This window comes from Saccoglossus kowalevskii, chromosome 19, assembly GCF_978046115.1.
Source record: "Saccoglossus kowalevskii chromosome 19, keSacKowa6.1, whole genome shotgun sequence".
Lineage (NCBI taxonomy): Eukaryota > Metazoa > Hemichordata > Enteropneusta > Harrimaniidae > Saccoglossus > Saccoglossus kowalevskii.
In genome coordinates, this window is record NC_140659.1 from 30,536,586 (window position 1) to 30,824,943 (window position 288,358).

Consider the following 288,358-nt stretch of genomic DNA (forward strand, 5'->3'; position numbering starts at 1 on the left):
GAATCGGTGACAACAACTAGAATTCCGGATGCTCCGACAGTCATTAATAATAGCATGTCGTAGAAAGTCAGCGATGGTTTCGTAGACCCGTGCTCGACCGTCAATCATCACCTGGGAAATGTCGTACAGGTCACATGACCGTGTGTAGTAATGATGAAATGTCTTCTCGTCAATTTCGATAGTTATTGTGAACATATCGTCTGCTTCGGAAAGAACGATTAAAAACGAAAGTATTATAAAAGTTCCATAAACTGTCACAGAATATGAGAACGGTAGACCAACTTCGGCGCTGAAGAAATAAAAGAAACTATCACCGTAGCTGTCCGTTATTTCAGTCGGTGATGGTAGTAAATCTGACCGACCGGATGTGACGTTGTAGGTGATATATCCGATATGGCAGAACATTGGTAGAAAACCACAATATAATAATAATCTGCCGAAAGAATACCAAAATATGCGACAACATGATTTGTGTTCTCCCTCTCTTCTTCGCACCATTTGGTCACGTGCCTTTGAAGAGCGAAAACATAATGATGTTAAAGAGACAGGCGATTTGGGATTATCGGTCATCAAATTATCATCCTCGACAACAATAACAGTACCTGATTCGTTCAAAGTGAACATTTTTCCGGTCTTCTTTTTCGATGGGATAAAATATAGCAAAATAAACGGAAACACTGAAAATGCCACTAAATGCTCTACAATTATTAAAATAATGTACATGGATGATAACCATGGCGGTGATGATAATAAAAATGAGCCGCCGTTGCCAAGGTTACTGCACTCGTACCCGTAACTCCCATCCAATGACGAATTGATATTTACTACTGGGTTACATGTTAAACTGGTATCCACTGCGTCGGATGCATCCATTATGGCATCTATGATTTCGGTTAAAATCATTATCTTGCATTCCCGTGTCAGATCTTTGAGATCTAATGAGCATTGGTGGAATTCCTGTTCTAAAAATTTCTGCACTTCTTCCGGGTCGGGGTCGGATTGTGCGTTCGCTACCACGGTGTCGTTCAGGTTCAAATTCAGATGTACTGCTATGTTCTTAGTCCCCACAGTAAGACTACCTAATGACCATACTTTAGTTGATGTGTGAAGTGCAGCAACCATCTCACCTTGTTTGTCTTTAATCCAGTATCCATTATACAATGCAAATGTATTTATTAGTTCCTCCGGCGACCAGATGCCGGTAATTTCGTATTCGCTGTCCGCAAATACTGAGTATTCAAACCTGACGACATTGGCTCCGTTTGCGACAAGTTGATTAAACTTATCTGCCAATTCTGGTATAGAGTCAGTCAATGAAAGCACACACGATTGCTCGATGTTTAAATCACATACCTCGTCTGCCCCGTAACGGAATTCCCCTGTTGTTATTGCATGACCATACTTCAAATTAGCGATAAGCAGTACGTGCAGTGCAGTTACCACAAGACGAAGGGAGCATCGACAATTACCGTGTCTTACCATTATGTCACTATTTACGTTGAACTTAATATAGAGATTCCATCGCACGCATTTTAGTCCGTTAATCCAACTTTTTACGCGACTGTCTTCACTTGAAACTGAATCTTTCACCAAGACACGGCAACTTTCGTACTGTATTCATAGCGAATAATGACAGCCCGTACGGATATATATGGCACTGTCGGTCGGCAACGATGGATCCTGAGCGACTCGACAACACACACTGTTCCCTGGCTCGGTTTCAGTACAGTGGACGTTCTTTTAGTGTGTGCGCATAGAGGCAAACGATCGGAGAACAATGCCGGCGAACTCTGTCATTCTTTACCATTCAATAATAACGTCAACAATAGTTGAAAAGTTTCACATTGTAAATCAATGCAAGATCCAATAAAAGACGGACCCTCGTGAAAAAAACTTAATAACAGGTCTCCAAGCTAACGGAGGCATGTGTTATTGCTTTGCTAAATCTCGGATTAAACCAATACTGACCCAGCTACACATAAAATAAATTTTCTGCTGGCGAAAATAAATCTGCGCTACTTCTAACGAAAATGTTCAGTAATAATACGTCGTTGTTGCTGCTTAGGGGTCCACGGACCGTATACAGGTGACGTGTTTCATTGTTACGGTTGGCTCGTTTACGGCGTTTTCTATCGTCTTGAAGGTGTGTATTGTCTCGTTTGGGTTTATTGTGTTTTTTTTACGGGACGTATTGAACGGTAAAACTGGTTATGACACGACGTCAACTTGATTTTTTCAACAACATGGGAAATCTGACAGGCGTGGATGACTGCCGCCGCCGTTACTTGAAAGACATTTTTTTGCAAATTGTTAGAGATCGCTTTGCTCTCAAAACTGTTTGTCAATAAAACCCGATACTGTAACAGTACGGTGGACATGAAAAGAACACACTCATTAGGATTACACGGACGTAAAGTAACCAGTCGCTTATAACGTAAAAACACAAACTTTCATTCATCAATTTTCAATCGATATCTAGTTAACATATAATTAATGAGTACCGACTGGAACTTGAATCTTGTCGAAAAAAGTAGGAATTTGAGATAAATTCCCATTAAGTAAAATATGCTTAGTATAAATAACCCCGTAACACATTTTATACCAGTACATGTATACTGCTAAAGATTTCGCAAGTAACTTCATTATAACCACACAGGGTCGTGGCTATTCACCCACAGAAATTTGTTGAAATCATCAGACCCCGGCTTTCTTTGCGACTCTGTAAACATCGTTTATTTCTTGAAACAAGGTAATGAGAAAATCGACGCGCTGGTCTATTTGACTGATGTGTGAACGCCCCACAGTCACGTTTTGGTTGTGCTAATTATATATACCAAGCATTTCTGCGTACCATTTTTTCAAATATCCAGATTAAATAAAAAATCAACCTATTCAATCATTTTCAAGTTATGCACTAAACATTAAATTTAAATATTTTTACAGGTCTACTGTTGTCAACTATATACAGACATACACGATACGTATACACTTAATCATGGCAAAGACACACTACGCTTATTTTTATATTACTTATTATTACGAGTGTTGTCAACTATATGCCCATACGTCCCCAAAATTATCCGTGACAAAGATGTGATTGACTTTTTCTGACCGGCGCGTAACAAGAACAATTTTTTCTTCTTCTTCACGTACCAACAGGTTAAACCAAGACAGGATTGTCCTTTCACTATTTACTAGTGAAGAGGTATGAAAACACTTCTTTGATTTGAGGAGTTACAATACCTTCAACTTGTCTCAGTGTAAACTGAAATTGTTAATGTATAACACATAGGTGATACAAAGTCAATAAAAGGAAACGTTATTCAAGTTTGTAGAATGGAAGCTAATTTCATTGTTTTCTTTTGTTTCCACGCATTTAAAGAAAATATTTATGAACTGTATTCAACGGTTTGAAACAGTTGAGTCAATGCGAAGGTTTCTAATTGGCTACCCAAACCCAACATCTTACAGTCAGACCAATCAGAGAGCAGCTTATTTGTTGACACGTTTTTATGACGTATCAAAAGCTGCCTTTACTCAACTTGAAACATTTTGGCGAAAACGTAACTTATGTTGTCGGCATGTCGTTCAATGCACACATGAAATAAAAACAGATGTGTCACGCAGTCTTACAGTTTCTCGTTTTGATTTTAATACAAAAACCTTAGAGTCTGATGTGACAGTCTTTAAATTTACATTTACATTATTTAAATAAATGTTGACTTGAAAATTAAAGTGGGGATGAACCTAATTTCAGAATTATTTTGAACTCCTAATAGAAAGTAGCGATATTTTTTTAGAATAGAAATCTCAGTTTAATTAACCATGCAACTTGGAGGGAGTGTCCGTGTTTCTACTGAATTAGAGCTCCCATGACTGAATTATTGGCGCATATGCTAATGTAAATGAAAGCCGTGACCCACTTGAGATTTCGTGACTGAGGACTATTACAATAGTTTTTAGATTAAAACTGCACAGTGAAGTATTCTGCTTCATAATGCTGTCACATATATACAAAGACTTGATCTCATATTGAACTGACAAGACAGTGACAAGTTGAATTGGAAGACGAAGTAGTGTCCTCGGTGTCGGCAAATTCGCGATGACGTATTACCATAACATTACGCCATCCAATATCTCCGAAGTGCGGTGGATCTCTTCGCATCGTAGACAGCTCGGCGAGGCCCAGTGCGGTCCAGTAAAGCTCGGCGAGGCCCAGTGCGGTCCAGTAAAGCTCGGCGAGGTCCAGTGCGGTCCAGTAAAGCTCGGCGAGGCCCAGTGCGGTCCAGTAAAGCTCGGCGAGGCCCAGTGCGGTCCAGTAAAGCTCGGCGCTGCCAAGTGTGGTCCAGTAAATCTCGGCGAGTCCAAGTGCGGTCCAGTAAAGCTCGGCGAGGCCCAGTGCGGTCCAGTAAAGCTCGGCGAGGCCCAGTGCGGTCCAGTAAAGCTCGGCGCTGCCAAGTGTGGTCCAGTAAATCTCGGCGAGTCCAAGTGTGGTCCAGTAAAGCTCGGCGAGGCACAGTGCGGTCCAGTAAAGCTCGGCGAGGTCCAGTGCGGTCCAGTAAAGCTCGGCGAGGTCCAGTGCGGTCCAGTAAAGCTCGGCGAGGCCCAGTGCGGTCCAGTAAAGCTCGGCGCTGCCAAGTGTGGTCCAGTAAATCTCGGCGAGGCCAAGTGTGGTCCAGTAAAGCTCGGCGCTGCCAAGTGTGGTCCAGTAAATCTCGGCGAGGCCCAGTGCGGTCCAGTAAAGCTTGGCGCTGCCAAGTGTGGTCCAGTAAATCTCGGCGAGGCCCAGTGCGGTCCAGTAAAGCTCGGCGAGGTCCAGTGCGGTCCAGTAAAGCTCGGCGCTGCCAAGTGTGGTCCAGTAAATCTCGGCGAGGCCCAGTGCGGTCCAGTAAAGCTCGGCGAGGCCCAGTGCGGTCCAGTAAAGCTCGGCGAGGTCCAGTGCGGTCCAGTAAAGTTCGGCGAGGTCCAGTGCGGTCCAGTAAAGCTCGGCGCTGCCAAGTGTGGTCCAGTAAATCTCGGCGAGGCCAAGTGTGGTCCAGTAAAGCTCGGCGCTGCCAAGTGTGGTCCAGTAAATCTCGGCGAGGCCCAGTGCGGTCAAGTAAAGCTCGGCGAGGTCCAGTGCGGTCCAGTAAAGCTCGGCGCTGCCAAGTGTGGTCCAGTAAATCTCGGCGAGTCCAAGTGTGGTCCAGTAAAGCTCGGCGAGGCCCAGTGCGGTCCAGTAAAGCTCGGCGCTGCCAAGTGTGGTTCAGTAAATCTCGGCGAGGCCAAGTGTGGTCCAGTAAAGCTCGGCGCTGCCAAGTGTGGTCCAGTAAATCTCGGCGAGGCCCAGTGCGGTCCAGTAAAGCTCGGCGCTGCCAAGTGTGGTCCAGTAAATCTCGGCGAGGCCCAGTGCGGTCCAGTAAAGCTTGGCGAGGTCCAGTGCGGTCCAGTAAAGCTCGGCGCTGCCAAGTGTGGTCCAGTAAATCTCGGCGAGGCCCAGTGCGGTCCAGAAAAGCTCAGCGAGGACCAGTGCGGTCCAGTAAAGCCCGGGGAGGTCCAGTGCGGTCCAGTAAAGCTCGGCGAGGTCCAGTGCGGTCCAGTAAAGCTCGGCGCTGCCAAGTGTGGTCCAGTAAATCTCGGCGAGGTTAAGTGTGGTCCAGTAAAGCTCGGCGCTGCCAAGTGTGGTCCAGTAAATCTCGGCGAGGCCCAGTGCGGTCAAGTAAAGCTCGGCGAGGTCCAGTGCGGTCCAGTAAAGCTCGGCGCTGCCAAGTGTGGTCCAGTAAATCTCGGCGAGTCCAAGTGTGGTCCAGTAAAGCTCGGCGAGGCCCAGTGCGGTCCAGTAAAGCTCGGCGCTGCCAAGTGTGGTCCAGTAAATCTCGGCGAGGCCAAGTGTGGTCCGGTAAAGCTCGGCGCTGCCAAGTGTGGTCCAGTAAATCTCGGCGAGGCCCAGTGCGGTCCAGTAAAGCTTGGCGCTGCCAAGTGTGGTCCAGTAAATCTCGGCGAGGCCCAGTGCGGTCCAGTAAAGCTCGGCGAGGTCCAGTGCGGTCCAGTAAAGCTCGGCGCTGCCAAGTGTGGTCCAGTAAATCTCGGCGAGGCCCAGTGCGGTCCAGTAAAGCTCGGCGAGGCCCAGTGCGGTCCAGTAAAGCTCGGCGAGGTCCAGTGCGGTCCAGTAAAGCTCGGCGCTGCCAAGTGTGGTCCAGTAAATCTCGGCGAGGCCCAGTGTGGTCCAGTAAAACTCGGCGAGGCCCAGTGTGGTCCAGTAAATCTCGGCGAGGCCCAGTGCGGTCCAGTAAAGCTCGGCGAGGCCCAGTGCGGTCCAGTAAAGCTCGACGAGGTCCAGTGCGGTCCAGTAAAGCTCGGCGAGGCCCAGTGCGGTCCAGGGCGGCTCAGACGAAAACACTATTGGCCATGATGCAGCGATCCATGCTATATGCTTGGTTGTTATAATTAAAAAACAGGCAATCACAGCTCAAATCAATGCTCAATGTTTACGTATTACCATCAACACTTAGTACGTGATCGAACAATGTCAACTTATAATTGAGATGAAACCCGTGATATGTGTATTTTATTCGCTGTCGATTTAACAGGTGGTCGTTTCCTTTCTTACACTGTCTCTGTAAACATATGTTAAGCACGATATCTACAACGGTACTTTTTCCTAAGTTTTCTACAAAAAGTAGCATTAAGTTGTAAAAAAACAGTATTTAGGATGTTTGCCTGCCATATGTAAAACCGTATTCTCGTTACTCAATTACGTGCCAATTTCTGAAATAAAGCTGGGGAACTTTAGTTTTGACCGTGAATGTTTATTGTAAAAATCAGAAACAGAAGGACGTAGCACAGATATAAGAACAGTCTCCACGTTGCAGTCACCAGGCACAAATGGTCTGTCACCACGCCATATCACGTGGTGTCTGAGCCATGGAAACGATAACGAACGCTGACACGTATACACTATTGCACACATTCACACAGCTTTCATACATATATGGGGGGGGGGGGTATTTTCGTTCAACGAAATTGCAATATTTTTTTTTTTCATACAACGTAAATAGAAAAAAATACATTCCGTAATTTTGTAATCACAGGCTAGACGTACAACGTCAATCAAATATTGTTTTCGTACACTGTAAAAATGTGTAATTTTTCTCGGTACGTACAAGAATTTACATCCAAATAAAAAAATCGTAAAGAATAATCCAGGGAAATTACATTTTAGAAACCGTAAAACGACTAGATGACACAATTCACTACAAAATTGAGACGTAAAAGGCCCTCTAACCGAATGAAGAGCATTACGAGGGTAATATGCGCATGCGTTTCTACACACGGCGCAGTAATGTCGGAGAATTTGAGTCGGAGAGCTGTTCGGGCCATTCAATGTTCCATTTTTCAACACTGTAAACTGTAAAAACGTCTTTTTTTTCTTTGTAAATTGTAAAAAAAACTTTTTATTTCCCGTAAAACCGTACCAGCTACCCCCTTGCCTCCCCTCATATATGTTTTAATGTGAATTATGATGAGATAAACTATACTCACAATAACATATATAAATTTGGAATTATAAAACTCTAAATCCTACAAAAGTACTGTGTAAACGTGAAAACAAACATTTCGGTGGATAAATAAAATGTTGCACTCATGGTAAAAAACATGGGTGTTTAACCACGAGAGAGTCAGTGTTTCCGTTAGGTTCACATAGTAGTTGAATTGATCATTGGGGGCTATTTTGTTTGTTCTTATGCAAGCGGAATTTCCCATAATTTCGATAAATCTCGTCGTCCTTGTAAAGTCTAAAGCTCGTGACTTCATGAAGTTATCTACAAACAATTAAGATTGGTAATGGAGATGCCATTGACATTACAATAGTTTAATTAGTGTACTTGGATGAGTTTCTCCGCATGGATAAACATAGAATGTTTATTGTCTCGAGTTCAAACCAAAATAATCAGTTGATGTTTTATTATTTCTATCGAATGCTAGCATCATTAGAATGAAATCAACCGTACGGATAATCGTCTACCAGCGCGGTTTTGTGGAAAGCTCATTTACAAGCTCCTCAAATCAGATGACAATAAAGTTACGTGTAGTTCAACAACACGTGTTCATATTTAAACAGTACATGGAGTTGACATTTGGGAACTCTAGGGGCAACAATAGGCATTGATCGCATGTACCATTTTTTTAAGTCTTATTAATTGCTTTTATTTATTTTCGGCATTTCTAAATTGTGAATCAATGGGATTGTGTATGATGTACAAAAATATAAAAAACCTAGATTTGCTAAAATATCATGACGTATATTTAATTCTGCGTTCAGTCAATATAAGGAATTATTTATGCCGAGGTAAGTCCAGGTTAGAACTAGTTTTCTCGTCGCTTTCCCCAGTTCCTTTCTACATCTACATCAGTATAATGTTTTGATCAATTATTTTGATATTATTCCCTCCAAATATTTCATTACTTCGAGGCATCACTCACAAGGTGTAAGAGTTCGCTGCCGTCATAGTATAGTGACAAAAATCACACTTTCTGGTGCAATTGATTTCTCACTACTCGTAGTGTACACAAGTATGCGTTGTTATATTATTTGGGGTTCGCTTGTTTTTTATTCTCGAGTTGAAACATTTACGGTAGTCTCGTATGTGATGTCTCCTAAATCCATACATATATATGTGGTAGTAGTTCTTGTATCAGTTAAGGTTGATTAATACAGTTTAATCCATACATATATATGTGGTAGTAGTTGTTGTATCAGTTAAGGTTGATTAATACAGTTTAATCCATACATATATATGTGGTAGTAGTTGTTGTATCAGTTAAGGTTGATTAATACAGTTTCATTTAAAGATCTTGGGAATTGCTGATACGATGTAAAATTTGCTGTACAGCGCTATATGCATAAAACAAAATTGGGGTCACGGACCAGGTATTTGTGATAAACGCGTTATTATGTAAGTACGGAGTTAATACATGGGAGTCTATTGTTAATAATAATCATGATCAAGTTAATAATTAATCATTGTATTAGCAATCAGCGATGAATACAAACTACCCGTGTTCTCGTTTCTAATATTTATGTAACTATCAAGGGGAAAATCTTCTCTCTCGGGGTTCTCCACACTTGTCAGGGGGGAAACTCGTCTCGTCTCTCTATCTCGTCCCCTTGAGGTACGGGATCGGGAAAGTCACTTATACTTTACAGTCAAATAAGACGCACACAACGAAATACGTTTCAGCTCTCGTCTTAGTCGATCTTTTGGAGCACTCTATAAGACACAGCGCCCTGGGGAAAAGTCCCCAAGACTCTCACAAGGCTGACCCAAGGCTAGCCCAAGACTGGACTGCCTCAAGGCTCGCCCCATGACTCGACTCTCCAGGACTGCACTCTCTCTACTGCGTCTATCGTGCTGTCTCCCCAAGACCAACTCAAACTCTCTTTATTCATTTTCAAAACTCTAATGGGTAAAACTCTAACCAATTACAAAGCAGTAAAAAGACTCTAAGGCGTAACCTTCAATCATAAAGCCAATCACACTAAGTACTGAATACGTCATATCTTTTGATTAATCGTTCACTACATTAATAACTATGAATATAAACTGTCAGAATGGCGACGATTATCTGGTAATTAGTTCCAAATCACTGAGCCAAGTTCCGTCCAAAACTTCAAATAGACCTAAACGATGACAGACATAACACAGCAATTCAGCTAATAATCAGTTAATTAAGTCGGTCAACAGATACGCGAAAACAAATTCATGACATAACGGTAAAAATTGATGCTATGAGGTTATTACGAGAATCCTTAGAAGTTTTAATCACTTCCTGTATCACTTAGTGGACGCGTTTTAAAAGGAAAGTGCACACTACAAAGAATAATTCGAAACGTGAGAATGACTTGACATTTACTTGACATTTACTTGACATTTACTTGACATTTACTTGACATTCCCGTGAAGAATTTCCAGTATTTAAAAGTATTTAGTTTGACTTTCCCGGAGTCAGGATAAGTATAAGCTCCCGTTAACAGTCGGGTATTAACTGGCCATTGTCTGCATGACTTACGAATTATATCGTTGCCCAGTGGAACGGACGAAGAAGAGAGTGCTCTATTTCAACCCCCCGGGATAATTTACTAGAATTAAACCAGATGAGTAAGAATTTATCTTAATGTGGTTTGCTACCATTAAAAAACATACTCAGAAATCCTTGAAATCCAACAAGAGGAGTTACTGTAATACAATTATAGGGTCACTGAACTAAGTTTTCCACAAAACGACAATTGATCAAAAATACGTATTTTGAGTAGTTAATTATTGGTTCCTATGACAGAAATATTCCTTCATATCTCAAAATTGTGTTTGTTGACCTATGCTAAAATGATATGTAGTGTTATGAGGGCTCATATGACTCACACGAAAAATGGAGACTTTTGGAATACATGTATTACTATAAGTTATCCATGGAATAATGTTTTTACATAGATTCCTATGCCAAATGTTTCATAATGACTGCTTTTTGGAATGTTTTGCATATGTTTTCTCTGGAAGCACATCTTTCTTGATCCGTAAAAACGTTAAAAACGAATGACTTGCAAGTATGTTAATCACCAGAAGTGTATGATTTACTGTGATTTTTTTAATGGCAGCATTATCTTAAGTAAACCAACAATGTGATGCGGTCAGGGGTCAGGGGTCAGCCGTGAAGACGTTGCTGTTAACATATCAAATATGTTCTTTTCACACAAATAATATCCCCCAGAATGCCTTTGGTGGAAACTGACAGAAAGATTATACACCATTTGTTAAATGAGAGTAGAACTTCTGGAAGGTTCTGAATGCACCCAAACGTAATCAGTTTGACGTGATTTGCCAGTACAATCTCCGAGTCCAGACGTGATGAACGTATTACAAGTATTACACTCTCTGTTGCGTATCGTTGCTGTATCGTTCAGATATAAAAAAATACTCGGACAAGTCTGTCTGTCTGTCTGTCTGTCTGTCTGTCTGTCTGTCTGTCTGTCTGTCTGTCTGTCTGTCTGTCTGTCTGTCTGTCTGTCTGTCTGTCTGTCTGAACGATTACACTCCCGTGCGTTGTCCTATGCATATTGGACCCCTCTTTAACAGGTCATGTGACGTAACACTGTCGATACAATGCATTTGGAGGTGTATCTTGTGACCTTAAAATAAATTGAATCCTTAATCACAATGGCCAGAAAAGGAAATGGGACAAAGTACAAACATCTCACAGACGAGAAATGCCCTCACCGCCGACTCGGACACAACATTATATCGATCGATGTTTCCCCTCAGGGTCGAAGAGAACCATTATATTTTAATAACAATAGACACATATAACAATACCTACGGGTCGTTGCAAATATCTGTATTGTTTGGTTGTACGTACGTAAATATTTACAAATATATGGATACTTGAATAGACGGTATCTAGGGGTCTGCACGCTATAACAACCGGAGATGTGACTGAAATGCAACTTGACTCAACCCAGGTTACATTATCAGGACATATATGAGCAAAAATCGAATCTCGCATGATTTTAAATTTGATGTTACAAAGAACATAGGACTGGATTTGCAGTGAACGGATTTATTCCATATTTACTGTTATTCATTGTGTAAGTCATATGTTTGTTCTCATGTGTGAACACAGGTAGTTTCAATCAAGGTGTCATTAACCGTGTCGTGACGGTTGATTATTGAATCCCGAACCACCGCGATAAGTACACACTAGACGTAATTTGAACAACGATGATATCTTCTGAATATCATTAGGAACGCGTTTCGAACTTATTCTCGTCTTTATATCCTGAATGCCTCACACCAGTATACGGCTATGAATCGCTTATTAAACATTATATTGAAATATTTCATGTCGTGAAACTGAACTTGACAATCGAACGTGCGTTGCTATGGTAATGGTATTTAGAAATATGAGGCATTCTGAACAATGTTTCCGAGCGATTAACAGACAAACGTTGAAGTATGTAAGTTGGCGTTAAATGGATACATATTTACTAAGCTGTCTGTGCTACTCGGACAACACATCCCGGTGTTAAGGGTATTTTTTGTCAGCGTGTGGGAATCGACTTGGTGGCGCTCTAGGACTGACTAAATCGCCATTTACACAAATGTTTATTAACACATCGATATTAAATTGCACTTTTGTTAGTTTTCTATTCTTACTATTCAGAGTTTTCATTGATCCATGGACTTTTCAAAACTGTTTCTAGGCGCACAAGACAGCTCATTATAACCCAGCCTAGTTATCCTAAAACAAACTGTATACTTTGCTTCATTTTATGTTGTTAATTATCTTTTTGTATATCTTTTTGACATGTAAGATTATTTTGAAGTAATGTACTTTTTTGGGAAAATATATGAATGAAAAAAAAAATTATAAAAGACAAAAAAAAAAAAACTGTATACTTTGTCAGGTTCCCCGTGAACGCAAATGGAATTACAAAAGTAAACCATAAAAAGTTTACAACAATGATATTTTCACATGGAAATACTGTAACAGAATTTATTTTCACTGACATTTAATTTCACTGGGTTTTAAGTTCACGAAATTGCCAGCGAAATAATGAGTTCTACTGTTATTTACATGTTCATGTGGATTCAATTTAGTGGATTTTGCTTACCATCAGTGAAAATAGCAAAATTAAAGACGAAAAATTATTACGAAACGAAAAATACCATCGTAAGCACATTGTGTTTAGTGCCTCATACGGCCACGTGACTGATCACGTGATTGAAAGACTGTGCCACCTTCATTCTCATCTCGAGAATATAAGTAAAAATAATGAGCGATTTCGTACACTCGACATTCTCCGAATATGAGGTGAATGTTTGGAATGTACAACTTTGTTTCTGACTTCATGACCATGATTTTAATTGAGAAAATCGTGTGTCCTGCTTGAGAATTATTTGCAACTGAATTGTAAATGAAAATCCATTTCATTATAATTTCAATAATAAAACTGACTCAGTATCGTTGTACAGAAAATGTAAAGCAATGTGGGTGGCATAACCTGAAAAGAGATGTGCCATGTTTTAATTTTATTGTTGTTGATATTAAAGTAGAAGTATTAACATACTAGTAATTCCATTCAGTAGGAGACACACAGGCAAACTCACTGAGCAGCTGTGCCTCAACTATGTGCACCTCTGTTGGGGTTAAACATTTATCTCTGTCGGTCGTGTAGCACAGCCAGCATTCGAGGTAAGTCCAGTCAAGTTTAAAAAAAAAAGAGAAAAAATAAATAACACGCCAGACAAAATATGTCGCCCGTACATGATTTTCGAATACGTTACGTATAAATGATGCAGACAACTTTACAATCTTTACTGGCAGTAGCATTCAGAGAATTTGTATTACATATAGCGTACCTGTATTCCTGTCATACCAGAAACAACGTACATAACGCTATCAATTTTACTATCACAGAATTCTTCCAGACTTCAAACATTGACCAAAAAAGTAATTCTTTGCCAGCCATCAAAACAAGTACCAGTAATTCTTTCGTTCATGTAGTCTTTGTTGCCACCAATATTCTGGGGGAACTGAACAACAATACCGTTTATCATAAATGGTATCTCCATGACTGTATGTTGCCATTGTTCTCAGTGCATGGCAAATAAATATAAAAAAAACTTGAAAGTATAGAATAGCACATTAGAACTAGTAGTCTGAGTCTAAACCAACACCCACACAATCAAACCAATCATGGCAACTCTGCATAACTGTAAAGTGGCAAAACAATGTTTTTTGAAAATGTTATGTACTAGTACTCAATAGGATGACCAAAGTGTCTGCAACCAAAATGTGAACACCATTGAACACATAACAACATCCAACAAAAATACTGACTTAATGCATTTTAAGTGCCACAGATGGCGTGTAACTATTGCAAAGAATTCGTTATACAAAAAAAATACATATATATTGTATGCATTTTGGTTATTTTCAGATCCGACATTTAATGCGGCGGGAGTGTTGTAATGTCGTTATTTCCATGACAACAATTTCGGATTTATATTTCTTTCTTGTTATTTATTTGATAAAGATTGATAGAATTTCCTTTCAAAATTTCTATATATTTGTATTTGTTAGCCGCAAGAAAACAAATATGACAGGAATTTGGAAGTAAACGTTTTTATGATAAATATCAAATATTTTGATTATTAAGAATTTGACACAAATATTCGGCTATTGGTAATAATCTGCTGACCCAGCGTACATACGTCATCACTGGCTTTCAATTGTAATGTATCAATCACACAACCACTTCTCGAATTCACCACCATTGTTATATAACATTATCTCTATTTTGTATAAAGCCACGGAGGCTGAAAACTATTCACTGCGCATGCGTTCAGGATACTCACCAGGCCACTCAGCCTTGTTGTGAAACGCACGCAGAACCGGAGTAAACCATCCAATATTCCTGACAAACAGTCTTCTGAAAAGGTCGGTGTTGAATTTGGTCTTCCTTCCATATAATGATCAATAATTTTGTTTCCTCGGCAGCCCAAGTGACTTTTCTCATAGCCATCATTGGTGCGAAAGTGAAACTTTTTGAGACTGCGCAACAAAGGCCATGAACCTAATTTGCATATTTAGTCAAAATGAGTGGCGATTACGTAATCCGGCACTTGGCGAGAATTGATTATGACCCCTTCCCAGGCATGACTTATTTAGGCCTCAGAATCAGCCTAAATATTTAGCTTCGTGTTCACACACGAAATTTAGCCTGAAGTATGCCTTATTTTCCAACGTGAAACCACATATTTACTTTTTTTCTGTTTACACTATCACAGGTTTGTCATCGCCATTATATTAATTACTAGTATATGGGGAATCATTCGTTTGTGTAAAGAATATATCGCCATGGCAACAGTTTTGCACCTGCATATGGCATGATGGATGAAATATCTCTCGAGCTGTACACCTGGCAATCTTTCTGTGGACCTGAGAGTAAACACATATCGTATTCAACTGTTTAAAAAGATACAAAACGAAGTATTGTTTTAATTGATATCCTTATATAAAATATACTTTTGTAAATTACACGTAAAAAGTAACAACAACGATAATGAAACAACTGAGAACTTTCATACTAGTATTACAAAATGCGTAACATACTAATTGTCATGGCTACGAATGTGACGCGTACACATTAACAGTCAATCATTCAACCTTATCTTAGCGAAGGAAGACATTTCATTATCATGATTTACACACAAGAAGGGATAGTTATGAACTCACTGACTTGATTGCGTTGCATGTTCAAAGATTTAACCACAACAAACAAGGGTTGAAATAATTACTGCGGATATAAAAAAAATGCTTATCGTCTTAAAGTGAATGCTTTCTGTTGTCATTAGTGAACAACTTTCATGCACGTGAACAAAGTTGTTTGCGTAAAAACAATGTCCTTTACATTCGTGTGCCACGTTTTGTTCTGATTTAGAAATATATATCATTTAATATCTGTTCAAAATATCTAATACTTAATATTGTATAAAAAAAAATGGAAAAATAAAAAAAATGGTCATAACTCGAGCTGTCCCATTCGAGCTCACAGTGCCCGGTAGAGGGCGCGTTACCTCGATCAGAGGCAGGATCGGCAGGATCCGAGTTAGTCCGAGACTTACTATCCACATACTAATACTTGTATACATTTGGGGCACACTTCTATGACCGAAATCCACAGAGTAACTGGGTGAATAAATCGCAATAACATTATTTGATATGAAAGAAATTTAGTTCAAGGAGCGTACAGTTGGAAAATGGTCTCAATATAACAGAACGTTATCTAATTTACATAAAGTAGTTGTTGCGTAGAAAGTTCTGGTCTACGCGTTATTGTAATGACAGTCGGTTCAAGGTCAAAGGTCAGTCTTTCTTCACAGCACAGCATAACCAGGTCCCGCAGATAAGTCCAAGCAACTAAAAATAAGAAAAATTAACATTTATTAATCACGTAAATTTTCAATCCATTATGACTTAGTGTTATTTTGTATAGCGAATTTATTTTTCGCGTGTCGTCAGTTTGTTCGGAAAATTGTGTATGTATGAATGTACTAAAGTGATTACCTGGAGAACGGCTATGCCGATGACAGCGCCACCAACGTTGTATATGTTATCTTTGATGAATGCCTTTAGGTACGTCACACAGCCCTAGAAAATAGTGAAAATATGTAAATTGTTTAATTATTCATGCGCAATGTAGATTTTGAGAACGTTTCCTCTAGTGCATGAGCGAAGTAGTACAAACAGTTCGATAACATGCATAACACTGACAGTACAAATTGAAAAATGTTTTCATGGTTTCTCCGTCACGATGTAACATTTTTTGGGGAAAACAAGAATAACTAATGCTTTGCATTGATTTCTGTGACGAAAGTATTTCTTCAAATCGTGACAATATTGCTTAGTGACACGACTGAAAATCATTATATTGTTATTTAGATGAATCTTAATGTTGGATTTGGATTTAATTTAGTGAGTTACGATATAAAATAATATTTCTTTTTATATTCAACGAGAAGCTGTCTACCATAATACATGCAGGTATGGTCAACTACATTTGAATTTGTGTGATTGTTCGTGACATTTACTGGTTGCAACATGAAGTAACAGATGTGTCCATCTATTAGTAATATAATTGTCAATGACATGGACTTGATTGCCATAAGGTGACCAGACAAATAAACGACTTTTTAGGAATATGTTTCGGTTAACGAACTAGAATATTGCCACGCCCTCAAGCAATTCTGTGACGTCAACAAGACGTGTGCGTATGGAGACAATGTCATTCAAAAAGAGACAACCATGTGAAGTTATTTGAATAAAAGAAACATATTTTTAAAAAGTGATCAGTGAAAAATATGATTAAAACAATACCGATACTGTGGACCAATTCAAGTCACAGAAGACATCGTCATCAGAGTCGCGACTTAAAAGAATGGTTTATTTATGTTATCATTATAATTATTTAACTCACCTCCGCATAAAAGTATTCAGAGTTTTTCTCGTGGCATATCGTAGTGTTCACGTACGTGCCAGTTTCAATACTTTCAACCGTGCAGCAACTATCAGGGAATTCTTCAGTATGTGTGTCCGCCCATGCCGTGTATTCATAATCATTGTAACCATAAAGACCACAGCACCCAGACTAAATAAAACGAAAATATCAACATTATAATGTTGAATGATTTGTCTTACACAATAACGACACAACTGTGTGTGTCTTTATAATATTTTACATACACATTGCGGCGGTCGTCGTACAGCGCGTGTTCGAATTTCATATTAACACTGTATTTTACACGCGTTGTGTACGTCGCTATGAGTCCCATATCAAAGACAACCCGTGCGACCACCGTCGTGCGTCAGTATATTAAAGAAACCATAAATATACATGATGGCCACAGAGGGCGCTCGTTACAATTTTTGACTAGTACTTGAGAAATTAAAGGGCGGCGGTCGTCGCACAGCGCTTGTTCGAATTTCATGTAAACAATGTATTTTACACGCGTTGAGCCCCATATCGAACAGGACGCGACACGACGACCACCACCCTTTAATTATTACATTACAAGCAAATTCACAACCACAACATCCGGATCTCAGAACGAGTAATCGAAGTGGGCATAAAGAAATAGTCCAATAAAAACAAGAGTTCAAATATTCTAATTGACTGAGGGCGCCTCTCACTTACCAGGACTTGAACAGTATCCCATGAGTCCGTAATGTAAAGCTTATTTCCATATTCGACAAACGTTGCATTGGCTGCGTCCACGATAACTGCTTCCACTTTGTCGGAACCGAAGTAATATACAAGTCCAACTATTGCGAACTCACCTAACAACATCAACAACAGCATCATGGTATACTGTATGATTAAAAAAACATGGTTAAGACACAGATCGTGCTAAGAAGACACTTAGTTCAAAACCATGGTGATGGATGATGACATAGTCCCCGTTCGGACGAAATGCTATTCAATACTCCCGAATCAAGGTCACCAAATTCCGATGGTGGGTTAATATAAACGTACAAAACATATTTATTGTAAAGGCAGCGTCCATCCATCCATTATATCCAACAATAGATTTTTGGGAATTTCATAAGGTACATGTTTATCACAAAAGCGAATGTCAGTCAGTCTGGGTGGTATGGAAATTATATTGAACACATGAGTGTAAGTATATGTGTATGTAAAACATTTTCAACTGACATCCCTCTATATCACATTGCCAACACATAGTTAATTTCTAGAAGACATTTAGCTCATCGTTTTGGTATTCCTTACTTGATTTGGGGATCATTTACAAATTCTGTTTCCGAAATGTGCATTCAGCGATTCGATTCAATAGTGACTTAAAGCGTCGATTTTAGTAAATATTACACAACTGTCTGTGAACGAGCCAGTAGAGAGTATGACGTACTTCGACAACAATATCACGTGATATTAAAACCCTCAAGTCGTGTATTACTTTGAATGAGAATTTCCGATTGGACTGTACTCTCATTCGTTCACATGTGTATATATACTGCCAAGTATGTCACCACAAGATCCTGTTATCCCTTTAAGTTGTAGAGCAGATACTTAATGCTTGCCTTCAAACAAAAGTTTGATCTTACCCCAGTCAAGCATCCTTTATGTTCCTGTACAGCTCCACAACATCCAAGGAATGCGATGATAGTGACGATGGCACCTACACAAATCAGTAAGTACACGGCACTGTTCAAAAATGGATTGTCCATTACTATTGTAAACGAGTCGTAGTCGATCAAGATCCATACACCTAAACCAACCATGGCAGCGCCGCATATCTGGATATGAAACAAATACATACATTACAATAATTGGAGAAATCTTGTTTGCATTATTCGAAGACAGTTACCGATTTTTGACATTAAAAAATCGCCATCTCATTCCATGATTTCTAAAACATTTTTTAAAAACATTTTTACACTTTGTTTAGATGCCATCAATTCTCGCTTGATTTAATTGTTAAGTGTGCAACAAATAGTTAATTTCCATTCGAAGTGTAGAAATCGGACATTTATACAATTTGAAATCAGACATTTTCTATACTATTGATTTTGACGCCTGTTCCTGTCAGCAATAAATGCATTTATTTGACCAAATGCATGCCGACAAAACGTGACATGAATATATTATTTTTTCAAAGCAAAACAAATGAAACAAAATGAACAAAACGTCAACTTCCATATTGAAAAATATAGTTGAGATATGAACATACCCAAGTCAACTACGAACTAAATCGAGTCGGGTACGAATTAACCCGAGTCCGATACAAACTAACCCGACTGAGTAAGGTACGAATTAAAATTACGAATTACGTTGATCAAAAAATAAATTTTTAATAAGGGCGTACAAACACCATGATTATTTGTGTGATCGATTCAGTGATTATCCACATATTATCTATTTTGCAGTTCTTCAGGCCAAATAGAGTCATGACTCATTACTTACCCAAAACAAAAAGTTGAGAATAAACAACATATATTTGATACATTTCGTACGGCCTTCTACACCCATTATGACGTCACACTAGTATCTGTTGAAAAAATAGAATGACGGTTTATGAAATATAAACTTTAAATGTTAAAATATATAAATATAGATATATTGGATTACATAAAATTAAACATATACCTAGGAAGGCTATTCAGTAAAATCTTTGGCTTATGTGTATTTATATACTGGAACATGAGCTTTACGAATTTATTCTTTCAAATTCAATTAGATTAATTCTATTTGATGTAAATTATGTAAATACAACTTGTACATCAATAGACTGATTTAATTAGTTTTACAATATCTGTATAAATTATAGACAACTTTTTATATGTAATAAAAAACTAAAAGAAAACACGTGACAAGCTGAAGCTAATATTGAATCATGCGTACCAAAATAAATCTAAAAGCCATTTTAATTAATTCGGTTCAAAATAACAAATGGTATTCAGGTATTCAAACACTGTGACTGGTTAAACTAACACATTCCACACCGCGGGGGGGCCCCTTAAACTAACATATTCCACACCGCGCGGGGGGGGGGGTTAAACGCGTAGTTTCGACTAAAATTATAAAAGAAGGTGACGGAATGGTCGACTATTGGCTGTGTCACGTGTATGTGCAAGTAGTGCCATAATTTCTCTGTATACATCGCATTGTGTTCATTTGTAATATAGACTGCACTCAAATTGCCCCGATTATACGATTATGATAATTGGAAGTATGTGCGTCATAATCAGTACTTGAAATATGACCAAGACATGATTGTATGGTGCCGGTTAAGTTTTAGGGTGTGTCCCGACAACGTATCCCATTCAACTCACTAGTTGCGTCGAGTCCAATCCATGTATTACGTCCAGTCCATACCACTTGTTTAAGTTGTTACGTACAAGCCAGTTGATGTATAAACTAGTACTAGTAGTTGATGTGTAAACTAGTAGTTGATGTGTAAACTAGTAGTTGTATAGTCACTTGTATACGTCAAACCCCCGTGTTGCTATTATCCAAACCCCCGTGTTTCTACTATCCAATTCCACCCACTAAATTACAACAACGCTAAATTGAAAACAACTTTATATTTTTGTAATTTTTTTTCGTTAGTCGTATTTTTGTTGTAATAATTTACTCGAACCACGAGCCTACAAACGCCGTCCCGTCCAAACTTGTATACTGTAAATTACTAATAAATATATTTCGGTGCCATCTTCCTGGTAACTGAAATGCGTTTCTTACAAACCAGAAATCGGATTTATGAATAACGTGGTGCATAAGCATTATGTGTAAGCACAGGATACAATTTGTAGGTGTGTCGTAAATAATTATATGCGATGTGTTGATATCCTTAGTTAAATCAAAAGGGACTAGTGTCTTTAGTTAAATTGCGACCTATATCTACAATACTAACGTGGAGTGTGACGTGCAAGTTGGCAACGTGAAAGAATGCACCTGCATAGTAGCATGGAGATACTGTGAACTGGACTGTAAAAATGGACGTCATTCAAAATTACAAATCTTATTCCAACCAGCGCAAAACGATGTGTTCTGCATTTGGTGTACAGTGATGGGTAAATAGAAGATTACTAAATGAAAAGAAATATCGATAATAGGAACGTAGTATTGAATGCTGCCGCTTTGCAAGTAAACACAACTTTCGCTTCATCGTTCTATATCTTCAGTATAATCGGTTAAAACGATATTGCTTGTAAATACTCACCTTACGAAAATTCCGACGTAAAACTGGCCCAAACAGCTACAGACAAAGCGGTAGTGACAGTAAAACGAAAAATACAGCAAACACTTTCCCTACGTGTCTTATCTCGTCGTATCCGAACAGGTCGTGTTGTTGACGAGTCACCTACTTCAGACGCAATTTGCGTGACAATACTTTAATTATGGCGAACTCCTTTTTGGTTCCCATTTCACATCGCCTATTGTCACCAATTCACATAGGCATAGTTCTCAAACAGAAAAGAACTCTTTGTGGTCGTTTTACTGCCGCCATTCATTTCAAATTTACATTACAAACTCAATGAACGTGTTGTCGCGAATGTGTTGTGACAACCATCGGTTAACCATAGTTATGCAAATGACCAGTTGTAACGATTTAGACTGGTCGCTATGTAAGTCCAAATAAGAGTTGTAAAGTAGATTGTTAATGAATTTAAACTATTCATGTGCGTCACTGATTACTCAAATAAATGAATCATACTGACAATAGAAGTATGAATACCGCCCATGTAGTATGTAGTAAAGTAAACATTGAATGATAGATCAAGTACTGAATTACCTAATTCAGTAAGAAAAACAAACATAAAAAGATGATTATGCTATGCCGACAAGAGATGTTGCTGTCTCATGTTCAAGTTGTTTTTGTTTTCGTTGTTTTATAAATTTGACCAATTGCAATGTTTTTATTATTAATTTGTTCTCTTCTGAAAAATTTATGAAATTATTTATTTGTTTTCCGGTCTCTTCATATACTAGTACATTTTGTAATTTTTTCTTTGTTCACTGTAAAAATGGCACGATGTGATTAAATAGTATTCTTCTTCCACTTCATTCTTTGAACAAAGATTGCAGATTCTTTTTTTTTCTTTTGGTAATTTCGGTTTGTGCCTCCTGTTTCAGAAATTGATTCTCAGTCGCCCACTGTATATCAATATTTGTTAGGCAATGTTAATTTTCCATTTCAAATATTCTCTTGAATTCACTGTATGTTCTTAGATTGTTATTCCCTAGCTGGTTATTTTTTGTGATATCTTTGTTCCAACGAAGAATGAATGTTTTTTCAACCTTTTTTGCTTGTTTAGTGCTTGTAATTATATATCTGTATCAATTAATTGCGTTTCATTTATTAAGCAATACCATTTATTATTTAATTTATTCATTAACCCTGCCCCCTCCACAACTTCGTTTAATGTGTTCATTACTCGGTTATAGTATTTAATCATTTGTCTTTAGATAAACACATCTATCGGAAATTGAGCCAGTTCTCAATATATTCCCATTATGGTAGTATTTTTCTCACGCCTATGAAGAATCGTAAAAAGTGTAGATAAACATCTTCTATGTTAGATTTGTAAGAACTCTCATCTCCCCAAATATCACTACCGTATACAATGTACTAATATTGGTCTAAGAGGGACGTCATTGTTTTTAAATGTAGATTAGATTTATTTATCGCCATCTTTGTCTTCCTTGAATTTGGTAGTTAATTCCCAAATAAATAAAGTGCCTTGCTATATTTATGTCTCAGAAAATTATAGACGATTAGTTTCGCCGAAAATCATTATATTAATTGGTTATTGTGTGTTAACTGCTTCCATCGTCGTGTGTACACTCATGAGCTAGACAATTTTGAAATCCGAATTTAGTTTCAAACAGACTTACAATGTCGTCTGCAGATAAGATGCAACTGTAAATTTTGGCAGTACCACCGTAGTTATGGTTATATTAAATTCTTAATGGTATAAGCCTATCAATAATTAACACCCATATCTGTCCAAATTTTATCTAATTTGGCATTGAAAATTTACTGTGATGCTAGCTTCAATAACCGGAATTGAGAGTTTGTTCCGCGTTTTCACCACTCCTTGACTAAAATAAGATTGCATAACTTGTGAAACTGATTGTTATTTGAATAACTTCAAATCGTTGTGCTCTCCTGAAGTGGTTCCCAAAAATACATGTCTTCCCTGACAAGAGTTTGTAACTTTCATTTTCCGTTCACTGCGAGATCCCGCGTAATCGAACGTAAAAGCAGGACATACAAATGTCATAGCACCGCAGTGGCGTCAAAACATCGCATGGGATTCTACAAAGTTTAACGTGAAAGCATTTTTTAGGCATTTCCATGCTTATTAATCCCGGTTAATAATTTGCTATACACATTTGATGATTGTTCATTTTACTGACATAAGTGTATCTCAACGTTGAACATCTCGATATTGAACTAAGTACATGTACCTTTATGCACTATAAAATACTTATTTTAGCTGGAATTAATTTTCGCTGAAAGGACATTTTGGATGTTTTGTATGGAATTTATTTTCACTGATTTTTGATAAGTTAAATGTAAAATATAGGAAAAAAGGTATATTCGCTGGATTTTATTTTCACTGAATCATTGCTTCAGCGAAAATTAATTCAAAGCTAAAAATAAAGTATTTTTCAGTACTATAATATCAAAGCAAACAGACTTGCGCTTTTCAACAAGAAGTCAAAAATATAACTTTTTACCAAAAATTACACAAATATTAGTGAATTGAAGGAACATCATGAAATGAACAAATCTGAGAGAGGTTTGCCCAACGTGCATATACACAAAGTATCAAAGCAATCAGGGTTGTAGTTTTCAAGAAGAAGTCAAAAAAGTAAAAAGTTGATGCAGACGCCAACGGTCAGTCACACATATGATAAATTAATAGCAATAAAGATTAGTTGTTATAACTACTATAATAGGAAAGAAAGTAGGTAGTGGTATAAAGCATTTTCATTTCATGATGGAAATAAGTTATTAATATAGTTATATTTATCATTATGACACAATATGTTATGATTTCCTCTATCTGTATCAACAAGATTCTTATGTATTTCTTCCAATTGTTAAAACCTACAAGCAATTCAACAGCCCCTCCGATTCTATCTACACTTTCTATAATATCACGAAGAGTGCTCTCTACGAGTCAAATTTTATCATCTACACATTCCACGTTTGTTTCTTGGTTTGTCTTAATGGAAATAACTACAATGCCCAGCCTATTTACTACATGATGAACAAGTATAACGTTGTTAACCTTGAGTCCCTGAAGCATGTCAAAGTTAATGTCATCATTTGCCGAGGGTTTCTAAAGTTCAGACCTACTTGACATATCACTATAGCGTCTCGCAAATACAAGGTCTCTCGCAATGCCATGCAAAAAAACCAAAATCATGTCCATCAATGACTACGTTGGCTAATACCTCCATAAAATTTAAACAGCTTTAGGTTAATTGGAACTCGAGATTTCACAGTTTCCACCCAAAGATTTGGTGCAACTATTTTTTTTTATATATATTTTATTGTTAATTTTGAACAAAATGAAACATTGAAACCCTGGGAAAAGGGGCACTCTCACTGTTAAAGCGGGGGAGTAGTCACCTGCGCATGCGTCAGGTGGCCATAGCATGTCATTGTTTACAAACAAACGTCTACCTACGAGCCTTTGAGGTTTTAGCGTGTGTTGTCAATTCCCGCGCACGCGCAGGTGACGACCCTCCCGCTTTAAAGTACACCCTCCATTTTCGATAATAAGTGATTACAAACAGCTGAGGCCACAAAGCAGAACTTTTCTGTGTATATGACGAGTTGTCGAAATTATGATCAGATTTTACTGTGGGATCAAAGAGACCACATGCCTCGGATACGATTAATTTACAGAATGAGGTTGTCAAGATTAATGTTCCATCACATTGGTCAAATTTGGATATGTGCAAAACTGATCATTAGATCAGAACCTTTCCAAGTTAGATCTCACAAATGATCAAATATACATATTAACAACTGAGGTGCCAAGGTCAATGTTCCACAAAATTGAGGTCAAATTGGCTCAATTTAGATATGTGCACAACTATGGAACTTCCAGTTAATGTTCCACATCACCAAGGTCAAAATTTCAAATATACTACATTCACGTTATGGGATCTTGGCATATGCCGAAATTTTTAATCCTTTGTTTTTGAAGAGGGATACACTAGTTGCGCTCATGTAAGTCGGGTCCATTTGGAACCCACACAGCTCGTGCTGAAATCACGCCCTCATTTATTGATCTGTTATTTGACCCAAACAATGAAAACGATATGCTTAAGATGATAATTGCTATATCGAAATTATATCTATTTGCTGTTATGGTATTTATTACAAAATTAAGTCATCATGAACATGAACAGCAAAGAAGATTCGGGGGAAAAACAATTACCGGTATTTTTTCATGTTGATGTACATTGCAAGAAAAAAACAATTGCAGCAGCACATATACGTCACAGGTTTGCATTCATAACTACAGCATCTGACTGCACGTCCTTCCATGTCATACTAGTATGAACCAGTATATGTTCTCTTAAATTCACCACAGAGGACGTGATTTTGGTTTGTACCGAGCGTTCAGGCAGCAAATCTCGGCACATGTCACAGGACCAGACCGTTCACAAGCCAACTTACTCACTAATTTCAATGTTCTTATACGACTAAAGCAAGAAGTCTCTAGCAAGTTCATTTTGGTTAGGCAATTCCCACCTCAAGACTAAATAAGATGCTGAATTGTTAGAGTTCCGGACATAAAAATTTAGTTAAAAAACAGTTAAACGAACTTTGATTTGTATTGTTTAATTTGTTGCCAAAAGTTGTCACAAACAAGCTTGCCGCATGGGCACGGTTAAAAATTGAATTACATTATGAAGATGTTTGAGCAACACTATACAAATCTAGGTCGCTTATAACTCGATCAACTGTTAATTAAAGTTTGGGTTATTAAATGTGGACATAAAACAATAACAACACACACAAAGGCTCATGGGTAGACACTTGTTTGTAAACAATGACACGAAATGGCCATCTGAAGCATGTGCAGATGACGACTCCCCCACTTTAATATACCTCAGTCCGGTTGTCCAAACTTTCAGAAAGTATATATTTTGCAGACATCACCCATACCATTAATTGCATTGAAGAAGATAGTTTAATTGTGATATATGGAGCACAAAGCTTTTAATGAACCTTTTCCAAGCTGTAACTTTATCATGAAATTACATCAAAAAACATAAAAACCTACAGATACATAAGGAATATCACTAGAGAACTAACATTGACCTAGAACAGCATCACAGCTACATCAACAGATGTCAAAGCCAAACAAACAACCGCCGAGATGTCAGGACTGTTGATAGATAATAAAACTTGGCTTAGCACAACACATTAAAGTGTGGTGGGATGGATTACGATATTGTCCTGTCATCTTGGCAATTATCATGTTGTTCATCTACAGTTTGGAATAATATACACCGCCCTAATACTAATAACAGGTAGCTGATATACATACTTATGGAATTTCTTCCCACATGTTAGGCCAATGAACAAATTTTCAATATTCTCAATATTCCAAAATAAAGAACAAAACAAAAGTATTTATTATTACACAAACAGACCCAGTTATCAGTGTTTCAAAAAGATTATCGATATATCTATAATTACATCAAGTGCTATGATTCTGAGTAAAATCTTGGTACACAAGTGCAATTGTTTAAAACTAGTTTTGCTATCAACACTACAATTACTTGTCAATCAAAATTACATCAGACATACATTTTCTACAACTGCTGTTCAGAAATTTCGTGCTACTTTATAATAAAGAATATTTAGAATCAAATTGACTTTTTTAATTCAATCACCCAACTTATGAATATTAGTTATCGTGACAAAATGGTACAAGAAAGGTATTATTAGACAGCTTAAACAATGATTTCATTTTGCAGGAAGAGATATGAAAATTTTACACCCAGTTGCCAGACTTAATCACAAGAATATTTAGGCTGTTAATACATGGTTTAATTTACTTTATCAAGCTTAACATTTAAAAGAGGGATCAATTGACCTTTAAAGAAATAGTCACCTCAGTTTGATATCTGATAGACATTTCATTTAAAGGAGGTTGATAGTTTCATCTCGCTGACTTTGGAAGTTGGAAACATTATTAATCAAAAATTGTTGAGAGAAATAAAATCTTTCTTATCAAATTAAAGACGTTTCAAATACTCGTACAAAAACGAAAATTTCTGGCAGATCTAAAAAATTTTGATCTTCCATATTTGCATTATCTCAGGGTTAAAAACACTGGCAAGCCCATTAAAATTTGCTGTAACAGTCAGCCTCCATAATAGATAAAAATAAAAACATGACAGCAGTATAAGACCCAACCTAACAATTGGAAAAAAATAAAGGATCTGACATTGAACAATTTACAGATCTTGATAGGATGGGAGTTAATCAAGCTGAGGAATGAAAGGGATTCATTTTCTCTAATTATGCAGGTGACTAAAAACATAAAAAGGCAGTGTTAACCTAATTTGCCAGTTTTAGAGTATACTAATTGGGCAGTAATTAAAATTCTTGATTGTTGCAACATCCTCTTGAATATATAAAGCCCTCATTAGCATATACTGCATAAAGACCTCATTAGCATATACTGCATAAAGACCTCATTAGCATATACTACATAAAGACCTCATTAGCATATACTAGCATGAAATGAAACTACGCAACATGTTTAAAACCCCATTGTTGTCAAGCAGATGCACATTTGCTGATTACCAGCAGATAATGCAATGTCAAGTAAAACTATCAGGACTTGTCTACATTGAAGAAAACAACGGTAAAACTACCAGGACTAACAAATCTACTTGTATTTTTTGTCACTACTTAAAACATTTCATATTGAGTTTGAAAAGGGGGTAAAATCTTCCAGTGGTAAACTTCTGAAAAAACACCAGAAATTGACAGTCATAGGAATACATTATTCAAAAAACAAGGTACTGCATTTTAAAACTTTACTATCAAGAATTATACGATCCAAATTTACTAAACAGAAATTTTTGATTTTTTTTCAGAATTGTCATGTCAAATGGTCTTGTTCGTTTAAGACATGACAGTGATACACACTAGATTTCTTTCTCAATTAGGTGACCCAGAAATAAACTTTTTTTTTTTTAATATCCAGAAACATGAATATGTTTATTATCTGGATCTGAATTTTATTTTATTCTTTTTCTTGTTCCTGCATTTGTTCTTCTGTTAAAAAGCTATCTATCATTTGTTGTAAGTCTTCTCTGAGTTCACTTGGGTCTTGAACCTCTTGTCCATCTTCCTCAATCTTGGTATCTGTGGATTCTTCAACTTCTACTTCTTCACCATCTCTAATGACTATTTTCTTCGTTACTTTCTTATGTACTACAACTCTGTAGAAAGATTCAAATGGATTGCTTTTAATGCAAGAGACTTCTCAAACAGCTGTCAAGAGGGTCGCGACAAGTATAGATCACAATTCTAAAGATGTAGTAAAGAATCACAGCAAAGCAAGGAAGATGTAAACATTGGAAAGACACTGTAAAACAGTAAATCCATTGTTGTTATACCCTGAGAAATACACCTCAAGTATTTATACCCTAAGACAATATACTATGAGACAATACACCATGAGAAAACACACCGTGAGAAAACACAACAACAAGTATGGAAATAATAGTCCAATCAATATAACCTTGGTATATCAAAGTATGTTCAAAATATTTGTCAGGAGAGCTACGAAATCGTATTCCAATGTTTGTACATCTCAATAGTAACCTCTAGCCATACCATCATGGGTATATACAATGAATTGCTTCAATTTAATTCGAGAAACAAGAAAATTGTAAAATGTTGTACTGCAATGTTCACATGATCTTTTCATTAGACAGGGGACTCAGAAACTTTCTTGAAGTTTAATTTTAAAAATGTTCTGGTGAAATTTTACACCAATAATGGCATCCATAAGGTTAATTCATTTTAGTGAAGAGTAGAATTAGTTAATGTTTTGCAACCATATGGATTCCTATTTTGGGGCTAAAGGACATACTGGACAAGAGAGAGAGTCAGATGTGGTGTTGACGTAATATACATGTGTGTGTCATCTTTCAAACTTACAATAACTTCGGGTAGCTGGTTGTGATGAACTAGACATCAGTTTCTTGATGACTGAGACAGTATTAATAAAGAAAATAAAATTGCTGAGTTTGCACAAGAATATGAATTGCTAAGCTGAAAAATAAAAATAACTTAAAACACATGCGAGAAGACAGATGCAGATAACAAACATGATAATTTGAAAGAAGAATAACTTCAGATGAGATGAAGGCATAAGCTATGACATGAAGAAAGCTGTTACTCTAGTAGTGTGATGCAAAGCTTATAGTATTTAGTGTTTTAGTATAGTTTAAGAATCTAAGTGTTTAAACAACATGCATGACAAATAAAGAACAGAAAAAAAACATTCAGAAGGGTGAGGAGGGGGATGCACTAGTTATGCTTCCCCATGAGAAATGCAAGGATCTTGATAAAGGAAATGTTCAGTGAAAGTTATATGCAAATAGGATTATCCCATTTCCCTATAGGGGTGAACACCACCAATGTGTGATGAGTTTGTAGATCCAATTCACCAAAAGAAACCATGTGAAATCCATAACGTGAAGAGAAAATCCACAACATGAAACAAGTGCATCATAACAAAAACATCATTAGTAAAACCAACTCTCATTCATTCATTCATTCATTCAAAGTTGGAGCAAATGAAAAAATACTTCACATGTACTTTAAACAATTATTAAGAGGAGGTTCCTTTTTTCTTGGCATTATGGTAAATTACACAAAGAGTGGTTGAAAGCACACAATGTGGGTTTGTAAAATATAAGCTAACCAGAAAAATTTTAGCATGACAATTGATCCGGTGCTATGCGACATACACTGCCCTTTTAAAAGACGAGATGCTCCAAATTTGATGAATGATGCAGTGAACTCAATTCCAATAATAAAAGCAGCACCATGCTTTGAGACACAAGTCATCAAAATGACAGAAGGGATGCTTGCTCCCACAACATTATCAAATAAATACAAATTGCCAATTGTATCAAAACTATGGGTTGTCAATTTATGTTCGGTGATCAGAATCAACGAATCAAAAAAATTAAAAGTTGTTATATTTTTATATAAAATTCAATAAGGAAGCGATAACTGTTTAATGTTTACTCCAAGCAATACTGGCATGATTTGATGATACAGTAGTCATGTTATTTGCATCCCTTGCCATTCTTAGTAATATATCCAATATCTGCTGCAAAACTTACCTTTTACTATCAGTTTCACCTATCAAACCATCAGCACCATCGTTAGTTGACATCAATTGACTAAATTCTGGATCACCAGAACTACCACTTATTTGCCTGACCCTCCGGATGACCCGCGTCACAGACCCATCCTCATTTACACGTTCTTCAACTTCATCTCCGTCACCAATTTCAAAGTCATCGGGAACTTCTCCCATCGATGTCTTCACCACTGTCTTCTTAATAACCTTGGTCGTGGTTCGTCTGTCTGGCTCATCGCAGATATCAACATGTTCCTCTGAAACACACAAAAAAATGTCAAAATACTATTTTTATAAGCTCATTTTATCTGTGTCATCGTCAAATAACCAACTGTTTATTTTAACACCACCGAAATTGACCCAAAGCAATTACATTACAAGGCAATTTAGGCCCCAATATACCAGGGATATCTACTAAATAGAACATTGTTAAACAAGTTAAGTTTTGCTTTTATGGGAAAGATTTGAAATTTTTTTTATACAACTTTTAACCATTCCTAGATAATCAATTCCAGAAAAAAACATAACATGCATGTAAAAAGAGCCACACGTTTACAAACAAATGAAATTACAATGTGCATATTGTTTTGTTGTAAACTATTATGATGTAATTATCTTATTTTACAACAGTATTGTTTTTGTAACCCAAATGTGTCAAAGTGTCAACTTTCATCTTTCACAAAATCGAACCCACAATTTTTTTCATATTATTTAAATTTTTTTGATAAATATTATTTTCAAAGCATGAAAGAACATGTTAAGAACAGAATATTTTTAGATCACTGTCATTAGAATAGCAAATTCATCAAATGTTTGATTATCACAGATTTTCTTTGAAATGTAACAACATTATTGATTTTGACAATGGGGAGATGGTTAAACATGTAGCATTGAATAAAAGCACAAAGAGAAAATAAAGTGATGTTAATAATGAGGTGATTGTTTACAGGATGTTGTCAAATGATAAGAAAAGTCGTGCAAGTGATACAAAGGAGGAAACAAGAAATAACAATGTGCAGTTACACCAGTGAACCATCACCTGTGAAATGTTCCTCAAATGGATCAAAGGGATCAAGTCCTTTTGGGGGGTTCCCCCATGAACTGCTTTTCACTGTGGTAGATTTTGTCGTAATAGAATCTTCTGCAAAGATCCAATATTAATGCGTTAGTACATGGTGCATTTTAAAGTGCAAGCAATTTTCAAAAGTAACTGTTTATTCATAATAATTCACCAACTATAATCCTAATAGGGACAAACAAAAAAATTTGCTTCTAGTGCCAAGAATATTCTATAGAATATTCCCTATTCTACTGTTACTTGATGCATTAGTGTGTGAGAAGCAGTTTTCACAATGACAAAAGGTGAAACTAGTCAGACTCAGAATTATGTGTATATACAGTTCTGCAATGGAACATTCTAATTGGCCAGGTTTTAAAATCAATTACATTTTTGAATCTTTGAACATCAATCTGAAATTATTATTATCACTGATTAGAATTGTTTTTCAATAATTCAGCCTCCGCCAAAAAAGGTGCATTTAATGAAAAGCTTCTGTATAACATAGATTTTAATTTTGTGAAAATGATATTATGAGATTGCAAGTCATTTTAGCTACAAATTATTATGTCAAATCTTCTAAAATGTGTTTTTGAATAATTTAATTGTCTCATTTCAATCAGGGGTACCTGTGTATTCAGATGTTTCCGTTTCCGGAAGACCTGCTTCAGCTGTGAAATCTCTCTGTAGTAGATCATCAAGTTCAGCAGCAGATACATCTTCATGATCTGATACTTCATCAGCTTTGTCAGCATCTCCATCTACAAAGATAGGTTGTTCTTGTTGGTACTCAATTAAATCTTGGTCAAATTTCTCCTCCACTATCTCCCCTGGTTCTTCATGTTCAACTGGAGTGTTTTCTGGTTCTAGTAAAATGAATAGGTAAGAAAATATATATCATTAGAAAGACTGAATTAGATATGAGATGTGACCTCAGTTTAACACTTTACAGACTCATTACGTTTGAATGAACTGAATTTTACACTATTGTGATGTATTTTGGGATTACTTTATTTCATACATTAGGATAAACACTATTGTATGGTGTTATATGTCACCTGATCACCCTAGTGTATTGATATGTAAAAAGTAGAGCAGTTAGCTCAAAATGGTGGAATAAACAAAATATGTCAACTTTAAAAGTTGTTGTTTTTATGTTTCTTGTGAGACAACACATCCCAAATGCACAGAGCACATGGCATACATCAATCCAACCTGTGTACAGTAGAATGTGCCATTCTGGTGACATTGTTATTATATGATTTCTTCACACAGAATTAATACGTGTATGCCATTTTTTATGTATTTTTCATAAATTTGTTTCCTAATTTTTGATAAATAGTCATATATCCCCATTAACTACTTATCTCGATCACAGTTTTTTAAAAAAAAAAAATGCTAAATTTCTTTAAAAAAAAAAATCTACTCATTTCCCAAAACAATGTTGATAAGAAAATCACAACTTTGAATAAAGTCTAACGATGTTTAAATTGTTGTGGTTTGCCAGTAATGTTAAAAAAACAATACAGACATCACTGACAGAAGTGTACTTAAGCCAGAAATTGCACTTATTGTACTGGACTATTCAAATATTACTAATTATGACCATAGACATACCTGTCATTTACATTAGCATATGTGATACTACCGTAAAAATCATATTTGAGGCCGCAGCTTTAATAAGGCCGCAGTTTTAATAGAAGCCGCACCCCTAACTTGAGACATTATTTCATGTTGAAATTGACAAGTTTGGATCCCAGGAAAAAGCCTGCAATATAAGCCGCACCCCAAACTTTCACAAACCAAACAGCCACCACATATTTCAGAAAAAGATATACATTTAATTTTAAATTAAGGCATAATTTTTCGAACATTTCAATGATTCCTGACGCTTAGATTAGAGTCTAATTTAGGTTCTCCGTAGTCATTGATGCTTATTTCAGAGTACAGGTTTTTTGTGTGTAGCGTGAATGGGTAAACTGCGCGTTTCGACAATGAGCTGTTATTATCATCAAAAGTGTTAAATTCTTCTTCAATGCTCAGCTTATCTTTCTAAAACAACTAATTTCTTGATTTAAAAAACAAAACATGCCGTTTTCCCACCAAAATCAAAGCCAAACGATTGCACGACAACAACAGTAAATCTCTTCCGGGTTTCGCTTACCACAATGTCGCTGCAAGTAGTTAGTAATTTGAATTTTCACAACAATTCAACAAATTTATTTTCTGTACGTTATTGCAATCACTAATTGTAACACTTCGAAAAAAAGTAAGTTATTCACTTGTGTGAAACGCAGGATGACCGTTACCGTGATCATTTGCTAAGAATGCATTGGTTTTTGTTTTTACTTCTTTTAGAATATACTTTTCGTTATAAAAAAAATAAGAAAATAAATATATATTACATTAAATAATATACTGAGTATTTTTTTGTTATCATGCGAACATTTTTTTTTGATTGATTTTTTTTATTTTATTTTCCCCGATGTCTAAATTTAATATGGAATGTATAGTCACTCTGCCGGAAGTTGAACATGCCAGTAGTCAAACGCAATCGACTGTGTCAACGGCTGTCTCTCAGTTGTAACCTATACCGGTGCTAACGAATTAGTCTATTCAAGAGATTGTAGTATACAGTACCGTAATCTGCAAATGCATACAAATCTACTTGTAGATAATATTTATAGTGCAGTATGTTATACAGTATGAAATTTCGTTTGTGTACAAGTTTGTCTGTTTGTAAAAATCTGAAAGTGTGCTTAGAATCGCAACAAAGTTGCAATCAAGTGTTGTGCATCTCATTAGCATCTCATTATCCCTTCTGGCCTTTGTTTTTTGAAAAAATTTCCCACTGTTACCGAAGTGAATGCTCTAATTAAAGCCGCACCAAGACTTCACACATCTGAATTTGTCCATTGAAAAAATGAATTTTAATTAAATCCGCGGCTTCAATTAGAAATTTTACGGTAACAAATATGATAAATACGATTACATGTGTAGGTAGGAAACAAATTCTCAACATACCATCGAAAATCATCTCATTCATCACTTCTGCCAAAGTATCCACATTTTCAGGCGTTGCATCTTTTGGGGTAGCATCATTATCATCTTCAAATGACTCTGAAGTCTTGACAAAATCTTTTTCCTCAGTCTGTTCAGTTGAAAGTAACAATGATGATGAAACAAAAAAATTCTCAGTACACATTATGAAATTGAGCGTTATTTAATTCGCTAAGAATCTGGTATTGTCACATCAAAGGTAATAATAGATTTTGTCATGGAAACCAAGACATTCCATTTTTATACAGTGGTTTTTAAATTTTCTGCTCTCCCATATGTAACATTCATATAATGTAGGCTGATTTTCAGTTTAAAAATGATACAAATCAACTATGTCATAACGCATCAATGTACAAAACAGCTTGTTTTATACTCTTAATGTATTTACACTCTGCTCTTTGCAGTGAAAATTGAAACAAAAACCACTGTACAAGAATTGATTTTTATTATTTAACCAAACTTAGGGGGTATAAATGCATCTTCATAAATAAATTCATGTGGTATTCTTATCGGTTTAAGTGACAGATACGAAATATTCACAATATACAACCAATCAGAAAAGTATAGTGACAGACTTTCACACAAAGTTCAAGTCAAAAACACCAGCTTGCTGCTGAATAGTTTTTAAGCCAATATATGTGAGAAATTGGTCATAATAATATAATAGCAATCGTCCAGCTTTTTTGCACAGAAACATGACATGTATAGAAATAAGTGCCAGCAATATTTGATAAGGCACATTTCTGTGCAATGTCACACAAACAAAAACATTCAATGATCACATGTAATGTACAGCACTGGTTTCCAAGGAAACAACCACAGTGCAGGATAGAGTAAACAACAAAGATAATAATCAGGAAAACATTTCATCTCATTCATACTCAAGGAAAAAAGGAAGATAAACAGAAATATAAAGAGGAAGATACAAAAAGACTACATAAAACATATACACAACAGATAACACAGTTCAGTCAATACAGAGTATTGAAGGAAGTGAATTTTGCAAAAGCAGTACAAGCACTTTTGCAACACGGTCAACAAGCATGCAGGTGGGCTCTTCTCAGAGGGAAATATCAAGAGGTAGTTTGCCACTTTTAAAAAATAAATCTTTTTTTTGCTAAAATAACCTGAAAATAAAACAATTTAAAAAAGAACGATGATAAGCAATTGCAGTGCGAGACTAGTCATTTGAGACAAAAAAAAGAAATTATATATCAACAAATAAAACTGACTAATGATGGTTATCTATTAAAAAACAAACATATATGCAGTCGCTGAATATCACAAAAGCAGCAATTTTTTTAACAGCCAGAGCACTAATATCTTGTATCTGAAACATAGAACAAAAATAACCAAGTTTTTTTCCACATAAGATCCAAATCCTGACCTCTCGCCCTTCCTCAGAATAAATATGAATTTGCTGTTGATATTGGATTTCTTCTTTAAAAATTGTTTCTTTAGATTCCTACAAGAAAATACAGCTTAGGTTAGACTAAGAGTGTGGTTATAGTAATTACTTAACCACTGGTGAATTTAAAATTGAACAAAATTCAGAAAGAGTTTGCATTTGATTTTGAAAGATTGTGAAACTACCTCTTCATAATGTTCTGTTATTTCGGAATCATGGACCTGCAAGGAAGTGAGGCAAAGGAAGCGTTAATCATAGTCAATATTGGAGAGCAGCAAGCATATATAAGCTTTTTTAACATGCATGGTTTATATTAATATACTCATATCAATATGAGCAGGCTGGAAAACATACAAGGTACAGAATAATTTGTTAGCATTCATTTAACCTAATGATTTTAAAGGCATGAGGAAATATCAAAGGAGAAATACTGCATAAACTCAGTTAAACAATCTACAAAGCAACAGAGGACAGACAACAGGGAATATAAAATAGCCATCCACAACATGCAGTTTGCTAGGATTTGCATTATTTGTAGCAAATTGGTGCATTATTGCCTAGTGTACCTCAGCAGGAGGAACTTCATTGTCATCATCATCTTGAGTTTCATCCACAGAATCCTGAAATTATGCAGTGAAATTAGAACAGTCAGTAAACTGTTTTGAAGAGACCTAGACAAAAAATGACGATTTAAATAAATCCGATACTACAGTCAAGTGCAAGTACCTCTGGAACATCTTCATTAGGGACATCAGTCTGGCACTGCTCTTCAGCCTCCTCCTCTGTTGTATGTATACCTCCACTTGATTGCATATCTTGTTCTTCATCCACTTCAAATGGTTTTGAAGGCCCGGCACCCTCAACTTCATCCACACCTTCACCAACAGGCTCTTCAATTCCAGCTTCTTCTTCTGAGAGTTCATTTGGTTCAGCTGAAGCTGTTGGTGTCCTCCCATCAATAACATCCATACTAACTTGTTTTGATTCTTCATCAAAATCAGCAACAGGTTCTGCCTTCATCTCAAATCCAAATTCTGATTCTATCGGCTGTTCGATTATAGCCTCTTCTTCCGTAGGTTCTTCTGGTTCATCTGATGGACCTGGAGCTGATGCTTCTAAAATATTAACCGTCCGAGTTGGCTCATCTAAATTCTCTTCTACAGTCTGTGGCTCTGCTATATGTTCTTCTTCTACAGTTGGAGATTCTGGTTCATCTGAGGGTTCTGGCACTGATGCTTCAAAAACTGCAATAGTTTCTGCAGATATTAGGGGTTCAGCATAAACCCCATGTTCTTTTTTAGGCTCAGCAATAGCAACTTCTTCTTCTGTGGGTTCTTCTGGTTCTTCCGTTGGTTGAGGAACAGAAGCTTTTACAAAATCCACAGTTTCACAGGCAATAATAGGTTCAATGGCAACCTCTGCTTTCATCTGAGGCTCTGATATGGGCGGTTCAACATCAGCCTCTTCTACAGTTGGAGATTCTGGTTCATCTGAGGGTTCTGGCACTGAAGCTTCAACAATTCCCATGGTCTCTACAGAAATAAGGGGTTCAGCATAAACTCCATGTTCTTGTTTAGGCTCAGTAATAGCAACTTCTTCTTCTGTGGGTTCTTCGGGTTCTTCCGTTGGTTGAGGAACAGAAGCTTCAACAAAATCCACAGTTTCACAGGCAATAATAGGTTCAGCTGCAACCTCTTCTTCCAACTGAGGCTCTGATATGGGTGGTTCAACATCAGCCTCTACTACAGTTGGAGATTCCGGTTCATCTGAAGGTTCTGGCACTGATGCTTCAACAATTCCTATAGTCTCTACAGAAATTAGGGGTTCAGCATAAACTCCATGTTCTTTTTTAGGCTCAGGAATAGCAACTTCTTCTTCTGTGGGTTCTTCTGGTTCTTCCGTTGGTTGAGGAACAGAAGCTTCAACAAAATCCACAGTTTCACAGGCAATAATAGGTTCAGCTGCAACCTCTTCTTCCAACTGAGGCTCTGATATGGGTGGTTCAACATCAGCCTCTACTACAGTTGGAGATTCCGGTTCATCTGAGGGTTCTGGCACCGATGCTTCAACAATTCCTATAGTCTCTACAGAAATTAGGGGTTCAGCATAAACTCCATGTTCTTTTTTAGGCTCAGGAATAGCAACTTTTTCTTCTGTGGGTTCTTCTGGTTCTTCCGTTGGTTGAGGAACAGAAGCTTCAACAAAATCCACAGTTTCACAGGCAATAATAGGTTCAACGGCAACCTCTTCTTCCGTCTGAAGCTCTGATCTGGGTGGTTCAACATCAACTTCTTCTACAGTTGGAGATTCAGGTTCATCTGAGGGTTCTGGCACCGATGCTTCAACTGCAATAGTTTCTGCAGAAATTAGGGGTTCAGCATAAACTGCAGGCTCTTTTTTGGGCTCAGGAATAGCAACTTCTTCTTCTGTAGGTTCTTCTGGCTCTTCTGTTGGCTGTGGGACAGAAGCCTCAACAAGATCTGATGTTTTAATGACAATGGTTGGTTCAACTGGAAACTCTCCATCATTCTGAAAATCTGTGAATGATGATTCAGTAGTAACCTTCTTCTCACTTGGAGATTCTGATTCAGGTGCAACAGGTGTAGTATCCTCAACAGACTCAACTGTCACAACAGAATCGTCAGACACTTCTTGTACAAGTTCAAATGCATTTTCATCAGATAATGTTTCTGCTGCCTCATCTTTATCTGTGATGATCATAGGCTCCCCAGGTTCATGTAATACCTCAACAGGATTTATTTCATATTCCTCGTAACTTGCTTCAGTAACAATTTCTACTGGTTCAACTGTAGTCTCTTCCTCAAGAGGAATATTCAGCTGCCTGGGTGCTTGGTCTGTTCTTGGCTCAGAAACTGGTTCCTCAATAGCAGCTTCTTCTATTGTTGGTGTTTCTGGTTCTTCGGCACGCCCTGGCGCAGTTGCTTCAGTAACAATGATGTGTTCTGGCTGCATTACATATTCTTCACATGGCTGCTCAATTGCAGTCTCTTCTTCTGTAAGTCCTTCAGGTTCCATAGGTTCAGGAACAGCTGCTTCTACTGCTTCTATGGTGATCGTTGATTCAGCAACTGGCTCAGTTACCGGTGATTCAATTGCAGCTTCCTCTTCTGTAGGAGCCTCTGGCTCACTATACCCAGGAACAGCAGCTTCAGTTGGTGCCACATATTCCATTGCAATTTCCGGTTCTAATTCTTCCTCTTCTTTTTCAAAATAATGATCATCAACTTCTACAGGCCCATCCATTTGAAGGATTTCAGTTGCCTTGGTTTCTTCTGAAATATCCTCAACCATTTGATCATCAGATGCTAAATGCACAGCTGGCAGATCAGGAGAATCTTCAACAGAAACATCCTCTTCAGAGGATATAGAGTCTCGCCCAGTATCAACAAGTTCAACACGAGATACATCATCAAGTTCTTTTGTCACAGAAACCTTGTCTTTTTCTTCTTCAGATAATACATTATCAGATGCCTTGTCAATTTCAATCACAGGTGCACTAAGAACAGTTTCTGATCTTGAATCAGTTATAGTAGTTATCACAGTCCTTTCAACAAAAGTTTCACTTTGTTCATGTTTAGGCACTTCATCCAATTGAACTTCTGTAATTTCAGGTTCAGTCTTTTCCTCCACTTTAGTGTGTTTTAATTCTTGAGGCTCAATTATTTCAGGTTCCTCAGCAGGCTCGGGTGAAGGAGGTCTTTCTACAGGCGGCTCTGTGTCATCATCTTCAACCTGTGTCTGTGCATTTAATACATAATACATAAGGGTTGAAGAATGAAGTTAAGTATGTGAGAATCAATACAATTATTATGAATAAGAACAAGACATCACAAACAAGGTCATGCAGAAACTATGCATCAAGTTCAACTGACTAGCATGTTTCATATATGAAATGAAACATGTTTAACAAAGCATACCTCAAGTGCTACTAGTTCTGGCTCAGTAGACTCAGCATTGCATTCCTGTGAAGTGGATAAGGACACAAAATACATGGAAACAAGGCATATGAAAACAATTAAGGGTAACAAAGGTTAACAACGATATGATCAATGTTTATGAACACCATACCTCAGATGTAACTTCAGTGACATGCGATTGTACCTGTTCTTCTTCCTGTTGTTCCTATGGAAGTAATGTATGGACATTTAACAAGCGATGTCAATGAAACTGGTTGTTCACTGAGATGAATAATTTATAAAGCATGATTTCATTTTGGAATCGATAAAATGAAAACACATTCACAATAAACAGGTATACTTGTGATTGAAGAAATGTTAAATATTGAAGTGTAAGTAGGTAGATGATATGAAAGAGGAAAGATACCTCAACCACCTCCTCTTCTGATTCTTCTCTTGGTTCCTGTCATAGGAATAGAACAATAAATACAGTCTGAGTAAGAAGTACAAAACATAATGCCATAAACAAATTCAGTTGTTTTATTGGCATATATATATACATTTGTGCTGATAACACCACAAATAAGAAGTTGTGCTACTATTAGAGAATTATTTGAGAATAAATCTGCTATATATAGCTGCATGTCCTGCAAGATTTAAGTTGTTTTGTTAGTGAATTTTTTGCTATGTTATGAATTTTTCAGTTCAGGTGAGATGTGCAGCAGTATATCTGAAACTCTGACAGAAAAGCAGTAAATCTGGTTAACAGTGCAATACACTATCTATTGGACCACAAAAAGTTGAGTTATAAACAGTGAGTCTGATGTGCTACACACAATATAGGAGATAAGTGATTTCCTGAATGAATTGGATGGGTAATTGCAAAGGAATATGTATTATAGATACATCAGATTCAGATAAGATTCAACTAAAGCTAATCTAGCATACTAAATCAGCAACACAACACTATTAGTACAGCAATCCTACAATTAAAGCATTGTATTAGAATCTTTTAGTATGTTAGCTGATAACATCACAATGTAGATGTACCTCTACAGGTTCTGGTGATACTTCTCTAGGCTCTGACTCTATAACTGGAGCCTCTGACTCTATAACTGGAGCCTCTGACTCTATAACTGGAGCCTCTGACTCTATAACTGGAGCCTCTGACTCTATCACCGGTTCTTCTGCAACTAATGGCTGTTCCTGCTCAATTTGCAGCTCTTCATCAACTGGTACATCATCTATCTTGTCCTGATAGGTAATACGAGTGAATGTACACGTATATAAAACGATTGTCATTTTAAACATGTGAGACTGTCATGCTTAATGAAGGAGGTAAATTCATTGTGAACACACCGCAAGTTTCTTAGAAAAAGCAAAAATTCAATAGATTTTCACAATTTTAGATTCACTAAGTGATGAACTGACACTCACTAGCTGCATGATATGTATACAAAATGTGGCCTGAGATAATAACATGTTAATTATGAGATGTGAACAGTGTGCAGTGCATCACAAGAACCACTCACTAATCTCTAATAAAAAACAGACATAACTGTCTAAAATTAGTATTTTATACCTAATTTTAGATTCAATCTAGCATACTAAATCAGCAACACAACACTATTAGTACAGCAATCCTACAATTAAAGCATTGTATTAGAATCTTTTAGTATGTTAGCTGATAACATCACAATGTAGATGTACCTCTACAGGTTCTGGTGATACTTCTTTGGCCTCTGACTCTGTCACCGGAGCCTCTGACTCTGTCACCGGAGCCTCTGACTCTGTCACCGGAGCCTCTGACTCTGTCACCGGAGCCTCTGACTCTGTCACCGGAGCCTCTGACTCTGTCACCGGAGCCTCTGACTCTGTCACCGGAGCCTCTGCAGCTAATGGTTGCTCCTGTTCAATTAGCAGCTCTTCATCAACTGGTACATCTATCTTGTCCTGATAGGTAATATGAGTGAATGTACCCCATTAACATGAAAGCTTAAATAAATGTATTAGCTTTGTTTATATCTGAAAAGGTTATTATTATTATAATAGTATTTCTAGAGGAAAGATGAGGCTTATGGAAAGCAACTTCAGCATCTATAATATAAGACAAGAATGTTGAGTGTAATCTAGAAGATCCATGTGCCATGAATTGAGGAGAATACAAGAAGCAGTCAAAATTAAATTACCAATTTATACATGACAGGCTTTCATAGTTAAGGAGGAGTTCAATTCATTGTGAATATAATTCAATTTGCTTAAAAATGCGTGATCTAAGATGTGCTAGTATTTTCACACTAAAATTGGATTCATTGGTTGATGAACTGACACTCCTTAGCTGCAACATACATATATAAATAGCCAAAGATAATTAATTACTTGTTCATAATGAGGTATGAACATGACAAGACAAGATTGTACAAAACTAGTTAGAGCATCAGAGGATCTGCTCACCAGCCCCAATGGAAAACGGATAACTGGCTGGAATTCTTACTTTATATTTAATTTTAGATTAAATCTAGCATTCTAAATCAGCAATGCACCAATATTAGTACAGCAATCCTACAACTGAAGCATTGTATTAGAATCTTTTAGTATGTTAGCTAATAACATCACAATTTAGATGTACCTCTACAGGTTCTGGTGATGCTTCTTGAGGCACTGACTCTATCACCAGTGCATCTGACTCTATCACCGGTTCCTCTGATTCAAATGGTTGATCCTGCTTAACTGACATATCAATGTCCAACTCCTTTACCAATTCATCCAACAGACCCTGGTGATACGAGTGAATAAACATGTACAAAACAAAATTAACAATTATTCCTGGAATAAATTAGTTCTTGAATGATCTAGGAATTCAAGAATATGCTACATGCATCTTCCAAACCTGCATTGAATATTCCATTGAAAACTACAATTCTTAACCACACAATGCAATTTCAAACTCTTATCACAATCTTGCATATAATTTATATACTTAATATACAATACAAACATCACAACAATTTTCCTTGCATTTCCACTTACAACCATACCACTAGTCGACAGATAGTTTTCAATCAAGCAGAGAAATGCTTCACAAGCATAGAGTAAAGAGCCCAAGCACTTGTTAGTTTGTAAACAATGATAATCTTGCATAACCATACATTATACAAAATCTAGTAGAAGTTCAGCATGAGAAAAAAAACACAGCTGCAGTGTAACAAAGAAAGTGTGATTGGACAATTTCATTTATGGGAGATGACGCTCAGAATAGGTATGTTATATTAATATTGTTCTTATCATGTACATTGTTTTTTTTCTCTCCAAGCTCCCAATTCTCCGAAATTAAATAGTCCACGCACAATCCTGATTACATTGCACTAATACTGAACAAGTTAAATATAATTTAATGTACCTGACTAATACTTAAAAGTTTACGTCTGCATAATGGTGATATATGAGAATTATTATCTAAAGAGTAAATGGTTACTTTTTGAGTGATGCATGAAAGGATGTGGATGCATTACATATCAATGTCATTTTTATCTTGATAATATTATGCATATATCATATGCATACACTTAATGCAACAATCAATGCAGGGATATATATCTTAATGCTATAAATAAAAGTGTAATCCTTATTTTGAGGATGAAGATTAAATGTTAAATTGGGGGGGGGGTTGAATTGGAAAATGTCCTGTGACAATGAGTTATTTAAAATCTAATGTAAAATAAGTTTCACACAATTACAGGGTTTGTAAGGGTTCACTCTGGCTAGCCATATTCTAGAACATTACCTTAATTTGCCTCTCAAGCTTCTCGCATATCTCACAAGTTATAAATGGGAGATGCCGCGAAGCCTGTGAACCATAATTATCTTACTCTTACAAGAAGTGTGAATAAATGGTCAAGTAAGCAGAAAGTGTAAGAAATAGAATGTGGGAAAATGTCTGAACTGAAATTTAAGCCAAGGGAAAAAAAAGAGGATGATGACTTGGGGACCATGTGGAAACAAGAATACTATATCAATATGTGGATATGTGACTGTGTCTGACAGCATGCATGTAAAATGATCTTACACATGCATACTCATGTAAATTATTTCATTCAGAATTGAAAAAAATATAATGGATATATATCAGATTGTAGAAGATCTCAAATGAAGATTCATGCTGAGTTGAGATACACATTGATACCTGAGATGATGCTTGACTGGTGGTTCCATCAATATGAACATGCTCAGGACAAACAACCTGAATAACAGTTGTATCAAGGAAAAGAAATATTTCAGGTGATATAGAGAAGATACAAATTCAGAAAAAAATCATGCAACATTTCTCTCCCAAGATGTACCATTTCAATTCAAAAGCATTTTGTACATGTTGGAAACAATAATAACTGACAAATATAAAGAAGTGAGTTGTAAAACTAAACTAATTTGTTAAGCATCTCAAAGTAAAATTGAGCAATTGTGACATTTCTAAATGTATACAAGACCAGACCACCCCTCAAATCACACAAAAGGGAATTCATTTCATAGCTATTCTGTGAGCAAAAACATCCATGCACATTCAGGAAGAAGAGCTAATGGGATTTTCATCAATCTAAGTTGATTTATCAGGAATATCTGTTTAGTAAAATCTTGAAAGTAAATTAAAAACAAACATTTTTTTGGGACATAGCGGAAACATAGGTGCAACAAAATCTTTGCAGTTGTGCATTTTTCCTGTAAGTAAGAAACAACAAAATTAGCAATGCAACAAAATCAAAAGCGGGATTTGCATCCAGGGAATATTTGTGGGTGTTGCTGTTACCTCTGGGTCGGCATCATAAACGGGAATATCAGTATCATCAGAGGGCTGCCACAGGAGAAAAAGTTAATTAGACATATGGAACAATTTATGTATGTAACAAATGATGCAAAGATATGTTAAATCAAATGTGATTAGTATCAAAAGCACATTTTATGAGAAAAATCCATGCTTTGTCATTGAGAATGGGATGAGAAAAAAACAACTGCAATTTTAAACCTTCAAGTGCTTTTGAGCGATTTTGTGCAGTCTGTATCTCCCAACAATGGAAGGTTGAAAAACCTTAAAACAATAACTCAATTTTGAGCATGAAAAATATCTTGCATTCAAAGGGTTATTAACAAACAAGCATGGGAGTTAGACATGGTAGGAATTTACAGCTTGTTCCTGAAAGGGAAACAATTACAATAGTATTTGAAAGCATGTACGCAAAAAATCATGTTTCATTCCCAGCCATGCATACTCATCTGCAAGAAAATAGCAAAATTATTCAAATCATCATGAACACACATGTGAAATGTGTACTTTACCTCACATACACCACCTTCAGTACTTTCTGCAAATTCTGCAGCCTGATCAACTATTGATATCTCTCCCTCAATTTTAGACAAGTCAACCTCATCGTTTTGACCTAATTCTATTTCAAATTTACCCCCACCCTCATGATCATTTATTACGCTCTCTGGTTCTATACATTCAGAAAGGCTGCTTCCTGTCAACTCTGTGGCTTCTTCAGCTTCCACAACACCCAATTCTATATCTGACCTATCTGCTTCAACTTCTGTTACTGGTCTTGATTCTTCCATGACGATTGGTGTCTGTGCTGCTTCAACAGAGACAACTGCCATTTGAACATTCAGAACTTCTTCCTTTTCATGAGATTCTTCCAATGTTTTAGAATCATTAAATTCAAATTCAGGTTGAGTATCTATCCCAGTTGGTTCCAACTGGATTCCTGGTTCTACAGAAGGTTCAGGCTGATGTTCAGCTACCATCTCAGTTGGAATATCTTCAGGTTCTTTTGGAGATTCACCTTCCACTTGTTTGGCAGAAGGCTCAACTTCTGTTTCAGGCTGCAGTTCAGCTTCAATCTTAGTAGGCTCAATGAATGGAACATCTTCTGGTTCTTTTGGAGATTCACCTTCCACTGGTACAGGAGGTTCAACCTCTGTTTCAAGCTGCTGTTCAGGTTTGATCTCAGTGGGTTCAATGAATGGAACATTTTCTAGTTCTTTCACAGATCTGCCCTCATCTGGTGCATCAGGTTGTTCAGCTTCAATATCAGGAAGTTCAATGGGTGGAACATCTTCTGGTTCTTTCTCAGATTCAGAATCACCTTCATCTGGTTGTGCAGGTGGTTCCTTTGGAGATTCACTTTCCACTGCTTCTACAGAAGGTTTAGCCTCTGTTTGAGACTTCTGTTCAGCTTCAATCTTAGTGGGTTCAATGGATGGGACATCTTCTGGCTCTTTTACAGGTTCACCCTCATCTGGTTGTTCAGGTTGTTCAGGAGGTTCAACCTCGGCTTCAGGGTGATGTTCAGCTTCAACCTCAGTTGGTTCAATGGATGGAACATCTTCTGGCTCTTTCACAGATTCGCCCTCATCTGAAGCATCAGGCTGCTGTTCAGCTTCAATCTCAGTAGGTTCAATGGTTGTAACATCTTCTGGCTCTTTCACAGATTCGCCCTCATCTGAAGCCTTGGGCTGTTGTTCAGCTTCAATCTCAGTAGGTTCAATGGTTGTAACATCTTCTGGTTCTTTCACAGATTCACCCTCATCTGGTTGTACAGGATGTTCACTCTCTGTTTCAACCTGCTGTTCAGCTTCAATCTCAGTTGGTTCAATGGATGGAACATCTTCTGGCTCTTTCACAGATTCGCCCTCATCTGAAGCCTCAGGCTGTTGTTCAGCTGCAATCTCAGTAGGTTCAATGGAAGGAACATCTTCTGGTTCTTTCACAGAGTCACCCTCATCTGGTTGTACAGGATGTTCACTCTCTGTTTCAACCTGCTGTTTAGCTTCAATCTCAGTTGGTTCAATGGATGGAACATCTTCTGGCTCTTTCACAGATTCGCCCTCATTTGAACCCTCAGGCTGTTGTTCAGCTTCAATCTCAGTAGGTTCAATGGTTGTAACATCTTCTGGTTCTTTCACAGATTCACCCTCATCTGAAGCCCCAGGCTGTTGCTCAGCTTCAATCTCAGTTGGTTCAATGGATGGAACATCTTCTGGCTCTTTCACAGATTCACCATCATCTGAAGCCCCAGGCTGTTGTTCAGCTTCAATCTCAGTAGGTTCAATGGTTGCAACATCTGGTTCTTTCACAGATTCACCCTCATCTGGGTGTACAGGATGTTCACTCTCTGTTTCAACCTGCTGTTCAGCTTCAATCTCAGTAGGTTCAATGGTTATAACATCTTCTGGCTCTTTTACAGGTTCACCCTCATCTGGTTGTTCAGGTTGTTCAGGAGGTTCAACCTCGGCTTCAGGGTGATGTTCAGCTTCAACCTCAGTTGGTTCAATGGATGGAACATCTTCTGGCTCTTTCACAGATTCGCCCTCATCTGAAGCATCAGGCTGCTGTTCAGCTTCAATCTCAGTAGGTTCAATGGTTGTAACATCTTCTGGCTCTTTCACAGATTCGCCCTCATCTGAAGCCTTGGGCTGTTGTTCAGCTTCAATCTCAGTAGGTTCAATGGTTGTAACATCTTCTGGTTCTTTCACAGATTCACCCTCATCTGGTTGTACAGGATGTTCACTCTCTGTTTCAACCTGCTGTTCAGCTTCAATCTCAGTTGGTTCAATGGATGGAACATCTTCTGGCTCTTTCACAGATTCGCCCTCATCTGAAGCCTCAGGCTGTTGTTCAGCTGCAATCTCAGTAGGTTCAATGGAAGGAACATCTTCTGGTTCTTTCACAGAGTCACCCTCATCTGGTTGTACAGGATGTTCACTCTCTGTTTCAACCTGCTGTTTAGCTTCAATCTCAGTTGGTTCAATGGATGGAACATCTTCTGGCTCTTTCACAGATTCGCCCTCATTTGAACCCTCAGGCTGTTGTTCAGCTTCAATCTCAGTAGGTTCAATGGAAGGAACATCTTCTGGTTCTTTCACAGAGTCACCCTCATCTGGTTGTACAGGATGTTCACTCTCTGTTTCAACCTGCTGTTTAGCTTCAATCTCAGTTGGTTCAATGGTTGTAACATCTTCTGGTTCTTTCACAGATTCACCCTCATCTGAAGCCCCAGGCTGTTGCTCAGCTTCAATCTCAGTTGGTTCAATGGATGGAACATCTTCTGGCTCTTTCACAGATTCACCATCATCTGAAGCCCCAGGCTGTTGTTCAGCTTCAATCTCAGTAGGTTCAATGGTTGCAACATCTGGTTCTTTCACAGATTCACCCTCATCTGGGTGTACAGGATGTTCACTCTCTGTTTCAACCTGCTGTTCAGCTTCAATCTCAGTAGGTTCAATGGTTATAACATCTTCTGGCTCTTCCACAGATTCGCCTTCATCTGAAGCCTTGGGCTGTTGTTCAGCTTCAAACTTAGTAGGTTCAATGGTTATAACATCTTCTGGCTCTTTCACAGATTCGCCCTCATCGGAAGCCTCGGGCTGTTGTTCAGCTTCAACCTCAGTTGGTTCAATGGAAGGAACATCTTCTGGTTCTTTCGGAGATTCACCTGCCACCGGTACAGGAGGTTCAATCTCGGTTTCAAGCTGCTGTTCAGCTTCAACCTCAGTTGGTTCAATTAAAGGAACATTTTCTAGTTCTTTCACAGATCTGCCCTCATCTGGCGCATCAGGTTGTTCAGCTTCAATATCAGGAAGTTCAATGGGTGGAACATCTTCTGGTTCTTTCTCAGATTCAGAATCACCTTCATCTGGTTGTGCAGGTGGTTCAACTTCTGTTTCAGGCTGCTGTTCAGCTTCAATCTCAGTAGGTTCAAAGGTTGTAACCTCTACTGGCTCTTTCACAGATTCATCCTTATCTGGTTGTTCAGGAGGTTCAACCTCTGCTTCAGGATGCTCTTCCGCTTCAATCTCAGTAGGTTCAATAGATGGAACATCCTCTGGGTCGTTTTGAGGTTCACCTTCCTCTGGCTTAGGAGGTTCAACCTCAGTTTCAGGCTGTAGTTCAGCTTCAATCTCAGTAGGTTCAATTATTGGAACATCTTCTGGTTCTTTCACAGATTCACCCTCATCTGGTTGTACAGGATGTTCACTCTCTGTTTCAACCGGCTGTTCAGCTTCAATCTCAGTAGGTTCAATAGATGGAACATCCTCTGGTTCTTTTGGAGGTTCACCATCCTCTGGTTCTTTTGGAGGTTCACCTTCCTCTGGCTTAGGAGGTTCAACCTCAGTTTCAGGCTGTAGTTCAGCTTCAATCTCAGTAGGTTCAATAGATTGAACATCTTCTGGTTCTTCAGGAGGTTCACCTTCTTCTGGCTTAGCAGGTTCAACCTCAGTTTCAGGTTGTAGTTCAGCTTCAATCTCAGTAGGTTCAATTACTGGAACATCTAGTTCCTTCACAGATTCATCCTCATTTTGTTCTAAAGGTGGTTCAACCTCTGTTTCAGGCTGCTGTTCAGCTTCAATCTCAGTAGGTTCAGTAGATGGAACATCCTCTGGTTCTTTTGGAGGTTCACCTTCCTCTAGCTTAGGAGGTTCAACCTCAGTTTCAGGCTGTAGTTCAGCTTCAATCTCAGTAGGTTCAGTAGATGGAACATCCTCTGGTTCTTTTGGAGGATCACCTTCCTCTGGCTTAGGAGGTTCAACCTCAGTTTCAGGCTGTAGTTCAGCTTCAATCTCAGTAGGTTCAATGGATGGAACATCTTCTGGTTCTTTCTCAAATTCACCTTCATCTGGTTGTACATGAGGTTCAACCTCTGTTTCAGGCTGTTGTTCAGCAATCTCAGTAGGTTCAATAGATGGCACATCCTCTGGTTCTTTTGGAGGTTCACCTTCCTCTGGCTTAGGAGGTTCAACCTCTGTTTCAGGCTGCTGTTCAGCTTCAATCTCAGTATGTTCAATAGATGGAACATCTTCTGGTTCTTTCACAGATTCACCCTCATCTGGTTGTACAGGATGTTCAACCTCTGTTTCAGGCTGTAGTTCAGCTTCAATCTCAGTAGGTGCAGTAGATGAAACATCCTCTGGTCCTTTTGGAGGTTCACCTTCCTCTGGCTTAGGAGGTTCAACCTTAGTTTCAGGCTGTAGTTCAGCTTCAATCTCAGTAGGTTGAAGAGATGGAACATCTTCTGGTTCTTTTGGTGATTCACCTTCCACTGTTACAGGAGGTCCAACATCTGTTTCAGGCTGCTGTTCAGCTTCAACCTCTGTATGTTCAATGGATGGAACATGTTCTGGTTCTTTCTCAGATTCACCTTCATCTGGTTGTTCAAGTGGTTCAACCTCAGTTTCAGGCTGCTGTGGAGGTTCAATCTCAGTTTCAGGCTGCTGTTCAGCTTCAACCTCAGTATGTTCAATGGATTGAACATCTTCTGGTTCTTTTGGTGATTCACCTTCCACTGTTACAGGAGGTCCAACATCTGTTTCATGCTGCTGTTCAGCTTCAACCTCTGTATGTTCAATGGATGGAACATGTTCTGGTTCTTTCTCAGATTCACCTTCATCTGGTTGTTCAAGTGGTTCAACCTCAGTTTCAGGCTGCTGTGGAGGTTCAATCTCAGTTTCAGGCTGCTGTTCAGCTTCAACTTCAGTTTGTTCAATGGATGGAACATCTTCTGGTTCTTTTGGAGGTTCACCTTCCTCTGGCTTAGGAGGTTCAACCTCAGTTTCAGGCTGTAGTTCAGCTTCAATCTCAGTAGGTTCAATGGATGGAACATCCTCTGGTTCTTTCTCAGATTTACCTTCATCTGGTTGTTCAAGTGGTTCAACCTCAGTTTCAGGCTGCTGTGGAGGTTCAATCTCAGTTTCAGGCTGCTGTTCAGCTTCAACCTCAGTTGATTCAATTAAAGGAATATCTTCTGGTTCTTTCACCGATTCGCCCTCATCTGGTGCATCAGGCTGTTCAGCTTCAATAACAGGATGTTCAATGGGTGGAACATCTTCTGGTTCTTTCTCAGATTCACCTTCATCCGGTTGTTCAAGTGGTTCAACCTCAGTTTCAGGCTGCTGTGGAGGTTCAATCTCAGTTTCAGGCTGCTGTGGAGGTTCAATCTCAGTTTCAGGCTGCTGTTCAGCTTCAACTTCAGTTTGTTCAATGGATGGAACATCTTCTGGTTCTTTTGGAGGTTCACCTTCCTCTGGCTTAGGAGGTTCAACCTCAGTTTCAGGCTGTAGTTCAGCTTCAATCTCAGTAGGTTCAATGGATGGAACATCCTCTGGTTCTTTCTCAGATTTACCTTCATCTGGTTGTTCAAGTGGTTCAACCTCAGTTTCAGGCTGCTGTGGAGGTTCAATCTCAGTTTCAGGCTGCTGTTCAGCTTCAACTTCAGTTTGTTCAATGGATGGAACATCCTCTGGTTCTTTCTCAAATTCACCTTCATCTGGTTGTACATGTGGTTCAACCTCTGTTTCAGGCTGTTGTTCAGCAATCTCAGTAGGTTCAGTTGATGGAACATCCTCTGGTTCTTTTGGAGGTTCACCCTCCTCTGGATTAGGAGGTTCAACCTCAGTTTCAGGCTGTAGTTCAGCTTCAATCACAGTAGGTTCAATAGATTGAACATCTTCTGGTTCTTCAGGAGGTTCACCTTCCTCTGGCTTAGCAGGTTCAACCTCAGTTTCAGGCTGTAGTTCAGCTTCAATCTCAGTAGGTTCAATTACTGGAACATCTAGTTCCTTCACAGATTCATCCTCATTTTGTTCTACAGGTGGTTCAACCTCTGTTTCAGGCTGCTGTTCAGCTTCAATCTCAGTAGGTTCAGTAGATGGAACATCCTCTGGTTCTTTTGGAGGTTCACCTTCCTCTAGCTTAGGAGGTTCAACCTCAGTTTCAGGCTGTAGTTCAGCTTCAATCTCAGTAGGTTCAGTAGATGGAACATCCTCTGGTTCTTTTGGAGGTTCACCTTCCTCTGGCTTAGGAGGTTCAACCTCTGTTTCAGGCTGCTGTTCAGCTTCAATCTCAGTATGTTCAATGGATGGAACATCTTCTGGTTCTTTCACAGATTCACCCTCATCTGGTTGTACAGGATGTTCAACCTCTGTTTCAGGCTGCTGTTCAGCTTCAACCTCAGTTGGTTCAATTAAAGGAACATCTTCTGGTTCTTTCACTGATTCGCCATCATCTGGTGCATCAGGCTGTTCAGCTTCAATAACAGGATGTTCAATGGGTGGAACATCTTCTGGTTCTTTCTCAGATTCACCTTCATCCGGTTGTTCAAGTGGTTCAACCTCAGTTTCAGGCTGCTGTGGAGGTTCAATCTCAGTTTCAGGCTGCTGTTCAGCTTCAACTTCAGTTTGTTCAATTAAAGGAACATCTTCTGGTTCTTTTGGAGGTTCACCTTCCTCTGGCTTAGGAGGTTCAACCTCAGTTTCAGGCTGTAGTTCAGCTTCAATCTCAGTAGGTTCAATGGATGGAACATCCTCTGGTTCTTTCTCAGATTTACCTTCATCTGGTTGTTCAAGTGGTTCAACCTCAGTTTCAGGCTGCTGTGGAGGTTCAATCTCAGTTTCAGGCTGCTGTTCAGCTTCAACTTCAGTTTGTTCAATGGATGGAACATCTTCTGGTTCTTTTGGAGGTTCACCTTCCTCTGGCTTAGGAAGTTCAACCTCAGTTTCAGGCTGTAGTTCAGCTTCAATCTCAGTAGGTTCAATGGATGGAACATCCCCTGGTTCTTTCTCAGATTCACGTTCATCTGGTTGTTCAAGTGGTTCAACCTCAGTTTCAGGCTGCTGTGGAGGTTCAATCTCAGTTTCAGGCTGCTGTTCAGCTTCAACCTCAGTATGTTCAATGGATTGAACATCTTCTGGTTCTTTTGGTGATTCACCTTCCACTGTTACAGGAGGTCCAACATCTGTTTCAGGCTGCTGTTCAGCTTCAACCTCTGTATGTTCAATGGATGGAACATGTTCTGGTTCTTTCTCAGATTCACCCTCATCTGGTTGTTCAAGTGGTTCAACCTCTGTTTCAGGCTGCTGTTCAGCTTCAACCTCAGTTGGTTCAATTAAAGGAACATCTTCTGGTTCTTTCACTGATTCGCCATCATCTGGTGCATCAGGCTGTTCAGCTTCAATAACAGGATGTTCAAAGGATGGAACATCTTCTGGTTCTTTCTGAGATTCACCTTCATCTGGTTGTAGAGTTGGTTCAACCTCAGTTTCAGGCTGCTGTTCAGCTTCAACCTCAGTACGTTCAATGGATGGAACATCTTCTGGTTCTTTTGGAGGTTCACCTTCCTCTGGCTTAGGAAGTTCAATATCAGTTTCAGGCTGTAGTTCAGCTTCAATCTTGGTAGGTTCAATGGATGGAACATCTGGTTCTTTTGGTGGTTCACTTTCCACTGTTACAGGAGGTCCAACCTCTGTTTCAGGCAGTAGTTCAGCTTCAATCTCAGTAGGTTCAGTAGATGGAACATCCTCTGGTTCTTTTGGAGGTTCACCTTCCTTTGGCTCAGGAGGTTCAACCTCTGTTTCAAGCTGCTGTTCAGCTTCAACCTCAATTGGTTTAATTAAAGGAACATCTTCTAGTTCTTTCACTGATTCGCCCTCATCCGGTGCATCAGGCTGTTCAGCTTCAATATCAGGATGTTCAATGGGTGGAACATCTTCTGGTTCTTTCTCAGATTCCCCTTCATCTGGTTGTTCAAGTGGTTCAACCTCAGTTTCAGACTGCTGTTCAGCTTCAATCTCAGTAGGTTCAATAGATGGAACATCTGGTTCTTTTGGTGGTTCACTTTCCACTGTTACAGGAGGTCCAACCTCAGTTTCAGGCTGTAGTTCAGCTTCAATCTCAGTAGGTTCAATGGATGGAACATCTTCTGGTTCTTTCTCAGATTCACCTGCCACTGGTACAGGAGGTTCAACCTCTATTTCAAGCTGCTGTTCAGCTTCAACCTCAGTTGGTTCAATTAAAGAACCATCTTCTGGTTCTTTCGCAGATTCGCCCTCATCTGCAGCCTCAGGCCTTTGTTCAGCTTCAATCTCAGTAGGTTTAATTATTGGAACATCTTCTGGTTCCTTCACAGATTCATCCTCATTTTGTTCTACAGGTGGTTCAACCTCTGTTTCAGGCTGCTGTTCAGCTTCAACCTCAGATGGTTCAATGGAAAGAACATCTTCTGGTTCTTTCTCAGATTCACTCTCATTTGGTTGTACAGGATGTTTACTCTCCGTTTCAACCTGCTGTTCAGCTTCAATTTTAGTTGGTTCAAAGGATGGTACATCCTCTGGTTCTTTCAAAGATTCACCCTCATCTGGTTCTTCAGGAGGTTCAATCTCGTCTTCAGGATGTTGTTCAGTTTCAATCTCAGCAGGCTCAATGAATGGAACATCTTGTTTCGTTGGAGATTCACCTTCCACTGGTTCAGCAAAAGGCCCAACCTTCACCTCAGACTGCTGTTCAGCTTGAATCTCAGTTAGTTCAATGAGTGGAACATCCTCTGGTTCTTTTGGAGCTTCAGTCTCATCTGGTTGTGCAGAAGCTTCAACCTCAGTTTCAGGCAGTAGTTCAGCTTCAATCTCAGTATGTTCAATGGGCGTAACAATTTCTAGTTCTTTAAGAGATTCACCTTCCACTGGTTCTGTAGAAGGTTCAGCCTCTGTTTCAAGCTGCTGTGCAGCTTCAACCTCAGTAGGTTCAATGGGTGAAATATCTTCTGGTTCTTTCAGAGATTCACCCTCATCTGGTTGTTCAGGAGGTTCAACCTCTGCTTCATGGTGCTGTTCAGCTTCAACCTCAGTTGGTTCAATGGTTGGAATATCTTCTGGTTCTTTCACACATTCATCCTCATCTTGTTCTACAGGTGGTTCAACCTCTGTTTCAGGCTGCTGTTCAACTTCAACCTCAGTATGTTCAATGGGTGGAATAATTTCTGTTTCTTCCACAGAATCACCTTCCATCGGTTCAGCAGGCAGCTCAATCTCTATTTCACATGGTTGATCAGCTTTAATTTCAGAAGATAGGATTAGTGGAACATCCTCTGGTTCGTTTGGAGCTTCAGTCTTATCTGGCTGTGCAGGAGGTTCAACCTCTACTTCAGGCGTTTGTTCGGCTTCAATATCAAGAAGTTCAATGGGTGGAACATCATCTGGTTCTTTCACAGATTCATCCCCATCTGGTTCTGAAAGAGCATCAACCTGTGCTTCAGGCTGCTGTTCAGCTTCAAATTTAGTTGGTTCAATGGATGGAATGTCTAGTTCTTTCATAGATTCACCCTTGTCTATTTCTCCAAGAGGTTCAATCTCTGCTTCAGGCTCAACTTCAATATTGGTAGGTTCCTTGGGTAGAATCTCCTCAGGTTCCTGGTGAAGTGGAGTATCAAATTGCCCTGCTTCCGTTAGTGCCTGGGCTTCTATTCCAGGGTGTTGTTCTACCTCAATCTCTGTAGGTTCAACAAGTGAAATATTATGTGGTTGTCTTAGAGATTCGCCTTCCTCTAGTTCTGTTGGATGTTCAACCTCTATTTCATACGTTTGATCAGCTTCAATCTCAGAAGGTAGAACTGTTGTCTCAACTACGTCTGGCTCTGTTGGTGGTTGAGCTTCTATTTCATGTTGATGCGGAGTGAGTGACACCAGTTTTATTTCATTTTGTACGTACTGCATTTCTTTATTCACAAGATCAATTTCATCTTCTTCAGATTGTTCTTCAAGTTCTCTTAAAATATGGTCATCTTCTATGCATTCAGGAAGGCTTTGTATGTCAGGCTGTTGCTCTGCATCAAACTCGGTAGCTTCTTCTGGTTCTTGTTGTGCTGGAAGCTCAGCCCCAGATTCACGATGTTGTTCGGCTTCAGTGTCTTCTGGCCAATCTATTGATGGCTCAGTATAAGATGAAATATCAACCCTATATTCCCTACTAATCTCACTTATTTTTGTTTCAGCTACACTTTCAACTATTCTAACAATATTGTCTGTACATAAAATATGACTTTGATCTGAAAGAGGGAGAGATTCAATGGCGACAGGTTCTGCAAATGCTTGGTCAGATGTTGATTTAACCTATATCCAGCAGGAAAAAAATTTGCATTATTCATACAGTGTTATTAAAATGTAAACACTATTGAGTATACACTTGAACAAAACAATACCATAAAGACAAAACACACCAACTATTTAGAATATCTGAACTTCCTACCTCGGGACAATATTCATCAGGCTCCCTGGAAGTGGGGACTGGACCAATTGCTATCTCTGCTATGCCCTAGGCAAACAAATCCATTTATATATTAATGAACTATGAATACTAACTAAATATTAACTCAACTGTATGTATACAAGTTTATAATACTCTAATCATCACTGTGTCCTCTAAAAAGAGTAAGTTTGTGTCAAATTGATTGCTGCTGGGGGAAGGGGGGGGTGTCTTCAAAAATAAAAAGTATTTGACTGTGGATATGACTTGAAGTGCGAAATGTTGTGGTCCCTGATTTGTTTTACATTTATTTGGTTTATAAAGTTTTCTAAATTTCAAATTCTGTAACTATAATGTTTTGCAAGATTAATCAATTTTTTTTTGCATTAATCATATGTGAGGGAATTAACCAAGCTAGTTGCTTCATAGCAAATTGCAGTGCGTCAGTGGCACATCCTAATGGCTTAGAAGAAACATGTGTACATGCGAAATTAAACAAACTCATGGATTCAATTTCCTTGCCACAGAGACATATAAAATCAAATGGCCATCACCTTAGCTAAAATATGACTATAGCTCTATCTTGTGCAAGTAACTAGGCTCACCTGAGAATACGCCTCTGGTGTAGTTGGACTTTCTTTGCTCACTGCTATCTCAACAGGAACCTAAACATTAACGATAACAATTTCCATGACTCTATAACTGGGTGAATTCAGTTATGTGTGAAAAAGTGTAAATAAAAATCAACAACAAAACATTTGTGAAAATCCTAAAAGACAAACAATGGCAGGAGTAAATGCATTCGGATTAATGAAATTATAAAATAAGAAACATCTATATCAACAAATCTTAATAAAATAACAAAAGCCAATAATAGGCCACACGTTCATGTCACAATTCCTGGTACTTTTGTTGGTATGTAAGCATCACACACAATTGGAGCATTTTAATGTACATTTTTGCTTACTCAAACAAATAATCATATCTAGGAAACTGTGCCCAAAATATTAATTTTTATACTAATGAAAGTACCAGGATGTGTGACCTTTAGGGGTCATAAATGTACCAGGATGTGTGACCTTTAGGGGTCATAAAAGTACCAGGATATGTGACCTTTAGGGGTCATAAAAGTACCAGGATGCGTGACCTTTAGGGGTCATAAAAGTACCAGGATGCGTGATCTTCAGGGGTCATGGAAGTGACATATTAGTTATTGACATAGGAAAATTCGAGCTGAAAAAGGGAACACAAAACGGCTACAAAATAAAATGATACAAAAAGTGACACATTTCTATAATAGTGCAGCTAGAGTGTAAATAATAGGGTTAGGTAGTAAATAGAACAATACAACATGACATGCACAAGTGAGGATGTCGATATACCTCAGAAGGTCCCAGGAAATCTTCTGACGCCTCTTCTTTTTCTGGGGTTGCCTCCTGTATAGACAGAATAAAATTATTTCTGGTTATGTGATGCACAAAACACTTCAGTCCCGACTCAATTAGGCACATAATATAAGGCTGTTATTAATGTCGAAAAATTGATGCTGCCTGGTAAAAAAATATAATAATCAAAAGTTGATTAAGGGTAAAAATGAACAAGATAAAGTACTTGACATATACAGTAGGAAGTTTATACACATCTGTTGTCAAACTGGTGGCACTTGTTTATCAACACCAGTCGGTATAAACAACGACAACAAAGTTTGATAATAATCATCAGCTACAATGTCTGCGACTTTGAGAGAATGTGTTTTATCTTTTGATGTATGCTTCATGTTTATTTTGGCTATTTAATTTAAAAAAAGCAAAGGCTGACACTTTCCAATTGTTGAACTGCACTGATTTCACTGTAATATTGAAAATAACTAAAAAATAAATGAATAATATAATAACTAACACTATAGACAATTTTGACACAACATGCATGCTGGAAACAAACAACATATATTGATGCAAGACCAGTACCTCAGACACTGTAATGTCAGGCTCTGATATGTCTTTCTCATCTTTGTAATCCTGAAGGAAGGAGGTGACAATGATTGTGAGAGAGAGAAAATATTTTTAAATATGAAAACAAATTTATTAAAACGCATGGAAATGAAGAGTCAAACATAATGGATGTACCTGATGGAAAGTTTCAGTTATAACAATTTCCTGATGCTGGCATGAAAGAAAAGAGAGTATAATGAAGTTACTTCTGTCCGCAAACAATTAGACAAGATATACTGAAATTTGAGAAGTCAACAATCAAGGAGTACCTGTGTTTTTTCATGAAGATACTGACTTTCAAAACTAACAACTTTTTCCTTTTCTGGTGTCTCCTACAATACAGATTAAGAGGAATAGTTATTAATTAAAACAAGGACAGGATCAATAATAAACGTTATAAAGTCAATGAATTAATTGTGCAATACCTCTTCCATCTTTTCCATAATTTCTTCATTAAACTCCTAGAAAGAACACAGAGGGAAAAACATAAAATTATAGTTAAACTATTAGCACCTTGCCTCCTTTTTTTTTAATTTGTAGAATTATCAATAAGGAAAAATATTACAATTACTTGTCTCTGGTTTCTAAAAATAAAATAGAAAGCTTTTCCATCTAACAAATAATATTTACTAATTGTCTGAGAAAATATTTTAAAAAAGATTGAGAGTTGATGAAATAAAGCACTTGAATAGGACTGACTTGTATTACCTCGGCAGCTTCAGCATCAACTATTTCCCATTCCTCCTCATCTTCTTCCTCTTGTTCTTCATCCTGCCCGAAAGGATGGTTAGACAAAATATAATACCCACAATCTACAAAATAATATGAGCGTACAAAATTCACACAAATTTTGATAACATAAATATGTTATCATACCTCGTCAGGAGCAGCCATTGCACCAAGGGCTTCATCACGTGGTTCCTAATTAAAGAGTGGAAGGGAAAAGTAACATTTGAAAGTCTAACAAAGAACAGGCAGTGTATAAAAGATAAATTTGAAAATATAATCAATATACATGAATATTTTGCTTTATATACATCTAAAATTCAAATTATAGACTTATTTACTCATCTGTTTATATATCACATTTATTTTAATATTATTATATGTGTATATGTTTATCGTGAAATAAACCTCATTCATTCATTCATTCATTCATATAGCAGTAATAAAGCTCAAGCAATATTGATAGTGAGCAAACTTTGTAAGTTTGAAATATCCAACAGCTGATTACCTCAGCATCTTCAACAACTTCCCAGGATTCAGTCAGTTGTTGCTCTTCCTCTTCCGGCTCAGGTTCAGGTTCCTGTAATAAAATCTTCCTCATCAGTACACAGGTGTCGGATGTCAAGCATCACCAATAAAAGTCAAATAAAATGAAATAAACAATTCACAGAAAAAATAGAGCACTGTACCTCAATAGGTGCTGCTTCACCAGCCTCCGGTGATTCAGGGGATTCCTACAAATTGGAAATGTGTCACTTTGTTAAAGCCGCACAATTCCAATATCTACACACTTGCTGGGAATATTAACATGTCTATTGATAATCTTAGTAATGCCTAGTATCTAAAAGCACTAATTCAAAGAATTTTCATGGAAATGGTGCTGTTAGCTGCCATTTTAAAAATATCATCCTCATATTTTACCACACATGGCAAATGCATATATACATAGTACCAAACATGGCAAATGCATATATACATAGTACCAAATATAGCAAATGCATATATACATAGTACCGGTACCAAATATGGCAAATGCATATATACATAGTACCAAATATGGCAAATGCATATATACATAGTACCAAATATGGCAAATGCATATATACATAGTACCAACTATGGCAAATGCATATATACATAGTACCAAATATGGCAAATGCATATATACATAGTACCAAATATGGCAAATGCATATATACATAGTACCAAATCTGGCAAATGCATATATACATAGTACCAAATATGGCAAATGCATATATACATAGTACCAAATATGGCAAATGCATATATACAAAGTACCAAATATGGCAAATGCATATATACATAGTACCGAATATGGCAAATGCATATATACATAGTACCGAATATGGCAAATGCATATATACATAGTGCCAAATATGGCAAATGCATATATACATAGTGCCAAATATGGCAAATGCATATATACATAGTACCAAATATGGCAAATGCATATATACATAGTACCAAATATGGCAAATGCATATATACATAGTACCAAGTATGGCAAATGCATATATACATAGTGCCAAATATGGCAAATGCATATATACATAGTACCAAATATGGCAAATGCATATATACATAGTACCAAATATGGCAAATGCATATATACATAGTACCAAATATGGCAAATGCATATATACATAGTACCAAATATGGCAAATGCATATATACATAGTACCAAATATGGCAAATGCATATATACATAGTACCAAATATGGCAAATGCATATACCGGTAGTATCAAATATGGTAAGAAAGATGGGAGGGACGACAATTTAGTATATATTAGCAAATGCAAAAAGGACAACATCCCATGCGGGCTGGTGTTTCAAAATGCAGCCAACCAAACTTTACACATGACGTGAATGGGAAAGCTACCTGGGTCACAGGAAATGGAGTAGCTAGGGCATCATGGAAATCATCGTCCTGCATTTACATGAAGATTTACACAAGAAAAGGAAGATTGAAAAAAGAAAAATCAAGAAAATATAAAAAGAACGTTTTACTGCCAACAATAGGGCAAGTATGCTATAGGGAGAAATAAAAACCAAGATTTCAACCAAAGACTAAAATAATTTACAATTAGCACTTCTTAGATAATGGAAGCCATGTGATTTATAGATATAATATACTGCTACAGTAAATATATAACATTATATTATACCAGTATATTGATGGTGTTAATCCATTGATTTGATTGGTCCAAACACAAAATTTGCATATGCAATCCATGGTATATTGGCTGATAATGCACGGCTAAACCAAGTGGCCCTGGAACATGAATTGACTACAGGTTTAATACGAAAATGCATAAAACCGGTATTATTTGATTTTTAGGTAAATATAGTGGTTGAATTTTAGAAGAATATTGAAAAAAAACTGAATTAAAAACATCTGAACAGTTATATAACTATAATATTGCTTTTTGTTAATGGTGGGATCCAAGTTGTGAGCGTCGGTCGTTGGGTGATTGTCGTTCGCCACACAAACCTAAACCACCGTTCCTTAACACCGTGAGGTGCCGACACGAACGCCAAAACGCTATGTTCTCAGTGCTGTTACTTTGAGATGGATTGCGAACTTCCAACAAAGAAAACATAATCTTTAAGTACAAGATATAATTGAGGGATTTAATGACATAAAAATGCAAAAAAACTATGAGTCACAGGCGAAAATGTATGCCAGTTTGCCACTAATAACAACCGGTGTCCGGTAGCGGCAGCTGACAAAATTGCAGTGCACCCGGGTAATTGTCATCTGTTTCAAAAAACACGGGACAACGCAGGATTCGACGACGATATATGATATTGCAATTCTTCACTATGGGTGAATAAATTACAGGAGATGATGAAGGTAATTTCGAAAGCTACAGATTTGTGCCGAGCGTACACCAACCACTGTATTAGAGCGACGGCGTGCAAAGTCTTTCGGCCTTAGTTGAGACAAGGCATATCATGTACGTGTCACAAAAACGATGTGAAAATCCGATCTTACACCATCAAACTTACCCCAGAACAACGACAAAACTTGTCAGTCATACTGTCACAAAACTTTGGTTATACCAAAGGTATCCAGGTCAGATGTTTGAACTGAGGTCGCTGTGCCGGTCGCCGTACATGATACACCGCGTCCCGCCGCGTACCGCTGAACGTCAAATATACACAGTTACAAGTAGTATGATGAGTCACAAAACCGGTTTATTTCACAACTGTACTTTCAATGGGCAAATTACAGTCCAAATTGTACAAAAACCGGAATGAAAACGTGGAAAATCCGTTGTTTAAATGATCCAAACTGTACACGACCCTGTATTTCAAATCGCGTTGTGGGTCAGTAAAATGTCAGAAAGGTCATCCTTTGTTATGCTAATTTGTGTGTTTACGCTGCTCTATTCAACGTGGATGTTTTTTTTTTCATGTGGAATAAAAATTAGTTTGTATTCAATTTGAACTGTGTTGCGCATGCAATTTTTGTATGCATTCAGCGTACAACTACATACTATTCTTATAAATATTCATGTTCAAGGGCCATATTCATGATCTTTTAGTAGATGAAAGTAAACTCTTTTTTTACAAGTTTTATCGAATTGTCAATATACTGGTATAATATAATAGCAATAACCCCCGCCAAAGTTGGGTATACCACTTGATATTGCACAATTCACTCCATATATGCACTCGCCTGCGGCTCGTGCATATATGTCGTGAATTGTGCAATATCTCGTGGTATACCCGCCTTCGGCGGGGGTTATTGCTTAAATATACCACACTGGCTTTATCTCAATCTAAATTTTTATTCAAGATGACAACTTGAATTCAGATTCAAAAATATTGTTTCGTACCTCTGGTTCATCTTCAATAGGAAAAGTTTCCTGATAATCAAACAGAAATATGACACAAGGTATTCATAATTAAAGACATTATAGTAAAATAAGATTAACTACTGGTTCTTGTTGAATGTCAATATCAGAATAAATGCTGGTCTTGTTAGAATGTTAAAAACAGCAATTCAGAAAAATAAAGCTAACTTGAAAAACCAACTTCATGGCAGAAAAAATCAACTTGCTCACAGATAATTATGCACTTTTCGGCTTTTATACATACAGCAGCAAAAACTGGTTTATACTGCATCAAGATTACAGCACTTTCAGGGCAAACTTCATTCACCACACAAGAACAATTGATAAGCTACAGAAAAGGTTGTGCATAAAATGGTATTCATAAACTAGAGGGCAGTGTTTTCAACACAGGGTAGCGTTTTTCAATACAGAGTGCAGCAATTGCATGGCAGAGGGCAGTGTTTTCATGGCAGAGGGCAGTGTTTGCATGGCAGAGGGCAGTGTTTGCATGGCAGAGGGCAGTGTTTAATCCAACATGCGTAAAATGCAGACTTAATACCTCCTTTTGTTGGCTTTCTATTATTTCTTCTTGTGTTATTATTTCTGTTTCAACAACCTGACGACGGGGCACAGAGAAAAGATATTCAAGAGAGATATAAAAGAATGATTAGGATTAATAAAGGAAACTTATCTTGGCCTGTTGGATGTAAAACTAATATTTATCACTGCAGTTGTACAAGCCATAGACCGACGATAATAAACAGAAGACAAACAAAGCTGTGACAACATCTTTAAAAGATCATTTAAATGGAGATATCTTGAAATGACGTTGTTTGGATAGCATATATATGCAATGAAACAAATTACACAGCATGTGTTTATGGGTTTAAAGTTGAAATTAGTTATTTCATCTAAAAGAACAAAAGGGTTTACTGAAGATTTACCTGAATTACTTCTTTTGTCATGACTTCTTTATGAATCTGCAGATTACAACAAATCAAACAGCAAAGTTTGAAAAAACTTCAAAACAATGTAATAGCATGGTAATTCCATCAGAATGTTGCTTGTGTTGAGGTTTTAGCCAACAAACAAATCAGATAAGTTTGAAAAGAACTTCAAACCAAAATTGCACTGTATTGCCATCAGAATGTTGCTTGAGTTAAAGTCTGAGCCAACAAATTCCACAATTGTTGTGATTCTAGCAGCTTTTTCACATTTATTGCTACTCATCTCTTTTTTCTATGCATTCTGCTGTGATAATCATCTTTGCTTTGGCACGCTATTCTACTTTAGAAAACAATTTTCTCATTGTAGACAATAAAATAGGTGAACAAAGTTGTGATAAGCAATTCATTAAGCTATTGAGCAGTGCAAAATACGGTCTACAACATATAACTGTGTACATAGTTACCACATATTAACGATGATACAGACTGACTTATACTTTACTTACTAACAGTGACTGGGAATCATACTTCTAGCAGAAATATTAGTTTATGTGCAATTATAATATTAGTGATAGCAAACAGTTATTTAAAATGCATTTAACACAATGACTATTATAAAACAACTACAAAACAATTTACTTTGTTTATTTGATTAGTAGGGAATCATAATGCATTTATGGCAAAATTAATCTATAATCTATATCTGCATTATAATTACCGGTACATGTTACAATAGTCATTGGGTTAATTTAGTCACTTCCGGCTGATCTTTGAAACAGCATTTTTTATATTTCATGCAAATTTGTTCTAATTTTTCAATATTGGTCATATTTAGAACAAAATATGACAAATTACTCAGTTATTATTTAGAAAAAAATCAAGACACTCCATAAAAATTTACAAAAGTTCAACAAAAAAAACCCACAAAGAACAGCTGGCCGTGTGAGCATTGGAAACCAAACTACATCAAAGTACCTCTACATGGCTTTCTTCAACACGTTCTTCTTTCAGATCAACATGTTCCTACGCAAGCAGGCAATGAGGAAGGTAAATTCGGGAGATATGTTAATGAGTCCTTTTAAAAGTCAAAGTGCTGCTCAAAGGAAAGGGAACTGCATTGATTATGCAAATAAGGTTAGTGAATGGTAAGTATACTGCATTGAAAATTGAAAAAATTTGCAACTTTTTTATTGTAAACTGCCATGCCTGTGGGAAATAAACTAAAAGAAATTAAGAAAAGAATTTTCTGAAAGATTCAAATATAAAACAGCTGTAAATTAAAACTCTAGTAAAAAAAAAAGAGGGTAAAAATTCCATCTGAAACAGAAGCAGCATGCAAAATGATAGTGAAAATGAAAAAAAAAAAAGCTTTCGTAATTATAATTTGGTTGGTGAGAATTCACACATTAATAGATATCCATGGAATAAATTGCCAGAAAACTGGAAATTATTACCTCTTTGGCAATTGAGACGCGTTCCATGATATCCGATTGGTCTTCAATTTCACTTGTATCCAGATGTTCCATCAAATTCATGGTTGGCTCCTATGTAGTATTTAGTTGGTGGTGTGGAAGAAATGGAGAGATGGAATGGATAGGATACAGAAGATGATGGTGGTGGTAGTGATAGTAGTGGGAGATGATGACATGACAGGATAAAGACAAACTGGTTAAATTTTGAGAATATGACGTTCTCATGTTAGTACAAAGTGCTTTTGGGCAGCAGAGAATCAAACAGATTCTATCATTACAGAGACACTACAAGAGAACACAAAAGAAACTACAGTACTGGCAAGACTACCGAAAGAAACTACAGACAGAGACAGCTACAGAGCAGTTGACGCACGACAACGTTTACAGAGCAGTTGACGCACGACAACGTTTACAGAGCAGTTGACGCACTACAACAACGTTTACACAGCATATAGACAATACACTACACATAGATACCCTGCACTGTATTTACAAGCCATTCGTCACACACTTCAACTACACCATACTTACTGATATCTGACATCAATATTTACTCACCCCTTCCAGTAAGTCTTCATGGTCTTGACTTGCCCTTGGTGGCTTAGCTGGTGATTTTAATTCCATTATATCATCAAAAGCTGTCAATATGATACACATATATTATTATACTAATCTACTTTGTAAATTTGTAATTAGTTTTTTTTATCTATAAACTGTAAATTTTAACTATCTTTTTATATCATTTTACAGTGGGCTTCCATTGTCAGAAGTTTTACAAAATTTATTACAAGTATTATCATAACTCTAATATGCTGACATACAGAACATTTTCTTATCAATGTATTTGATAAAGCACACAAGAACAAATTCTAGGACAAGCTTGAAAAAAAAATTCTAAAAGGTTAGAGTAGTAAAACAGTGGCAGTAATAAGGTATTATTATACTTCTAGCACCAAAAAATAAAGAAATTTGACGTGCATACTCATTTTATTCATCGCTAACACTTTATGGGGTAAACTACGTGACCAACATTGATGCATTCCAGATTGACATTACACTCAAACACAAGAATTACGCGATGGAAATACAAATGCATGTTTACACAATCCAAAACCTTTTTTATTGTCATTTTGAGCCTATAATCTCTCAAATTATTACTATAATCAGGAAGTGGGTGTATAAATAATAAGGTTACCACAAGAATACCGCAAAGTTTACACTTAGGCAGTATGGGATTGCATCAACCGCCTTCATGCATACTTTGCGGTATTCTCGTGATAACCTCTCATATTATGGGATAGCGGATTACCTGATTCATCCATTCGTGATTTTGCCATTGATTTTTCTAAGTCTCTATAATAGTCGATGGAATGTTCATCTTCCATATCAATGGTGTACGATGTATGAAGGATTTCTCTTGCAAGTTGGTGTTTACCAGATTTTTCAAGTGCATCTTCAAGTCTTTCACCTACAAAAGTTAGACATTTCGCAATAAAAAAGTACACATTCATTAGAAGTACACCTCTATTATGTGCACACACAGGCTTTTTTGTTGCTTGCAACCATCATCACCACTATCAGCATGTAACTATCAGATAAAATAAATGATGGGCTTCTTCTATGATCAGCTTTTAAAATGCTTTTGTTTTTCTCCACAAAATTTTTTTCAAATTGTGCCAATTTCTAGAAAAATCAGAAATTGTTTTGATCACATTGGGCTTCAATCTTTGTAGCTCAGTATTCAGTTCTTGATCAATAATTCAGTATCACACTGACACAGAGAAAAACTAGAAATAGATTTGGATGGTAAAGTGTTTGAAATAGGACTGACCTGATGCTTCTTTCCCTGCTCTTTCTGCCCAGACATGTAAAGCAACGAATGCTTGCTCTACCACATTTTCCTCATTTTCACTTTTTATGATTTCAATCTCCCTGTTATTTAGGCCAAGTTCGCGACCTAATTTTGGCCAGTCTTTGCCAAGTTTTGCTGCAAGATGCCATAAACGGATTTCAGCTCGTTCATGTGCACTAGTTGGACCTAAAGAGAGAAAATATATACATAGACAAGTAAGTTTTCAGTGTTGAAGAAAACAGCTGCATTTTTATAATTTGGTGATAGTGAGTTAAAAGGGTATGAAATGCTCTCAACATTCTACCTTGATAGGTAGCATCCACTGCACAATCTTAGCTTTCGCTGTTTCTGCTAGTAGGTGCAGTTTTGACAGCACTACTAATAAAATACTGACTTCAGATAGCCAATAGCCTCCTGTTTCATCTCCTAACCTAAACGTTACTGATGATTGCTGTTAACTACTTGTTGACTTTTATTTATCTTTATTACAGTTTTTTAGATGATTTATTACTAACTAACTGACTGACTGAGTGTCCTTTAGAGTGATGCTGTGGGACTTTAGATATTTCGGATAACTAAGCTTTGCTCACCAGAATTACCATGACTTTGACTTACGCTATTTGCTCTATTTGAAATCACATTGTATGCTGGACTGTTTACTATCAACACATATTCATATTCACAATTTCAGAATGTTATGTCACTGGTGAAAACATTTCACCAAAGCCACTGACACAGGAATACAGAGAAAATTTCACTGCTGCAAAATTTTGCAATTTTCACAACTTACATTAGGGTCATGCACTAAATAAAACAAATAAGGTATATACATACACAAATACACAGTCACTGTGTCAGGTAACAGATTTCATAAGGAAACTTACTTAGAGCAGGGTCTTGGAGGAAAGTGTATTTTTGTCGAAGTCTAATGGAAGCAAAGTTGAGTTTATGAGTTGAATCTCCCTGTGAAATGAAACATAAACAGAGATTTAATGAACATTCAAAGTGAAAGAACACCTTAGTGAAGAGACAACTTGAGTCTTCCAGGTGTCAGCATCAGTGTATCATCATTTCATGTGGTTATAAAACTGTCTTTGTCAGCCAGACATGCATATATTTGTAATGGTCTAAATATTCATGTTTTGTCAGAATTGTTGAAAAAATGCAAGAAAAATTAATTTTTAATGACATTAAAATTAAAAAAAATTATGCACAACATTTTAAGAAAATATTAAATAAACACAGATCTATAAATGAAGGTCTGGTATTGGTCACCGGCTTGCAAAATGTGTAGTCACGGGATATCAAGTGGCCTAAGTGTGGTTGGTGTGGTCATACTGACCATCTTATGGTCAAAGTATAGTGTAGTGTGGTCACTGACTGGATATCAAGTGACCAAACTATGCAGCTGAGCAGACTTTCTGGCTGTTTCATAGGGAGTTTATTTTCACCTATTTTTGATGAATAGAATGTAAAATATACAAAAATGGTATATTCGCTGGATTTTATTTTCACAGAATCATTTCAGCAGAAATAGTAAAAATAAATTCCAAGTAGAAATAAAGTATTCTGCAAAAAACGACAGCTATCCCATGATGCAATAGGGGAACATGGACGTAACATGCGATTAGTTAATGTGTGGAAGTGTTAATAATTGGAATATAAAAAAGAAAGATTATTCATTAATTGTTGATATCAGGTAATAGTGAAAGAAAAAATTGCACAATGACATGATATTTCTAAACCATATTGATAGACAGAAAAAACTGCTCCATTCATCATTCATGTTTATACGTCACTGCATTCTGCAAAATTTTCAAAAGCACAATAACACAAAGGTTAGAGACAGGTAAACAATATCACATCATTCCTGTGAATGGGTGAGGTGTGAACAGTGACGGAAAAAATAAAAATGGATATTGATTAGGGTGAAAGGTCACATGACACTCAATGAAGGTTATATAACATGTGAAAGGTCACATGACTCAGTAAAGGTCACATGACACTCAATAAAGGTTCCACAGGTAAAAGGTCACATGACACTGAATAAAGGTTACATAAAAGGTAAATGTCACATGACACGGAATATAGGTCACATGACACAGAATATAGGTCACATGACACTGAATATAGGTCACATGACACTGAATACAGGTTAAACAGGTAAAAAGTCACATGACAATGAATGAAGGTTATACAACAGGTGAAATGTCACATGACACTCAAAGGTTACACAACAGGTAAAAGGTCACATGACAATGAATGAAGGTTATATAAGACATGAAAGGTCACATGACACTCAAAGGTTACGCAACTGGTGAAGCGTTGCATCATACTGAATAAACTAAACACTTCAATTCACACATGTGCAACCATACCTTATCTACAACCCTCAGTCCCATTTTCCTTATTTCTTGATTCTTTTCCTACACGTTTATAGGTCAAGCATTGAATAAAATAGAAAGTGTAAAAATAGAAGACGACACACAGAAATTAAAGAAGTGGAGGAGACAGAAAAGAAAAGAAGTTTGGACGAACAACATATTGCATTAACAACTATACAAACCTGGTTTCATGCTTGGACACCAGCAGTGTGCTAAATTGACCTTTGACCTATACTATTTAGATAGTTTTACAGAAATTTAAGTTCTCAGATATTTGTATGCACTGTAGATTGTGTTGTAACATTTAGCTTTCCTAATTTCACAGAAATTTTTCGATTTTGTCTGAATATATATATTTGCTCTATTAGAAGCGTTTCTCCAATCGCAGCACAAGTAAACAAAAACTGTTTTCGAAACAATTATGTAAGCACTACCAACAGAACAAATACTGTACATTTTAATAAGAGTTAATAAGGTCAGAAACAAATTATTTACCACACTGTGAAAGCTATGAACTAATAAATAATAGTATTAGCACTATTAGAATTGCATCCCCATGATATATGGACAACAGAGATGCTTATTCCGATCACATTTAGGGGGTTCATATTAACACCTGCAATTCTAATAGAACAAATACAGTATGCTTACCTGGGTAAAACAAAATAAATCACGGGATTTGCAGGAAAGAACATCACATCAGCTGATTTGAATACATGCACAGTATCGAAGGATAAGCATAAATTTTGGTGCAATTTTAAACCGTGGGGAAAATTTCTTTAATTTTGATATCAATAAAAAATATTGTGTTATAGCTACAAAAAACTTGAACAAAACATCTAAAAATGACGTGAATAGTTACAAAAAGGTATGGCGTACCGTTAAAATCCTATACTAACCTGCTGTTTGGCAACAATATAGGGTCTTTGACATCTAGTTATTCAAGTTTCCTTTCAACCTTAGTTAAGCCGATGGCTGTCCTTTGACCCTAGTTAAGCCGATGGCTGTCCTTTGACCCTAGTTAAGCCGATGGCTGTCCTTTGACCCTAGTTAAGCCGATGGCTGTCCTTTGACCCTAGTTAAGCCGATGGCTGTCCTTTGACCCTAGTTAAGCCGATGGCTGTCCTTTGACCCTAGTTAAGCCGATGGCTGTCCTTTGACCCTAGTTAAGCCGATGGCTGTCCTTTGACCCTAGTTAAGCCGATGGCTGTCCTTTGACCCTAGTTAAGCCGATGGCTGTCCTTTGACCCTAGTTAAGCCGATGGCTGTCCTTTGACCCTAGTTAAGCCGATGGCTGTCCTTTGACCCTAGTTAAGCCGATGGCTGTCCTTTGACCCTAGTTAAGCCGATGGCTGTCCTTTGACCCTAGTTAAGCCGATGGCTGTCCTTTGACCCTAGTTAAGCCGATGGCTGTCCTTTGACCCTAGTTAAGCCGATGGCTGTCCTTTGACCCTAGTTAAGCCGATGGCTGTCCTTTGACCCTAGTTAAGCCGATGGCTGTCCTTTGACCCTAGTTAAGCCGATGGCTGTCCTTTGACCCTAGTTAAGCCGATGGCTGTCCTTTGACCCTAGTTAAGCCGATGGCTGTCCTTTGACCCTAGTTAAGCCGATGGCTGTCCTTTGACCCTAGTTAAGCCGATGGCTGTCCTTTGACCCTAGTTAAGCCGATGGCTGTCCTTTGACCCTAGTTAAGCCGATGGCTGTCCTTTGACCCTAGTTAAGCCGATGGCTGTCCTTTGACCCTAGTTAAGCCGATGGCTGTCCTTTGACCCTAGTTAAGCCGATGGCTGTCCTTTGACCCTAGTTAAGCCGATGGCTGTCCTTTGACCCTAGTTAAGCCGATGGCTGTCCTTTGACCCTAGTTAAGTCGATGGCTGTCCTTTGACATTAGTCAAGCTGATGGCTGTCTTTAGTTAAGCTAATGACCGTCTTTTGACATTAGTTAAGCTGATAGCTGTCCTTTGACCTTAGTTAAGCTGATGGCTGTCCTTTGACCTTAGTCAAGCCGATGGCTGTCCTTTGACCTTAGTTAAGTCGATGGCTGTCCTTTGACCCTAGTTAAGTCGATGGCTGTCCTTTGACCCTAGTCAAGCCGATGGCTGTCCTTTGACCCTAGTCAAGCCGATGGCTGTCCTTTGACCCTAGTTAAGTCGATGGCTGTCCTTTGACCCTAGTTAAGTCGATGGCTGTCCTTTGACATTAGTCAAGCTGATGGCTGTCTTTAGTTAAGCTAATGACCGTCTTTTGACATTAGTTAAGCTGATAGCTGTCCTTTGACCTTAGTTAAGCTGATGGCTGTCCTTTGACCTTAGTCAAGCTGATGGCTGTCCTTTGACCTTAGTCAAGCTGATGGCTGTCCTTTGACCTTAGTCAAGCTGATGGCTGTCCTTTGACCTTAGTCAAGCTGATGGCTGTCCTTTGACCTTAGTCAAGCTGATGGCTGTCCTTTGACCTTAGTCAAGCTGATGGCTGTCCTTTGACCTTAGTCAAGCTGATGGCTGTCCTTTGACCTTAGTCAAGCTGATGGCTGTCCTTTGACCTTAATCAAGCTGATGGCTGTCCTTTGACCTTAATCAAGCTGATGGCTGTCCTTTGACCTTAGTCAAGCTGATGGCTGTCCTTTGACCTTAGTCAAGCTGATGGCTGTCCTTTGACCTTAGTCAAGCTGATGGCTGTCCTTTGACCTTAGTCAAGCTGATGGCTGTCCTTTGACCTTAGTCAAGCTGATGGCTGTCTTTAGTTAAGCTAATGACTGTCCTTTGACCTTAGTCAAGCTGATAGCTGTTCTTTGACATTAGTCAAGCTGATGGCTGTCCTTTAACCTTAGTCAAGCTGATGGCTGTCCTTTGACCTTAGTCAAGCTGATGGCTGTCCTTTGACCTTAGTCAAGCTGATGGCTGTCCTTTGACCTTAGTCAAGCTGATGGCTGTCCTTTGACCTTAGTCAAGCTGATGGCTGTCTTTAGTTAAGCTAATGACTGTCTTTTGACATTAGTTAAGCTGATAGCTGTCCTTTGACTTTGCATAATCTACTCTCATGAACAAAATAGTAACTTGTATTGGAACTTTAACGGTACTGTGGTGAAGGGGAGCACAAACAATTGTGAACAAAACCTCACACTTGTAAAAATCAAAATAAGAGCACAAAAAACGTGTCACTGAAATATGGGCCCGATTCTCACCTCGTCAGCAAATTTTTCAAATTCCTTCTGTTGTTGCAGGTAAAAAGAGACAAGATGTGGTTAAGTTCAACCAAAAAACTTTCATTTCAGCCATGCATATCAATGATCTTAGGAGTAAAATGCATTTCTCCAGAAATGTGATTGGCTAAAACAATTGTTAAAACAAGTGGTAATGAAGCACATATACAATTGCCAATAAATCATAATTCTTAATGACAAAATTTCACACTAGGGGTAATATTGAAAACCAAACAGACGTTTTTCTTTTTCTTGTACATGCTGGCAAATTCACTTTTCATTTTCGGCAAAAAGAAAAACATGCAAATTTATTCTTAAAGTGAAAAAAGAATAAAAGACATTCTGTGCAACAAACCTCAAACCAGATAGCTTCCTCCTTTGAAATACAAAGAAGATTGCTGATTGGTCAATAAGTTGAAAAACTATCCAATCAGAATTGCAATTTAGCTGATCACATGACAATAAATTCATCCAATCAAATCAACCAATCATATTACAATTCAATGATCTCCTAATTTTAGCTGAAAATGAAAGTTCTTTAGACTGTTTGACAACTTACCTCAAGATTAAAGTCCTCCTCAACAGGAGTAAGAATGTACATTTCAGACTACAAGGTCCAATTGACAGGCAAACAAAAAACAGAGTTTTTGACATTTGGAAGTGAAGTTTTCATGTGGTAGAGCTCAGGCAAGATGTTTGTACTGTAAAACACTCAATTCACTACATATTATTGAAACAAAATTGTCCAAAATAGCACAAGCTTCCTTTTATGACTTAAAGTCATAACAAATCAACTAATTTGTGATAATTTCAAGTAACCAGAATAGAATGAATATTTTCACTTGAATAAAATTTAATATAAATATTGGAATCTTGGAGATAAGATAAATCATAATACCATGGCAGACGTGAATTTATTATTTTGTCTGCCGCAACAACCCAACCATCTTGCCTGAAATTCATATAAATACAAGAAAAAAAATGATAAATTCCAAACCTGCATGCAGCACGTGTTCTTCTAGATTCTACGCAGAAACCGTGGTCGTCAGTAATATCACAGTGATTCAATGGGTTTTTTTTAAAAAGTTAATCACCATTCCAAAGAAGTGAATTTAACTATAAATATTTTAACAACCGAATTTGAAAAGTTGTGGTAAAGTAGAATATACAGTAGATGAGAATAAATACAACTTCATTACTGGACAGGTTCTGCATTGCATAAACTGTGACATTACTGGAGACAATAAACAGAATGCAACAAACAAACATGCACAGAACATTACAAGACAAAACAAGTTAGTTTCTACAATACTGCTAATACATTAATTATTCACTGGGTTTTATTTTGTTAAAAATTAGTAAAATACGCTAAATTAAAAGCATGTCAACAGGTAAAATAATATAATGCATTGTTTCTTTGGCAAATTTATGAATTCAAAACTCAGTGAATATACTCAAATTATCAAAATAGTGAAAATAAATGGTTCTACAGTAATCTATAGTGAGGCATCAAATGTATAATATTAGTAGCAATGAGGAACAATCAGTCGCTACAACTATAGACGAGCAATTGCAAATAATTTATCTTGAATTTGAGTTTGTTCCACTGACTAAAACCAAAATAATTTTGCTACATACATGCTTGAAAAATAAACTGCAATTTTCATTCAATGAATTTTACTGGGAGTGGGTAAAAGACTAGTTCATACCGGCGTTAAAGGTTTTCTGGTTTCCTGAGTTACATGGAAAATGAATAAAGACAAATATCTGAACTCAATTATATCGATACAGACGAATTAAATCAATAAATATACACATTTTAATATGATTTCAGACGGGAAGATTTAAGGTTTGAGATACAATTTTTGGTAATTACAGCAGGATGGGATTATACTCGGGTGGGGGGGGGGGGGTGAATATGTGCACACGAATAAGTACCTGTTCAAAAATTTCCCGCTATGAATAATGGGAAAAGTTACAAAGAATAAGTAGGTTAGTCATAGTTATAGTTAGTAAATAATTCCAAGATATTTTATGACACATTTGTTAATACCAATTAACAGCTAGAGTAACCCTTTCACCACTGTTGTCATGGCTGCCATTGTCATGGCTGCCGTTGTCATGGCTGCCATTGTCATGGCTGCCGTTGTCATGGCTGCCGTTGTCATGGCTGCAGTTGATCAAATTCCATAAATAATATTATGGCATGATTATATAAACCAAGATTGTGCAGACATTTGAATCATGGCTGATAGAGACAGGCTAGTTTCATCAATATGATTCAAAATTAGAAAATAAATAAGTAAAGAAATTATGAAATTTGATTTTTAAATATTATAGAAAAGTCTTCAGCACTGAAAGGGTTACTTGTACTTTATATATATATAAGGAGGTTAAGACTACATCATAAACTTGTAGAGAAGAGTTTGTTACGAATACATCAATTTACTGTTATATGTAATATACCGTATATGCTTTATTTGGTAAAAACACACTGAGGTACGTCTATGATGGTCAAAAATAAGTCAAATTTTAGTGATTGAGCATACAATAATTGTATTTTTTTTTATGTGTGCTTTTTAAATGCACTTCAATAAAGCAAATACAGTCACTATAGAATTGAAAATAAAGATCACATAACAAATCTTTTCAAAGACGCAAAATTCTACATGTCATATCATGTGACTTTATGACTCGCCATTTATTTGTATCTGTCTGATATCAGTGATTAAGAAAATACTGCAATATGACATCATTCGTAACCAACACAAACATGGATACAGTTGATTTTCTATTTTAGTATAGGGGGGAGACACAAATTTATAATATGTCCATTTCAAAAATATCTACCATGCAACTACAATGTTAGTAAGACACTCAAACATTTACTTAAAACAGACATAGTACTACTAGTTTCAGAGAAGGTCAGATAAGTAATTATTTAACACACTATTAATAAAGAGGTATAAATATGAAAATGATACACCTGTATAACTAGCATATTTGAAAAAGCTCCCCTAACTGTTTGATAAATCTTGAGAAACTTTTATGAAACTATCATTAATTTTGTAAACATTGTTGCAATGAATGATTTATTAATATTCAGAAACAATGCAATTATGAATAAATCGAGCAACTTCTTGAGCAAGATTTTGAAACTAGCTAACATGAGAGTGGACTGTCTGAACATTGCATATGGAGGTGACAGCAGCAAATACAAGAAGCGACAATACACATACACACTAGAATGCAACTGAGGAGGGTGAAAACAAGTACATCAACAAATGGCCAAGGGAGGGTCTGAAATAACCACAAAATTCAGACAGCCCACGCAAAAATACAAAAGTCCCTTGACAACAAACTCAACCCCTACCTCTCCCTTTTCCATAGTCTCCTATAGAAGCAATCGCAGACAAAGAAATAAAATTTGCATATCAGACATCCATTCACAAACAAAACAAACATATATATTCAGCCGCCTGACGAGAATTGGGAGGCAGCATGGAAATGATGTTTATTATTTTGGATTACTATGATGAGGAACACTAAGCACTGTTAACCGAGGACAACAACCTCCATGTAACCATGACAACAATCACAACCTATCACAGCACACATAGGAAATGACAGGACGGGATAGGAAAGCATGATCAAGAGCAGAATACTGTAAGGAAGGATATGTTGATTGCATGCGGTTGGATTGAACGCATTCAGTGAGCAGAGCCAAAGCTGGATGAAATCAACGCTGCTGCTGCTACTACTACTACGGGCAGTATATAACATGCTCAGTCCATTATACATGATCAAAACACACTAACTGCCAATTACAATATACTACTGTGTGCATGTGATTAATATTTGTGTATAAGCTAATAATGCCTAGGTACATACATAACATAATGCCCAGGTGCATATCAGATATATTGCTATTGTTTGCGTAGTTTACTAGCATAAATTTTTAACAGTAACATTATAATGCACAGAAAAAAAGTGCTGAATTCTAAAGCGACAATATTCATATGTATTTTAAACATTTTCTCCATAAGTATACGTACTGGTCTAGTCATTGTAAAAACATTGTTTTGATTGTTCACAAAATAGTATTCATTTAAATGCACATGCACTTTGAATTTTTGGTACGTACCATTAATTTGCATAATTATAATGTATATTATTTTAAGCTTGACAACAATGTTTTTTGTTAAAAATGACCCATAACCCGATGTACATATCAATATTAGAGAAAACTATGAAACAAACACAAATTTATTCATATTGTTACTTTTAGTAGTGCATAATCTATCAAAGTAACCAACACCTTATGTAGTACAGAATTTCAGGCAAGACCAATTTTCAAAGTCATGTTAAGTATAACAATTTTCCATGGAAACAAACAATCTCAAGTTTTGTCTGATTGATCCAAATTAACATAGAAATCAAAGTAATATCAGAAAATGACAAAAATGCTTAGAAATTTTAGTGAGGTCAAACCTGACAGGAAAAGTGTCAAACATTTAAATATGTCTGTCAGACAAAAACTTCTACAATAGAGTTGCCAACATTAAATTGAGTTTATTTATGGTCTTTTCGTTCTTAAGTAAGGATAATAAATTCAATTTCAAAATAAAATCAATAACTGAATATAGATTAATCAGTAATCGTCTACATGCATGCATGCAAGATTTAATAGTGAAGTATATAGCATATATAAGGCATTGATTTCTTTGTCGCAACTAGCCCAGTAATACATGATGCAGTGTGTGTCGATTCAAGGTGCATTTTTTGAAAAATATCCTTGGATAAAAAAATTCAGATTTGAAAACTCAAACGAATTTTTTAAAAAATTCAATCTAAATGAATGATGGAAATTCACCATCAAATCCCACAATGCACCTGAATAAACAGGAAGTGACATCATTATTGGATAAGGCACTAGATCAAAGCTTTAATTTACCTCATCCTCACTACTTGTTGTGTCATCTTCTTTTTTGACCTTTTCCATGAATTGATAAGTGGTGAGAAGAGAGAAGTCAGTTTCACTGTTAGGCCTGCCTACCACACAGTAATACTACATTCAAAATGCAAGGAAGCAACGAGAGCCCAGCAGTTTAAAAAGAAAAGAAAAGCAAAGCAAGAAGTCTAAGGTGCAGAAAATCAAAAACACAAAGACTCAGCAACAAAAAAATGTTTCTGGTGGGTTTTTTTGGTGAATGTATATTTTTTTATGCTGGTAATTGTACCAATTTGCGTTGGTGTAATCGAAATAAAAATACAGCTGTTGTAATTCTATTTGAATTACAATACAAATTTTTTTTTTTTGATTGTTTTGATCACATTTGATTGTTGCAATCACAAGAACACCAGAAACACAAACTTTTTGTTGTTGTGCCTCATAATTAAGAAATGAACTTAAATGCAAACAAGGCTTGATTCCATTGTATCGTCAAGTTTCAATAGTTGTGCTTGGCTCATCACCGTGCTGGCTTGGCCGCCGTGCTTGGCTCATCACCGTGCTGGCTTGGCCGCTGTGCGTAGCATAGCTTAAGAAGCAAGAGTCAGATTGGACAGATAAGTTGTATATAGAGAAACTGAATTAAAGGGTCACAGAATATTCATAAATTTCTTCACAAGATACATTGGAGTCCTTCAAGCAATTAAAACAAATAAGCTTCTATTGCTGAACTAAAAAAAACAACACTATTAATACAATTGTTTCAAAATGCAGGGACATTGTAAACAAGACAACAAACATCACATAAAATGCAAAGTGAAGCACATCTATGATAAGAAACATGATATTCATCCACAAAATGTCATCTTTGAAATGCCATGTAACGAAACTATGCATAAAGGAACCTGAAGCTTCATCTGAAAGTCAGTAACAAACATTCATGAGACGTACACCTTTAAAAATACACAAATAATTAATTAACTCGCACTGGAAGAAAAGTCAGTAGTGACAAATGGTTTACCTTACCTTAACATACTCAGGAATAGTTATATTCAAATTGCAGATGGCTTTCTGCGGAGGTAATCCACGGCCAACTTTTGGCTCCCGCATAAACGATAGTCTACCACAAGGCTCCTGTCCCTGGTCGCGCACACGGGTGAAGAATGGCAGGCGGTTTTCATGGAAGGCGTGGAAATTGAGATGAAGCTGTTCTCCAGATTTTTGTACTGGCACTAAATTACCAGCAAGTTCTAGGTATTGTGGTCGGCCATCTAAAACCTTGAGGGTATAGGAAAGCATAGGTGAAAACAGTGTCCTCAAATGTATATATGTACATGAATTAATAATGATAAATTAATTACACTGAAGGCTTCTAAAGAATGGCAAATTTTAAAAAAATATTCAAAGAAATAACAAAATGAGCCAAGCGAAAAAAATTCTAGTTAGAGATAAAAATTATTTAACCCACCATAAGAGATGTCAATACGTCAAAAGTTTGATTGAATGATTGATGAAAAGTTTCAATAAACTATCATAAATAAAATAAAATAAACTAAACTATCATCATGACGTGACTTTAAGTTGATCTAGGCATTCTGAGAAATGACATTGAACGGGCGTACACGCACACACCAACATTCAAGTCCCCATTTCAGACAAAACTTTGAAAGGAATAATCGGCAATGTCATTTTAGGAAGAATGAATCTTGTTAAAACGAACGTACAGAAATTAAAAGTCTTACCTCCACATCCCTACTACGAGCTATTTCAGTGAAATGTTCTTGACTTTCTAATGTTTTATCCATCTTATCATCAGTCATACAGAACACTCGAATTCGGGCTTCAATCGGGTCATGTGTCTTTCCGAACACGACAAATTTTGCCATGAACGGCACCGCTGTCACTTCATGATATAGCTCTCTAGCAAAGTTACTGGCTTGATTTATCTCTCGACAATCCATGAGCCAAAACCTGAAGCAGAATTACAAGAAACTAAGTTATAAAACTATCGTAAAGTATTACATGCATTTGTGAGAAAGACCATATAATATATAGCGCCCTCTTTGAGTAGAATACGTTTATCATTAAGTCTGAATCATAAATTTTATGATTTCCTTTTTTTTTCATATTCAAATACTTTTATGTAATAATCTATGAATATCCGTAAGTGTGTGCCTTTATAATTTTCAGGTAAATTATTTTCCACCAAAAATGTAGCACAAATATTTGCCACTACATATTTTCATACTCCAATGACATAGCATGATTCTACAGAAAGATTTATTTCACCAAGTCCAACAAGAAACCATTTTGCTTGTACTACGAGATCCTGCAATTGATGTGAAATCAAATGTAAAAAAAACAGGACAAACAAGCGTCATAGCATCGGTGTGACGTCAAAAACGTCACATGGGATTTGACAAATGCGAAAGTATTTTAGGAGATAATAATAATGTGCTAAAGTAAAGATAATTTAACACAATATTATACCCCACTCAAAAATCAGAATTTTGACATTACGCTATAAAAACCTAATTCAAAATCAAATCATTAGATTTTTGCAGCACTCGCACAGTGTACGGGACATCACCCATTGCCACGGATGTTCAGCATCTTTAGATGAATTTGAATGATTTTAATGTGACAACTATGCTATTTAATATTACAATGTCAGTGTTATTTGTCAAAAGTGAACACATGATCACAATCATGTTCACTATTAATTTTTACATCTCCTTGCACAATTCTTGCCACAGTCTTAATTCTCCGTTTTGCTATGACACAGGTTGTTGACGATAAAAAGGTGAACAACATTTTTCGATGTGTAATTTTCATCTAACATCATTTGGGTTCTGGCAGTTATCTTTAATACTTACTGTTCTTATCCTTGGATTGTGTTGATACCAAGAATTACTATTATTTTCCTTGGCCTTCAGCTTCAGGTCAATAACAGTCACTTGATGGGCAATAATTGTTTATAATGCCCTCAGGTGAGGTCATTAACAGTTTTAATATTCAAGTGCATCTGATAAAGTTAATGCGGTATAAAGTTTGATACAATACATACCTTGCAGATACTGTGGTGGTAAATGACACACACTCATTGACAAAAGTAAGAGGTGTTGTGCCAGTAATGTCTTCCCATTGTGCGGGTTGAGTGCCACCTAATAAAAAATACATTGAAACATATTTACTCATGCTACTCGTGGTAATTTTAGGATAGTGTACAAATCAATATGACCACCACTGTCTGTATTAGATTATGCATCACAGTTGCCATGCAACAATTAATCGTTGAGTTGTATATATTAAATGGAATGACATTGAACATGACATTGCGAAAAACTGGCACATTTCAGCTACATTAATGAAACAAATGAATTGCATCAAATTGGATAATATTCATATTTTAATTGCTCACCTGTAATACTGCACAAAAGTCTAAGAGTTGGCGTATCACCACCATAACCATTCATAACACCTTGCGTCGTTGCTGATGGAACAGGAATTGTTACTGTAATAGCTTTATGGAATTTCCTTCTCCTGGGTTCTATTGTCACTATGGGACTCACCATTACACGGTTACCAAGGACTTTCTTGATGATGTCTACTGGAATTGGTTGGGCCTATAAATGAGAATATTGAAGACACCATTAGAAGTTATGCATCGTGCTCACATCTCTCATGTGACTGGCCAGTGTGCACCATGTGACTGGCCAGTGTGCACCATGTGACTGGCCAGTGTGCACCATGTGACTGGCCAGTGTGCACCATGTGACTGGCCAGTGTGCACCATGTGACTGGCCAGTGTGCACCATGTGACTGGCCAGTGTGCACCATGTGACTGGCCAGTGTGTACCCTGTGACTGGCCAGTGTGTACCCTGTGACTGGCCAGTGTGTACCCTGTGACTGGCTAGTGTGTACCCTGTGACTGGCTAGTGTGTACCCTGTGACTGGCTAGTGTGTACCCTGTGACTGGCTAGTGTGTACCCTGTGACTGGCTAGTGTGTACCCTGTGACTGGCTAGTGTGTACCATGTGACTGGCTAGTGTGTACCATGTGACTGGCTAGTATGTACCATGTGACTGGCTAGTATGTACCATGTGACTGGCTAGTATGTACCATGTGACTGGCTAGTGTGTACCATGTGACTGGCTAGTTTGTACCATGTGACTGGCTAGTTTGTACCATGTGACTGGCTAGTGTGTACCATGTGACTGGCTAGTATGTACCATGTGACTGACTAGTGTGCACCATGTGACTGACTAGTGTGCACCATGTGACTGGTTAGTTTGTACCATGTGACTGGCTAGTTTGTACCATGTGACTGGCTAGTGTGTACCATGTGACTGGCTAGTATGTAACATGTGATTTACTTACCTGGAGACCAACTTTGATTTTCTTAGTTAGAGTACCTTCAGGGAACACTGCTTGTACTTGTGGAACAACTGTTGAACTTAACATTCCCCCTGATGGTCCAATTGTATTCGTTTCTTGACGTACTCGTGAGATAATAGCAAAGTATTGTGGGAAATCTCGGGTAACTATTCTACAAATTCGTTTTTCAACTAAATCTTCCAATGATTCAATTTCTGGAAATCAATAAAAATGTGATTACAATTGCTGGACTATAGACTAGGCAATGATTAAATTATATATATATGCCAAATCTGGAAAGGCAATATTGGTTTAATGAATATGGTCATATAAGACACTGCAAGAAAACATAGCATGTTCAGAGAAGGACTACTGTAATCATTCTTGCTCATGGCATGATGAGAGACTAAGAGTTCAAAATACAGACGTTGTTAATGTTTTGCACAGAAATAACTAGCATTATGGCAACAGAATGTTTAACTCAGTCGTCTGGAAAATTAGTGACAGATCTGAAACATGACAGCAATAATTTTTTAAAAATCAAGGAATATTTTAGTTAAAATTCCAGTGGAAATAGAAAATAGTTTTGCATGGACATATTTGTCTCTTACAATATATAAACGAAAACAATGCAATTGATAATTAACAAAAATGAATGGTTTGAGATTTGATGTTCTATCGAGATTACACAAGATGGTCTTAAACAAGTCTCTAGTGTGGAAAGTTCCTTCTAGCGTTGAAAGCTCTCTCAAGCATGGAAAGCTCCCTCAAGCATGGAAAGCTCCCTCAAGCATGGAAAGCTCTCTTTAACGTTGAAAGCTTCCTCAAGCATTCAAAGCGCTTACCTTCTCCGTCAAGTGTACCATTAAGCGTTTCATGTACTAACTCATCTGAAGATTCCAATGTGTGTTCTTTCCATGATTCGCCGTTGTCACTACGTAATACAACAATTTCTCTCTCTTTTTCACGCAGCGAACCAAAATGTGGTATCTCGATAATCACAGGACTGAAAGCGTATAGAATTTAAAAAAATAAATAAAAATAGTTATAAAAACTGGAATTTTTTATGATAAAAAACATAAATATCAAACAGAACCATAATTTATTTAGTAAACAAAGGCATTTTTAGAAGTGCTAAGTTGGAAGAACACACACCAATGTGGGATTTGTGTTTTAATAAATTTCTGTAATTTCTGATTTATCAATTTTATTTATCAAACCTGTCTGGCCAGATATTTGGAGATGAAAATAACTAAATTTTTCAAATCTTTTTATTTCCCTGCCAGAATTTATAATAATTTCTGTTTTTTTATTCAAATATTGATATAATAAAGATACCTGAATGACTACTTAGGAATGTTGATGAAGGTTGTAGTCAAGGGTGAACGGAGATGAAATTTGAGGTCAAAGGTGAACAGATGAAATTTGAGGTCAAAGGTGAACGGAGATGAAATTTGAGGTCAAAGGTGAACAGAGATGAAATTTGAGGTAGAGGGTTAACGGGGATGAAAATTGAGGTCAAAGGTCAATGTTGACAAGTGGAGGGGTCAAAACATGCACAGCTGAGATGTTTATTATACACTGACTGGAACATGTACATAAATCAATTTTCATTTAAACTAGAATAAAACTATGTTCAGACATAAAACTAGAATAAACCAATTTTTAAAACTAGAATAAACCAATGATGCTAACCTCCAAATTTTATACAATGTTTAAATTCACCCATACAAAAAAATAAACATAAAAACTTAAGGTATTTTAAAAATCACAAAATGAAATACAAAACCAACAGTTTCACAACTGCCACTGGAATGGGCCAGTAATAATATAGGTCAAACCATTCACAGATAGGGGTGAAAGCGTTGAAGCAAAACAACTATAAACATGCATGACATGCAACACATAACATTGAAAGTCAACGTCACTTCAGTCGAGGTGCAATATGCGTTTTATTTTAAATGAACAATCAATACATGTTCCATGCATTGTGTATACACTGCATGTGACTTGTATCAAACACAGAGTGGCACAACGACTGTAACGATTTAATAAACATCATAAACACTGTCTCGAATAATGAACTGAAAATCAACAACAATTGCGTACACACCACATGACAGGACTACCCAAACGTGCAGGAGAGTTAAAACACTACTTTAAGAAGGTAAGGAGGAAAAAAGCACTATCAAAGTGGTAAATGTAACAACTGTAGATACGAATTGTTGACACTACATACCCCAAGAATTTTTCTTGTGCTGGGCCGAGTTCAACAATACGGCTCACAAGTGCCTCCCCCTCATTGAGGGGAGGGTGGTAGTAGACTTTGTTGCCTAAACCCCTATTGGCAGTCAAGTTCGCGGATTGATAGACAGGATGAAGGATGAATTAATTGTAAATGTTAAAGAGAAACAAGAGATGAAACAAGACGATGCATTCATTTATCACAGGCAACTCAAAAAGTTAAATTTAATCTGGTACATACATTCAGAAAGATAGTATATCATTACCATGGTTACCATGATTTAAAGAGCATTCATTGTTGATAAAGGATAGTTATAGTTAGATGGTTAATAATGATGTGGCTCACAATAATAGCCATGGTAACAAAGACTGCAAATAAAACGAATCACTGGAGACAGCAATGGCGAAAAATTCAAGAATTCAACAAGCACCACAGAGTAGGAAACAGATTTATTACTTTTGTGTGGGATAACAAAAACTACCAGTACAGGATTAAATTGTGGGGGTGACATCAGATTCATTCATTGGGTATAGGGAAGTGAAAAAAACAATATCAATATCATTAAATTGTGACAGCACCTGTGTGAAGACATCACCAGTATAGAGGGCAGACTTATTGACTTGTGTGTGTGTGTGGGGGGGGGGGGACAGTACCTCAGTGTGAAGGAGTGGGAAGACATCACCAATGTAGGAGACAGAATTATTGACTTGTGGGGGAGGGGGTGACAGCACCTCAGTGTGAAGGAGTGGGAAGACATCGCCAATGTAGAGAACAGAATCATTGACTTGTGGAGGAGGGGGTGACAGCACCTCAGTGTGAAGTACAGTGGGGTGACAGATTCATTCATTTTATAAGAAAGAGACAAGACCACATTATCAGGGACTTATTCATTAAACTGTGGGGGTAATAAAACAAAGAATCAGTGGGACGACAGCACCACAGTATATGGGACAGTGGGGTGACAACACCAATGAGGGAGACAGATTCATTCATTTTGTATGGGGTGACAGGACCACAATACCAGGAACATACCGGTAGTCATTAAATAGTGGAAGTGACAAAACCTGAGCGTGGAGAACAGTAGTATGATAGGTTCAGTGTAGTGGTCATGGTAATTCATTTTGTGAAAGTACTGGCAAATCTTTTACTTCATACCAATGATAAGGCCATAGAGCATCAGATGATTTATTTATTTATAGGGGTAATAGAACCACACAAGGACTAACGAAAGGGATAGGTAAAAGTAAACACTACAGAAAACAATTACTTTGTGGGGATCACAGAACCACAGTGGAAGAATGGACAGTAATTTATAATGAAGGAATTTGGAAACATTGTAAGGAAATTTATTGCAGAAAAGAATTAATGAAACCGAAAAATGGATATATTTTGAAATGAACATTGTTATGTTAATAGAGAAAGACAATCAATGATCCCATTACAACATGCATGGATACGAAACACAACATGCTGTCTCTTCACAGACTTCCACCTAGTAGACATCAAAGGTAACAAAAAACCAAGGAAGATCCACAACACAGCTTTCTATGCTCTAACACTTACCACATACAACAGGACAATAATGTACAACATCTTGGTAGAAAGAATGTAACAGTGTTTCCAAATGGCAGATGAATTCATCAATTTCAGTAACAGTGTTTCCAATTGGCAGATCAATTCATCAATTTCAGATTGCCACACATATGGATTACAGATATCATTACTCTTATTAGCCAATCAGGGAATGGGTTATATATATTTTTTTCTAACAATGTTATAACAGACGAACCCCTGTTCAACTTACCCGAGGAATTGAGCACCAGAAGGTCCAACTTCCAGTACACGACTGGCGAGGGCTTCACCTTCCATCAATGGGGGTGGGTTAACTAGTTTCATTCTCTTTATCATGCGGCAGGTGATGCGAGTTGGCCCGGTCGCCTTCCCTGGTGGAACGATAATACGAAGCCCAGGAAGACGGCAACCACGCATGGCTCCACCACGAGCATCTACCATAAAACTGATAAGGAATCTGTCGAGGGAAAAAAATCACAGTGAGAATTATTCAAGTACAATATTTTATTTGTTCTTAATTTCAAGATAAATAGTGAAAATCCGTACGAAAATACATACAATTACTTTGTTACGTTTTACTAGATTCGCAAGGTATATACCTCTACAAGTAGCCAATGCACTTAACTAGGTAAATTAGACATTTTTTTTATGGCCAACATAAGTAATATTTTAATAATTAATCGCTATATTGCAATAAAAATGACTATTTTGTATGTTTTTTGTGTTCATGAAAATCTTCGGTTATGTTATAAACTGGTCTCACCAAATAAACAAAGTATGTCATATTTATAATACGCCATATTTACGTCATGAGAATCATATCTCTAATAAACTACGTTGTAATTTGTTGTACACTATAATATGACAGTTTGATAATAGACATGCCTCTCATTTACATAAGTGAATTTTTTATTTCAGGCAAATTAAACATCATTCATCCAAGACGATACACGCTCTACTGGTCAAATACAATGGTTACATTGATGGCTCTTTCACTTGCTCTCAATGAGATTTTGATGCTCATTTATTTCTAAGGTGTTGTTGTATAATCATCGTCATCACACTTGTATACAATTTACACGTTTTGAAAATAAAAATAACAACGATGCAATATCAACTTACCCAGCATGTACTGGAATGGATATGGGTGCAACATTATCTTGTACAAACGGAACTGGTTTACCGTCTGGTCCGTAAATCATTCCTGGTATTACCTGACCCTTTTCATTAACAACAGCATCACCGACATAGATGATTTTACCATCAGGTCGTCTCATTGGTTTTCCATCGGGCCCGATTACAGGTTCGACAGAGATTTTGGTGGTTGTGGTTTCAGAGTAAAAGGTGCTGTACGTCACCGGTTGGCCGTAGTGGCCGTAGACCATCCCAGGAATATAAGTCCCATCTTCATCCATGTAGGGGTCACCGGCATAAATAAATTGACCTTTTGGAGTTTTCATCGGATAACCGTCTTTATCTTTCACGGATACTCTTGTTACTGTACTTGTGGTAGTCGTTGTAGTTGTTGTAGTTCGAGTAGAGTGCGTGTAGAACTCGCTATAAGGAACTGGTCTACCGTCATAGCCATACACAAGTCCATGCAAAACTTTACCGTTATCATCCACGACTGGATCACCAGCGTACATAACTCTACCATCTTTAGTGATCATTGGCTCCCCGTCTTGGCCAATCACAGGGGTTCTTAATATTGCATTGGCATTAGTGGAGTAGAACTCTTCATAAGGAAGTGGCTTTCCGTCCTCCCCATACACCATTCCTTGTACAACAGTACCATCTTTTTCAACAACTGGATCACCAGGATACATTGGTCTTCCGTCTGCGGTTTTCAGCGGCTTACCATCGGGTCCGAGAATTATTTTTCTTGTAACAGTAATAGTAATAAAGTATTCAGTATATTTGACTGGTTTGCCGTCACGATTGTACACCATACCTTTCACCAGCTTGCCGTCTTCATCAACGACAGGATCACCTGGATGTACGTTACGACCATCAGCGGTTTTCAGTGGTTCTCCATCGGGACCTTTGATTACCGACCTTGTAATTGTAGTTATATAGTATTCGTATACAGGTACAGGTTTACCTTCTAAGTTATAGACCATATCTTGTCGTACCACACCATCTTCGTCAACAACCGGATCACCAGCAACAATCGGTCTTCCATCGGCTGTATACATTGGCAGACCATCAGGACCTCTTATGATCTGACGTGTGACGATGACTGTTGTATAAAACATAGTGTACTGTACTGGTTTGCCATCCAGACCATAGACCAAATCCTTGACCACTTTACCGTCCTCATCAATAACTGGATCTCCAGGTCGAATTGGACGACCATCAGCGGTTTTCAATTCCTCACCATCATCTCCAAGTACTGGTTCCCTAGTTTCAGCAGCTGTGGATAAGTAATCTTCATATGTGACAGACTCGCCTTCAAGACCATAAACCATCCCTTCAATTACACGTCCTTCTTCATCAACAACTGGATCACCAGCATACATCGGTCGCCCATCTGGAGTCTTCTTTGGATGGCCATCATTATCTCGGATCATAATGCGATGAACTTTAATCATTTGCAGATATATGGTGTATTCCATTGGTTTACCATCTGGTCCATACACCTTACCGGCAACTTCTTTCCCATCTTCATCCTGGAACGGATCACCAACATGTGCGACATTCCCATCAGGTTTCCTCATTATTTCACCATCTTTATTACGGATGACGGTCCTCCAGGTCGTTATGATGGTAACTTCAGTCGTCTTTGTTACCATATCAGTCTCAGCCATGCCAGGTGCAGCCGACTGCTGCACAGCCCTATCAGCTTTCAAAACTTCTGGTTCTACACTTCCAGTCTTGGAGGAGTACGAGGTGTATGCAGCAGATCTGTAATAACCTGGCATGGAACCTCTTGCTGAAGAACTTGGTGATTCACCTCCTGCATACGGTGGGTAAGCATAGTTGGTAAGACGACTCTGAAAATGAAAACAAATATGTTAAGATTTGTAGCATAGAAGCAGTATTAACCAGTCTGATGGCAGAATGCTGTGTCAGAATGTGAAACTTGATTTTGTTTCTGTCCTTTACTATCTTGATAGTCCCAAGAAGACACCTTTCCTAAAATACATACATTTTAATAGAAAATCTATCCTGTGTGTGAACAGAAGGTGTTCACACATAACTCTTGTTTTCATCAGTAGATCTCCATAAATAAAATAACTTTTTTGGGGGGTTTGCTATCTTCTAGGCAACAAACATCTACATAATCAAATTGTTGTTCCTGTGAATGAATGTTTGCTTTCATGTCTTCTGTATGTCACATAAATCTCAACCAGTAAAAAAGAAATGACATCATACACTATCAAATATTCAAGAATCTTTTTGAGAAGTTTTACCTGATCACTTTTCATCCATACTTCCTCTATGGTCATTGACTGTAAAACAGGCATGGAGTCATCAGCCATGTTTTTCATTTCGTCCACTGTTAAGGTAGGCATGTCACCAGTCATAGTATCTTCACCTAAAAATTTACAACATGATTTTCATCTTTCAATATGCCCCTGAAGGATTATTCTGTGCAGATGAGGGATTACCGTATTAAAGTTGCATTCACTATTTGCAAATTTGTAAAATACCCTCCTTTGACCAATATATAATCAAATGTTGGGATAATGAATCAGTAATGAAAAAATTGGTCTTCTAAATTGAAGTAGATTTGTAAAAATAAACACCAAGTTAGAAGGCTTTGTTTGTCCTTGGAGACAGTCAACAGGATAAGAACCTCCAGTACCTTCCAAATGAAATGTGTGGAAAGTGAGAGCAGGATAACTTCCAACAATATATTATTTGATATTTTTAGCTTGTGAGAGTGATGTAAATTTGCAAAGTGGGAATGTAATTTTAAGACACTGAGGCTACTACCACTGGGTTTAGATGGAAAAGGCAATGCATGACTGAGTCTTTCATGTTCAGAAAACCACACATTGTACTTAATGTAGACTCATTAGTATTGCACCAGGGGCGAATCCATTTAATAAAATAGCATCATGTTGGGTTAGTACTTCTAAATATTTGCCACATGGAGTGAATACTACATGAGCATTGCATTTCATTGGCTTAGCTGCTGTTACCTTAAGCCACCTATTAGTAAAGCTAGTGCAGTATCCCTATGACGTAAGAGTTCCTTAGGGCTCCGCTCACCTGTAAATCAAATCCTAACCCTCAAGTACCCCTCCTCTGTTTCAATTATATATACCCCTCTTTAGGTCACTTAATCATTTGGAGGGGCATATTGAATTACATTGAGGGGGCTGAAGTGTTAGGGTTCAGGTTAGGGGTGAGGGGGCCTGAAAGAACTCTTTCCAATCCATTAGCAGTTAACAGCATAAATCAACCAAAGCCACTGAACATTCTGTTAACCTATCAAATGTCATTTTGCTCATACTTATTTTTTATAATTTCATTTCAAATTCTGGATTATCAGTAAGTGATTAACAGTTTCGGAAACAATTAGAAGAAATATGCATTTTTTATTTTGTTAAAAGTGACAAAAGTTGAATTTATTGTTCAAATGATTATTATGAATTGGTGGTATATAACTTAACATTCGTCTCAATAATTGCAAGATTTTATCACTGGTGAAAATTTTACATTTGCATTTAGCCAGCAATATTTATTGAGTGTTGTAACAGTTTTAACAGAAAACTTCTAGTTATCTAGGGAATCCAAATTACTAGACTCCCTAGTAAAGAGAGTAAAATAACATACTGCAAACAAAATGGAAAATTTGCAAACATTATACATTAACAAAATAATGATGACGTTCAAGTGATGAAACCATCTACAAAACACAACAGCTGTAGCGACAGCTTTAAAATGACACAGACTTACGAAACGTAAATGTGTTCATGGTGGTATTATTATAGGTTTTATCAAGTCCAGCATATGAAGGAAGCCACAGAGGTGACTGTGGAAGGTAAATAATGGAATCCATACCTATGTACAAGACAACATACAGTGCAGGACATACAGCAAGCATTAACAAGAAAGCAATATTACAAACATTAACCACATAGTTAAAATAAGTGAATGTTAATAAAAAGTGACACTGGCTTATTGAAGACTGATGTGACCAAAACTGAAACAAACTTTCGAAACATACATCAGGAAAAGAAAGCTCAAAGAAGATGTAGTAATAATACAGTATTTGATGTACGAGTAGCACATGATGGCCACTGTACAGCGAGAATTTGAGGATACCATAAATCTATTTTTCACTGGGTTATAATTTTGCTGTTAAATCCACTAAATAAAAATCACATAACTATGTAAAATAACAATAGAAACTGTTTATGAACCCAGTAAAATAGACTATAAACACCAAATGGTGAAATTAAAGGTCAGTGAAATTAAGTACTCATAATTGTGTACGTTTGTTAAACTAGATTTAAACAGCACCAAATAAGCCAGAGTTACTCTGATCAACTGAACAAAACATTTAATAAAATTATCAAAATGTACGTGCTGGAATAAATTAATTATTGAAAAATACACATTAGAAAAGAAAAAGTATGAATTGTAATTGTGCAGAATGCTGCAACCAATCAAGCACATGGTACGAACGTAAACAATAGGGCAGGCAAAGTGAAGAACACATAACAAGCAGTAGATTTGATAAGATTAGAGTAGAGTCTATGTGCTGCAATGGCATGCTACAAGCTAACTCCATTAATACTAAATATTCCCTATACTTTGTGGTTAATTCGGGTCTTTACCTTTTCTAACATTTTTAAAAACACAAATATTCCCAAAAATCCAACTCTACTACACTTACCTTCATCTTCAGAGTCTGATATGAATGTTTCTTGCATGGTTTCTGGAACCAAGACTTTGAGTTTTTCTTCTTTATCAGTCTGTACAAAGATAAGAATACAAAGCAATGAGATGAATTCATTCCATTGTATAGAGTGGGAATTTGTGATCTGCTCACCACCATATCACCACTACCATGAACAAGATTTAACATAAGTTATCTAATAAATGTGTATTAAATTGTACATCTTAGTTTTATGAATACTATGAAAATATCACAAAGTATGCTGGAAGGCAGTATGGGGATTGATTGATTGACTGGTATGCATTTGCGGTAATTCTTGCGATAATTCCATTTTCTGGTGTAGAAAAATTCCAGACATAGACTTACCTGTGTAGTTACCGTAGTAACTGTTGTCACGGTTATCAGAGTATTTACAACAGAGATGTAGCCAAGACGCTTAGCCATGGCCAATGCTGTGTATCCGTTATTGGCGACTTCATTGGGGTCAGCACCGTACTGTAGTAACAGATTAATCAGGGCAACATGACCTTGCTGGGCAGCTTGATGGAGTGGAGTCAGGCCAGCCTACGAAACAATAACATTAATATACAAATTTAATTTTTATTTTTAAAAACTTGTTTTGAAACATTATAAGACAAGTGTCAAAGACAAGTGATAAATGCACAAAGGAAAATGACCTAAATGAGCCTATCCAAAATACAGCTTTATTGATCAACTATAAACACATTGCAACTCTTGAAATAAATATTCTGACAAACAAGAGAAAATTGAACTTTGGATTGGTATTATTTTTTCTCACCTTAGTCTTTTCATTAACCTTTGCTTCTTGCTGCAATAAATAGGTTGCCACCTTAATGTTGCCATAGTGACAAGCAACATGTAAAGGAGTATATCCAGCTTTAGTCTGTGCATCGATGACAGCATCGTTCTTCAACAATATGGCTGCACAGTTAACTCTATCTTCTTGAGCCGCAAGATGCAATGGAGTTAAACCATTCTGTGAATTTCAGGAGAAAGCATTAACTATATGAAAATATCTGATGAAATAAGAAAACATTTTCCAATGCACGGATACATTTGCAGAAAATTTGGTTCACATAACCCATGGTGACCCCTAACAGTCAGGCATCCTGGTAATTCTGGGGGTAGTATCTTTCAACATTAATTCTCAAAAGTTTGGATATGATAAATTGTTAAATAATTAAGAAATTCTGATAGTAAATATATGCCCCCCCCCATTAAAGAACCAGAGAGTAACCTTAGGGGTCATGCAAAGTACCAGGATGAGTGACCTTTAGGGGTCAGGCAAAGTACCAGGATGAGTGACCTTTAGGGGTCAGGCAAAGTACCAGGATGTGTGTCCTATAATAACTTCACAAAAATGAAAAACCTATTACGGTATTATTAAAAGCTTAACTCACTGAACGCCATAATTTTTATCTCCGAATCTTTTTGATAAAAATTGTTGAAAACAATTGACTGGATGCTAAAAGCAGTGACAATTTACCTTAGCAGGAATGTCTGGCTTAGCACCACGGGCCAGTAACAATGTTAGCATGTCTGTGTGTCCTTCCTGGGCCGCTAAGTGGACTGGACTAATTCCATGTTTAGTCGTTGCATTTGCTTCGGCTCCAAATTCCAGTAATGTGGTGGCAATCTCCATCTGGTTCTTCTTGGCAGCGATGTGTAGTGGAGTAAATCCATTCTGAGAGTAAAATAAAAGTTGAAAACAGTTGGTAAAATTAAACCTATCATGTGAATAATGTCATTATGGCTGTTCTGATGAAATAGAGGCCAAACATGACAAACTTTTTGCAGTCCTTTTTGGTAAATAAATATTATGCCGTGCATTGGTTTTCACTCTGGTTGTCGGAGGAAGAAAAAAGATCTAGATAACAAATTACCTTGGCTGCAGCGTGTGGTGAAGCACCTTGTTCTAATAACAGCATAGCAACATTGACATTGTCATAATGGGCAGCAACGTGCAATGGTGTCAAACCATTCTGTAAAAGTCAAGATGTAAATATCATTGAAGTGAGAAATCTATGATGACAACGGACCTAAAAATTTCTAATAATTTGCCTTTTTTTCCAACATTTGAATTCGCGCCAAGTATCACAGTAACATACCCTTCCAGCTGCATCAGGAGAGGCAAACTTTCTGAGGAGCAAAGCTGCGACTTCTAGACTTCCATACTTCGCCGCCACATGCAGAGGAGTGAACCCCTTCTGTTATTCGTGAAAAAAAAAAAAAATTTCTGATAATTGCTTCATGATGACATTTATGGTACCAAAGAGTAAAATGTAGCGATGTTTATGATATGCAAATATAAACAGCATCTGGAACCTAAATTAATTTCACAGCTATTTGTACACATGTCATATACCAATACGTATTTACTTACTATACTAGAAAAGTAATTTTGCTGCAGTATTCAAAAATACAAAATAACCAATAAAATCAGGGCTTTATTTGATAATCATGAATGCACAGATATTCTAACTCACCTTGGTAGTTGTGGATAGCGATGCACCGTGTTCTAGTAGGACAGATGCTACATCTTCTTGTCCTTCTTTGGCCGCAATATGCAGGGCTGTGTACATATCCTTTGTTTGTGCATCAGGTGATGCGCCGTGTTGCAACAGTAATAAGACAATTTCCACGTTACCCAGACGGGAAGCAATATGCAGTGGAGTCTGGTTCTCGCGTGCTCTTGCATCTACCTGGGCACCATTGCGTAATAAGATACGAATGATATCAATTTGATTGGCTCTTGCGGCAAGATGTAAGGCTGTTTCACCACGCTGTAAAAACAAAATTAGAGGTAAGCTCCAACAAAAAATAAATTAACATTCCATTCTTCACTCTTGACCAGAACGGATTGACCAGAACGGACTGACCGGAGTGGACTGACCGGAGTGGACTGACCGGAGTGGACTGACCGGAGTGGACTGACCGGAGTGGACTGACCGGAGTGGACTGACCGGAGTGGACTGACCGGAGCGGACAGACCGGAGCGGACAGACCGGAGCGGACAGACCGGAGCGGACAGACCGGAGCGGACAGACCGGAGCGGACAGACCGGAGCGGACAGACCGGAACGGACAGACCGGAGCGGAGCGAACTCTCCACACCATGGATAGTACGTAGAAAGACAATAGGGAAACACAAGACAGAATAAACATGGTGTGGCGTGGACTATAGGCAGTTGGTTAGAAAAAATGCAGTGTACAGGGGAAATAGATGACAGTGGTGGGTGGGGGTCGGGCTCTGTATGGCGGAAGAGGTAGTCATCTGGCCAGATAAAATAGCAAAAAAGACTAAAAGAGTGAACTAGAAGGTAGTGGTTTAAGACTGGGAGAGAGTAGTGAATTATACAACTTACCACATTAGCTGTGTCAGGTGATGCTCCATGTTGTAACAGCAATAATACAATCTGTACATGACCCATAAATGCAGCTACGTGTAATGGTGTTAAACCAGACTATAAAAAGAACAATGCGATAAAATGAAATGGAAATTTGATTTATCAGTAATTGATTTCAAGTCAGTACAAAACTGACATTGTAGGGGTTGTAATCATACCATCAATTCAAGGATAATGGCTACTGTAAAATACTTTATTTTCACTTGGATTCATTTTTGCTATTTTCGCTGAAGGAATGATTCAGTGAAAATAAAATCCAGCAAATACATGTGCATACTGTTTTTCCTACATTTTACATTCAATTGTCAAAAATTAGTGAAAATAAATTTCATACAAAACAGTCAAAATGTCTTTTCAGCAAAAATTAATTCCAACTTAAATAAAGTATTTATGATTACTTACCTCGGTAACAGTGTGGATTGATGCACCATACTTTAATAATAGTTCTATGACTTTGATGCGATTCTTTTTGCAGGCAACATGAAGTGGGGTGAAACCATTGAGAGCACGGGAATCAGGGTTAGCCTTACGATCCAACAGCAATTTAGCTACTTTATGATGACCACAGTGAGCAGCTACATGCAATGAAGTCAGGTAATCCTGCAAGAAAATATAGAAATGATACAAACTGTGGCTAACTTGATAAATCTCAATATCGTCCAATTGCACGTCAAATGAATTGACAAGTTAATGAACATAATCCACAAAATAGGACTTTTTTTAACAAGGGTACGAGGGCACAGGACTCATGCAATGGCCATGCGCCCCCTTACCCTGGGGAGCAGATCCTCTGGCAACCATTAAATTCTGATGTGGGAACAGTCTTCAACTGTGACCTGTCTGATAGTAATTTTGGCCCCAAGGAAGGCATAGGAAGCTCCATTTTAACTTATAATTATCAAAAACTCCACATCTTATCTCCCCCACTTAGTGGCGCTTAGTGGCGCTCATAGAAAAACCCCAGGGACTCAACATGCAATCACCGGCTTTGATGAAAGTGAAAACAAAGTTCAACTACATCATGGAAATTTTAATAAATTCAATGGGAAAATCTTAACAATGCATCAGCACATTTTTTAGAACTTACCACGGTGACATCATCAACAGGTGCTTTGTGATAGAGTAATAAACGTGCACTATCTACATGGTCTCCTTGTGCTGCCATGTGTAAAGGTGCAAGACCATTCTTAGTTTTGGCCAAAATAGGTGCTCCTCTCTCCAGTAGCAAATCAACACACTGGTCATGACCACTCCTTGCAGCGCAGTGAAGAGGTGTCAGTCCATCCTGTTGGTAAAGTTCAAACACAAAATTAATTTTCATTGAAATCAGCCAAAAATACCCACCACCACCTAAAAACAAAGAACCTCAACATTTCCAACAAAATTTTTTCTTTCTTTTCAGACAGAAATTCCAGATTTCAGTAGCTTTGTGTTCCAATTAAAACTTTCAGAAACAACATCCAAAATAAAAGTATAGCAATTTGTGTGGGAAATGTTACAACTACATCTACATTAGTGAGCATAGTAAATTGTTTTACCCATTTTTCTAGTGGTTTTGAGGACTAAATGTTAATACGTATTTTGCAAGGAGCAGAGAGCAGATACTTTTTCAGTAAAAAAAAGAAAAACAAGCATTGACATCGTTCTGAAATTCATGATGGTCTCTAAGCAAACACATCAGATGGTCTCTAGGCAACCACATTAGAATTTATTTTTCTAATATGTGTGAAACTATGGTACTGTGAGTCTATGCAATGATAGAAGCATGCAGCAGTCAGAAAATTATTTCCATGGAAAGAGAAAGAGTGCATCAATTCTGATACATGTAGAATACTACTTTGAAACACTTTTTTCTATAATTTAAAGTTGATGAAAAAAGTTGTTGTATTTAATTTTGTACATAGAGCAAAATGTATTATGTTATTAAGCGAGACAAGAAATCTAGACACCAAAAACCCAAAATAGTTTGAAATCAGAAAATACCCAAAAAATTGCCTTATACAACAAATAAGTTATTTTGACAGAACTGACTTTTTTCACAGACATAAAATTACAACTTACAAATAACAACACAACACAAAACAGAATATATTAATAATGAAGCTACGATCTTCAGCTCGCTTCACATAACGTTTCCCCACCAAATATTTGTTGGTAAAGATTTGTTATAAGCAAGAAAAAAAAGATCAAAATAAATAAATAGGAATGACATCAATTTATTATTAATTCACTACAACATATTTTTTGAGTAAAATATGTTAGTGAAGTAGTTTTGATGCAATCCTACTTGGACATCCCTTACTAAGCTCAACAATTTACACTTCATTCTCATAAAAAATATTTTAAAAAAATAGGGGTCAAAATTGGATATCTAGGATTTCCTACTTATATTTTCCATTTTATTAATGTGCCAAAAATGCCGAAAAAAAACTGAGCAAGAATGAGTGAGTAAAAGATCTCACAGCTGGCAACAACAAATGATAATGAAATATAAACGAGTCAAATTATCTGCTCCTTCCAGCAAACTCATTTAAATTTAGTCCAAAACAAAATAAGTTAGTGATGTATAGGGAAATGTAGACATTAAGCGAAGTAAGGGTTCATTTTACATACACCTAGGTACTCATATTTCACTTCTCTCCAATATCAACAAATAGGATTCATGTATACCTCATGCAAGTGAGCATTACCACCTAACTTGGTGAAAAATTCCAAAAATAATCAGCATGGTGTATAATCTAAGTTCCCATTCTTGTCATGATTAAATATATCTCACACCTTTGCTGATTTCAAGGTAGCTACATTCTATAACTTCCAAGATTTCTGTTGTCACTTCCATGATAAAATCATGGAGAATCGCATTCATACAAGCCATGGTGGATTAGTAGACTAGCATTTACTGAAGTTCTATTCCCCACAAAATTCAAAATCAGTTCCTAATACAGGTTAATATTTTTTTTAATATGCAAGTAGTCAAATCCATCATGGCCGACAAATGTGCAAGCATTGCCAGTGAGGGCAGTATACAGTAGATGAAGAGGAGTGAAATGCTGATTTTGAGCACCCAGTCACGTATTAAAGAGGCTCAGTAACTCAACAAAACTCACTTTTGTCACCAGTTCCAATGGATTCTATGGGAAATGTGTAGAAATGCATGTTAGAGTATGTAAAATGGTAGCACATGCAATATTAACCTATTCACCCTATATCCCCTTGCACAATGGGACATTCCAACTATTTCTTTGAATGGTTAGATGATTCCACAGAAGAAATAGGGAGAATAGGCTGCAGAGCATAAGAAATCACTTAGGAAGCAATACAAAAATATATATATATATCACCATAAAAACTGCCATGGTTTTTAAAATTTGGATGACAGGAGAAAATAAATTTGCAGGCAATAATAGGCAAATAGACAGGAAACTAAACAGGTAAACAAAAAAAACAAATTTAATATAAAAGCAGCAATTAAGGTAAAAATCAAATGAAAAGCATGCTTAAACTACTCAATAAAAATGTTTAAACTTTTTTCTCAAGCTTTAACACACAAAATAAAGTTTCTAAATTAAAAATTATAAAGCTGAAATCAGAAGGAAAGTATGGCAAGCTGTACAATGGAGATAGCGGCATCCTAATAAGTTTCTCAAATGTGAAAGGGGCAATTAAAATTGTCTCATTTGTGGCATCTTGTTCTCTGTAAAGGTTTCCTAATACTGATCATATTAATTAGAATTAATTCAAATCAACTCGAAATAAAGAATGAAGGCTTACCCTTGTTCTGCTGTCGATTTTGGCTCCTCTATCCAGTAATAATGTTACCATATTGACACGACCCCACTTACAAGAAACGTGCAATGGGGTAATTCCATTCTAAGGAGAAAATTGAAATCATTGTGTATCATTATTCAATTAAGCCGAGATCCAATCATCTTAAAATGATCTGAAATCATTATCTGGGGCAAAAAGCAAAGAACATATCAGGAAATGATTTGCAATCATTGACTACATAACAATCTCTGAATGATTTTTAATAATTTGCTCAATATGAAACAAATAATCTGCTTATTGATGTGCTAATATTACTTTCCAATAGAAAAAAAAACCTTACCCGAGCTGAAAAATCAACAGCAGCTCCTCTTTGTAATAGCAGCGTAGCTACATTGGTATGTCCATAGTGTGCTGCAATATGCAATGGTGTGAAGCCACTCTGAAAACAATAATATGTTGGTATTGAGTACTAAGGCATAATGATCCTAGCAGTAGGACAGGAAAATATGGTGGAAGTTCACAATCACGGAATTGGTGTCAATACATTCCCCCCAATATGGTTCCTAAAAGTGTGGACTAGTTTTAAGAGTACGGAGTACATTTCACAAAAGTAACTTAGATACAAGAACTTAGTAGTAATATTCTAATGGATGAAATGAAAGATGTCTTTAGATTGTCTCATACATGTACACCATGCCATCTTTCATCAATGGGAATAGAATGTGTGGGAAAGGAAGGGTTTTAGTGCGTATGAATATGGGCCACACTGGAAGGAAGGATGAGAAATGATAACTTTCTGAAAATGTGTTTACCTTAGAAGTGACATCAGGATTGTGGTCATTTTGAAGTAATAAGGCAGCCGCCTTAGTGTCATCTTTTCTTGCCGCTATGTGCAAAGCCGGAAGTCTTACTTTGCCGGCACGGTCGTTTTCTAATAATAGTGCCACCACTTTGTCGTGTCCTTGTTGCAAAGCAACCGCCAATGGAGTAAACCCATCCTAGTAAATAAAAAATAAATAACATTTTAAAATCCTACAAATAATGCTTACAGCTTAGACTATTTTATTTAATAAGGAACATGGTGTATGGATACAATTATAGGTCAGTTGTAAACAGGAAGATTACTGCCAAAATGTTCAAGAACTACAAATCTCTTATGTGGGGGTTGGGGCGGGAGGTGGTGTTGGTGTCCCTCTGACAACTTACGTTATTATTACACAACTTCTCTGACCTCCTTAAAAGGTTATAATTTTCCTCAATTTAATCACAAAATCTTGTGGGATAAGAAGTTACAAATGTTACAAAACCACAACTTTGTTTAAAAATAGGACACTTTTCTAATTTTGTTTGACATTTAAGATCAAAGTTCAAGATATCTAACAGCTTGGAAACATCAGTCATGTTATGGTCCCAACAGGAATTATTAGTAATTTGACCCTTGACCTTTGAGCTGCTAATCATTTTATATTTTATCAAAGTTCTACCAATGTTTTTTTAAGCAAGAGGGACAGAAAAGGGAATACAGTGCATAAATAAATGTGGTTTGTAATGAAGCATATAGTTAAATTTTCAATACTAGGCTGAACACCATTGTATATTCTTTTGTACACTGTGAAATCTACATATTCCCTTTCTTAAGTCTCAACACTTTCCAAAAGCTAACACAATTTACAAAATCATCAGCTGTTTTTCGTATTGGTTTGTTAACTCTTTGAAGTACAAAATCACAAAATATGCCAAGACCTATAGCCAATGGGGAATTTATGTCCAAACAATTCGAAAATACATAAAAAATTATAGAAAACATAAAAATGTCCAAATTATTGCAAAGGATTTTGGCATAGAAAATTATGGAATCGAAAAATGTTCAATTTGACAGTTACACAGGAGTTAAAATTTGTTTAAAATCTAGACAAATATACTCAAGTGAGAGGATGTCAGTGCGAAGCAAAGTATCCCAAAGTATAATCTCACCTCGGTGGCAAGGCTTTGATTTGCTCCATTCACTAGCAAAAATCGAACCACGGATTCATGGTTTTCTTGTGCTGCCATGTAGAGTGGTGTAAAACCAGTCTGAAAAGAAAAAAAAAAAGAATTTTCATCAATAATAGAAATTAATGTGAAACTAAATTCCAGTCAAATTAATCTGTTTTTTCTCATACTGCCCTGTACAACTTCGCGGTCAAGAAAAAAATATCAATTACAGAATAAACTGGAATTTTAGGGACTGATGTTTTTTTTGCATAGTCAAGTTATGCAAAACAACTGTATTCAAGAGCAACATCATTTATTTACATCATTTAGCTCTGAATTTCATTCCTCTCAAAGTATCTCCAGTCATGCAGCTAGCTGAGCACATTAGTAAAACAAACCCATTTCCTGTAAAGTTTTCTGATAACAAACACTAAAACTATTACAGTGGTTAATTTAAAAACAAGATTTGTTTATTATCTCAAAGACTACTACCAGTGAGCTGAAGGATTTCATCATATAAAATTACTCTTTGACTAAAGTTATATAACTGCAGACAGGGATACACAAATAAATATACATGTTTTCTACAGATAAGAAGTATATTTCTGTTATCACTATTGACATGTGGTAATAGTAGACAGTTTCCGTTACTCAGGTTGCCAGGTTACAATGTGTGGTACTGTTGATCTTATGTGCCAGAGGGAGGGGGTGGTGGTTGTTCCATACTTCTAGAGATCACCAATAAACAGTTCTTTACAGCAACGTTTATATTACAGGATCTCGGCACAAGCCAACAATTTTAATACTTCATGTTTGCAGAGATCAAGTTTTTTTCGGCATGTGACGACTGCTCACGTACTTGTTACGGAACATGCCAATTCAGTCCCAACTCTCCGCATGTGCCAGTAACATGAACGCCACTTACGGCAGTTTCAATTTTTGTTGATTGTTTTTTGTATACCATATTTACTCTATTACAAGAGCATCTTAAAGTGTATGCACTACTAATAAAGCAAATACGGTAGGAGTCAACTATGGCATCACTGGATTTAATTTGATGTTGCATGGATATGTACTAGATTTTAAATTTGTGAAGGAAATAATATATTCTGTTGTTAATTCTTTCTCATCACTAGACTTTAATTTAGCACATTAGTTTTCAGCAAAATAAGTGAGAATAAAACCCAGCAAATAACTAAACTGTACATGCCCTAACAGTTGTACTCCAGTGTCTAGTATTGGTTCAGTTGTTTTGACCCTGGTAAATTTTTTGTCCTAGCTATTACTCGGGAATGGAAATTCAATATAATATTGCAGAAATGGTTCACAATAGTTTTTGACAGGTTTAAGTATGGCTGTAGTCAAAGTTACTGATCTAAAATAGAGATCAGCCATATTTTTTAGTAATGGTCCATAATAGTTTCCGACAATGTCCAATATTGTCCCCACATTGGCCCCGCACTGGGCCAGCATTGGCCCCGCACTGGGCCCGCACTAGTCCAGCACTGGGCCAGCACTGGGCCAGCACTGGGCCAGCACTGGGCCCGCACTGGGCCCGCACTAGCCCAGCACTAGCCCAGCACTAGCCCAGCACTAGCCCAGCACTAGCCCAGCACTAGCCCAGCACTGGTTCAGCATTGGTCCAGGATTGGTCCAGGATTGGTTCAGTACTGGTCCAGCACTAGCCCAGCATTGGTCCAGTACTAGGCCAGCACTAGCCCAGCACTGGTTCAGCATTGGTCCAGTACTAGCCCAGCACTGGTTCAGCATTGGTCCAGTACTAGCCCAGCACTGGTTCAGCATTGGTCCAGTACGAGCCCAGCACTGGTTCAGCATTGGTCCAGTGCTCCAAAATGACCTGATCCTAATCCAAATACCGGGTAGGCGTTATTCATATTGTTCAAATCTAGTCCAGAACATATAAACCAGATAATCAAGGTAAGATACACTGTAGAAACTAAGAACACAATCAACTAAACTAGGTTGAGGTGTGGAGCCCCCTGACATGAAACCAATTTTCAAACAGGATATTAAACTCGTACCAAAGTGGATGAGTACAAATGAGCCTACTGTATTATGCAGAATTGAATTATAGTGATTTTCTAAAACACTATTTCACTGATTAATAAGTAGACGAGATATGAAAGACAGACTGAATAAATGAATTATATAGTGAGTTTGGAGACAAAGTTTATGTTGTTGATCACTCTATGGGCACTGGTTGGTTCAACACACTGCAAAGAAATCAAGTCTATTTAGGGCTATAAATAGCTTCAAATTTGACAACTGTGAGTGACAACAGGCATGGAGTTATTTATGTTTTAAATATAATTATCTGCTTTTACTATGGTACTGTAATAATTGACTTGTTTGAGATTTGTGTGAGAATATTTTTCTCAACAAAAATTTTTTCCAGAATAATAAAAAAAATAGACGCAAACAAATCTTTGTTTATCCCTTAGAATAAATTCTGTTTGCTTATTAACTGTAAATATGTTGCTGTTTATCACCTCCATTCACAGGAGAAGTAATGACTGTTTAAAAGGAATGGGCAGGTTGTAAACATGTTTTAGGAATCTCCCTAAAGCAATGTGCTCAACAAGGAGACCATCTTGAAATAGACTGTAACCAAATATTCAAATAACAAATGTAAACACTTCTGTGTAACATACCAAAAATGCTCAGTTCAGCACTCTGTTCGTAAATTCATTTTCATCCACACAAAACAGCAAAAGACAAGAGGCTGTACAGTATTCTTACCTGTGATTGTACGTTAACATTAGCTTCATGTTCTACTAGTACTTTTACAATGTCTTTCTGTCCTGCCAAAGATGCAATATGGAGTGCTGTGTTTCCCTTCTGGAAATCAAAAATAAATACATATGTTATTACACAAAACAACAAGCAGCCTATCGGCTGAGATAGCTCCGCTGTTAGCAATGCACATTTCAATTAAAGAACTGAAGATATCATTAGAAAATGAACAATATGTATAGTATCAAAGCAACGGACCTTGCTGTTTTCAACAAGAATTCAAAAATATCACTTTTCACCAAAAATGACAAAAATAATCATTAAAATTAACTAATTGAAGATATCACCACGAAATTAACAAGGTCCACATGTAATACCTATTTATGTAATATAACAGCAATCAGACTTGCGGTTTTTAACAAGAAGTCGAAAATATCACTTTTTACCAAAAATGACAAAAATATTTACCAAAATTGAAGATATCATTACAAAATGAACAAATCTGAGAGAGGTCCATATGTAGTACCTATGTATGTAATATCAAATCAATTGGACTTGCGGTTTTCAACAAGAAGTTGAAAATATCACTTTTTATCAAAAATGACAAAAATATTCACCAAAATTAGAGAATTGAAGATATCATCATGAAATGAACAAATCTAAGAGAGATCCACTTGTAGTACCTATGTATATAATATCAAAGCAATTGGACTTGCGGTTTTTAACAAGAAGTTGAAAATATCACTTTTTACCAAAAATGACAAAAATATTCACCAAAATTAGAGAATTAAAGATATCATTACAAAATGAACAAATCTAAGAGAGGTCTACACCAAGTATCAAAGCATTCAGGCTTGTAGTTTTCAAGAAGAAGTCGAAAAAGTAAAACATTGACACGGACGACGATGGACGACTGACATCAACGGACACTCACTCATATGATGAGCTCCGCTCGACAAAGTCGACAGCGGAGCTAAAAATATCGTAACTATTAGAAAGAAAAAAATATCTTGGAAAATAAACATATAACAGACGAAAAAGTTCAATTGGCCATAAGCCCAAACTGTATAACATACATGTAACATTCAAGTTTGAGCAAAGTTGGATAAAAACTGTAACCACAAGAAAAAGAAAAACGTTTATGTAACAGACGACAACAATGATAGTACCAAGGACAGATATAACAATCCTATGATTTTGACTATGAAAATTGAAAGGATTGACAGGGCTACAGGTAACAATAAGGTGTTTGGGATTACGTGCAATAATATTTAACAAAATTAACAATGAACGACTAACAGTCATAAGCAAGAAATGCATGCTGTAGAATTCTAACACTGGACATGTCAAATTAAAGCAAACACCACTGTTATTTGTTGTTACTATGAGGATTAAATCTGGCAAAAAAGCAAAATTTGAATTGAAATCATTCATTACTGGCTCACATTGTAACACTGGCCAATCAACTGTAATCACATGCATGATTCAACACAAGAAGAGGACCAGAATAAGAACAGAAAGTTGTCTTAGCTTATAGTAATGCTTTTATTGATTAATCATTTTTTAGCGTTTGCAACAAGCACATTTCAAAAAATAACCCCCACGCCATACAAAGGTTTATGGAATTCACAAATTCATACGTGTGTACACACACAAAAAGCCAATTCAGGACATGGATTACTGATTTTGTGTTGATGTCTGTGAACCGTGAATAAAAGAAGAGAGAATTTAGTTAAAATACACATGATTGGTCAATTTTACTTTACAATGTATCGCCTATAGCGGTAGAGCCTATTAATCAAAGAAAGCAAAATTGGTTTCTCAATGTAATTCATATGATAGCGTTTATAGATAATAGACGTCAAATACTTTGTTTCAAGACAAAAATACGCTTCTTGTCACTACCATCTTGAGGTTGGCGTAGAATAGTGGGTGTAAAGTTTGGCCAAATCCTCCATTTTGAATTATCACATACATGTAGGTCAATAATTATTTACATAAATATTCTGCCATTTTGAATAATCAAATAATTTCCCGTATTTATAACAGACAATTATCAGTGTCACTATCTACCATGTAATATAATATCCCCATCGCTTCACACATATCATGGAATCAAGAGTTTCTCCACCCTGCAAATTGCTGTCCATTTCTGAACTACATTCCCACTACTTTCTCAGCTGGAACAACCAGAAAACCAAATGACTGTTGTTTAATAATACTGTTGAATTGTTGTTCTAATTGTCAAAACCATTTAGTACCAAATATACTCTCAGTGGGAAAGGCAAACCTAAGTCATTATATTTAAATCATACCCTGTAATTTTTCTTTCACTTCCTTTCAAAATAATTTGGCCAATTACCGCTATTGAAAATATTTTGGCAACCTCACTACTGAATTCTAATCCCAGCAGCTAATGACCACCTAAGTTACAAAGCTTTCTTTAAATAAATCAACAATATCTTAAAACTTGAATTCAACAAAAGTTGTAGTATAATGCCCATTATTTATTAAATTAAATTGCCCTAAAGTCATCATAAGGAGACAATGATACTGAACCAAAAATAAAATCTCTGAAATATTCAAGTGTTAAAATCATGGACTTCACCTTCCCTTTGAAAACAAGAATAATAAAAAAAAATTTAATATCACAAATCTGAAAGACCGAGCAAAAACTTCCTCTGTGAAACAAATTCTACAAATTGACAGGCATTATTTATTTATCCACACAGTTTCCAGAACACATTTATGTGGTAACTGGGTCATGACCTCTGTTACCAGGGGACACCGTTTTGTGGTTTGTTGTTGAGTTCACTCGGCAACAGAGAGACTACATCAAGACAGTGTTTCAAATGATCTGCAGACACATTTAGGAACATTATTGGCCATTTTTTTGTTCAATAAATTTGGCATATTAAATTAGAAGATAATTTTTAGTTACAACTTTTAATGATGAAAATAACAGTCTTGAAGATTGATTGATTTGACCTATGACCTTTTGGGCTGTTATATGAGGCAATTAATAATGTAGTGAGGAAAAAGTCTCCCTGGGAAATATTTGATAAATTTGAAAACGGGGCATAGTATACCGAAAAGTCAAAAAGAAGTGTAATTTATGGATTTTAGAAATAAACCGTAAATAAGTTTGTCCCTAAGTTTAAATTAACATTTATGTTGCATGGCAACACTGAAAACAAGCTAGCTTTTAGAGAGAAAGGCACCCAACAATATATTGCTGTACTACTGCCGGTGGAAGAGAGGAAGGCACCCAACAAGATGGAAGGAGGCAGTTGAGAGGGATGCGAAGTCAGCTGGAGTTACTGGTAACATCTGCTCCCTTGCTGCAGGCCGACAAGAATGGCGAAACATGGTTGTAATAGAGGCGATGTAATTGCCTTGGTTGCAAATATAAAATAATAATAAATACTACTGTGAAGGAATAGTGCAAAGTTTTTGTATAATATATTTGTTAGTTATAATTTCTATTTACCTACAGGTCTTGATAAAAATATGTGAAAAAAATAATGCGAGTTTGGTTTAGAGGAAGGTGAAATTCTGAGGCTTAAAAGAATGTAGATGTGGAAACTAGCCATGGTAAAAATCTACAAGTTAAGACCCCCCCCCCCCCCCACCTTTAAAAACACACACACACACACATTACTGGATTACTGATGAGATGACATTCTATTTTTCTCAGAAACAGCAGAACTAGATGTAATTTTTATAAGGAGAATTAAGAGATCATAAGCTAATTTGCTCAGAGCTTGCGTCTTTATTTCAGCTTTGATATAAAAGTATTGAGTTGAAATTAGTATCCATTCTACACAAATCATACAAAAGATCAAAACATATTAATCAATACCCTCCATATATAGCAGATAGCAGCTGTAGGAAAATCCATTTAGATTAGCATTTATGAATACGAGTTCATTCGTAACCATGGTGATTCACTATTCTTGTAAACTAAATGAAAAATTGTACTTATTCCACCAATTATTCATGGTTCACATGCGTGATGACTTGGGCGGAGAAAATGAGAATTTTTCATAATTTATTCCATATTTCAGTCTCATTACTGGTGAACCACCAAAATGTCAACCAAATACCATCACACACTGAAATGGTAACGATTCAACTATTAAAATCAAAATCTATTCGCATTTGAATTAGGATTTTTAGACATATTTTGAATCAAACTGAACGAAAACTTTCAATTTTAATTCTGTTTAAGTTTAATAATTAAATTAGACCCCCCCCCCTCCCAAAAAAAGCAAAACAGATACATTTTTCCATGTCTGATTCTTATTTGTTTACAGAGCAAAGTAACAATAAACCACTTTTATCCCTTAAGCTATAATCATTAAATTTTACATTCACACACGAAGCGGTAGAATTTCCACTAAACTGCACTTCAAATGTAAAGTTAAACAGAGATAAAATGCATTTGCACGACTTTGTAAAAGGGAAAATGGGAAATCATGCCAGAGGACATAACATGCATCTTTAATATGTTTGTCACTGTACACCAACAGACAGCCAATAATGGGCTACGAAAAGATCTGACAGAATCATACAGGAACTAGACTGATATTACCCCGGTAGTTAGAACTCATTCATATGCACTGTCACAATTGGAACCACTTAACCCAATGACAATTGTACATCGTAAAAGTACATACTTGTAATAAAACACTGGCCATACTAGAAGCCCCATATTGCACGTATTATATAATAAAATTATTTAAATACAATTCTGGATCTTTGACAGACGAATACTTATCATAATTGAGGTCACTTATCTAGCATAATATAGGAGCTGAAGTTTTAGAAACTAATTTCACAAAGTCACAGACAATTTTTTTGTAATAATAAACATTAAATTATCAATTAACAACAAATTTTACAGTTTAGAGTAAGTTAAGGGCTTCACAAATCAAAAGTTAAGGGCCCTTCGACAGCGAAATGGATGGACAGAATTACTGTATAAAACTTTGAAAGAAAGCAAAACGTGCTCTTTGAAGTGGAAAAATTTGAATGGAATGCAGTGTTTCATCATTAAGTCTGAGGACAACACTATAAATTTATTAAGAACTAGACACAAAATATGGAAACACTCACATTTTGCTTCCTTCCTCTTGCAGTGTTTATTATTAATGGGTTGGGGGATCTTAACAAGCTGAACATCACATTAGGGCCACCCAGGTCAGTAGCAATAATGAATGAATAATGAATGGAAGTGCAACTATAGTTTTAAGCATTGCCAGACAGTAAAATTAAATTCTCTTAGATCTAACAAAGTAATTGCAGATGGAATGTAATCAAAATAACATATGTTTGTTCACCAAATCCAAGTTTAGTTTTAAAGTAATAGCATGTGACGATATTCTAATGTTGGCTATAAAAGGTTTATAGAGTGAGAATAAAATAAAATTCCAGAACTTTCCAGTATATTCCAGGATTGTATGGCTCCTGTCTACATGTGTATTATATGTGCCTCAGACGGAAAGGAGAATAAATCAATAGACGCTGTCATTGATTTCTATTTGAGTATCAGATAGGTCTCCACTGTGAGTGCCAATTATTAAAATTAGAGTAAAATTTGCAGTCCAATGATAATTCAGGTAGTCAATTTATCCTTTAAGTGTTAATGGATTTGAGATGAATTGAATATTACGACTGTTCCCAAAACAGTTGCAGTGTTGCCATAAAGCGGGTGAGAGGGGGGGGGGGTATCTGAAATTCACAAGTCTCATCAGTACCACATAAATCACAGTTGCTGTGATTGGTCGCACATTTTTTTTAAATATTCATAAACTAACCATAAACCATATCTATGGGTAACTGATTTTTTTTTTTTAATTCAACCTGGTACAGATGGATAAGGAAAGTGACATATCGTTTGGATTTTCGCTTGTTATAACTTAAACAAACTTGGGGGAAAAAGCTTGCCTACCAAAAAGGAGCAGAAATATCATCCAAACTGATTCCCAAAAAAATAAACAAAAATCTCAAGTGAAACACAGCAATCTGAATATCAAATAGCTTGTTTATTTGTTTTAAGTCATTAAAACTGTTGAATTAGAAGAAGAAAACTCCCTCAACTGGAATTGATTTGTCTTGGATTTATAAAAAATAAAGCTGGCTTCTCATGTTGAATTGATTAATTACATATCTATTTTATCACTAAGATTAACAGCTGTGCAAAATTGCTACATTTCTTAAGTACAAGAAAACAAATTATACACTTGTTCAAGTTGTTAAACGTCATAATTTTCCCGCCAAATTTAGGTGCAATATTTTGCGCAGTTTCAGGTATTTTTATGTGATATCTTTATCTTCGTTAAATAATTTTATTTTGTGAAATGGGACACAAGTTGCCTTGTGTGTTCAAAAGATCAATAAACATTTTTATAAAAAATTACATCCTTGTAGGAGTCTCTGAAATTTTTACCAAAAAAAAAAGAGAAATATTAAATTGTTTAAAGGATTACTTTAGTGCAAATAAAAAGTGATGAAAAGTTATAAATTGTGAGATAAGAGATTTGTCAAGCTTAAATGGGTTTTATAATATATGGATAGATTTATTAGAAGTACCCGTAGCCGGTATGTAAATGAAGATGATGAGAAGCCAGTACACCAATCAATACAGGAATAACATACAGCAGAAATATAAGAACATTTTTAAACCAGTAAATCAATTGTAAAATAGTTTCGCTTCGAAAAATATTGTTATAACCGTTTTAGCATTTTCAATCCATCTAGCAATTGATATGTTTTGAAGGAATAATGTATTGGCCGGAATTTTTTTTTCCCAGAGAGAAGCCTGTCAGCTCACAAAAGATTTATGTGTATAGACATTTTGATGAATAATGAAACAGCAACAATGTCAGTTATTCTATAATGAAATGTAAACACAATTATTTTAGTATAACATTCACAATGTATTTTACAAGTCACAAATCAGTCAAACTGATGTCAAACTTTGGTGATTTATAAAAACTAGGTTACAAAAAAAGAACAGTCAACAATCTGACATATGTATAGCGAATTAAGTAGCCATTGATACAATATTTTCGTGACATCAATAAATTGACTTTGTACCTTGCTCCTATATCACTATACTTTTGTTTTCGTTTTTGATATTTTAAGAGGGGCACAAAGTACATCTAATACAAGGTATGGACATCTATTTATTTACTTTAGGTTCTAGCTTTCTATTTATAATCGAAACAGTAAAAATGTTTTTGTCCTTTTGCAACAATATTGATTTATTTAATATTTCATTTTTTGTAAAAGAAATAATGTCTAATTCATCCCAAGATGAAGACCCCAGGGAGCAGCTAGAGCAAGTTTATTTGAATGGATGATACTTTGAATTTAGAGAACTATAATAAGTACACACATCATTGTATCCCACAATGCGCCATTTCAAAACAGTAATATTACTTTGAAAATGCCTTCTGCTCTTTGTTATTTTTGGAAACCGCAAAAAATAACATGGATGTCCTTTTCATTTTAAATGAATGTTGATCAAATAAAAGCAATTTTTCTTTTTATAATAAGAAAATATCCTAAGAATGATTGATCAGAGTGTTTTTGACATTTCTATTTGCATCATAAAGAAAGCATTAGTAGCCCTCATCTCAAAAGAATAAATCATAACACAATATAATATAATATAAATGTCATGTTGCGGGCCGGAAAGTCACACATATTTGACATTTAAATATATATCAACTTACTTAGGTTTTATTTTAAGAAAAGTATTTCAAATAAAAAAGTTCATGATTACAATTTTACATGAGGTGGAATTTACAGATTAAACAGGAAGTTTCACATTCAGAAATAACATTTTACTGTCCGGAAAAGCCCAACAATATGTAGGGATGAATTATTAATTTTTCCTTTTAATATATTCCTGACTGCATAAACATAATAATTTAAGCAGTATTAACAAGCAGCCTATCGGCTGAGATAGCTCCGCTGTTAGCAATGCACATTTCAATTAAAGAACTGAAGACATGATTAGAAAATGAACAATATGAATAGTATCAAAGCAATCGGACTTACAGTTTTTAACAAGAAGTCGAAAATATCACTTTCTACCAAAAATGACAAAAATATTCACCAAAATTAGAGAACTGAAGATATCATCACAAAATGAACAAATCTGAGAAAGGTCTACATGTAGTATCTATATATGTAATATCAAAGCAATTAACCTATTGGTTTTTAACAAGAAGTCGAAAATATCACTTTTTACCAAAAATTACAAAAATATTCACCAAAATTAGAGAATTGAAGATATCATCACAAAATAAACAAATCTGAGAGAGGTCCACATGTAGTATCTATATATGTAATATCAAAGCAATCGGACTTGCGGTTTTTAACAAGAAGTCGAAAATATTACTTTTTACCAAAAATGACAAAAATATTCACCAAAATTAGAGAATTAAAGATATCATTACAAAATGAACAAATCTGAGAGAGGTCCACGTGTAGTACCTATATATGTAATATCAAAGCATTTGCACTTGCGGTTTTTAACAAGAAGTCGAAAATATCAGTTTTTACCGAAAATGACAAAAATATTCACCAAAATTAGAGAATTAAAGATATCATTACAAAATGAACAAATCTGAGAGAGGTCCACATGTAGTACCTATATATGTAATATCAAAGCATTTGCACTTGCGGTTTTTTAACAAGAAGTCGAAAATATCAGTTTTTACCAAAAATGACAAAAATATTCACCAAAATTAGAGAATTGAAGATATCATCACGAAATAAACAAATCTGAGAGAGGTCCACATGTAGTACCTATATATGTAGTATCAAAGCAATTGGACTTGCGGTTTTTAACAAGAAGTCGAAAATATCAGTTTTTACCAAAAATGACAAAAATATTCACCAAAATTAGAGAATTAAAGATATCATTACAAAATGAACAAATCTGAGAGAGGTCCACATGTAGTACCTATATATGTAATATCAAAGCATTTGCACTTGCGGTTTTTAACAAGAAGTCGAAAATATCAGTTTTTACCAAAAATGACAAAAATATTCACCAAAATTAGAGAATTGAAGATATCATCACGAAATGAACAAATCTGAGAGAGGTCCACATGTAGTACCTATATATGTAGTATCAAAGCAATTGGACTTGCGGTTTTTAACAGGAAGTCGAAAATATCAGTTTTTACCAAAAATGACAAAAATATTCACCAAAATTAAAGAATTAAAGATATCATTACAAAATTAACAAATCTGAGAGAGGTCCACATGTAGTACCTATAGATGTAATATCAAAGCAATTGCACTTGCGGTTTTTAACAAGAAGTCGAAAATATCAGTTTTTACCAAAAATGACAAAAATATTCACCAAAATTAGAGAATTAAAGATATCAACATGAAATGAACAAACCTAAGAGAGGTCTACCCAAGGTACATATACACCAAGTATCAAAGCATTTAGGCTTGTAGTTTTCAAGAAGAAGTCGAAAAAGTAAAACATTGACACGGACGACGGACGACGGACGACGACGACGGACAATCACTCATATGATAAGCTCCGCTCGACAAAGTCGACAGCGGAGCTAAATATCACTTTTTACCAAAAATGACAAAAATATTCACCAAAATTAGAGAATTAAAGATATCATTACAAAATGAACAAATCTGAGAGAGGTCCAAATGTAGTACCTATATATGTATTATCAAAGCATTTGCACTTGCGGTTTTTAACAAGAAGTCGAAAATATCACTTTTTACCAAAAATGACAAAAATATTCACCAAAATTAGAGAATTAAAGATATCATTACAAAATGAACAAATCTGAGAGAGGTCCACATGTAGTACCTATATATGTAATATCAAAGCATTTGCACTTGCGGTTTTTAACAAGAAGTCGAAAATATCACTTTTTACCAAAAATGACAAAAATATTCACCAAAATTAGAGAATTGAAGATATCAACATGAAATGAACAAACCTAAGAGAGGTCTACCCAAGGTACATATACACCAAGTATCAAAGCATTCAGGCTTGTAGTTTTCAAGAAGAAGTCGAAAAAGTAAAACATTGACACGGACGACGACGACGGACGACGACGACGACGACGACGGACAATCACTCATATGATAAGCTCCGCTCCACAAAGTCGACAGCGGAGCTAATAAAACTTTACAGAGATATATATGACTCCTGAGAATAAATTTAACATGTATCCCTTATCAATACCAGACAGGCACAACAAGAATGATCCATCTTTATTACAGATATTCATTTACTAGTTCTTGTAAATAAATCATTGAGAAGCGTTTAGAAAGACTGTCAGCGAAAAATGAATGTCAGAATTTTAATAGCTGATTCTTTCACATGATCCATATTGAACATATCCACATGTGGGGGGGGGGGGGGGGTTGTGGGGGGGGTGTATGCGTTTTTCTATTAGAGCAAATATGTAACTTGTATTTAAAATGACTTTTTGTCATTTGAATTAAGTAACTATTTGCTATCAAAGTTGATGGCATTTTCTAAACTACATCGTTTTATTTATTTCTGACTAAAGAACAAATAATGTAAGCAGACATGATCTACGTGCAACCACTTTCCAAAACTAATAATGGAAAGTAATATTTCAATTTTAAAAATTTGGCTTATTTTGTGTGACTAATCTCAACTTATTAGTCAAACATTTTATAATAAGTTTTATATCACGACTATACTTATTGAAGTAAATGGAATTATACGGTGAAAACTTTCATATTAAGACACTTAACACTAGGTTGGACAATACAAAATAGTTTTTATGATACAAGTAACTAGATAAACTAACTCTTTCTAACTATTGCTATAATTAACCAATTCTAAAAACCTTCTAAATAGTTTAATTTAATTTAATGTACAAACAGTCTTGTCGCTTTGATTAATAGAAAAATAAAAGTTACTATTCAAACCCAAGAAAGTACAACACAACTTAGTTTTCATTTGATTTTGATAGTATTGACCTCATTTTATAATACACATTTTCATGACCTTTTGACCAAATACATTCCATTTAGATTTTCCCAACAATTTTTAATTTTTTATTGTATGATGTGAATATTTCAATTAATAATCTGTGAAAATAATTGACGCTTCTGTTAAGGTACGATAAATGTGAAACGAAACTTTTCAAGTACTGTTTATTGATATATAAATAACAAGTCTCTATGGTATAAGCACTGTTTGCAGGTTTTGTTCTTACTTATATAGGTATAGCACTCTTTTCTTGTTTATTATTTGATTAATAGGAATTAGGTACATTGGTACAAATTGCAATGCAGTACAACTAGTCATTTGAAATATAGCCGCAGGTAAATCTGGTTAAACCTGGAATACCATTTAGGGAATGATCTGAAAGCCAAACAAGTCAGATACAATGTAATGTACTTTCCCAAAAAATTGCATTTGTAGGAAAGCGGGAAAAAGGATTAAAGACAATTAATAAAATAATAAATTCCCATCATTATTCTATAATAAAAAAATACATGAAATCAGACTATCACTTAAAACTGAGACTAAAAAGTCATTTTTATTCAAAAAATAAAAATTAAGTATAACATTTACCAAAAAACCTGAAAAGTTTCTTTTATTGCAGAACTGTAAAATTTTTACTTCTACTGAAATAGATTTATCCTTGATTGATTGAGACTGACAATTTGATAACATTACATCCTATTTTAAATTTACTATACAAGTCTCTGCTTTATTACCATGGTTACAAACTCCCTGAATTTGAAAGCAACAAATTACTGTATATTTTGTAGTAAATCTAATTTAGGTTTGTTCAGACAGGATAGAAGTTGATGTTCAGTGACCCACCTTAATGAGAATGTCCCTTCCCACTGTGCACATTCTTAAGGAGAGTCTTACCTTAGTAGCTGCGTCCACATTGGCACCTCTCTTCAGCAATTCTCTTACAATATTAAGGTGGCCTTCTTTAGAGCTAAGGTGAAGAGCATTCAATCCATTCTGGAAAAACAAATTTTTGAAACATTGAACGACCAAATCTGGTGACAGTCAAAAGACATCATTCCTTTCATCAGATTCGCCATGCATCCTAGAGAAGAAAGATTTTAACTGAAAATAATTCAATACCGATTAATTGAAATCTGTAATCTGGAAAAAAAAAGAAAGAATAAATTAATAAAAAGGTTTCGAGTTTGGGGCTTATAAGGAGATGACACCATAATCCTACACTTGGATTTGTATCAATATAAATCCCTTCACAAGAATCTACTATGTGTTGATTACATGTACTACAATTCATGAACAAATAAAAGACAAAAAAAAAGACAAATTTTTTAAAAAAGATTTCATAAAATCTTGGGTACACACATATTTCGTGATTGCATTTATCTTGGGAAATGAAAGAAAATAACGCATTTCTGAAAAACTGTTTACTTTCCTGAGGGACACTAGAAATTATTATTAGATTATGAGAGACTGGCAATTAGGAGACTTGTCTTCCTTGATGGAACTTCACACTTCAGGAAATGAGGTCAGAACACATGACCTCTGGAAAAACTTGGTTCATGCTAATGATTCTCATTACCATGGCAAAGAAGAGACTGATGATATTTCATGTTTTCACAAATATGGACATCAGATGTTGTGTCTGCGTTCATGAAAACGTGGAGTAGCAAGTTACCTATTATAGCTGTCATGTTGAAGGAACACTGTAACCAACCACGGTAAAGTGAAGAACCAAGTATAAACATTATGTTTTTAAGCTTGTAAGGAGATGGGAAATAGTAATGACGCATGAAATCAAGATGGAATAAATACCAAAATCCCAAAACATCAAAAAAAAGAAAAATTGAATGAAGTTTAGAAAGATCAAAATAAGAACCTTGTTTTCCTCAGAGATGTCTTCGAAGCCCTCATCTTTGGTAATGTCTTCCAGTAGGTTGAACGATGTCTCAAGGCACATAAAAATCTCGTCCAGAATGTTCGAGGATACAGATATGGTGTCTGGGTCCATTTTATATAACAGTGGCAATACTTCGTAGCAGAAAATATACAGAGAAAAATTGCAGGCCACAAATCCTAAAATGTATCATTACAGACTGATGTGTTCAAAAGCACACACTGTACATATCCTTCAAGTTCAACTGAGGCACAGATAATGCACGTAAGTGATACCCACTCCTACTGTGAAGCGCTGGACGTTGTAAATAATGAGAAGGGACTCTGGACGTAATCCTCAAAGAATGACAACCACACAAAATGAAAACTGGTATAGTAGAACACACGCTTGTAAAAAGCTGCCTGTCTCCCAACGCATACATTGTATATCCTTAAACACAGCTTATACTGTATGAGGCCCCAAACAAGGAGACACAGTACACACCCACACACAAGGAACTGAAAACCACGACAGATCTGAACTTCAGAACATTTAAGAGGCCACACAAGCAGCGTCACTAGTCTTACCAATCATGAACTAGGACAGACAATTTTATAACAGTTTAAGTCTGTTTAAAACAAAGTCTGATGGCGATACCTAGAGGCCACTATAAATGAGGAGCGGAATCAATGCAAACACATGACAGCCTATTAAATGTTGTTTCTGTAATTTACAGGCCAACCACATAGCTCATGTATTAATTATGATAATAAAGCCGAAGGTGACATGTTTTGAATTGTGTTTTCAGGATATTCATAATCTAATTATTAAGCATGGGATAAGGAAATCAAAATAATACAGAATGATGTGCTTAATTCGGAAGGCCAGTCGGCGTTTGCAATTCGATAGCACTACAATTATAATCCAAAGAATTATATGACATATTAAAATTAATTACTATTCATATTTCAATATTTTTCAAAGGTAATCAATTATTATTTGTAATGAATAGCAGACCCAGTAATTACTAAAGATATGTAAATATCTATTTAGTAGCAGGAGTCAAACAGCTGAGTATTCTAGGGAGGAATGGTCGAACTAGACTTGTTACACTTTTACGTTTGATGGCACAAACGTATTCAACTTTAATTTAGGTCAAGGATTAAATACTTTTTTTACAATCTACAACCCTTGACAAAACTTTTGCACTAATTTTACTGAAATTACAGAAAAAATAATTAAATGAATGGGGCCTGATTAAACAGCCAAAAGTAATTTTACTGAAATTACAGAAAAAATAATTAAATGAATGGGGCCTGATGCTTGATTAAACAGCCAAAAGTAATTTTACTGAAATTACAGAAAAAATAAATGAATGGGGCCTGATGCTTGATTAAACAGCCAAATGATTTCGGTGACTTTGAAATTTTTACATTCTTTGCACAACATACTTGACCAAGCAGTGTAAATATTTGAATACAAGACACTTAAAAATGTACGAGTTATACACATGTATGTGAAATTCAAATTTGAAATACTCGCTTCATACACCTTGTAAATCAATGTTCAGAATGTCGGGATCAAATGTTAAGATCAGTATTTATTCAAAATGTAAAAATAAATTAACTATGAATGAAAATGATGGATGTATCAATGCTAGGGGTGGAGCAGTATCAATTATATGTAGTAATATTATTAAATTGTGTCCAGTTCATGTGATGGAATTTCCAATTATCAATTGCACTTGCAGTGAAATGTAGTGTTCAGAAATCAGACCAAGATGAAAATGAACAGGGACATTCAAAATAGGAGGGACCAACGAGGAAACAAAAAGCAAATTTTACAAGTTACTTGAAGAGGAAAATAATGAGTGAATTTGTTGTAGGCAATAGCAAGTGTTTGATAATACTTCAAAATTGAATGTTTGAAATTGAAAGACAGGTTCATATCTTAAGAAATTAACATGCCAATTCTAAACATAATGGTTTGATCCATGTATAACCTTATGACCCGGCAAATTAACATTCCATGACTTCTCAGCATTTCTCTCCTCCATAGTACAGTAGTTATAGCGCCTGGGGTATCCATTACTTCTGATCTGGGTAGTGTAAACAACCCAACATAGTGACACAATGAGAGAACATTCAATGAATGCAAAGCCCTGGGGACAGGGTATGGTGCTAACATTCAATGAATGCAAAGCCATGGGGACAGGATATGGTGCTAACATTCAATGAATGCAAAGCCATGGGGACAGGGTATGGTGCTAACATTAAGTGAATGCAAAGCCATGGGGACAGGGTATGGTGCTAACATTCAATGAATGCAAAGCCATGGGGACAGGGTATGGTGCTAACATTTAGTGAATGCAAAGCCATGGGGACAGGGTATGGTGCTAACGTTTAGTGAATGCAAAGCCATGGAGACAGGGTATGGTGCTAACATTCAATGAATGCAAAGCCATGGTGACAGGGTATGGTGCTAACATTTAGTGAATGCAAAGCCATGGGGACAGGGTATGGTGCTAACATTTAGTGAATGCAAAGCCATGGAGACAGGGTATGGTGCTAACATTCAAGAGCAGTTTACATAATTTAAATTGCTGGACATTGACGGAGACGCCAAAACGACTGTTGTTGAATTTTTGTGTTAATTCATCTGGAATGCTTATCTAACAGTGGATGAAATTTGGATGTCAACAAAATAACTTGATCATCTGTGGTTTAATTTGAAAACTGTTGGTTTAATTCTCAGTCAGCGAGAAGGAAATCCCCCCCCCCAAAAACACTTGCATTAACCTTTGGTTCTTCAAGCACTTGTTGGATGATGCAAAGCAGCCACTGTAGAAGGGAATCAGCACATTGCATGGCAAAACTGCCAAATAATGCCAGAATGTTTTTACTCTTTCATTTAGACAAGCAAATGAGTTACTTCATACAGCAAGTTATGTTTACACATTATGTAAATGTTTAATGCAGAGAAGCACAGCTGATCCTCACTCCCAGGGACCGTCTGAATAACGTACCTAACATGACAAGGCTGACAACCACCTGCATCAAGTCAGTAAAACCATCAATGTTATTGCAACAATACTAACACATGCAAGATTAATGTCTCCTCGCTGTCATTCTAAAATGAATAAATTAGTCTTGTGGGATGATGATATTTAATGAGTCCATGGAGTATGAATAATTATTTCTTCCCAGCTGATTGCATCTGTCATTTGCTTACAATCTCTCTGTCAATTAAAGATGGACATTACTGATGAAACATTGTTTAAATATGAGATGTCATCATTTGTAGCTTGGCAGCAGACAGAGTACTTGCTGCTCTCCAGCTACTTCAATCCTCATCACAGCTAACTTTCTTACTCAAAACTAAATTTAACATTACTATAAAGACAGGGGATATATTCAAGGGTATTTACGAATAAAAAATGTTAACCATGAAATACAAGGAAAAAAATGAAAAGTCTGCAAGGCTCGACATTTCTTGCCTAACTTACCATCTCTATGGCAAGTAAGCTTCCAAACTATTCAATGCTTGACATTTATTGCCTAACTTACCATCTCTATGGCAAGTAAGCTTCCAAACTATTCAATGCTTGACATTTATTGCCTAACTTACCATCTCTATGGCAAGTAAGCTTCCAAACTATTCAATGCTTGACATTTATTGCCTAACTTACCATCTCTATGGCAAGTAAGCTTCCAAACTATTCAATGCTTGACATTTATTGCCTAACTTACCATCTCTATGGCAAGTAAGCTTCCAAACTATTCAATGCTTGACATTTATTGCCTAACTTACCATCTCTATGGCAAGTAAGCTTCCAAACTATTCAATGCTTGACATTTCTTGCCTAACTTACCATCTCTATGGCAAGTAAGCTTCCAAACTATTCAATGCTTGACATTTCTTGCCTAACTTACCATCTCTATGGCAAGTAAGCTTCCAAACTATTCAATGCTTGACATTTATTGCCTAACTTACCATCTCTATGGCAAGTAAGCTTCCAAACTATTCAATGCTTGACATTTCTTGCCTAACTTACCATCTCTATGGCAAGTAAGCTTCCAAACTATTCAATGCTTGACATTTCTTGCCTAACTTTGCAAGCTGACATCAGCAATTTAGTGGTATTTTTTTTAAATGTTCTAATTTTGTTCAAAGACATAAAAATGTTAAATTTACTGTTTTACACTCAAAACATGGCCAACAATTAGAAATATCTCATGTTGCTAGCTGCAAAATGTCCTAAGCCAATATAGAGACACCTGAACACTAAGATTTAAGATCCTCCGCTATTCTGGTTGCTTGTCTAGTTCTTGTTTAGGGGTGAACAGAGTGGTGAATTAGGAAGGGGGTGAACAGAGTGGTGAATTAGGAAGGAGGTGAACAGAGTGGTGAATTAGAAAGGAGGTGAACAGAGTGGTGAATTAGGAAGGGGGTGAACAGAGTGGTGAATTGGGAAGGGCGTGAACAGAGTGGTGAATTGGGAAGGGGAACAAACTCAGTGGCGAAAAAACCATATGTGTAGAAGTCAGAGATTTAAATCAGATAAGATTTTGTTTCAAGATTTCAATTGCGTCTTTATAGCCAGAAAATTGCATTTTGTCTCAGACAAAGTAACTGTTAATGTAATGTAAGTGAACGGGTAAAATAAGAGAATCTGTTTAGAGCAACAGTGATAGCGCCCTCTGTGTCAGAATGTTAACGTCTTTTGTTTATAAGACAAGCAGCCTATCGGCTGAGATAGCTCCGCTGTTAGCAATGCACATTTCAATTAAAGAACTGAAGACATCATTAGAAAATGAACAATATGTATAGTATCAAAGCAATCGGACTTACAGTTTTTAACAAGAAGTCGAAAATATCACTTTTTACCAAAAATGACCAAAATATTCACCAAAATTAGAGAATTGAAGATATCATCACGAAATGAACAAATCTGAGAAAGGTCTACATGTAGTATCTATATATGTAATATCAAAGCAATTGAACTTTTAGTTTTTAAGAAGAAGTCGAAAATATCACTTTTTACCAAAAATTACAAAAATATTCACCAAAATTAGAGAATTGAAGATATCATCACAAATGAACAAATCTGAGAGAGGTCCACATGTAGTACCTATATATGTAATATCAAAGCAATCGGACTTACAGTTTTTAACAAGAAGTCGAAAATATCACTTTTTACCAAAAATGACAAAAGTATTCACCAAAATTAGAGAATTGAAGATATCATCACAAAATGAACAAATCTGAGAGAGGTCCACATGTAGTATCTATATATGTAATATCAAAGCAATCGGACTTGCGGTTTTTAACAAGAAGTCGAAAATATCACTTTTTACCAAAAATGACAAAAATATTCACCAAAATTAGAGAATTGAAGATATCATTACAAAATGAACAAATCTGAGAGAGGTTCACATGTAGTACCTATATACACCAAGTATCAAAGCATTCAGGCTTGTAGTTTTCAAGAAGTCAAAAAAGTAAAACATTGACACGGACGATGACGACGGACAATCACTCATATGATAAGCTCCGCTCGACAAAGTCGACAGCGGAGCTAAAAAGTGTGGTAGAGCAGTGATTAAAGGTGACACAAAGGGGGAAGTACTGAGAGATAAAAATTCTGTGACAACACAATAAAATAAAACTACTTCACAACTGCAAAGATAGATACAATAAATAGTTCACTGCACTGTTAAATAATGATAGTATTGTTATCCAGGTAGCACAGTATATCAACAAGTGCTTTGAAATTAGACAACAAATACAGGCATAATATGCATCTTTCTTTTAGAAGGAGTCGTTTAATTTTTTTTATTATTATTATTCAGTTTTTGTAGATTAGTTTACTTTTATTCCTTCTTTTTTAATGTATTAATACCGTATACTTTTACTATCATATGTAACTATTGCCATTCCCTCCAGGGAGTCAGTATGTGATAAATGATTTGATTTGATTTGATTTGATTTGATTTGATAAAGTCTAATCCTAAATATCTGTATAGGAACACTTGTAGTTGATAGAATAATTCATTAATTAAAGACATACATGTACTAATTGCATACATTTAGTTTAAGGTGCCCTTAAATCTTTACAAGATCATTAACACAGCATATAATCCATGCAGTGAAACTAGGTAAATTGGCAATCCAATGAAAAGAGTATGTCCTTTTAATTTGTTATTAGTGTCCTAAAAGTACAGTGACCTTTTGCACTGTGAGGTGACCTTAGGAAGGGCTGAAGACATAGTAATGTTTCTTGCACTATTGAAATGACAGTAATCTTGGGACGAAAATAGATAAAATAGAAGCAACACTGTCTAATTGGTACTTAGAAGAAGTGTTAATATGTTAAGAATATGCCAAGAGAGAGGTAACAACAGACATTATAATGTATTTGCATGCTGCTTTTTTAGCCAAAATATAACAACGAAAAACCCTTGTCTAGACGGGAAGGAAGTTAAATTAAAGTTTTTTGTTGTTATCGTATCTTAATTAAATAGCAGTATAAACTGATGTGGGTTGAACTGTACTTGTGAATTGGTGAACAGGGACTACCACTAAATTCACACCTCTGAGCCTTGGGTTGAACTGTGGTTGTGAATTGGTGAACTGGAACTACCACTAAATTAGTACCTCTGAGCTTTGGGTTGAACTGTGGTTGTGAATTGGTGAACTGGGACTACCACTAAAAGTGCACCTTTGAGCCTTGGGTTGAACTGTGGTTGTGAATTGGTGAACTGAGACTACCACTAAAAGTGCACCTCTGAGCCTTGGGTTGAACTGTGGTTGTGAATTGGTGAACTGGGACTACCACTAAAAGTGTACCTCTGAGCCTTGGGTTGAACTGTGGTTGTGAATTGGTGAACTGGGACTACCACTAAATTAGTACCTCTGAGCCTTGGGTTGAACTGTGGTTGTGAATTGGTGAACTGGGGCTACCACTAAAAGTGCACCTCTGAGCCTTGGGTTGAACTGTGGTTGTGAATTGGTGAACTGGGGCTACCACTAAAAGTGCACCTCTGAGCCTTGGGTTGAACTGTGGTTGTGAATTGGTGAACTGGAACTACCACTAAATTAGTACCTCTGAGCTTTGGGTTGAACTGTGGTTGTGAATTGGTGAACTGGGACTACCACTAAATTAGTGCCTCTGAGCCTTGGGTTGAACTGTGGTTGCGAATTGGTGAACTGGGACTACCACTAAAAGTGCACCTTTGAGCCTTGGGTTGAACTGTGGTTGTGAATTGGTGAACTGAGACTACCACTAAATTAGTACCTCTGAGCCTTGGGTTGAACTGTGGTTGTGAATTGGTGAACTGGGACTATCACTAAATTAGTACCTCTGAGCCTTGGGTTGAACTGTGGTTGTGAATTGGTGAACTGGGACTACCACTAAATTAGTACCTCTGAGCCTTGGGTTGAACTGTGGTTGTGAATTGGTGAACTGGGACTACCACTAAATTAGTACCTCTGAGCCTTGGGTTGAACTGTGGTTGTGAATTGGTGAACTGGGACTACCACTAAATTAGTACCTCTGAGCTTTGGGTTGAACTGTGGTTGTGAATTGGTGAACTGGGACTACCACTAAAAGTGCACCTCTGAGCCTTGGGTTGAACTGTGGTTGTGAATTGGTGAACTGGGACTACCACTAAAAGTGCACCTCTGAGCTTTGGGTTGAACTGTGGTTGTGAATTGGTGAACTGGGACTACCACTAAAAGTGCACCTCTGAGCCTAGGGTTGAACTGTGGTTGCGAATTGGTGAACTGGGACTACCACTAAAAGTGCACCTCTGAGCCTTGGGTTGAACTGTGGTTGTGAATTGGTGAACTGGGACTACCACTAAAAGTGCACCTCTGAGCCTAGGGTTGAACTGTGGTTGCGAATTGGTGAACTGGGACTACCACTAAAAGTGCACCTCTGAGCCTTGGGTTGAACTGTGGTTGTGAATTGGTGAACTGAGACTACCACTAAATTAGTACCTCTGAGCCTTGGGTTGAACTGTGGTTGTGAATTGGTGAACTGGAACTACCACTAAATTAGTACCTCTGAGCCTTGGGTTGAACTGTGGTTGTGAATTGGTGAACTGGAACTACCACTAAAAGTGCACCTCTGAGCCTTGGGTTGAACTGTGGTTGTGTACTGGTGAACTGGGACTACCACTAAATTAGTACCTCTGAGCATTGGGTTGAACTGTGGTTGTGTATTGGTGAACTGGAACTACCACTAAATTAGTACCTCTGAGCATTGGGTTGAACTGTGGTTGTGAATTGGTGAACTGGGACTACCACTAAAAGTGCACCTCTGAGCCTTGGGTTGAACTGTGGTTGTGTACTGGTGAACTGGGACTACCACTAAATTAGTACCTCTGAGCATTGGGTTGAACTGTGGTTGTGAATTGGTGAACTGGGACTACCACTAAATTAGTACCTCTGAGCCTTGGGTTGAACTGTGGTTGTGTACTGGTGAACTGGGACTACCACTAAATTAGTACCTCTGAGCATTGGGTTGAACTGTGGTTGTGAATTGGTGAACTGGGACTACCACTAAATTAGTACCTCTGAGCCTTGGGTTGAACTGTGGTTGTGTACTGGTGAACTGGGACTACCACTAAATTAGTACCTCTGAGCATTGGGTTGAACTGTGGTTGTGTACTGGGAGTATCACTAAATTAGTACCTCTGAGCTTTGGGTTGAACTGTGGTTGTGAATTGGTGAACTGGGACTACCACTAAAAGTGCACCTCTGAGCCTTGGGTTGAACTGTGGTTGTGAATTGGTGAACTGGGACTACCACTAAATTAGTACCTCTGAGCCTTGGGTTGAACTGTGGTTGTGTACTGGTGAACTGGGACTACCACTAAATTAGTACCTCTGAGCATTGGGTTGAACTGTGGTTGTGTACTGGGAGTATCACTAAATTAGTACTTCAGCCTGGGGTTGAACTGTGGTTGTGAATTGGTGAACTGGGACTACCACTAAAAGTGCACCTCTGAGCCTTGGGTTGAACTGTGGTTGTGTACTGGTGAACTGGGAGTATCACTAAATTAGTACCTCTGAGCTTTGGGTTGAACTGTGGTTGTGAATTGGTGAACTGGGACTACCACTAAATTAGTACCTCTGAGCCTTGGGTTGAACTGTGGTTGTGTACTGGTGAACTGGGACTACCACTAAATTAGTACCTCTGAGCATTGGGTTGAACTGTGGTTGTGTATTGGTGAACTGGGAGTATCACTAAATTAGTACCTCTGAGCATTGGGTTGAACTGTGGTTGTGAATTGGTGAACTGGGACTACCACTAAAAGTGCACCTCTGAGCCTTGGGTTGAACTGTGGTTGTGAATTGGTGAACTGGGACTACCACTAAATTAGTACCTCTGAGCCTTGGGTTGAACTGTGGTTGTGTACTGGTGAACTGGGACTACCACTAAATTAGTACCTCTGAGCATTGGGTTGAACTGTGGTTGTGTATTGGTGAACTGGGAGTATCACTAAATTAGTACCTCTGAGCTTTGGGTTGAACTGTGGTTGTGAATTGGTGAACTGGGACTACCACTAAAAGTGCACCTCTGAGCCTTGGGTTGAACTGTGGTTGTGAATTGGTGAACTGGGACTACCACTAAATTAGTACCTCTGAGCCTTGGGTTGAACTGTGGTTGTGAATTGGTGAACTGGGGCTACCACTAAATTAGTACCTCTGAGCTTTGGGTTGAACTGTGGTTGTGAATTGGTGAACTGGGACTACCACTAAAAGTGCACCTCTGAGCCTTGGGTTGAACTGTGGTTGTGAATTGGTGAACTGGGACTACCACTAAATTAGTACCTCTGAGCCTTGGGTTGAACTGTGGTTGTGAATTGGTGAACTGGGGCTACCACTAAAAGTGCACCTCTGAGCTTTGGGTTGAACTGTGGTTGTGAATTGGTGAACTGGAACTACCACTAAAAGTGCACCTCTGAGCCTTGGGTTGAACTGTGGTTGTGAATTGGTGAACTGAGACTACCACTAAATTAGCACCTCTGAGCCTTGGGTTGAACTGTGGTTGTGAATTGGTGAACTGAGACTACCACTAAATTAGTACCTCTGAGCCTAGGGTTGAACTGTGGTTGTGAATTGGTGAACTGGGACTACCACTAAAAGTGCACCTCTGAGCCTTGGGTTGAACTGTGGTTGTGAATTGGTGAACTGGGACTACCACTAAAAGTGCACCTCTGAGCCTTGGGTTGAACTGTGGTTGTGAATTGGTGAACTGAGACTACCACTAAATTAGTACCTCTGAGCCTAGGGTTGAACTGTGGTTGTGAATTGGTGAACTGGGACTACCACTAAAAGTGCACCTCTGAGCCTTGGGTTGAACTGTGGTTGTGAATTGGTGAACTGGGACTACCACTAAAAGTGCACCTCTGAGCCTTGGGTTGAACTGTGGTTGTGAATTGGTGAACTGGGACTACCACTAAAAGTGCACCTCTGAGCCTTGGGTTGAACTGTGGTTGTGAATTGGTGAACTGGGACTACCACTAAAAGTGCACCTTTGAGCCTTGGGTTGAACTGTGGTTGTGTACTGGTGAACTGGGACTACCACTAAATTAGTACCTCTGAGCCTTGGGTTGAACTGTGGTTGTGAATTAGTGAACTGGGACTACCACTAAAAGTGCACCTTTGAGCCTTGGGTTGAACTGTGGTTGTGTACTGGTGAACTGGGACTACCACTAAATTAGTACCTTTGAGCCTTGGGTTGAACTGTGGTTGTGAATTGGTGAACTGGGACTACCACTAAAAGTGCACATCTGAGCCTTGGGTTGAACTGTGGTTGTGTACTGGTGAACTGGGACTACCACTAAATTAGTACCTCTGAGCCTTGGGTTGAACTGTGGTTGTGAATTGGTGAACTGGGACTACCACTAAAAGTGCACATCTGAGCCTTGGGTTGAACTGTGGTTGTGTACTGGTGAACTGGGACTACCACTAAATTAGTACCTCTGAGCCTTGGGTTGAACTGTGGTTGTGAATTGGTGAACTGGGACTACCACTAAAAGTGCACATCTGAGCCTTGGGTTGAACTGTGGTTGTGTACTGGTGAACTGGGACTACCACTAAATTAGTACCTCTGAGCCTTGGGTTGAACTGTGGTTGTGAATTGGTGAACTGGGACTACCACTAAATTAGTACCTCTGAGCCTTGGGTTGAACTGTGGTTGTGTACTGGGAGTATCACTAAATTAGTACCTCTGAGCTTTGGGTTGAACTGTGGTTGTGAATTGGTGAACTGGGACTACCACTAAATTAGTACCTCTGAGCCTTGGGTTGAACTGTGGTTGTGAATTGGTGAACTGGGACTACCACTAAAAGTGCACCTCTGAGCCTTGGGTTGAACTGTGGTTGTGAATTGGTGAACTGGGACTACCACTAAAAGTGCACCTCTGAGCCTTGGGTTGAACTGTGGTTGTGAATTGGTGAACTGGGACTACCACTAAAAGTGCACCTCTGAGCCTTGGGTTGAACTGTGGTTGTGAATTGGTGAACTGGAACTACCACTAAAAGTGCACCTCTGAGCCTTGGGTTGAACTGTGGTTGTGAATTGGTGAACTGGGACTACCACTAAAAGTGCACCTCTGAGCCTTGGGTTGAACTGTGGTTGTGAATTGGTGAACTGGGACTACCACTAAAAGTGCACCTCTGAGCCTTGGGTTGAACTGTGGTTGTGTACTGGGAGTATCACTAAATTAGTACCTCTGAGCTTTGGGTTGAACTGTGGTTGTGAATTGGTGAACTGGGACTACCACTAAAAGTGCACCTCTGAGCCTTGGGTTGAACTGTGGTTGTGAATTGGTGAACTGGGACTACCACTAAAAGTGCACCTCTGAGCCTTGGGTTGAACTGTGGTTGTGTACTGGTGAACTGGGAGTATCACTAAATTAGTACCTCTGAGCTTTGGGTTGAACTGTGGTTGTGAATTGGTGAACTGGGACTACCACTAAAAGTGCACCTCTGAGCCTTGGGTTGAACTGTGGTTGTGAATTGGTGAACTGGGACTACCACTAAATTAGTACTTCAGCCTAGGGTTGAACTGTGGTTGTGAATTGGTGAACTGGGACTACCACTAAAAGTGCACCTCTGAGCCTTGGGTTGAACTGTGGTTGTGAATTGGTGAACTGGGACTACCACTAAAAGTGCACCTCTGAGCCTTGGGTTGAACTGTGGTTGTGAATTGGTGAACTGGGACTACCACAAAATTACTACCTCTGAGCCTTGGGTTGAACTGTGGTTGTGAATTGGTGAACTGGGACTACCACTAAAAGTGCACCTCTGAGCCTTGGGTTGAACTGTGGTTGTGAATTGGTGAACTGGGACTACCACTAAAAGTGCACCTTTGAGCCTTGGGTTGAACTGTGGTTGTGAATTGGTGAACTGGGACTACCACTAAATTAGTACCTCTGAGCCTTGGGTTGAACTGTGGTTGTGAATTAGTGAACTGGGACTACCACTAAAAGTGCACCTTTGAGCCTTGGGTTGAACTGTGGTTGTGTACTGGTGAACTGGGACTACCACTAAAAGTGCACCTCTGAGCCTTGGGTTGAACTGTGGTTGTGAATTGGTGAACTGGGACTACCACTAAAAGTGCACCTCTGAGCTTTGGGTTGAACTGTGGTTGTGAATTAGTGAACTGGGACTACCACTAAATTAGTACCTCTGAGCCTTGGGTTGAACTGTGGTTGTGAATTGGTGAACTGGGACTACCACTAAAAGTGCACCTCTGAGCTTTGGGTTGAACTGTGGTTGTGAATTAGTGAACTGGGACTACCACTAAATTAGTACCTCTGAGCCTTGGGTTGAACTGTGGTTGTGAATTGGTGAACTGGGAGTATCACTAAATTAGTACCTCTGAGCTTTGGGTTGAACTGTGGTTGTGAATTGGTGAACTGGGACTACCACTAAAAGTGCACCTCTGAGCCTTGGGTTGAACTGTGGTTGTGAATTGGTGAACTGGGACTACCACTAAAAGTGCACCTCTGAGCTTTGGGTTGAACTGTGGTTGTGAATTGGTGAACTGGGACTACCACTAAAAGTGCACCTCTGAGCCTTGGGTTGAACTGTGGTTGTGAATTGGTGAACTGGGACTACCACTAAAAGTGCACCTCTGAGCCTTGGGTTGAACTGTGGTTGTGTACTGGTGAACTGGGAGTATCACTAAATTAGTACCTCTGAGCTTTGGGTTGAACTGTGGTTGTGAATTGGTGAACTGGGACTACCACTAAAAGTGCACCTCTGAGCCTTGGGTTGAACTGTGGTTGTGAATTGGTGAACTGGGACTACCACTAAATTAGTACCTCTGAGCCTTGGGTTGAACTGTGGTTGTGAATTGGTGAACTGGGGCTACCACTAAAAGTGCACCTCTGAGCCTTGGGTTGAACTGTGGTTGTGAATTAGTGAACTGGGACTACCACTAAAAAAAGTGTACCTCTGAGCCTTGGGTTGAACTGTGGTTGTGAATTGGTGAACTGGGACTACCACTAAATTAGTACTTCAGCCTAGGGTTGAACTGTGGTTGTGAATTGGTGAACTGGGACTACCACTAAAAGTGCACCTCTGAGCCTTGGGTTGAACTGTGGTTGTGAATTGGTGAACTGGGACTACCACTAAAAGTGCACCTCTGAGCTTTGGGTTGAACTGTGGTTGTGAATTGGTGAACTGGAACTACCACTAAATTAGTACCTCTGAGCCTTGGGTTGAACTGTGGTTGTGAATTGGTGAACTGGGACTACCACTAAAAGTGCACCTCTGAGCCTTGGGTTGAACTGTGGTTGTGAATTGGTGAACTGGGACTACCACTAAAAGTGCACCTCTGAGCCTTGGGTTGAACTGTGGTTGTGAATTGGTGAACTGGGACTACCACTAAAAGTGCACCTCTGAGCTTTGGGTTGAACTGTGGTTGTGAATTGGTGAACTGGGACTACCACTAAAAGTGCACCTCTGAGCCTTGGGTTGAACTGTGGTTGTGAATTGGTGAACTGGGACTACCACTAAATTAGTACCTCTGAGCCTTGGGTTGAACTGTGGTTGTGAATTGGTGAACTGGGACTACCACTAAAAGTGCACCTCTGAGCCTTGGGTTGAACTGTGGTTGTGAATTGGTGAACTGGGACTACCACTAAATTAGTACCTCTGAGCCTTGGGTTGAACTGTGGTTGTGAATTGGTGAACTGGGACTACCACTAAAAGTGCACCTCTGAGCCTTGGGTTGAACTGTGGTTGTGAATTGGTGAACTGGGACTACCACTAAATTAGTACCTCTGAGCTTTGGGTTGAACTGTGGTTGTGAATTGGTGAACTGGGACTACCACTAAAAGTGCACCTCTGAGCCTTGGGTTGAACTGTGGTTGTGAATTGGTGAACTGGGACTACCACTAAAAGTGCACCTCTGAGCCTTGGGTTGAACTGTGGTTGTGTACTGGTGAACTGGGGCTACCACTAAAAGTGCACCTCTGAGCCTTGGGTTGAACTGTGGTTGTGAATTGGTGAACTGGGGCTACCACTAAAAGTGTACCTCTGAGCCTTGGGTTGAACTGTGGTTGTGAATTGGTGAACTGGGACTACCACTAAATTAGTACTTCAGCCTGGGGTTGAACTGTGGTTGTGAATTGGTGAACTGGGACTACCACTAAAAGTGCACCTCTGAGCCTTGGGTTGAACTGTGGTTGTGAATTGGTGAACTGGGACTACCACTAAAAGTGCACCTCTGAGCTTTGGGTTGAACTGTGGTTGTGAATTGTTGAACTGGGACTACCACTAAATTAGTACCTCTGAGCTTTGGGTTGAACTGTGGTTGTGAATTGGTGAACTGGGACTACCACTAAAAGTGCACCTCTGAGCCTTGGGTTGAACTGTGGTTGTGAATTAGTGAACTGGGACTACCACTAAAAGTGCACCTCTGAGCTTTGGGTTGAACTGTGGTTGTGAATTGGTGAACTGGGACTACCACTAAAAGTGCACCTCTGAGCCTTGGGTTGAACTGTGGTTGTGAATTGGTGAACTGGGACTACCACTAAAAGTGCACCTCTGAGCTTTGGGTTGAACTGTGGTTGTGAATTGTTGAACTGGGACTACCACTAAATTAGTACCTCTGAGCTTTGGGTTGAACTGTGGTTGTGAATTGGTGAACTGGGACTACCACTAAAAGTGCACCTCTGAGCCTTGGGTTGAACTGTGGTTGTGAATTGGTGAACTGGGACTACCACTAAAAGTGCACCTCTGAGCCTTGGGTTGAACTGTGGTTGCGAATTGGTGAACTGGGACTACCACTAAAAGTGCACCTCTGAGCCTTGGGTTGAACTGTGGTTGTGAATTGGTGAACTGGGGCTACCACTAAAAGTGCACCTCTGAGCCTTGGGTTGAACTGTGGTTGTGAATTGGTGAACTGAGACTACCACTAAAAGTGCACCTCTGAGCTTTGGGTTGAACTGTGGTTGTGAATTGTTGAACTGGGACTACCACTAAATTAGTACTTCTGAGCTTTGGGTTGAACTGTGGTTGTGAATTGGTGAACTGGAACTACCACTAAATTAGTACCTCTGAGCTTTGGGTTGAACTGTGGTTGTGAATTGGTGAACTGGGACTACCACTAAATTAGTACTTCAGCCTGGGGTTGAACTGTGGTTGTGAATTGGTGAACTGGGACTACCACTAAAAGTGCACCTCTGAGCCTTGGGTTGAACTGTGGTTGTGAATTGGTGAACTGGGACTACCACTAAAAGTGCACCTCTGAGCCTTGGGTTGAACTGTGGTTGTGTACTGGTGAACTGGGACTACCACTAAATTAGTACCTTTGAGCTTTGGGTTGAACTGTGGTTGTGAATTGGTGAACTGGGAGTATCACTAAATTAGTACTTCAGCCTGGGGTTGAACTGTGGTTGTGAATTGGTGAACTGGAACTACCACTAAATTAGTACCTCTGAGCCTTGGGTTGAACTGTGGTTGTGAATTGGTGAACTGGGACTACCACTAAATTAGTACCTCTGAGCCTTGGGTTGAACTGTGGTTGTGAATTGGTGAACTGGGACTACCACTAAAAGTGCACCTCTGAGCCTTGGGTTGAACTGTGGTTGTGAATTGGTGAACTGGGACTACCACTAAAAGTGCACCTCTGAGCCTTGGGTTGAACTGTGGTTGTGAATTGGTGAACTGGGACTACCACTAAATTAGTACCTCTGAGCCTTGGGTTGAACTGTGGTTGTGAATTGGTGAACAACAGGGACGACCACTAAAAGTGCACCTCTGAGCCTTGGATTGAACTGTGGTTGTGAATTGGTGAACTGGGGCTACCACTAAAAGTGCACCTCTGAGCCTTGGGTTGAACTGTGGTTGTGAATTAGTGAACTGGGGCTACCACTAAAAGTGTACCTCTGAGCTTTGGGTTGAACTGTGGTTGTGAATTGGTGAACTGGGACTACCACTAAAAGTGCACCTCTGAGCCTTGGGTTGAACTGTGGTTGTGAATTGGTGAACTGGGACTATCACTAAATTAGTACCTCTGGCACTTCCGAGGATTAACAGTGCTTCGGGTTGCTCAGGTAGGGCAACTATTAACCTCTGAGCTTGGAGGTGGTTCTTTCACCTGGTGCCTGGTGGTAATCCACTAGGATTATGGATACACAGACATCAGATAATCATCAGTCAGTTGTGCATAAATTATTTAACCACTCAATATTGGTATGACAACCAAAAATAGATAAAGTTTAAAAAGGTTGTCGAGCATAAGGGAGTTGTACCCTTACAATTTTAGAAAGATCAGAATAAAATAATGTTTTTTTTGTCATACTTACAGGTATTCGGTTTGTTTATGATGGCAAATCTTACTGTATGAACCCTCATGTACATCACTTCATAAAAACCAACAAGCGTCAAGAAAAATGTATATGGCTGACCTTTCCAGCGAAGACAAATGAAACCTGTCTCCCAATTGGAGCTTGTTAGCCAATGAGTAAAGGGTTTAGAAAATACAGACTGCTTGCAAAACCAGGGATTCATAACACTCTCTCCAAATGACATGATGAAAAAGGAGCTTCTCATCACCCAATATGAGGAGTAACCCTTTTTTCTAATTGGAGCAAATCAACCAATGATGTGAATGTTTATATAAAACATGTTGCGTATCATTAAATCTTAAGGTAGAAGCCTAGTCATAAATCGCATGACAATGTTCATTAGTTTATTATGTACAATCATGAAGCTAATGTCCCATGGTACCATGAAAAAGCATTATGTTGTGTGTTACAGTTAAGCTTTTTGAGAAATGTGCATTTTTTGACACTTTTTAAAACCCAGATTTTTTAAATAATTCAGAACAAAAAGTACACCATCATCAACAATATGATTTTTTCATCCTATGTCACCAGGCTAGATTTTGCATAATATCTCTGCCATAGGAACCTGTGGTAAAGGTGTTATAATCGTGCCAAAATGGCGACTTTCCACTAAAATTCAACCATCAATTTCTCGAAAAAAAGGGTGGTGACCCCGAACCTTTTTTAGGCCAATATTCTTGGAGTACAATTTATTGCAAAATGAATGAATCCTGGGTTTTTTAATTTATGAGTAGGCTTCTACCTTAAGCTGGGTAAAGACATTAAATATTATACACATACATTAAATACTGTAATCTGCTTTAATTTCATGAGAGAATAATTTCCATGAATTTCACAAGACAGTGAAAATTACTTTTAGCAGTGAACATTTTTCTTGGGGTCCTACTACAAAAAGTTTCAGTAACTTGGGCAAAATTATGTCTTCAGGAATGCCATAAAATCATAACATTGCAAACAATCCTAGTGGTAAAAATTAAGCAGTTTACAGTATTTATGCTGTCTGCTCAAAAAATTGCAGACTTTTTAAATCCTTGGAAGATATAATACAATTTAATAAAACAAAAAACTTACAGCATTGCTGGTGTTAATATCAGTACTCCCCTTCAAATATTCCAAGACTTTATCCAAATTACCAGCTCGTGCAGCTCGCAGGAAACTGGCATTACCATCCGTCTACAACAAAAAATGAGAAAACATGAGCACACAGAAATATACATTCCTAAGTTTTCTCACAAACAAAGTATTTTATATTGAAATTTTGATTTCTAATTTGTATACCAAGAATGCTGATATGCAAATTACTTTCAAATGAAAATGTCACTGTTGATGTACAATATTTGATAGGAATGAACAGTATTTGCACCAGTAGAAGCTCATCTGCAATAGACAAACCTGCCATTTTTGTGGCAACTAAATCATTAAAATTGTATACTGAATTTTTATAATTTAATTTGCCCATAAAAACATCTCTGTTTTTACGTAAGCTACTTTCAGCTAATACGGTAATGCGGAATCTTACAAGTTTCCAGCCAAATGTATGAACATATGAAAGCTAAAGGAGCTTTGATACATAAAGCTTCCTTAACTTTCTTCAAAAATATATAATCTTAGAAGTTTTAATCTGCGAAACTGTTACACTGGAAGAAGTAAAAGGTTTTAGTAATAAATTTATCTAAGTTTTCATCAATTCATGCAAACATGCATCTTAACCATGAAAATATTAAATATTAATATGCAACAATATTTCTTTAGTTCTTTCAGCAGTATTACTATCAACAATTCAATTATTATTACACTGAGGAACTATATTATTACAATGCATGCTGGGGGGAAAAAGAAAGAAAAAAGTTCAACCATTTCACACCTTTAACTTTCATTTTAAATATCACTACATCTGTTGAGAACTACTTTATTTTAGGCAGAATTATTTTCACTGAAAACCCTGATTTGGTTTAACATACTGATTTGTCATAATTCAAGAAAAAGCATTTTTTGCTAAATATCAAAAAGTGAAAATATATTCCAACTGAAACAAAGCATTCTAGTTTAACAACTTAACTAAATATTAACACCTCATTGTGCACATGGCTAGTTTGCCACTGGCAACGGCCGTGAGTTAACGTTATACATTATCAAGTAAAATTTTTGCCAATATAAGAAATTTGTCAGGTAGGATAGATATGGAGAATGATATGGACATGCTGAATATTTATACAAATGTACACAAAGCTTAAATTTGAAATGAGGGGGTACAAGACTTACAAGAATACTGGGTTGATCAGCTTGGAGGGCGGGGTTTACCTCGTTCTAAAAAGGAATATCAACGACAACAAATCAATGAAAGCTGTGATGTAACAATGTAAACTAAATAATAACCAGATGAGATGAAACAGCGAATGAATTGGTGAATATGAAAGTTGGGGTTTCCAGGTAGCTTTGGTGAATATGAACGGAATTCAGTAATACTGCAATACTTGGGTTGTCAATGGCATTAGGAACAAGTCATTGTCAATGACACGTCCCCGTTCCGTTCATATTTGAGTGACATATACATTCAAAGCAGATCATGACCGAAATGCACCTGCATATGTACAACACATTGTGCTAAATCTGAACAAAATCCATCCATGCATGACTGAGATCCGGTTCGGGAATTGTGAAAATACGTGATTTTGATGCATTTTCGGCCTTAAAATGGCCATCATTCCGCTATTGTTAAGCAGATCATGAAACAAATGCACATATCTATTTGTGACATGATGTACCATGTGTGTGTGAAGTTTGAACTTGATCAATCCAGACATGTCTTGGATACGGATCCAGAACTGAATTCTTTAACAAAATGGCCGCCAGTCGGCCATTTCGAACTTGATCCGAAAAAAAGAAAGACGTGCATCAAGGTCCTATTATGTTTAATGTATGTACCAAATTTGAACAAAATCCATCCATGCATAACTGAGATACGGGTCCGGAATGGTGAAAATGTGCGATTTCAATGCATTTTCGGCCTTAAAGCGGCCGCCATTTGGCTATCGTTAATGAGATCATGAAACAAATGCACATACATATTTGTGACATGATGTACCTTGTGTGTGTGAAGTTTGAACTCGATCAATCCAAGCATGTCTCAGATACGGATCCAGAACTGAATTCTTTAAAACAAAATGGCTGCCAGTCGGCCATTTCGAACCCGATCCAAAAAAAAAAAAAAATGACGTGCATCAAGGTCCTATTATGTTTAATGTATGTACCAAATTTGAACAAAATCCGTCCATGCATAACTGAGATCCGGGTCCAGAATGGTGAAAATGTGCAATTTTGATGCATTTTCGGCCTTAAAATGGCCGCTATTCGGCTATCGTTAATCGGATCATGAAAAAAATGCATGTGCATATGTCCCATATAATGTGTGATGTATGAGTGAAGTTTGAACTTAATCGGTCCATGCATGTTCGAGATACAGGTGATCACGGACGCACGAACGCACGGACGCACACAGGGCAAAACACAAGTCCCCGTTTTCGGACTGCGTCCGAACGGGGACTAATAAAGTATGGAAAAGTTAAATTTTGTTTTTTCAATTTGTCAGTGTGGTAATATTTAAATACTAGAAGTTCAAGTATGGCTTGGAGCGCAAGTGTCAACACATTGAAGACCGCAAACACAAGGAAATTCGTGGGTTCGTGCGTAAATCTAATCACAGCGAGATGAACAATTTGTGTCAGCGTAACAGGCGAGTTATTCCCCATCACTCACAGTATGATGTATTATGTTAAATCAAATCAGACTGTCTCCAGGAGATACATTACAGAAACAACCCCACAGAACAATTCAATCCTACACTAATTGCTCCATTGCAGTATGAGAAAATTAAAAATCTAAGTGGCAAGGAAACAAAACTTTCTTTTGATTTTAAATAATATAATTCTGTAATTAGTGTTCATTTCAACCCCAAATTCTGCTTCCCAGACCTCTTACATTACAGAAGGACCTTCAATTTATTCCAAGAAATGATCTCATTTGTGATAAAGACACAAAATAAAATTTTCAACAAATGTCAATATATGTGAAAAGTATAAAGTTGGTTATTCAATTATTCATTACCAAGCAAAATTTCTTCTCATTTTTCACTGAATTATTTATTTGTCAACAGCTAAAGAGTTGTGGAAAATATTAACCAGGGTGGCAATAATGTTAAACAAGTTTCAATACATGTTCAGGATAAAAACACCCAATTTATCTTTCAGGCCTCACGACATCATCTAAGTAACAAGAAAAAAATTATCTATATAATCATAATTTTGAGAGCCACATATACATTATTTTTCACCATCTCATACCCGCAAGCAAAATAACAGTGAACTAAGTAATATACACTTATCACCACTGATTTATGAGCAATATATGACTGCAATATATTACAGATATGGGAATACAATTTCAAATTTTGTTATGAGGTTTGCAAAGTCTATAATATAATAATAATTTATACTGTCACATGCATCATGCAGTAGCAGGAACATAATGATAAAGCCATGTAATATTTGTTCATATTACAACCCCAGGCGACAAATCTGATTGGTCCTTGCATGCCAATTTGAAATTCGGACATCACAAAAAATGTCTTCACTCATTTTATAAAATAAATACAATATTACATGGAAGATCACTGGATATCCTCTGTTTATTAGTTCAAAAGATTTGAATAATAATAATACCATCAGGTAGCATTTTTATTACTTGCTAAACCTGCTTAGTACAATATCCAACATGATTTATTTATAGTTAATTTCAGACAGATAACGAAATCATTTTTCAAAGTGAAATATATAATTATTAGATATGATGTTGATCTGCAGAACCCCTGGGAAATTCAGTTAAATGCTCTGAGAATCTAGGAAAATTACCGGTACTGTCAGTTTACTCAAGCTTGATAGATTTCACAGTCCGTAGTCATAGTTACATAAAATTGTGCAAGACATTTAAAATGTCACTCATTCACCACACAAAATGAACAAACAAAACCTCCAAAGCACTGTCTAATGACAGGAACATTGAAAGATGTTTTAAATCTTTGACATGTTAAGTAATGTGTAATTTAATAAATGAAACAGCTATGGGATTTGAAAGATATCCAACTCGCCAATTACCAAACAGTTCAATGTGATTCAATTTCAGCATCTTTTGGGGTCATGGTGAAGATTAGTATATTCAAAATCAATATTTGATGTGAAGAATTTTCCAGAAAGATTAGTCTGAGATACACACCAGAATCTTATCAATTTTAATTTGCTGGATGATAATTTTACTCATGTTACCACTGGACATTTACATAAACGCAAGGTTACGGTAGTTTTGTTAAATATATGAAAGCTAAAGGAGCTATTAAAAGTAGAATTCAGCAATGCATGACGGAATTTATTGTAGTGACGACAATAAATAACTATAACTATATAATAACAACTATAACTACAAACATGATTTTTTGACAAGTTACTTTTAACTAATTTTCGCCTACAATACAACTTTAACCCAAAGTAAGATACTTGAAATGAAAAGGTGAAAAGGTGAAACACAGTGCCAGTGCATATCAGTATTAAATCATTAACTTTATAAACTGGCCAGTGTCTGTACATTCCCTTCCATACAAGTCAAAAGATTACCGGTATATATTCACCTGTGATAAAATTGATTAATGGACATTGCAGACCATGTTTAAATAACATAGCATCATTTATAGAGTAAATTTGCCATTCTCCACTAAAAGGCCAACGACTTCTGACAGACACCATGCACAAACAGAATTCTAAAAATAAAAATAAACAAGCTTCAGACTAATTCCTTGAGTGCTTTGTAGATTTCAGACTAGTTTTGCTTAATATGGGAACTATTTAATTGATAATATCTTAATATAATGAATTCTTTGAACCAAAATAGTTTTTTTTTTTTTTTCAAATTTATCTCATGGCAATGACATGAAGGAGGGAGCTGACCTGTCACACTACTGTTTAGGCCTATATTAGATTGTCCTTCTAGCGATTGTATAACATTTTAGATTTCTTCCCCCCAGGAAAAAACTCATGGACATTGATTTTCACTTCACACAATGTCAACATACTCCCTGGCACTAACAATCAACTCTTGCAGTTCATAGTTAAAATCCCATCTAGTGAAGCCAACACAGAATGGACTACCATATGTAGAAAAGTCAGACATGGTTAAATTAAGTAATTTCAATAATAAAGCGTATAGTACTAACAGTGTAGAATCACTCAGACTGCATACAACTGGTAATATAATTGATGTCATTGTCCCATCTATCGCACACATTGTATACAAAGCAATCAGTCTGTATTGGCATACACAGTAAACTTTAATCAACTGAACACACAGATAACTACTTTAAAACCCACCAACACATGTACTATTACAATAATCATAGAAACTAGATACTAATTATACAGACCAACAATATTGACTAATTACTCAAAATAGAACACAATATGGATCAGTTGCAAATACCATACAAACACTTTTACTATGATTAAGGGTCTGATTTGCTGTTCATCACCTTACAGAAACCATGAAAATTTCACCACTATAAAATATCGTGAATTGATAATTTAAAGGTCGATATCGTTTTTCAGATTAAATGCACACATCAAAGACCGGGTTGCGAGGGATAGCCTTTTAAATGCATTCATTGAGATGAAATTTAAAAGGTGTCGAAAGCAATTGCCTTGACGCCCAATGACTTCGCTTTGGTGTTTTTTTGATATGCCACACAATCATTCAAATCCTTAAAAGGCACCATATTTTAGGAAGTGAAGTGTCCACCCTTTTATCCTTTTTCTGTGTAGTATGTATTCGCTTTCGTAAATTAAGTACTTTGATGATAAAAATTGGTAATATTTGAATGATCAAGCATACACTTTATTTGCGATTCTATTGGAGATGAGATGCTATTTTAATAGAGCAAATACGGTACATGTACATTTGAATAAAAAGTCAAGAAATCATCTGAAGAATTCAGACAGTTTCATATTTGATTATCATTCAAACTGACAACAATTTAGATTTAGAATATTGATATTGAAGAAAGAATAAAAAGAATAACATTTTCGATGTCACCATTTTTAATAACTAATTACTCACTTAATAAAAGGTTACAGTCTTTTGTTAAAAGTCTTTTATGAATCCTATCATGCGAGTTTAATGGATAAATTCCTTGTCATTCAATTCTGCTTCATTGCAGAAGTTAATGAATATGTTTAAAAGACATCAAGGTTATAGAACATTCTTTAGTTGTATGTACCAGATAGTTTTGTTAATAATTATACGTGCCAGCATTGAAAAAAAAAAAAAAAAAAGAGTAAAAAACTAATTTTACTAAAATTTGATCTGTCATGATACTACTAATGCACCCACACAAAGCAAAGCAAATTTTCAATCCCACAGGATTATCCAGAGTTACAGCGATGGAGACAGATTAGAAGTTAACTTGATTCTTATCAGTCTGTAATCAAGTCTGTCTGGATAAAATTGAGGACAAAGATTTATTTTAGTGAATTGCAAAGATGTAACATTTATCGGATTTGGACATCTCTGAGTTGTCACTTCCAGAAAGATATGGTTGGTTTATGGAGAGCATATCACCCAAATAGGTCACTTATCCAGAGTGAAAAAATAAACACAGCCACATTGTTGTTTACTGTATATATTTATGCCGAAAATATTTCCAGACTTTGAAATCTCCTCTGCAGCTTTTCCTGACATTACTTTGGGCTAAATAATAATGCTGGGTAAACTGTTGGCTCGCTAACCCCAAATTATTCTAAATGTCCCTATTTTGATGACGAATTTTAGCAACGAACTGTTCATTTTCGGCACAATCAGCTTTCAGGAAATGTGTATGCTAATTCTCATGTTCTAAAAAAATTCGATTCACCACCATCTTTTATCATCTAATATACAATATGTTTTTTTTGTTATTTTTTTTACATCATATATCAATCTTTCAGAAATATTCAAACCCAAATTCTGTACTTTTTTCTCATCATTGTTTGAATAATTGAGAGCTTTCCGTTGTGTTCAGCTGATCTAATCAATACACAAGGCACAAATCTTAGAAATGCTGATTTAGTCACGTACGTGTACATAACAAACATGTCTGCAACATAATGCATTTCTTGAGTTTTCAGACATGCAAGAAATCAACAATACACCGACTACAAATCATCCTTGTGTTTTATTGTCCAAGAGTAGTTTAAGTTACTAGAACAATAAAGCATTTGTCTGAATGACTATAAATGTTTTATTACGACACCAGGTTGGTGAGTACTGTACGTCTACAGACACACATATACGTACCAAGAAATTTAAAATTGTAAACATGAAAATAACGTAAACTGAATTTCAAGACCTGAAAAAAAATTTAGAAACCAAATTTTTATATGAATGATCATTACCGGTACCATCAGAAAATAATGTCAAACTAACAATCTTACAAATATTTACTTCAAAGATGTATTCTGTAAGGAATTACAGTAAAAGGCTGCTACGAGTAAGAGTGCAAGGACTGGAAGCAGTTTTAACACTGTACACTTAAAAAGCAGTTAAAAGAATTTTTTAAAAGGAGCGGAAAGTACACATGATTAAGTCAAAAAGTTTGAAATTAAACACACTCTCACGCAATGCAGACTTAATTTGCTCGTTAAATTTAACCTAAAGATACAGAAAAGAAAACATTCCCGACGGTTGTTTGTTATTTAACAGCGACTAAGTTTTTAATGAAATTCTGTTTATGCAAGTAATGAGGTTTCATTTCATATATACATGTATGACAGCTGTCCCAGTCGCCAGGGCCGTTGACCTTTATGAACAACCCTCTGATAACCTTTGACACATGACCTTTCACATACACATTACAGTTGGCTTGGGAACACATAATGTACATTTAACAGAATTTTACCAAAATATACAGCATTTTTTTTTAAAAGAGAACTTGAACCAACATTAATTATGCAGTAAGTTCAGAAATTCATTTTAAGGGACAAGTCAACAATGCAAAGATGTTCAGAAGTTCATTGTAAGGGACAAGTCAACGATGCAAAGGTGTTCAGAAATTCATTGTAAGGGGCAAGTCAACGATGCAAAGGTGTTCAGAAATTCATTTTAAGGGACAAGTCAACAATGCAAAGGTGTTCAGAAATTCATTTTAAGGGGCAAGTCAACAATGCAAAGGTGTTCAGAAATTCATTTTAAGGGGCAAATCAACAATGCTAAGGTGTTAAGTCAATGTATATCAGATCTACTTAATAGTAGAAACCTCAATCGATATGAACTAACCCTGTTGCAGAGTTGACATTCCCTCTCAGACTACTCCCAGACAGAGACTTGAGATGAAAACTACTCATGAGATCAGAGGCATTAATATCCATGGCAACAGATGATCAAGACTTGTTTTTCAGTGTTAGCCCATGGGATGACTAACCAGATTAAATGAACACAAAGAAATCAAAGAAGCAAAATAAAAATATTTGTGAGAGGAGAGGGGATGCAGTTTCACCACAGGTCATTTTATAAATCCATTGGAAACTGGCCAATCAGAATGTGGCTGTCATAAAATTAATGGCATGCATTGGAAACTGGCCAATCAGAATGTGGCTGTCATAAAATTAATGGCATGCATTGGAAACTGGCCAATCAGAATGTGGCTGTCATAAAATTAATGGCATGCACTTGACCTGTTCAACATCATTTCTTCCATGAATATGACAAGTCTAATATGACGCTGCCTAACAGAAAAGATAAAGATCCAGTTATCTACTTCAAAACATCTATAAAATTTGTTACATCCCAGAACTTCACTAAATTATCTCAAAGTAAATATTTTCAGAGCTTATCAATGAACTAGTCTCTAAAACATATTCCATTATTAGTCTAATATTCCATTGTGTACTTTTGTATTGTAATAAACCTTTGACCCCAACTACATATATCGTAAATTAGAAAATACCGACAGGTGTTCAAGTCATTTTAAAAAGTAATTATTTTTTCGAATTTGAATACAACTCAGTGAAGTGAAAACATTTCAAAATTATATCACAACACTGGAGAGGTGGGTACACCAATTCTGGAGGTGTCTGACAAATAAACTATCCACATTTTGTACAATAGGTTCTTTGGTAGCATCTAAATGAACTGAATATTGTCACAAATGCCAAGTAATTCAAAAATTGCCAATTTTGGGAATGTATTTTTATGTTATTTCTGTTCATTGATCTGACAAGTGTGCAGTGTTAAAGAATAAATTGATTTGGTCCATTTTTAACCAAATTGATTGCATTCTGCTCAAAATTATAACAAAAATGCTAAGTTTTATTTCTTATAAGTAGTGAATCAAGTTCTCTTTTTTATAGACGAGATTGAAAAGCAGAACCAGTGGTTGAAATTAAAAATAAAAGTGCCTGTGCAAACAACTGATGATGTAATAGTCACTGCCTAGGACAGGGGAACATTAATTTTGATACATGATATGCATGTACTTTTTTTGAGAAAGATTGGGGATGAGGGAAGGGGGAGGGACTCACATAACTTCTTGAAAAAAATTGCATAGTGTCATAGATTCATGACTATAAAGTGTTTAAATTGGTATGAATTTTGTGTAAACTAGTAACTGGTGTTTCTGCAGACAAAATATCACAAGACTGATGTCATGATGCCTCTGGAGAAATCTAAGGTTTAGTTTAGAGTATATCCCAATATCACTGTCTGATTTCAGCAGCTGTCGTATTAAAAGCGATGTAGTCTTTGTTTGACCTGACTAGATTACAATTGTATCAAAAGACAGTTACGAAAACTTATCTGGAAATGTAAAGCAGACAGGGATTTAAAACCATTTACTAACAAATGATTTGGCTTCAACTAAGAGATCTCCACAATTCCACCTTAACTATGATATTTTTTAATCATGTACTAGCGTGAAATTTCTAGGTATACAATAGTTACTTTCATGTTATGGGATCTCTGCACGTGCCAAAATTTTTAATTTCTAATTTATCATTGCATTTTAATCACATGGCCATAATGATACATATCATAGTTCGTTACTTCTTTGTTATACTTTTATTACAATTACAAATGTAGCTAAAATTGAGATGTAATTTCACAATACGGCGTAATTAAATTATTATTATTCATAGCACCAATCCTTATCAAGAACACCACAGCTGATATTATGGTAAACGTCACTTTAGATCAGCATGCAAAAACCAAAACTGTGTGATGATACAACCGATTAAATAACAGCAATATGAGAATTCCAAGACTGGATAACAATAATAACTTGCATATCTTATAATGCTGCCGAATGTAATTGGATTTTGTAAAGAATATCGCTAATACTGTTTTATTTTGATATTAATACCTGCTAATCGCTTTTGACATTTTCCCCCGAAAATGAAACATTACATTTAAATAAATAACTAAAAGTTGAAAATTGTTAACAATTTATTTTTTCCTGCTAAGAATGTTTGTGATTTCATTTAATGGCGTTTGTATGTAGAAAATTACATGGAAATCGCTATGATTGTCTTTAGGGAAACTGTCAATGCATTTTTTAATTTTGAAACTTGTGATAAAGGAGTTTACAGAGGAAAACTGTTTGTTTGAACATAAATCAAGGTTGGTTGGAATTTAATATAAAACCATCTACTTATCATGTGATCAGAATGATACTGATCTTGTTGTACAATGATTCTCATTCATATTTATTTTGAATATTAACCCACCTTCAAACTATTCGATAGAGGAGTAGAGTTCTAAATTTGTTTAATTAGCAACAAAAAACTAACATTTTACATGCATGTGATTACTTGCTTTTGTTAGTTGTTTCATCCATTTTGATAAAACATTAGATAAACTGCCATTAAAGAAAAGGTATAAAAACATTCTGGAAATGACACATATGGCTTACAGTAAAAGCAGAGATAATGCTATCAATTTGTAGCTCAATTCCCTAGAAATGTTGTCCCTGCAAAACTGACACCTGGGTCGATTAGAATTCTGATTAATGTAATATCACGTATCATCAATATCATGCTTTTCTTTTTTTATAACTATTTTGCTATTGTATTTTTCACAAAACTTACTTGTTTCCTGTTGAAATCGTAGGCTTTCTGTAGAACTATTAATTGCTTCATGTGTTTATGATTTTGCCGTGGTGTAATTTCATGCACATTGAGCGAATCAAAAGTGGTGATCTCAAGAATGAATTTGAATTTAACCTTATTAGGTACGTGCGGCTTTCAACACTGGCAAACTATTGAACTATGATTGACAACGCAAAAAGCTCATGATTTTATGTTTGCAATGAGTGAATATATTTAATGAGCTAATTAGCATATTGACAAAATTACCGGTACATCATATTGTAAACCAGCTTGAATGTAAATTCTGGATATAATGTGTAAATATTAAATGAGCTAATTCGCCTATTAACAACATTACTACATAAATGCAAATTGGTGAGAAAGCAAATTGTGGTTGCAATGAGTGAATATTAACATTACATTATATTGTAAACCAGCTTGAATGTAAATTCTGGATATAATGTGTGAATATTTAATGAGATATTAGCATATTGACAACATTACATGGTATTGTAAACTGGCTAAAATGCAAATTCAGGTTGTAATGAGTGAATATTTAAAGAGCTAATTAGCATAGTGACAACATTACATTATATTGTAAACTAGCTTGAATGTAAATTCTGGCTATAATGTGTGAATATTTAATGAGCTAATTAGCATAGTGACAACATTACATCGTATTGTAAACTGGCTAAAATGCAAATTCAGGTTGTAATGAGTGAATATTTAAAGAGCTAATTAGCATAGTGACAACATTACATTATATTGTAAACTAGCTTGAATGTAAATTCTGGATATAATGTGTGAATATTTAATGAGCTAATTAGCATATTGACAACATTATATTGTATTGTAAACTGGCTAAAATGCAAATTCAGGTTGTAATGAGTGAATATTTAAAGAGCTAATTAGCATAGTGACAACATTACATTATATTGTAAGCTAGCTTGAATGTAAATTCTGGCTATAATGTGTGAATATTTAATGAGCTAATTAGCATATGAATACAGATCTAGGTTACTGTGTTATTTTGTAGCATAACCTGCCATATGGCATTGCACTCAGGTCAAACAAGGGATTACATGATAACATATGTTCCTGAGTATCAATTAAATACATAACAGAACAAGAAATAGTAAAGTAGGGTTAGTAATTACTTTTATTTAAAGACTTACAGTCATGGGTGGGTGATGTGTAAAAGTCCTATATTATACACAGACAACTCTAAATCCCTGCAAACTCAACATAAATATGCAGACATACTTGTCAAAACAAGGACATATCACTAAAACCATAGGAATCGGGAAATAGTTTTTTAACTACTGAGATCAGTTACTGGCACAACACTGCATGAAATTGCTTACAGTTATGTTCGATGAAGAATCACAGTAAATACCAGGAACCAGACATAAAACATGCAGAGTCTGGGTCAAGAGGAGTCACACCACATGGCCATATAATTACATTTATTGCATAATAATAACACAGATCTTTAGGCTGACCATAAATCACCTTTGACCTCAAACATCAAACAAGAACTTTACCCTCAGAACTTTCAGTTCCATCAATTAAAGCATAGACTTCAACACAGACTAAGATTAAAGCCATCGACATGTACCCTAACTATATACAGACAAGCATGGAGATATCATCAAATCAATACGGAATTTACGACTTTCGTCATACGAAGACAATATTCACTTAAGATTTACGTAGTTCAACATACAAAATAAAATTAACTGCAATTAATTATTGAGTCACAATTGAAACCCACAATATCAGCATGTACATGAATAACTAATGTAAGGTCAAATTAAACTATTCCACCAAGGACTGCTGCTGTTTGACCTGACAGGAAGTCAATACTGTCAGTACTGTGGTTTCTTTTATTAAAACTTGAATTAAAGTAAATCTTTTTAGGTTGTTACTACTTTTTTTTACAACTAGATTTACCATGGGTTATTACATAATGTATAATTTAAGTACATGTGTCGTAATTTAGTCTGTAGGAGGTCATTATAAAAACCATACCGGTACTTTAAAATTATTATTATAAAATGCACACGCCCCAGATGGGAAAGACACAAATGGATAAAGCAGATCAAATAAAAATGAAATTGACCTCAATATGGTCAGTTATATATTGAATGGTTGTCACGGTCAGGAAAAATGGCATTCATGTTAATGATGGTGGAAAGCTGTCATGATATCCAGTTTACAGTGAGAGGAACATTGACAAAGCTTTTGACCACACCCCTGCCACGCCCCCTCAAGTTCAGTTTCATACCCTATATAAGAATGAACATATTGAAATATACGAGGGGGAAAATATAATTTTCTTTATTTTAGAAAATAAATCTGTTGGAACATGATGCTCTTGCAAAACAAATTATTATTTTTACATTAACACGAACATTAGGTCTTAAGAGTTGCTTTCAGTTACTGAAATGAAACTTGTTGGTTTTCTCTGCAAAGTTTGACATTTTAATATTATTGGTTAAATTATGACATTGATTTTATTCATTGTCCTACAGTGGTCCTATCAGAGATGTCTCATCGGTGCTAACAAGATATATACCAGCAACAATATCAAGACACAATTGCCAATACTTCAAGAAGGCATTCCACAATGCTGTTGTTGTCACAAAATATCTTGAAAACTTAAGAACGGCAGCCATTTTTGAATAAAAATATTTGCTCGTTCTCGCCGAACTTAATGAAAGGACAGACATGACAATGTCCTGATTGACCTAATGATGATTAAGTACTGTTTTTTATTTTGCGTTTTTTGTAAAGTGACAAAACACATTTTGAATGAGAAATATTACATTTTTAAAGACAACTGTAACTCAAATTTTGGAGAATTGGATTGTGCCAGGAGTCAGCTTGGAATTTGACTGGCAAGAAAACAAGCTATATGACACATACATGAACATGTTAATCAGCATGTGTCAGAGGCCATCATGTCTGAAGGAAGATCTCTAGACTTGAACAAGTCAAGTCACCAACATAGTGAGGAGAGACCGGGCTGCATTATAAAGTAGTCAACGCAAGTGGAATATAATCCTAAAAGGGAGTGGCACTGTTTTGTTATGGATCTATTGAATATGGTGGAGTGTGGAGTAAGGGGCCTATGACACATTAATTCCAACCAAATGTACTTGCTGTCTCTAGCGGTTTTTTTGATTTAAAATGCCCCACAGCTAGAAGGTGTGCAGAATAGACAATCAGCTCTGCCATGTTTAAGTGACAACGTGTATTGAATATCGCCAGTCCGAGCATCAGTTTCTGCATAAATTATCATTAAGAAATCCCTGATCAGAAATGATGGAAAAGCAATTAAAAACATACCCATGTTTCATCCACCACATCTTTTTCCACGTCAAAGTCGTCCATCATTGCGATAAGATTTTCCTGGCTTTCCTGTGTCATTTTTAAGCATGGAATGGCAGTCAATAATAAGGCACCAACGTGGATTATAAGCCACCAGGTTCAAAACAGCACCACCCAGGCAAGAAAGTATTACACTGTCTGTCTGTTCAATTATTCTGATCCTTTAAAAATAGCTCCCAACATAAAGTATGTCTCCACTAGTGTTACACTGCATGCCTTATGGAGCACATACATCTCACCCACACCCCAAGTCACATTTGTAACATGCAATCTGATTGGCTAGCACCATGGTAATATATGCTTGCTTCATCATTAACATATCACATTATTGACAATGTATTTTTAAACCACCTAGGCTATGCATTTCAAGTGTATTAGCCTCTATTCGAGCAGACAATTTGCACATTATATCTTTATTTAGACAAACTAATTGTACTTAGTAAATGATTAAGATGATTTCTTTTGATGTGAATTAAACACAAAGCAAGGAAGTATACACAGTGATATTTCCTGCATCATACAAAGGTAACTGATACATGTTTTAAAAAAGAAATGTACAAATTTATCCAGCGACAAAATCTGGATTTTCAATCTTGCAATAATAGAATTAGTTCTTCATCTTGAAGTAGTTTATCATGATTTGACGAAACAAATTATTCATGCATGTATTACACCATAATTGTTCATAATAAAATGTTCAATCTTGGTGTGGCTCATACAAATAATAATTTTTTTTTTGTGTTATAATTCTAACGACAATAAATAGCGAAAGAAATGATAATAACGTAAAATTTTCGCATGTGCGATGTCATAAAAATGTACAGTAGAATCATTATTTTTACTTGGAATACTGTGGAAACACTTTTTCCCCCACACATTTTCATGATCTTTCACATTCAACCCAATATAGTTTTCAGCAAAATTCCAACAAAAAGAAAGAAATCCACAGTCATCTATTTTTTATGTTTTTAGTAAGTGTGCAATAAATACAGGAAATAATGTTTATTTTAGAAATGGGAGGAGTTATAGAGATGTTTACAAACACTACAGACAACCTAAGTGACCAACTGGAATGCATTACGTCATGCTAAAAACACTCAGCTCAGCTCAGGACAGGCTGTTAGCCACACCACATACACTGATATGTTTCAGGTTCAGTGAACTTGACACATCCTCTCATCACAAATGACCTAAAATAAAGATAATCAACCTAGATATTTTTTATTTATACTTATGTACTTTACTTTCATTTGAAAACAGTTTAAGGTGGATCTGACGTAAACATTATTTTCATAACTTTACATCAGATTTTAACTAATTCTGTTGAAGTTTATATCATATTAAACCTTTTGAATGCCTTAATTCAACCCACCAAATTTTTTTTGATATTCATTTTTTAATATTCATTTTTTGATATTCATTTTTTAATATTTATTTTTTGATATTCATTTTTTAATATTCATTTGAACCAAATAAATACAATTTTGTACTGCCTACACGTCTTGATGAAAATTTTGTAAAAAATCAAAAAGTTTTTAATTTGTGATGACAATATTAGACTTTGACACTCGTACGACGAATGGCAGCATTTTTATTATAATGCTAAGCGCATATGTAATCATGACCTCTACTTGACCCAACTAAAATGAAATGCTTAAGAACGTACAGTGCATTCACAACTAATCGATAATGCCTTCATTTACTGAGAGGCTAAAAGCATAACAAGTAAGTATGAAGCAGACAGTTATAAGTACAGATGAAGATGGCTATCATTAATAAAAAATGAAGGTGACTTTTCAGCAGACAAGTTGATACAAGATGACAGAATGACAAAGGGTATGATGTCACTCTTAAATTAAATAAACACATACCCTTTGCTAACTAGATTATCTTTAGAAATTGATCACATAATAAAAACAAAATTATTTTATTTTATCACAAGTTGGCAATTCATTTTTGTTCCAAACTTAACTACCGGTAATATTTCAGTACTTATTTTTTGTGATTTAAACTTCCAGGTTCATACAAATATTTTTTTTGCTATTAAATCAATTTTGAAATGAAAAATGTGAACTATGATTGTTAAGAAAAAAATTCTTTTCCTAAGAAATGAAAGGAATATGCAAATATGCCAATTAATATGCAAGAAAGTGAAGATAGAATCTATTGAATATGATCTCCATTTAGTAGACTCGTGACAGATGAACCAAATATGCAAATTACCTAATTAATATGTGCATTATTTGTGAAATTAATTTTTTTAATAAAATTACAACATGTAGCATCATTTGGTTAAATTCCATCAGGAAATAATTATCATTTATTTAAATGTTGATCAAGGAATAGTTTCAAAATTCATAATTTTGAAAGTTATATCGACCAGTGTCAACAAAATTTGGCTAGGTGATGGTTTTGATTTCATTATCTTTAACACTTTTCCTGTTTGTAAATCTTGAAACAAATAATGTCAAAAAGTCTTGAAATTTGATTCCATAAAATTAACAAATGTGAAAAGAATACTGATTTAGAGAAATTTTTTCTTTGCATTGATTATGATATGAACTCATACAATTTTAGTGAATGTGAGTCAAAACGAATTAACAGAATCTTAATTTAGGTAAAGTGTCAACTATGTCATTGTAAGAAGATACATTCTGTTAAATTTGCTACATCTTGAATTAGCAAAATAAGAGTTTTGCTAAAATAACATGCAAGCTAACAAAATGTGTTTTACAGCATTTGGTTGAAAAACAACAATAAGAATAACACAATAAAATTAACTATCACTCTTAATTCAACTCCTAAGGCCAGGATTATTTACTTTCAATTTTATTTGTAGACAAAAACAAATAATGATCTTTACACCAAGGCAAATAACATACAGATAGAACAAACATACACCCCCCCCCCCCGAAACCAAACAAAAGTTGTTTTGTTAATGATGGGAGAAACATTTATCCTTGCTGCACAAATAAAAAGACATTTAAAGTAAGGAGCATCCTTGAAAGTTTCCAACTTACTTTCAAGGACATTTAAGTTGTTCATTAAATGGACCATAACTATTGAACCACTCAAACTCATCTGCAATTTGGTCCACTTCAAACACACATTTCAAAATAATCTCTGAAGTGGGGCCTCAGTTTGGAAAGGTCAGGGAATACCAATGACCATTTTAATCACACATTCTTATCATTATTGCCAAGTCATAGCGGGCCAGTTAACTGTCCTATCAGATCGGGTGAGTTAACTGTCCTATTAGATCACAACCTGAATGCTACACTGCAAAGCCACAAACATCAATTAAGGATATTTAATTTCTTAAAGTTTTGAAGACTTCATCTATTTGGGATAGTGTATAAAAGTATAAAGAACACTCACTCACAGAAAGAAATTGTTCCCTTGTGTGTGGAAGAAACAAAAAATTCTAGTTTTTATACAATTAAGGTGAATAAATCATTTATTCCATGAATATGCATTTTGATACAGATAAGGGAGTGAAAAACACATATGTATTTACACTTATACAGCAAAAACTAACCAACTTTTCAATATTAAACATGCTAAATGTCTATTGTGTCTAGCAATATTTGTCAGTCTCATTATGTTAACTTTTAAATTGTAAATATATTCTATTAAAAAAATAATGTTGATGTGTACAATTATTAAAAATTGCTGCAATATTATTTATCTGTATTTACATATCTGTACAACTGTCAATTGTGTCTCCCAGATGTCAATTTATTTATTTTTAGACTAATACTCCTAAGACCATTGATATGATAATAAATAATAACACAACATATGTACACATCCTGTCCAGAATTCAGATCACAACCTGCAAACTTTAGCAATAAATTTCAATTCTCAGTTATTATTTTTATACAAATTTTGAAGACTGAACAAGTGTAACAATTAATTATTAATCAAGCACAATTTTCTTTACCAGAACCAATGAGTAAAAATAAATAATGTATGACCAGGGAGTTCATACTGTGATTGATGGTAGCCCATAGAGATGACCTGTAATATTACACTAGTGCATAGTAAAATTTTTCTCTGAGGGTTATACTAACTGGCAGGCTTCGAGGTCACTCAGGTCGCCATCTAAATCAAAAACAAATGCAGTTCATAGTCAATCCTTTGGGGACTCAATGAGGAAGCACCTTTAATCCGATTTACTTATATGGGATCTAGTCTATAATTTGTTTCTGATACTTTTCTGTCTTTTTGTACTTAGAAAATCCTCAGAAATAGGTGATCTGACCAACTCCTCAAATTTAGTCTTGTTGAAAAAATACCACAGCCAATCAGAATGAGTGTTTCTGAGAAGCATTGAAAGCCTAGTATGTAAGAAGTATTGTGATTCATTGGCTAGTGTGAGAATTTGTGAATGGACTAAAAAGATAACAGAAAATACAAACAGAAGCACTTGTACATTTCATTTGACAAATTGAAATTAACCCTACAAATACTTAAAAGTTTTAAAGCTCTACTGTCACATCTTATGTCATAAACTTGATAATTATATCGCATTTATTTAAGATGATAATCAGCTAAAAAGGATTTGGTTTTAGTCAAATCCGAAACAGTTAATAAAATCTCCCTGTGGATCCCTGTCACAATAACTGATAAGGTACAATCTATGCAATGAAGCACTAAAACCTGCACTAAGAAACCATTGCTTTAAATATCACTGTAAATTCAGCAAGAATTTTGGATTGGTTTGCGTTTTATAAACAAATAGCAAAAATAATTTGCATACAATATCAGCACAAAAGTATATATAAGTCGAAACACAAGATTTCATTTAGGACTGCTTCAAAGACCTTGGATGGGTATAATTTTGTCAATTATTGTTGTGCCACATCAGCCGATGGCTTTGGCTTGCCAGACTGTCATACACTTGACCAAGGTAGATGTCAATCACTTTTTGGTGTTCAACAGTAGATTGGATTTGAACTTGAGACCTGCTGAGCAACAACAACTGCCTACCAGCAGAATGGTACTTGATGTCAAAATAACAAGTCAATAAATTTTACATCTAAAAATAACTTTTTATAGAAAAAATCTTGCATTATCCCTATTCTTGTTAACTTAATCATTTCGTCCTTTATTGTCATTTCAATTTTCATCACCAAATTTCTAAATTAATTAAAACTCAACTATTGTATATCCAGTGTCTTTTTAGTAACTGATAATACAACCACACACTGAGAGTTTCATGCTTCTCCTGCATCTCACTCGCTTGGTTTCCCTGGCAACCAGACACATAAAACTGAAGTAGACTAGAAATGCTGTACTGGTACAAAAAAGACTGAAAATTAGTGTCAAAAGTTCATTGTAAAAGCTGACTAACCAGCTTTATTCAGCAGAGCTTTAAAAAACAAGCAGCCTATCGGCTGAGATAGCTCCGCTGTTAGCAATGCACATTTCAATTAAAGAACTGAAGACATCATTAGAAAATGAACAATATGAATAGTATCAAAGCAATCGGACTTACAGTTTTTAACAAGAAGTCGAAAATATCACTTTTTACCAAAAATGACAAAAATATTCACCAAAATAAATTAATTAGAGAATTGAAGATATCATCACGAAATAAACAAATCTGAGAGAGGTCCACATGTAGTACCTATATATGTAGTATCAAAGCAATTGGACTTGCGGTTTTTAACAAGAAGTCGAAAATATCACTTTTCACCAAAAAATGACAAAAATATTCACCAAAATTAGAGAATTAAAGATATCATTACAAAATGAACAAATCTGAGAGAGGTCCACATGTAGTACCTATATATGTAATATCAAAGCATTTTCACTTGCGGTTTTTAACAAGAAGTCGAAAATATCACTTTTTACCAAAAATGGCAAAAATATACACCAAAATTAGAGAATTAAAGATATCATTACAAAATGAACAAATCTGAGAGAGGTCCACATGTAGTGCCTATATATGTAATATCAAAGCAATTGCACTTGCGGCTTTTAACAAGAAGTCGAAAATATCAGTTTTTACCAAAAATATTCACCAAAATTAGAGAATTAAAGATATCATTACAAAATGAACAAATCTGAGAGAGGTCCACATGTAGTATCTATATATGAAATATCAAAGCAATTGCACTTGCGGTTTTTAACAAGAAGTCGAAAATATCACTTTTTACCAAATATGACAAAAATATTCACCAAAATTAGAGAATTAAAGATATCAACATGAAATGAACAAACCTAAGAGAGGTCTACCCAAGGTACATATACACCAAGTATCAAAGCATTTAGGCTTGTAGTTTTCAAGAAGAAGTCGAAAAAGTAAAACATTGACACGGACGACGACGACGGACGACGACGAAGACGACGGACAATCACTCATATGATAAGCTCCGCTCGACAAAGTCGACAGCGGAGCTAAAAATGAACAAATCTGAGAGAGGTCCACATGTAGTACCTATATATGTAATATCAAAGCAATTGGACTTGCGGTTTTCAACAAGAAGTCGAAAATATCACTTTTTACCAAAAATTACAAAAATATTCACCAAAATTAGAGAATTGAAGATATCATTACAAAATGAACAAATCTGAGAGAGATCGACATGTAGTACTTATATATGTAATATCAAAGCAATTGGACTTGCGGTTTTCAACAAGAAGTCGAAAATATCACTTTTTACCAAAAATGACAAAAATATTCACCAAAATTAGAGAATTAAAGATATCATTACAAAATGAACAAATCTGAGAGAGGTCCACATGTAGTACCTATATATGTAATATCAAAGCAATTGCACTTGCGGTTTTCAACAAGAAGTCGAAAATATCACTTTTTACTAAAAATGACAAAAATATTCACCAAAATTAGAGAATTGAAGATATCATCATGAAATGAACAAATCTGAGAGAGGTCTACCCAAGGTACATATACACCAAGTATCAAAGCATTCAGGCTTGTAGTTTTCAAGAAGAAGTCGAAAAAGTAAAACATTGACACGGACGACGGAGACGACGACGGACAATCACTCATATGATAAGCTCCGCCCGACAAAGTCGACAGCGGAGCTAAAAAACATTCAGCATGATCATTTGATAGCATCAATTTCAGACAATACTGTTAGTGTCATTCTACATTCTAATGTGAGCATTTATACATGTACATTACAGATGTAGAATAAACTCCATATCAGATATATAGACCAGTGTAAGCCCTTTCTCCTCCAAGTGCAGTATTGTGACATTCCATTCCTCCTCTCTCCTGCCACCCAGTGTGATATTTGGCCACCACCTACGCCAACCCTCACAGCTGGGTGGTAATATTACTATCACTCCAATCTACATATCTGTACCTCTAACTCTGTCTCTCTCCTGCTGAACCTCCTGCTTCCTCCTCTATCTCTCTCTGTCCCCCTCCCTCTCTATCTGTCCCCTCCCTCTCTATCGCTGTCTTCTCTCTCTCCATCGCTCTCCTCTCCCCGTCTATCGCTGTCCCCTCCTTCACTATCTGTTACTCAATGGCTACTCTTTAGTATGACAACAACCCACTTCTTTCCAGTATGGAAATGTGTGTCACTGCCACTCATCTCTGCCTAATCAGAGGGACCAAATGATAATATCTTCTCTCCTCTAAGAGAAGCAATGTGTTATCACCATTTGATGCCATCCAACTACAGCACTGCAACCAGCACTGCAATCACCAGCAATCTCAAACTCACCCCAGGGTGACTTAAAACAGAATTGATATTCTGATTAGTTTAAGTTTTATGCCAAGTCAAATAAGTCATTGATTTCCACACAACAATGAAATTGAATACAGTACTCATCTAAAATAACCACTAGCAACAAGATCCTATTTTTATTACTGCATGCCTGACACTAGGTATTTTATGTACAGAACTTTATGGTAAATGTAAAAGAGAAGAGCTACTGTTGAAATATGATCTCTCAAAGGGTTGGCTTTCATGACATTTAAATGTTGTGGCATTTCCATGCTGTGCGTGTGTGTGGTCACATCATTAATACGACCTTTGACCCGACATACATTTTATTCTGAATTGGAAGTGGATGGAAACAGTCCCATACATTGTGGATTTGGAAGAAATGCTGTAGGTACAATGTAAAGTGTAAGTGAGCTTTCCTATGGCGTAGTGTATAGGAACATTCCTATGGCGTAGTGTATAGGAACATTCCTATGGCGTAGTGTATAGGAACATTCCTAAGGTGTAGTGTATAGGAACATTCCTATGGCGTAGTGTATAGGAACATTCCTATGGCGTAGTGTATAGGAACATTCCTATGGCATAGTGTATAGGAACATTCCTATGGCGTAGTGTATAGGAACATTCCTATGGCATAGTGTATAGGAACATTCCTATGGCGTAGTGTATAGGAACATTCCCATGGCATAGTGTATAGGAACATTCCTAAGGCGTAGTGTATAGGAACATTCCTATGGCGTAGTGTATAGGAACATTCCTATGGCGTAGTGTATAGGAACATTCCCATGGCATAGTGTATAGGAACATTCCTAAGGCGTAGTGTATAGGAACATTCCTAAGGTGTAGTGTATAGGAACATTCCTAAGGCGTAGTGTATAGGAACATTCCTATGGCATAGTGTATAGGAACATTCCTATGGCGTAGTGTATAGGAACATTCCCATGGCATAGTGTATAGGAACATTCCTAAGGCATAGTGTATAGGAACATTCCTAAGGTGTAGTGTATAGGAACATTCCTAAGGCGTAGTGTATAGGAACATTCCTAAGGCGTAGTGTATAGGAACATTCCTAAGGCGTAGTGTATAGGAACATTCCTAAGGCGTAGTGTAAGGGAACATTCCTAAGGCGTAGTGTAAGGGAACATTCCTAAGGCGTAGTGTAAGAGAGCATTCCTATGGCGTGGTGTATAGGAACATTCTCATGGCATAGTGTATAGGAACATTCCTATGGCATAGTGTATAGGAACATTCCTATGGCGTAGTGTATAGGAACATTCCTATGGCGTAGTGTATAGGAACATTCCTAAGGTGTAGTGTATAGGAACATTCCTATGGCGTAGTGTATAGGAACATTCCTATGGCGTAGTGTATAGGAACATTCCTATGGCATAGTGTATAGGAACATTCCTATGGCGTAGTGTATAGGAACATTCCTATGGCATAGTGTATAGGAACATTCCTATGGCGTAGTGTATAGGAACATTCCCATGGCATAGTGTATAGGAACATTCCTAAGGCGTAGTGTATAGGAACATTCCTATGGCGTAGTGTATAGGAACATTCCTATGGCGTAGTGTATAGGAACATTCCCATGGCATAGTGTATAGGAACATTCCTAAGGCGTAGTGTATAGGAACATTCCTAAGGTGTAGTGTATAGGAACATTCCTAAGGCGTAGTGTATAGGAACATTCCTATGGCATAGTGTATAGGAACATTCCTATGGCGTAGTGTATAGGAACATTCCCATGGCATAGTGTATAGGAACATTCCTAAGGCGTAGTGTATAGGAACATTCCTAAGGTGTAGTGTATAGGAACATTCCTAAGGCGTAGTGTATAGGAACATTCCTAAGGCGTAGTGTATAGGAACATTCCTAAGGCGTAGTGTATAGGAACATTCCTAAGGCGTAGTGTAAGGGAACATTCCTAAGGCGTAGTGTAAGGGAACATTCCTAAGGCGTAGTGTAAGAGAGCATTCCTATGGCGTGGTGTATAGGAACATTCTCATGGCATAGTGTATAGGAACATTCCTATGGCATAGTGTATAGGAACATTCCTATGGCGTAGTGTATAGGAACATTCCTATGGCGTAGTGTATAGGAACATTCCTATGGCGTAGTGTATAGGAACATTCCTATGGCGTAGTGTATAGGAACATTCCTATGGCGTAGTGTATAGGAACATTCCCATGGCGTAGTGTATAGGAACATTCCTATGGTGTAGTGTATAGGAACATTCCCATGGCGTAGTGTATAGGAACATTCCTATGGCGTAGTGTATAGGAACATTCCTATGGTGTAGTGTATAGGAACATTCCTATGGTGTAGTGTATAGGAACATTCCTATGGCGTAGTGTATAGGAACATTCCTAAGGTGTAGTGTATAGGAACATTCCCATGGCGTAGTGTATAGGAACATTCCTATGGCGTAGTGTATAGGAACATTCCTATGGCGTAGTGTATAGGAACATTCCTATGGCATAGTGTATAGGAACATTCCTATGGCGTAGTGTATAGGAACATTCCCATGGCATAGTGTATAGGAACATTCCTAAGGCGTAGTGTATAGGAACATTCCTATGGCGTAGTGTATAGGAACATTCCTATGGCGTAGTGTATAGGAACATTCCCATGGCGTAGTGTATAGGAACATTCCCATGGCATAGTGTATAGGAACATTCCTAAGGCGTAGTGTATAGGAACATTCCTAAGGTGTAGTGTATAGGAACATTCCTATGGCGTAGTGTATAGGAACATTCCTATGGCGTAGTGTATAGGAACATTCCTATGGCGTAGTGTATAGGAACATTCCTATGGCGTAGTGTATAGGAACATTCCTATGGCATAGTGTATAGGAACATTCCTATGGCGTAGTGTATAGGAACATTCCCATGGCATAGTGTATAGGAACATTCCTAAGGCGTAGTGTATAGGAACATTCCTAAGGTGTAGTGTATAGGAACATTCCTAAGGCGTAGTGTATAGGAACATTCCTAAGGCGTAGTGTATAGGAACATTCCTAAGGCGTAGTGTAAGGGAACATTCCTAAGGCGTAGTGTAAGGGAACATTCCTAAGGCGTAGTGTAAGGGAACATTCCTAAGGCGTAGTGTAAGAGAGCATTCCTATGGCGTGGTGTATAGGAACATTCTCATGGCATAGTGTATAGGAACATTCCTATGGCATAGTGTATAGGAACATTCCTATGGCGTAGTGTATAGGAACATTCCTATGGCGTAGTGTATAGGAACATTCCTATGGCGTAGTGTATAGGAACATTCCTATGGCGTAGTGTATAGGAACATTCCTATGGCGTAGTGTATAGGAACATTCCCATGGCGTAGTGTATAGGAACATTCCTATGGTGTAGTGTATAGGAACATTCCCATGGCGTAGTGTATAGGAACATTCCTATGGCGTAGTGTATAGGAACATTCCTATGGTGTAGTGTATAGGAACATTCCTATGGTGTAGTGTATAGGAACATTCCTATGGCGTAGTGTATAGGAACATTCCTAAGGTGTAGTGTATAGGAACATTCCCATGGCGTAGTGTATAGGAACATTCCCATGGCGTAGTGTATAGGAACATTCCTATGGCGTAGTGTATAGGAACATTCCTATGGCGTAGTGTATAGGAACATTCCTATGGCGTAGTGTATAGGAACATTCCTAAGGCGCAGTGTATAGGAACATTCCTATGGCGTAGTGTATAGGAACATTCCTAAGGTGTAGTGTATAGGAACATTCTCATGGCATAGTGTATAGGAACATTCTCATGGCATAGTGTATAGGAACATTCTCATGGCATAGTGTATAGGAACATTCTCATGGCATAGTGTATAGGAACATTCCTAAGGCATAGTGTATAGGAACATTCCTATGGCGTAGTGTATAGGAACATTCCTATGGCGTAGTGTATAGGAACATTCCTATGGCGTAGTGTAAGAGAGCATTCCTATGGCGTGGTGTATAGGAACATTCCTAAGGCCTAGTGTAAGGGAGCATTCTTATGGCGTAGTGTATAGGAACATTCCTAAGGCCTAGTGTAAGGGAGCATTCCTAAGGCATAGTGTATAGGAACATTCCTATGGTGTTGTGTATAGGAACATTCCTAAGGCATAGTGTATAGGAACATTCCTATGGCATAGTGTATAGGAACATTCTTATGGCGTAGTGTATAGGAACATTCCTATGGTGTAGTGTACAGGAACATTCCTATGGCGTAGTGTATAGGAACATTCCTATGGCGTAGTGTAAGAGAGCATTCCTATGGCGTGGTTTATAGGAACATTCCTAAGGCCTAGTGTAAGGGAGCATTCTTATGGCATAGTGTATAGGAACATTCTTAAGGCCTAGTGTAAGGGAGCATTCCTAAGGCATAGTGTATAGGAACATTCCTATGGTGTAGTGTATAGGAACATTCCTATGGCGTAGTGTATAGGAACATTCCTATGGCGTAGTGTAAGAGAGCATTCCTATGGCGTGGTGTATAGGAACATTCCTAAGGCCTAGTGTAAGGGAGCATTCTTATGGCGTAGTGTATAGGAACATTCCTAAGGCCTAGTGTAAGGGAGCATTCCTAAGGCATAGTGTATAGGAACATTCCTATGGTGTAGTGTATAGGAACATTCCTAAGGCATAGTGTATAGGAACATTCCTATGGCATAGTGTATAGGAACATTCTTATGGCGTAGTGTATAGGAACATTCCTATGGTGTAGTGTATAGGAACATTCCTATGGTGTAGTGTACAGGAACATTCCTATGGCGTAGTGTATAGGAACATTCCTATGGCGTAGTGTAAGAGAGCATTCCTATGGCGTGGTTTATAGGAACATTCCTAAGGCCTAGTGTAAGGGAGCATTCTTATGGCATAGTGTATAGGAACATTCTTAAGGCCTAGTGTAAGGGAGCATTCCTAAGGCATAGTGTATAGGAACATTCCTATGGTGTAGTGTATAGGAACATTCCTAAGGCGTAGTGTATAGGAACATTCCTAAGGCGTAGTGTATAGGAACATTCCTAAGGCGTAGTGTATAGGAACATTCCTATGGCGTAGTGTATAGGAACATTCCTATGGCGTAGTGTATAGAAACATTCCTATGGTGTAGTGTATAGAAACATTCCTATGGTGTAGTGTATAGGAACATTCCTATGGCGTAGTGTATAGGAACATTCTTATGGTGTAGTGTATAGGAACATTCCTATGGTGTAGTGTATAGGAACATTCCTATGGTGTAGTGTACAGGAACATTCCTATGGTGTAGTGTATAGGAACATTCCTATGGCGTAGTGTAAGAGAGCATTCCTATGGCGTGGTGTATAGGAACATTCCTAAGGCCTAGTGTAAGGGAGCATTCTTATGGCGTAGTGTATAGGAACATTCCTAAGGCCTAGTGTAAGGGAGCATTCCTAAGGCATAGTGTATAGGAACATTCCTATGGTGTAGTGTATAGGAACATTCTTATGGCGTGGTGTATAGGAACATTCCTATGGCGTAGTGTATAGGAACATTCCTATGGCGTAGTGTATAGGAACATTCCTATGGCGTAGTGTATAGAAACATTCCTATGGTGTAGTGTATAGGAACATTCCTATGGCGTAGTGTATAGGAACATTCCCATGGCGTAGTGTATTAAAAAAAGAAGAAGAATATTTCACCAAATTTGACACAGACTGAGAGTGAAACCATAACGTCAAATCAATCATGCTACGGCAAGATAAAATGAAATACAACGCTTAAATATGTCATTTGCAATTTTCTACAATTTTAACCTTTAAACTGTTCAATCCAGTGAAAGAATAAATCTTCTGTGACATGTTCTCAAGCCAATAATTGCTGTTGCTGATATTGTAAGTTTGTGACATACTCATGCATGGGTGGGAATATTATCCTTTTCTAGTGGGTATTTTCTCATAAACTGACAGTAAAATCGCTTTTCTCTCATCAGCTGAATCTCCTACAAAAATTGTGCGTTTCTCATTTATTTCCATGACAACTGTATCATGGAAAATCCATTAAAAAGGCCACAAAAGGTAGTCTGATATTGTAGTGGCAAGTGGATCTCTATTGTTGCAAATAAAAGGGGCACTAGTTCAACCATTTTAGTGAGTGGTAATCAAATGCTTTTAGGTTGCTGACATAATATTGACCCCAAAAATAAAAATAAAAAAGAAATATTATGAAGCCAATTCAGTTTAATTTACAGTGAAATTTCCTGCACGATATATTTTACAGACTGAGTAAATCAAAATGGCCATCCACAATGCAACACGATGTACGCCCTCTATAGCCTAGAAAAAGACATTATGAAGATGAGAAGGGTGTATCTCAGATAAAGTAGATAAATTATAAACACAATCAAGAAATGCACAACACCACCCCCATATGTATTTTCCATTTCCATAAAAGACGCATGGACACCCACAGAATATTAAGGACCAGTGTTGAGCTCGGAAATCAGAAACATTTTACAAGCATCATTTAATTACATTGAGTACATTTTTATGTTTTTTGAGAAAAAAGCAATACATGTATTATTGTGAAGAGTATAGAATCAGTAAGTATACTATTAGGATGTGTGTTTATAGGCATGTTTAAATCTTTCAACATAATTGTATAATTCAATGTTAAGCCCACGCAAACACATTTTTGTTAGTATGCCACGCCCGCTTTCTTGACTGAAAGTGCAACTGCACTGTGCAATCTTTTGGTGACCTCAAAGTGACTCATGAAAAAATACAGAGACTCATGGGAAGCAATATAATTAATCACTAAAGTTTTTACACAATTAAAACTGGGAATCCATGTGTGACCTCTGACCCCACCAAATTAATATATTGATATCACTAGAATACAACAACTATTGTACGTTTATATAATGTAAACAATGGAATGTCTTTAAATGATACATAAATTCTGAATTCCACAAATACATTTCAAAGGAATGCAAAATACGCTTAATCAGGAAAAACTGCATATTGTGTCAATTCAATGCTAGACAGATAATTATTATATAGTCAGGAGAGTCTTTTTAAGTTTCAATTTAAATATCATTGTTAAAAGTACCTCATGAATATGCATAAGGTAGTTTGATTCAGCTGAAAGAATCATTAATCAGAAGCCTAGAACAGCGATAGGCTGTTAACATGTTGAAATAATTTTACAATGCCTTTGTTCAAGAAGTAAACTTCCTTGGGATTCATGACAAATTCACAATGAAAATCACAATGAGGTAGGGTTGAAAAGATTATTATCGTCTGTGCACATTGTTCACATTTGATACAATTCACAAGCTAAATAGCATTCTATGGTAGCGTCAGTTCTATTTTTAGAAATATCTTGTAATCATGACTAATTCTATTCAGGATATTGTTACGATACTGTTTGCTGTAAACAGACAGGATAATAGCTTATCAACTCATTTCCAAAGTGGCTAAAATGACGCAAGTGACATGCAGTTGTCACACTGGTTCAAACTATAGTATTCGCTCTATTAGGAGGGTATGCGCTTATGTAAACTACAGAACTGTTTTTATGGTCAAATAAGTGATATTATAATAATTCAGAATACAATAAAAATGATTTTTGGTTTATATGTACTTCAATTGGAGATGTGCTTCTAATAGAGTAAATATGGTACATCTAATAGAGTAAATATGGTACATCTATACTATGTATTAGTCCATTTCTCACGATAAGAAGTTTGTGAAGAAAAATAAACAATCGTTTAAATTCAGAATTTAGAAAAAAAGTTACTGCATCTTACAAGTTGCAGCAAAAAATTCTGTCATAATTATCAGCCAGAATAAATGCATTTTAAGAATGAAAACAGGGTAAGAAAGCATATGGCAGTTTTTATCAAGTTGAGCGTCAAATAACTTCGACAAGGCAAACAATTCAACTGTGAATGATGGAGACAGAGAATTACTTTCACAGACATCAAATAGACACAGTCTGCAGGGACGTGTATCAATAACAGACCTACTCAATTTATTTTCCTTGTACAGGCAATGAAAATATGTTTGATCAGTCAGGTCTACAAGACTGACTACAAACCTGATTGTTTTGCTGTGTCACTAACATCCAAAATTTTAAATATGGATATCTGGGACAGTTATTGTTATATGACAAAACTGATCTCTCAATCCAAGATATTTTTTTGTTCATCTAATTTCATGAAAGGTTACTTTTCAGATTTAATTACTAGTACATGTTTGTGCTACATTGTAAATTGTGTTCACCAGCAGAAAATTTGTGATCGAGTCTAAGTATCTACTATCTGACAGTGAGAAAATATTGCATCTACCGTCTAACTGAGAAAACATTGCATCTACCATCCGACAGTGAGAAAACGTTGCATCTACCATCTGACAGTGAGAAAACGTTGCATCTACCATCTGACAGTGAGAAAACGTTGCATCTACCATCTGACAGTGAGAAAACGTTGCATCTACCATCTGACAGTGAGAAAACATTGCATCTACCATCTAACTGAGAAAACATTGCATCTACCATCTGACAGTGAGAAAACATTGCATCTACCGTCTAACTGAGAAAACATTGCATCTACCATCCGACAGTGAGAAAACGTTGCATCTACCATCTGACAGTGAGAAAACGTTGCATCTACCATCTGACAGTGAGAAAACGTTGCATCTACCATCTGACAGTGAGAAAACATTGCATCTACCATCTAACTGAGAAAACATTGCATCTACCATCTGACAGTGAGAAAACATTGCATTGACCATCTGACAGTGAGAAAACATTGCATCTACCATCTGACAGTGAGAAAACGTTGCATCTACCATCTGACAGTGAGAAAACATTGCATCTACCATCTGACAGTGAGAAAACATTGCATCTACCATCTGACAGTGAGAAAACGTTGCATCTACCATCTAACAGTGAGAAAACATTGCATCTACCATCTGACAGTGAGAAAATATTGCATCTACCATCTGACAGTGAGAAAACATTGCATCGACCATCTGACAGTGAGAAAACATTGCATCGACCATCTGACAGTTAGAAAACATTGCATCTACCATCTGACAGTGAGAAAACATTGCATCTACCATCTAACGGAGAAAATATTGCATCTCCATGTACCATCAGACAGTGAGAAAAGGTAGTTAAATATTCAAATTCGTTATTATTCCAGCACATTGAATTCTTGCATATTTTGTTTTCTGAACTACGAGGGCAGTAGACAACTTTTAAAAAATTACCCATTTCACAATACAAATAGGTGCTTTTTGATTACTTGTGATAACAACTTTAATCAAGCATAATATCCATATTTGAGCATTGTCTGAGGTTACTGCTCAATAATACAATGTTAAATTGATCAATGAATAAAGAAACCAACACAATTTCAGAGATAACACACTTACTGGCTAAAAGACACTAATATGATTGTATTGTGTTGTCTCTACGCATACTAGATGTATTCTCATGATAACATTATTATTATACATCTCTTTCTTTTAGTAATAATTGAATAAGAGAACAGACAGAAATGGCAATGAAAAATGTTCTGGGTTGCATGAAAGTTTTATTCAGAGAGAGACTTTCTTCTCACGTAATAGTGATTCAGTGTGGCCAAATAAAGAAAAACATTTGAATGTAATGTAATTAATATTGAAGACTTCAATGTACTTTACTCTATATGGGAAAAATTCAACCTTCATACAAATATCGATTCAGCTTTTTACTGAGTGGTATTATTATACATTAATTAATTAATTAATTAATTAATTTCTTCGTCACAGTATTGTAGGAATGGTCGACATTACATGTATATAAGGAAATATACATGTAAATACAACGTAATCCTTCAAAATAAATGTTTGAACAAAAGATCTACTAAAATGATTGATGAATATAAGAATAAAATATGTCATGTGATAAAAATTCATTTTGAATGAGAAAAAAAATTATTGTGAGTGAAAACTTTCTCCAGAACACAACCTTTGTTAACTGGTAATTGAGCGATTTAAAAAATAACAGTAACATAATTAGACGGCTGGCATGGAAATGGCTACTTTAACACGAAATACTATGACAGGTGACAGTGACAGGATATTAAGATAACAAAGAAAATGTCTGCTACATTTCAAATTATTTTAGAATAATAAATCAAGCAAAATACAAATATTACAATATCAACATGGATCTACTAAGAATGCTGAGCTTTCAAGAAGATGTAATCAACATATTGTTAATGTCAGAAACATGTAGATAAAATATAGTCTTCATTAGTCACATTCAAGGCATTTCACTTCAATTTTACCATGGAATAAGTTGCCATTAGCCTAGACTAAACAAAAAATCTTCATCAGATTGATACAGGATTTTTTTTTTTCGAGTAATTTGGTGAGACTTTTGTTGTTTTTTGACCATAAAGTTGAATCGTTTTTACTTTACTCATCTTGAATGTCCTTTACAAAAAGAAAAGAATGAAGGAACTTCAAACAGGGACATGGCGCAAAATTAAATTTAAACTAAATACAATGTTGTCTTGCTGCAACCATTGTAGGTTATCACAGTTTTGAGCATGCAGAATTGGTCAACAATGATGCATTATTAATCATAATTATTCAATTTGTTTGAGACAATGAATAGATTGGTAATCAGATTGTGAGAGATTCAGTGTGCATAGCCATCATTTTGAAAGGTCAACCATAGATTACCATGAAAATTTTAAAAACTGGGGGAATTAGAAACAGTAAATATGGCATAATTCAATTGAGTTCAGAAATATTTGTTATGAAATAGGGGGAGCCTTCAATCCCTGGGATTGCACCATTGAATTATGGGACAATATCACCCTATTATCTTTTGTTCCAAATTACATGTATAAATCTGCATGTAAAGCGTATCTATCGGTAGTCCATTGAAAAACTCAGACAGCTTTCATCATACCCTTCCATAAACTGAACACCACTGTGAACTGAACAATAGTGTACATTTTAGACAAGTTTGACTATAGATCAATATTATTAAAACTGAACATTTTGCTCATTCTATTTAGTGTTCAGTTTTAAGTTTTGAGCGGTTTCATTGTAGATCTCTATAAACTGAAAAACTCTATAAACTGAACACCTCGGTAAACTGAACACCTCGGTAAACTGAACACCTCGGTAAACTGAACACCTCGGTAAACTGAACTCCTCGGTAAACTGAACTCCTCGGTAAACTGAACTCCTCGGTAAACTGAACACCTCGGTAAAATAAACAATTTTCGCTGTACAGCAAACATGTTTGGTTCAATAAACTGGTTTCATGCTTAAAAAATACCTTCCTTAACATTACATTAGAGTTAAATCTAGTCCGCCCCCCTAATTGACGTCATCACAGCAAGGGAGGAGCAGCGACAGCCCAACAAGTTCACACAGCTTCATTAAAATTCAGAAAAGTCAGTACAACACATTTCTATGTAACTACAAGTATTTAATCAGTATGCAACACACATGGCTCGATTGAATCAATAATTGCCGTACACATGCCTGTTATATTGCAGTCTACAGAAGTGACAAAATAAAAGGTATTTCATTTATATGCTCATAGAAATCATAGCAGATAGTATATAGATATATTAAATTGGAAGAAATTTTAAGGTACGAGTGTGGATTTCTGAAATCATTACATGCATAATGGCCAAGGGTTGATGATATCATCACTGCCTTTTAGATTACGTTATTAGTATTTTATACATGTATGATAAAACTGAAATCCTTTCTGGGAATGATCCACCCACATATTTCAGATTTTTAGCAAATGTCAACAGTTAAAAACGTCAAAAATAAATTAGTAATAAAATCCAACTAAGCAACTAATATCATGGTTAATCCACACACAATAAAGATCACCATATCATAAAACTCAACCCTTTTTTAAAATGCTAAATATATAATAAAATCAAATAAAATTTGTAACATTAAGAGTAATATAGACTGATTACATAATGCGTAATAAGAAAACAACTGATTTTAAAAATGGGAGTGAATTATCAGCTTTTTGACTCACCTTACCCGACGTAGGTGAGGAGTCAAGTTCCATCTGGTAGGCAGCAAGAAAATGTGTCATATTGTTGACAGAGTTGGCCCTTTTATAATATTCCAAATACAGAGACAACCGGGAAGAGAAAATCCTAAATAACTCTGCGTGTATGGCTGTGCATAAGAGATCGGGCACCGACAGGACCTAGACTGTATCACTTCTCTGGCCCAACTCTCTCATGAGACGGTCGGCATGGTAACTGAATTAAGTATGCAGAGGCGCATCTCAAGTGTCACATGACAACTTGTCCATAAATTGAAACAGTTTCCTTACCTATTTGCATCAAATTTACGACTCAACTTCTGACAATACTATTACCATGGTTACAGCATATTTAATAGGCCAGGAGAGTAGGCACAAAGCTGCAAACGAAATGCTGAACGAAAGATGCCAATGCGGGAAGTAAGCAAGTCCGACAAGCAAAACATAAATTTAACTAATTTTTTCTTTCCTTGCAGACAGACAAATTAAATTACATGATATTGAATGAAGAATGTACTGAGGAAAACAAGGCACAATTTTCAGTTAAGACAGGAGCTGAATGGTTAAGTTGAATTTGAGTTGCAGGGTCAAAAAGTTAAATTTAACAGTATTTAAGTTAAATTCCTGTGATTATGATCTTATAATTTAATAATAAGACCTTGATCAAAAAGAAATACATGTAAGTGTTGAAAATAGTACTGCTATTACCTTGCCATGTGACATAGATCACATATATATGAACAGAAATCAATTTTATTAAATGAGTAGTTACAAAGTACCAATAGACAATTTTCAGTACCTCTACATAATCTTTATGCATTATGCATGAATGGTGCGAACCAAGCGTCTTCAACATACGTTTTGATTTTGAACTTTAATAGTTCAATGTCAAAATACCAATTTTTTCAGAGAGAAACATGACATTGAAATACCTTTACTCTATCAACATTGCCAAATGAGTATGTATCCTTGGGGCGGAGCTACGTCACAAGACGTTCCACGTTGCTAAGACGCGCACCACTTTACATGGATTTCTATGGGCTCTGTGCGCGCTGCTGTGGAACACCGGTCGAGCTAGTGAAAATTCGAGAAAACAACACAAACTCAACTTTGAAGTAATCCTGAACAACCAAATTCATATATGTTACACACATAAGGCTAATCATGTTACACTGTTCAGGGGAGCCTGAACAACCATCCCAAAATACAGTTTTCTGCGAATTTTTGGCTTTCGTTTCACCGCGAGAGTTGCCAGGCTGTGAAAATGCCCGGATGTCCGCCGAGGATAGCCCAGTATTATACTCGAAAATACAAATACCCTCCAAAAATGTCTAAATTTATCAAATTACGAGCAAATTGTTGATGCCACTATGTTATGACTTTTGTCCTGTTGTTACATTTAACTTCATGTATAACACAGTATATCACAGTGAACAAAAAATGAACTATTTTTAAATGGAATTTTAAATGGAAAACCATACATTTAATGTGGTTTCAAATGAGCGTGAACTGTTCCAAAATATTTGACTCAAAAATTTCATAATACTTAAATGGGAAATTTTAGAAAAAGCTTTAATGATTGCAAGTTAAGGTAGCGAGATAGTTTTTTGGCATGAAAAATGTAAACATCTATAATCAGAGTAAATTTTACAAGAACCTATACAATCTATATATGTTTGGAAAGCCCTTGACTTGTACTTTTCTATTATTAATATTTTGTGAACATTGTGTTTGTTTTAGCGTCACGTGATTCTGAAAATCGGCGCGGCTGATAATTAACTAACGTGAATACATTTTTAAATGTCAGCTCTACGGTCATGCATGCGGCCAAAAACTTTACACTGTTTTGAAGCAAGGGTCATGAAGTTTAAATCCGTATTTCTATTTTTTAAATTTAGTTTTTTTTTCCTCTCCGAAAATGGAAAATTTCAAGCACGTTTTTTGGTGTTGAAGTTAGTGTATACCGGTGGTTTGCGCGAGGTTTGTGAAAATACGCGATAGAATTTCGCAAAAATGTAAATACGGATACGAAGCCAACATATTCGAGAGTACGAAAAGCCAAACGGCGACATCGTAGCGCTACTCACTGAAACGCCATTTAAAATTAGGTCAACGGCAATTGCCAGAAATCGAACACCGAGAAATCGGCACTTTTATTATTTTAAACTTCAATCAAGGTTAACTCCCGTTTTAGCAGCAACAATTATATAGGTTGGTAGTAAATAAATTACCTTGAAGGTTGTTTTCAGAAAAAAATCATGATTCGACATTTATGTCTGTGAAAAAACTATATTTTTACCGTTTTCTTTCACGCTATGGAGTTTTGACACGGTCTGTACTGATAACGAACGGTGACGTCATTCATTACAGCTGGGATTATGCAAAGTAGGCGGTTCTGTTTGCAGGTAGCAAACAACACAAATACTACACTGGGCAGTTGAAGTGTTTGTCAACATAGCGTATTTATGTTTGGGCCGTTTTATTTGCAAACTTATTTTCTTGAGTATTCCACAAGTTTCAAAGTCTTTTAGAGACACAAGAACACTTTCCGACAATAATTATCAGACTCCCGCGAGCAAACTTGCGCAGAATACGGTAGGTAGAATAAGAAAATGGAATGACGGCTGCGGGGTAAGTTTTTTTATGTGTGGAATTGGAAGAAATGCAGAGTAAATTTTCAACACGAAAATATTGTAAATCATCATCCGACGAGACCGTTTTTGTTGGACTTGTTATTTTCGGGAGGGACCTTTTGTAGTGTTCGTGCAAGTTTAGTTTTCATTTTACCTGAATAAGCCTAAAGCGATTTTCAGACAAATTCGAAGGAAACGCTGCCCCTCCTCACCAAAGTGTTCGTCTTACAGCACATTTACATGCACTCTTTTTGCAGGTACGTCGGACTTTGGTTTGATTTTGGTTTAAAATAGTAACAACCACCATCAGCTAAATTCAAGTCCATTATATTCGCAAATAATTGTGCTGCATCAAGTTTTAAACTTGCCACTTTATCGTGAAGATTCTGGCGATCTCGGCAAAGGAAGCTACCGTAGTGTGGCTCCCCAACAGCAAGTACATTGCGGATAATTTTTTTTCTCATGATGATAATAGTGATCAATCACTGTCAACAGACTGTAATATTTGTTTCAATTGACGACTCTTTCAACGTAATTCGACCAATGAAAATGCAGTGTTCTAAAATATTGACAGACTCTAAACAACCCCACGTGGTTTCTAGTTATGGCTATGACGGGGCTTCAAAGTGTCTTTTTGTCGTCTTTTTGTTGCTTTAACCGGACTTTTCTGGTCTGTTTTATAATTCACACTTCCGCATTGAATACGTCGTACTATCTTGGGAAACATCCTTTACCATTGTGAGTACCGCCGTTGAGGAAACGAAAACTGCTGTGAATGACGGTGGAGTCAATGAAAGTAAATTACTGAACAGCAAACTTCAAGAGGTGTTAGCTGGGGAAGCTAACTCTGGAGAAGAAGATGACGAATTTGACTTTTTGGACGAAGACAGTTTGAAGGTGAAGATATCACAGATGCCCTTCAAGTATTTGTGAATGACGCTGACGAATCCGACGTTGGGGGCTTTTAGTTTTACAGCCAAAACAAAGTCAGCTTGTACTTTCAGTTGCGAGACGTGACCCCCCAAAAAACGCAGTCAGTGATACATTTCGAAGACAAAAATACAAAACAATCGCAATCAAAGACGCCGACCACGCGCGTTAGAAATAAATAGAACACGCTGTTTCACTGGCTTCTTTCACTCACGCAATATAATTATGCTATTTCCAAACGCTTATATTGATCACTGTAAAAGTGGATAAATTCAAACCAGCCATCAAATTAAAAATTCGGATCTCGTTGAATGTCAATCAACACGGAACTCGGTAAGGGTCAAGGCCCCCTGGTCTGATCCTAAAAAGCATATAATGTATCAAACAGAAATAAAAAAAAAAAAAAAATCTCCAACTGTGACATTGTACTTTTATTTTGACAACAGATTTAAAAATAACATTTAGAACGTAAATTTGTCTTCCCAAAATATTTAAAAAAAAATCTTAAAAAATACCAAACTGCCGTTAAACGGCCCGAGCGAATTTATGACAAAATCCGGTAACATGTGATACACTCATGTACTATTTTGTTTATACAAATTTTTTTGTGTTTCGAAAGTGTTTTTTGTTTTTGTTTTTGCTGTACAGCTTCCTCCTCATGAAACGAAGCAGTGCACATATCTTATCAGCTGTGTGTAAACTACAAACAGATATCTTATCAGTTGTTTGTAAATAGCTTAGCCCCAGTTCAGTTATGTTTGTTAACCATGAATATTAATGAGAAGCACTCTTGGGGTGTACACTGGATAAACAAAAAACTTGGGTATTTGTTTGCACACAAGAAAAAAAACAGTTTACTTGTACAAGATATTATTTTTTCAATAAAATAAATACACTAATGTATGTGGCATGCCTTATGGAGCTATGCTTGTGATTTTCAAAAAAAAATGTGAAAAGTGCCCAAAAAACTATTCCGCTACCTTAACCCTATTTGAACATCCAAAACTGAACTATAGAGGGCAGTATTTTAAAAGTGGATTGGAACAGACTGGCAAAGGATCATGGGAGATCAAAAGTGGGAGTGGCACTTATTTTCTATTAAATCAATGGGATAGTATTTCAGTGCAATATACGATCTTCTACAAAAATGATGTGAACATTAATCAAGTATCAAGACTATAGAGACTCTTCGATATGAAGATAGATGATGAATTCTGTATTTATCATAACATTTGACATGAGATGAGTAATTAAGACAGAACATAAATTTACACACATAATATAAACATGAAATTCATACAAAATGATACACTAAGAACATAATTGCTGGGCTTAGGACTTGTCATCAGACGAGTTCTATTCTGACTTTCGTTAAACGTTTCAACATTGGGAAAATAGAACATTTTTCCAGTGACCTGAATGAAGATTGATGGCTTCAAAGACAATAACCCAGTTACTGAGTCACAACTACGTCCTTAATGGCTGTTCTGCTTATCATTTGTATTCAAACCACCTAGCTCAGTGTGTTTATGTGATGAGAGAATTAATCACAATCTGGGGGGCTCTTTTAGGGTCATTTCAATGAACAGTTTTTTTTTCTAAATTATAGCAATTTATATGGGTACTGATAAAAAAAAACTTTTAGATTTAGAGTGAAATGCTTCATTATAAAAATAACATTCTAGATGAGTGGAAATAAATTACTTTAAAATTAAAATAGTTTGGTTCAATGTGCTTAAATTAACAGAAATTTTGAACTGATCAAGAACCTTTTTTTTAAATATATTTTACCTATTCAAGCTTAATGAAATATTTTATTCATTTATGGTTAATGATGCTATTTACCACATAAATACTACATGATCTTGACAATTTGTAAATTTTATAATTACATCAAGCCTTTTGAAAGCTAAAATGACAGATTTTAAAGTTAATTATCATGCATGAGAAAAAGAACACAGGACAAAATTTAAAACGTATATTGTTTGAAATAAGCAATCAGATCAAACGTGATACCTTGGGATTACATATTATCTAGCTGATTATAATAAGAAATATGATTTATAATTCATATTGCATTAGTACACAATGTATGTAAGAATGCATATGTGTTAAAATTATTTTTAATATTTACTTAACAGAGCAAAATGAACTAAAAACACAATTATTATACCATGACTAAAATTTAATGAATACTGGACAACCGTAATTCCAACTAACTCGTATTGATTGATTTATATTTCTCATTGAAAATGTTAGAAGACTCGTATTTTAGCAAAGAAATCGGACCAACCCCAAATCGAAATATACTACACACCCATTCAATTGTTTGAAGGGGAATGTAAATGTTCTTTGGAAGGGCTTACAAGTAAACAGTGCCACCACTCTACTGCAACGAGAATATAATATTGGTATAACAAGTACGTGTAGCGTACAATGCCTTGAGTGTTGGTGTACTGAAACATAGTCATACTACTGGAAACGCCACTTAAGAGAACTAACATCAATGTTGGTTCTGTTAACAGCAATTAAAATATTTTCACGCATTCATTACTTGTAACAGTCAAGATGATTTCATTTTAATGGCCCAATATAACTTGAACTTCTTCTATATAAATGTTATTACAATAGTAAACTTGCCTTGATGATCTTGCTTTGCTGAATGACATATTTATGGACATTGAAATAATCTAAATAATTCAACAGGAAATGCAATGAACATAGATATTAAAATATTTATAACTATGCATATTAAAAACCTATGTCATGCAACCTGACCGTGCCCAGGGTGTGCGACCTAGATCAAGTACTCCAAGTATTAAAAACATTCAAAATGGAATAAACATAGTTTGCAAAAGCTCTTATAAGCATAGGGTCTGAGGCACTTCATGATTACATAATGTGTCGGAATTGTCTTTAAGCAGCCTAGTCAGTTGTACTCAAACACTGGCTCTTATTGTGACTGAAAGAAGAGATAACTGATGTAATATTTACAGAAAAATATTACTTTTTTCCACACAGTAAGACTACATGTAATTAGTTACAGAGGGACCAATTATAAATAAGGCCAATTATACAGTTACTTCATTATGTATGTCATTTGATAGGCTCCAAGATGTCACCTGGACGTTAAGGAATTTCCCAGATGTTTTGGGATGTATAAATAACATGACCTTTGTAGACACCCAATGTAATTAGACCACACCTAAAAATGGTTTCAATAACTTTTGAATGAAATGCAATGTGTGTTTACATTTGTCTATGAGTATTTATTTATTTATTTTATTTATTTGTTCACACTATTATACCAAATTCTGTTTGCCAACAGTTCTCATAACCAGCTTCCTGATTCCTTGAAGGCCGAGGATGAAGAAAACAAAACAGTTGAACATTCATTGAAGCTACTATGAAATAACAAAACACTTCAGGAGAGAACATTTTCTGGATGAACACGCAGCTTTTTCTCACCAAAATCATTTAATGATTTGTAATTATTTCCAATAAGAATGCTAATTTTGTCTGAAAATAACCTAATTTGATGTCACCCAAAGATTGTGATTAAAATTGTGGTTAACAAAACTGATGGAAAAAAGATGACTTCAGTCAGGAGAGCTGCATTCTAGAGGTGACAAAAGTAACCGTTGCGGGTGAAGGGTCAACTATAAATCAGACAAAATAGAGATAGGTTAAACTAGGAGGAAGTGCTGACATATTTATATAATCTATGGCTAGCCTGTCTACTTGTCCACAGATGACAACACTCATTAAGAAACAAACCTAACATGGGTCATCTTATTAATATAGGAATATACACACATTAAGCAACGCTCATAATTCACCCACACATCAGCCAATAGAACAAATATGTGGTTCAATCTTATTTCAGTCAGTTCTTTAATCCAATAAAGTGAAGAAAATGTTTACTCAATGATGCCTTCAGGTGTATGTGCACTGCTGACCTGCAATAATAGTTCATGCAGTGACCTCAAACCAACATTTTACTCCAATATGTGAAAGCCAAGCTGGTACAGTCATCACCATCCATCAATGTCACAGAAAAAGCCAAATTAGTATTTTTCCATGGGTTGACCATGCTGGTTTCGCTCATGAAGTTTTCATCATTTTTTTGGAAACAATTTACAAGACAGACTATTTTTTAATGAAATGAAACTTTTTTGAGTTAGATAATTCAAAACAAAAAACAAGAAATGTTTTAACATTACCTATATACATTATAATGTAAATTTTACTAATTTATCTTAAGATATTTAAAGAATTTTAAAGAAAAAAATGTTAATTTTACACTACATTTACTAATGACAGAGAACATGAACTAACTTGATATTTCAAACACACTCTTCCTATTATTAATAGCTAAGATAAGTAATCAGATTAATATCTAGCCCTTACCTTTCATTGCAAAGGTAGTTGATAAGTTGAATCAGAACATTAGCCTTTAGCCTGATCTGAATAAAGTGATTAGCAATTAATGATGTGGCAAAAAAAAGAGCAGAATTACAAGAGCAGTAAAAAATGATTTCACACTTAGTTCTGTGATGTTGTCATACAAGACTGAGCACACTGTTTATACGAATTATTATAAACATTAATATCTTGTTAAAAACAAGGCGATATCACAAAAAGTGAGTTGAAGTCATAAAGTGCACAATGTTTGCCATATATATTGATACTGTAGTAGTCCTGAAATCATTTCGATGACTTGTTCAGGCTTCTGTTCATGAATAAAAAAAAAATGTTTTGCTTGATTCAGAAAATCCTAATGATACTAATTACTGTAATTAATCATGATAACATTAATAGTATAAGCATGTCAAACATCATTCAAAATGGTCAACAAGACAGAGACCTTTTCTTGAAATGAATTTTTAATTGAAGAGTGTTTGTTAAAATGCAAATAAATGGAGAGTTTTTACAATAGACAATGATTGCCCTGCACTTTTAACACTGACACTACTTATGTACAATTGTAAAGTTCAGAATGAACCCCAAAAACCTGTGTTTTATAATAGAATTTTCAAATTAGATATAAAGCTGTAGTGTATTCATAGACTGAATACCACACCTGAGTTTAGAGACAGGTCATAAAAGCAACAACACTGTCTTTGTGTATATCATGACCTCTGCGTGTGTTCACGTAGTTCGCCCGAGGGGGAAGGCAGTTTATAGGCCTGAATCCGACACAATGTACACAAACTAAACATTCAGAGACTTGTGTGTCCATACATCATACCAAAAACAGTAATAAAGATGTTGTATATAATACTAGACCATTTACCAGTTAGTGCATGTTATGCAGTTTTGTGTAATCAATTTTTAATTTTAATTGGTTTATGGCACACACAGTCCCTAGTTTGCATCATGCAACTTTCAAACTTTCTGGGCGGATACAATTGATGTTCCATAATAAGAAACACATCTTGTTTTTACTAGAAAAGGTTTGTGAAAGTGTAGGGAAAATGATCAGCCTTGCCAGCCGTCTATGTGGTGTTTTCGACATAGACTACAATTAGTTGAGAAAAGTGAAAATGCCACAAATTACTAATCCTTTCATTAAATTTTGAAATTACTGTTTTTAAATAAGAAGTTTTTAAGAAAGACAAAACTTTAAGAAGATTGATGACTCCTGCAGGAATGTGATGAATGCAGCCATGGACTATGAATCACTTTCACTTTGCCAAACTTTGTTTTTTATTATAATGATGGTGCAGGAGTAAGCAAGTAATTGCGTGTAGTCTCCGCCAATAAAGGCTTCTGGTCGTTAAGACGAACCATGCATGAAAACTACAGGTTCCCTCAATAACAAAAACCTGTGAATTTCTTAATTTTCTAAACGTTTTAATCAATTCTGCCAAAACTTTTTCATGTATCTCCCTATAATATCTTTGTTAATTTTAGACAAAATCAACCTAACTTTCCATTGGCTAAAGATATTGATCTACTCATCTACTCATCATTTTGTGTGCTTTGCTAGACTAATCATATGCTAATTTTATTCAAATCTATGAACCACCATATGTACTAGATAGAAATTAGCATATTTTGTTTTACAATGTAAATATAATCCCAAGCTAAAAGTCAATAAATTTATCCAATTTCATCTAGAAAACAAAAGAGTTAATAGTAGGAACATGTTCAGACATTGCAGCTGATGGAATATTCGACACACGATACAAAATCAATATTTTTCATTTTAGGTTAAAACTGAAAAGTAAAGAGAAAAACAAGAGATCCCCACATCTGAATGCCTTATTTGCATATTTGTGAGTATCCCATTATTATTATTATTGTTGCATGTAAATGGTGGTATTGTTAACATAAAGGATAAACGTGAATGAGAATGCACAGCTTTGACATCGTATCTACCGGTATATTCCGCTGCATGAAGCACCCTCAATTTATATGTTTCACATCCCCAGTAACAAATCTATTAACATAGGAACAGAAATGACATGCATTTGGGATTGCTTTAGACAGACAGACAGACAGACAGACAGACACACAGACAGACAGACACACAGACAGACAGACACACAGACAGACAGACACACAGACACACAGACAGAAGACAGACAGACAGACACATAGACACACAGACAGACACACACATAGACACACAGACAGACGGAGCATCACAGGTTCTCCGTTATTCCGTTACGAGGTTTTCATTTAACTCAGAATCTGTCATCAATCGTCTTTCAACACCAAAATAAATCCATGAAATTCTCAAATATTACCAGGTTATTAGAACAATCTACCTTTACTAGGACCTCATTTCCATGACAACATCCTAGAGATCTGTTTAACATGAACCATCTATTCATGAGTCTCAATCATTTATTCTATTTAGTTGCAAGTTTCATTTCCTCCTAACACTTTACAACCAAGACACTATATCTCCAATAGTCCTGAAGCAATTCCTGTTGTAGCAGAGTGAGGTGTAAAGCATAAGCTCTAGATTGAACTTGAGGAAAGTGCTAACAAGCCAACAAACTACAATAAACCTGAGTAAATCATTTCAAATCTAATCATTTAACTTCACTCAATTTCACAGAGTAGAAAATTAAGTTATGTTAATTCAAAATGCAATTATTGGACAAAATGAAGAATTTCTTATTCCAAAACAACTATAGAAACTCAAATGAAGACAAGATTCTCCTAAATACAGGCTGATAATACTAGCATAAAAAAAAAAAATTATAATTAAATGCGACAGTATTCATGTTGGCTATACAACCTTCGGTACAGTATATATAGAATCTATTTCCTACTACCACTTTATTGCAACATTTGGCATTGAAATTTGAGTATTTTTATAAAATTTCTTTGCTTATTTCACACCAAACATACATAATAATATTCCAAGTCCAGGTCAAAGATATAGCAAACAATTATATGTTTTTATGAAAGGAAACGAAAAATTGACTTAGTTTGGAGAACAATGCATAAAATTGAATCAAAACAAAACAAATGTGACAGTGATGAATATTTTGGGCTGGAAAATATTCACCACAATTTAAATAGAAAATTAAAATTTCTATACATATTAATAACAACATAACTTCTAATAAATGCAGTAATAAATTAATATCTATTTTTCTTGTACATTTATAAAAATGAGCACCAACTGTTGTAAATGACATACTATTTTTAGACTAACATTTTGAAATTTACAGTCGCACCACGATACAATAACTGTATCACCGAACAACCACAGGTGGTTATTGTCAAAATTATGATTATAAACAATTGGCTACACTTTATGTAGTCCAGACCAACACAGCTGTTACACGAAATGTTCTGAACTTCAATACAGAGGCAGCTTTACAAGTTGGTGTTCTATTTTACAGATTAAACTGTCAGTGTTCTACACTTTCACACCCCCCAAACGTACAATAGTATCAAGCACAGATTAAAAGCAGTGACCTCAAAAGGTCGTGCATCCTGGTACTTTGTAGCTTACACTGTATATCTGAAACTCCCACAAAGTACTTGCATGCATGACCTGCAAGTATCTGTGAAATTAGGGCAGTTACATTTCAGTAAGTGTGATAATACCAATAGTTGCACAGAGAATAAGATTATTTGGTACAAATCAGTGATCAATCACTGTCCTAAAACAGGTCATAGGTAATGGCTGCATCAGATAATCCAAGAGTTACTGTACAAAATGTTTCAAATACTTTCTCCACTCGCCAATTCAACTAAAATGGCAGCTGATTCCAAAATAAAATAAAGAATTTGATTTTGTTTAAAAATGCTATGCAAGCCCAAGATGGGATAGATATCAAACACAACCAACATGGCCTCACTTTAAACCATGAATTCAGCCACAGAGATCATTCCATTATTTATATCAATCTATTTATCAGTCTTTTTTGTACCTTCCACCCTTGACCTTCCAACAGATAGTGATTAGGCTTTAATATTATCATGCATTTTATAATAAATTCTACAATCTAACCCATTAACCTTTGTGCGGAAAAAGTTACACCACAAACGATTTTTCATCTCAGAGAAATTGAATTACATGCAGTTGTGTATTTTTATTACAGTGTATTTTATTTGCTTACATTTCTATGAAATGAACAATACAGGGTAATATACCAAGTCATACATGTATATTCATTTTTGGTGCAACATTTTATGTATTTTTATGTATTTTTATGTCATTTCTTGAGATAATTTTAGGCCAAATGGACAAATTTCCTTTTGATTACAAGTTTTGATCAAATTTATAAACATTATAAAAAAACTATTCGTTTTAAAATTTGTGATGTTGACTGTGGTTAACATGTTCATCGCTAGAAATGTTTTCTTTATTTTATCAAACCCTTTAGTTTGGCATCACATGCTAATATTTGACCATGCGTGTTAGATTATTTTAGTTCCTTATCCAAAATAATGGCAAAAAATGCGTATTCTACTTTAAATATGATATTTTTATCATAGCAGAAACACAAACACGTTGTCTACATATTACGATATTTGAATATAACTATATCCCTAAGAGATGTGACAATGATTTCATATAGGCAGGTTACAACAAGCATGTAATGAACTTTGATATTAAATTTCCTACATTTATAATGCACTTCCGGGAAGTAGAAAAGTAGAATGTGTAAAAGGCTATTATGTTTCCCCCGGTACGACAAATATACATATTTAAATGGGTAATACACTATGAATCACTTTATTTTTCATAAGAGACAAATATTTGCAAATTTCTTCTTTGAAAATTGTGTGATATTGTAAATTACACTGGGTCATAAAAAACAGAACTGTCAAAATTGCAAGATTTATTGTTTCACAAACTATTATATCATCGGATCACGACAATTCTGAGCTGTTTAAAATGGTCACATGACTAACGAATCATAAATATCGCAAGTCTCGTTAAGGAACATGCTACGTTTTTAATTAATGTTGATAGACATCAAAATATTTTTTCTACTTTGAGAAATGTACATTATTTCTATTCAATACAAAAATTAAAGCTTCAAACCAGAAGAGAGCCATCATGACAAAATACAACCATGGAAACAAATGCACATCTGTTTTAATTTAAGTTCTGAGTAGAGAGTACATTAATTTATTAATTATCCAATGTTGCATATCATGTAGGTCACTTCAGACAAATTAATTATTCATTAGACTTTTAGAGAATACTATATTCAAGTCATATTTGTGGGGAAATAAATGACAAGATAAGTTGATGCAGTCAAACCTGTGTACAGAGATCACCCAAGAAACTTCATTAAAATGGTCCGCAAAGGTTTATATAGAGACTAGATTAATTTTTTCTTAGGATTGCCATGTCATTTGACAAAATATGTGTTCAGAAAATAATGAGATACTGCTGCATCAAAAACATTTATTTAAGATGATAAAAATTAAATAAATTTGATTTAAATTGTTAATTAGTATTTTTGTCTCTAAACAAAAGTGTATCTGCAAAAATAAGGAAGCTCTTTATACACAGGTTACTAATTAATGCATTCCGCCTTAGGACTGGTCACTATAAGCAGGTGGTCTTTATATGGAGGTGGTCACTAACACAGGTTTGACTGCACAAAGAAACTAGTTATATTCATATGTCATGGTGCCATAGAAAGAAAACAACTCACCAAACAATATTATTGAAAATTGCAAGTGAAACTGAACAGTAGTATGTTTTCTTTTACTCTTATCAGGAAATAGCTGGTTAATAAAGTAAACAATTTATTATCGAAGCTATCATGAAAAAACTTGGTTAATAAAGTTAACAATTTATTGACACTACCATAGCTAAATAATAAGGTTAATTTACTATTACTGTCAGAGAATGACAGGTTAATAAAATTAGAAATATATTTTAAAGTTACTATTATTACTACTGCTATCAGGAAAAGAATGGTTAATACAGTTAATAATTAAAAAGTACTACTTTTTGGGAATGGTAAAAATAATTTATTATGGGTGCTATCTAGAAATGGACAGAATTCATCAATTCATTCAACAATTATGGTTTTTTGTGTTATTAGGTGATATAAGCCTAAGTATAAATAAATAATGAGATTAAGATAAATAATCAACACCTTTTTCTTTTCAATTCATTAACCATTTTTAATAAGCAGATTAAAGTTAGTTCGTTAGTCATGCATAACTCCCTAGGTGAAATGTTAAAATACTACCTCATTAATTTGATAAAGATTATGTAATATAAGACATTAATCTTTTGTGATGTTTGGATAGGTATGGTTGTAATGTGTTTGAAAAGACTGAAACTGGAATGCATCTTAGAGGAAACGGTTACTCCCAGGTTAACTGTTGATCTATATTTTCACAAAGCCCGAGTACTAACCATTTATCAGCCATATTTTTTCTAGTCAACATTTTGTATGAATATTTTATCAATTTTTATGTAGTTTTCAATATTGTTTTTATTAATGTTGGACTAAATAGACATTGCTTATTGGATAAAGGTTTTGATCCAAATTTATGGAAAAACTATAATTTATTCCATGGAAGGTGACATTAATTAGAGTGATGAAAGACAAGTTGTATTAAAGAAATCAACCCAAAGCTACATTGTAGCAGAAGAAATCATACATATTTGTGTTTCTGGGTCAGGTGTGTAGGTTAGAAATTTGCATTTTTTTTAGGTTTTTGCCACAATATCAGAAAAAATTTAAAAAAATATGAATTTAATTAACACGTTATATAATGTTAAAAATAAAATAATCATGCACACAAACAATTCAGAAACATTTTACTCCTGGGTCTACCCTATATGTACAGTGACCCTTGACCCCTAAATCCAGCATCTCGATGATAAAAATAAATCACATCGTGCAACACAACTTATACTGACCCATTGAAAATCCAAATGAAAAAAATCTTGGTTTACGAGTTCACTTTTTGTTATGTACACGCATACAATTTACACCCACCAGCCTCTCTAGTTGTCACCATGGAGACTATGACTAGAAACGTCTGGATTCTCAAGTAATTAATCATGGAGTAAACACGTCTTGTTAGAGTATGATGTATTTTGAACACTGAATTACAATAGCGATACTTTTATGACAGTAAAATAGATTTTATAGGTTGTTCTAAAATTTGTGCAAGAAAATATTTACTGCTACACAGATGTTACCAAATCTGAATAGGTTTGATATATACTTTAAAACAGGTATTAAAACAAGTTGCCATGGTGATGTATGATCTGAAACACAGCATTGAGAGAACAGTCAGAATTATATAACAGTGATGGATTACAACAACATCGACTCGTACAGAAAAAAAAAAACAAGAAAATAAATGGTAGTAAGATATGCACAGAGAATGTTCCTACAGTTACAAAATTACATCATGATGACATCAAGTATTTGGTGAAAGATGGAATGAAATACTTCTAGAGGTTTCCTCTACAGAGTTGCATGAAAAAAACATGCTGTAAAACACATGTTATCAAACAATCGTGCAGCGCATATTCAAATTTCACATCAACAATGTATCACATGAGAACCATATCAAATACGGTGGATAGATGGTGAGATTTATTCATGTATTTATAGACAAGCAGGAAGTATCCATAGTAACCAACAAAACTGAATGAACAAGTCAATGTTAATGAAATAGTCCCCGTTGGAATTAGAGTAAATGTTATTCAAAAATACCAAGTACCAAAAGCATAGTGAGTAATTGAGAGTGAATAACTGGCAGGTCTAGTGTCAACAGAAATTAGATGCATTAAATTACTCTTTCAAAATCAATGATTATGGAACAAACTGACTAATAACATGATGTGTCAAATATGAATAAAAATGGTTCAAAAGCCTTGGAGTTATAGTAGTATGGTCAAAAAACAAGATGGCTGCCAGTCGGCCATTTCAATGCAACCAGCATTTTAAAAGCCCTGGAACCTACAATAAAAACATTATGACTAAAGTGAAATAAAAAATGTATACTTTCAATTAAGAATGTATTAAAAATATTTGCTATGAAGTGATACACACATGCATGATCCAAAGCCGCTAGACATACGCCGGTTTGCACCTTTCAGGTTTCAAACTGAAACCATAAAATGCATCTTACATACATTAAACATCCACTATAGCACTGCTGGAAATTTAATATTGTAATAATAAAAAATATTCAATCATATGCATATTAAAATCTAAATCACTAGAGAACAGAATGTAAATATAATTACTATACCTCTAATAATTACATTTACATCATTTCAAGCTGACCTTGACCAATAAAAATCTAAATCTAAATTTAAAATTACAAGGTCCATTTTGGGTAGGTTTTTTTTCTTATTGTTTATCTCAGACCGAAAAAAATGTAATTTAACATTATTGGCAGAATTTATTTTTTAAAATTTCGACAAGGAAGAGAACTTGCATTCAACTGTTTCAAAAACTTTCATTTCTGCATAATATACAGAAGATATACATATTTCTTGTATTCAAAACATGTCAATAGGTGCACATACACAGATACACAATATATGCATATATCCCACGATGCAATCTGGCAATGTAGTCATTGTAAGAGCCCAACCCCCTAAACTGAATATTCTACATCCGCCCATTTTGGACATAATTTAGATAAAATAATTACTGTAACACAAATCATTTCTTTTCAAAATAGTTACTATATCACATGAAAAAAGAAAATTGTAATAAAAAAAACAGCACTTTGAGTTATATTTAATTAATAGGTGTACGTGCAATTGTCCAGCACTGAGAATAAAAAATACAAACGAGTATGTATTTAGTGAAAAAGGTCAGTGACCTGCCAATGCCCTTCCATGACATGCTTAATTCTGATTGGTTGAAAATACAAAGCACTCATTGAAGGTTTACAATACTGTCTACAACACAAACTACAGTGTACTCTCAAGGGAAAAGACTACTTTCATGTGTATTGAATAAATTTCTATAGGTATAGCGACAGCTACCTAAAACTACATTTAGTTGGTGTCATATATCAACAGATCAGAGTCAAGTATTACATGGTACATGTGAATGTGTGGCACTCGGGTAATAAATACATCATGGTAACACATGCATGAACCAGGTCCTGGAGAAAAATCAAAGATATCTCTCAGAACCGATTACTAATAAAATTGGATATCTGAATGTCTAATTAACAACAAATAAACTGGTTATTTACAGTGACCATGAATTTCTTTCATACATTTAACAAGCAATATCGTCTGTTAATTGGCTAACACTACAGCTGTGTTGTGATCAGTGCTTCCAGGGAACCAATAGATCGTTATTGACTTGGAGGCAACATTGGTTGCAACACAGCTGTATTTTCAGCCAATTAATTAGCTGATGATATTGCTGGTTAGGAGTACATACAAAACAACTGATAGCCTCAGTAATTGTACACAAATTTAGTCTGTTAGATTTATTCTGATTTTGATTTAATTATTTTAATTATACACTAATTTTAATAAATCAAAATGGCACCAAATTGTATGTATTCATGATGTATCAATTGCTGTATCAAAATTTGCATAAAAATAAAATAGACTAAAATAGTCTTAAATTGTCAGTGAAAGTTGATAATTACATGGCAAATATAGTGGCAAACAAGGTAAATGAACAAAGATAACACTGTTACAGACCAATTACCCCCCCCCCCCCCGTGTTTCCAATATAAAGGCAGAGACACTAGAATTGATGAAACAAGAACAATTCTATAAATTTTAATATAAAATGCTGTTGACAATAATTTCATTTATAGTAGAATAGGACTGTTACTATCGTACTTTAGACAAAGTCTGCGATGCTGTATATACGCTGTAAATGACACGCCAGTGAAGTAGCATAACGAGTTGCCTAACAGCAAATTTCTGTGCATCAGATCAGTTTAGAGGGCACACTACAGAACAGACAACTTACATGATTTTTTGTATCTAGATATTCAGTGATTTTTGCCCAACTTGACAAGACTTTGAACAAAATTATGGATAATTCATATTTTTAATAAATGCATTCATAATGTAAAAGGTATCAATGGTCCCATGTGACATCACCAGTGATTGTTCTGGAAGTGATATTTCACATATTTGTAAAGTGTTAATGCAACTTTAAATAAAAGCTATGTCAAACATATCAAAAAAGTAATCCAATAGTTAGACAACACATTCTACAAACTATTATGTACTACAAACAAAATATCAGTCTTGTAAAGCATTTTACTCTAACTTGCTGATTGCAATGGCATGATAAATGATTTCTGGGGAGTTGTTAAAAGGTTAAAGGTCATACCAGGTGCCATACGGTACACATTAACTGTTGATTTATTAACATAGATAGGCGGAGTCGCTCAACAAGTACTGAAATATGATTGCAATACTGTAAATTACTTTATTTTCATGAAATCAGTGAATTCATAAAAAAACAACCAAAATGTCTTTTCAGTGAATATTAATTGCAGCTAAAATAAATCATTTTACACTTAATTCATTATGGCAATGTCTGTCAACGCCTGATGCCAAGCAATTCTTAGATTGTTAACATGTCGAACAAATTAAAAGTGCTTTTATAAATACTTTAAACAAGACGCATGATAACAATTTAGTATTGCAGTTAAATTCAAGTAGCTTGATGCAAGACAAATCATGTAAAGAATAAAACTGAACCAAAATTGACATTGTGTCACAAGCAGCAGCAGCTACAGAATTCAAAATATCACGACTAAGTAGAGGAAGATGGATATCGTGTAATCAGAGTTAGTGAAGTAATTTGATTACATCGTCTGTCAGTCTTACACAAATGAGTGATATGACAGGGAAGCAGAGAAATTTCAGTTTTGCAATTATACTACATGAAATTAATTACACAAAATTGTACCAGTTATATCACAATATAATATCTCATTCATCAAATCAGTTAACAGTCTACCAATTTAGCTAAAAGTTCATCAACCTTTCTTGACTAGGGGGGAAGTCATAAAAGCGAGTGAGGCGTGACTAACAACAGAAGAAAGAAATTTCCATCAGAGACAAAAAGTTAAACCCAACAAATGACATGGTTGGCAGTCAGCAATGACTGGTGTGCTCACATATTACTCTTAAGTAAAACGGAAAGTATTATTTATGCTAATCGATATGCATAAATATGCAAAGAATTTTATTTTTATGAAATCCTCGTGCATTACAGAGAAGCACTGCACCAATGAATATGGTTTAATTTTGTTATTTTTTACTCAATTTGGAATTTCACACGTAGTTTGAAGGTAAAATGAATCAACGAATATAAATTATGTGCAGTAATATCCCACTAAAATAGCTTTGGACAATATGCAAATTTGGGTTGGGTGACACCACTATAGAATGGGGGTGGCAGAAGGTTTTTAACACTTTGCAGATATTTACTTATTTTTCAAGTTTACAAAAACACCTGGTATCTGAAAACATTGAATTTGCCATAAAGGAAGCTACATCAAAGCAATGAATTCTTTAGTTAGAACTGCTGAGGGAACCTGAATACAAATTGAATACACAGGAACAATGCCAAAGCTTATCCTAAAAGGAAATCATTCAACAATGACCTAAAAACTATTAATCTCATGAAAAAAACGTGATTGAATACTTTCAATCAGGCCGCATACACGGGCTTTCATCCCTCCATTCATAACATAATGGAATAATCCTTTCTAGAGAATAAGCAGGTTATTCCACTATTTACGAAGAAAGAAGGCATTTAGACAGATTTCATAATGAACCAACTATCCAAAAAATGTGTGCTTGTTATTTAAAAGTCAAAATCTGCTGTAGACAGCTTGTTGTTGGACATCCAATACCAACAGACACTTGTGAATGGTTACAAAATAAAAGTCACATGTACCATGAGTAATATCACTTAAACCAAATATCCATACACTAACATATTATACGATTCCATGATATCTGTATACAATATTTTAATAACTATGATTTTTAGACACTCCAAGGACTAGGCTGCTCTCTGCTTAATATCGATACAGGAATTTCCAGTCATATCGATAGATCTTGTTTGAATAACCGCTGCACTAACTTTGCTTGTGATTGCTACAAGACATCCATAGGAGTGAAATTTAGTTTAGTTTAGTTTAGTTTAGTTTAGTTTAGTTATTTATTCATGAAGCCAACAGGCACAATAACAGTAGCTGTTGAACATACATTTATGCAATTCTGCAACTAAACTGACAAAAAAGCATTATACAATCATTTTATACTGAAAACAGAAAATGTTCACCCATTCTATTCAAGAAAAAACATTGCTGTACATGCACTCTACAAAAGCACATGAATAATAAAATAGTGTTTCTAGAAATGTCTTATTATTAGTGAGATCTGTACACATATCACCAAGTTTGCATAACCCTCATGACTATATCTAACTGATCATACCAGCATTTGTGTCTAGTATAGCCATCAGAGTAGGACAATACAATATAGAGCAATATAAAATATTTGTAATATTAGTTATAGGTATAATGAAAGATGACAGTCAAGCCCCGGGATGTAGAGGGATAATTTTATATAAAGAGGGAGAGGGAAATTACTGTGGAATACTTTATTTTCGCTGGAATTCATTTTCGCTGAAAAGGTATTTTGAGCGTTTTATATGGAAATTATTTTCACTGATTTTTGATGAGTTTAATGTGAAATATAGGGGAAAAAACGTATATTCACTGGATTTTATTTTCACGGAATCATCCTTTAGCAAAAAATAAATTCCAAGCGAAAATAAAGTATTCTACAGTATTCATATGTGATGTATTTATTTTCATTTTATGAGAAACACTGCACAACACAAGTTTATCCACATATGGAATGTGGTTTTATTTAACAGTGCATAAGGCAGTCGCTTATAAATGACAAAAATACCATATTTGCTCTATTACTTTTGCATATTTCTATGGTCAAAATAAGTAATGATTCGGTGTACAACAAATGTGATTTTGTTGTTTATTTGTGCATTTGATAGAAAATACGCTTCTAGAGAAAATAAAGTTGCATGACATTAGGATTTCAGTGAACCATAGTAATCCATGCAATACATTTAATTTATTAAAACCGTGTCCTAACAAAATAAAAATATTTTAATTTACAAGCTAGTTGATACAAAACTAAACACCCATTTGACAGTCACCAATCAATCATTCAACACAGATGACCAACCATCATGAATAATAATAATGACCCCCCCCCCTTTCTAGCTCAACCATCACGTACAAAAGCGATTTACATTAACATTAATTCTGTCATTTGCAATGTCTTGTTTCGTGTTCTGTAAAAATGACCAAACAAATCTAACATGGAGATCGGAAGGAGGTGTAATCCGAATGCGGCAGAGCTATTTTAATTGTTATATGAATGAAATTCTGTCTTTTTTTTCAGACTGAATTACGAGCTAATTTAGACAGGAAATAGTTCATGCAATTGACTAAAGCTTGCGTCTCATAACTATTCAGCACCTGCCATTTCCCATTTTGTGTCATACATTTATGATATTCAAGTGCAAATAAAATATAAATATCTACTTTTATTAATATTTTTGGGGATAGGTTTGTTTACTACCTCAAAAGATCAGCTTTTCCTTTTAAGGCAAAGAATTTGATCTAGCAAAATTTCACCAAGGGAAGCTAAAAAATAACTTGCTGCAAACACATGCAAAATTTGTTTTCAATACATTGAAATCTCTCCCATAACGTCTCAGTGCTTTTTATATCAGTTATTTTTCAGTCTCAAGCAATTTTCAAAAGGCAAAGCCTGCAAGATACTCATTGACTACGATCAGAGTTTCTCTTAACACTCAAATTCAACCAAGGAAACGATGACTTATTTTTTTGAAATTATGCACATCAGCATGATCAGAAAGGATGTTGATTAATTCAACCAAGGAAATGATGTTTAAATCATACATTTCAGCTTTTTAAGACCAAACATTTTTCGAAGGATGTGACAATGCACCTATGCCACTGAGCAATGAAAGCTAGCATAGAATAGAATAGAATTCCCAATACTATCATCAACCAGAGTCTCAGTGAACAATTTTCTGGAAAAAAAAGGATGATATCTTTGAATACTTTATTTGCATATTCATAAACTAGACGTTTGCTTAAGTCACTAGAAATACCAGTTCTACGGATGGAACAGACACACTATAATATTGAAAGAAACCATTTTACTAAACTAAAATACAAGTATTTCAGAGGACCAGAAAAAACTGCCAAGTTTGGAAAGCAACGAAAAAAAAAATTGTATTTTTGCAGTTTCTATCAATTTTGTTAATTTGATATTTCATAGAGAACGCAAATATTACAAAAATTTAAAGCGGTTTACAGTACAACATACCAATAGCACAAAAGGCATTACAGGAAAAAAAAGTACCCAAGTATATTAATTTTCAAAAAAAATATAATAGATCTTAATAATTATAAAGAAGTCTCATCTGTAAGAAGAATAAAGAGATAACTAATATGGAATGTTGGTCTAAAATTCAACACAATTAGGTTAAAACTCAGACTCATGATGGGCTGTGTTTAAGAATTTTTAATATGCATTAATGCAGTGTGTCTGCAGTGAATACGTTGTCTCACAGACCCTATCACACTATGTCTCTTGTGGGACCGCCTACTGGTTAATAATTCATGGTCTCAGGTGGTAACCATGTCTTATTACCCCCAATGAATTCACTATGAATAACCTGCCTAACAAACAACCAAGCACAAAAATTCTAAAATGTTAGTTCATGGTGTAATCATCAAAAATGTCACAGGGTTTCACTCAATTTGAAGTCTCTAAAGTGCGCAGAAATATTTTCTTTTTAGTTGTCTTTCGAAAATTCAAGATTATTCACTTGTATGTCATTTGTCATTCTCCATATGACTAAATCCTATCATATTCTTGAGTGCATTTTTAGTAATATAATCTATGTTACCAAAATATGAAATATTATAAGTACTTATTAATATTTTTAATTTCTATTTTTACAATTTAAGAGTTCCGCTAAACGGATGTTAATTTGTGTTTCATTGGAAAATCACACTTCCTGAAAAAAATATATGGCTTGGAAAATAAAATATAGTACAACTTTCCCCAATAACAAGGAAGCATCCTTTTTTTCTTACAAGACTGCAATTAACCACTTTGTTGCAAACAAAACCATGTCATTTATTTACTTCAAAAATCCCAAATATACAACTTAATACATATTATATTATTCTTATTATTTATTGTCCCAATTTAATTTTTTTTTAAATTAAATATTCCTACCATACAACCATGCAGGTTAGAAATCCTCAAAATGAAAATGAAAACACCAATGCTGGAATCAGCAATGAAGCCAACAAGCCAAAAATGAATGTTAAGGAATAAAGTGAATTCATGTGCATTTAAGACTAAAAAAAAAACATTGAAAGTAATTAATAGAGAAAGGGTGAGGGGGTAAATAGTACATGTCAACTATCAACCTACCAAATCCATCACAGATATCCTACTGTTATCCCCAAGTATTCCTACAAGAAAGTGTCAGACCAAATAGACACATCGCTCATGACAGTATTCTATGTGAAATTAGATTGCCTAACAACGCTTCTTCTCATTCATCAAAAACAGAAAACAGCAGCATGTGACTAGGGAATGATGACTTAATCTCAATGCAGTATCTAGCATAATGCTGTAATGTGTAAACAAAACAATTGTTGTGGAAACCATACAAGTATAAAATTCTATAATGATATGCAAATGAATCACTTGCATATGGGAATTCAACATCCTTCCTTTACGTCATGATGCAAGATTCTGAACCTCTATGATTCAGTGAATTTAAAATTATAAGAAACTGTAATCACAATTTCACAGTATTTAATTGTGAGTCATGGATGCAACTAAATAGAAAACACAACAAATCTACCCCAATTCAAATATGAAAACCAATTAATAAAATTAACTGTAACAGTAATTGAACAGAATTAGATATCATTAGGTTGAGTGTTCCCCCGCTATGGCCTCTTACTTGCACTGCTAGAAAGACTTGAATTATCAAACGTCAAGACATTAGATATGAACAGTTCTTGTTCATATCTTCAACAGAATTATGTACAGTTTATACTAAATGTCAACAGAGATTTTAACCATTAAATGAAACTAAAGCATGGTATTGTAATGTTGTGACATACTATAAAATTATTTAATGTATGCACTCTGTTTTACTCTCAGAAGTTTGAGAATTGGAGTTTAAATTTTCAGCCAATTACACATGATCTAGTAAACCATCTTCAGTTTATATTCTCCAGAAGGTAAGACAGTACAGTACAGCTGTTCTGTAATGGCCCCAGTACAGGAAATTATATGCACATCACAACAGTCATCATTGCATTTTTAATAGAGATAGCATTTCAATAGTTACAAAACTGGGGTTAAAGATCAAGAACGACGTTCATCTGGATGCATAGAGTTCAACATTATATTATAGAGCTCAATTTCATCTCTTTACAGCAAGGAAGGTGCGTTTCGATTTCTTTGGCAAGGTTGAATGACAGCAGGGGTGTAAACGTAAAATATCGCATTCCACCATGAATTATTAAACGAGGATAGGTTGAAAATACGGTCATGGGCTTGTCCGCGCTCTGTATTGTAACGAGCCCATCCCACAAAACGTGGATTACAGGGCCACAACATTGTGTGTATTGGGGGAATGTTATAGTACAATCTGTTCACAGTGATCGTTTCGGGCGTCTCTACAGATAAACTCATTGCGTAAAACACGCTACAAATACGGAGAAAAGTGTACTCGGCCCACTCACAATACGCGTTGGGAGCGGCTAGCGTTGCCCATGTTCAAAACAACTTTAGGAGTGAAATAAATTAGGCTGATGTCATTTAGATTCGACAAGGTCACATCACCCCATTATGTATCTTTCGATGTCAAAATCATAAATCGGTACTCGTACAATATTTTCGGAGAGCAAAGGGCAGATATTGAAATTTTGTACTGCTATAAATGAGACAACGAATCATTTGATTCCCGTTAACTGGCAATTTTTGTAGACTATGTTCTACGAGCAATGAATACTAAATTTGTCTATTCAACATGGCGGCCATCTTTTTACCTCCATTCACGATTTTACAACCCCTCCCCTGTTTTTATTATCATGCGTTTTAGGAAAGAATGCGCGCTGAAACCGTGCTATTTCAAGCTGCTTGTAGTACACTAAATTAGTATAGATAGTGTAAATTGCGCTGTACTAAAAATATTAACGAGTACTTTCTTACGAAGCTGTGAACGTAAAAACGGACACGACCCAAGAGTAAAGTGAAACGTACCTGGCCACCGCCACCACCTTCGCCAGGCGTACTCATCCTTCCACCTGTACGATGAAAATGCGTCGAATTTCAACGCTGTATAGTCGCAGTAATCGCAGATATCAGTTCGTCGAGATAATCGCTCTCCACAGAGCCAAAGACGATTCCCAATTCGGACGATCGGCGATACAAAACACGAAAAATCGCAGGAATCCTGTGATCTTCTGTACTGTACGCTTTGTGTCGGGCGCGATAAACGCGTGGAACGCTCGACTGGGTAATTATAATAGGGGGGTCAGGGTAAAGCTTCAGAGGGACTCTTGCATTTGCGTTCTCTGCAAGATGACGTTTCCGGCCTCCAAATACTATATGTAAGTGGTATGCACATTTTCTTGCTTTCACAATAAAAAGTTTAGCATGATACGAAGATGAAAAAAATATATAAGGAGACATACTCCACAAAGTTTGAAAAAAATGAATGAACAGCATTTATATTTTTCATATATTTGGTTGAATAGACACTCCTATATTTATTTATTTTTTAAAATATCAATATATATATATTGTTCAGTCTGTCATTCCAATTATAGAACTTTTATTGTGTTTTGAATGTTTTTTCATGCAGTGTCAGCATTTGCTCGAACTAATTAATATGGGATCTCAAACTTTCAGATGTCGGTAAACACATAATATTTTGGCCAGACTCATTCTTCAATCAATAACGCGTGTTGAAGTACACATTGACAGCGTTCGATTTCTACCAGAGGAACATCTGAGACGAAACCCTGGTTGTTCAAAAATCTCAACATGCTGTAATTATTCCAAATAATGTGCGATGCATGAACGCCCTCAGCGCCAAAGAAAGTCGACATTTTTGTCACCTTTCACAAAATAAAACCTGCATGATTTGATCGCATTATTTTTTATTAAAATTATTTAAAATAATATAGAAATATGTAAAATGAATGTGTTCGGTGAAATTAATAACGCTCGTGACAAAATTTAATTGGCAATCAAATGAAAAGTAACACAAATTGTCGTCGCACTCCATATTGGCCTTCCCTATAGTGGTGAGATCGTGACGACGGTCGCTTAATTGAACCCTGGCCACCGAAGATGCGTAGCAGTGCACTGACACGTGACCAGATAGTACTGAACACTATTTATAAATAATTCTGGTCTATAATCACAATATTATTCATAATTGGTTAAAAATATAAATAATCGGCCAAATACATCAGGATTAATCCATTAATAGTTTGATACACCAACCAAAATAAATGATTTATGTCCTCCTTGCCATGGCAACTACTAACGACGTTTACCCTTTGTACGAACCTCTTATTATATGTAAAAAAAAAAAGGAAAGTTACGTCACGTATAAGTCACAATAAAACTAACTTCTAATCTTATATTAATGATATAGACCCTAATTATTATTAACGTGGCTTATTAAAATATGATAGGAAATGTTATGATGAGAATATAATATAGAAATGAACATTGTGATATAAGTATGATGAGCATTATGATAGTGATATATGATTGAGAACATAAGAAATATTGTGATTATGGATTATATAATATGAAAGAGAATATTATAAGTATTATATCATATAATATCGCACATCATGATAACAAAATAATAAGGAACGTCATGATAATAATATAATGTGATAATTATTTAATATGATAATGCTCTTTAAGATTTAATATGATAAATCATGTTGGCTAGTAAGTACTCAAACAACGGCAAACTATTGAATCTACTATTTATTTACAAACAGGTGCTGATTTATTGTTGTTGCACTCGACTGATTGGTTCAATCAATCTGATTAAAATCTGATGTTGTCATATTTAATTGTATATATGTGTGTGTGTGTGTTTGTGTTTCGGGGTGTCTGTGACCCGCCCTGTGTGTAGATGGGTCATACTCGGTGAGAACATAAAGATTGTAATATTCGATATCCTATGGAAAAAATAATGATTTTAATATTTGTTCGAAATACATTTTTTTTGACACCTACCTGATAACACTCGTCATGTACCAATACAAATATAAATATGTGTTTTTTTATTACAAAGTTTGTATACATGCTTGATAGTTTCATTCGCTTCCTGGATACGTTCCCCGCGATTAGAAATGGAATCGCCCTGTAATTGAGACACTTACTATTGAGTTCATTGCGTGTTGGGTAACGACTGTGACACCTCACGTGATCACGTGTGTATATCCCGACAATATCATATCATATCATATGTTGTGATATATATCAATACTGATAATAATCATCTATGATATGTGTTTTCATGTTCACAATATCGTATTATGGTCTAATAAAATGTGGCTTGTGGTGGGCGTGTCGAGTGGGCGTGCAAGGTTTTCCAGTTCTATTCCATTTCTGTAACTGAGATTCTTATCAACTGAGTGGTTTTCATCGGATTCAATGGTAGGCTATCGTTCTAGCAATATTCAATAATTACTAGTGATAAATATTTACTAAATAAAAGACAAGCAAAATTGCGTTATTGCGCATGTATTTTATATAATTATGTTTTCATACAAATACTCTATAACAGTAATGATGAGGATGCAAAAACTCAAAACATAAATAAAGATAATTATAAATACAGAGTAAATTACTCAACTGGAATCAATTGAAGAATTTAATACCACAATTTCTCATTATCCTTGACATTTATTCTTACAAGCGAACTTGAGGGGGCGCTGTCACCAGGTCAAAACCCTCTGGCTGACTGTTTTGTAACATCACCGTGAATACCGGGCACCTTGACCACAATTCACAGCAATAAATGTAAAACCGTCATATCAACATTCTGTTCAGTGATACGTTACTGTTAGCAGTGGTAATTTAATCAGTTTAATGCAATTGTGAAAAACCAGCCATCGTGATACTAATAGAGCATAACAATCTCCAATCAAACACAGATATAGACCTGTCACAAGAAAGCTATCATTGTATCGATCGACGGGAACAGCTAGATACACCATGATATTACTATGCACATTGCGTCAATATTGGCTGAATGTGACTTAATAAAAGAACCATTTATTTATTGAGCATTGCAATTAAACAGTCTGGCATATATTGAATTAATTATAAATTATTATAGCATTTTATTTCGGTGTGATTATTTCAATATTACGGTCAGAACGTGTACAAGATACAAAAAAAAGTTTAATTAAATTCTTAAAATGAGCATGAGATTAAGTTAGAATTGGTTAGTGTATAAATTAATGCCACGTCTGTGAAACAACATTTTTTTCAACAAGGTTATAGTCTGAAATTTCTTAGAAAATGGTCATATTGGCCATGCCTGGACATTTACATTAATTCTGATTTTGTTACATTTTCAAAAAAGCTTAGTGATAATATTTTTTCATTATTATAATAGTATTCAAATGGAAATTTCCTTCTATAATGCAATTTACATAACTTGATTTTTGATTCATTGTTTCTTTTTATCTTAAAACAGTAGTATTCTTATGACGAAATAATTATTGAGTACGTACTATTAATTCAAATTGAACAGTGTATTTGTATGTTTGATGAAATACCTGGATACGATGACTATTGACCTTCCTGCTGCCATAGGTGGCGCTATTCGGCCTACCTGTGCTCGGGCACTGTTATCAAAAGTGGTCAAAAACTTGCGAAACTATATTTTATCATTCTATCTCCATGAACATACGTATGCAAACAGTGTGTTCAGTGTATACACAGGATTATACGTAAAAACCGGTAGTTAAGCTTTGCATGCATCGTATGTTTATTTGGTGTGTCGTAGAGTTTTCTGGCAAATGTTGCGGTTTTCCTGTGCAAGCAGATCATGCGCAGAACTGACAAAAGTGATATTGTACGACCATAAATGTCATAGGTGTATTAAAAATAGTGAATTTTATTATGATATACTAGGTAATAAAATTGAGATTTGTTATGGGCAATTTCCACGCTTACATTTCTAAGAGTTGGCGACAAGATGGCGGTGGCCGTATCGAATAATATTTAATTTCGATGGGGGAAAAACATTTCGTGCTAATCATCATTACCTTATCCCTAAATATTTTTGAATTTACCACAAGTTCCCTTGGAACAAATTATTGCACTAGGATTCGCCCAGACCCGTGAGTATGTATAAGCGTACAATGATTAAATAGTAAAGCCGTATTCCAGAATAAATACCTTTGAGCTGATCACAGTTGACCTTTATGTTACAGGCTAACCGTATAGGCATATATCAAACTTTCTTTCCCCCATATAATACCGCTGGGTATTTGTATTTCCATGTCAAATATGAAGTATACACTATAATGACGTCCTAACATCTGATACCCACCACCTATATCAGGGGGGGGGATTTTGCACACTATTTACTTACTAAAATATTGGTTATTTTTGTGATTAGTCCACATTAGGCGCATACATTGCATTGGCAATATACGTGTAGTGTAACATCGGTTCCGTCCTCATCCATTCATATGCAAACAATTCAGCCTTATTATCGTCATTTAAAAACAATTACAATTAGTTTAAATAAATATTATTTGACAAATGTACATATACTAATATATGGCTTTTTCAGTTTCGATCATAAACTTTTTTTAACAAAAAACAGCCGCTTGTTGTTTTATGCACGCATCAATTGAAACCATTCTGTGATGTTGGATACAGCGTACGCCTTGCTACTTGAATAACTGAGTGCCTCTTATAGAATTCCATGGCGTTTGTGTCGGAGATGTATTATGTCAACACTGTGTAGTGTTTGTACAGAGAATATCTAATCAACGTGATTGTCTGCATTCTGAGTAATTTGAAGAAATGTCTGATAGATAATCCTACAGTTCTTTTTTATTATTCAAGTAAAAAAAAAATGCATTGTTTGCGATGCCAGGAGTGCATTAGATTTGTGTTGCGGCCGTTCATACCTCTCCCAAATAAAATGTACTAGTTTATATCTCAGACTAGTAATACTAGTCTGAGTTTATATGTAGAAATCCTTTAAATGGTTGTCACCCCTCACGCCCACAAAACGTAACATGTACTGTCAAGCCTGTGCTATTGACAATGTGTCCTTCGTAGCCACGTGACCTTTGTACGGTTTCAATGAAATTTACATATAATGTGACTTACCTGTCTAATGTGATCAGTGACCATCATTTTGGAACAATTTTAGTCAGATTTATGTATAAAAGCCAAAGATGGTGGAAGGTGACTAGACTAGTTGTTACATTTTCAATTTATTCAAGGCAAACAAATATGTATTTATGTATTCTTTGTTGTCAGATATATATCGACTAATTGACCCTCAAACTTAAAAGTTATTGTCATATTCTTATTCTCAAATTAATTAATCAACTTCCATGATAAAGGACTTCGAGTGGTTATGTTTACTGCGTCTAGAGTGAAATCTAATTTAACTCACGTACGCATAAACCTACGTAAATTACATGTTTATGCTGTCTGCATATTGATAACTAATTCCATGCGAGTATAACGTTGCCCTATGGCGACAGTTGATTTATTTAGAATCAGTAGTTAACAGTGACTTGTGAATTCCCAACTGGTGATCTATTTTTAATGTGCATGTTCTAGAAACAGAAGACGAGAGCACGAATTGGCCCATATCGGTTGTCATTCGTGCGTAACACTGAGGTGGCAATCATGGGTTGACCACGATGTTAACTGACATACTGCAATCATCAAATAGTAGCGTGACTGATACTATGTGACCTGTGTGACTGAACGCTGAATATTTCTGGACGCTAATTGGAAAATCAAATCATATGAAGCATAGAAAGAACGTCCGTAAGCAGAGGGCATTGGAGGCAACTACTAAAGGCATCCAATTGATATAGGAAGTATTAAGGTTTAAGATTAGTATATTAAACAAGAAACATGTCGGTTGATACGACTTTGCTTTTTGCGATTCGCACTCACGATAAATGAGCAATCTGATCAACGGAAAGTTCAAATATTAATCGAAGTTGATAATATCAATCTTGATGGAAAAGCTGAAAAACATTTAGCTAATAATTATGCAAATTGGATATTTAATATTCAAGGAATAAATCATATATGTAGCAAGTTTCATTTGAATCTGTTGAATAGTTTTGAGATATCACAATTCAATAATTACTTTGTAAATTAGGTACTAATAATAAATAATCATAGATTTGTACCAAAAGATAATAGAGTTTGTGTATTATCTAGTGCACATATATAGCAAGTTTGGTTCTTGAGATATACATACATATTTACACAGTCACACACACATACGTACATACAGACAGGGTAACCACGATGACTCCCACTGTGTGCTTTGCACATGATAGTCAAGGAGACTTGTAATATGTCGCGCACTTTAGCCGTGATGTAGCTCCCTGTGACGTCACAATGGTGTAGGAATTGGTGTAAGCAATATTGTTCAAATAGATAATCTTTGATTGTATTATAAAAGTAGTCTGTCATTTAGAAAAGCTCAAGTTGTCGGGCAGCCACGGATCAAAACAATAGCGACTCCAATTTACGTCACATAAGCGCTTCGCTAGAGGGCGCGACATAGACCTTCGACAATTTATAATGAATGTTAGTAAATGTCAATGCATTTTACCTCGAATCCTACATGAAGAAAACGATTAATGCCGCAGCCCGGGTCGATGTTTGTAAATATCATTATTTTACTTACTCTCAAGTAATTAGTTTTCACACTAGGTTTCGGCAATTATTGGCTAGTTAACTTTCTTGTGTTATGGCCGTTTTTTTTTAAACAAAGCTTATATACAAGTTCGCCTGAAAAATGTAGTCCATCACATCGAAAATAGGGGTATTCTGCTTCCATCTGCAATCAGATAGTTTTGTACTTCCAGAACTAAATGAAAATCAGGACGTTAAAATATACCCCATAAACAGTAGTATCCCTCTCTTTTAAGAGTGTGATTCAGAATTCTCCCGGGGCAAAACCAGTCGTTCTCAGATCAATGTTGTCAAGAATCGCCGAGGACCACAACCTCAGTGTCAGTGTTTCTCCGTTACTTCTCAGACACCTAATAATGTATTAATAATGTATTAGTTGTCTGAGGTTACTTACAAGAGTGGACCATGGAACTAGTTCCATGAGTGGACAGAACTGGCTACTCACAAAAGTGGACAAAACTAGTCTGATAGTTATTTTAAGTAGTGAATTCGTAAAGTAAACACATATACAGTGCCTATATACATGTGGTTTCACTTTCATTTCGGCATTTTCCTTTATTTCTCAGAAGAAAACCAGACACTAGCTGAGTATGTAACCTTTTCAACCAACAGCTCTGTGTATAAAATTAGCCTGACTGTTAAAGCGGGAGGGTTGTCATCTGCGCACGCGCGGGAATTGAGTCCCAAGCGACGCTAACAACACGCACTGAAACCGCAAAGGCTTGTGGGTGGACGCTTGTTTGTAAACACTGACACGCTATGGCCAACAGGTTAATGTTGAGGCTTCGGCCGAATAAATGAGACCTATATTATAGAAAGAACACCCCAGCTGATACATACGCCGACTGATTATATAGCGCCCGCATACGATAAATCTGAATTAACAGTTGCTCGATCAATTACATGAAAGTGAAAGAGCACGGCTTCTTATTAATGAAAACAATTTATTCCCTTTTCGTTAGTTTAATTATTGAGTGCAACAAAATCGAAATTGGCGGAGAAAATGGTATAGCACTGTGGTGAAACACGAACATCGTCGATCTGCGAAGGGAGAAAGATATATCTTTATATTGATATGATAATATTAAGAACCAATATTATCTTTTAAAATGCTTCTCACAATGTCAATAACAATTCGAATAACATAAAGTACCGATACTAGCAAAGTATGTAATATTGGCGAAGAGAGCTACATATGAAAAATAAAAATAATAAATAATAAAAAAAAGGGTGGTAAACTATTTGTTGGTTTTGTAGACCTTAAAAAAGCCTTTGATAGTGTATGGCGTAAAGGGCTTTATTATAAAATGCTGAAAAACAATATCAATGGTAAATTATATAATGTAATTAAAAATATGTATGAAGATGTCAACTATGACATAAAACTAAATACATGTAATGGTATTACCAATCAGTTTAAATCACTCAGAGGTGTCAGACAAGGTTGTAACATTAGCCCCATATTGTTCAATCTTTTATTAAATGATTTCCCAGATAAATTGGATGAGACATGTCAGCCTGTTAAAATTGGAAAGTCATCAATACGTAGCCTACTTTATGCAGATGACTTAGTATTACTCTCTGAAACAGAGGAAGGGTTACAAAATTGTTTTACTAAGCTACATTCCTATTGCACTGATTGGAATTTGGAAGTAAACACTTCCAAAACCAAAGTAATCGTCTTTAACAAAAATGGTAGGTTGCTCAATCATAAATACAATTTTTATTATAATAATATAGAAATTGATATTGTGAGTAGTTATAAATTTTTAGGTATGGAGTTTAAGCCAAATGGAAAGTTTGATTTGGCAAAAGAAAATTTATATAAAGGCAACAACAATCAGTCAAATAACTGGTGTTGATAATATTAATGATTACTGGAAGGGGGATAGTAAAAGTGTGAAGGGAGTTTTAGAAAAAATAGAAGATGATTATTCAAAAAAGTGGAAGAGTGACATTAATTTAGAAAAATCTGATTCAGGAGGGCTCAACAAACTTCGCACCTACAAGAAGTTTAAAACAAACTTCAAAATGGAAAAGTATTTGATGGATGTGAATAATTCAAAATATATAAAATATATTTGTAAATTAAGAATTAGTGACCATCAGCTTATGATTGAGAAAGGGGGGTATACTAGACCAAAAACAAAACTGGAACACAGAATCTGCACAAGATGTGACAATAACTCAGTTGAGGATGAGTACCATTACATTATGGACTGCCCACAGCACAATAAAATGAGGCAGATACTTTTTACAGGCTTACATAAGGATAATCCTAATTTTATTTCAATGGATCATCCCGATAAATTTCTTTACATTATGACAAACTGCCACATTAAGCTTGGTGTGTTTATAATGCAAACAGGTGTGTATTAATAAAACACCTGATTCTGCACTACCTTTTAATTGCCTTTTAATTAATCTGTTATTTTAATTTTTTGATTATCCTTTTTACTTTTTTTTTTATTTCACTTGACTATGTTCATCTTCTATAGAAAAAATAATGTCAATAAAGTTATCTTATCTTATGAACAAATCAAACGGTGTCTCTGACAGCGCCCTCTTGAGGCATAACGACAAATTGTTTATAAATATAGTCGGGAACTGTTCAATAAATCTAAAGCGATCAATAGCGATGACGTATACAAACAACGAAATCACGACTTCTCTCACTTAGTCGTTCAAACTAGACAGGAATAACAACACATCTGATCAAGTTATGACTCAAGATTTAAAGAAAATAACGATGAGTCATTGCACTTGAAATCTTTCAAAATTGATCCTGATTGGCTACTAATAGTCCATACTCACCAGTTATAGCCAATCATGGGGCGCCTAACGTGTCATACATGGTTTGAAATGTTCGAAAACAATAAAAAAACACCTTCTTATCAGATCGGTGTTTGACATTCAGTGCATATGGCCAGAGTCATTTTTTCTTGCTGGGGGTATCCCTTACTGATCGCATACGCCCTTTGCTGAATATGTATATTCATTTTGACATCCATGCTATATTCTAGTATAGAGCGAGAAAGGGCTCCATGATTCTAGTATACACATAAATAGCCATAGATATGAGTATTCACCCTAATACTGTACTATTTCTAATCAGTGTTGTCTCAAATAAATAAATAAACAAGTTCTCTCACGATTGTGCATCAACGCCCCTCATTGTTAAAAATGATAATGAGGACGTCCTGAGGGATGTAGCACAGGACAATGACACCGGCCACGGTTATCAAGACTGTTCTAGCAACAAACAATATCAGCCATGGTATGTTTACTCACGTGATAAACAATGTGAGATTTCACAGTACACTCGACACATACATCTCAATTATTATGACTTATGTAGATTCAGAAATAATAATATTTAATAGGGGTGGTCAACAAGACAATGGGTTTGGTTGCTTTGTTGAGTCATTCGTGCTAATATCTTTGTGGAAGAGAGAAAAATGATGACATCACCTTAAACACATATAGTGGTGACATCACGTGAACACATATAATGGTGACATCACCTGCAATGAACCACACCGAATGATGACATCAAGTGACCTTCTTTTATTGAGAACACATAAAAACAATTCACAGGAGGAATTTAATGATTACATAAAAAAAAGAAAAAAATACAGTATAATATTATAAACAAACAAAAATGAACGAAGTAAACACTATCAAATATATCTACAAATCGAGGTGTTGCTGTCTTGCATCAGTTTTATTTTGATAAATTTAGCAAGTGAAATGTTTACGTTAATATTTTTGTAGGTCATCAAAAATGTGACATTTGTCGAGAGGGTCGTGAAAATGGTATCATTGGTATAGACTGGGAAATATCATCCCTCTATTGTTCACATAAGTGAGATGCACTATGGGATAGCCACACTCGTCACATACTAGTAGTAATATTTATTTCACCATCTTACATTATTCAATGTTACACAATAAAACGAACAGTAGTGCAGTTTAGTTTTACTTTACCTTATATCAGGACGGCTACTATAAATTGTTACAATGTTGGCGCGCTTTAAGTGCATGTATATATATCGCTTATAGATGAAAACGCTTTTTAACGTTTAATCACTTACAAAATAGGAAAATCCTCTTATAATCCCAACGACGTGGATTCGTTGTACATTGAAATATGTAATTTAGCAGCAAAATACCTGTGTTCCACTGAAACTCTTAGTAATTGTATTATTTATTTATTGCAATTTTATCTTCATTTGGATTTGCAATCTTTCTCAATAAAAAATACATAACGTTAAATATGAACCAATGATAATTATTAAAAAAACAGCATAGCACCCAAACAACAAACTGAACTAACTAACAAACGAAGAACGAATTATGTGCATCTCTTCACAGATACATAGAGACACTAGTATCTACGTGTCACGAAAGTTTCTTCCCGTCATTATTGGGAACGAACTTGCACTGAGATCTTATATACAATAGAGGATATGTCAACAATAACAACAACAAACGATGCTCATCTTATGATTGTACTCGAATTGAAATATATATATATATAAATAATTGTAGCAATTGTGTTTTTGTTTTCACCGTGACTTTAAACATTTTCAGGATGGCTTATAATGCAACAAAATAAAGTATTATTGCTGATTACTTTGAGTAATACCCGAATTGAAAAAAAATGTCAGAAAACAAAGATATCAAGAGTGCGAAATCAGGCAGTGATGTCATGATACTACGACAAATACGCGACAGTAACTCGCACGTTGAGTACAATTACGGGTAACAGGAGGGATTTCATCTTCGAGAAGTCAATGAGACACACTGTCTGGGAGTGTTTTGAATTGAAGCATTATCACTTGAATTGCTTAAATATTGAATAATAGTATAAATAGTAAATTTCCAACACAGTATAGTTGGTGCGTAGTAATCACTGATCCCCAAGTAACGATGTCAAGGTAACGACGGTTGCTAGGTTCCGGAAATTAAATGGTTCTTTTAAACGTGATATCTTCGTAATATGTTCAGTTCGTATGCCACTACATAAACCTTACAATATTGTAGCGTCTATGGTTACACTGAAGATAGATTCATTCTACATTTGACATGTTAATGATTGCTACTCGAAAATTTTAAGTAAACATTTGCAAATGATATAAATAATGTGCCAGAGAGAATCACCCTAAAGTACTGGCGACAGCATGTCAACGGCATGTCAAATTCAAATTTGGGTGATTCTGAGATTTAGAAACGCAACAGTCACTGTGAACAATAAAAAAGAACCAACATGTCAGTAGAAATCTTTGAAAATTAGCATCAGAACGCTAGATGTGCCGCTGTGTACGGAACACTGAAACATTGATGTCAGTTCGCCTTGCCTTATGTTCCATTTCTATGCATAATCGGATATAATAGGTGGCGTCCTTGTTCATGTTCACAAAACTACTGAACGCTGGCAATGTCATTCATGTCATAGGCTATCCAGGGAGGGTATAGCAAATCATGATACAAGTACATGGCCAACATTGCAAATGTCAATAAACAGTCGGTGTGACGTCACCCGTCACTGTAACGTCTAATACAAATAGTACGAATAGTATTGATTTTTTGAAAAACTTTCTCAAAATTGTAGGACAAAGAAAACACACCACGAGGGGTCTCCAACGAAGACACTTCGATGCGCCTGGATATTAATGTGGTTGTTTTTTTCTGAAAAACAGAAAGAAAAACTTTTAAAAATAATTTTTGAAATATAACTTAACTGGTTGTATCTGCTTCTTAGTTTTTGAACAGGGAACTCGCAGACCTGCCGCATAATTTGAATAATTCACTTTTGCTTAAATGAAAACCAGAAAACTTCTGAAAAACCGCGGCATTGGTTTGAGATCAAAGTAATATTTAGTAAGTTATACGGAAGTTACCTGTAAAATGGGCGTGGTATCACCTATTAAGGAAGTGTAATTAACACCTGTTTTCCATATATGGACCTCACGCAGTTTGATTGACATACGGCAGCTGTTATCATTACCATGCCAAATGAGAAAGATGGCGAAAGGGTATCGTTTGCGTAGCTGCAATCGCTTCGAATTCGACCCGATATATGGCGATCGGCTTAGGTTTGAGAACTGAAATTTGTTGGAGAGGTGAACGTATGTCTAAGAAATGTGTGTATTCATTCAAGTTGGTGCTTAAATTCTCAGAAAGTCGGCGTGTCACTGAATTATTTGTTACGTGTGTACCTTTTCCACTCAGCTGAGCTGCCAAGATGGCTGCCGTGACTCTGAACTGTAAATGTGACCGCTTGCTCTTTTATTGGATCGGTTGAACTTTTCGATGTTTTTGGAAACTTAGTAAGATTTTTGCATGTTCGGGAAGATGGAGAACAAACACAATGAACTGCTGATGTGCCATCGAGCGAAGTTCGTGCAGTCGGTTGAAGTGGAACGGTTGTATCCCATACTGCAGAACTCGGGTGTTTTGAGCGCACAAGACACAGAAGAAATCGCACGAATAACAACTTCTCATGGAAAGGTGGAGAAATTACTCGATATTTTGCCATCGAAAGGGAACCAAGCCTTTAAATCGCTGTGTCTAGCACTTGAGACTACATATCCCCATTTACTGACAGTAATGTTTCTTGGTAGCAATGTAGGTAAGTAAAAAATCACAACAAACCGAAGAAGTTACATGTTCTTGTTTGACCTTATCAAAAACAACACATGTATTCCCATGCACATGTATTATAAGTTTGTTTCACTGAAGTTAACAATCGATTAATTTGTTGACTTGCAGAAATATTAATTCCCATGCCTGTTAGCAGTTAATAGTATGTACTGCTGTAAGTGCCAATTGGCTTCCCGGAAAGAAAGTACATTGTGATAATATAATGATAGAATGGCTATTAGGCTACCGTCAGAGGTAGCTGTGAAATTAATCTGGGTGGAGTAGACACACTTTTAGTGAGTGCCACCTTCGTGGGAGCCAGTCTACTATAAAACAAACCCTTTGGTATAGTGAATCACTCAGTGTCAGCCACGCCATACATAGTAATTATTCTGTATGTTAACATAAAAGATTGAAAACACCCTTTGACATAGTTGGTCTGTCCATGGAAGAATTATTCATACCTCCATGGTTCATTATTATAGATTTTCATTGCCTAACATGCTGCTTTTGACAGTACTACAACACCTCATACCCACCATGTATTTTCAGGTATTTTAGATAAAAATTAATTTCTATATAGTGAAAATACAGATTGTAAATAAATATGAATTAAAAGTCTGTTTCCAGATTTGGTTTTGAATTCACCATATTTTTATGGAAGAACTGTAGAAATATTTTACAGTATTAATTTTCCACAGGTGGTGGTGTTCAGGGGTGAACTGGTCATTTCTCTCTGAATCATTGTCTTGTTAGAGTTTTTATCTGTGACAGTTGATCTGTTGATTTTCTTAACAAAGACAGGAAGTATAATATGTGAAATTTCATGTTTATGGTTTCATTCCAACTAAGCTTGTATTGTGAAAAGTTTCACTTTACAGTTATCTAAAATGGCCCACACATGTTAATCGGTTTCACAGAAGCTACCTGGCAGCTTTCCAGTATTCATATCTTGTAAATTGACTCTATTTTGTGCAAGGCAATTTTTATACTGATTTTGTTAGTAAGAGAAACATGAAAATTAACAGCGATGACAATTTTCCAATTTTCTCATCTTGGAATTTTCACAAGTATACTGTTCATAAGAACATTCCGTGATAATCACTGTGACTCACAGCCTCCTGGACTCCAAATAAAATGTTCATAATACAGAATTTTCCAAAATTACTGTAGTTGCTCTTTGAAGCACATACACCAAAAATTACATTTATTGTTAATATGCTGGATGATTATAAATACCTGTATATCTGTATCTACGTAAGTCATTTATGCTACTAATAGAGGAATATTAGTAAAGCAGTTTTCTGTATCTTGGTTTATTTTAAATTGTGGAAATCCTGATTTGCAGTGTCATTCTGTGTGTATTCCATGTTTTTTCCCTTCCGTGAGAGAATAACAAAAACAATGTAGTGTACAACTTGGTTGATGTGTAGGCGTTTGGTTGATCCAGATAAGTAGTAGGGTGTGACATGTCGCCTAGATTATGTTTAGGTTGAATTTCTTGACTGCTGATATGACACACTTCTCACGACAATTACCAAACCATTTCAGCTATTAACATTAAATGTACAAAATCTGATGTTGTAATTTATATGTCATTTATATTACTATTGCAATTCAATACTATAAATTAATTACCGGTGTTTATGCTGCTATTATGAATGATACTAAACTTTCTTGCTCTATGTCCATTTTCTCACTAATTCTGACCCTTTGAAAATAGGTCAGTTTTATGGATGCCCAGTAGGTCTGGTCTGTGAGCTGAAAATATTGATGAGTCCAAGTTTGATTATTTTATAATCTGAATTATTGTTGTAATATTTTGTATCACCTATACTGGCTTGGTGGTTGGAGTGGTCTGAGGTTTTGACCAAAAAAGTGATGGGTTCAAATCATACCACTGCCATTAGCAAAAAGGTTTCTTCTAAGACGTAAACTTAACAGTTTTCTCGTCTGAGGCTATTTCTCTTGCAGCTGCTTTCACTCAACAAAATGGTCTGAACAAGCTCCACTGACCCTCCTACATACATCTCATCATTGTCAGCTAAAAATTAAAATAAATATTAAAATACAAATAGTAGTAAAAGAATACTTTGGAAACAATGAATATTCATGTTTGTAAATTTGCAATTTGTTCAAACAAATAAAAACAATTCTAAATACATGAACTAATTGTTTCTTATTATTACAAATAAAAGTTAATTAAAATAATTAACAGTACAAATAAAAACAAAACATGTAAACTTGACACATGGCAGTATAATCATCAATGTCATGTCATGCTTTCCTTTTTGTCTTGATACTAATCTAGACACGGATGTCTGAATTGTCAACTGCAAAAAAATACACACATGCTAAAGAAATATGTCAGACTCGCCAACAATAGTTGTTTAGAAATTGTTGCAATCTTTGATCATTGGAAGCAATTTCTTGAGATTCATAAATGTATCACTGTAAATTCTAAAATGTTTAGTGTAATATAATAGAATAGAATTCAATGTGACATTTCTTTTTTGGTTAAAAAGTTAATAAAGTTTTTAAATAGTTGAGTGATCATAAAATTATTCGTGAGTAGTAAAGGTTTAGACAATTTACAATATGTAAGAATATGGTATATGTAGTTTATAATGTATTCCTTATGTTGTAACACTGTTCAATGAATGGTTTCTTTGTTTTCTTATGGTTTCTTTGATTAATGAATTGTGATTATTACTAATTATTTAATTTAGTTCTTATATATTATAAATATTGCTAAATAACAATGTACAAGATACTAAGTGTGGAAATATAGAAAGTTTTTTTTTAAATAAACGTTTTTGGATTTAGCTTTTATTTTGTATCTTTGTATAATGCAAGTAATAGCGAGTAAAACCCAAACTATTGAGATCATTGTTTATATAGTGAACTGGGATTTGAAACTTGATACTGAATTCTGATGTGAACCGGATTCTGATAAAAACAGAGTCTCTGTTTGCGTGTACATGATGTTACTAGTGGGATTAGTTTGATCAGATAGGGGTCAGTTTGGTGAGTATTGATTGTAAGCTTCATATTCATGTGTTCATACTAACCTGCTGTGATTTAACCTTGGTGCAGGATGATAGCTAGGACATGACTTGTATAGAGAATGGCCATTTCTTGACCAGCTGATTCAGCTCTGCACACCGCTCTGAATAAAACCAACTGGTGTCACATGGGTCATTAACATAATGACCTTAGCAAGCAGCTGCCTGCTTTCGAAAGTATCGAAAGTATCCCGGGGTTTGGGAGGATATGATAGGATGATTGAAAAATCAGGTGGTAGGATCGATTAACTTTGAGAAAGTCGCTATCATCTTGTAAAAGTTTTGCTTAACCTCTATTATGGAGGCTGTTGTCATGGCAGTTGATGAAGTAAGAGATTTTGAAGACATTGTGACATAATCTGGTAAGCTACTATCTTGTCTTTTCAGCTGACTTGGCTTCCCACTATACATGTATGGCAGATAGCTGCAGCAATTAAAACTGCCTCATTCTGTTCACAAAATTGTGTGATTACAGTTGACTTGTTTCATGTAATATAAAATAAATTAGTAACAGATGAAACCAGTCCTTCATTTAGAATCATGTCTTGATTGGAGAGGTTTCTAGAAAGGTGGGAGGGTAGAAGGGTATGTTTTGAATATATAGTCTCAAATTGGTATAATTTGTACTTTATTATGTTGGTAAATTAAGTTGCCACACATGAACCCAAACCACTGTAAACTGTTACCTTATTGCTGCTGTCAATTTTTGCGGTTCGATGACATTCCCAGCGAAGGACAAATTCTTGCAGGAGTCACTATAAATTATGACTTAATGACTCCAGTGAAATTTCACAATTCTCCCAAAGTTGTGAAATTTCTCTCACGTAAACTTTAAGCGTTTAGAGTATTTTAGGTGTTTATCTCATAAAAACACTGATTATTTACTTGGCTTGGCTGTTACATGTAGTTGCAGTGTCACTAAATATTCTCCACTGATGTAACACTTATCAACTTGGCTGTGAAAGTCTACTAGTATGTGGCTTTCATGCACAGATGACAATAGGATGAAACCCATGGGTGAAATTATACTTTTGTCTGTGGTAATGTTGCACATGTACATAGATATATTTGTTTACGTTGTTTAGGAATGTTGTGCGTTGAAGTGAACATGGTTTCAGCAAGATTATCATCAACATTCTGTCGTTGGTTGTACAACGTACACCAATATGTTCTGCATCATTGTATGTACTTCATAGAAGGGACATATTGTCTTGTATGGCTGTGGTTTCAGCCATGGTGGCTATTACTATATTGCTTTTCTAAGCTCGTAACTAACTTGTTATACCTCTTGATAACTGAGAAGAAGCTGATTGTAATGTATTACATATTCAATGTGACAAATTGAAATATACTCATTATGTAACATACACTTATTATGTTTTCATGTTTAATTTATATTTCTGAGAGTTATGACACGATTTTCATTCAATAATTAGTGGCAACATAAATTTTGCGGCCCAAACCAAATTTAAATTGTTTAATTTTTGCCTTTAGGAAGTTCTTGTTTCGATGATAAAATGGTCTGTGTATAGAAATTTTCACTGCTACAAAAATTTGCAATTGTTACTGACTGATGGTTGTTGTGTCCTGTTTGACACGGGTCCCATGCAACCTAAACAATGCATGTAATTTTGTATCTTTAACATGAAATTCAAACTTGTGTCACATGACTTTGTCTCTTCAAATCAGTTTATATATTATGTATGGTATTTTGTTAAACATGATGGAACATAATTTAAGATTCTTAATTTTTATGTGCAAATATAGAATATTGTTTTACAATCCTCTGCATATCTACTGGTTCATCCGTTGTGCATTATATGTTACATAAATGTGTCTAGATGGCTGGAGTCAGACTGGTACTGACTGGAACCACATTTTGTTTAATCTATCACTACACTGGTGTTTGCACACAATGTTTTGATATGCAAAGTGTTTTTTTCTCACATTGTTAGTTTTTTGATAAGCTAGATTTTGAATTTTTAAAATATTCCTGCTTCAAAGAGTGAGTGGCTTAGTTTTTCTTTTCTGGATAAAAGGCATCGGTGCTCAATAAAAAATCGCTGTAATATAATAGCATTTTTAATTTACATGTAAGAAATGATATAAAATGTATTAAAATTAATATACATGTTACTGCACTTTGTGAGCTAAAGCTGAACATCAATAAATGCACACATGGAATCAAATTAATCGTTATGCAGAAAATCTGAAACCTATAACAAAATATTCCTTGTTTTGGTTAGTACTGTTAAACATAGCGTCATAATAACTTGTTTTGGTTTTGCAAAATTAAAAATAATAATCCATTCTGTGCTCGACATGAAATATTGATTAGAGTTGAATTTATGTCACATTTTAGTTTAAATCTGAGTTGATTCAACCAATATTCAATATATATTTTTTTAAATAATGTAATTTCAAGATTCAGAGATTGTGTTAAATTGAATTGATGGAGCATAGAACTTTGTTCAGCATGTTAAACATATCAAATGTTGAGTAAATACGCAGACAATAAAGACAAATAGAACCCTTATGGTGTTATTTTACTGTAGCCTTTTGGTGATTTGTTGTGAATTGCATGGAATTTATTGCCTTACCAAAGTTCTTGCAAAATTATTTCAATTCCATAAAAGTTATAAATATGTCTATCTCTATTTTAGTTTTTGTTTTCTCATTTGTGTGCCCAAATTGAACATATTACTGTATAATTAATTAAAAATAATACGTAATGATTTGTGATATTATTTTAAACAAGCACTATTCATGCGGATGCAGTTATATATGGTTATATTCAGTTGTATCTGGTTATATCTGGTTATATTCAGTTATATCTGGTTGTATTCAGTTATATCTGGTTATATTCAGTTATATCCCGTTATATTCAGTTGTATCCGGTTATATCTGGTTATATTCAGTTATATTCGGTTTTACCTGGTTATATTTAGTTATATCCAGTTGTATTCGAATATATCGGGTTATATTCAGTTATATCTGCTTGTATTCAGTTATATCTGCTTGTATTTATATCTGGTTATATTCAGTTATATCTGGTTATCTTCAGTATATCCGGTTATATCTGGTTATATTCAATCATATCCAGTTATATCTGGGTATATTCAGTAAACTCCAGTTATTCAGTTAAATCCAGTTACTTAGAGAGATTTAATAGTATGGATGGCAACTAATCTGTGCACCCACACTATGTAATGCTGCTACTGTAACATTTGTCTTAACTTCAAAATTTTAGTTCTGTCAAAGTTTCTACTCAATTTGGTAAAGATCAGAAGTTGATGTCAAATTTTGTTGAAAAAACACTTAAAACACACCGCACCTAAAAAATGTTATACTTCTTGTTTGAATAAACAAAGTCAACATGTTTCAAAATTGCACTTCGTCATATCCTGCAACAGCTTGCTATGAATCTAATACTACGTTCACGTTACGGGATCTCGGCACGTGCCGAAATTTTTAATCAGTTGTGTTTGCAGAGGGATTACAGCAGTTGTGTTCACGATATTCAGGACCCACTTATGACCGACTGGGCTTGTGCCGAAATCACGCTCTCATTCGTCGATCTGTTGGCCCAAACGATACGCATATGATGATAATAATAATTGTTATAGTGAAATTATATCCATTTGTTGCAATGGTGTTTATTACGAGCCATCGTGCACATGAACGGCAAAGAAGATTCGAAACATAATTCTTTTTTTCACGTCAGTGTAAAATGTGCAAGAAAATAGAGGTTGTAGCAGCACATAAATATGCGTCGCTGATGACGGTTTGCATTCATTACTACAGCATCCGACCATCTACTAGTATATCCGAATTTCCTGTCATCGTAATTTCATGCTAGTATCAATCAACTTATGTTTTTCTTAAATTTACCACCGAGGGCGTGATTTCGGCTCGTGCCGAGCGTTCAGGCAGCAAATCTCGGCACGTGCCGAGTTTCGGTTCCAAGCATCCATCGGGACCGAGATCGAGTTCTTTTCGGCACGTGCCGACTCGGTCCCGACCGTTCACACACAATTTTCGGCACGTGCCGACTCGGTCCCGAGTCTCAGCACGTGCCGAGATCTCTAACGTGAACGCCACTTAAGTTGAATGTTTACTTGCAAACACTTGTTATATAAGATAGTTACTAAAAGGATTATATTATAGCAACCAGCAACAAACAAAAACGATAAAATTTTGGATGATTATGACTTATTAGGAAAAAAAGGCCATGTGATACAGAAACCTGCAGATTAATTTTCTATTGAAAGTGACTTACATTCAGAATTACCTTGATATATCTCTTTTCCAACTATATCATATTTGCTCTATATATAGTCCATGAGCAGAAGTGTTTCTGTGGTCAAAATAAGTCATTTTAAAGATTCAGTATATAACAATTTGCAATTTTAATTTTTTTGTGTGCTTCTGATAAAAATATGGTATTCACAGCTATACGTATGTTTGTGTAATCTTTGGTAAGATCCAGAGTGTGCGATCCAGATTTAGTCCAAGCTCTGCTCTTAAAAAGTCTACCATCATAGTAGCTTTGATATATCGTCTTAACCTATTGGAAGTCATTAAATGGTCAGTGTGCTTGTTTCAGTAACATATATCCGCAATAGTCTTATTTTATGTTCCTTGCGTTTGTTTTTGAAGCCATGTTACTTGTATACATGCATACTGAGTAATGTAATGGGAGGTTTGGTGAAATTCAGGTAAAATTGATAAATTTAAATGAGTAATTCTTGGGGAGTATGACCTTGGGGAGTATGACCTTGGGGATATGATGTTGTTTGATAGAAAACAGTTATTTCAGTCTGTGGTATAATTCAGTACACGACTATGTATTAACCCTGTTGTTCCTGAGGGATATCTTGCAATGTTATTTGCAAATTAATCTATCCTTGGTTTAAAAGAATAATCTAACAGCAATTAAGCACAAATAAAATGTCCTCTTATTTAATAAGAAACTAATTCCTGTGAGATTACAGCTGTAACAAGAGGAGACTGCATTATTGAATGAAATAATCACTTTAGTCGAGAACTCGGCTCATTTGTCTTAAAGCATTATTTGTTTTCTGCAAGAGATTTTTTGCTCCTTTTGAAATCTTGTTCATTCTCCAGTTTGAATGTAAATTGCTGTTGAGAGTTCACTAGCAATAATGTAGTATTGAAAAGTCTGTAAATTAATTTAATTTAGAAATTGTTGAAAAATGATAATGGAGATAACATTTCCTTTAGAAACTTAAAGGGTAGTTGCCATTGCGCCACACATGTACATGTATTATGCCTATGCAGCTCGACAACCACTGCCCTTTAAGGCAGCGAGTCACAGTGAACAATGCCTATGCAGCTTGACAACCACTGCCCTTTAAGACAGTGAGCAATGTCTATGCAGCTTGACAACCACTGCCCTTTATGACAGCGAGTCACAATGAGCAATGCCTATGCAGCTTGACAACCACTGCCCTTTAAGACAGCGAGTCACTGTGACAATGCCTTAGTATGCAGCTTGACAACCACTGCCTTTTAAGACAGCGAGTCACTGTGAGCAATGCCTTTGCAGCTTGACAACCACTGCCCTTTAAGACAGCAAGTCACAGTGACAATGCCTATGCAGCTTGACAACCACTGCCCTTTAAGACAGTGAGCAATGCCTATGCAGCTTGACAACCACTGCCCTTTAAGACAGTGAGTCACAGTGAGCAATGCCTATGCAGCTTGACAACCACTGCTTTTTAAGACAGCGAGTCACAGTGAGCAATGCTTTTGCAGCTTCACAACCACTGCCCTTTAAGACAGCGAGTCACAGTGAGCATTGCCTATGCAGCTTGACAACCACTGCTTTTTAAGACAGCGAGTCACAGTGAGCAATGCTTTTGCAGCTTCACAACCACTGCCCTTTAAGACAGCGAGTCACAGTGAGCAATTCACTTGAGCCATTAAGACAGGGAGTTACATTGAACATTTCACTTGAGACTTTTAAGACAAAGAGTCATGGTGAACATTTCCTTTGGAACTTAACACACTGATCTTGTGCAGTGACTTTATCAAAATGTTCACCCCCATATCCCCTAAGTAACAAAAATTAATCTATTCATAAAATAATTCCCAATTTTAGAGATGATATTAAACGCTGTAAATTGATGTCGAGAGTTCACTGCAAATATCCTAATTTTAAATTCTTTTTGAAGATTATAGGGCTTAGTTTTATCACAAGTACCCTTCTCTCTGTCATTAATTATGTTGTAAAAATCTTCACATACTGACTGGAGAGGAAAGTTCATTGACCCCTGCTGTTTGATTCCCACTTCATGTTTTACATGGCTGCACTGTGATGTCAATGTCCTGGACAAAGACTAAAGTGAAACTAATATGCATGTATCTATTTGTTACACCTGTTCTCATTGGTGGAAATTGCAGACTTAATCTTTATGTTCTATAAAATGGCCAATCACGATGCAATGCTTAACAGGTGCCATGTTTCATTCGAACCAGTAACAAAATTTTTCTTGATATATCGACACAATTCTAAAAATCAGAGAAAATATAGCAACAATAAATTGGTGATTTGACTTTTGTAACTGACTTGCATTTATTTATAACTGAAATAGTCTTTTATTGTTTGTTCCAAAATTGTGACTGGTTAACAGTGCTTTCTAATGAAGTGATATCATCTCCTGGGTTTCCACTAGGGATAGATTAGTTTTAGCAATGTTAACAGAATTGAATTTCTTAGCCATGTTCAAACCGGTATAACTACTTCACAAAAACCACAAATTTGTCAGATATGTGAAGGAAATTAAAATGTGCTACTGTCACATGCACTTAATGTTAAACAATGTGCTTTCCTGATATTTAATTTCCATTTCTGTTGGTGATGATCCCCAATAATGCAAATCTACCAGCCTAGCTACAGAACAGTACCCAGTATGTTATGTGATTGGGGACCATGTTTTGTACTGGTTTATTACTGTAAGGTAAACTAAGCTCATTTACTCACTACAAGGTCACCTCTTGTTTGCTACACACCAAATAATATCTCAGATTTTATAATAAGTTTCTAAAACTTAAGAAAATATTGTGGCAAGTCAGTGATTTATTACGAGAGTTTGAAATTCCTACTTTGTTGTAAGATGTTAAAAAAATACAAATAATCTAGAGGGCTTTGGCTTGTTTTTCTATCCAACAGTTAGACATTCATCAATTGTGAAAAATTAATGTATTTCTGATAAATTGTTATAAATTGAAACATAGAGCTAACAGAAAAAAAATCTAACGTGTCAAAGATATTCAAAGTTTCTCAAAAAATAAAACTTCCGGAAAGATATTCTTTATTTTCCTACTTTCATCGCTGAGAAACATATGATTATTTATTAATGGCTTGATAGTGGTCTAGAGACCCCACTGATGTTTCTTTGATAATCAAATTTTTTATATTATCTTGGTATAATTATAGAAGACTGTGTTTTCTCATGATTTCCAGGTCAAGGCTAGGTTTGATGATAGGGCTTCTTATAGTTTATTGGCTGGGTATACTTCTAGACTCTGGTTGTCTACTTTTAATCCTTCACTGTGACATTTTTGCAAAATATCAATCAACATTGTTTTACACGAGCAATTATGTCAACTCGGTCAAAAATTAATAACAAAATTATAGAAGAATACATTAAAATGTAAAATTAAAAAACAGTAGCAAACCTTAGATGATGTACAGATTTATTACTGAGGGATAGAGTTCAAGTTTCCCTCATAAACCTTTACAGAATCTAAGCAGACATCTTGTAATAATTAAATTTTCCAAGGTTTGTAACATCTCAATATGGATTCATTTTCTTCATTAAAACAAAAACAAAAATTGAGCTCAAAGAAGAGTTACCACCATTTGTTATTTAAAATGTTTTCATAGTAAAGAAAGCTGTTTATTTAGAAAAATAACACTTCATAAAAAAAAGTTTATGCTAACATAATTTTTGTTGGTTTAATTTACCTTCGTTTTTACTGAATTAATCTATTGATAAATGTATGTATGACATCATAAATTAAATTCACTTTTTACTATTGATTAATTGTCTAATACCATGGCAACGTGTTAATTAAAGATGAGCAGGTTCGCTTAGAGAAGATGATGATTCATGGATTCTTTTTATGATGAATTGCTCTACAATTTGTTTCAGTTATGCATTTAGTTGAAACTCTCTCTATTTTAATTATTGTCTCCAAAATGTTATCAGGATTGAATGTCTTGATTTATTTTTGTCAAAATTGTATTTGTTGGTTTTCTTCCCTATTGGAGCATCTAGGGAGTCAATAAAATGCTGCTTAGGTTGTCAGTTCTGAACACATTTTAATTTGCATAATGGAGACAAAGCTGGCTTTTAGCTGGCTTCCTCCATTTGCTGTCAAATAGGGGTGGCTGCATCCTATCGGAGAGGTCTTGATGTCTGGGAAGATGTCATAATAATGCCATAGAAACAGAATATTAGATTTTAGTCCATGATGCGTAATGGTAGTAAAACATTACTTGTCTCTTTGAGCATTACAGAAAGATAATAAAATAATAATGTATCTGTTCAAGATGAGAAATGATGTATTATTCAAATTGTGCTAATGACATTTTTGTACATGTATGACCTTTCATATGACCTGTGACCTCAGATTTTTATACCTCAGATATTTATAATTCACATACTTGTATAGGTACTTGAAATGTACCCATCACTCTTACTTTTTTTACCGTATCTTACTATTATATTTTGTGATACTATTTCAAGAGAAAAGTTGATGAGAAGAAATGTTGTAAGTATGAGTATTTACACTGTACATTGATAATTATACACTGCTGGAAACCATGGGAACCACAGTCTCATTGTGAATGCTAATTGCACATCACTAGGACTATAGATATTCTGCCTTTAATGTTATTCAAACACATGATTAGATAAGTGTATGGTAACTCTCGCAGTTTGAAATCTACCAATCATTAAATTGCTGACGATCTATAGATTCTCCTGTCGACATTTGCAAAAGTCTGACTTTCTGTCCCTTTCAATAGCAATGGATACTTTTTATTACATTTAATCGTTTCTGTACCGTTGTCAACATTTGGCACCATCTACAAATTATCTTGTACAGTCTGCTTCTCCTTACATGAGAAAATGACAAATCTTTTGATCAAAAACTAAAAGCAATGACTGAAACTGTATGGACTAAAATTAAGATGAAATTAAGTGACATTTTAGAAAATGTGGAAATATTTGAACTGAATTTTAGGTTGGAAAAATACCTAACACTTCAAAGGAGATGATGAAAAAATGGCATTCAGGGTTAAAGCTACAAATTAAATGATTTGCAAAATTTACAGAAGTTTATCTCTTGTAAAATGAAAGCAATTTAAAATAGTTTAATTGTTTTATTTGTAAAACTGTCAGAATTGTCAAATGGGGCTGGTAAAAAGTTGTGTTTTTGTGTTCTTAGAACAAGTCCTTCCTTCCAGTGTGGTGCCCTACTTTGGTGTGTATGTGCAATGTAAATGTAGAGAATCCTAAATACAACAGTACAACACAGAATCAGGGTGGTCCAAGAAGCCAAAGTGAACTACAAAAATAGACTGTGTATAAATAAATGAAGCAGTCTTATTCAGAAACATTGGTTCAGATACTAAATTACAAAAATGCTTTATAATACTACAAAAGAATACTGGAGAAAATAATAATGTCAGTTGTGAAATCATAGTGAGGGCACTGCGTATAATTACTCTGGTGAGATGAGAGTAGAAAAGTGACAAAGAATAAAAAAAGCCATAACAATGATCTGTACAGTATGATAAAGGTCATACAACTGGTCTGGGTATTGTTTTCATTGTATTCATTGAAACCTGGATGTGAACTCAGCATCACACTCTACATATGGTGCTGACATTCACTCTCATTCAAAGCAGACTCTGACGAAGCCATTAGAAAATTTTCCTATTTAATCCGTTGTTATTGATTGATTCTGCTTGTGAGACATTCATATTTTGTGATCGTTGGTAACGAATATAAATTAGTTTTTTTTTTCATGCATCTGTTCTAATCAAATTATGTCTTTTGTTTTCATTCATGTTTGCATTGATCTTTCTAATCACACCAAATCTTTTTAGCCCCACTGAGTACCTTGTCTGACAGTTTTATCTCTCCCTGGTGTTTTACATGAACTGTATTCTAAATTTTTCATTTGTCAGATTGTCAAAATGTCATACTGTAATGCTGTAGACTTGGCCAGTCTGGAAAAAAATGTTGTCTACATGTATGCATATAATATGACATGAAATGAAACGTACTTACTAGATAATTGATGCTGATGCAGGGTTTAACATTCAGAGTTGAGGGAGCATCACTTTTAAGACAAAATTTTATAAAATAAATAAAAATATTTTTTTTTATAAAATTGTTATCATATATATTATAGAAAAAATCTGTATTTTCGATCTGAACCGAGGCATTAAGGCAATCACCCTTTGTTGCCTCTGTGAAGTTCAAGAACTCCTAAGGTGTTGGTTTCTTCACAAGTCATAGCTCTTGTAGTATGAAGTTGTCAGTGTCTGTCACATGGCCTGTTTTTTTTAAAGTCTTTGTTCTGCCACATGTGTGTAGTATACGCAATAAAGTGCCTTTGTGGATAACTTTGAGCATTTCCAGCTTGTTAAGATTATTTCTGTTGATATTTTATTCTGGTAGGAATAATAGAATTTGATTTATTATATTAAAAATAAAAATGTTCGGCATCAAACAAAACAATATTCGTTCAATGAGATAATTTGCATATTCACATGGACCCAGATTTACACTTACTTTAAGTGCATAGTGTTTCATTATTGTCTCACCCAATTAATGCTACATTTACTCCAAAACAATGTTTTTATGTTAAAATAAATCATACCAATATAATATTTTAATACCTTCAAAAACATTCATAGTTTTGTACAAATACACACTATTAATTAAAGGAGAAATTCAAGTTGATTCGAAACATAAATTTTTATTAGCATGTCTCGATTGCCTAATCATTGCGTTTGTGTTCGTTGCATGCCTGTGTCGCTGTCGATAATTATAATGTGTGCTGTGGAGTAAAAAAATTAAATCAGTTTATCAAGTTGGTTGATCCCCAAGTTGTACTTAGAAATCAGTGAATTGAGATAATGAGGCTCTCTCTATTTATTCATTTACTGGGAAGCAGGACTGTGTTGCGGGAAGTGCCAATCAGTGCGACTGACTCACTCGCTGGAGTCACATGACACATGTCTTATTTCAGTCTCTTCGTATTAGACATTACATTTTGGTTGGCACTCATGTTGATGTGCTTGTTTGCTGTCTGTGGGTAAGTAGTCAATGTGGCTGAAAGATGTACTGAGGCTTGTTGGCTTGTGATTCAGTAAACCAATATATCATCATATGCAAAGAGAAAGAGGACATTTTTTTTAATAATATTTTATTTGTGCTTTCTCTTTTAGAGGTGTAAGCTTCTCCAGTTTTATCTGATGTATGTTCGCTTGTTATTTCTTTGCATGCCATTAGTGGCAGTGAGGGGTATTCACAAGAATTTCTGAGTGTATGTCTTTTAATGTTTTCACACCACTACTAGGAAGTAAAATGTCCAACATTGTCAACCATGTGATATTGTATGCTTTCTGTATTCACATTAATATATTGTATGCTTTCTGTATTCACATTAATATATTGTATGCTTTCTGTATTCACATTAATATATTGTATGCTTTCTGTATTCACATTAATATATTGTATGCTTTCTGTATTTACATTATGTTCAAATATCAGCACAGAAATCTTTGCTGATTTTACGAATAATTTTTGTCTTCTAATATTTTGAGGATAGATGGCATTTGGAATGATTTTGCTTGTATTGGCTTATCTTCATTTGGCTATTTGTTTTGCTAGAATTAACAAACAAACAAACTGTGTGTCAAAGCATAAACCTTAAAAGACATTTTATCGTCTATGGTCAAAGGTTGAATACAGAATAAACTTGGACAAAAAATGTATTTGTTATAAATGTTCTCCATCACAAGTATTTTTTCAGAATTTTAGAGAAAATAAAATGCTATTTCAATTTTCAGGTAAAATCAATCTAAAAACACAATTTTTATGACAATTTTAAATTGAAATGAAATTCAAAAAATTATTTTGCACATTAACTTAGGGAAAAAATCAGTATTTTTTAAACATTTTTTTGTGAACCTACCTGTAATACATTTTACACATGTAGATAATGTCTATGGATAGCATAGATAATTTTGTTGCATCCAAAGTTGTCTAAAAAAGCCTTTATTTAACACCAACTTTGATTATTGATGTCAGTTTCAGTCTTGAGATTATGTTCATACTGAGTCTTGGGTTATGATGTAATTCAGCTCCTGAGTGGTGACACAATCTATGAACTATAAGATATCATTGCATTTATTGATGTATTGTCTCTGAAGACTTCATATATACAAGAATTATCACTAGTTCTTTCTAAAATAACAAGGTTCTTGTATGAGCAGCTGTCTGTCCTTTTATTTTTTTTAAATGTTTTTATTACTTAAGACCATTTGTAATGCACAGATCTTGTATTTACATTTGGTTTTTTATGAAAAAAATTGTAATCCTGAGCCAAGATTACCTTTGTTGTCAAATGGCTAAACACATTATACAAATATTTTATTGTTTAACAGTCTAGTTGTTGTTTGCATATGCATAGTATGAACCAAATGTGAAAATCAGAAAAAAATTGACAAAAAAATGCATCTAATGTTACATCATTTTGAAACACCCCTCGGCAATTCTTTGCTGCTCCGTAAACAGCTTGTATACTAGGGAGACCATTACTCGATCCAAAATGGAGATTATTGTTAATACATGTATTTTAAATCCCAGAAACAAAATTCAGCCTTAATACAGTCGCTGTGTAACTTCTCTGAACAATGGATTCCCATATTTCTTCTTTATTTGCATAATTTCTGTATTTGAAATTTACGTTTCACACACATCACATGTTGACTTTATTATTCAGTTCTTAAATATGATTGGTTGTTGTTGTTTGAGCGCAATGCTGTGAATTTAAACTCCGAAGTAAATTCACTGTACATTAGATCATTGAAACATAAATAATTGTTTAACCATAGACACACCTCTCTCTTTTACGTGGAAGTATGGTATATTTTTTTATGTTTGAAGTATATGTTAACGATATGTATGGTCGTTCGGTGTATCAGGATATGTACGATCGTTCGGTGTATCGGGATATGTATGGTCGTTCGGTGTATCGGGATATGTACGGTCGTTCGGTGTATCGGGATATGTACGGTCGTTCGGTGTATCGGGATATGTACGGTCGTTCGGTGTATCGGGATATTGGCGGTCGTTCGGTGTATCGGGATATTTACGATCGATTGGTGTATCGGGATATGTACAGTCATTCGGTGTATCGGGATATGTATGGTCGTTCGGTGTATCGGGATATGTACGGCTGTTCGGTGTATCGGGATATGTACGGTCGTTCGGTATATCGGGATATGTACGGTCGTTCGGTGTATCGGGATATGTACGGTCGTTCGGTGTATCGGGATATGTACGGTCGTTTGGTGTATCGGGATATGTACGGTCGTTTGGTGTATCGGGATATGTACGGTCGTTTGGTGTATCGGGATATGTACGGTCGTTTGGTGTATCGGGATATGTACGGTCGTTTGGTGTATCGGGATATGTACGGTCGTTCGGTGTATCGGGATATGTACGGTTGTTCGGTGTATCGGGATATGTACGGTCGTTCGGTGTATCGGGATATGTACGGTCGTTCGGTGTATCCCTTCATATTTGAACTTATACAGTGTTCATAAAAGTCATTATTTATTTCCAAACTTGAATCTGTATGACTGGATCACCATCATTAGGTGCATTTTTCAATCATAAGAAATTAAATTCCATTTTGAAACTTGTTCTTGTTGCAAGTTACCTCAATTAGAGCAGCCTATTGCCTTAGGCAATAATACATGTATTCATGATATTAAATTAGAGCTACATGCTTCTGTATTGATGCCATCAGGATTTGAGTCTGCATTAAACAGCTCCCCAATAAATCTAGCAGTTTTCTCAAATATTGTCTAAAAGAGAAATGTAATTATGGCATAGCTATTTCTCTGTATTATTATGATAAAGTACTTCATAACAGTATTATTCTAATTACCAATTATAGCAATCACTTTTGTATGTGTGGGAGATAAGTCTTAATTAAAGCACCACAAATTTTGTGGAAATAGGAAAATATTTTACTGCATGTCTACTTTGCCAGGGACTAATATCAAACATGATGAGGGGAAACATGCTTTAAAAACAACACTTCAGACATGTCTGGCAGATCCTGATTACAAATTATCTTCCAAGAACTGATTTTGTTCCATCCAGAAGAATAGAAAATTGCGATGCAATATTTATCATAAGACAAAATTGTTAAACTGGTAAGTCGACCAAGTACACTGATTCGCTGTGAAATATGCAGACATGACAATTCTGTCTACCTGGTACATGTATATGTAATCTTTATTTAGTCCTGTATAGGTGGGGCACACTATGACGTCAGTTGTTTACATTTTTACCAATCAGCATGTGCCCGTTTGATGAATGCCATGCAGAGATCAGTAGTAGCTCACGATGTACTGTGACATAGCCATGCAGTGTTTTATAACCTGTATATTTAGTAACAACAGCGGTGAATCTTTGAATTCAATCGGCTTTTTTTAGTACTTTCCAACCAGTCACTACACACATGGATGTGTAAAAAACGTCAAGAGATGCATTCCTTGTTTGCCACTCACTAATAAATAGCATTTGAAGGCGCTGTGTAGTATGAATGATATATCATGAAACAACCAGAAAAGAACAATGATAGAACAGTAGATTACATACATGTAAATGTCTGATAGTGTTCTACTACATCCAAAACAGTTTTTAAGTTGCAGTTGAAATATTTCAGAGCGAAAAAAAAATTATTAGCTTAGCAACTCTGTTATCTTATGATTGAATGGTTTTGTTAAAGAATCATTCACAAAAACGACATTGGTGGCAGATACCAACAGAAATGACAATTTTCATCTTGCTGTGCATTTCAGCTAGACTGAATGTCAATAGAAATAGCAACAATATGACACCTATGATGATTCTTTAGTAATCACAGCTACAGATGTGGTTCTTTATTTTTGTAAGTTTGCTTTGCCAACTTTAATCATCCAAACCCTTCACCTCTTACATGGACTTGCACAGAATTTTGATGAGCAACAAATTTGTAATCTAATAAATAATTTTTTTGTCAGGAAATTTTGACATTCTATTTTTTTTTCATTTTATGACATCAGAGACATTTTATATATTTTTACTAATCAATTTCACCTGATTATTGTCTTACATGTATTTCAGAAATTAGTCTCGCTTACTATCAGTACAATCCCACCAAAGCTACTGAAATTTTCAACAAATTTCATAAAATATGTATAATTATTGTATTTGGAGATATTCACTAAAGTATAAACAAATTTTGCACAATATTTCACTGAATAAAAAATTGAGTGGTGGATGAATAAATCCCACATATTGAGTCAAATTCCACTATCAGATCGTATTTATTTTTTAATATGTCTCGCAATTTTTCATCCCTGCCAGATCGTCTGCTATAAACGTGCTCCAACTTAAGCAGGGGGATTATTGTGTTTAATATATGAACAGCTGAATTCTGTCACCCTAGATACGCCAATCTAACAAAATATAGAAGTAGTTACAAGTCATATCAACGCAATTACATCTGATTGCAAAACTACTTTGCTTCACTAACCTTTGTAGATTTTAGTTTCATTCAATACTGGAGTTATATAGTAATGTACCTCCTGGTGTGTTTTCACAGATTTTTGGGATTGTTTTACTACTACTTTTATCTACTGTAAAACCATTTATTTTCACTGGCATTTAATTTCACTATTTTGATGTTTTTGTGCAAATTCACTTGGAATGGAAACAATAAGTTAAATTATTATTTTACATGTTACATAATTAATGCATTTACGGTAATGCTCATGATAAAGATGGGTCTATCTCTCTCTGTTTGACTTACATATTTGTGTAATAAATACAGGGCAGTATTTTCACTGCATGGCCTATAATATAGTAACATACCCATTGATAACAGTCATTATGTGAATGCTTGGTTTTTGTGTGATAAGTATGAGTTACACTTACAAACTAGCATGCAAGCATCAATTCATGCATGCTTACAAAGTAGCATGCAAGCATCAATTCATGCATGCTTACAAAGTAGCATGCAAGTGTCAAGTCATGCACACTTACAAAGTAGCATGCAAGTGTCAAGTCATGCACACTTACAAACTAGCATGCAAGTGTCATGTCATGCACACATACAAACTAGCATGCACGTGTCAAGTCATGTACACTTACAAACTAGCATGCAAGTGTCAATTTATGCATGCTCACAAAGTAGCATGCAAGTGTCAAGTCATGCACACTTACAAACTAACATGCAAGTGTCAATTTATGCATGCTCACAAAGTAGCATGCAAGTGTCAAGTCATGCATGCTTACAAACTAGGATGCAAGTGTCAAGTCATGCACACTTACAAAGTAGCATGCAAGTGTCAATTCATGCATGCTCACAAAGTAGCATGCAAGTGTCAAGTCATTCACACTTACAAACTAGCTTGCAAGTGCCAAGTCATGCATACTTACAAAGTAGCATGCAAGTGTCAAGTCATGCACACTTACAAACTAGCATGCAAGTGTCGCCATAGACAACCATAGAACCATTATTTTGCCCATAGACAACAAAAGTGTTGGCTATAGTGTATGGAATATCAATTATGCATTCCCATGAAAATTTCAAAGTAACCAAAATGTTGGACTTCCTGGTTGATGCAAATGTTTTATGTATTGCCTGTAGCCTGAGTACTTGTATCTTAGTGACAGTTATTCGTATCTTAGGTGCAGGTTCTAGATTATATAGCATAGTCATATTCTGAATTCCAATATTTTGTTGTGTCATCTTTTTCTCACAAAGTCGATGGTTCTTTTCAAGTTTGTGCTCATTGCATCGTCTTCATTGTTGAAATTTGTGCTCATTACTTCATTTTCCTTCTTTGTAGACATAATTATAAGCATTAAATTAAGCAGTTTTTCTATTAGTTAATTTTAGACTTCCTAAAGACATTCATGCATGAATATCTCAATTTTTTTCTCCTGCATATCTGTATTAATGTCATTGCCTATAGTGTCCAATCTACTGTGCTCTCTAACATGCATTGGTTGTAAAAAATGTTCGTTATTACAAATTTATGTAGCATGTTTTTCTGTAGTCGTGAGTGGAATCTCTTGGGATGTGGCTTTAAGGTGTTAAACTATTGACAACCAGCTCCTCAGGGAAATTAAATAAAAACAGCTTAGAGTATAACATTTAACAACAAACAAAATATTTTTATTGATTTGAATGTTAACAAGATTTTCTATGAATATTTGTTCATTTTAAAAAGTCAAAACATGCTTTTCCACTCATAATGTCTGTATTTCCATATTGTTATTGAAACATTTTGTACCATATTTCTGCAAAATCTTGTTAAAATTAGTTTTTCATGAACAGATGGTATTGTTGTCGGTAAGCACTCCTGATGCTACTGAGTTATGTATTTAAATCAACTTTTATGTAAATTAGGTCACCATTTGTTATCATTTTGATTCATACATATATGTATATAATAATATAATAATTTTTTTCATCAGAAATGAAAATTGCTGGAATTGCCCACATTTTGACAAATATAAATTTAATGCAGTCATTATTTAAAAATGTTGACAGGTTTAAATATTTTCAGATCCACAGTTTTTCTGACTTTAATATTATGGCTCTGTCGACAGAATGTAGTCATTGGAGTTAACAAACATTAAACAAACCATTGACCCACATAGATTTGTTTATACACATTATTTTGCAATAATGTATTTTTTAACAGATTATTAATAAGTAATAATGACTGAGCCAGTCTGAGATTCGATCAAGATTAGGTAATAGTGACTTTCTCAGTCTGAGATTAGACTTAGATTAAGTAATTGTGACCTTCCCAGTCTGAGATTAGACTTAGATTAAGTAATTGTGACCTTCCCAGTCTGAGATTAGACTATAATTGTGACCTTCCCAGTCTGAGATTAGACTTAGATTAAGTAACAGTGACCTCTCAGTCTGAGGTTTTATCAAGATTAAGTAAAAGTAACCCTCCCAGTCTGAGATTAGATCAAGATTAAGTCATAGTGACCCTCCCAGTCTGAGATTATAATGAGATTAAGTAATAATGGCTCTTCATGTCTGAGATTAGATCAAGATTAAGTAATAGTGGCTCTTCCAATCTGAGATTAGATCAAGATTAAGTAATAGTGACCCTCCCAGTCTAAGATTTGATCAAGATTAAGTAATAGTGACCCTCCCAGTCTGAGATTAGACTGAGATTAAGTAATAGTGACCCTCCTAGTCTGAGATTATAATTAGATTAAGTAATAGTGGCTCTTCCAGTCTGAGATTAGATCAAGATTAAGTAATTGTAAACTCCCAGTCTGAGATTATAACGAGATTAAGTAATAGTGACCCTCCCAGTCTGAGATTAGACTTAGATTAAGTAATAGTGACCCTCCCAGTCTGAGATTAGATCAAGATTAAGTAATAGTGACCCTCCCAGTCTGAGATTAGATCAAGATTAAGTAACTTGGTCTTTATACAGAAAATTACTGTGTTGATGACAATCAAAGTAGCTTGGATTAGGATTGATTTTTTGATCTGAAATATTTACTTCAATTAAAAAATATCTGCTTATTGCTCCACTCTTTCTGTATTTGAATTGTCTGTTTTCAACTTACAAAACATGTTATCCAAACCCTATACCATGCTCAGGTAACCTTGAGTAAAAAGTAAAGTTGTTTGGATTCTATTGATTGCCAGCACCCCTGTAATACATTTACACATAAACACATTTATTGTTTGCTTTTGGCTACAGCAATGCAAATAACTGTTTCCTAACTCTGTCTGTTCTTTGGATGTAGTCTCACTCCAAACTGTTGGCTTTATGCACATAATTTTTAGAGGTCAAAGGTACTTTTGGGAGGCAGGTAAATTTTTACATATAACTGATTGATTTGCTAACAATTGTACACACTATTTCCACAAAGTAATATGATGTGGTAAGCAGTAACGAAAACTATTTACTTTTGTACAACTAGTTTTCTGTTCTCGATGCTTCTGAATAGTCTCAAAAAGTGTTGCTGGCTGCTTTTTGGGTGAGGCTTGGGATATCAAAACCAAATACATTATTTTTTATAATTTTATGACTATTGTTACTGAGCCCTGTTATCAACCTCTCTCATTACCTCTTTCGTCATTTGAAATTTACTGCTGTTGGAATCTATCTCTATCTGTACCTATCACAGTTCTTCCCTTTCCTCATAATTACTTAATAATCACTGTTTTCTTACCTTTTATACATGTATATATGTGACCCACATCATTATGAACAGACATTTCTCAACCAACCTCTATAATTACTTCTTCCTGTTTTTGAGTAGTTGAGTCTTTGAATAACTTGTTTTCATCCTAATTTATGCCTAATAGACTACATATACACAGAACAGATTTTTTGGCAAGATAAAATATCTAACTCATTAAATTCAGTTTGTAGTTTATGTTTGCTGTTTAGTTTTGCTGACAGACATGCAAGTCAGAACTGCAATAAACAACTCCACTTTCCAGTATAGTATTAGATTTCAAAGGTACCAAATCAACTTGCAATGAAAGTATTATTTTTTGGCTCTGTTTCAGCTGTAAGCAATTTAAGCAAAAAGTAAACAGTCTGTCTATGATGGTAATATTAAATCAGAGAGAACCATGAGGTGTCTGGTTACCAGGGTAACAGAAGGTGTGTTTTTGTTTGGTGATTCATCAAATTTGTTTTTAATGGTTCATTTAAAGTTAGCTAACAGTGGTGTTTCTTTGTCTTGTGGTTTGTGTGTTGTATGTTGTGCCTCTCCAACATAAATGAATAGTGCTGTCTGTGTGTATGTGTGTTGTATGTTGTGCCTCTCCAACATAAATGAATAGTGCTGTCTGTGTGTATGTGTGTTGTATGTTGTGCCTCTCCAACATAAATGAATAGTGCTGTCTGTGTGTATGTGTGTTGTATGTTGTGCCTCTCCAACATAAATGAATAGTGCTGTCTGTGTGTATGTGTGTTGTATGTTGTGCCTCTCCAACATAAATGAATAGTGCTGTCTGTGTGTATGTGTGTTGTATGTTGTGCCTCTCCAACATAAATGAATAGTGCTGTCTGTGTGTATGTTTTACTAATTAATTTTTGCAATGTGTTTGGTGGCTATTATCCAAACAGTAGTGCTACATTACAATAGTTCAGATGGCCAACCAATTTGTAGTATGTACTAAATAGTGATAGGTTAGGTGGCCAATCAAGTTGTAGTACTAAATAGTGTTAGGTTAGGTGGCCAATCAAATTGTAGTAGTAAATAGTGATGGGTTAGGTGGCCAATCAAGTTGTAGTACTAAATAGTGTTAGGTTAGGTGGCCAATCAAATTGTAGTAGTAAATAGTGATGGGTTAGGTGGCCAATCAAACTGTAGTACTAAATAGTGATGGGTTAGGTGGCCAATCAAATTGTAGTACTAAATAGTAATAGGTTAGGTGGCCAATCAAATTGTAGTACTGAATAGTGATGGGTTAGGCGGCCAATCAAATTGTAGTACTAAATAGTGATGGGTTAGGTGGCCAATCAAATTGTAGTACTAAATAGTATTAGGTTAGGTGGCCAATCAAACTGTAGTACTAAATAGTATTAGGTTAGGTGGCCAATCAAATTGTAGTACTAAATAGTGATGGGTTAGGTGGCCAATCGAATTGTAGTACTAAATAGTGATGGGTTAGGTGGCCAATTAAATTGTAGTACTAAATAGTGATGGGTTAGGTGGCCAATCAAATTGTAGTACTAAATAGTGATGGGTTAGGTGGCCAATCAAATTGTAGTACTAAATAGTGATGGGTTAGGTGGCCAATCAAATTGTAGTACTAAATAGTGATGGGTTAGGTGGCCAATTAAATTGTAGTACTAAATAGTGATGGGTTAGGTGGCCAATCAAATTGTAGTACTAAATAGTGATGGCTTAGGTGGCCAATAAAATTGTTGTACTGTACTAAATATTCTCTTTAAATTTGTCAAATGTGTTCAACTTTGTGGCAGTTTGTGTTATTTTTATTAAATCTCTAATTAGGTATTCTGTTCTTTGAATGTATAATTTTTTTAAATTTAAGACCATAAATAAATACATGAGGCACTACAACCAACAATAGCTTTGAAGATTGGTGTTTATTGCCGACATTTCCCAAATATCAGAGTGGCTTCCTCAGGGCTGGAAAAGATATCTTTGAAGCCTTTGTTTTGTATTTTATATTTCTAACCACAACTTCAGAATCTGTCATTGGATTCAACAGTCTTCTATGTTTGATCTTATTTAGGAACAGCCTCAATCAACTCAAATACTTTTAAGTTTAAAAGAAATTGTACATGTAATTTTGTCACAAGAATAATATGATTGAATAATAAAATACAAATGTACATTCTAAAACTTCCAATAGTTGAAATAATCTAATTCATTTTTCAGTTTAATATAATTCAAACATGTTTTATTGTATACTGCTTAACTGTGAATTTTCATTGTAACATGAGTGAATAAGAAGGTGAAAGTTCGAAAGGTTCATCACATGTTTGTATCATTCTTCAATTGTACAGTCAGATTTGTATTTCTGGATTAAATAAAGTGAACCTCAGCTGACCTCCCTGTCTGGCAGGGATTACTGAAACCTGTGTCACCTGGTGGAAAATTGTTACATATTTTAACTCTGTTGTGGATTGTGTCTGATTTTCAAAGAAATGTTAACTTTCGTTTTCATTTACAAAAAAATACAAAAAAAACACTTTCTGTCCGATTTTCTAAACAGATTACAGAACCGGAAAATGTTTGATTTGCATTTGAATGTTGCGGCATTTCTTTTCCGTCTCCCAAACATCTCCTTTTCAAATTTGGTGAAATTGGATATGTGAGCATTCCAATATGGCTGCTATCGAACGAATACAGGTGTTTTTTAGTCATAGAGGTAAATGTTTTCATTCTTAATTTTTTGAGTTGAAATTCTTCAGTTATTTAATTTTGCAGATCAATAATTTTTGTATTCATCTTACACTTTCAAATACTATTGATTTCAGTTGGTTTGTGTGAAGTTTATGTTTGTTTCGTTAAACATGTCTGCCATGTTGAATACTGTCTTTTCGGACTGACATGATTCAGTTTATATCACAGTGTTTTGCAAGTAATTATTTTTTTTTTTTTGAAAACCAGTGTTGCATGAAGAGTTTTTACTGATTAAAATAATTCTGCACATTAATTTATTGTGAATACCATGGCTGTAAAACAAGGTCTCTCTCCCCTGTGTAACCCGAGAGACAAATAACATGGGTTTTCTCAACAGCTGTTGTCCGCACGTTTTCTGCTTCATTGGAATTCTCTGTGTGAATGTTTTTGTACTCGCAATGTTCTGCGAAATTGCGTATGTTCAAAGTGTCTGGCAATCTGCTGATGTTACGTGTACAGCATAAAAACGTCATCTAGCTAAGAGATGCTCATTCATTAAAATCAAATTTGTTTTCCTAAATAAACTTCACTTCAGTGGCGTTCTGTACCTTCACCGTATTAGAATAGACTGACTTCAAATCAAACAATGATTAAAAAAAAATGTAACATTTAAGTACATGTTTTATTCTTAACTGGAATTAATCTTTGTGGTAAGATATATTCTGCTCCTACATGAAATGAAATTAGTGTTTGAATTATTTGAATATACTTTAATAATACATATTATATTCAGACGTATATCGTGTGAGCAATCTTTGTAGTTTGGTAACAGTTAATAAGGTGTTTCAACTTTGATTTTATAATTTGCTAATAATAATAATTGTTTTTTTTGCCACTTGAAAATTGTAAAATTAACATTAGTGGAAGAAAAAAAATAGCAATATTTTCCCAATTGTTGTACCAGATTAAAATGTGTGTATGCCGGTATATGCAAATGATATGTATGTACATTTATTACTGTACACTGTTAAATTTTTGATGTTAGGATTATTTACAAATTTAATTGCGTTTGTTTGAACAAAATGTTTGTAATAGTCACTTTGACTTCAGGTCTTTAAGAAATTGTCACTGCTACTCTTGAAATGGTTTGTTTCTCATGAAATGAAAGTAAGTTCAGAGTATTTTTAGTCAACCTTGTTTGTGTTTTATCTGAAATATACATCAACATTCCTTTACAAACAGTAGAGACAATATGTTTCATGATATGTAATTAACTTTTCTGCGGGTGGATGTAAAGGGGTTGTGAAAACCCACATTGTATCATGGACGTAGTAATAAAAGTTACTGGTTCTTTTTAGTATTCTCATTTATTAGTATTGATTCATTTATAATCATTACATTCAATACACAAACTTGAAAAAGGTTATACTTGTTTTTCACACCAAATTATTATATCACTTTTGATGTTTTTTATTACCGGCACGTTGAAAACCACCTGTCACAGGCGTATGGGCAGACAATTGAACTGTATTTTTATTTGAACACAATTGTTCATATTGAATTGAAATATTAAATTTCATATTAAATTTAAACAAAATTGTCAAACAGTGAGACGTATGATAAAAGAATGTTTGTGTTTGATTGGTTCAGTGCATGAGTTACTCTGTATGCTGCTTTAATTTCACAAATGAGTTTTGTGGATCACATGAAAATCCTAAAATTGTGTAGAAATAAAGTTGTCAATGACATTCATTATAGGATTCTGTGTAACAAGCAAACGTATCACACAAATGTTTTGGTGTAAACAAGCTACAATTTTTGACTACACTCAGTTGAAAATTGAGATAAGATGTAATTTTGTAGCATGTGATCATAAGGAGATTTTCAGTGAATATATCATTATACATAGTTGTATTTTTCCATGTATAGATAAACTAATTAAGGTGTAATTGTAAGTAATTATAGTGGAATACCTTGTAAGCCACTACATGTATAGTTTGTGCCGACTTCGGAGGGCAGTTGCTGATTGTATTTGAGGAGCAGTGTGTTTCTAAAAATACTTCTATTTAAAAAGGATGTGTATATTCAACAACAGTGCCTTACGTAAACCAGTCAAAAACTACTTCATTAAAACGACGCTGTCTGTATTTGGATTTTAAACTTGTACATTGTATTTTGTCTTGGCTATTTGGGGGCTGTGACCAGCAATTGGTTGTAATTGCTTAATTTTGAGTCGTGTTCCAGTGACCAATGTTTATGACAAACACATTAAAGTAACTTGTTGCTATTTTGGGATATTTAAATGCACCTCATATACTGGCGTTTGACCAAAATAGTTTTGTTGTATTTATACTTGGATTATTTATTACTGCCCCCACTTGTAGGTCAGTCAGCTGACTCATAGTCAGCGCTTTTTCCCCTTGGTAGCTTTTGTTTAAAGACAAATATAACCCAAAAGAGTTTCCAAAAATGTTGAAATGATGGAGTTTGTTGAAGATGGAGATGGCACAGTTATTTAGGATTCTAACCTTGTGTCATTCGCAATCAATGACTATAATTGTGACTATAATTTCCAGTGCCTTCAAAATTTCTCGTCTTGTTCCAAAAGTCACTAATTATTTTCAAAATAATGTAAATGCAATTTTTGTGTCTGGGTTTGCAGAGCTCATACCGTTAATTACCATAAATAATCAACAAAAAATGATTGTAAGTCTGAAGTTACTGATTAGGGTCTGCTATCTTGATAAATAAAGTTTTAGGCTGGCTTCTTCTATTTTCTGGCAATAACTCTGTACTACATAGACTACGAAGTTATTGTTGGCTGCAATTCTCCAAAAAAAGGCTGTGAAAAAAAACCTGTTGGCTAACAATAACCATACGAACGCTGTTAGGATAATTGATGGCATGAGACCTGCACAACATCATAAATGCAACATGCAGTGAGTGCGCCCTCATGTGATAAGGTTTAGAAACTGGTTTACTGAGGCAATAAGGCTGGCACCTATCACCCTACTCTAGGTGAATTGAATCACCTACTCCGAGTCAATTTTTTAGAAAATAGTTGAATGCTTGGAATTCTTCACAAAAAATGATGTGTGAAACAGAATTTATTCTCATAATTATAATACAACTGACACTGAACCTGTTCGTAAAAGGCTGGAGGTGTTTGAATGTGTTATGGACACATTTGAATGTCTTCAATGTTGGAAATTGTGCATCAAATTTGAATACATGATGGAAAGAGAATCCCATCACTGAAAACAAATGTTATCATTATTATCTTGAGAATACGGTGGCAGTATGGATACGCACCAACCTCCATTACGCGTCAGTCAATTTAATCACTGCACTGCCTTCGTGCATACTTTGCTGTATTCTCGTAATAACCTCAGAATCTGGCAAAATTCCAAATTTCATGAGATCAATGAACAGATCTTGTAGATTTCTGCCAACCATCAACATTTCTTTGTTTTCTTAGATCTGTTTCATGGCAGTAGAGGTTGCTGTGGTTGCTCAGTAACATACTTCAAAAACAGACAGGGCACATTATTCAAAATATTGCCTTTTTCTGTAGTTGACTTCAAGTCAGTTTTGTTGCTGACAATAATCCGTATGGTCGATTGATTCCATCACATTTCATGTCAGTATAATGCAGAGGCTCGACTACCGGTAATCCTCATTCCTGTCTGCATTGCCAACTGGCTCCTTGCACTCTTGTCATGTCGCTTATGTCAGAAAGAGTTTCTATTCTGTCTTGTATCATTTGATTCTTGAATAATAATGAAATGAAACAATATCCATTGTTGCATAATCTCATACTGGGTACAAATTGTCAGATTGTGGTTTTATACAAGACGTGATATCGTATGAAGTGAATATTTCTCTCTCAGCACATCCTTCCATTAGAGGTGTGTTACTAATATGCATGACATGAAAGCACATGTCTTGGCTGCACTTAGTAGCTGTTATTACTCACCGCATCTGTGTTGTTCATTGGAACCTTGCCAATGTAGATATTATAAAGCCTCACCTTAACTGTGGGTACAGTCTTCATTCTTTGTGCCTGAGAACATTGCTACACAATTTAAATACATGGTTTGCAGAAAATTACTCTAAGGATTGGGCATTATTACTCTAAGGATTGGGCATTCAACTTTTAGAAGCAGGGGGTTTGTGGTAAAGGTCGTCTGGGTATTTTCGGATCGCTATAAGCAGGCTTGTCTCCATATTACAATAAACCTGTCTATTCAGTTGTAATTGTTTCTTGACCTACTTTGACCTATTTACCGTATATTTCACACGGTTCATTTTCAGCTCTGCTGTCAACTTTTGTGAGCAAAGCTAGTCATATGAGCTAATCCCTGATTGTCTGTTTTCGTCCAGTGTTTTGGAAACCACAAGTCTCATTGGATTTGTTATTTTCAAGTTGGTATCTACCTTTCTATAATTTATGATATTAGGATATTTTTGAATTTTAATTGAAAACCTCAAGTCTGATTTCTGTGATGTTGAATATATAAACACCTCAGGTGGACCTCATTCAGATTTGTTCGTTTGATAATGATATTTTCAATTTTCTAATTTTGTTATAAAGGCTATTCTGACTTGTTATTGAGAGCTGCTTGCCCAATTATTCAAATTTAATTTATATGTAGGCACCTTGGGTAGATCTTTGTCAGATTTGTTGATTTTAAGATAATAACTTTGTAAATATGACTATTTAAGTTTCGTATTGAAAACAACTTGCCAGATATCTTGACTGATTGATTTTATATTTCTTTCTCATTATGCATCTCAAACAGCCAAGGTGTCAGCCGACAGGTTGTTTGTTTCTATCTTTGGGTATTGAATGTTTGAATTGAAGTTGAATCGGCAGGTATAGTTGACAGTGGAGATTATGCTGTTAAAACTTGACTGATTTGGAATCTATCTGTTGTCACTTTTATAACAGATGCATATCTAATGAGTGAAAAATGATAAAACCAGTCAATGTCTGCTAAATTAAAGTGGGAGGTCTAGAATTTACATTTATGTGGTTGATTTCATCGTTAGTGTTTGTTCTAGTTCTGAACAAGGCTTAATATGTGAATAGTAACCCCTCAGTAGAACTTGTGTGGTTTCCATTGTCAGTGATTACAGTGCCCTCTATGTCAGTACAGGAACACCTGTTACCCAGGGAATGTTTCAATGTAGAATCAGCTGTGCTATCTGTCTGGACCAGGTTTTAACATTGTTGGTTTTTCTATAAAAATTGCATTCATCTTATTCTAGATAGCCATTCATCATGAAATGTAAGCTCCACCATGCCTCTCACTGTCTACCATTGTGATATTTCTGATTGGTTGTTGAGTTTTTTTTTGCATTTTGGGGTTGAGCAATAAAAACTATTGAAAGGGGTAGGGAATGGTTTATTTTGAAGACAAAAAATCTTCTAGGAAAAAAAAAATCTTCTAGGAAAATTTACAAAAAATCTTGAGGAATTTAAAACTACAAATTACTGAGAGACAAGTGTTGTGTGCACACAGCCAGGTGAATATCTGACTAATAGACCCCTTGGCAGATGTTAATGCATCAAAAGTATATAGCCAGGATATCTTTACTTAATTTAGTTTAGTAATCATGGTGTCATAGAACCATATTATCCACTCATGAAATCACTCGTACCAACCAGCTCTATGAACAAGTGATATCAGGTGATAACCTCATATAGTGTACACTACTTCCTGTTGTGATGTTATTGGGGCTTTCAATGCAGCTGTGTCTTTTTCATTATATGCAAAGTAAAGTACTGTAAAGGGGGTAATTATTCACTGGGTTTTAATTTAGCTTATTTCGCTGACTGGAAAAATGCGCTAAATTAAAACACAGTGAATATGTAAAATTTAGCATAGAACACATTATCTAAATGACGAAACCGTGAATTTAAAACCCACTGAATATGCCTGAAATGGTAAATCAGTGAAATTTAAACCCAGTGAAAATTAGTCATTTTACAGTATCTCATTGCAGGGAACCCTTGAAGTGGTAACAATTATTCAATTTAATGGATTGTGTGGAATGAGGCTTTGGTGACTAATTTTTTCTGAGAATAAAAAAATATATATGGACTGATGGCTATAACTCACTCCTTGATGCAGATTAGTGTTAAAATATGTATAGTGGTTGGCAGAAGTAATTTGTTTTTTTTGACAGTTAGAGGGAGGGTTTCCAGACAGCTTCACCTTTATACTACAATCTGTGAATCAGGGAGAATTGTTTGGCACCAAAGTCATACAATGTTGTCTTGAGAGGAAGGTTGAGTAGACGTGTAGTACTGATACATGAGATTCATAATTATCTATAATGCTTGGTCTGTAATTTGAGTGCCAACATTAAGGAAATGCCCAATACATTGTCTGATATCATGAATTTATTGATATGGTTTGTATTGTTTTCTTTATTAACACTATGCTACTCAATTTAGATAGTGGACAACTAATAAGTTATCATTGCCTGTTATAATAGTTTACTGCATAATTGTTCTTGACTTCCACCTTGTTAGTTGTGATTAGTAACAACATGTGAACTAGTCAATGTATACATATGTGTGTTTGTGCATACATATTAGCCATGGTTTTTAGCAAGACAGTCTGAAAATTCATCAGTCGCAATTCTGAGTGACGGATGTTAAACACATATTGTTAGTCTTCATTTGTCGGTTGTCATGTATACAGGTCTCTTTCTGGGATACTGATAAACTATCAGCGATAATAATCACTAAACTTACGGGTGCTGTCTGGCTGTTTCTGATACGCGGGGTTCAACTGTCATTATTTATGTTTTGAAGTGTTCTACAGTATTTATGAGCTACACTTTGATTCCTGACTGTAATAATAAAATAAAATAACAGCCAACACATTGTTGATTATTTTTGTAGCTTCATTCTGTTTAAAGAACATTATCATGTGTTCTGTGAACTCTGAGGGCGCTATTAATGTTTATTGTTATTTTCAACAAACTGCCACAGGAGGGCGATGTTAACAATTTTCATGATTTTCAGATTAACCATAGACCTTTTCTAAGGTCTATGGATTAACAAAAAGGGTAATGGCATCTGTGTTGTTTTATTTAAATTGTTTGTTGTGGGGAACATCTCAATTGTTGTGCCATGCATAGTGTATTTGTCAGGAAATAAAATTCCATATTAGATTACAAGTTCTGCGTGTTCTCTCATTGTACATAGAATCCCCCCTATATTTCATGCATATTTATGGTGTTTAAAATACACAGTTCATTACTGAAGCGATGATTTATAAAATTAATTAATTTATTACCTAGTACATTTTCATGATTTAATATTTCATATTAACAATCATTGAAATGTGACAGTTAGCGATCAAGGTTTGTGCAGTATTTACCTAGTTACTTGCCTGGTTTTTTACCTGGTTATTTACCTGGTTATTTACCTGGTTATTTACTTGGTTTTTTACCTGGTTATTTACTTGGTTTTTTACCTGGTTATTTACCTGGTTATTTACTTGGTTTTTTACCTGGTTATTTACTTGGTTTTTTACCTGGTTATTTACTTGGTTTTTTACCTGGTTATTTACTTGGTTATTTACCTGGTTACAGGGGTCAAACAAGTGTGCAATATAAACGTGAATTGAACATTCCGAGGGCTTAGATGTATGGCTGTTAATTAAAAATCTTGGAAATTATATTGAAAATGTTAATTTCTTACGCATCAAAGACATTTCAGAAATAAGGATGTTGAAATGAAAGATAAAACTGTAGTATTTAATTAAAATTTATTTGTCAGATGCAATTTGTTACTTAAGTGACAGGTAGACATGTTGCTGGATAAAATCCTAGTGTTAAAAAGATAAAACTTAAGTCAGGTTTCCTGTCTTTAGAGTTTTACTTCCTGTCAGAATTTTATTCAGTTTTGTTTTTCAGATCTGCAAATGCTGAAGTGATCACTACCTGCCCTGTTAGTTTAATTCTCATTTTTAGAAACTGACAGGAATACCTTCCTGTACATACCAGTATATGTTGATCTCTAAGCTTTTAAATTGATATTTATGCCGTGTTGCATTCTGGTTATTGATTATTTATGCCGTGTTGCATTCTGGTTATTGATTATTTCTGTTGTGGACTAAGGTTGTTTTGTTGTCTTTTGAAGACACCCTGTCATAGTATTGTATGGTCTGAATTCCCAATTAGCTGTTAGGATTCCAAAAATGGCATTTCAGCTTTTGTTTGGTACCATCTCAGGTATGTCATTGGTGTTCCAGGACAGCCATCTGCACACTCAGTAAGATGATGTCATATTGTATACGAGTATTACTAATATAACCATATTTTGTTTGTGACTTACTAGTTTACTGTGGTCAATTGCTTGGTAAAATTGGATTGTCCATGTCATGTTTCCCGTTGTAACACCACCATCATCATTTCTGTAACTTTAACTAAGCAGTAACCATATATATATATATAACATTTCTGGATTTAAAATTATTTAATCTCAATCATGACTTTTCGTCTTTTGTAGAATCAGTAGTAATATGAATATTTAATATGAATATTTAATATGAATATTTCATATCAGTTTTTACCATTCAAAACTGCTTCTCCGCTCAATTGCTTTAAACAGTGATAGATGCGCAATTCAACAACATTAATTTACATAAATTCTCTCTAAATTTTCAGGTTCATCACAGTCAACAGCATCCCCCTATACGTCTGAATCTGAAGCAGAAAGTGAACACAAAAGTAAGTTATGTTCTTTGACCTGCATGACACAGTTGATGTCATCATGTCCTATTTGTCAACAATTTTCTGGGCCATGAACTTCTGTTTTTATGGATTTTTTTATTATTATTATTTATAATAAGTTTTGTTTGATTCTTGAGTTGTTTTCTGTATAGCCCTATCTTTCAAATTCATAGGACGATTATTTTACTTATGTTATTACTGCATCTGAGCGAGCTTGGAACATTACATACTTTCTAAGTTATTTGTGTTCAGTGAACACCTGAAGCAGAATTAGAACAGCAATGCATGATGGGATTTATTGTTGTCAAGACAATAAATAACTTAGTCGATAAACAATGCAATGCTTCAGGTTTTGAATTTTATGTATTTTCTATAATTTATTTGTTAATTTTGGACCAAGTGGACACAAAGAAAGCAGTGTAGAAATGCCAATTTCAATCATTTTTCATGACATTGTATCTCAAAAAATCGTCTCATGACCCTAAATTTTTGTTTTCATTTGACAAACATGACCTATTTTGAATTCGGCACAAAGCTCTTTTATGTGTTGTGATATTGTGGTGAAAGTAACAGTACCATACTTTATTTTATTTGTTGATTGTGATAATAGGAGTGAGAATGCCAATGTTTTGAGTAGACTGTGAGTGAGTGAGCGTTTTTTGGTTAAACACTGCTGGTGAGGGGTGATAAGAGAAGTGTAGATGTCATTATGTTTGCAAATAGAAATAGACAACACTGGAACTACACAATTTAGAGCAGTGATTTTGTACTGTCATAATGATAATAAAACGTATGGGGGAATTTTAGTGTGTGTTTGATATTGCAAAAATTCAGAATTGAATGTAGTGTATTTACTTCACTTGTTTCTAGTACAAGACCTCTCTTCCCAATAAGCAAAATATTTTTAAAATATGAAAATTGATTATTGCTTTTCATGGCCTCTGACCCAAACACTAATAACGTACATAAACATACATATATTAAAACGTAATGACTGACAAACATGACATAGGTCACACAATTAGGATGGCTTTCCTGAACTGAAAAGCTTTATAAAAATTGGCAATTTGTATTAGTATTTAAATGCAGCAATCTAATGATTTTATGCTGGCACACACTTCAGGACAGTCAGGGGGCTTTCACGTAAGCCTCGGTACCCTTCAGGACAGACGGGGGGCTTTCACGTAAGCCTCGGTACCCTTCAGTACAGACGGGGGGCTTTCACGTAAGCCCTGGTACATTTCAGGACAGACGAGGGGTTTTCACCCAAGGTGGGGTACACTTCGAGTGTTGGCATAGTGTCACCGCTGCAGTTCTAGGGATGTGGATTTGTGTCAATGTTTGATTACAAAGATCTAAAGGATCAGTCAGGGGCTTTTACCGAGTTTGGTCGTCATTGTCAATGTCAGCATATCATCGTCGCTGGAGTTCTAAGGTATTTTGACAGATTTTGGTAAGTACCGACACATCTTGCTATAGAGGTCTTGTAAAATATACTACAAGGAAGAATACTGTTTCAAGGTTTGTCAAAGTTTTGTATTCTTGTTAAATGTATGCTATTTCATATTTGGTGGCATTTGCAGATATCATTGAAAAAAAGATGAAAAAATATCATTTTTTTGTTTCAAAAGTGTAGCATAATAGTTTCTGCTTTTTTTTACCCAGTATAAAATATTAAAATTGAAATTAAAAACAAATTTAAATAATTATTTAAAATGAGTTTGTTATTGCCCTGAAGAAACAAAATGGCTGCATTTTGTATCTGTATAGAAAGACTATAAATTTCTAGTTGACCTTTGCCCTCTCACTGATGGGAATCCCACATGGTATCATTTGATAAGCATCTTCTATCATCCGCTTGGAGATTATTCTTTGGAAATAAGAGCAATTTGCATCCAATGTGTAATTAACCTGATAATGTTGTTAATTTTGTTTCTCCATCTTCCATAGCATTTGTACACCCACTCCAAGAATGGAATAGCTGACTTCTGACCTTTTGATTAAAAAAAGAAAATGTAATCTTTTGACAGGTGTGTGGTTGGATTGAATCTCAAAATAACCTGTAAAAAGCATCAACAACATTGGTAGCTTTTTGGTAGCTGGCTAATGTGACAAAATTTTATGTGGTGAAATTATACACAAATTTTTTTGTATTTTAAAATAACGAACAGAAAAAGTAAAATTGAGACATTCAATTTCTTGTCCAAAACTTGGACTGATTTAAATACCTGAATTGTTGTTGTGGCTTGAGTGAACTTTGATGGGGACCAGAAGGATATTTTCTGAAATTATAATTAAAATAAATAGCAGTTTCTTATGGAAACAAAGACTTTTTAATTTTCCATAGTATTAGGCATTCTCTGGTGGCCATCTAAAATTTCAAATTGGTAAAAATACACATATTTGTTGTTTAATTCAAAAACTAGTTTATGCAGTCTTAGTTTTTTAACTTCTGTGTCAAAGGTATTCCTACCCTAATATTTCATGTTTGAAACGTGTGAATATTGAATTGCCCATTATTGGTCAACTTGTAACGTCATTACTACTGCAGTAACTGTCTAGTGTATTTGTTAGGATTATTAACATTAGTTTGTGAACTTTGATGTTAAATATTCATGTGATATTAACTATTTTTCTAGATAACAATAATTTCATTTATTTTTGAATGCGAGTATGAAGTCGTTGTCGTAGTTTCAATCAATCATGCTTCATTTGACTCAATATTGAAATGAATTAATCACTCGTCTGTTTATTCATGAGTGAATTCTTCAAAATTGTACTCATTTGTCACCAATTAATTAGTTTCCTAGGTGATGAAAGCTACTTTATATTTGAACAATTGTGCTTGGCACAGGTGTCTACATTGTTAGTGAAATGGTACCCATGGATCAATGATAAGTAATTATGTCTTATAATTACACTTTCATTTTTTCGTAGAAGGTCATAGTCAACTTGTTGATTTTTGTTATAATTATGTGTTTTTTTTTATATGGTTATGAAATGAAGTGAAATGATAGAAATCAAAAAAGAGAAATAGACATTGTCGCTTATCAGCATTCTTACTCATTCTTACTGGTGGATGTTTGAAGTCACATTGGAACTGATAGCTGCCATGTTAAGGTGATGATATTGCCTTGTTACAGTGGTTTCTGAATGTTAAGGTGATATTATTGCCTTATTACAGTGAATTCTGAAACTAACTGTCCCCAAACAATACCTAAATTGAAAGAAGCGTATGAAATTCATGTACAGAAGCAATGTACTGCTCTAGTTTTGCAATTTTTGTAGCAGTGAAAATTTCCCTCTTGTCCTGGGACACTTTTAGAGAATGAATGCAATAAAATGAAAGAGCAGAAATTTCTAGCATTAATGATTAAACTGTTTGTTACACACCTATTTGGAACTTGACGTTGAGCAACAACAAAACATTATGATACAGGGTTCAACCCTCTACTGTATATTTAAATTTCTGTATCATAAATATACAAATCATCTCACTTTGTTTCATTTAAAAAAAAGTTTTCTATTCCATTGAAATTTCTACTATTTTGAAATTGTTTTATTTTTATTGTTTCCTGATGTATAAAGATTACAATTTCACAGAACATAAATCAATAGCAATAAACATGGCCTCCAGACATCTGACACACTGGGGTGATTTAAATCATCTGAAATTATTTGCATACTACCATATAAGGCTATGAATTTAAACACCAGTTTTTACTTAATTATCATTTATGGTTATTTTGCCTCAGGGAAACTAATGTTATGATACAATTAACTGCTCGTTTGCATGCATAATTAAATTAATGTGGATTTCATCTCCTACAGTGGGTGTAAATTCTAACATTTCCTTTCTCTCTATTGCCATTGCAACCAACAAAATGAGTTTGAGTTACATCATGTTAGTTGAGCATTGATCTGATAGATCCATAGTTTCAACACACTGTTATTCATGCATATTTCTACAAAATTTAACATGTTATTTTATTTAAAAAAAGGTTAGAGGATAGATTAGGTAAAAACTTACTTGTAATCCCTCATATTTCTATAATGGACATTATAGACATTTTTAACTCAAGTTTGGAGGGAGGCAATTCAGAAATTTGGGTTTCAACGATTTTTGAATTCAAAATGGCTGCCATTTTTAAATTCAAAATAATGATAAAAGAGGATTACAAGGTTTCAGTTTCATCACGAAAACAATCACAAGTTTTTCGACTTTTTATCTGCATTTTGTTCTAGTTAAAATATTTAGAATTTGGTGCATAATTTCTCTTTTCTCAGTGGTCATAATTACCATTATCTATTTTCCCAAAAATTACCTGCAAAATATTTTTTTTGGTCTAAATTTAAATCCAGAATACAGTATTTGCTTTATTATTAGTGTTATTTACAAAAATGACAGAGTGTCTACGGTCAAAATAAGTCAAATTTCTAATAGAACAAATATGGATTTGCAATATGCATTTGATTTTGCCAAGTTTATTTTCAAATCTGCAGAAAAACATGTGAAGGTAATTTATCTTGATAAATGTCAAGTAAGAGTTTTACCAAAAACTGTTGTCCATCTAATATCTATGGTATAGTCTGCAAGCTGGCAAACCGGAATCCCTAGCTGAGTTAAAGGGAGTACCTCCTAATACAGAGTTTTAAATTCAGTTACGATAAGAAGGAAATCACAAATTGTCATCATGCAACTAGAAATCCTTTGAATCCTTTGAAAAGACATTATTTCAATCATGGTGATGAGGTAAATTTGAACTGTGTCGGTATTTTCTTTTCGTAATGCCATTCATGTTTCCTTTTGTTCAGCGTTAACCAAGCGAGAATTATTTACAATCATTGATGTGACAGACCCCCTATTACTTTATCAAGACTGTCTCTTAGTTAATTCAAAATACCATTATATAGTGCTGTAATTTTCAATCCATTCAAAGTCTTTGTCTGCTGGATTGGTTCTATTGTGCAATGTCGCCAGTGTTGATTGGTTTTATGTATTATTCTTTCTATAAATTTTGTTTGATTCAGGAAAATTCTGCACATGTTCTTTTCACTGTAACCAATAGTTACTTCATATTTTCTGAACTTTTGACAAGTATATTGTTCTGTATATTGATTTATTTTAATTGTGTTTTGGACACCGTTTCAAAAATGTGTATTTGTTCCCTGCGAGGTTATCAGTTTATTTTTCATCTTCCATCTAACAGAGATGAACAAGTTAACCAGCCTAATTGACACATCATAAAAAACCTGGCTCAATTATAAATCAGTAAATGGGTTCTGTGCAGTTTCTTAGGGGTCCCAGAGATTATTGTGACTAAGTTAAAGGGTATAACTTTAGAATGAACTGCACTGTGTTCAGTAGAATATCATAGAACATTCTAACCTTTTCATTTATTATCATATTGCTATTTACTGTTAGAAAAAAAAGTATTTATTACAAATATTATTATTATTACTACTACAAAAAAAAATTGCGCAAATCTCAAGAAAATATGTGTGACACAATGAAAACTGCAGGTTAACAGTGTTCAATGTGTGTATCAAGTGACCTTTGACCCTCCATTACATCATAGGTACAAAACAAAATGGCAGTCCAACAGTGAACTGGCTTATTGTATGAAAAAAGTATGAATTTTCTAGGCCTTTATATTTAGTATTATGAGATCACCCAATTTGAAAGCCAAAATTTCTGAAAATGCTTTCGTGAAAAAAAAAATTATGAAGCATCAAGGCAAGGTTTCAAGGCAATCGCCCACGTGAATTTCAAATCCCAGTTTTTCATTGTACGTAATATTAAAAAGATTTATAAGATGAGGTTTAGCAAAGGTGTGATTTGTGAATTGGAGAAGTCAAACAAATTGCATCCTATGATGCTAGTGGTTAGAAATATGTTTGACCGACCGGCACAGATTACATAGCGAGATAGTTTACTTCTCATAAAAGATACATCACATGTTATCATACATGGTTATGAACGATGCAAATCCTTGGTGATACTTTTCCAAAAGTTGTTTTTAATAGTATTTTATATAATTTTGTATCTCTTTATGACATATTCATATTTGGCAGTTAGAGAAATGTGCTTTATTTTCCTTGTCTACTGCTGTCATCTTACATGACGAAAACTCGTAACTGTACTCTTCGGAGTTACTTTCTGCCTTGTACCGTATTTTCGCCTCCCAATTTTTGTATACTGCCCGTAACAGTGTTCATCAGGAGCTATTTCAGTTTTAGCATTTCTACAAGTTTCGATAACGATCGTTACTCACATTGACAAGCTTGTGTGGTCAATTATTATTCGATCACTCAAAGATATTGGTTGAGACTTACAAATTGCAGTGATTATCTTGAACTAGGAGAGACTCACTCAAAGGGTATAGCAGTACATGTACAGTACAGCAATGGTTTAAAATTTACAAACAGACATGTGATCATTTTACCTTGAACAAAATCTGTCTATTCATCCTCCAATAATGTATTGACTCCAATGTTTTGTTAGGCACCAAAATATGATATATAAAAAACTGAATAATTTAAGTAAAACACCTAAAATATTCATACTAGTATATAAACAAAAATAAGACTAACCCGTTTCCCAATTCGCTTGATTAAAATATTTTATAAAAAAATTACTTTGATATTTAAAAGATGTGATAATTGAAATATAATTTGAAGGTCAAAATTCATCTATCATGGCTGACGAAAGTCTGGTTGTCACCTGTTGGTGGAATCTATTTTCTTTTCAATAAACAAATATTATTTAAGTTTTAAAACATAAACAAATGTAATTGAAATACAAACACTGAAACCCATCAATATGTGGATACTGGAGACATCATATAAATTAGGTGTCATGCTCATCTGTCAGATCTTAATGACTTTATTTGAGGTCAAAGGTCATCAGTCACATTTCAAACAAACTGCAGACGACAGATGATTTGATAAGTTTTGCATGGTAAACAAATATTTCAACCACTTGACTTGAAAATTTATATGATATATTTTTTCATATCAATTTTTACAGAATTTGAACGGAAGTGTAATGTTCTCACTAATATATAAATCTACAATATTTACTTAGTTTTACATCAGCAGATGCCAGTACTTCCAATTTAATATCAATCCACGTAATAGATAAGAAGTGACGTTATTTTGGCCGTAAATTATTGGTACGTTGAAATACTTATCAAAATAGATATTATGTTTTTAGTGTTAAGTGCTATTTATACATGTTAGTTATCTTTTAATAATTTCAGTCTGGACAAATTTTGTCAGATTCTTCTATTAATATTCTGAAAAACTGTCAAAATATTTAATCTTGGCAACTAGCCTCGTAGGCCATTTCCATATATTTGCCATATAAAAAAAAAAAACCTTAGTTCTTTGGCCGATATGATTGAATAAAATTTATAAAAATTAATATATCAATTGAGCTTCTGAATCACTACATAAAAAAATATAAAAATGGTTAAAAAAAATGTAGACTGTTAGAAACATTTTTGAATGATGGAAAATCAGATGTGACACCTGGTTAGTCAAGCGCTTTTGAGATTATTAATAATTTAAGAATCAACGGATATTGCGTTGACTTGATCCTCTACAAGTATTTATTATTCATTATGTTGGTAGCTTTCTTCAAAGATGGATTAATTTCAGTTTTACAAATATGATTATTGACTGGATCAAGTTGTTATAAAGGATAGTGTAAAAAAGAGCTTCATAACTTCATAAAATTAACAGGAATGGGAAATGTTCCTTTGTGCTTTTATCATGATAAGATGTCTTACATTGAGGGCACTCTTACATCCTGTTTCAAAATGAAACTTCAAGACATCAATGCATTTCAAAATAACTTATATTTTGAGGCTTAATGTCACTTCTTAAATAAAATAATAAAATGGGGGAAGGAAAAGGTGGTGGTGCTGGGAAAACTGGAAAAATAGACATGAAAGCTACCAGTTGATAACAAAATAAATAACTGAATCAGTCTTTGGGAATACATTTTGCTAATCCTCTAATTAAGGTGGAAACTGTGTATAATTTATGCAGCCTATGTCATGTAATCCGGTCACAACATAACTTCATAAATTGTCTGTGTACACTCCGGATTTGTCTTTTGTTTTCCATTGATTTTAAAATCCTTGTCTATTTATTTGGTATTCATCCTGGGAAATGATGTGGGCTTTATAATCTGGATTACTGTAAAATACTTTTTTCGCTTGGAATTAATTTTCACTTTTTTTTTGCAGAAGGAATGATTCAGTGAAAATAAAATCCAGCGAATATACCCTTTTTCCTATATTTGACATTCAACTTGTCAAAAATCAATGAAAATAAATTCCATAAAAAAACACCCAAAATGTCTTTTCAGCGAAAATTAATTCCAGCTAAAATAAAGTATTTTACAGTATGTCTGTGTAATATGGTGGTTAATAACTAATATTGTTGCTGTAACAAGGAATGCATTTATTCAATTATGATATTGTACAAAAGATATGCAGTCATTGTTTGTGTAATTAAAACAAGGGACATGTCTGTATAGAACACTAATTAATTTCTAAAAGAAACACAATAATACTTGTATCTAAGTGTAATATATATATATATACCAAAAGTTTAGAAATGTTCCAGCCACCTCAGCTTTAATGTTTTTGCAGTCTCCTTCACTAATTTGACTGTATTATTTCTGTATATTCTAAGTATTTGTACTCAATGCTTTGTATAAATTTTCTTTTCTTTCCAGTTTTGATCAAATTAAGATAAGTCAGTTGTTGGTTGATTAATTGCATTTAGTGAAAAATTAGCAACAAAATGATTAAATTGTTTAACTTGGACGTGATCTAGTTATTTTCGGGTTAATTCTAACACTATGTTTTTGCTAATTTTAATAAACATAATATTTTCAACCTTTCTTCACTTAAGAATTTAGTTCATTTATCGTTAAATATGAATTTGTAATGCTGTAGTTAATACCTCAAGGTCAAGAGGTACAAAATTTGCATATTCAATCATGGCTGACAGAGATGTAAACGTAACCATGGTCGATATGATACGTTAATAAAAGGGTGAAAAATTATGTATGCATATCATTTCAATTTCATTTCCCATAGGGTCCTTTAAGTGTTGCAAACCGCCAACATAAGGAAGCACATACTGAGTACAATAATGTTTTCATTTGTACTTCAGAGGGGAAGTAACTGAAGCAGAAAAAGTTTTTTTCATTTTGTTGCTGTTATTGTACCAGGGCATTTCATGATTTGTAAAATGTTGTACATTGTTCCTTCTCTGATTATAACATCATGTTCTTTTGTGTAAAACTGAATTGGTATAATGTTGTGGCTAATGGAACGCTACTTACACCTGACCCTATTATCGTTAGAATCATTTTAAAAAGAAATATTGCAGTACTTTTCCTCTAAATTTATTGATATATAAAGAACATTTTTGAGTTAATTTATAACCAAAAATAATATTAGCAGTTAAATTTGTTGTACACATTTGTTTCAAGAAAATTAATTTTAATTTTTGAATTATTGACTTTTCTGTTCACCAAGAATATGTTTTAACAAATTATACTTAAACATTTTTTTCTTAATTTCCAAAAAATAAATGATCTAATTTTATTCAATTCAGTTACTAAATTTAAATGACAGTTGATGAAGTATTGGAAAAAAACATTGGTAGGAAACTCTACAAAAATAAATCAATAAGAATTTTGGTAGAATACAAATGAAACCATAGCAACAGCAATGTTCAATATTGAAATATTTTACAAGGAGCCTCTTTGAAAATAGAAATTAAATGTTGATATGAATATTTATAAAAGAGAATACCGGGTATTATATACCCTGCAATCTCTCATTGAAAAGTGGTTAGAGCAAATCTCCCTTGCTCAAAATGAAATGGCTTCACTTTAAAAATGTCCCTCCTATGATGACCCTTCCACTCCCTGCTTATAAATAGAAGACTCCATATTTCTATTCTTTCTGTCAACCCTATTGGTTGTATCACTCCACTATTGTCTTCCCATTGGAGTGCACACCATGATGAAGGCTTCGCTTCTTGGTCTCGTCTGGCAGCTTACATGTCTACCTTGGTACTTGTGAAGAAAATTGGAATCTATTTGTGAGGACCAGGTAGTACTAGCTGAGTAGATGCTTCACATCATCAGAACAGTAATGGTTGACAAGTCTTTCAATAGTCAGTCTAAAGCGCAGATATTTTCGGGTATTTTTTTAATGAGTTATTAACAGTGCAGTCAATGTGTTACTTAGTTATGTTAATTTGCATATTTTTTTATATAATTATTTACCTTGAAATAATGGTCAGATTGAAAACTGATAGCTGTGTTTTTATTTTTAAATCAAGGATGAGTTTATCTAAAATAGTTTATGCAAGTTTTTAAACATTTTTTAAGCAATATAATTTACATCTTAAAGACGTCAATAATTAGAACATGATGGCAGTACAATTCATTCATTGAACGTAGTTTGTTTATGTGCACTCGCAAGCATTATAGTTAGTGTAACAACAGGGTCTTATATCTGTATTGAGGCATAATTTTTAACAGCAACTGTTAGATAATATATCTCTCTACACGACAATCACTTTCATTCATTTAGAATTAAAGTCTAATTGATAACAAAATATCGATATTTTTGTACAACATTACATCAATAATAATAATAATCATTCATTGCCTTGATTGCAAATAATATTCTATTTAAACATACAATTAAGAATATGCATTAAATTGGTTCAGAACTTGCTTTAAGTATAACAATATAATTGCAAACAAATGTCCAATTATATTCGCTGTTTATGCATCTGAAAAATTAAATTTTTAGTTTCAATAATTCTATCAAACATTTATAAAACTGAAAATTAAATTTAATAAATATATAAATTGCCAGGTTTGTTTGTGATGACATATCAGACCGTTGTAGAAAGATGGGTGGTCTATTTATAACTTTATAGCAGTTGATATAATGCAGGCTAAAAAAATTATAACATTTGATATTCAACCGAATAACACAGCCTGATTGGACGATTTTGTCAGCTTAATTTTAAACATAACCCTTCTTAATCTTTGTCTTTTGACATTTTGTGTTTAGTTATGAAATTAATATAATAATATAATTTGTATAGGTGTATGCATAATTAATACCATACAACAGTTTAGATGAAACACAGATGTAATTTAAATATTGATTAAGAAATTAAGCATGAAAATTAATATTAATTTAAGATATGCTTCTTTTCTGACTTTCTACTAAAATTTATAATTTCGGTTTTAACATTTTTTCGAAGATTAGAAATTTTTTTTATTAGTCAAATTTATATTGAACTTTAGTACCAAATGCACATTGAGTCGATTTATTTTGGTTGAAAATTACTAAATTAGTTATTTTTGCCCTTACTTAATACATTTCTGCACAGTGGTTGATATTGAAACATGGCGGCATGTAAACTAACTGGAACCCCATCAACAACACGGCGGGTGGATTTCCTCAAGTTGTTCCTCCGGAAAGTTCAACCTTTCTACTTCATCGAGTTAATGGGAGAAACCAACAACTACAGACGATGTATGTATTGAACCTTTTATATTAATGTGTCAGCATGATGTCTCTACTTTGCCATTTGAGATGTTTTTTTGTCAAGCAAAGCTGAAACATACCTTGTCATAACAGTTTAAATTTTCAATTGCTTTTTTTTTGTATTGTACAGTGTAGGGGGTATGTCATTCGGGTTAAGACATTCTTTTCTTATATTTTGTACTAAATATTTCTCGGAAACTGTTCATATTATTAATTATATGTTGTCTTGGGTCATTTAAATGACAATACCGGGACTCAATACCGAGACTCTCTTGATAGCATAATACATTTTCATGCTTGAAACTGTATCTGGTGAACTTTTCTGTTCTTGTATTTGACCTTTCTCTAGATATTTGGTGAATGTTGCCAAGGCGAATTTCTACTCGTATTTTTCATAGTTGATGTATTATATTAAACAATTCAATTTCAATTGACTTCAGTCATTGCAAATTAAGATGAAATTGGTTGACTGAATAAAAATATGCTTGAATGAAAATAAAAACATTCATCATTTTTTAGCTGTAACTAACACCATTCCATGGATGGTGTTTATTTAAAAACCGATAAAAATAATATAATGTGTGATTCAAGCAGAAATAACATTTTATTATTGATTGCACTTTATATATGTAGTACTTTAGAGTGTATTTGTCGTAGAATAGTAAAACATTTTTTGCTCATATTCTTTTGAATTTAATATTTTTTTCATAAGTCAATTTATAACAAAATCGACGCAAAGTTTTCTAAGGACTTGAATTGAAATCGCATAGAAGCTGACAATGTAAACAATAGCATTGTTGTGGAAAAAACAATGCCCATAGGGTGACATAACAATTAATTCACAATATTATTTTACGAGTTCTGTGGTTTGCGTATTCACTGGAACTTTTAACAGAAAAGGCGACAAAATATGATTGATGTCATTATGCTGCTTCACCTGCAATTGTTCCTCATGCGTGTAATAAATTGGTAACTCCAATTTTCCAGAGAATAATAAAATTATTAAATTATTAGAAATGTTAATTCATTACTCTAGAATATTCATCGCATGTCTGCTATGGTTATCAAATTTTTTTAAAGCGAAAGCAAACATTACATACATAAAAGCGTATTGAAGTGAATGTGTGAAATTATGCCTGTGGCTTTGTGAGGTACGGGTGCTTTATTTGTTCATTATTTCCAATAAAATATTCCCATGGGTTTCCCCTTGTCTGTTCCTCTACCATTTGGGAATAGAGTTACACTCCAACTATTGTATTGGTACATTCCATTATGCATTGTGTAGGAATTGCACTACATTATAGATTGATTAAGTTAAAAAAAATGTTCTATCCTTGCGAGTAATAACTGTGTTCTTCTTCCGCAAGACAATCGTGAAATTATGTACTAGCAAAAATTTGTCTGGGTTCTGAAGATTACGTCATGATGAATGTCGTTTAATTGTGAAAAACACAAAAAGTGAAATTTAAACAGTTTGCTGCAGTTATCATGATTGCATCAAAGCATTCTGGGAAATTTGAACTGCAAACATTTCAGACAATGTGGTCTGTGTGAACAATACAGCAAGCACTAATGGGTAAAAGCAAGTTCACTCAGTAAATCAGTTTTGCATAATTTAATGATTAACTTCATTATAACAAATGCACTGTCAATTATCTTGTTTCGTTAGTTCAAATCTAATAATTAATCACATTACGTAATATGTTGTTAAAAATTTATTCAGTCTGCACAATTTTTCATTCTAACTGTCAATAATATGGAAATTTGGTCTCAATGCTACTGCAATCAGAAAATATTATGGAAAAGAGGATAAATATGCACTAGCAAAACATTTCCATAATTGTTACTTTTATCACATTGGTCGTTACAGAGACATATGGTGTCTGCAATGTGAGAAAATATTAATTCACAGTTTGCAATAAAGTGGTGAAGCTTCCAAAACATGCTTCATACTCTTAAAAAACCTGAGCCACTTTAATCAAAATGAGTGTCACTTTATAGGCCATGTGTCATGTTTTTTTTCACCGCTGAGGTTTGAACATATAATTCAGGAATGATATTGAGTGGACTCTCCCCGACAATGCCCAGGGTACTCACAAGGGGAAGTTTTCTTAAAATAGAGGGTGGACTGTTGCCCTGGGAACCATCCAGGGACTTGAACAAGGGATATCCAGAGTAGAGTATGGGCAATTGCTTGTGTATGATATCAGAGAAATTGCATAATTAAAATATATAACTGCTATAAATCTTCAAATACAGCACTCAAAATGTCACAAAGAGAATGATTTGCACTAAGCAATGAACATACTCACCTAAAATAATGTAATGTTGTTATCTCATACTCAGACAATGAAAATGGCATGTACATGTAGGCGTGTGTCAAGTGTCAGAAAAAGGACAGGATTAGATTATTTCTCAAATAGTAATCATTTGAAAGCCTTGTATTAATAATGGACCACATGACCATTATTAATATTACTATTATTATTATTATTATTTGTTCGTAACCTTCATGTGTGATAATGATGAGCAGGTTTGTCGTGCAAAAAGTTAACCTTCAAAAAAAATTAATAAAAGTTGGGATCATAGAAGTATATCCTGATGCCTTGTGACCAGGATTGTAATTTCTTGATAAATAATGGCCCATAAATATTGTAAAATGGTCACTTGTGTAATTACACAAAACTAGCATAAATCATCTGTCTGCGTTGTGTCCTGACTATACATATACAGTGGCTAGAGACAAGACTATCAAATCTCGCTGCGGGCTGACTACCCAGACGTAACCTTTCTAAATCTGATTTATTAAATATAATATTTTCACTACTGTATGTGATGTATCTGATATCAACTACAGTATGTTACTCCAAGGGGGTCTTGTGCTTCCCGCTGAGTTGCCAGTTGCAGATCCATCCGCCAAGCCCTTAGGGATAGAAGTACCTTGACCCAAGCTCTTGAAGTATTAGGTATACTCTATCTTCTGATTGTCTGTGGTTTCAGATGTGACTACCCACTGAAATAGAATTTTTATTACTGAGATATTATAACATTTTTCAAACTAATTAACCTTTGTATTCTGCTGTCAACTTTTGTCACCATTTGCAAAGGAACATGTAACATCTATTTGTATTCTTGGGAGTAAACATCAGGTCATTTTCACCGCCTATGGTTGAAACCTCTCCGACAACTTTTTGAGCTAGTTGTTGAGATTTTCCTGAACAGTGTAATAATACTACTCTACATGTACAACATACATTCATTTTGTTGTTGAATATTACCTCAAAGTTAAATTGTTTCCTTGATTTTCGTTGATTTCATCGTCTCTTCATTAGGCGTTCCACAGCAGGTCTCGCAGAGCGCATAGAAATGCATGGTACTGTGGTACACATCCAAACAACATGGAACCTTCTGTCACATAGCTCTGTTGTCAATAATATGTATTTTTTATAACTATATAATTTATATATAAGATAAAAATATTGAAAACTTTTCATTGAAACCAGTTATCTCATGTCTGTTTAGTGTGAAACTATAATTTATTTTGATGACAATCATATAATTTAACTACATATTTCCATGGTAACACTTGAAAAGGTTTTTAGGGTTTTAATGTTTATTTAATAATGGATTTATGTGCTTGTATTAAATATGTCAATCATTTAAAAATTAAATTTCATCATGACTGATATTTTGATGGCTTCTGTTGACTTGAAGGTTACGCATAGTTATGATTTCATTTGGTGTTCTCCTCAGTTACGCACACCACTAAACTGTGATGATACTCTCATGCTTTTCATATCTCAGACTTGTATACTGCTACACTGTGACGATACTGTCATGCTTTTCGTATCCCAGACACGTACACCGCTAAACTGTGATGATACTCTCATGCTTTTCATATCTCAGACTTGTATACTGCTACACTGTGACGATACTGTCATGCTTTTCGTATCCCGGACACGTATGTCGCTACACTGTGACGATACTGTCATTTTTTTTGTATCCCAGTCACGTACATCACTACACTGTGACGATACTGTCATGCTTTTCGTATCTCAGACACGTACACCGCTACACTGTGACGATACTGTCATGCTTTTCGTATCCCAGACACGTACACCGCTACACTCTGACGATACTGTCATGCTTTTCGTATCCCAGACACGTAAATCGCTACACTATGACAATACTGTAATGTTTTCGTATCCCAGACACGTACACCGCTACACTATGACGATACTGTCATGCTTTTCATATCCCAGACACGTAAATCGCTACACTGTGACAATACTGTCATGCTTTTCGTATCCCAGACACGTAAACCGCTACACTCTGACGATACTGTCATGCTTTTCGTATCCCAGACACGTAAATCGCTACACTGTGACAATACTGTAATGCTTTTCGTATCCCAGACACGTAAACCGCTACACTGTGACGATACTCTCATGCTTTTCGTATCCCAGACACGTAAACCGCTACACTCTGACGATACTGTCATGCTTTTCGTATCCCAGACACGTAAATCGCTACACTGTGACAATACTGTCATGCTTTTCGTATCCCAGACACGTAAACCGCTACACTGTGATGATACTGTCATGCTTTTCGTATCCCAGACACGTACACCGCTCCACTGTCATGATACTCTCATGCTTTTCGTATCCCAGACACGTAAACCGCTACACTCTGACGATACTGTCATGCTTTTCGTATCCCAGACACGTAAATCGCTACACTGTGACAATACTGTAATGCTTTTCGTATCCCAGACACGTACACCGCTACACTGTGACAATACTGTAATGCTTTTCGTATCCCAGACACGTACACCGCTACACTCTGACGATACTGTCATGCTTTTCGTATCTCAGACACGTACACCGCTACACTGTGACAATACTGTAATGCTTTTCGTATCACAGACACGTACATCGCTACACTGTGACAATACTGTAATGCTTTTCGTATCCCAGACACGTACATCGCTACACTGTGACAATACTGTAATGCTTTTCGTATCACAGACGCGTACATCGCTACACTGTGACAATACTGTAATGCTTTTCGTATCCCAGACACATAAACTGCTACACTGTGACAATACTGTAATGCTTTTCGTATCACAGACACGTACATCACTACACTGTGACAATACTGTAATGCTTTTCGTATCCCAGACACGTAAACCGCTACACTGTGACAATACTGTAATGCTTTTTGTATCCCAGACACGTACATCGCTACACTGTGACAATACTGTAATGCTTTTCGTATCCCAGACATGTAAACCGCTACACTGTGACAATACTGTAATGCTTTTCGTATCACAGACATGTACACCGCTACACTGTGACGATACTGTCATGCTTTTCGTATCCTGGGGAGAACATTACTTCAATGGATATTGACAGTATTTTTTCTACCCCCATGTTTTGTTTAATTAATTGGTTTCTAATAATAATTTTTATCTGTTATATAATAATGCTTATGAAAACTACACTTGATGCTATTCACAGAATTCTTATATTTTCAATTGTATTTCCAACATGAAATCAACCATTCAACAACAAAAATGTGACGTATATATCCAGTGACTAACAATATTTTGACACTGAGACTGGTAATGATCTGGACTGTCATTCAAAGTCGGCAAATCATTACTACTTTGGTACTGTCAGGTGAATCTGTCTACGGGATGGATGTAAGTGGGTATACATGTATGCTTAGATCCACCGCTGGTGAAAATCTAAAAAACATTTCTAGCAGTAAAAAATATTCTGAGGTTGCTCTTTAAATAGATGATACAGTACTTCTCTTCCCATCATGCTTTGCACGAAAGAGGATACCGGTAGTTATTAATTGCTACTACCCAAAATAATTACAGCTAGTAGGGGTTAAAATGGATGAGGATTACTATGTGCTGGTGATGTGTTTGCTTACTGTATGATATCTGAGAATGTGAGCGTGAACACGTGGTCATTTAATTAGAAGTAGAATTGTAGGTTTTGAATCAATACTTTGTCTTGAATATTTCATTTGTGTGATTGTTGAGTTGAGTAAAGTTTGTGGCATTATTAATAATTCTGTAATAATGTTGTGCAAAAATGTTGTAAGAGTATTTTAATATGTGTATTAGATGATGTGAAATAATACATCCCAGTAAATGTCACTGAACTGTTGGATCTGACCTGGTTGATGACAGAAAAGCACAGAAACACAAGTCATGTAATTGATGAGGAACCTATCTTGTATATTGATTAATGCGAGACATTCATTATCGTAACATCTTAAAATGACAAAAAAGACAGCCATGAGAGTTATCTTTTCGATATGTAATAAATCTGATTGGGTCTGTCATTTTGTTGGTGTGTTCTGATTATTTTCTTGTTTGTGCTCACAGGCCCAAGATTGGTTCTGCCTCCCACGCAGCAGTATTGCAGTCATGACCTTTGTGAAGAGAACGTGCGACTACTGAAAGCTGAATCAAAGCTCATCTCGGATGAGAGAGATCAGATTAGAAGAGAACTGGATCACTATAAAAGAAGAGTCATGCAACAGCAAAATAGCGGCAGTGTCGGAAGCGTTGGGAGCATGGATGATCCAGGAATGACACCCAGGCATCGTCATGATAGTCACTCAAATCGAGATTATGATAGATTGAAGGAGGAATGTCAGAAAGCTAAAAATGATCTGGAAACTTTAAACAGTCTTTATTTGGAAATCAGTCACAAGTGTACGAACTACGCTACTGTGTGTGAGCGCCAAACTCGAGAGTTACACTCTTTTAAACAGGAGTGTTTTGATCTAAAAGTGGAAAAGGGACGGGCACAGCAAGATATTGTTGACTTGAAGCAGTTACATAATGATGATAAGCGAGAACTTTCGATGCTACGCGAGATGATAAATCATAAAGGATCCTCCGAGGTCCTAAATAAAATGTACGACACAGCTTTGGAGAAATACGAATCAATGAAAAAGAGCTATGATGATCTTAGAAGGAGGTACTTAGATAAAGAGGAGGAGTTGTCACGGTTACGTTCAAAGTTTGATCTAGTGCAACATGAACGAGATCAAGTTGTGAAAGATAGCAATGACATGAAACAGAAACTAAAGACAATGATAACAAATAGGGAAGAGCTCATACGTGAGCGTGAAAGAGAGCGGGATCAATACCGGGCAGGGAAATTGAAATCTGATAGGCAAAGAGATGAAGTGAGGAAAGAAATGGACAACGCAAGGAAAGTTCTGATACTGGCAAAGAAAGATCTTGCTAGAGTGACTTTAGAACGAAATGATGCGATCGAAGAGTATCGGCGTGTAATGAGTGAACGAGACGTGGTACACAAAGAGATTGAAGCTTTGCAGGATGAACTGCAAGCAGAAAAAAATGCTAGGACAAAGTATGATGGTGTTAAAAATTCATCTCTCAATGAAATTAAATCTTTAAAAATTGAAATAGCTGCTCTTATGAAAAGCCGGGACCAGGCCATAAAACAGAAACAGGAACTGCAAGAACAGTGTAATGAAACAATAAGTGATAAGGCTGAGGTTCAGAAACAGCGAGACGATGCGCTGAATGATTTTGAGAAATATAGGTATGAGCGTGATGTTGCACGTAAAGAAAGGACAGAAGCCATTGATGAGCGTGATCAAATCCTGCGGGAATGCTACAATGTGAAACAGCGACAGCAGTCTGCATCAAGTAATGTTGAGCATTTGTATAAAGAAGTTGAGCGCTTGAATAAACTATTGGAGAAATGTAAAGAAGAGTTACGAGAAGCTAATCAGGATGCCGCCATTGCAAAACAACGCCGTGATTGGGCTTTCAGTGAACGTGACAAGATTGTTTTAGAACGTGAAAGTGTCAGAAAAATGTGTGATAAGTTGAGGCGACAGAGGGACCGGGCAGTTAGCGAGCTGGGGGAATCTCTCCGAGATTCTGATGATGTGCAAAGACAGCGTAGTGATGCAATGAAGGAACTTAGAGTTATCAAGTAAGTACAGTGTAAGATTGGGGAGTTATTGTATAGTGTAGGCTCTAGTGAGGGGCTTCCTCAAAGTCCCGGTCACTGGTAGCATAGTGGTTATCGCTCCAGACTCATGATCAGTAGACCCAAGTTCAAATCCTACCTTAGGCTGAACATCAAATGGTCAATCCCTACCCTGGGTGAGTGTGCCACAGACTCAATGGGAAGGCCAATTCCACTGGCCGAGATTCATTCACTAACGAATGCGACTTTGGGGGAACCTTGGTTAAGGTCCGCAGGTGCTTGTGTCCGAGCCTGGTTGACGCCAGGATAGCGCATTAAAATTGCCATTTGACAGAGAGATGGCCACACAGCCCTGTCATGTATTCCCAAACATGAATATGACTTCTGTGGCAAAATGCACTATGTGTCAGCACTAGCACTTGCAATTTGCACAAATAAAAAAAAAAAAGTCAGGAGAGACAACGGTGACATTCAATGTCCAGAACTGTCGCCTGGCACAAAAATATTTAAAAAAAAAAAAAAGTTCCTTCCTTTCTTTATTTAGACTTAAGAACAATTCTAAAAGTTGACAACAAGTTAAGAAATGAAAAACATGAACGTCTGAAAACGCATGGTTAATACATCCAAAGGAAACAGTAGTCATGACAACTAGTTTGATGATTGGGGTTGAATGAAATCAAATACATTGACTTTTGAGTTCACTTTATGTCATGTAAATTAATTTTCGTATGGATGAACTCTGTGCCAACAATTTGCCTTCATTCTAGTGATTTGACTTCCTGTGCCCAACAAGAATTTTGACTTTTATGTGGATTATTTCTTTTGAAAAATCTTGTAGTAAGTAGAATACATTGCCACTCTTTAAATGATTACACTGGGAATTCCTGTGCTTTCAGTTGACATGACAACACATAGCAACAAACAGTTTTTTAAAGAGGTTTTCATGTACACTTGCAATGTTATTCTTTGCTTCCATTTTTCTCACTTTTGTTTAGTGTTAGAGAATCACTTCTTCATCCTTGTTGAAAATTTCTATTCATTTTTGAATGGCATCATGATGAAAGAATGACTAAGAATGCTTGTTTAAACTGTTCAGTAGCATATCATTATCTTTCCAAAAAAAGCACCTTAAAGTTATAAAATGAGCCATTAGACACATAGTGCCCAATCCATCTAATAGTAAACACTATTTATCAGAAAAACGATCTCATTATTATTAAACAGTGGGTCTTTCTAATAGGAGTTCAACTTACCTTCTATCCTCTACAAAGACAACTATAGATAAGTGCACTTCTTGTTGGGGTGAACCTGAATAGAGGATACATGTATACCTCATCTGAGAAAACACCTCATGAATGAATCTCTAATAAGAATTCAAAAACAGACCACACATGCTGCACTTAGTGCTTACAATTCATCCATTCGTAGTCACAGCGTTAGATGTCTGATGTATTTTAGAAGTAATGCAATTTATGGCTAGTGTTTTGTTGAATGAATATGGAAATGACGTAGCTGCTTAATTTCCTCCGCCAAATAAATGGATAAATTGTTGATATTAATAAAAGTTTTACTTGTTTCAGAGAAAAGCTTCAAATACAGGAAGAGAAGCAATCACGGATGAGTTTGACTCACTTAGTGGCACACCATAGTCGTGATTCAGCCATTGATGCAGATTCTACCGAATGGGAAACGGAAACTGTAGAGCTTGAGTGTCAAAAGGTAACGACTTTCAGGAGTTTGTGGGAGGGGGGAGGGGGCAGCTGATGGTGGTGATGGTGCTGTTCTTTTTAAAGCCTCCCCTTTGCATATTATGTTTTCAGGTCTAATAAGAGGCTTCTAGTATGGTTCCAAGAGTGTATTCACATTGACACCTCATGGTGCCCAAGGTAATGTCTCAATAGTGGCTGGTGGCAACAAAAAGGCCTTTGAGGGAATTTTTATTTGTGATTGTATTGGGAAGTAGTATCATGTGATTGTATGCATAAACTTCATTGTAAGCAAAAATTTATAAAATTTATTATTACATTTTAGCATTTTATGTTTGAAAACATTACCCAAACAACTTTTTACATATTCCTTAAAATTTCGGCTTCCTTTTGCTCAGAACTGGTAACAATTTCCTGAGTCGCCGCAGTTGTGATGTGAAATATCAAACACAAACTGGGCAGGCTGAAGATGTCCAAGATGGCCCTGCTACAGCAAAGTAAATGTATTCTAAAAAACAGTCTGAACATGCTCTTATTATTTTGTTTTTATTTATTTTTTGGTTTTATTTATGACCCCAAAGGTCACATGTCCCGGTATTTTCGGAAAGTACAAAGATGTGTCATGTCAGTAAGGAATATCTCTTCATGGAGTTGAAGACGAACTAAACATGTTAATTCTGACTTGAATTCCAATCGTAAATCATCACATTAATTCTAAAGTTAATTTGTATAAGTATAAAATACCATTATCATTAAAATGGTTTAGCACCTTGTGAAGTAGCTTTAGACTTTTCAATATTATGTCCATTCTATTTTATTGTATCCAATGTCCATGCTTCATGAGTCTCATTTGTAGACAGACTATATGTTATGTAAAGGACCTACCAATGTATAATACAGTACAGTCAGTTTGTTATGATTCTTGTACATTACATATACTGTATGTATTCTATTAGTAATATATGTGCTCACATAATTAACAAATGTGTCTCCATTTTCAAAATGAGTTGCATATTAATAATCCATGATATAATATTTTTATGTGCAATTTTTTTTTGGATTCACTTCTAAAGCAACTACAGTTCTAGTAGGCCACTACTATTTAATTTATTCACTTTCTCACCATACATGTATAAAAACTGCGCTGGCCATTATTGAAATGACTTGCTCTCATTGGTCGCTTAAAACTATGTGCAGCCCTTTTATTGAACGATAATTGGACAGTCCTTTGGGGTCAAGTTCATGAATAGATGAATAAGACTAAATCAGTATTGGATCCTATATATAACAAACTCACCATAATTCTTTCACTTTAAAAATCACTGAGCGTTTTTTGGTATATCACTCGCTAGTGAACATTCTACGTCTAACTAAAAATATAAGCGTCTTCGACAGTGTCGGTTTCTCTCTTCTGAAGCTACAACTGCATGTATATTCAATATTTTGGTTTCCTTAGTGGTTATTGATCAAAGGAGATTTGAAAGTGATTTTATATTCAGTACATGACGTCTGTATATGGCTGCACTGGTTTTAATGAATATATTTGCATATGTGATGTATCAGAGGTATGAGAAGATAAAGTGTAATCATATACCGTATTTACATATTTCAAGAAAAGAGCTTTTAATGGCGTCTAGAAGAATCAAATACTGCCTGCAGGGGTAATGAGGAACTAATTATAAAATGAGCCGTCTTTCTATTGTGGAATAAACGAAGGCTTGCTCAGTTACGTAGGGATGTATTTTTAGAAGGCAGCATTGCTGGCAATGTAATAACTCAAATCCCAAGATATCTGGCCAGGGTGTATGCTTATTGTATTATAAGTCATTGTTGTCACTTTCACAATGTCTTCATTGCAAAACAACCATGACATGTAATGTCTAGGAAATAAATTGAATTGGAAATAGACATTAATAATTGATGCTTATAGATCTTTATGTTATCTTTCTCTGATTCTTGATTTCAAACGCTAACATTATTACCACACTTCATAGACATTGATTTAATCATCTTGTGTTTCTTTCTCAGTCTGATTCTTGATTCGAAACACAGACAATATTACCACACTTCATAGACAGGGATTTAATCATCTTGCGTTTCTTTCTCAGTCTGATTTTTGATTTCAAACGCAGACATTATTACCACACTTAAGTGATTTAATCATCTTGCGTTTCTTTCTCAGTCTGATTCTTAATTCCAAACGCAGACAATATTACCACACTTCATAGACATTGATTTAATCATCTTGTGTTTCTTTTTCAGGAGGATGTCAGTGATTTTGGTTTTGAGATTGGTAATGCCAAGGAGAATCCGCAAAGTCCAGATGATTGTTCAATCTATGTGAGTCGAGTTGATAAAGGCAGTATTGCTGATGGTAGACTTCGGTAAGTCACTGTGTTTATGTATTTATCAAATTGAGTGACTCGCCGATTTTAGTCTTTGACTCTTCCATGATATAACTTTATTGACCACAACCTTCCATTTCTGGAGGTATGGGTAAAACAAAAACATACAGAAAATTATACAGCAACGAAGTATTTCTAAAATTGTACATTTGATAAAGGTATGACCCAATCCAGTGAGCAATATCAGATATAGGATCCATGATAAAGTAGAATTTATGGGTTTTGTTCAACATACTAAATGTGGGATAAATGGAGGCAATTGTGTTGAAGAATTTATCCCTTGTCGGATTGAGTTTGGTACACTCAGTGACGAAATGGTATTCAGATATATAAATTTGTGTATGTAAAAAATTTTTTTTACAACAGATAGTTATTGTCACCTTGATGTCTATGGGTTCAGTTTATATTATTTTGTTGTATTTTCAGAGTGAATGATTGCTTGATGAAAGTCAACGATGTTGATCTAACCAATGTGGACCCAAGTTTTGCTATTAAAGCCGTTAAGAGTGGAGGCGGTGTGCTAAATATGGTAGGTAACTAGTCCGCCTTATTCTAATGAGGGCTCCATATTGCCTGTAGTATATATTAAGAGCAACAGAAACAGGTGAAATGGATTTGATTCTGATGTAGCTAATATTTTCCTAAGTTCCTAGTGTTTCATGGCTTCTTGGCGTCTACCTATGTCTGTCCTGTCACATCAATTTAAAATGTTAACCAATGGCATACATATGCACAAAAAGTAACTTGAAGCACAGCTCCGCAATCCCAGGGATTGCACCAGTGCATCACGGAAAATGTAATTTGCATGGTCCGCCTAGTTGTTTACTTGTTACACAGTTGTTATCACTTCAACTGGAGTTGTTAATTCCGTGAGCTAACATCATGCATTATGCTATTGTCTGTATTGTCTTGCACCATGGAGCCTCTTATTAGTTCCCATTCGAAATAGTTCGAAACAGAGACAAGTCATATTTCATAACCCTCTTGACCAAATCTGATCATTCTTTGCATGTGCCTAGTACTTTATCTGGGACATATACACATGCAGTAGTTTAGCGATTTAATACAAGATGGCTGACTTTTTTTTGAACGTGGTATTATACATGTTGAGATACATGTCCATAATTTCATGTTTCGTATCTCTGTACATGAGCCTGGACAAATGAAATTAGTGTGGATACAAAAAATGCATGAATAGCATATCCTGTTTAATTTCCTACCTACCAGCCAATTATTCACTCTAAATTATTAACTATGCTGTTGGTGCATATTACTTTATTTTTGGCATGAATAACATTTCCCCTAATCCAACGAGGACTATGACTTTTTTTTAGTTCTGTGCTTGCACAAAACAGTGCATTGTTATAAATAAATGTGGTTTATTTGAATGACTTACACAATGTAGTTAACGTACAATGTTTGCAATGTCTTGTTGGCTAGGCAATAATTATGTTATACAATGTGACAAAGTACAAGGTGCCATCAAATTAAAAAAAAAAAAAAAAAAACTTGACTGTGTGGCACGGGCATATCCAGTTGTTTGACACCCCAATATACACAAATATATGTGCAACTCAAATGTTACAAAACATTCTTGAACACGAGCATATTTTTATAGAGTACATTAAGTTGTCAGACACCAACCATTTCACAGTACTGATATATTTCAGGGAACATAACATTTTTTTGCGGATCTTTATAATTTATTTATTTTGAGACACAGTTGTATTTTTTAAGTTGTATGGAATGTCATATATTAAATTCGAGAAGTATACTCGACTTATTGTCGGGACATATTTTTTCGTTATACAACTGTAATCCTGACACACACGAGTGCATGACGAGCCCCTCATAAAGAATGGAAACAACGTTGATACGAGATGGAAACAACGTTGATACGAGATGGAAACAACGTTGATACGAGATGGAAACAACGTTGATACGAGATGGAAACAACGTTGATACGAGATGGAAACAACGTTGATACGAGATGGAAACAACATTGATACGAGATGGAAACAACGTTGATTTTATGAGAGACATGCTTTATTTTCACATCACTGTGTAATTGTTGCAATAAGTAAGAGATTACCACAGGATGACTGACATGAGATGAGAGCTTTATGGAAGATAAGCAGATGGCTTAACAGACTTCTTTAAGTAAATAAAAATTAGTTACAGGCAAAATTGTCTGCAAACTGTAAGCAAGAAGTGCATTGCTTGCTGAAAATTCAAATGACTTAACCCTGTGAGTCTAAAAATTTTGATACAACGTTTTGTATATTTTAAGTATTGTCTTCAATTTCATTGTTTGTTTGACCAAATTGACATAATTCTTCATTGAATATAGGGTTTGATGAATTTTTAGCTCCATTGTCGACTTTGTCGAGCAGAGCTTATCATAGGAGTGTAATTGTCTGGCGGCGTCTGTGTCAATGTTTTACTTTTTCGACTTCTTCTTGAAAACTACAAGCCTGAATGCTTTGATACTTGGTGTATATGTACCTTGGGTAGGCGTCTCTTAGATTAGTTCATTTCATGATGATATCATCAATTCTCTAACTTTGGTGAATATTTTTGTCGTTTTCGGTGAAAATTTCTGAATTCTTGTCGAAAACAGCAAGTCTGATTGCTTTGATACTATACATATTTCTAATGATATCTTCTGTTCTTTAATTGCAACGTGCATTGCTAACAGCGGAGCTATCTCAGCCGACAGGCTGCTTGTTGAAAAACCTAGAAAAAATTATGCATTATTGATTTGTGACTAAAGTTGACCACATTCTGAAAGCTGGCATGTTTTTTTGCAGGTGATCAAGAGAAGGAGGCCCTCTAGTGGTAAAGCACTGCAGTCCATCCATCTGAATTTGACTGGTAGAAAGGACATTGGCCTCTCATTAGAGCAGGGCATTTTCATTAGTCGTGTTGCTCCAAATTCAGTGGCAGCTCAAGGCAATCTAACTGTAGGGGACAGAGTAATTTATGTAAGTAACTGACAAAGATTGGAGTGATGTGTATGTACTGCGGAAACTATTTGCTAACCACCGTATCTCAACAATCTGTGTTTTCAGCATAATCTGCAACTTAAAATGTGTATTTTCATTGATCAAAATAATTTGAGAACAGTTTGTTATTTTTTCATTGTTCAAAAATCTTAAACTTTCTTTGATCAACAGTCAAATTAGGTTAATTTCTGTCTAAACTAAAATATATATTATATAAAATTTCTGAAATGTGTTATCCCATCTTTGACAATTTGTGTTTATGTGTCACAGGTAAATGGTTCACCAATAGAAAACAAAACAGCATCTGATGTTGAAAAGCTGCTTGAAAGTACAGGAGACTCCATTGCATTATCTATTCTCCGAAGTCCTACAACATCTACTGTCAGTGGAAACAGTATGTTTGATTCTCTCCACGACAAAGACTCAGACTCTACAAAATCTAACTTGCAGTATTCGTCTTCTCATGGTGAGATTATGGAGGAGATAAAGACGCAGCTCCAGAATGTCAAAAACATGTGTGTGCAGACAGACAATGGAATTGTTCCAACACTTCAAAATGGTGCATACTGTGAATACTTAAATCATGAATCCCACTCATCTCGTGCACTTCCAGCAGAACCAGAGGTCACAGTTATTTCACGACCCAAAGAGAGTCCAAAATACCGTGATCCCCCTGTGTTTCGCGTTCCGCCACCGCCAATTGAGTCACCAGACGACGACAACAAATTACCATCATTGCCACAAATGAAAAAACACCCAAGTACAAGATATAAAAAAGCATGGCCTAAGGAAAAAGAAAGCAGTGGAACTTGGCCAAAATCTCGTGGAGCTCCTGAACTATATGAAGTAAAAGGGGGAGGGGTGTATATTAGCCACAGGAAATCAAAAGAAAGGGTTACAATTGCAAATGGATATGAATGGCGGAGGTACATAGAAATTCCTACCAAAGACAACATTAAAGGTTCTGGGGAGATACCTCCGATTCCTCCTGATAGAATTTCATCACTGAACCATTCATCATTTAATAAACACAGTCGACAGTCATCAACGCATTCTTCTGATTCAGCTAGTACCATTGTTGCTGATAGTATAACGCCAAAACATACACCGACACCCTCAGGTGCATCTACAATAACAATGACATCCAATCACCTACATGCTGTACCTCCCCAAAACAATGGCAATGAATACAAACATTTTCCGACTCTTTCCACCCCAGATACAACTATGGATTACTCGGTTGTTTCAGCCAGTGATATTAATGAAGATCCACGACCAAAGTCTGCACCTTTGAAAAGAAAAGAAAACCATCCACACACTGTCAGAGCAGAAATGATTCAGAAGCCAACAACATTGGACATTGCTAAACCTAACATTTACAAACCTGTGGTATCCCCTTTGGTGAACTCTGACTCTTCTCTTACGGTGTGTCGTGCCGAGGCTAAAATATCTCCCAGTCCTGTTTATGTAAACGGTACTCAGATACGCACTTCACCACATTCATACCCAATAGAAACCCATGCTACAACAACTGTGGTTACTTTTAAAGATGTGCCTTTTTTCACAGCAAAAAGTAAGAACATAGAGCGCAATGATGGACCAGCTATCGCCAGTAAACCGCCAACACCACGTTTTTTAAATCATTCTTCAAGTCCGCGATCTTCGATAACACCACAGGATATTGATCGCAAACGACGAACAAGTCCATGCCCGGAGACACATTCAGATGGTTACATTTCAAGCCCTAATACTTCTCGTCGTGAATTGAACCAGAGTCTAGATTTTACGCGCAGGTCGCCAATTCACAGCCCACTTAGAAACTCACCTCATAGTTTTGAAATGAGAGATGGCCATCAGTCACTGCCTTACTATTCTCGGATCAAAATCCCATCGGCCTCTCGGGTGAGTCCGGGCCCCCATTCCAGTACTGGCTCCATTGAGCAGGTTTCCATATCTGACAGAAGCAGCCCGATTTCTCCAACCATTCCTGAACATTCAGTACCTTCCACTAGTTCAGATGGATCACTTTCTAGATTGTCAATCCACAGTACCAATTCAGTGCCAAGGCAGACAGGACCGAGGTGAGCTTAATATTCATTATTTCTTCTATAGTCATCTATGTCAAAGAGTTACTTTGTAATACTGTAAATATTTGTTTTTTCTCTGGCATTTAATTTCACTATTTTGAGAATATTCACTGTTGTTATTTGACATGTTCATATGGGTTTAATTTAGGTGATTAGGAAATATGGTAACATATTAATATAAAAGTCTTATATATATGAATTATGAATCAGATGTTTTGTATTTTATTGCAAGCCTACTCATAATTACTAGTATTTAGATAACTGGTCATAAATCGCATGATAATGTTCATTGGATTATAACGCTATTGTCCCATGGCAACATGAAATAGCATTCTTTTGTTTGTTACTGTGACGTTTTTGAGAAACTTGTTGAATATATTTTTCAAAATTTCATTTTTGACACTTTTAAAAACCCAGATTTTTTAAATAATTCAGACCAACGAAAAAGTACCCCATCATTCACAATATATGATTTTTTCACTCACCAGACTACAATTTAAGATATGACATAATGCCATAGGAACCTATGGTAATGTTATAACAATGCCAAAATGACCACTATCCACTAGAGTACAACAATCACTTTCCCAGAATATTAGGCTAGTGTCCCAACTTTTTAGCTCCGCTGTCGACTTTGTCGAGCGGAGCTTATCATATGAGTGATTGTCCGTCGTCGTCGTCCGTCGTCCGTCGTCCGTGTCAATGTTTTACTTTTTCGACTTCTTCTTGAAAACTACAAGCCTGAATGCTTTGATACTTGGTGTATATGTACCTTGGGTAGACCTCTCTCAGATTTGTTCATTTCATGATGATATCTTCAATTTTGGTGAATATTTTTGTCATTTTTGGTAAAAAATTAAATTTTCGACTTCTTGTTAAAAACCGCAAGTCCAATTGCTTTGATATTACATATATAGGTACTACATGTGGACCTCTCTCAGACTTGTTAATTTTGTAATGATATCATCCATTTTCTAATTTTGGTGAATATTTTTGTTATTTTTGGTAAAAAATTAAATTTTCGACTTCTTGTTAAAAACCGCAAGTCCAATTGCTTTGATATTACATATATAGGTACTACATGTGGACCTCTCTCAGATTTGTTCATTTTGTAATGATATCTTCAATTCTCTAATTTTGGTGAATATTTTTGTCATTTTTGGTAAAGTGATATTTTCAACTTCTTGTTAAAAACCGCAAGTCCAATTGCTTTGATATTACATATATAGGTACTACATGTGGACCTCTCTCAGATTTGTTCATTTTGTAATGATATCATCAATTCTCTAATTTTGGTGAATATTTTTGTCATTTTTGGTAAAAAATTATATTTTCGACTTCTTGTTAAAAACCGCAAGTCCAATTGCTTTGATATTACGTATATAGATACTACATGTGGTCCTCTCTCAGATTTGTTCATTTTGTAATGATATCTTTAATTCTCTAATTTTGGTGAATATTTTTGTCATTTTTGGTAAAAAGTGATATTTTAAACTTCTTGTTAAAAACCGCAAGTCCAATTGCTTTGATATTACATATATAGGTACTACATGTGGACCTCTCTCAGAGTTGTTCATTTTGTAATGATATCTTTAATTTTCTAATTTTGGTGAATATTTTTGTCATTTTTGGTAAAAAGTGATATTTTCAACTTCTTGTTAAAAAGCGCAAGTCCAATTGCTTTGATATTACATATATATGTACTACATGTGGACCACTCTCAAATTTGTTCATTTCATGATGATATCTTCAATTCTCTAATTTTGATGAATATTTTTGTCATTTTTGTAAAAAGTGATATTTTCGACTTCTTGTTAAAAACCACAATCGTTTATGGTGAAAAATTATATTTTTGAATTCTTGTTGAAAACAGCAAGTCCCATAGCATTGATACTATGCATATTGTTCATTTTCTAATGATATCTTCTGTTCTTTAATTGAAATGTGCATTGCTAACAGCGGAGCTATCTCAGCCGAGAGGCTGCTTGTTTAAAGTCAATATCATTATATTGCCCGAGAGTACAATTTATTGCGATATGAATAAATTCTAGGTATTTGCATTATAAGTAGGCTTTTACCGTTATTGTATTATGCAACTATATTACCCTTGGGGGGAGGGGAGGGGGGTCAAAAACAGTTTCATTTCTGTCTTTTTAGAGAAATATGGTAGAATGTGATATTTATATTTTTGTTTCTTGTTTAGATCCAGAGAGCCTAGATTGATTCAAATCAATGAAAGAACGCAAGAACCGCTCGGTTTTCGTATACAAGAGAGTTCACATGGAGGTGTATTTGTTATGTCTGCCACTGAGGGCAGTCTAGCAGAAACGTATGGCTTGGCTTATGGAGATCAAATTCTAGAGGTATAAAATCCTATTCCATAATATTGGTCAAAATACTGGTGGGAAATGCAAATAAAATGTAAACTATTTTGGGAACTTTGAGGTCTTTCAAATGACAAACATAGTCTTACAAGCTAATTAAATGATGACAGCAACTGTAGAACGGACAAACTTGGTAATCATCAACATTGCCACCATACCATAGCATGTAACTGTCCTGATATGCATTCAGTCAGCATTGACATTGCATTTAAGTGTATATTGCCACCATAGCATACCATGTAACTGTCTTGATATATTCAGGCAGTCCTCTCACTGCATTAAATCAGCATTGACATTGCATTTAATTGTCTATTGCCACCATAGCATACCATGTAACTGTCTTGATATATTCAGGCAGTCCTCTCACTGCATTAAATCAGCATTGACATTGCATTTAAGTGTCTATTGCCACCATAGCATACCATGTAACTGTCCTGATATGCGTTCAATCAGCATTGACATTGCATTTAATTGTCTTTATTTCAGTACAATGGTATTAATTTACGCTGTGCAACATACGGCCAAGCAGCAAACATACTACGCTTGGGCGGAGATAGTATCAATATCTTAGCACAGTATAACCCAAAAAGTAAGTCTCATCTTTATTCTCAGTGTCAGTAAGAACACATAATCTTAAAATAAAAAGAAAATATTATATGCTAGAATGGAAAAATCTGGGTTTGGTCATCGAACTGACCTAACTAGGTGAAAAAAAAGCATTATCTTCTTTGTTGAAATGTCTACAAACTGGCTCGGATACTATGGAAAACGTTGGCATTCAAGATGACTGTTTTTTTCCTCATGAACTCAAGATCTTATACCTAGAACACACCATATGTGGCCAATATTGATTATTCTACACTCATTTCAGAAATGGAAGATGATACAGATTCCAGCTGTTCTAGCGTGAATTCCACACTAACACCAACCCCACAAAGTACAGCAACCAATTCACCGACTACAAGTCACTCACAAATGGACATGTCATTCATGTCAGAAACAGGAACAATGACGCCTCCGACTCCGCGAGCAAGCATTTGTTCAAGGTACAATTAAATTTCATGTACTCCACTCTGATTATGTAGTTGCCAATGATGAATAATTTGCGCTTCTGGGTTCCGTGCAGCGATACAACATGTACAATTCATCGTTGATGTGCTCAATCAGTATGAAAGCGAGGTCGCCCTGGAATAAAAGCAAATTGTTGTTGATTGCAAGCTTCATACTATAGAATATCAATTCTTGTCAAAAGAAACATATTTAGGTTAAACTACCATGTATGCTTTCCAAGAGTTGTTCTTCTAATATAGTCATAAGGTGGAATGATACAAAGTTATGTGAGAAGTTAACAAACTCACAGTATCATTGGTGCATACATTAAAACCTACACTGATACATGGGGATGATACTATCTGAACTCCTTATTTAGTAATTCAAATTCCTTATAAGGTAGTATCATTATCCCTGCAGTGTGCAAGTTGAATTTAATATAATATGTTGTTGTTTTATTTCAGTGCCCGTAGTCATGATCAGGATATGATGTCAAGTGGAATGTCATTATGTGAACCGCCGCGATTTGTGATGCTCCAGAAGATTAATCGAAGTTTAGGTTTCAGTATTGTGGGCGGTAACGCTGTTGGTATATTTGTGTCTGATATACAGCCTGATAGTGTTGCTAATGTACCGGATGGTCTAAGGACTGGTGACCAAATACTGGAGGTGAGGGTTAGGTTTCAGTAATGTGGGCGGTAACGCTGTGGGTATATTTGTGTCTGATATACAGACTGATAGTGTGGCTAATGTACCGGATGGTCTCAGGACTGGTGACCAAATACTGGAGGTGAGGGTTAGGTTTCAGTATTGTGGGCGATAACGCTGTGGGTATATTTGTGTCTGATATACAGCCTGATAGTGTGGCTAATGTACCGGATGGTCTAAGGACTGGTGACCAAATACTGGAGGTGAGGGTTAGGTTTCAGTATTGTGGGCGGTAACGCTGTGGGTATATTTGTGTCTGATATACAGCCTGATAGTGTGGCTAATGTACCGGATGGTCTAAGGACTGGTGACCAAATACTGGAGGTGAGGGTTAGGTAGAATATCAAAGCAATATAGATTCATGTTAATTTAGTTTAGGGAGCCATCACCACCAACCCCCACAACACTAAACCCCACCCCAATACTGTTGACTTGATACAAGACAAAATGTCTTTATCTAAATACAAAAATACTAGTGTCATTTGTGCAAGCTACAATTAGTCACAATGTTCCTAAATTCAACCTCTAAATATCACTTGATGGAGGTAATGAAAAGTTCAACAGGGAATGTCTAATTGTGTTTTCTTATATTTTCAGTTGAATGGTACAAATCTAAGAACAGCCACAGCTGAGCAAGCTGCTCTTGAGCTCCAGAAACCATTTGACAGAGTTACCATCCTGACACAAAGCAATATACCAAGTATGTATTTGTTTTATTCATATTCCTTAAAAAGAGAAATATTCCTTGTGTTTAAATTTAGCACATTTCATACTGCATGGACATCCACTTTGTTTTAAATTTACTGGTTTGTGAAAACATTATATGGTCAACTTTGCATATAAAGCATAATTAACAGCAAACTATTCCCTGCTGATAATAATAATACTCTATTGTACAATGCACTTCAAATGTAAATGATTTCAGAACCAGATTTATTTCAGCATTAATTTAGCAGTGAATTAGAGATTTAATTTGTTAAAAATTGAACTAATTCAGACATTCTGTAATAGCATGCTACTATCCTGGTGTAACAACCTACGTATCATCTGATATCTTTGCTATAGGCGAATATAGTAGAACATATGCTGTACCAATGTTTGTCTAGTTTTGCTATTGTGCTTTTTTGACCCCGACTATCGACAATGGTGTTTTTTGTATGCCTAGGTTATAATCTGTGCGTATTAATACCTAATTTGCATAATTAATGAATTTTTAGCTATTTCACTAATATTTCTAGAACTAATCATTGCACAGTTGCTTTTTACCTTGCCCGTACCATCTCCACTGGACACCAACTATTTAAGTTGATTTGCATACAAAGCAGAGCTTGCAACATGATAGCTATTCATAAAGAGTGTTTTTTTTACTTTTCATATAATACAGTAGTCACACAATGAGGCAGGCAGTTCATATTTGTCTCAGTGAATCATTAATTTTTTACAGACACCTGTACAAAATACTTGGACAAAAGTCAGCTAGGATTATCTGTTATCTTGCATGTTTTATGAATCTATTCACATCTAAATGCAGAACTTTTTTTTGCACTGAGACATTTGTTTTTATACTAAAATATCTGAATTACTTTGAATAAAGCTGGAAATTATGTCCCTTAAAATAATTAAACAAATAAGGCACCAATGTTTTTGTAAGATATTTACATCTTTTGAGAACATTCGGTAGACTGATTCCCCACTGTTGGTTCAACCCCAAAACTTGTTTGTATTCAAAATTAATTATGACAATGCATATTTATATTGAAACAAACTATGATAAAGGGAATTATATTATATAACAAAGGGCAAGGTCACCAGAGTTCAACTATGTTAATATCTCAGTTACCACTTATCAGATTATACATGTATCATAGGTGCTGTGGTATTAAAGCACAGATAAACAATCAAATTTATTCTTTCAGTTTTCTGTCAATATTAGAAATTTCAATACTGCAGGTCAGATTGCTTTATATCATTATGCATCTCAATGAGTAGTCTTGTGTATGACTTTTAAATTGCATAAACTGATTACAGAATTTTGGTGAGCACGGCTGTAGTTATTTGATTGTAGCTAGAAAACAAATGTAGATAAAGAAAAAAACAAGAAGCTATTTTCTCCACTACAGCATTAAAATCATTACATGCTAGTCACAGGTCATCCGTGTGATGAAAAGTTTCAAAAATATTGTTTTATAGTTAAAATATTCAAGAAATCATAATAGCGAAATTGGTTAATCCCTTAGACAAACATTGGTACACCATTAGTACTACCATATCTAAGAGTTGTTATAGTAACATTCTTAGTAACTTTCAGATTAATTTTAATTTTTACCTCATTTTACCCATGTTGCTACCCTAACATGGATCCTGGGTTCTTTACACTAATATTTGATTTTGTTAAGATGTAAAACCAAATGTATTGCATTGTTCATGTGTGTACTTGTAACACTTGAAAAGTTATCTTTTGATGCTAACATGTTGCTATTATAATGGAATTAAAAGAAATATTAGTTTCAAAATTTCATTTTAACATATTTTTTTTTTTCTGTTTAGAATTCATTAAAATCAAATCTGTACCTTGCGATGCCTTCTACATCAAGTCACAAATTGACCGAGTGGCAGAAATTGATGGGGAACTCAGCATTAGAAAAGATAATATACTATTTGTTGATGACACTATGTTTAAGGGAATTTTAGGTGTATGGAGAGCATGGACTGTTGATTCTGTTGGTCACAAACGAGAATGCGGACAACTTCCAAGCAAATTCATGTAAGCCTAGAATCTTGCTGCAGTTTCACCCTGAGGAGTTTTTTTGTTTGTAAATGTAAATTTCATGATTCCCTAAGTTATTTGAAAAAAGGTTGCATTCCAAGGTCTGCAGTCACCTTTCAATAGTTTGTTGGTACTGAAATCCTGTTATTGTAAACAGTGTCTTTTATGTGGTATCATGTAATTATGGGAAACTCCCTGAATGGTGTGTTAAAACTGACCAATGAAAGGAGAGCATTTGACTCCTTATGTTTCTGGTTTTTGTTCAGCTCATATTCATAATGTTATGTACCGGTACTATGGGTGTACATGTATTATAATATTTCTGAGACACCTCAAAAGATGCATTTATTCTATGTCATTGCTATACAGTATCAGACAATAGAGCATTTCTCTGTTGCTTCCCATCAGCCTTGAATCTGTCAAACATTTTGCAGTTGAATTTAGTAATGAAAAATCATGTAACAACATGGGTTTGTGACATAAAAATAAAATCATATTAAAATACATTCATATATTAAAATTTCAGAAACAAAAGTGATGTTTGACATACTTATTTCAAAGATTGTAATTGATCAAGAATTGTTAATGTAGAAACATTCTAATGCATTATCGTCTTTGTAGTCATGACAACAATATCTTGTCATCTCCAGGTTGGAACAAGAAATCATGAGAAAGCGTAGCATCAACGATGGACTAGCTGAGGATGAACTACGGAATGCTTCCTCAAGAAGGGGATCTGCGTCAGCAAGGAGAAGTTTCTTTCGAAGAAAAAAACACCAGAGAAATAATTCAAAAGACAGTCGGGAGTTGAGTTCTGTGGATGGTACTAGCGGTGATAGTGTGCCTATCCAAGAAGGTCAGATATTCTCAACTTCAATCAAATTCAGTGATTAATTTGGTATTATTTTGCTACTGAAATTATATACCATTTTTACATCTTAACTAAATATTGCATTTATTATACCGGTATGTTGGATTTTGACCATAGACACGCCTCCGCCATGTGCAAATATACTGTTTGTTTTACAACCTCTCAACATTTTGGTTTTTGCAGATTTCATAATACCTACATATCAACGAGTTGAAAGGCTTGATTGTAAGTAAATCTATTGAATGAATAGAAAGCGTTCTTTTTTATGTATAAATATTATTATAAATTCCTGTGTTGTTGAACATCCATGCGGACAGTGTATCGACTGAAAAGTGTGTTCAATGTTGAGCTATCAGTCATTCTATTGGAACATATTTTTAGACAACCTGTTGTCTCGATTCACTTCATTGATTAGTCAAGTTGTTTGATTTCACAATCACATTATACTGACTGAATGTCTGTGTAATTGATTTCTTTTTATGGATACACACAATTGACTGTACTCATTACATTTTGACTAGTTTGCTGTCTTTGATTCACTCATTACATTTTGACTAGTTTGCTGTCTTTGATTCACTCATTACATTTTGACTAGTTTGCTGTCTTTGATTCACTCATTACATTTTGACTAGTTTGTTGTCTTTGATTCACTCATTACATTTTGACTAGTTTGCTGTCTTTGATTCACTCATTGCATTTTGACTAGTTTGCTGTCTTTGATTCACTCATTACATTTTGACTAGTTTGCTGTCTTTGATTCACTCATTGCATTGGCTTGTTACATTGATAGCACACATCAATACATTGAACTAACTTATTACATTAATTTAATTTATTGACTTGCTACATCGAAATCATTTGTTACATTAATAGTACTCATTCACTTTATCAATGCATTGTACTAAATCATTGATTCAGTCATTACATGACTTACTACATTGATCCCACTTATTGACTTTACAAGTATATTATACTAACTCATTGATCCATTCATTATGTCTTGCTACATTGATAACCACTTATACACTTCACTAATACATTGCACTAACTCACTAATTCATTCATTACATGACTTAAATCATTGATAACCACTTATTCATTTTACCAATGCATTATACTAACTCATTGATCCATTCATTACACGACTTGCTACATAGATAACCACTTACTCACTTTACCAATACATTGTACTAACTCATTGATTCATTCATTACATGGCTTGCTGGCTCATGTATTTTAGATAAAGTGAAACGTCCAGTTCTGCTTATTGGAGCCTTTGTGGATCCTGTAATAGAAAAATTGGTATTGGAATCACCGAATAAATTCTGCCGTTGCATCCCAGGTGAGTTACGAGTTCTATAAAAGGTGATTTTTTTATCGTTTTTTCTGGTAGCTAACTATGATCAAAAACAAATAATTTGCAGTGAAATAAAAAAATAATAATTATTGTTGTCACATAAATCATCAGTATCTACATGTGTTGTGTATATACCATATACTGTGGAATACTTTATTTTCGCTGGAATTAATTTTCGCTGAAAAAGCTTTTTGGGCGTTTTGCTTGGAATTTATTTTCACTGATTTTTGATGAGATTAATGTAAAATATAGGAAAAAATATATATTCGCTGGATTTTATTTTCACGGAATCATCCCTTCAGCGAAAATAGCGAAAATAAATTCCAAGCGAAAATAAAGTATTCTACAGTATTTGAATATCATATTTAAATGTCCTTTTTCAAACTAAATTGTAGTGTATTTTGCTTGTGAAGGGACAGAAAGTGTTTGGAAATGGTTAACATAAGAAAATAGTTTTATCACAGTTACCCAGATGATTTTTAATGATACAAGAATCCCAAATGTCATGAAAAATGGTCAAAATTATCATTTCTACACTTGTTTCTATGGTTCCTTTGTATCTCAAAATTTTGCTTTGTTACATAGGTAGAAAGTCTTTTATTATTGGTATGGATCCTAATATTGTGAAAACATTTCAAAAAATTTATATAATGATAGGTTTTCGTTATATATACATTGGAAGGCTCTCTCCCATAATGCATTGTGTATATGTGCAGTAACATGCTCAGTAGAACAAAATTTAAAGTTGTCTCCCATAATGCATTGTGTATATGTGCAGTAACATGCTCAGTAGAACAAAATTTAAAGTTGTCTCCCATAATGCATTGTGTATATGTGCAGTAACATGCTCAGTAGAACAAAATTTAAAGTTGTCTCCCATAATGCATTGTGTATATGTGCAGTAACATGCTCAGTAGAACAAAATTTGAATTCATTTTAAACTGTCTTAAAAAATCAAATAGTACAGAGTATGATCACAAAACTAAGCTGATTTAACCAGCCTGTTAACAACCAAGCTGATTATCTCTAAAATATGTAATTGTTTAAAGCCCATTGTCATTACACTAGTAATTTGACTCTAATATCAATAAAATGTCCATGTGTTATGGAAAATCTACTAAATATTATTATTCATATCCAACAGAAAAGAGAACATCACAAGAAATGGATAACCGACTCAATAATTCTCTGGTTGTGAATTCCCGACAAAAAGGAAGCCATTATGAATACATTACTGCTGCTGCCATTAAAGAGATATGTAATAAAGTAAGTTTTGATATAACATAACACCATGTGGTAGAGACATGTAATAAAGTACGTTTTGATATAACATAACACCATGTGGTAGAGATATGTAATAAAGTAAGTTTTGATATAACATAACACCATGTGGTAGAGATATGTAATAAAGTAAGTTTTGATATAACAAAATACCATATGGTAGAGATATGTAATAAAGTAAGTTTTGATATAACAACACCATGTGGTAGAGATATGTAATAAAGTAAGTTTTCATATAACATAACACCATGTGGTAGAGATATGTAATAAAGTATGTTTTGATATAACATAACACCATGTGGTAGAGATATGTAATAATGTAAATTTTGATATAACAAAATACCATATGGTAAAGATATGTAATAAAGTAAGTTTTGATATAACATAACACCATGTGGTAGAGATATGTAATAAAGTAAGTTTTCATATAACATAACACCATGTGGTAGAGATATGTAATAAAATAAGTTTTTATATAACAACACCATGTGGTAGAGATATGTAATAAAGTAAGTTTTCATTTAACATAACATCATGCAATATGACACATAAATTTGACAGTTGATAGTAAATTAATTCACTAGCTTGCCTTTAGATAAAAAACTGGCCATTATCAATATACAATTTATTGTTGTGCAAGTCCTCTCTATGCACATGGACATGTGGCTTTAGTTGATATCAATGAAATTAAAACCCATTGAATAATTACAGTAATACATTTAGAATATTGAATAGTTGCATTATATCTGCCTCATAACACAAACCTAATGTGTGTTCTCTTCCAGGATTGCCACTGTATTTTAGATGTCTGTCCTTCATCCATCGAGAGACTCCACAGATATCACTTTTATCCAATTGTTATTTTTATGAAACACAAGTCTGCCAAGCAAATCAAGTGAGTGTTGTTACATACCCTTTAATGACTCAACTTTCCATATATTTGAATACAGAATAAAAAATGCAGTTTCTTTCCAAATCTTATTTTTTTGAAACTATTTTATGCTTATTATCTTTACTGTGTTATTTGATATTTGACTGATAAACCTATTGTGTATTCATAAAATTATTTTGACAAATTTCAGAGAGCAAAAAGATCCACGGTTCTTGACTGAAAAGTTAACAATGAAGCAAGCCAAGGAAATATTTGAGAATACAACTAGAATTGAGAATGAATACAGACATTTATTTACAGGTAAGAAAAAACAATGTTTTTGTTTAACATATACTGTTGTTATTCGTCACACCAAATGCTCACCAAAATAATACTAATACAGCATTTTTGTTACGGTATTTAAATTTGATTTTTAATAGAGATGTTGTTGGAAATGGCTGCTAAAATCAGTACAACTAATAATTGCCCTTTATCTCTTTTGCAGCCGTTGTTCATGGACCAAGTCTAGCCAGACTCTGCTGTAGAATTAAGCAGGTGGTAGACCAAGAACAAGCCAAGATACTCTGGGTCCCGACTAGCAAAAGTCTTTAAGAAAACTTACAGTATCCATATTTTCATGATAGTCTGCACATGTTTTGCTGACATTTCAACACATAAATTAATGACAGGTGAACTTTTGCTGTGAAAACTTAATGACATCATCAGCATAAAATGATGACATCACTACTTTTTGTGTAATATAGAATTAGTCCAGACAAACTTGTATGTTCAACATTTTATAGTCAAATCATGTTTTGAGGCATCCTGGCAAGATAGCAGCAAGAAAAATTTGCAAAATCTTGAAGTATCGGTAGATTAATTTTAGAATACTATTTAAAAAAGCATGTAATTGATAACGCTTTTTCTGTAATATTTTTTTCAGCATTTTATGTAGACTTTTCTTTGAGTGCTGCTGGCAGCTCTTGTTAAAGGATAGATTTTAAATGTAGTGACAGCTGATTGGTCAATATAGTTAATAAGTAATATTATCACATTGATTTTAGTCTTATATTGCAAGGCAAATTTTAGCGTATCCAAAGCAATAAGACTCCATCATCAGAGTTTGGTGGTTTTGCAGAAAATAAATACAATGTAAATGTGATTTTGATAAAGCAGGTGTCAAAACAAGTATTAAAAGCAAGTGTCTCGTCTTCTTAGAGTTTATAGCAGTAAGAAATCGATGATATATGGCGAGGAGGTAGATACAATGAGGGAAACAGTTTTAGAGAAGTTTTATGTATTTTTTTGATTAATTGATTTGATGTTATTATTCTGAAATCTGATTTTAACAGCAAAACCTGATGAAGAACATGTATCATATTTTCACTTTGCGGGAAAGTATTTGCAAACTTCATACTGTACTTTCATAATTATTGGTATCTTCTACTTCTACACTGAGACTGGACATTCTTTAGTTTGTTTTGAATCACTTGGAGAAATTTGAATGCTGTTATAAACTGTAAGTTACTGGTATTGTATTGATGGCTGACTAAACTCATCATAGATACTATGATTATGTTTGCACTATGACAACCGCATTACATCTAAAACTTGAAACATTTACTCCAGTGCAATTTTTTTACCATTTCCTGAATTCCATAGCAAACTTTTTATAACATCTTTGAACAAATTCCACCTGCAATTATTGGTCAGAAATCACAGTAAATGCTGTTCAAATTGTTAATGCACTTGTCAGTATTTCCACCAGAGACTACAAGTATTCACTTACCAAGTAATTTAAAAACTTATACATGTCACATATTGTGTTGTACAATTTTATCACTTTATTGAAATTGAAGATGTACGGACTTACCTTTTTTAAAATTTGGAATCAGTTATACTTCAGTATTTAAACAAATAAGTATGGTTCCAGTTCTATGTTTGTATATATTGTCGCTAAGTTTTAAGCAAATCTTTTAGGTGTCTTTTTTTTTCTCATCGGCATGCTCTTTTTACTTGTCTGTGTTATGGATTTCAATCAGAATGTAAGGTCATAGGTCACCTCCAGTTATTCATCCGTGGAATGCTATAAACTGAAATTTGCGCCATCGTCATTTTTTCTTATTTGAGAGAATTTGAAACATTATCATGAAAGTCGGTATGGCATCAATTCACTATTTTCTTACTCACAAAGACCTGTCTCTTGCAACATTAATAAAGTGGTTACTGTATGCATCATTTCTGTGTGCTCTTCCAGTCTATTTTTTTTGTCAAGATAACTGCATTGTGGTTATAAAACTCACTACATGCTGATGTATTATATTTTCACAAATATTCATGGAAATGCATGTTAATGGGGTGGCCAGAAGGCTTAGAACAGTCATTCACATTTTTTCGTTTTTACACATTTGTCAATATTCTGCATTTTTTCCAATATTCCCATGTATGAAAACATAAGTGCCACACTCAGTGCAATACATATAATGTATGGAAACATAAGTGCCACACTCAGTGCAATACATATAATGTATGGAAACATAAGTGCCACACTCAGTGCAATACATATAATGTATGGAAACATAAGTGCCACACTCAGTGCAATACATATAATGTATGGAAACATAAGTGCCACACTCAGTGCAATACATATAATGTATTTAATTAGTAGTATAAAGACTGATTGACAACAAAATTTGTCAATATTCAAATATTATTTGGATCAAATGCTGCATTTATAGGGTGGATTGTACTTTATTCATGGAATACAGGAAATGCATGTCTCTCCTCTCCTGGCAATCTATCCTTTGTAGCAGACATTCGGGTATTTTCACTGCCTAGCAATCATTACGGTGAAAACAAAGGCTGATAACTCTAAAAAAAAATGTACTTTGGGATAGTAGACTCTCCTGAAAAGTGTAACAAGATTACCCCTACATGTGCAACATGTATAAATTTTGTTGCTTAGGATTAATTCAAAGTTGCGTTTGTGCTGTTTCCTTGACATAGAAATACATGGTAGAGTAGTGCTCGTCTTAGCAATGTAGAATGTTCTGTGACGTAGCTCTTCCCCCAAGGATTCAAATGTGCTACTACAGCATGTGGACCTCAGGATTATGGCGCCATCTTGTGTTGAGAGGTGGAAATCTTATCTGCCCTCACATTGTAATAACTGGAGAGAAACCAAAATGAATGAGCTTATTCAGTTCTGTAAACCTTTCTGCTTACATTTGAGTGAAAAGGAGAAACAAAGTTTAGTTAGCTCGTGCCAAAACATGTATTAAACATAGTTGAACTCTGGTGACCTTGCCCTTTGTTATATAATATAATTCCCTTTATCATAGTTTGTTTCAATATGCATATGCATTGTCATAATTAATTAATTAATATAAAATATAAAGTTTTGGGGTTGAACCAACAGTTGGGAATCAGTCTACCGAATGTTCTTAAAAGATGTAAATATCTTACAAAAACATTGGTGCCTTATTTGTTTAATTATTTTAAGGGACATAATTTCCAGCTTTATTCAAAGTAATTCAGATATTTTAGTATAAAAACAAATGCCTCATTACAAAAAAAAAGTGCTGCATTTAGATGTGAATAGATTCATAAAACATGCAAGATAACAGAAAATCTTGGCTGGCTTTTGTCCAAGTATTTTGTACAGGTGTCTGTCAAAAATTAATGATTCACTGAGACAAATATGAACTGCCTCATTGTGTGACTACTGTATTATATGAAAAGTAAAAAAAAAAAAACACCCTTTATGAATAGCTATCATGTTGCAAGCTCTGCTTTGTATGCAAATCAACTTAAATAGTTGGTGTCCAGTGGAGGGAGAAGTCAACAGTACCGTTGCCTCCTGAGAATCTGCATCTTCAAACACTGCAATCTTCAAAGTTTTTAAACTAGTATTATAAAAACTCTATCATTCTGTTCTAATAGCTGAAACATATTCCTGTGAGTTTTCATTTGTCGAATGAACTGTTTGTCAAATACAGAATGCATATATTTTAGAACAATTTTCTTTTTAAAATGTGGATGAAATGTTTTGCTTTTTATGTATTTTTTATGTATTGTTTTTGATTTGATAACTTTGAACTAAACAGATTTTCTATTAGCTTCAGATCTTGATCAAAGTTTGGCACCCAGTTCATAGCAGTGCTTATATTGTTTTTCTGACATCTTGTTTTCTGTAAAGATTTTATTGGTAAGTTTGCAAATGTGTATCAGATTGTGCAATCTCTCCATGAGTTTGTTTTGAAACCCAGTATGATTTTCTGGGATACATTACCAAGGATATTATTACAAGATAAATCAATTGTTTCATTGAACACATACAACAATGCATATTTCCACTGAGATCAGTGACTTTTGATGTGTATCATCAGTGATCAGTCAAGTAGAAACAGTCAAAATATTTTATCAGATTTTCTCAATTTTTGCATGATGTTTTCATACAGGACATCTGTTGTTCAAACTCAAGGAAGACTTTATACTGATCAATAGAATTAGTAAAGTTATTATGCACACATTAAAAATTATTAACGACGGCGACGACAACAACAATGCTGGACAAAATTGTTCCCTTAATATACCCTTCCCTTCCATCTTTGATGGTACGGGCAAGGTAAAAATGATACCTGCTTACAGACCTTGTCATACTGACAAGATTTATTAATTGCATGCCACCTTGCAACCCTATCAGCTACCATATATCCAGTTACAATACTTAGTAGTGACCTTTACCAACTTCATGTGATGCAATGCTAGAGAACGTGCCATTTCTGATGTCTTTTTAATCCAATGTCAGTCTTCTATGTGTCCACTCAAAATCTTCTCAACAAATCAGAATCTCCATTGCAGGCCTATGTACACTTTAATGCCCAGTTTCTGGCATTACGATTTACACATTTATGCACTATAAACTTTCATCTGATAAAGTCAACATAACATAGAATCTCATGTAGGTTGGTTAAAATCTAGATTTTCTGAAGGGAAGCAAGGCAGCTTCAGTTGTGTTTCAATCTGTGTGCCTATAAGTTTCAAAGATTAACTCAAGACACGGTTACTAAAAAAGATGGTTAGGAAACAAACCATGTTCTTTTATTGAATGCGTGTCGCGGGTAAACATTTGAAACAACAGACGTACTAATCTGTGATAAATCATTAACATAAAATGTAGACAGGAAATCACGCAAATATGACGTTATTTTTCCCAGAGTTCATTGCAATCAACAACTGCACGCCATTTTATTGTGTCTCTGTGGATACTTTCAGTAATACTAAAGTGTAAGTTGTTACAGTGAATCATGACAAAACCTGTCGCTCGGTTTAAACTCAATACAAATGTGCCTGTGTTGTATGGCATTTTCGTTTCTAAATAACAAGATCAGCAGAAAACTGAAATAAAAAAACCAACAAAACATGATCAGAAAAAAAGACGTCAAAGAAACCATACAAGTGTTTATATTTCAGCCATGCGAAAGTTTTAATGAGGAGCAATGATACTACATACATACATTTTGTTGGAAATAAACAAAATATGCGATAAGATAACTGAAATGAACGGTTACAAAGGATTCGAAAAATTGATTTGGGGAAGAGACTGCTTGAAAGTTGTACCGACAGTTCAATGTGTTCAAAAATTGTAGCGTTTTGACTAAAACCGCATTTAATGGCACGCTGAATATTGCAACATGAAAAAAATGCCAAAAAACTGAAACAAGGACAGACAAGAACAATTAAACAGGCATTTAATGAAACTGGCGAAAAATGTTGAATACATTCTCAACGATTTCTACGGCGTCTACAAAAAAAAGTGTTAAGACCTTGAACAAAATGGCTGATACAGTGACGCGAAAGCAAAACAATAAAATGTACTCTAATAAGCCCCCAAATCGCATACAACCGTCATAAGTACGCACAGTAGTATACTAAAAATTCATTTGGTAGTATTTTTTATAATATAATGTATTTTAAAATAATGACTGGGGTTAGAATTTTCGTCACTTTTTCTTCCGGGACCCAAGCTTACTTTCAGGACAACAGTGAAAACGATAAATGAATAAATTCGCAGGGACATAAAGTGATCGACACAAAAATGAAACAAAATGGTGGGCCTAGAAATCTCAAAGCAATGTTAGGATGTGTTATCAGTAGCTATCTGACACCCAATGAGTGTTTCCAAACATTTGAGTGGTTTGTCTCCGCCCCTGTTTGTTTCACAGATTAGTCATTTGCATATGAATGTGCAAGACACAAGGTCACACAGCCACTGAAAAAAATTCATTGATTTTGGTGTTTTCATATGCCGAATTTATCCAATTATAGCTATCCCATTCCTTTATTTTTTGGTTTCCAATAGCTTTACACATTTGGATGTCCCTACACATGTTAAAACAGACCTTGAAGGGGAAACAAATCGCTTGTGCAGATAAACAAGCTTGAAAATCTTTGCTGTGACTTCATCAACGTTTTCTAAGAGTTTATGTTTTTCAAAATACAAGGTCTTTAACAAAAAATAACGTATATTTATTGTCGTAGGATTAACACCAAATTTTCACAGCTTTAGGGGGACAATGAGAGGAACTTGAATGTGTCCAGACAAACTATTTCATGGATTATTTACCAATGTGTTGTGGTTTGAGTTGGCGGCAATGCGAAAAAAAACAGAAATTAAAATTCAGAACACTACTTTTCAAAATGCGTTGCTTGAATAAAACTGACCAGACACATTCAATTTACCAGACTATTGAACAACTGGGGAAAGTGAAAAAAAAATACTTCTTATCACCAGAATAAATTTACAAAAAAAGTAATTTTTCACTTTTGATTTAAGTAACGCACCATAGAATGCAGATACGGGCATGGCAAACACACCTTTGAAAAGCTTGAAGTCTGGCGATTCCAAAAATATATACTTTCCTGGGTCTATTTGTAGTCATTTGGTCATAATCAGAAGATGAAAACAAGTTTGCAAATAATAGTCCCGCTACCTTAAGGGCAAATAATGGGTGGGATTTCAACCTAAGCTTGATTAACCTGTAACTAAATGTTTGTCATTGGCTTGCAGTTTTGCTAC

At 35.3% G+C, this 288,358-nt stretch overlaps 3 protein-coding genes across 4 annotated transcripts; 1 reads left to right on the forward strand and 2 right to left on the reverse strand.

Annotated features, from left to right (window-relative positions):
* Nucleotides 1-15,467: 15,467 nt before the first annotated feature.
* On the reverse strand, nt 15,468-21,423 carry LOC100371656 (tetraspanin-18-like). The gene is made up of 7 exons (XM_002730731.1): nt 21,276-21,423; nt 19,517-19,601; nt 18,658-18,849; nt 17,732-17,905; nt 17,015-17,185; nt 16,105-16,188; nt 15,468-15,957 (listed from the first exon to the last, which is right to left on the reverse strand). Exons 2-7 carry the CDS (start codon nt 19,580-19,582, stop codon nt 15,904-15,906), a joined length of 741 nt encoding a protein of 246 aa, XP_002730777.1. The 5' UTR covers nt 19,583-19,601; nt 21,276-21,423; the 3' UTR covers nt 15,468-15,903.
* Nucleotides 21,424-26,276: 4,853 nt separating this feature from the next.
* Nucleotides 26,277-148,898, reverse strand: LOC100372108 (uncharacterized). The gene is made up of 74 exons (XM_085493793.1): nt 148,618-148,898; nt 135,377-135,421; nt 134,186-134,287; nt 115,264-115,362; nt 103,350-103,448; nt 100,590-100,688; nt 99,428-99,613; nt 98,956-99,054; nt 98,619-98,717; nt 95,935-96,132; nt 95,250-95,447; nt 94,806-94,904; nt 93,928-94,224; nt 93,550-93,648; nt 93,325-93,423; nt 92,928-93,125; nt 92,220-92,417; nt 91,787-91,984; nt 91,418-91,496; nt 88,980-89,104; nt 86,689-88,559; nt 85,799-86,023; nt 83,989-84,090; nt 82,595-82,755; nt 81,753-81,964; nt 80,793-80,997; nt 80,439-80,535; nt 79,114-79,342; nt 78,398-78,649; nt 77,375-77,488; nt 75,794-75,814; nt 74,359-74,376; nt 72,980-73,027; nt 72,403-72,429; nt 69,216-69,263; nt 67,722-67,800; nt 66,817-67,023; nt 66,295-66,453; nt 65,544-65,623; nt 64,968-65,057; nt 64,489-64,536; nt 63,511-63,546; nt 63,126-63,182; nt 62,570-62,599; nt 60,607-60,654; nt 59,395-59,439; nt 59,214-59,285; nt 58,856-58,900; nt 58,688-58,750; nt 58,405-58,440; nt 58,249-58,311; nt 58,115-58,150; nt 57,956-58,006; nt 57,371-57,424; nt 56,594-56,653; nt 55,992-56,057; nt 45,260-55,855; nt 44,733-44,777; nt 44,115-44,171; nt 42,561-42,707; nt 41,642-41,884; nt 40,982-41,185; nt 40,359-40,394; nt 40,104-40,157; nt 39,953-39,997; nt 36,741-39,773; nt 36,581-36,634; nt 36,200-36,235; nt 35,994-36,071; nt 34,571-34,697; nt 32,176-32,412; nt 31,529-31,630; nt 30,470-30,746; nt 26,277-28,549 (listed from the first exon to the last, which is right to left on the reverse strand). Exons 1-74 carry the CDS (start codon nt 148,696-148,698, stop codon nt 28,351-28,353), a joined length of 23,322 nt encoding a protein of 7,773 aa, XP_085349919.1. The 5' UTR covers nt 148,699-148,898; the 3' UTR covers nt 26,277-28,350.
* Nucleotides 148,899-206,538: 57,640 nt separating this feature from the next.
* LOC102809660 (disks large homolog 5-like) lies at nt 206,539-283,515 on the forward strand. Of its 2 annotated transcripts, none has more exons than XM_085493893.1 (21): nt 206,539-207,150; nt 241,123-241,185; nt 259,195-260,788; nt 262,366-262,504; nt 264,754-264,875; nt 265,323-265,425; nt 267,707-267,880; nt 268,172-269,982; nt 272,192-272,351; nt 272,859-272,961; nt 273,244-273,418; nt 273,887-274,091; nt 274,728-274,830; nt 276,678-276,894; nt 277,548-277,753; nt 277,952-277,993; nt 279,009-279,110; nt 280,270-280,391; nt 281,192-281,301; nt 281,489-281,598; nt 281,783-283,515. In XM_085493893.1, the coding sequence occupies exons 1-21, from the start codon at nt 206,862-206,864 to the stop codon at nt 281,887-281,889; spliced, it is 6,057 nt and encodes a 2,018-aa protein (XP_085350019.1). In that variant the 5' UTR covers nt 206,539-206,861; the 3' UTR covers nt 281,890-283,515. The 2 variants fall into 2 exon arrangements, with proteins under 2 accessions (XP_085350019.1, XP_085350020.1); XM_085493894.1 differs by lacking the exon at nt 206,539-207,150 and adding an exon at nt 240,570-240,687.
* Nucleotides 283,516-288,358: the final 4,843 nt, after the last annotated feature.

Coding starts and splice junctions, on each gene's coding strand:
- LOC102809660 (XM_085493893.1), top strand. CDS start 206,862: ATGTTCGGGAAGATGGAGAACAAACACAATGAACTGCTGATGTGCCAT. Junction 260,789..262,365: donor AAGGAACTTAGAGTTATCAA/GTAAGTACAGTG, acceptor TACTTGTTTCAG/AGAAAAGCTTCAAATACAGG. Junction 276,895..277,547: donor CAACTTCCAAGCAAATTCAT/GTAAGCCTAGAA, acceptor TGTCATCTCCAG/GTTGGAACAAGAAATCATGA.
- LOC100371656 (XM_002730731.1), bottom strand. CDS start 19,582: ATGGGTGTAGAAGGCCGTACGAAATGTATCAAATATATGTTGTTTATT. Junction 18,850..19,516: donor TTCTCAACTTTTTGTTTTGG/GTAAGTAATGAG, acceptor TTTCATATCCAG/ATATGCGGCGCTGCCATGGT. Junction 17,186..17,731: donor GGGATACTGTTCAAGTCCTG/GTAAGTGAGAGG, acceptor CGTTTTATTTAG/TCTGGGTGCTGTGGTCTTTA.
- LOC100372108 (XM_085493793.1), bottom strand. CDS start 148,698: ATGACACAGGAAAGCCAGGAAAATCTTATCGCAATGATGGACGACTTT. Junction 84,091..85,798: donor TCTGGTGCTCAATTCCTCGG/GTAAGTTGAACA, acceptor GACTGCCAATAG/GGGTTTAGGCAACAAAGTCT. Junction 65,058..65,543: donor ATGAAGACTTACTGGAAGGG/GTGAGTAAATAT, acceptor AATACTACATAG/GAGCCAACCATGAATTTGAT.